Source organism: Ahaetulla prasina, chromosome 6 (genome assembly GCF_028640845.1).
Source record: "Ahaetulla prasina isolate Xishuangbanna chromosome 6, ASM2864084v1, whole genome shotgun sequence".
Lineage (NCBI taxonomy): Eukaryota > Metazoa > Chordata > Lepidosauria > Squamata > Colubridae > Ahaetulla > Ahaetulla prasina.
Genome location: NC_080544.1, coordinates 46,465,990 through 46,671,026, shown reverse-complemented (window position 1 = coordinate 46,671,026; position 205,037 = coordinate 46,465,990). Strand labels below are relative to the sequence as shown.

The following is a 205,037-nucleotide window of genomic DNA, read 5'->3' as shown; positions in this document are numbered from 1 at the left end:
TGGACTTCAACTCCCAGAGTTCTTCAGCCAGCTTTTCTTTGCTCAGCTTTGAGGGCTGAGAATTCTGGAAGCTGAAGTTCACAAGTCTTAAAGTTGCCAAAGTTGGAGACCCCTGATCTTTAGTATTATTTCTTATTTATTATAGGTAACAAAAATTAGGAGAGCTCTAAATTAATGAAAAAGTTGGCTTCTATAGCTGTAGTAGGCCGAGATATCTAAGGCCATGGATCTGATCCGAAAGCTTTATAGACGTTGACGGCAAGCCGGAAGGTCCAAGTCAGAACGCGAAGGTTGCAGTTTCGAATGTTTGATAGTAGTGGGTCTCTTCTCCATTCACCTATCAGTTACTCAGCCGTTTTAAGATACGTGAATTTAAACATGCTGGCTGAGGAATTCCGGGAGTTGAAGTTCACACATTTTATAGCTTAGTTGGAGAAACGCTCACCTGGAAGAGTGAAGGAAGGAGTTGTGTGTCTTTTCCTGCAAGACCACGTGCCAGTTTGGGACTGTTCTCTCCATATATACTGGTGGATGATACAGGTCGACATTGGATAGATATATAAATAAACTTTTTTTTCAGGGTGATGGTGCTCAGTTGCTTAAAAATGCTTGTCTTTCGAAACGAAGATAACTATTAATGGCATTGGTTCACAGCACCACATAGTGGCAGGTTTTTAAGTCGCATCCTTTTCAACAAGACGCTATTTTAGAAATGATTTCGTTGCATTTAGGTTATTGGAGATGCAGTGAAATTAATGCTTTTTTAAAATAGATTTTTCCATTTCGGTAAAAAGCAATTACATGTATTAACTCAATTTAGTATTTTCAGATATTTATATTTGTTTGAAGTTTATCTCTTCGCCACTTGGCAATTGACTTCTGTACTAAAGAAACTGACTTGCAGTACAATCAAAACTGTTCAGCATGGGAAAGACAAACATACTTTAACTATTCACTGATTATAAATCAGCTACAGATAATTCCTGAATCATGGCATCAATTGTAAATAAACATGTTTTTGTCTTTTTCAGCTTTTTTCATTTATAATTTTATGCATTTTTCTTTTGTCTCTCTCTCTGTGTATATATAAACTAAATATTAAAACATGCAGTAGAAAATTAAGGATATCTAGAAAAGAAATTTGCTCTTGTTTTCCTAATTTAGTTCTATCTAAATTTTGTAGGAATTTAGCACCCACCCCCCTCCTAGAAGAATGAAATATTCTAGGAAATATTTTAAAAAGCAGAATATTATACCTTCCTGGATGAGAAAAGGAGAAACATGCTCTTGGAAAGCGGCCCCCACCTTTGTTAATAGCCCCAGAAAGACAAAAGACATCTTATCTACAACACAGAAGACCTTCAACTCCAGGGTGATGGGATTAAGACATGGCCCTCAGGACATGATAGGATTAGCCTCTACCCATTTCACCACATGGCAAGGCTCAGGCAAGCTTGAGGGACAACCTACAATGTTAGCTAAGACCCCCACCCCCTGGGAGTCTGACAACCAATCAGGATACTCTTCCTGTGCCCCAGAAAGTTCAAAGCTCAGAAAAAGCATAAAGCCAGGGAGCACACAGGATCTCACCCCTTTTCTGTTCAGGAACTCAAGCCATGTGATCCTGGCCACCATTAAACCATCTTTAATGGCTGCTTTCCAAGCAGCCTCCATGTTTCCAGTGTCTTTGTCCCCACTTGGAACTGAACCCAGATGGATATTTCTTCCAACAGTTTCAAGTAACACTGCTGAATGAAAATACACAATACCTGAATTCTGTTATTATTCTATTGTAGGAAGTTAGCACCCATCCTCTCCTAGAAAAATAAAATACTCTACGAAATATTAAAAAGGCAAAATATTCTTATTTCTCTGGATGAGAAATGGAGAAACATGTTTTTAGGCAGGAAGCAAACTCACTCTTAATAGCCCCAACCATCCTCAATAGCCCACAGCAGATGTCCACACTTAAGAGATAAAGAGATAGCTAGGTCTATTCATAGGCAAATGGCCTCACCCAAGTTCCAACAAAGATAGGATTAGCCCTCTACCCATTTAGCAACAGAACTCACCACATGGCACCTGGGGAGACTGCATCATCCAGCAAGGCTCAACCAAGTTTGGGACTTAGGACAGACTACAGAGTTGCCCCTGCATCAGAGGTGGGTTTCAGCAGGTTCTGACCAGTTCTGGAGAACCGGTAGCGGAAATTTTGAGTAGTTTGGAGAACCGGTAAATACCACGTCTGACTGGCCCTGCCCTCATCTATTCTCTGCCTCCTGAGTCCCAGCTGATCAGGAGGATATGGGGATTTTGCAGTAACCTTCCCCTGGACTGGGGCGAGAATGGAGATTTTACAGTATCCTTCCCTTGCCACGCCCAGCAAGCCACACCTACAAAACTGATAGTAAAAAAAATTGAAACCCACCACTGCCCTGCATGGCCCCATGGGAGTCTGACAACCAATCAGAATACAAGCTCAAAGTCAAAGCCGAACAGAGGGCATAAAACCAAGGCACTCTCAGCATCTCAGTCCTTTTTTTGTTCAGGAACTCATCCTGTTCATCAATAAACCTTTCCAAGCAACTTCCATGAATCCAGAGTCTTTTTCCCCACTTGGAACTGAACCCAGAAGGATATTTCACTATTTTTTTTAGGAGAACTTAGTCTTGCTTAGACCTTGGCAGTGAAAAAACTTAGGTTACCTCCTCCAATGGTGACATAACAGTTGTGCTGTATTTTGCTTTGTTTCTACACTAAGATATGACTTAAGATATGAACCTTTCACCCCATGCATAAATTTGACAAAAAATAATGAAGACCGAACCATTACTGTATGCTTAGTATTTCTACTCCTAGTAGGTAGAAATATATTTATTTGTGGAGGGGACATTGTAAAAGCAGAACAATGTTAGTCTATGGTTAGTCTATAATCTATGGTGGCAAAAAAAAATCAGATTGTATCCTTCATCAATCTAGCTCTTACATAAATCTGATGAAGTGACCTGCAATTCCTGAAAACTTATGCCAGTACATAAAATGTGTTAGTCAAAAAGACTGATTATGTTTGATTGAGGTTTATTTGGAGTCACTTTTTTAGTATGGTTTACAGACTTTAAACTCCTATTTCTTCAAACTTCAGGATGGTCAATTGTATTTTAAAGTGCACAAGACACATTTTCTTATTGTAAAATGTATCAAATAGCATCTATCTAGTTAAAACTGCTAACATATTTTTGTAATAAGATTTCTCTTAACTTCTATAAGTACTGGTCTACTGTTGGATGCTATACTGTATATGTACAGTAAATATGTAGCAGTCACTATCAAAATATTATTTTTAGATGGCAATAATAACCAAACTACAGATAACTTAGAGATACAAAGCATTTTTTTTCCCTGTAGAGGGGTGAACAACTGGCTTTGTTTCCTATGATTATTCTGGCCTTGTGATGCATAGAGCCATAATCTACCCATTTGTTCAGCAAGCCAGGCTACATAAACCAGGGGTCTCCAACCTTGAGAACTTTAAGACTTGTGGACTTCAACAAGTCTTAAAGTTCCCAAGGTAGGAGACCCCTGACATAAACTACATGTACACATGTAGTGTAACTGGCTAACTTTTTGTTCCTATTTATTTATTTTCCTATTTTTTTATCACGTGATTTTATGCAACTTCACAAATTCAGCAGTTAAAATAACAATAACCAGCACCAACAGACATGAACTCTCAATCTCAATTTAAACAATTTAAATTAAAATGTTAGTTCAAAAATTAAATAATTTTTCTAGTATATTTGTGGGAAGCAATTCCACAAGAGAAAACCTTTGGCAAAACTTATTTCCCTTTAAGTATCTTCTCTGCCATACTTCAAAGAAGGAAGAAATTCTGAGTATATACTCTACCCGCACTCTTTGTAGGATTTTAAAAATTATCACCTACACTTCAAATTGCACTTGGAACCAAACTGGCATCAGTGCAGCTCCAATGCTTCAGGAAGTTGTATGATAATATTGTGTAAAGCGGTGTTTCTCAAAGTTAGCAAGTTCAAGATGTGTGGACCAGCTCCCAGAATTTCCTGGCAGCCCATGCATCCTGAAGTTACCAAGGTTGTGAAACACTATGTTAAAAAAGAGATGGACTTGGGAAGAAGAAAGGGAGCAAGTTAATAATGAGAAAAGTTTACACAATCCTAAGAGAGAAGGGTGAGAAAGAAACTCAAAATAACTCAACCTTGATTTTGTTTGGCAGGAAGAAACTCCAACAAGCTTTTTACCATGAACCAATAAAGAGCACTTGTGGAAGCCCTGCTGGTCCTGTTTCTTGATGCTCTCTTGAAGGGCTGTCACCTTGTTGATATCCATTAGCATACAGGCCAGGGGTGAAATCCAGCAGATTCTGGATTTCTGGTAGCAGAAATTTTGAGCAGTTCGGAGAACCAGCAGCAGAAATTTTGAGTAGTTCCGAGAACCAGCAAATACCACCTCTGGATGGCCCCAGAGTGAGGAAGGAATTGAGATTTTGCAATATCCTTCCCCTAGGAGTGGGGAGGGAATGGAGATTTTGCATTATCCTTCCCCTGCCACCCCCACCAAGCCACACCACTCTCACCAAGCCACGCCCACAGAACCGGTAGTAAAAAAAAATGGATTTCACCATTGATACAGGCAACTGTAGTTTGCTCCAAGTGAAGTTTCTGGATGGTCTTGAAAAGTTTCGGCATTAATATAACAGGGATATATTGACTCTAAATTAAAAATAATTCAGTTCCTGGTATTTTTGGAACCAAGTGTCTTATATTTTACTAACCTTGCTAAAGAGTATGCTGTGAGACTCTGGATCACCTTCAGCTCAAAGCAGCTACTATACAACCTGAGACTTAACATAGGTCATCAACAGTTGTACAGTTTCCATTCGATGATTCATACTGCAAAGTGATTAAATGTGGCTCCAGCCCCCCCCCTCCCCCGGGCCTGGCCCCCTGCCAGAGAGCGACTCAGAGAGCGAGGAGGAAGGGCCATCAGGGCCCCCTTCTGCAGGGCCGGCTTCCCTGGCTCAGCTCCAGGAGCCAGAGGCAGGCCAGGTGGAAGAAGTGACGAGGCCTCCGTCTCCTGTATCTCCCCCCGCCCAGGAAACGCTTCCAGACCCAGCTGAGGACAATTAGTCCTGGTTAGATCCCAGGTTTTGTAGACAAGAGAGGTGGGAACAACAGAAGAAGGGATGGGGCAAGTCTAGAAAGTGCTGAGTCACGGAGCCACACTCCACACGGTATAAAAGCAGGAGGGGCTGCTATACTGCTTCGTGACGAACAAATCAAACTGCCTAGAGAGAACTTGAGCTGAAGTACTGTTTAATTCCTGACTTCCTGGTTGACCCGCTGGCATAAAGAAAGATAACAGAAAAACCTTGGCAGACGCTCGCTGGGTTGCTGCCAGAGCTGATAGCTGCCGTGGACTCAATTGCCGGCTAATTGAGCCATTTCTCCTGCCTCACATACTGAGGTGGGGGGGACAGAACATGTGCTTTCAGAAGCCACGAGCATCTACTAGGAATAGGGGTGGGGAGGAATTTTGATACTTGTAAGATTGTCATCATGATTTACAGTATGTACTTACAACAGATGTCATGATTGGAATCAGAGGTAGTATTCAGCAGGTTCTGACCAGTTCTGGAGAACTGGTAGTAAAAATTCTGACTGGCCCTGCCCCCATCTATTCTCTGCCTCCCAAGGTCCAGCTGATCAGGAGGAAATGGGGATTTTGCAGTAACCTTCCCCTAGATTGGGGAGGGAATGGAGATTTTACAGTATCCTTCCCCTGCCATGCCCACCAAGCCATGCCATACCCACACAACCGGTAGTAAAAAAATTTGAAACCCACCACTGACAGGAATGTCTAATATTGGCATTTGTATAATGCCATTTAAATGTCTCTGAATTTGGTTATGAGCACCATCATCAAGGTTTTATGATTTATGAATAAGGCTATGTTTGCACTTTATACAAACCAAGGTTTCATTGAAAACGGTTTTCTGAATTAATGCAATTGTCTGGGTTTGCATGACACACTGAACTATAACTCATTCAAATGGGCTGGACTTGCAAAACACAGGGCTAGGCTCATTATCCATGATTAATTCAACTTCAGTTTATTTATATCCTCTATTTGGGGGGAATTTGCACAATACCTTGAATCAATGACTAATCAAGTAGGCTGACATAATACAATATACTAGACATGCTTTTCTCAGCCAGTCTTTGATGGAACTCTTGGCACCATGAGAAATTGCTGGAGGTTCCACAAAAAGTTGTGACTGAAAAGAATTTTTTTAAAAAAATAACTTTGCATGCCGTACATTGCCTATATCTGCATTAGTGGGAATTTTTGTGCTGTGGCTTAGGTGTCAGTTTTCCACGTTGCTTTTCTTGAACATGTGGTAAAATGGAGGTTAGAAGTGAATTGTATTGTGAGCTTTCATATTTATTTGTAGATTTCTATATATTTCTCTCTCTCTCCTGTATATACATACACACATACACATACACACACACATACACACACACACCGCTACGCAGATACTCGATGGGACCTAAAAGTTATTTCAAGGGCTCCTCAAGGGCAAAAATGTTGCGAAAGACTGTGTTAACCTGTGGCTGATACATTTAGGATTGAGTCTAGCCTATAAATCCTTCTTTTTGTGTAGTTTCTTCAGGTTTAATTACTTGAGACTGAATCTCCATTGCTAACTAGAGAAGCAAACTACTCTATTACAAATGTGCATAATGAGCCTCCAGATGGATTATTTTTGATTGCAATTAAATGCCTTACTCTGCAGTGTATCTGGAAAAACATTTTGCAATAGTGTTTTTCCTGCACTAATAGCGCCACATCTCTTTTCCTGCATCCCCAGGCTTACCCGTCACTTTCTCATTCCAGATTATGTTTATTCAGTTGTCAGAGTACCAGGACTGGAAAGGAGCTAATAATATTGAAGCATTAACAGAGAAGCTGTTCTCATTATCCAGAAATACTCTCTGTTTACAGACTAGGAGGGTTTTAATAACTTGAAAGAAAAAAAAATGGTTTGACCAGACAATCGAGGGCTACACTTACACTACTAAACCAAGTATATTATGGCAACAATGATTTCACAACTATATATTTTCCCTGAAAAGCTAGACTTTTTAAATACAACCACTGTAAGCACTGAGTTTTATACCAGAGCATAGTATTGTGAGAAGTAAGTGCTTGAAAGGTCATGTGTATTTTTAGCAATTATACTCTAATTTGATCTCCTTGTCATTTTTAAAAACTCTGTTAATTTAAAAACCCTCAACTCTTCACAGATACAAAGTTTAAAATGTATGAAATGAATTAACTATTACACCAATGAATAATAAAATAAACTCTACTAATTTTCCACTGTGAAATTGTTTCCCAGATGGACCAAAAGCTTGTTTTTTGTTATTTTTTTAAAGAAAATAAGTTCTTGCTTTTGGCACAAGCCCTGCTGAAGGAAAGAATTTCTTTTTGCTTTCCTTTTGTTCCTCTCAAGACAGTGCATGGTTTTCTGTGCCCCTTGGTTTCAGAAAAACGGGCCAGCTCTATCCAGCTATCCTTGCATGCAATCTGATTCTGGTTCGATAAACGCCTTGCCAAGCACATTTGACTTATAGTTGCTGTTTCTATTTGCAAAACTGGATTTAAAAAAAACAAAGCTAAGTATAATCTTTTTTTTTTAATTCGCATTTATACCCCGCCCTTCTCCAAAGACTCAGGGCGGCTTACACTATGTTAGCAATAGTCTTCATCCTATTTGTATATTTATATACAAAGTCAACTTATTGCCCCCAACAATCTGGGTCCTCATTTTACCTACCTTATAAAGGATGGAAGGCTGAGTCAACCTTGGGCCTGGTGGGACTAGAACCTGCAGTAATTGCAGGCAGCTGTGTTAATAACAGACTGCATTAGTCTGTTGAGCCACAAGAGATAGTATCGGAAGGATACAATGCGAGAAAGGATAGAATGTCTCAAGCACAAGCCAGACATCATTCAGCCTGGATCAAGTTTATATGCAAATTGTGTATCAAGCCAATTTATTTTAAAAAAATGAAATATAGGCATTTCAGAAATAACTTTTGTCTAGAAAATAATGGGATGTTTCAATCATGTTACTGTCGACTTTTAGGAATAGTTATTTATTAGATTTATAGTGTACCTTTTATCTGTAAGCTCATGGATATGAAATCTATTTTCATTTCTCCATACCACAATCCTCTCAGGTAGGTAGAGGCTCTGAGAGAGGTTTTTTTTTTCTTTTTGCAATCCTGTAATCTCTTGTGTTGGGATGGAGTCAGGGCAACTGAATGTAGCTGAGCATTTACTGGCTGGATGCCCTTCCTGAGACCTATGTGGAGTTTAAAGCAGATATGTTCTCTTTGCACCAGGGATGAAATGCTCCCAGTTCGGACCAGATCATGCAATCCGGTAGCGATGGAGGCGGGTAGTTTGGAGAACTGGTAGCAAAAATCCCTGCCCACCCCCCGGCCCATGCCCACCCAATCACCCGGTCCCCACTAGCCTATTTGCTGCTTCTTTCGGGCTCGCTCCTGCTTTGTTTTGCTTCGGATGCTGCAATCAATTGCATCAGCTAGCAAGTGAATCTTCCTGGCTGCAATCCATCTCATCGGTGAGCAATTCAATCTGCCTGCTTTGTCCCTTAAACTGGTAAGTAACTGGGGGGGGGTGGGGGGGAGCTTTAAAAAAATAGTTAATTGGGGGTTTTTTAAAGAGTTTTTTTTAGACATAGCAATTAATTTTAAATTGTTATGTCTAAATTTAAAAGGAAGTTTTAAATTTAACTGCTTTTATCTAAAAATAAAATAAAATAAAATAAAATAAAATAAAATAAAATAAAATAAAATAAAATAAAATAAAATAAAATAAAATAAAATAAAATAAAATAAAATAAAATAAAATAAAATAAAATAAAATAAAATAAAATAAAATAAAATAAAATAAAATAATAAAATAAAATATTTGTGCAGCTTTCTGAGATTTGGATTGTTTCTGTAGTGTTTCACACTAACTACACAAACACACAAAATCTCACAATGCTGTATGTGGCATTTTGTGTGTGTGTGAGAGTCAGTTGTGTTGTGTTGTGTGGTGTGTGTGTGTAAAGTGTGAAAGTTGGTTTTTGAGTTTTTTGTGGCTCTGTGAGGTTCCTGCTTGTTGCAGGGGCCATTCTGGAAGAAGTGCAGCTGCTTTTACATTGTATGTGAGTCAGTTGTGTTGTGTTGTATTGTGTTGTTTGTGTGTAAAGTGGGAAAGTTGGTTTTTGAGCTTTTTGTGGCTGTGTGAGATTCCTGCTTGTTGCAGGGGCCATTCTGGGTGAAGTGCAGCTGCTTTTACATTGTGTGTGAGTCAGTTGTGTTGTGGTGTGGTGTGTGTGTGTAAAGTGTGAAAGTTGGTTTTTGGTACCTCTTACTGTTTTGTGTACTTTTTTATTTTTATTATTTATTGTTATTGGCCATGCCCACCCAGTCATCTGACCACCAAGCCACACCCACCAATAAAACCATGCAGACAGAACTGGTAGGGAAAATTTTTAGACTTCACCCCTGCTTTGCACCCAAATAGAGAAACATCTGTCACTGCCTAAGCTCAAAACTCTCAACTCCTGAGCATGAGGCAAGTGTCTGTACCTCTAGGCTACCATGTCCAAAATCACCCAGTGAACTGTGGCTGAGGGTAGAATTGAACCTGAGTATGAAGGTTGACAGTGGGTTTCCTCAACTCTGTTACAGCATCTAACCTTTGCACCACACTGGCTCTCGAGATGGTGCGGTATAGAAATGTAATTATAAATAAATAAATAAATAACTGATATAAATGATTTTCCAGAAAAGAGTTTTGGTGAGAATACCTTTGCTGCAACATATATTTACCCAATATTATGCATGGAAACTTTAAGTTTTGATGAGGAAATGACAGGAAGTTTTTAAGATGATGTTGGATAATCATTTTTCTGAAGTGGTGTGGGGTTTCCTGCCTAAGCAGGGGGTTGGACTAGAAGACCTTCAAGGTCCCTTCATCTTTGTTATTCCGTTAAAATGGGATATGCATGTACCCACACACACACCTTTATAGAACAACAGAAAAACAGAGTTTGAATGCACCTGGGCGGGGGGGGGTCTTCTAGTCCAATCCCCCCTGCTCATTTGTCTGAAACTCTCTACCATTTCAATCTCTTCTTAAAAACCTCCAGTATTGGAGCACCCACGACTTCTGGAGACAACTTGTTCCACTGATTAATTGTTCTGTCAGAAAATTTCTCAATTCTTGGTTAATTCTCTACTTGATTAGTTTCCATAGAAACATTAATAAAAATATTAATACTGTACCTTTATCCCACACCTCTGTATGTGTGTGTATTGTTCTCAACTTATATATAGATATTTATATTCCTATAAAAGTGTGTGTGTGGATACAGCAGAGAGAGAGAGAGTGTGTGAAAAACCAGAAATATACAGAGGGGAAAAAAATCATTAAAACTATGTGAGAGAAAAGGACACACCAGCACCTGAGCTAGCTCTGGAGCACATTGGTGCTAACCTGCAGAACCTGAAAAGATAGTGAGGCCTTTTCTTTGTAATGTTTTCCCATTCAAATAGCTGACAGCTCCTGTAGAGCAGTGACGTATTACAGCTTAGAGCTCCCGGGTCAGATTCCTTACCCTTCGGTGTTATCCAGTCCTGTGTTCTCAAACCTAAGCCAATTCACATTAATAGAACTCTTTCATGTGATCCAGGGGGAAAGGGATCCCATCACAGAGGAGTGAAAGGCAGTGAAGGACTTCTCTCTTTCTGTTTAAGGAAGACTCTCTTTTAGTTTAAGGAAGGAAGACTAGGTAAGTACATCTAAACCATACTTTTATAATTCCTGGACCACAGAAAGCTTGATGTATATTATCAACTCAAGTTTGCAGTGTTACCAAAAAAAACAAAAAACCCTTTGTCTTATGTTTTGTATTTCTGACTGAAACTTTCATTTTACAATCATTCTCAGACTATTAGTTTGCTAGCCCACCTGATGATCAAAGCAGAAAGTACTTTTTAATTTTTTTTAGCATATATAATTGGAGCAATGCTGCCATGTGTCATAAAGTCAAACAAGAATGTTATGGTAACATGAGTTATGCTAATGGGGTATGCTAAAGGGGTAGGATTATACCAGTCATTCTTTTTAACTTGTGAGAGACTTAAACATGTTATTTATTAACTTTCATTAACTTTCAGGAGTTTATTTGTTGGCTCTCAGTCTCATATAATATAATAATAATAATAATAATAATAATAATAATAATAATAATAATAATAATAATAATAATAATAATAATAATAATAATAATAATAATAGTAATAATAATAATAATAATAATAATAATAATAATAATAATAATAATAATAATAATAATAATAATAATAATATAAGAAAACATTTCCAACCCCAGTACTATGCTTGCTGTTTTTGATTTCCATCCATCAAAGTATGTGCTAGAAATATATGATTCTTTTTTCTTACCTTGAATACTTCTAAAAATAATACTGACACATTCCTGTAATCTCTATAGCTTTTCATCCCAATATTTAGAATGGAATGGAATGGAATGGAATAGAATAGAATAGAATAGAATAGAATAGAATAGAAATCTCATTATCTTGTTAATTTTGTTATGTTCTGTATTAATTGAAATAACCTCTGAAGTTTATTCAAATCAATTCAATGCAATATAGAATATTCAAACTACATTTTAAATCTTTGTATCATGCATGGAAGAAAATGATTACCCATACTTAGTGTGTTTCTCAACATTATCATAATTTTGTATTTGTTACAAATTTATATTTAACTTTCCTGCAAGGCATTAATTGGCTTGGTTACATAAGAAGGGCAGCCCTAATTTAGACAAAGGCCTATCTAGTTTAGCTTTCAGTTTCTCAAAGTCAATAGTAACATAGATTCAGTATTTCTCAACCTTAGTAATCATGGTTGGCTGGGGAAGTCTGGGGAAGTCCACACATCTTAAAGTTAATAAGTTTAAAAAACACTGACTCTGATAATAGTACAGATAGTTCTCAACCTACAACAGTTCATTTAGTGACTGTTCAAAGTTACAACAGCACTAAAAAAAAGGGACATATGACAATTTTTCACACTTATGACCGTTGCAGCATCCTCTTGGTCACATGATCAGAATTCCCTTGCAACTCATATTTATGTGGTTACTGTGTCCCTTGGTCATATGATCACCTTTTGTGGCCTTCTGACCAAAAAAAAAACATCAGTGGGGAAACAACTTTATTACTAACTTAACAATGGCAGTGATTCACTTAACAACTGTAGCAAGGTTGTAAAATGGGGAAAATTTATTTAACAAATGTCTCACTAAGCTATTAAGCTCAATTGTGGTTTTAAGTCAAAGTCTACCTGTAGTCTCCAGCAAGGCGACAGTTCTTTTTTGCTGTGGTTTGTCTACATCTTGATACCCTTTGTGAGCTTTACAAAAGAAAACACTATTAAAGGGAGACAAATAGCTATCAGCATTGATAAGTCATGTGGTAGAAAAGTATCTTCATCCAGTGTGAGCACATGGAATGAGTCACAAGGATCATGTTGCATGGAGACGTTTTTTTTCTATACCAGGGTTTCTCAACCTTGGGAATTTTAAGGGTTGAGCTGTATCCCACTGAAACGTTGAGTGGTGTGATGTGAAGGTGATAGAGTCCCTAACCCCAAAAGGGATGACCTTTAACCTTCTTTGTATCAGGTCATGACTTGTGGACTTCAATGCCCAGAATTCCCCAGCCATCCAGTTCCCAAGGTTGAGAAACCCGTTCTATACTTTTTTTTTTTACTTCCTTTTCATGGATGTTTTTAGTAAGAAAAAAGATGGGAAAACATTTGAAAAACACAGAAAATGATGAGGTTAGTTTATGAAATCACTAACTGCCTCCCTTATAACATATCATGAATGAGGCAAGGGGACTACAGAATAAAAACTCCAATTGGAAGCAACCTCTATTCTTTCAAATTGAAAACTTGAAATAATAAAAACCCATTAATAAATGATCTGTACATTTTCATGACTATAATACACTTTCTAATTGTTAGTTTTCATCTGGGTAAAGTACAAGACCCATTACTGATGTTTATTCAACTGACAGGTGTTAAATGATCCCTTTAAGTACTTAGACCTTTCTCATAATTTTTGAAACAATTTTATGTTTTGAAGCTAGATGAATTCCTAAGACACTGGAGTGCCATTTTGTGCACCTATTGTTGAGGGGGGGGGAAGAAAAGAAAAGCAAAATCTAAAAAAAACAATTGAACAAAAACATAAGGATTAAAAGGGTGACATATTTGCAAAAACCTGAATATATGACAATATTGGCTTAGCATAACATACATTCATCATACTTAATAACATCTGATGGTTCTTTTCCCACCATTTCATCCTATCACTATTAAATAAATTAGGCTAAGACACAATGAGAGAAAGCAGTTGTGTTTCATGAATTAGGAATTACTACTTGGACTCTTCCAGTCCCGTCCCACCCTAACTGTGATAGCAAACTACTGAGTTATATATATATATAAACACACATACACACACACCTCTCTCCATTTGGATGGCTGCATTATTGTCAAAACATGTCAGACATGGAAACTGCATTTTTAAAAAAATATTTGAAACCCAGGAGTGTAAACCTAGCAAACTGCAAAGGGAAATAGGAAAAATAACAGAAGGAATCCTACAATTCATATGAAGTTGTGTAAAAGGAGGGGAAATCAGCATGGACCTTATTTGTTGATTTTTTTTTCTAAAAATGCTTTGTAGATTATTTTCCATGTTTGTTTATATCATTATGCATTAGGAGCAGGAATTCAGTAGACTGAAACTTAAAATAGCATCTGAAATTTTAACTCTTAAATTGCATGAAAAGTTACAAGTGAGTTACAGTTCATATCTTAATCACTGCCTTTGCAAAAAGAGCACACACTAAAGATAGGAAGATAAAGAGCTAAAAATAACCTTTATTATGAATATCCCAGAAATATTCCAGTACATCAATAAAAGCTGCACTGAATTAACTAGAATTGCGATATATTTCAGTTCTTATACGCAAGAATTGTCTTAAAGTTTTGGAATAAAACAGACTGATTCAGTTACACTTTTCAAATTTAATTCTGTATAAAGCATTGGGATTGGGAATAGACAATTTTTCAAATTGCCCTTTGCAAGTATATAGTGTAATGTCTATGTACATTTTCAGTCATCCAGGTCATAATTGTCCCAAAGGTGCTTTTTCAAGAGGCAACTGGATTTTCTTGTTTTTCTTTGAAGTTTTTTTCCTTCTCATCCAAGAAGCTTCTTCAGCTTTGACTGGATGGTGGGGAATGGCCATTTTGTTGTCACATTAAACCAATGTACCAACAAAACATATGATAATTTTTTCTCTATCTTTTAATATTCCAACTGATTTTAAATTTATCAAAACTTCCTTGTTCCTAGTAAAGGAATAAAACGTGTAAAACTACTGAAACAAACAAAAAACTGTCCCATATATTATTTTAGAGGAGATAATTTATTGTAAAATTACTTCCTTTTTGAAAACAATTTTGAAAACATATTATCTAGATCATACTGAACATGTCAGTCTTCCCAGGCTGATCAGACAGGAAAGACAATCAGATATGCTAATTATACTTTATTATAATGCTACATTAACAGAACCTGCAAATCTGATAGTACAAATCTCCCACCATCTCTTTTACAGCCTGAGAAATTAAGGAAGTTCCTTTATGAATCTCTTTGTCTGTCCATTATGCAGCTGTAGGCTATGCTCTTTCTTATCCAATGATTTTCTAGGTAGCCTCTCTCTCTTTCTTCCCCCACCCCTGGTCATTCCCACATACAATTAACAAAACAAGAACTGATAAGGTGAAAAATGCGACAGAATGTTGCTAATATGAACACATTTTTGAATAGCATTAAATACTGTATGAGAAAATTCTGAATTTGCAATTAATAAGGCTCTTCAAGTTATGTTAGTACATAATCCAGATATGTGACATCTGCATACAAAAGTACTATTTAATATGTTACTGATGACTGCATAGTCTCGGGAAGTAGGTTCGCCATTGAACTTCTTTCCATATATTGTAATACAAAAAAATCCATTCAGGTCCCTTTTTTCTTCTTTTTTTGCATTTCCCTGTTCATGTTTGTATTTTTCCCCTTTCTCTTCTTACAGTATTGTTGTAAAGCAACAGAAACATGCCCAGTTTAGGATGAAGTAATAAAATCTATAGAAAAACTGTTTATTTCATTCGGCAATCTGCACACTTGAGTTATATAGCTTTGAAAGGAATATTTTAGGCATCAGGAACACTGCTTAGCAAATCTAAAGTAAACACATTCTTTGACTAATTAAATTTCTCATGATGGACAAGTTGGGACTTGACAAGTGCTTTTCCTAATTCAGATTCCAACTTGATCAAGGGCAAATGAAATGGAAGGTAAGATATTAGTCCTGTGTTTTCAGCAAGATTTAACACCCCACTTCAGGAATTTTGAAATCTAGCTGAAAACTGCATGTGCTCAGTTATTCCTACAACTATTTTGAACAAGTTGCTGCATAAAAACCACAGGGGGACCTTATATATTTTCACTTATTATTGCCAATAGTGAATGAATTCAGCTTTCAACAACGGAAAAGACCTGTGCAGGTATTGGATGCAAATGATACTAGAGCCAAATCTTGACTGGCTGTGCAAAATTAGGTATAGATGCAATAGATAGGAAAGGCTTTTCATTTTTTTTCCTTACATCTGATTATTGGACGGAAAGCAATGGAGAAAAACGTTTTTATTTTTTATTTTTATTTATTTTTATTTGTCAAACACAATAGTATATATAAGTATAAGCATGAAATAACCATACAAATTGGATACAATCAAAGGGAACATTAGGACAGGAACGATAGGCATGCTGGTACTCTTATGCACGCCCCTTACAGACCTCTTAGGAATGGGGTGAGGTCAATAGTAGATAGTCTTTGGTTAAAGCTTTGGGGATTTTGGGAAGAGACCACAGAGTCAGGTAGTGCATTTCAGGCATTAACAACTCTATTACTGAAGTCATATTTTCTACAGTCAAGATTGGAGCGGTTCACATTAAGTTTAAATCTATTGTGTGCTCGTGTATTGTTGCGATTGAAGCTGAAGTAGTCTTTGACAGGAAGGACGTTGTAGCAGATGATTTTATGAGTTATACTCAGGTCATGCCGAAGGCGGCGGAGTTCTAAATTTTCTAAGCCCAGGATTTCGGGTCTGGTGGCATAAGGTATTTTGTTGTGATCAAAGGTGTGGAGAACTCTTCTTGTAAAATATTTCTGGACACACTCAATTGTATTAATGTCCGAAATGAGGTGTGGGTTCCAGACAGGCGAACTGTATTCGAAAATTGGTCTAGCAAATGTTTTGTATGCTCTGCTTAGTAGTGTAATCTTTCTGAAGAAGAAGCTATGCAAGATTAAGTTTAGAACTCTTAAAGCCTTTTTGGCTATGTCGTTGCAGTGGGCTTTGGCACTTAGATCGTTTTATATGAAAACTCCAAGGTCTTTGACGGGGTGAGGGTCATCTACAAGGTAAAGTCCATCAAGCTTGTATAAGACAACAAATGCTCTGTCTTACACATTGGAAAAAAGAATCAGAATCTGTCTTCCTTGCCAAAAGCCTGGGTTAAGAGCCTGGTCTTCACAGCTCTTCTAAACCACAGCAGAATGGACATAATGCCTGATCCTTTAGCACTTGTTGGCTGGTTTAAGAGCTAAGCTGTGATAAAGGCACCATCACCATTTTAGGCATTGTCTATCCACTTCAGGATGAAGGACTCTTCCACAAGTATCCAACCAATATGTTCCTGAGTTTCTTTTGCCAATTGGGCTCACAATACTTGCTGATGTCATGGATCCATCTTGTTTTAAGTCTTTTTCATAGAAACTTTTTATCACGTGGGATCCATTCTATGTTTGCCTTGGTCCACCTGTCATCAGTTCTTCTTGCTATGTTACTATCCCATTTCTATTTCAAGTCTTTTACTCTCTTGATGATATCATATACCCTTGTTTGTTCTCTAATCCATGTACAGGTCTTTCTATCTTGTCTATGGTTCTTTGTGCCACTTGCAGCTTTTGTATCAATTATGAGGTTAGTATCCATGTTTCACTGGCATATATTACAGCAGGTAGCCTGTGATAAAGAATTTATTCCTATGTCTCCCTAAAATTAGGACAAACTCAGAAAACTCAAAAAGTTATAATTTTTAACTTGGCAGAAAAAAGACAATATATTTAAAATTCATGATTCAAAAGCACACCCCCTTGTAATTTTACTTAAATATACATGTCAGCTAAATGAAATTAGTTTTGTCTTGCCCCCACTCTTGTCTTTCTGGAGTGTGGGTGTTGGCTTGCCACTCAAGAGCCATGTGTGGTCTTTAGCCCAGAAAGCATGTACCCATCTGACTGAAAACATATTCTCCTTAACTAGTTATTGCATGCTGAGAAGTTTCCATCTTTCAATTTGGTTTTCCCCCCCGTTTGTTACTGAATGAAACAGCTTATTATAAGACCAGCTTCTGTGAAAATATGTGGTTTGAGGTGAATGGCAAACTTACTTGCTGTAGGGTAGCTGTTTCATGTGTGCACTACAATCACCATTTATGTCATCATTTTTGTAGCTTGAAGTACTTATTGGCGAAAAAATTGGAGCTGGGTAAATATCAATGGAACTGATGTAGTTAGTGCAGATGGTTTGAATTATGCCTTGGGCAAAGCAAATATTGAAGGGAAAATGTATTTTGGGGGAAACTGCCTATGAAACATCCAAACTATAAGCTGATAACTGTACTGAAGTACTTTCTACGTGAGAATATTACAGTTACTCACAAATCTGGAGTACTATCTTTGCAGGCTGTGTTCATCCCAGATGTCCTGAACCAAAACTGACCATTGAACAGAAAGTTTACAGAATCTTTCTTCAATAATTGCTTAACTTCTTTTAAGCTGACATAACAAAAAAAGATCATTTATTTGTTAAAAGGAAGATGATGGACTGTTTTATTTTCAACACTGGCCAATTTTAATACTTGCCCAAAGTGCTTTACAGAGTTCTTATTCAAGAAATAGTTCTTATATGTAGATATTTATAGCTCACAGCTAGCATTTTGATCACAACAATGTGTAACATTTCTGGGAATGTAAATAAAGCCCACAACTTCCCAAAGTTACTTTTGGCTTTTCAGAAAACTATATATAGAACCTGACATAGTATATCAAGTTCTAGGCATGTCATGCCAATTAGAAGTCTCCAGAACAGGCATTGCCAAATACTGGTCCCAGGGCCAAATTCATTGTCAAGTGCGGAGTTGTTTAGAAACCCAACCTACAGGAAATTATGTACCCATTGTTGCCTCTATTTAGGTACCCATTAATGCCTCTACACACATGAGTCTGGTTTCACAAAATTCTTTTCTCTTTCTAGCAAAAAGCCAGAAGCCTTGTTATTTCTTCATTCCTTTCAATGACCCAACTGGAGATCCCTGGCATCACAAACTGATTTTATCAGTTGTTGTTTTTTCTGCTGACAAATAGCTGAAATACCACAATATTGGCCAGGATTACTAGGAGACACAAGAAATGGAAACGGCTTTTTCTTCTGCTATTATTCCTGCTGGATTCTTGATTGCAAGAATCTCAAATACTTTACCAGCTACCAAGTTACGGGTAGAAGAAGCCTGGAAGGATGTACCACTGATGGGATAATTTTTCAACTTGAGGTCACTGGTGTGAGGGCAGCAACCATAGTGGGTCAAACAGGCAAACAATGAGACCCACAGGTTGTCCACCCATGATTCAGAAATATATATAGATGGTGATGGCACAAAACCACTTATGTCACAATAGATATAATAATTGAAGTCTTGGTGTGTGTAAGAGAAAGTTAGATGTCAGCAACAATGAGAGGATTGAAATGTAAACTGTATGTATGCATTTGATCCTCTCAAACTGGAATGTAACTGCCAATTTTAGCTGCTCTATACAATATACAGAATCATGACTTACAACTTGCTTCTGCAGGAAAAGAAAAAAAAAGGAAAGCAGTATATGTGTGAATGATTTTTTTTATGTATGTTGAGTGAATGGTCCTCAAAAAAGCTAGACACAAAATCAGTCCAAATAATTTTTATTAATAATACGTCAACACCGAAGACCTAAGCATTGCTCTAACCTTATATATAGATCGCATTAAGTTCTGCAAAGTTGGAGACTTGGAATTTTATTTTAAAATAGTGATTTCATGGGTATAGATAATTTTAGGATTGGAGCCAATAAGTCTGGCCTATTGTTGGCTCCTCTTCAGATTAAATTATTAAAGTCTGAGGATAAAGTTTCTCTATTTTTAAGAACAATTCCTCTGCAGAAGCGAATGATTGCTGAAGAGATGCTTTTCTGGACAATCTGGGTACTGTATATAAGCAGGAAATGCCAAAATTATTGCCAATATTTCAGAAAGTTAGAAGAAAAAAACACTTGCAAAAAGTTTATATTATTGTTAATCTGGTTTAACATTAGAATAATTTTCATGAAACCAGCCACTTTAGCTCAGAGATGAGCATGTGATAACAATGTGGTAAACAGATTGGGACAAGTTTAGCAAAAGAGGACAGGAATAACAACCACCACAAAATTTATCCAACATCATTCTGAACTAAAATAAACTCTTGTAGGAAAAGCGAGACTTGCAGGTTACAGTGGCTGAGGTCATATATTATGTTTAGCTATAGTTTATATTAACCAGTGGTGGGATTCTACTGGTTCGGATCAGTTCGGGAGAACTGGTTGTTCACACTTTCCGCCGAGAGAGAACCGGTTCGCTGTTGGTGTGAAAGTGGCCCATCCGCCCGCCTCCGGGTTATACTGACCTTTCTTCTTCTGAAGCCCAGCCAATGGTGGGATTCAGCCACTTCGCACCACTTTGGGAGAACCGGTTTTAACTTTCTGAGCAGTTTGGCAAACTGGTTGTTGGAAGAAATCATTAGGGCAGAGAACTGGTTGTTAAATTACTTGAATCCCACCACTGAGTCAGCTGATCAGGTGAGGCAGATTGAATTGGGCCTCCTCAGCTGTTTTCCTTGCTCCTTTCCTTGTTTGCAACGTGAAAATTCAATTTTAAGGAGACTGCGCACACGTGCACAGTGAACTGGTTGTTCAGCCGGTAGGATCCCACCCCCTGATGTTAGCCATACTTTTGGAACAAGCTACTGTTGGCTGTTTTTACTCATTAGACTAAGCCATAAATGAGGGTTAGTAAATACAGTTTCTAAGTTCACGCAATAAGTAAATTAAAGCACAACACCCAAAATAAACTTAGTGCAACTGTATGTGAAACAGTTTTGAGCAGACGTTGCTGAGTAAATATTTTTCTCTGTATGATGATATATCCATGATACAGCAAATTCTTCCATATAGATTTTCCAGTGCAAATGATGAATATGGAGAATATTTCTAAATGTATATTTCTGATCTAAGATGGTAATCTGAGATAGAAAAGGTTTACATATCTAGTAATAACAATTATAACAACATTTTGTCCCATCCCTTCTAAATTAGTATATTGAAAGCTGGGTAGAAGGAAAGGGACTAATTTTTTTATGTGACCAGACTGGATTCAGTTCAATATTGGCAGTACATTCTTAAATTAAACTTGAATTCAGGGGCAACCTGGTCCTTAAATCTAAGACTAAAATTTTCGTCATAGCTGCTACTTACTACCTAAGTCCATTTTGTGGATCTCAGGATGCTACAAAAATCATAATCGATCCCATAAACCTGAAGTCAGCTCAATCCTGCTTCAAGTCCACAAATAACTAAAAAAAAAACTTTACTAGTAAGACTTACAACAGAGTGTCTCACCTTGGCAACTTTAAGACTTGTGGACTTCAACTCCAGCCAGTCTGGGAGCTGAATCCCCAAATCTTAAAGTGGCCAAGGTTGGAGACCCCTGATTTACAATAAATGTCCCTCAAGGACTGCAATTTGTGTGGTTACGTTCTACATTTCCTACAGCCTCTAAAATGTGAGAAATCTGAAATCACACATGTGGGGGGGTCAATAAGTACCAATCTTAAATGTGTTTAGCTTTTGAAAACAGATATGGCCTGACCCTTTTAGCAACTTGGTTTTATGACTGAGAGATAGAATAGAATAGAATAGAATTTTTATTGGCCAAGTGTGATTGGACACACAAGGAATTTGTCTTGGTGGATATGCTCTCAGTGTACATAAAAGAAAAGATACATTCATCAAGGTACAACATTTACAACACAATTGATGGTCAATATATCAATATAAATCATAAGGATTGCCAGCAACAAGTTATAGTCATACAGTCATAAGTGGAAAGAGATTGGTGATGGGAACTATGAGAAGATTAATAGTAGTAAATAGTTTGACAGTGTTGATGGAATTATTTGTTTAGCAGAGTGATGGCCTTCGGGAAAAAACTGTTCTTGTGTCTAGTTGTTCTGGTGTGCAGTGCTCTATAGCGTCGTTAGTAAAACTGAAGCCCGTGTGGTATAGGAAATGTGATCCAGATTAGTTTTGTCATTAGAGTAGCAGATTAGATTTTGTGTTTGAATCACTGAAGGTTTTTGCCATCTGGGACAACAGAAGCTGACTTTGTCCATTTCCATCCCACAAGGCCAGCTAGAGCTTTTTTCTTTTAAATAACCCCCATGATCCAATTAGAAAGTGTGATAATGTTGTTTAGCAAATGACGTTAAAGCATTAAATCACAGACCACAAGGTACCTTGCTTTATTAAATGACTTCTTGTCCTTTCTAAATGATGTGCACAGTGTTATTTACAGGAGGTACACTACAATAACCATGCAAAACCCCTAAGTACTAAATGCCTGCGGTTTTCTTTCTTTTTTTTCCTTCTGAAAAGATTTCTGCCTCTTTAACAGCACTTCCAAGGTAACTGCATCTTGGAAAACTGACCTTCATGTGAAACCAAAGCCCACCAGTCTGTAAATTCACTGTCTGTAAAGCTCCATCCACCAGCAATCATAATTACCTCTGGTTAAGCTGTCCAGGAACAGGTTCATGTAGGCGGGAAATCATCTGAATGAATCAGCTATGGAGGAGGGAACTATCATTTTGCATACTTCTCAGAAAGTGACTTATAGGAAAACAGTCCTAATGTGATTTGGCCCTCGGTTAATACGGTGTCAAAGTGTGTCATCTAATTTCCTGAGCATGTCTTTCCCCAATAATCTGTAGGACAGCTGTGTCAGACTACGGTGAGAAAAATCAGGAGTAGGATAGCATCTATTCCAAGTAGCCAATTTTATGAAAAGCTTATGGCTTTTCGTATAATTGGTTAGTTGGAAAGGCTGTAACTAAATTCCTTCTGATTTTGTCTCTGCCAAAAAAAAAAAAAAAGCTTCGTTTTTTCTTTCTCATTCTTAGGATGTTTTCAACTTTCTTTTGGTGGCTGTCTTGAACTTGTTTGATTGTAATAAGGTGGCATGAGTTGGTGGAAGTTTTCTATCTATAGCAGGCGTGTCAAACTCACGGCATCACGGCAGCATCACGTGACATATCGGGATCTTTTCCCCCTTCGCAAAACTGAGTGGGGCAGAGCCAGCAAATGATGCATCTGGCCCACAGGCCGCGGGTTTGACACTCTGATCTATAGCAAAGGTGTCCAACCTTGGTATCTTTAAGACTATGAACTTCTAACTTCTAAAATTCCCTACTTAGCCATGCTGGCTGAGGAATTCTGGGAGTTGAAGTTCATAAGTCTTAAATTTGCCAAAGTTGGACGCCACTGGCCTCTAGCCTTTCTTGCTACTCTTTCTGCCTGGGTAAAATAGCCCTCTCAATGGAAAGCGTTGTTCCATGACTTTTTCTCTGAATATTTATTTATTTATTTATTTATTTATTTATTTATTTATTTATTTATTTATTTATTTATTTATTTATTTATTTTTCATATTTTTATACCGCCCTATCTCCCTAGGGATTCAGGGCGGTTCACAACCAGATAAAAATATACATATAAATACAAATAAAACATCCATTAAAAAACTTATTATAATTGGCCGAATAATTAAAATGATAATAAAAATAATAAAATCCCCATTAAAACCAATTCGAATTTAAAATCTAATCCAGTCCTGCGCAAATAAATAGATGTGTCTTAAGCTCACGGCGAAAGGTTCGGAGGTCGGGAAGTTGGCGAAGTCCTGGGGGAAGCTCGTTCCAGAAGGTGGGGGCCCCCACAGAGAAGGCCCTTCCCCTGGGTGTCGCCAGCTGGCACTGTCTGGCCGACGGCACCCTGAGGAGTCCCTCTCTGTGAGAGTGCACGGGTCGGTGAGAGGTATTCGGTAGCAGCAGACGGTCCCGTAAGTATCCCGGCCCTATGCCATGGAGCGCTTTGAAGATAGTCACCAAAACCTTGAAGCGCACCCGGAAGACCACAGGTAGCCAGTGCAGTCTGCGCAGGAGAGGTGTCACATGGGAGCCACGAGGGGCTCCCTCTATCACCCGCGCAGCCGCATTCTGAACTAACTGGAGCCTCCGGGTGCACCTCAAGGGTAGCCCCATGTAGAGAGCATTGCAGTAATCCAGATTAATAATAATAATAATTAATTAATAAAATAATTAATAATTAGTAATCCATATTAATTGCCATCTAGCAAGCCAGGAAAGTTGTAGACTGCTAGAAAGATAAATATACAATGAAAAAAATGTACATATGCTACAGGAAAGTAGAACATATAGACTATCTTTGAACATTTCTCTGCACATTCTCACTTGGAGGAGAAAAAAGCAACTTCTTTATCAAACTTGAACAGACATGCTTAAAAAACGGTTGTTTCAAGCAATGTTCATTGATGCTATATACAATTCTAATATTGCATATGGTTTTACTAGAGATCTGTGCCTCAGTCTAGTGGGCATGCAAATTTTTAGAATCCTGATTTGACAGCATTTTTTAACTTTTAACCAAATCAGTGAAATAAACAAATTATTGAATTATAGTTTCCATCTAGTTAACATGGCCAATTTGTGGTAAGAATGGTTGGAAGTTATATATCCCAATGTTCTGAAGGTTGATTGCTAAAAATTAGTTTATTCCTTTAGCACAATGATGAGGCAGATATGAACTGGTGAGACCTGTAGTATGAAAGAAAGTTATAATTACTGTACGTAAGTGAAGAATGTACTGTTGTCCTGGAACCAGGACGGAGATATCCTGATGTTGCTCACCATTTGATTAGAACAGCGGACAACTCCAACTCAACTGTTTCTGGAGAACCATAAGCTCATGACATTGGCAATTTTCATTTTTATCATAGGAAGAAAAACAAAGCAATGAAAAACAAATTCTTATGGGGGGTGAAAAGCAAAACTGTGTGGTCTGCAAGGAATAAGGAATACTTATTTTTTTACATAAGGAATTTTAAAACTTGTGATCTGCCTGACATTTGAAGTAATGCCAACCAGAAATCTATGACGTTGTTTTCCTAAACATTCAGAGCAGGTCTAGGCAAGCTAGCTTATTTAGAAGTAATTCTCAGTCATGTGGGAATCAGTAATGGATAAGTAGTTCTTATAAAATTGAAGAAGGCATTAAAGTATATCAAGGGTCAGCCCTACTATTAAGCAATTTGTGGCATCTGAATCACATAGGTGATCTGGAAGGGCAACCATGGTGTTTTCTTCTGTGTTTTAGATATTTACTCCTTTTTATCACTGGGCAAAGCAGCCTAGGTCACATGTTCTACCATGTGTTCTCTAAGCTAACCTCGTGGAAGAAGTGACATGGAAGAAAATTTATCCTAACAATTCTCACTCCAACAGCTTCAGGGAAAAGAGTCCCAGCTTTTTCTCGTCTTAAGCTGGCCATGAATGTATTACTTCCAAATATTCTGGAGCAGACATAGGTCTGAATCTTCCTTCCGCTGCAGATCAGTTGTAAATCATTGTTCTTTCAGTTATTGCTCAAACAAATGTATATGTGAATGTTCATTTTATCTGCATTCTTAATTTTAATATTTTGCAGATAAGTATAATAATTTGCCTACATGCATTTCCTAGAGGAAAAAGTCTTAAGAAGACTTTTAGCTTTAATCTTAAAGCTTTTTGCTTGGTAACATTTGAAACATTCTTTCTGGAAGACGTCAAAATGAAAAGCTTGATATGTTTAATTGATTCATATCAGGCACCACTAAGTAGCAACTTGAGAGAAGGCTAGATGCCAGATTAGGCTAGCGATTGGGAGTGATTGCAGCTGCCTTGAGAGGGAGACATCAGAGCAAAGATTTCTCTCTTTTTTAATTCATCGCGCCTGAAGCCTAATTTGGCTAGCGATTTGAAGAGCCTGCAGCTGGCTTGTGGAGTCAACCATTGGAGCGCAATTCTTCGACTCGCAAGTATACTTCCCATATTTCCAATGGTCTTAGGTGACCCCAGGCAAATAGCCATTTGACCCCCAACGGGGTCCCAACCCACAGGTTGAGAACCACTGGGCTAAGAGACGGTGGTTTCACTGGATTGTGTTTTTCATTTGAATGGACAGCATAGGGATTTGGTAATAGTTTTTAAGATATGAATGGCAGTATTTTAACCTCTTCTCCCCCTTCCCATCATTTCCTCCCCCCCATTTTAGCTGAAAAATTACACTGCCAAAATTAAGTCAATAGGCTACTTACTTTTGGCTCTGTAATCCCACAGATTATAAATGCACACCCATGACATGTGGGTTCCCCTCCCAGTCTGCAAATCTCTGTTGGCTGTTTCTGCAAGCAAGATTTGTCCAGATTCCATTTATTCATTAGTGCTGATGTTAAATGTTATTAATAGCTATTAAGTCACCAAGAAAAGCAGGTGCCATGCTTTTTGTATCAGCACATTTCAGTGAGTTTCTGGCTTTTATATTCCATCTTTCTATTGTGACTCACCAGGAAGTCATTTCCAGCAGAAAAAAAAATAAGGTTTGACAAAAGCAAGCAAAACAAAAGATAATCGTTTTTGAAGGGATTGCCGAATTCATTAAAAGAAAAACAAATCCATGCACGACCTAGTCATTCAACTAGCTTTTAAATTATTATTTACTCTCCACAAATGCCTACAGCTGAAACATGACCTGGTTAGATTGATTTCTTGAAACCCTTTCTCTTTTTGTACTTGTTCTTCAAGCAGACCTACTGGATCTGCATGAATTTATCTTATGAGTACCAAACGTCAGTCCAGAAGACACAGGTGTAAATTTTCTGAATGCAGCAGCCTGAGAAACAAATTTTAGCTGGTCTTACATTTTTGAACAGGAGATATAATGGCCTGTGTAAACTAAAGCTTCAATCTTTTCTCATGAAAAAAAACAACCTCATAGTTCTTACATACATAGTGTTTATGGCCATAGGAGAGTCTTCCTTTGACCATCTCAGTGTAGTTAAAAGCAATTCGCCATAATGCTCATAGGTTTCAGAGGTATTTTTAAAGTAAAAATATAGGAAAATAACCAAATATCCTGGCTCATTTTCTGTAACTCCAACATAGGAACAATATTTCTCACTTTTATTTTTATTTAGCAATTATTGAGTGTGTTAACTGATTCTACTCTGTACCTGGGGTGGAGTCAGCATCTTTGCTCAACAGGTTATGCTTAATTGAAGGTGGGTCATTTAAATGAAGGGTAAATGCATGTGATTCAGAACATTGAAGGAAAACAGATAGAGCTGGCTGAAGCATTATAATTGGAAAAGAGTGAAGTGCTTGAATTCCAGAAAGGATCCAGACTGTATCTCCCCCTACGTAAGTGTACTAAAATTTCTTATGAGATCAATTTTTCTAATGGTTTCAGATTTATGATCTGTATGAGCATTACTTAGGAAAGACAGTGCTTACATGGTTTTAATTACATAAAACCAGCATGCTTCAAAAGTGTCCTGTCTAAAATTTAGAATAGGAAACTAAAATAGATCGCTGTATATGTAAATTAAAAGAATAGCAATATTCTAATTCTAGTGTGTTAGAATATGCGTGAAAGAGTCCAAAGGACTTTACATTGCAAGATGGGCTGCAAGGAACTGAACAGAAAAAATATTCTCAGAAATGAACGGTAACTATTTCTACTACTATTTTGATTATAGATCCTAAATGTTTACTCCGAAATAAATATTTCAGTGTATGTCTGATACTAGCATAGATTTGACTGGATTCAATCATAATAATGTTTGTTTTGGATGTAGCTGCCTTCTCTCAACCTAGAAGTATAGGAGGTAAGCCATGATTTTTACCTTATAGAAATGTGCAGTTTTTTATATTTATTTTATTTACCAGTTAATTTACAGTTTATTTACCAAATGACAGTCTCATTTTAACCAAATTATACTATATGCACATACAAGGTTTTTCAAGTTGATCTGGTATTATCTGTTTTTGTATTTTAAGATGTAAAGACCTTAATCAGATTTAAAAGCACAAATATACTTCAATTTACACAAAGGACTAAAGGGAGCTGGAATGTAATTTAAACAGATGTGTGTACTTTATTCCAATTTAAACTGAATTTAGTTCCATACAATTTGATAATTTGAGCCAATTTGTAAAATCAGATTCAGTTTTACAAATCAATTAAATTAAGAGCTTTCACGTTGATAATTTAATTTAAATTGGTGATCCAATTTATGAAGTTCGTACCTAATTGCCTTCAAATGAAAACCCTGAAATGAAACTTTATACCACTTTAATATTTAGGGTACAAAAGTATAATTATATGAACTATGATCTAAACTTAGCATATTACTAGATCAGAAATATTATTTCACACCATTTAACTATAGAAATTTAACAAATTTACGTTCTATAAATTTAAAAAGAAAACAGGCTTAAAACATGATTTATTAAGTCAAGTACAAATCTTCCTCCCTCATACAACTGAATATGAAAGCTAGTTTAGTCTCAAATTAGACACTATGCAACCAGGCTGTTGGTGTTTTTTTTTTTATATGAAAGCAAAATGGTTCACAATGATCCATCATGAACAATCTAAATTGTGACAATGCCCAACTATTTAGATAAAAGACAAATTCACTGACATAGAAGTTGTAGACTTGCCACTCCCAGGTACCAAATCTGAATGACTGCTAAATGGCAACAAGGAGATACAAAAATCTCCATTTGCTACCATATTTGTAGCTCAGAGACAGTATACCACTTGTCAGTTATAATGCATCAACATATACACTGACAGCCACTTTGGTGTAATGTTTAAGGCATCAGGCTAGAAGCTGGGAGATTGTGAGTTCTTTTTATTTTTATTTTTTATTTATTTATTGATCACATTTGTATACCGCCCTATCTCCCGAGGGACTCAGGGCAGTTAACAGGCATATAAAAAGGACATATAAATACAGATTAAAACACAAATAAAAAACTTATTCTAACCAGCCTGATTACCAAAACCAATTAAAATCAATATAAAATTTAAAATTTCAAAAATTTAAAAATCTAAAAAACCTAGTCCAGTCCTGCGCACCTAAATAAGTGTGTTTTAAGCTCACGACGGAAGGTTCTAAGGTCCGAGAGTTGGCGAAGTCCTGGGGGGAGCTCGTTCCAGAGGGCGGGAGCCCCCACAGAGAAGGCCCTTCCCCTGGGCGTCGCCAGACGGCACTGCCTAGCTGACGGCACCCTGAGGAGTCCCTCTCTGTGAGAGCGCACGGGTCGGTGAGAGGTATTCGGTAGCAGAAGGCGGTCCCGTAAATAGCCCGGCCCTATGCCATGGAGCGCTTTAAAGGTGGTCACCAACACCTTGAAGCGCACCCGGAAGGCCACAGGTAGCCAGTGCAGTCTGCGCAGGATAGGTGTCACCCGGGAGCCACGAGGGGCTCCTTCTATCACCCGCGCAGCCGCATTCTGGACTAACTGCAGTCTCCGGATGCCCTTCAAGGGGAGCCCCATGTAGAGAGCATTGCAGTAATCCAGGCGAGACGTCACGAGGGCGTGAGTGACCGTGCATAGGGCATCCCGGTCCAGAAAGGGGCGCAACTGGCGTACCAGGCGAACCTGGTAAAAAGCTCTCCTGGAGACGGCCGCCAAATGATCTTCAAAGGACAGCCGTTCATCCAGGAGGACGCCCAAGTTACGCACCCTCTCCGTCGGGGCCAATGACTCGCCCCCAACAGTCAGCTGCGGTTGCAGCTGACTGTACCGGGATGCCGGCATCCACAGCCACTCTGTCTTGGAGGGATTGAGCTTGAGCCTGTTTCTCCCCATCCAGACCCGTACGGCTTCCAGACACCGGGACAGCACTTCAATAGCTTCATTGGGGTGGCCCGGTGTGGAAAAGTACAGCTGGGTGTCATCAGCGTACAGCTGGTACCTCACACCGAAGCCACTGATGATCTCACCCAGCGGCTTCATATAGATGTTGAACAAAGGCGAGAGAATCGGCCCTGCGGCACCCACAAGTGAGGCGCCTCGGGCCGACCTCTGCCCCCGTCAACACCGTCTGCGACCGATCGGAGAGATAGGAGGAGAACCACCGATAAACGGTGCCTCCCACTCCCAATCCCTCCAACCGCGCAGCAGGATACCATGGTCGATGGTATCAAAAGCCGCTGAGAGGTCTAATAGGACCAGGGCAGAGGAACACCCCTATCCCTGGCCCTCCAGAGATCATCCACCAACGCGACCAAAGCCGTCTCTGTGCTGTAACCGGGCGGAAACCGGACTGGAACGGGTCTAGATAGACAGTTTCATCCAGGTGTAAGGAAACTGATATGCCACCATATTTCTACAACCTTCGCCGCGAAGCGGGTTGGAGACCGACGATAATTACCTAAAACAGCTGGGTCCAAGGCAGGCTTCTTGAGGAGGGTCTCACCACCGCCTCTTTCAAGGCGGCCGGAAGACTCCTCCACCAAGGAAGCGCTCGTAATTGCCTGGAGCCAGCCTCGTGTCACCTCCTGGGTGGCCAGCACCAGCCAGGAGGGGCACGGGTCCAGTAAACATGTGGTGGCATTCAACCTACCCCACAACCTGTCCATGTCCTCGGGAGCCACAGGGTCAAACTCATCCCATAAAATATCACCAAGACCACCTCGGACGCCTCCCTGGGCCACTGCAATTTTGGTCCAAACCGTCCCGAAGCTGAACGATTTTATCGTATAGATAGCCGTTAAACTCCTCAGCACGTCCCTGCAACGGGTCATCCCCCTCCCCTGATGAAGGAGGGCAGGTCACCCGAAACAGGGCGGCTGGGCGGTTATCTGCCGGCGCAATGAGGAGGCGTAGCAACGCCTCGCTTCCTCAGTGCCACTAGGTAAGTCCTAGTATAGGACTTCACTAGTGTCCGATCAGCCTCGGAGCGGCTGGACCTCCAAGAACTCTCCAGGCGTCTTCTCCGGCGCTTCATCCCCCTCAGCTCCTCGGAGAACCAAGGAGCCGTTTGGGACCTGCGCCGGGTCAGAGGCCGCAAAGGCACGACACGATCTAAGGCCCCCACCGCGGCCCGTTCCCAGGCCGCAACCAGTTCCTCAGCCGTGTCGTGAGCCAGACCCTCAGGAAATGGCCCAAGCTCCGTCCGGAACCTCTCAGGGTCCATCAGGCACCTGGGACGGAACCAACGTACTGGCTCCGTCTCCCTGCGGTGTTGAGTGGCGGTCAGAAAGTCCAGGCGAAGAAGAGAGTGATCTGACCATGACAAAGGTTCAATAACTATTTCCTTCAAATCCAGATCTCTCAGCCACTGACCAGAGATAAAAATCAGATCCAGAGTGCCACCCCCAATGTGAGTAGGGCCATCAACTACTTGAGTCAGGTCCAAGGCCGTCATGGAAGCCGTGAACTCCCGAGCAGCTGTCGATGACGAGCCGGAAGATGGCAAGTTAAAGTCCCCCATGACTAAAAGTCTGGGGGTCTCAACTGCCACCCCAGCAAGCACCTCCAGGAGCTCAGGCAGGGCAGCTGTCACGCAGCAAGGAGCCAGGTACGCGACCAGCAAGCCCATCTGACATCTATGACCCCATCTCACAAAAAGGGATTCACACCCGGCAATCTGAGGCACAGTGGTCTCCCTCGGCTCTAGACTCTCTCTAATCACAGTTCTAGTTCTGCTGTAGGCATAAAGTTCTAGTTCTGCTGTAGGCATAAAGCCAGCTGGATGACCTTGGACTAGTTTCACTCCACTTTCTCTCAGTCTAAGAAGGGAGCAATGGCAAAAATTTCTAAAAATCCTTACCAAGAAAACAGCAAAGACTTTTCCAGGCAATCTCTGAGAATCTATTGAACAAAAGAAGAAAACAACAATACATACATTAGGATACTATTAGCAGAAGATGTACATCACTAAAATACCTGACTGCAGAAGTAACAAGAACCAAGGGTACTTTCGTTACCTATTCATCAAGAAACACTTAGTTGAAGGAGCTGTTGCAGAGATGTAAAAAGAGAAACTTTCAAAAGATCATAAAAGGGATGAGAGAAAATACAAACCTCTCCTCATCCAATACATTCTGCTCTCACATATTTGATACTGTCACATGCAGTTGTATAATCTTTATACAAAACTAAAATAAAACAAATATCTTCCAGACTGAAAGTGTATCTATGCTTCACTTGGGAGCTAGATCAATGCTAGGTAGTCAAATATGTTCTCAATAAACAAAATTACACTGTAATGCAGTAAGTCCTGAATTTTAGCCTCCGGCAAAGGTGGAGAAGTTTCTTGTTAACATTCTAAAGCATGGCAACATAGTGAATGATGTAAAATATACATTAATAATATAACTTTAATTATCAACTTCATACATAATCATAGATCACATGGGAATGAATTGGATGCTGAAGTTTTGGCTCTGGTTGGAATAAAAGATGAAGTAATCATTTAGCATATAAGAGACCTATAATGTATGTTTATGTGCATGATCTGGTTCATATATTGCATTTAACCATAGCTTCTTTAATTATGGTTTGCTGAATGAACCATAACTGGCTAGATTCACATATCTTTTGATGAGATAATTGACTTGATTCCCCAAAACTTATCTATGGACTTCATTGAACTCATCAATCCTAATAATAATATTATGTTAGGGCTTTTGTCCGATCTGTGAACAGTTTTGCTGTTCACTTTTATTGCTTAGGATAGTAATGTACCATAGATTTCCTTTCTGTCAGATTCAGACCCTCTGGATCAAATATTTAATAGTGAAATTTAAAGTAGGAGGAATGGCAGCAATATCATCAATATGCGAGCTAATATGGCAGCGTGAATTCTATGTTTGATTTTCACTCACAAATAGCTGCAACAAAGCATGTGACCAAAGAACTCAGGAATAATGATATGCTTTGACTATTCTCTAGTCTAGTGGGTCTTCAATATAGCATCCATAGCTGGCACATACCTACTTTTTTGTTCACTTAATCTCTCTGTCCCCTCAATTTTACATTTTTTCCTGTTTCAATTGTAAAAATGTATACACATAGTTGTTATAGAAATTATTATTCAAGGTAATAGTGGACAAGAAAAACAAACCCAAAGTTTTGTCTGAATGGTTTTGCCTTTAACAGGACCACATAGAATGATAGTCCAGATTCAGTCTAATGTTCCAAAAGCCAGGTCAGGATTGTTAGCCAGTACAGTCTTTGGGAAGCAGAATCTACATGAGCATAACGCACGAGCCATTGATCAGATAATGGATTCAAAAGAGGGATCATGGGGTCAAAGTTGCTTCAAAAATCGGATCACAGCAGATTTATTCCCTTGTTTGGCAAGGAGCCACATAGCCTAACCCTAATCCTCATGTAATTTTAAAGCTATAGATTATTAAAGTCATGCTAATAAGTAAGTATCAACAGAATCAGCTAGGTATGAATCACGTCAACATAAAAAGTTACAGTTTTTTCTATGTGGTCATAAAAATCTATCCTTATTTAATGAACCATTCAAGGCTTAAAGATTAAAAAAAAGTTAAGATAAACCCAGATTTTGGGTGTGGTAAAAGTCTGTGGAATTTGGAATCACAGTCCAAGCATGGTTTCCATGTTAAATTTAATTATGACTGAATTTGTGTTTCAAATATGAGGCTGTTTCAAATTCTGAGACATATTCATACTATTTCAATGGCCATTCTCCCAACTCTTGAATGCATATCACTTTACTGCTATATCGAACTTATCTATATGTAGATTGTGCACTGGTTACAGACTTCAATACCTGGAAAACCTCAGTTTCCCACAAACTTGTTATCAGAAGCAATTTCCAGCTATTGTGTCTGGCTGTTCCAGCTGATACTGAACAAGAAATATTGCAGACAGTAATTCAAGAGGGTTTTGATAAGCTGGATTTTTTTTTTTTTTGCAAAAACAAGAATTAAAATAACTGTTATGAACAAGTATAACAGAATGTAAGGTTCTTGACCCATATATAAACAATCAAATTAAAATTTTGTTATATTGCATAAATAAGAGAAAGAAGCACGTCTCACTTTGGGATGGAAGGAGCAATTAACCTTTATGTATTGTTATTGTAATGGAGCAATTTGTTATTGTTATTGATATTGTAATGGAAAAATTTTCTTAGCTTCTAGCCTTGTCCAATCTAGCCTTTGCATATTGACAATGACAGATGTAGCAAATAAGCTGCATAATAACAGAGATGGCTTAAGACATTGCATTGCCTGGAGTCCATACTGGCAAGGGATCATGCCCCAAAAATCTTGCTAAATTAGTCATTTAAGATTCCAACTTTCATCTATTTCCCCTTTGTGGTACTGTCAAAAGTATGTCACTTCACTATACTCCCCAACATCAAGCAGAATTGTGAGAAGGACACATGATGATAATCTTTGTTGTATGGCAGAGGGAAGGCTTATATTAATTTTGCAATAAAAGGAAAACTTGTTTTGAAATGATGTGAGCCCATTTTTCTTCTATTTTGTTTTGACCCTACATTTTGAGCATAGTCATGAGTCTAAAAGTGTCTCTGATTGCTCCCCTCTGCCTATGGGGCTATGGAAACAAGAACTTCAAAAATATGATTGGCAGAAGTTAGATCCGTAATGTAAAGCTATCTTTTCAAGCACATACCTGCTAGGCTTGGGGAAAATTTCTATGGCGAGGCGCAAAGCAGATTATTTTCTTCATGGGTTGCTATTTTCCCCTCACTACTGGGAAATCCCTAATGACTGTTTGTTTCTTTCAGCTGATATTCTTAATGCAAAAGTTGACTCTGATATTTTCCTGCTGAAATGGGTAATGAAAACAGCAGCCAAGAAAGTCAGGTGAGTACAGAAAACATTTTATTGAAGTTACTAAATGTTATAAGATAAAGGACAAGATTCATAATAGATAAACAAATGCCATTTGTGTGAGTGGAGCAAAGAGAGGACAAATTGTTTTTCTGTTTATGCAAAAGTTCCTAATGTAGAAGGCAGAGATCTAGATCACCAAACTATATGTGCCAAAGCGACGAGTTAGTAATTTTTGAACTCTGAAAAGAAAAATAATTCAGAAAATGCTAGAAATATCCTATGCTATGATTTGGGCAGTTTAGGATAGAGTAATATTCAACAGATGGGGGAGAAGGATTACTCGTTTGGAAATATTCTGGAATCCTCTTCAAGATTCTACCGTATAGTCAGCAAGATACAGGTAGACCTCAATTTACGATTACAATTGAGCCCAACATTTCTGTTGCAAAGCAAGACATTTGTTAAGTGACTTTTGCCCCATTTTGCAACTTGTCTTGCCACAACTGATGAGTGAATCACTGCAGTTGTTAAATTAGTAACATGGTTGTTACGTGAATATGGCTTCCTCATTGAATTTGCTTGTCAGAAGGTCACAAAAGGTGATCACATGACCCCAGGACACTGTGATTTTCATAAATACGAATCAGTTGCCAAGCATCTGAATTTTGATCACGTGACCATGGGGATGCTGCAATGGTTGTTCAGTGTGAAAAACAGTCATAAGCCACTTTTTTCAGTGCTCTTGTAGCTTTGAACGGTCACTGCATAAACTGTTGTAAATCAAGGATTACCTATATTAGTCAATTTGGACCTGGTAACAGGGAATCAGATCTTTAGAAAAATAGAGTTGTAGAATGGGTGATGAATATTCCTTGCTCTGTCCCATCAACTCTTAACTTTGTTTTGCTGATCTACCCTTTTCACTTTGCAGTTTGCGTACTCCTACGTCTGAAATGGTGTATATTTTCTCCACTCATCAGATTCTGTAACTGGATTTTATTAAGAAATAATAAATAAATGGAAATTAAGAAAACTCTGCAGTTTTACTGATCTTTCTTTCACACTCACATATAACCACACAGAGTGCTTCAAAAAAATTTATATAGAATGTGAAAAATGCTGAGAATTGCCCGAATCTTTGTCATCTGTAAAGCTTTGATATGTTTTCACATTTTTTAAGTATTAGTAATACTTTGGGATTCTCTAAGGAGAAAAATATGTGCTTCCTATATTCTATAATGTTGACAATAAAAATATTGGCCCTGAACCTTTCAGAGGAGGGAGAACACAAAACATAGTTAATTGTTTCAAGAATACAATGCATGGCAAAGTTGCTGTGAGCTTAAATTATTATCCAAATTGCACCAAAGCATTCGTTAAGCTTTATTGAGCAGGACTGGTTCTTTTACAAAGATTAGTGAGTGACGTTAGTACGCTTAGTAAGTTGCTTCATAGTTGCTGCAGAGTCATTTGCTGATATGGACAGTTATAGAAATCAAATAAATAATTAAATACTGTGCATACATGCACACATACATACATAAAAATTAATGGTGTGTTTAGAAAATATTGCAGTGCACTGGAAGCTTTGCCAATATCTGTGACACAACTTTATCCTAAGATTTAGTATTATTTAAAACTGCAGTATGTTGTAGAAAATTAAGTTACAGTTCTGAAATTTCTAATAGTGGGACTTAATTGCTTTCATGACAATAGATGGGTCATTTGGTTACCTTTTGACACATTGTTATTCCTTTCTCATTCCCTTGAGAGTTCCTATATAAAGGACATTCCATTAAATTGTTCAGTGGTGGCCAAAATTGTGGAAACCTTTTGGTAAAAGTGTATTTTCTAAAACTAGCTAATAACACCACTTTTTTTGTTTGGACTAGTACCATAAAATTATATATTAATGGAAAGATAATTTAATTAAGAATGTAATGTAATAACTTTTATGAAGGATTTGCTAATAGAATAGCAGTTACAGTATAAATAAGAAAAGTGAAACATGTAGAAAAAAATGAGATATACAAAAATTATCACCATACGAAAAAAATGAGATATACTTGATACTTAATTGGGTAACCTTTAGCATGAATTACGGCCTTACAATGTCTTCCCATGGACTGAACCAAGTCTTAGTTCTGCAGCTGTTATAATGTGAAACCAAGATTGAATGATCGCTTCTATTAACTGGGTTTTACTGCTGTGTCGCTTCTGATTAACAAGTTTCTTTAGTCAGCTCCAGTGGTGGGATTGCTACTGGTTTGCCCACCTGCCCAGACATCATCAGATGTGCTCTGCGCATGTGCAGAAATGGCACGTACACGAGCAAACTGGTAGCAAAGGTAAGTGAAAGCCACCACTGGTCAGATCCATAGATTTTCAATTGGGTTAAGGTCTGGGCTATTCCAAGGCCATTCCAGAGGTGGAATATGATTATCTTGAAATTCAAAAAAAAGTGGTGTTATTAGCCATCAAACCTCAAAAATATACGCTTCCCAAAAGGTTTGCACAATTTTGGCCACTACTATAATTTTTTTTTTTGTTTACATTTATACCCCGCCCTTCTCCGAAGACTCAGGGCGGCTTACAGTGTATAAGGCAATAGTCTCATTCTATTTGTATATTTTTACAAAGTCAACTTATTGCCCCCCCAACAATCTGGGTCCTCATTTTACCTACCTTATAAAGGATGGAAGGCTGAGTCAACCTTGGGCCGGGCTCGAACCTGCAGTAATTGCAGGCTACTGTGTTCTTAATAACAGGCTTTACCAGCGTGAGCTAAACCGGCTAATGTGCTGAGAGAGAGAGAGAGAGAGAGAGAGAGAGAGAGAGAGAGAGAGAGAGACTCATTATTTGAATTCTATCTATCTATGAGAATCTATCTATCTATGAGAATTCTATCTATCTATGAGAATAATCTATCTCATTATTTGAATTCTATCTATCTATTACTCTTGGAGTTTTAGAGTAAAAAATAATGTTGATAAAAGAACAATAAAAACAAATAATCTATAAATACAAATATCAAATAATGTCCACCAATGTACTCAATGGGGGGTTTGTTGTTTTTTGTTTAGTGTCTTCAAATCAGTGTTAACTCTTGGCAATTGCCAGGACAATTCTGTACACTTTTCCTGGCCTGAATTTGGGAAGTCGTTTGCCATTGCTTCTTTCCTAGAGTTGAGAGAGAGTGACTGGCCCAAAATAACCCAGTTATTAAATCTACTTGCAAAAAAAAACCAAAAAACCCTTCATTACCAGTCAATATCAGTGAAACACAAACTCTTGATTAAAACAATTTCACAATTACTCTAATTGCTAATATACCACAATAACTCTATTGTCTGCTGCAAACAACAATCATGTATGTAGCACTTTGTTCCCAAACTATTAGTTAGATAGCCATTTATCTACAGAAATACAGACTGTTTGACTACAAAGCAGTACGGCCCATTCAGGGCAGCATTTTAACAACTGTCTTGTGTTTGTAGCTGGCTACTTTAGCAATTGTTTCTGAAATCAGACTCCTGACACCAGGGGAATGTCCTTTGGTCAACTTCCCAGTGTTCCCTTTCAACCACTTATGGAGGAAGTGAGTCCTTCAGAATGAGGACACTGATGCATTTAACAGATGAAGGTTTATGTCTGTGCCAAACAGATTGCACTGTCTGCGTAGCACAATGGGAGATGAAGTGGGGGGAAAAACCCTAAGGTCAGTTTTACTACAATTTTTTTTCCAGGGCTTCATCTGCCTGTTAGCACAGTGTTATTAGGAATGGAAACTTGGTGTAATTCATCCAAACTGACTTCCAGCCAAGACACAGAACTATATCATGTTGCAACAACTGCCTTAAAAGGCTCTGTGTTTATAATAAGGAAAGTACTGCAGGAAGAAGACTACTGGGGGATGGGTGGGAGAAAGGATAGAGAGAGAAAGGACCTCTGTTAACTTGAACCAATTAAAAATGGTTGCTAATACTCCCACCCATCCTTCAGGCTTTCCAAAGGAAAAACTTAAGTTAAAAACATTTTCTTTTTTTCTCCCTTTTCTAAACACAATTAAATCCTTGATGATTAGCAGGAACATTTCAGAGAGGTTTGTCATCCTATACACTGATATTGTCTTAACAACAACATGACAATAATTACAAACTTAACTTTTGGAGGAATTTGATGAATAAAAGCGTATACCGTTGAGTACTATTTAACAGAATTTGTTCCAATTCACTAGTAGTAGACTTTATCAGCAAGATTCCTGCTCTCTTTGCCTGTGAGGTTATTTCTATATAATCATCATCATCATCATCATCATCTTGTTTGAGGAAAATTTGTTTTGAATATTTGGATTGTTTATGCTTATTTTATTCTTGCTCTCAAAAGGATAGATTGCACATTACAGCAATTTATTTATTTTCTTTATAAAATAAGAATACATTTTATATTACTGCACTGCAGGTATAAAACAATGATAGTATAAATATTAATTCTGGGAATCATTATGTATTCTTTGATTAATGTAATATTTTTATATGTGCTCTTGAGATTATCGCTGTTTTCATAATCATGAATTATGAAAACATGTAATCATGTTTTCTTAACTCAGTTTACTAAGTAGAATAATAAAAGTAGCTACATGGGGTGAATCTTTACAGCATACTAGACTAAAATACCTACATTTTGAGTGCTACCATTTACTATATATGTACTATGTGCATACATGTGCATCATTTCTGTGTCTCTTATAAATTTATGAAAATTGAGTACTGAATGGAAACGTTCTATTTGCCTACCACTGGGCCAGCCGCAACCAACAAGCAATCTTCATAAGTCTCCTCAATCATGGTAAACCAGGTCATAATAGTAAGTCCAAAAGAAAAAAAAACACGACTTCCCCTTTCTGCAATCTGAAGAACATTCTAGTATCTTTTAACGCAGTATCTGGTAGAAACTAGAGAGGACCATCATAATATATTCCAAGACATATTATGATCTTACAATCATACCACTAAAATACAATTTGGCACACACACCCCAAATTGCTTAAAATACTATTAATTTTATTAAGAACTTGAAATAGCAATGAAAAACAAGGGATAGGTGTTAGTCTTAAAGATTAGCTTCAGAAGTATAAACAAAGGCAACATCGGTAGATCCATGTAAAATGTGATTAGACCTTAAATAAAGTTATTTTTGGAAGAAACAGAGCATTTACTTTGAGCAGAAAATAAAATCAGATGTAATGCTACTCTATGTATATGTATATACATATGTATATACATACGTGTGGTGTGTGTGTGTGTGTGTGTGTGTGTGTATCTATATATGCACAATACAAATTTGAAAGTTCTGTCCTTTCCTCAGCAATCTGCTTTTTCCAAAGAAATTCAGAAGAACCCAACTTCCACAAATTTTTCTTTGCTATTTCATCTCAAGGAAAAGGGAAATGTTTTTGGTCATAAGTTTAACAAACCAACTTTTATTGACATATTACTAGAGGAACAAAGATTAACCTAATAGGTTGGTTTTAGATATCTTATGATCTAATGGAAATTTTCATAAGTTTTCATTACTAGAGGTACCTATTACATAAGAGATCTGTGTATAACAAACACATCTAATCATGGAAGAATACAGAATAAATTTTTTCAGATCACTTTCTAAAACTTCATTTAAGACAGTAATGTAATATTAGCTTCTGATCATCTGTGCTTGCATTTTCACTCTTGAATGATTTCTTGCAACTTAAAACATTCATACCCCAAAACCTAAATGTGCTTATAATTAAAATGTATTAGTGCAATTTCATATCTGTCTTCTCTTCTATTTTTAAAATGATGCCAACTATTTCAGTCTAATTAAAATACAAGTATGGAACATAATAGTCTGTTATAGATGGGCAACATTTTAGAGCTTGGGAGCTGCAGACAATCTATCATCCTTCCAGGAGACAAAGGAAGCTGTTCAGTATCATGGTGTTGGCTCTGCAATGGTGGAGGATGATATTTTCAGTCTAATTTTTGGGTACTTTAAGGTTTTAAAAGTTGGTATGTTAAAAATTAAAAGTTTTAATTTTTGGGTACTTTAAGGTTTTAAAAGTTGGTATGACAGTGATGAACTAGCAAACTTTATATTGATCCTAATCCTTTAAACCTTAAATGTGGACTAAACCTTCTGTTTTAAGGGTAGGCGTAGGGATGTTTTCCATACTTAGAGTTATGTAAGAGAAAAGGAGAAATTACCTGCAGATTACTCCTTTTCTCTTACATTACTCCTGGATGCACGGCTGTCGTTTGAAGATCATTTGGCGGCCGTCTCCAGGAGAGCCTTCCACCAGGTTCGCCTGGTGCGCCAGTTGCGCCCCTTCCTTGATCGGGATGCCCTATGCACAGTCACTCACGCTCTGGTTACCTCCCGCCTGGATTATTGCAATGCTCTCTACATGGGGCTCCCCTTGAGATGCACTCGGAGGCTTCAGTTGGTCCAGAATGCAGCTGCACGGGTGATAGAGGGAGTCACGCGTAGCTCACATGTGACACCTCTCCTGCGCAGACTGCACTGGCTTCCTGTTGCCTTCGGGTGCATTTCAAGGTCTTGGTAACCACCTTTAAAGCGCCCATGGCTTGGGACCTGGGTACTTACGGGACCGCCTTCTGTTACCTCATGCCTCCCACCGACCCGTACGCTCGCACAGAGAGGGCCTTCTCAGGCTGCCGTCCGCCAGACAATGTCAGCTGGCGGCCCCCAGAGGAAGATCCTTCTCTGTGGGGGCCCCCACTCTTTGGGACGAACTCCCCCCTGGTTTACGTCAAATTCCTGACCTTCGACTTTTCGCGAACTGAAAACATATTTGTTTATTCGTATGGGCTTTCTTAAATTGTTTAATTTTAAATTTTAAATTTTCTCTGGTTTTAATTGGGGTTTTAGATTTTAATTCTTAATTATTTCGCCATACTGTATAATAAGTTTTAATTGGGGTTTTTAGATTTTTAATTCTTAATTATTTCGGCCATACTGTATAATAAGTTTTTAAATTGTATTTTAACTGTATATTGTTCTTTTTTATCCTGGCTGTACACCGCCCTGAGTCCTTCGGGAGAAGGGCGGTTTATAAATCCAATAAATAATAATAATAATAAAAAGATTACAGAGTCTGTCACAAACCTAGAAGCCTCCTTAGTCCATGGTTCTCAAACAATCGTTAGTCCATAGACAACATGACACTAAATGAAAGCAAAGCAAACTACATAATGGCTGAATACAATATAGGAGATTAAACACATCCTCTAGCTGGGCGTCTTTATCTCTATATGGTAATATCCATGTAATTATCTTGATTATAGAAGAAATTTGCTGTTGTATTTTTCCATAAAGGCTTTTTGCCTTTTCAATCTGATTTACAGCTCTGGAATTTCCTGGTAGTCTTTCATCTCTAAATAAACACAACTTGTTTAGCTTTGAAGCACAGAGAAGGTAGGCTATGGTCACCTGCCATTCGCAACTGGATTGCATGTAGTCAAAATTATTGTTGTGTGGTATGGTTTAGAAAATAGTAAGCTATATTGAAAGGGAAAATTCCAACCAAATGCTCCTCAGATATCATGCTGTCAAAAATGTATATTAATTCAGATGTCCATGGTTAGGAAGAAACATTGTAAACCTATATCTAAATGAAAGGGATAATCCAACGGGAATTACAGTTCAAAATAAGATGTTGAAGCACTGGGTCCAGTATTACTATATTGTTTAAGCATTATATTTTGTATGCATATGATTCTTAATATTTTAATTTACTATTACAATGGCCTAACAAATTCCCTACTGAAGCTGAAAGCTTTCTTTGAGATTGACAGATCATTGTTTCATGTTTTTTTTATCAATGTACCTGAAAGTTTGAAGGAAAATACAAAAATCACTAATCTATTACAACAAAAACAATAGAAAGTCTTGTATTATACAAAGTAATCTTTAAAATGCCATAAATTTCTTGTTATGTAAGTACCACTGACAAGTCACCTCATTCTGAAGTATATTTTTTGTCATTAAAAAGCACAGCCTTTTCTCCTCTCTGTTATACTAATAGGTTTCCTGATCAAAAGGAAATGGTCAATGGGCTGGAAAAAGAGATAAGGATATATCTCTAAGGGCCAGCTAAGAGCGTCATATAGTTGTTCTTCTTCCCACACAACACCACAGTTCCAAACCTTTATTTTATTATTATTTGCTTATTCATTATTTGGCTTTGAGCAACATTAAAATAAGACATTTATGAATTTTTATTTTGCTATTAAAAAAACAAGTATTCATTCTATTACTTGAGTGCTTTTTAACTAAAACTCGTGTTTGTTTTCCTTTCCCAGGAGGGCCCTTCAGTTCCAAAATCAACAGAGCCACTTAGTACTGAGAGAGAAATAAAAACTAAAAAGTCAAGGAAAAAGAGCAGAGAGAAATCAGTCAATCAAGATGACTTGAACATGTTACCATCAGATTCTGCAGTTTCATTACCACTGCCAGATGATAGTTTCTCATTAACCACAGAAGATACAAGGTAGGCAGAATATATTTTTTCTTTATTAGTGAAGTTAGTAATTGGAAGGCATAACACATTTAAAGTTGTCTATTGGCCAGGAAGTTGTTGCCTGGGAAATCTGCTACAGTAACTCAAGTAACATTACAAATTAAAAGTCACCTATTACCCAATTAACTCCTTTTTTATATCTATGGGCAATACAAGAACATAATAGAATCCTATTAATACCATTTCAGTACATGCATAAAATGACCTAAGGTATCGTATCCAATGTAGTACTTGTAATTAAGGAACAGGACACATTATTTTGAATTAAGAAACAAATAATGATCTGCTTTATGTGGTACTACAAACTTCGCTAGTACTTAAAATATACCTTTATTAGTTTCCCATTTTGAAGTTAGTTAAGGTGGAGAGAGTTTATTTCAGGCATACAATGTTTGGGGGTTTGGTCCAGCTTTCCTTCCTGGAAAGTTTGGCCTTCTTTCAGGAAGGAGGCAGAAACTGAATTGGAGGGAATGAATAATTTCCAGAAACACATAAGATCAAAGGTCAGCAGATTTTTCAGCTAGAGAGCAAGACTGCGCATTTATGAGGACACTGTTGTGAGGGGTCAGATAGGAGCAGCAATTCTCAGACCAGAGAATAAAACCATTTTATCTCAAGAATTCCAAAAGGATGCACCAAGTATTTGACAGTTTGAAGGCTAGAAAGAAGTCACAAGTTTAAATCTTTTATACTTCTAGAGGTATAAAAGTAATTTTGATCTTCTCACTAGCAGTAGACAATCAATTGTTTTGCATGGCCTTATTCTTGTTCGCAAAAAGAGATACGATGGCTCAGTGGCTAAGATGCTGAGCTTGTCAATCGAAAGGTCGGCAGTTCAGTGGTTCAAACCCCTAGTGCCGCGTAACGGGGTGAGGTCCCATTACTTGTCCCAGCTTCTGCCAACCTAGCAATTCAAAAGCATGTAAAAAATGCAAGTAGAAAAATAGGGACCATCTTTAGTGGAAAAGTAACAGCGTTCCGTGCACCTTTGGTGTTTAGTCACGCCAGCCACATGATCACGGAAACATCTTTAGGCAGTGCTGGCTCTTCGGCTTTGAAACGGAGATGACTACCTCTAGAGTCGGGAACGACTAGCACATATGCGTATGGGGAACCTTTACCTATTCTTGTTCGCAATAAAAGTTCTATCTAGCCAAGCTGTCTATGTGAGTCTTCTGCCAAACTGAACCAAAGAATCAAACTAAACTACAAAGTGTCATAAGATCCTAAATCCAGCATGAGAAGCTGGACAGATTTATTTCCATTCCATACCTTCATCACTGTGTGAAGAGACCAAAGGCCTAGATTTAAAAAAAAAAAAAAGGTTGAGGAGACTTAAAAGTGCACTGACTCAAATCACAAATGTCTGACTCTACTATGATAATATTTTAAGGGAATTGACTGCATGCCAAATTGATTTTTCCATTTTTAATTTGGTATTAAGAATTGTGAATGTGTTCCTTTTTCTACAACTTTCTTTCTTTTTCTGGCAGTGGAAATTGGCCTCTAGTGTCTGACTTGGAGGAAAGGGATCCCCACCAATCCCTAGACCCAAATAATCTTCTTTTTGCTGGGATTGATATAAATGAAGAGTTAAGGACCCAGAATCCTCTCCTGAGCAGGTACAGCTAATTTAAGAAACTATCCTTGTTTTTCTCTGTAGTTATAGATTTGGATTTGCATCTTGTTTATGGATTTTTTTTAAAAAAAATGCAACAATTGATAAGTTTATTCAGGTCTTTTGAGCCTTCCTTACATCATTTTTGACTGTTTATTAGATTTGGGTTTTCTAAATGAAAGTGTGCTGCTTGAATTCTGTATGTTTCTGAAGCCTCAGTCTTGGTTTTCTTTTCTTTTTAGTTTTAATTGTTTTGTTTGTCCAAACATTGGTATAAGAAAAGTAAAAATGCATTAATGAGGAAATGCGGTACAAGTCCGTTAGCTTACTGAAACCTGGATTTTCACACTTTCATTTTAAACCACATAAAGCAAAGTGTGGAAACATTGCAATTGGAACAGAATTGTTTTTTGTTACATCCGTTAGTCTTCTATTGTGAAAGATTCCTTGTTCTTAAAAGCTCACATTTTATAAATGTGTATGTTTTCTGCTACACATTGTTTATGTAAAATGATAAATAAAAATAGCAGTGATAAATTTTTCTTTACAAGCAAGTTGCAAACCACTTGTAATAACCTGAGTTTTAAGAATCCACAGTTTTTAAAGACCACAATAATTCCCCTTCACATGTTAAGTGCATGAAGTTGGGATAACGTATTACAAGCTTATCTCCTCTCACCTTCTTATAGTTAGTTTGAGCATGAACGTTTAGAAAGAGAAATTTTGGTGTCTTTGGTGTTGAGATCATGATTCCTTGTAGGTTTTCCATTTTGGGCTAAATTCATACTAGGTAGCAGTTGTAGAACTTCATAATATACTTAACAATGGCTGAGTTTGATGTTACTTGTATTTTGGAGTTACTACCAACTTCTCTTAAACACTAAAAAAAAACCTTTAGGAAACCAAAATTGTTAATTCATGTTCTTTCTCTTTCGTATTTCAAAATACATAGTGCATATTCATCACATACAGTATGTAGGGAAGCTGTGACTTTCAATATTTATTTATTTATTTATTTAATCAACAAATACAAGAAAACAAGTAACAGAGTAGACACAGACATAGATACATGAAAAAATTTTGGCACAAAAAAAGGATATAAATTGGCAAAACATAGCCATAAACACATAGAATGATTACATATAATTGGGAACAATAGTACAGGAACGGTAGGTAGGCTGGTGCATTTATGCATGCCTCTTAGGGACCTCTTAAGAAACATGAAAGGTTCATGGTAGACAGTTTATGGTAAAAGGTATGGGGATTAGAGAGACTAACAAAGGATCAGGTAGATTGTTCCAGACATTTACTACTTTATTGCAAAAGTCATATTTCCTACAATTAAGATATAATGCTATATTGGCATAGCTAATATTGAAATGTACTATGAAGTAAATACAGTATCTTCTGGAAATCACTAGTTTCCAACCCCTCCCTAGATAAAATGTTAATCTGGGTATGCATATAATAGAGAAATTATCCCAAAATTATGATGTAAAATTTTTCACATTATCTAAAAGCAGACACATTCCAATATCTTGACATCACCTAACAAAATGTGAAATGTTTAACGCTTGCTAAATTTTGTTAGTATAATGTTCAGAAGTTGAATAAACATGAGGAACTGAATCAAAATATAATATAAAAGGACTCTTGATATTAAGTATGTTGTGATTGATATAGTTTAGCATGCTGAATTCTCTCCTCACCCTAAAATCTGATTTGATCAGTAAGTTTATTAATCTTTATCAAATTGCAGTCAGTGTGGGAGACTAGATGGGTCACAAACTTTCAAATTCAATATATATTTGTCACTCCTAAGGTATTTGGACATTCTATATTATATATATAATTAGGAACAGACATATTCTGGCCTATCTTAATTTTGAAACCTTAGATTTCAACTTGGACAGGTTTCATTTGGCAGTGTGTTTCACTGATTAGAATCAGAGGCTTACAAAATTATACAGTTGGCACAGTGGTTAGAATGCAGCATTGCAAACTAATTCTGCTGACTGCCATGAGTTTGATCATCACCAGCTCAAGGTTGACTCAGCCTTGCATCTTTCCAAGGCTGGTAAAATGACGAGCCAGATTATTGGGGACAATATGCTGAATCTGTAAACCAGAGAGGGTTATAAAACACTATAAAGCAGTATATAAATCAGCGGTGAAATCCAGCAGGTTCTGACAGGTTCTAGAGAACCGGTAGCGGAAATTTTGAGCAATTCAGAGAACCGGTAGCGGAAATTTTGAGTAGTTTGGAGAACCAGCAAATACCACTTCTGGCTGGCCCCAGAGTGGGGTGGGAATGGGGATTTTGCAGTATCCTTCCCCTGCCACACCCACAAACCATGCCCACAGAACCGGTAGTAAAAAAATTGGGATTTCATCACTGAAATAAATCTATAAAAGTCTAAGTGCTATTAATAACATGAATATGGACTTGGGCTTTTGTTGCAATCATCTTTTCTTATTTATTAATATCTGACACTATTACAACTTGTATTTTATTTGAAAATGACACTGAGTAAATTTTTTCAAAGATAACAAACAAATTCTTAGAATAAATAAATGACTATATTCTATATCCTAATATCCTTTTTTTCAACAGCTGTGTATGTATACACACACACACACACACACACACACACACATTTGCACACACATACATACTGTGTATTTATTCTGAAGAATATAGCATCACAGTGTTATATTCTTCAAATTTAGTAGATTACTTTCCAATATTTTTTTTTCTTTTTAACATGATTTCCAAATTGCTCTTCACACATCCATTATTTGTAAGTTTCATGTAACATCTTTGTCCATATCATCTTCTATTTCCTCTTTTAAAATTAACAGCAGATAATTTTAGGAGAAAGTTCTGAGTATATTGTTGCCAGATACCCTTGAATTCCTCCAAAATTAAAATACTTTTCTTTATTCTATATCACTGCATCTCTCTGCCACTTTTTTTTTTTTATTCAAAAAGTTTTACAGAAAATTTTTTCCCCCTTTTCCCCCAACCCCCCTCCCTTCACTAATACCCTCCCCCCTCCCCCCTGGCTTCCCGGAACAAGCACAAGGTATAGTTAAAAATAAAACAAACATATGCTAAGAAAATTTTCTCCCAAAACTATTATACCAATTCTCCCTCTCTAGCTCTGACTTCCTCCTAACATAACCAAAATCCATCAAAAATAAATAAAAAATAAAAATTAAGAATAACAATAGTAAGATATATAAATCAATAGAACAAATTAATCTTAAAGTATTTAAAACCAACTAAAGCATAAAAATCCAATCCAATTCAAAAATATGTCCCTTATAACTTCTATAACCATATAATTTCCCCATGTCTTTCTTACATAAGATCTTTTGAAAATATTCTATTTAAAATTTAGTGCAACACCTTATAAAATTTCAATACAGAAAATTACAATATCTATTCAACTTTAGTCCTTCCTCATCAAAATCCAGTATAGATCCAAACCAGATTCCTCACAAATTGTCTTTCCGGGACACTAATATTTTTGTCTATTAATATTTTAAAAAAACCTTGTTTCAAGAATAATACTTTTGTCTCTTGCCATTTTTTTTGGTGTATTAATCTCTGTCTTTCCTTCATTACTCCTTTTAAAAAGTCAATCACAATATTTCTTAGTAATTCCTTATGTCCAAAATCCAAAAATTACTGCCGATATTCCATCAGTCCAAAAGAGAACTCTTGGGAAACATTAAGCTTGTGAGTCTTTTCCATTTGAGGACAATCTCTTGTAGCACAAATCCAGGCAGTTCATCCAAACTATTTAAAGAAAACTTCTTTACAACACCTTGTTTCTTCACGATCAAATCTTCATATTTATCCACTTTTATTTGTATATCCTCCATTCCATTTTCCGAATAATTGCACTGATTAATTTGGTCCACGCTCTCATCCAAAACGTCCCCATTTTTATCAATTCGTATTTTGAATAATTAAAATACATACTTTCTGTGTAGTCCTGTATAAAGTCACAAATCCATTCTTCTGAAAGAACCTCCATGACAAAGTTCCTGCTGAGAATCCCCTTGTAAAATACTTAAACAACGTAATATAATCCAACAGTCCACAGTCAAACACAATAAGATAAAATCTCCATTCAGTTTCGATTCAACAGCAAAGCTCCTTTGATGTATTGTTTGCTTTCAGTTTCTCTAAACGAAACTGAAGGGGCGAAATTTCTTTTTTAAAAAAAAAAGAAAGGGTAGAAGTCAGAAAATCAAAAATACTTGCAAACCAATAATTGTTCACTCACACTTGTTCCGCCTGCTTTAGTAACCACAAAAAGAAATCAATTGCTAGCAGAAGTGGACACCTTCCTCTTTTCCTGCTTTTTCAGGAGCGCAGTGAATACTGGAGGTTGGGGGAGGGGTAAGGGGATTCGACCTTTGCAGGACTTTGCATTACAAAAACAAAGCCCCTAGGGGAATCTACCACATTTCCCCCCCCTTGCTCTTTCTCTCTCTTTCAACCAGAGAGGGAAATCAAGCCGGGATCAGTTGTTATGTCCGGCTTTTACCATATTCAATGCGGAGTGCTATAAATTAGCACCCAGCGAGAAAGGTGGCGCCACCCAGAAGCCCTCTCTGCCACTTTTAATCTTTAGTTTTTTCTTGTTCCTGTGACCAGCCTTCAGGGTGTCCTCTTATCAGATATTTTTCTAATCCACGACACTTTCCTATAGAAAGTTTTCTTACATTCAAAATTTTCATATATTCTCAATAGAATTTTAAACAACCCATAGGAATTATTTTTATAATTATTTCAAAGTCTTATTTCCAGTCAATCTGGCCCCTTAGTCCATTTGTAACTTTCCAAAAGTAATGTTTTTATCACCGTTCTGCAGTTTATTTTACCTTAAAAAAATCTTTAACATCTTAACCTTACACAAAATTTTTGCTAAGGTTTGAAGGAGAATTACATCATAGCGTAATGAAACTTGCTCTTCTGAACAAAGATGCTTTTTCAAGAGGCAACTGGACTTTCTGGTTTTTCTTTGAAGACATTTCGCTTCTCATCCAAGAAGCTTCTCAGCTCTTCAGAGCTTCTTGGATGAGAAGTGAAATGTCTCCACAGAAAAACCAGAAAATCCAATTGCCTCTTGAAAAAGCACCTTTCGGACAACCATGACCCGATGACTGAGAATAGACATTTGCCCTTCTGAAGATTCTTACTATCCCTAAAGCAGTTAATAAACCATTTCCAGAAGTGATTAAGCAAACTCAGTGTCCATTTGAAGGTATCAAATTGCAGCTTAGGTGAGATGAGTTTCTCATGGCTTCTAACACTCTAAAATCTGCCAGAGACTTTTAATAGTCTCTTCGCAGGAAGACTCTGTGAGGTGCCTTGGTCCTCCCCCTGATCTGAGAGGAGTTTGGGGAGCTCTTTTCTTCGTGGCCCTTGTATCTGCTTTCTGTAGGGCAATCTTAAGTTCTCCATTGTTTCTCTGGAAGTCCGATTTTATAGACATTTCTATTTCTTCAGATGCTTCTTAGTATTATATTGTTTCTTAAGTTTGAGTATGAAAAATGATAATTCATTTGAAAAATCCAAACCAATTGCTGGAGGTCTTATGAATATTTTCTTTTATCCGTGTTGCAGTAAGCTAATAGTCTTACGGAATTCTGAAAGTATTGCTAAATTTCTTTTCATCATTCTAGCTATTATATCAGGTCCAATGGCATAATGTCATTTGCTACATTTGAAAGTAAATGCATGTTTGCATGGCAAATCAAACTCTATGTGTAGCATAATTTGTTTTGTGTTTGTTCTCATGAGGCACCTCAATGTATTTAAACATACTCTCTAATAATTTAAAATTGTTAAGAAGCACACATAATGAAATGCCTGGCTGATTGTAGCATATATTTCAAATGAAAACAGCAAGGGCATTTTTTAAAAAAAAAAGATATTAAAATTGATTCCTCTTTGTATAAGAATAATTGAAAGTAAATTGAAATCAAAGGCAGCAGCACCAGCATTTTAAATAGCCAATTATAGCAGTGTCCTGTCTCAGTGTGTGACTCAGGATTCATTTGTTGTTTGGAGGGAGACTCCTCTTGATTTTCAATGATGTATCATGAGTCACGCTGCAACAACTAGGTGGAACCGGGACAAGGAAATGGATCTTACCAGAAAGAAGCTAAATTAAAATTACATTAATTAAATACTGTAAATATGATTGTTTCATGTTATTTAAATAATTTCCATCTTGGTTGTATTAATAATTATAATTTAGTGTCTTGTACACTCTAATTACACTCTAGGTACTATATATAGAGTTGCTTTGATTTATACTTAGAGATCAGATCCGTAAGTTTTAAATCTACTAAATTGAGTGGAATATTCCCAGCCAATATGTGGCCACCACTCTTCTTTTAAAGGCTTTTTCTATTTTTGAATTCTAGAAAGGCAATGAAAAGAAAAACTTTACTAAATTCCTAGTGAGTTATCTCACAGTGCTGGTCATCTCTATTGAATCTCATGTCTTGTAGCTTGCTTGAATCTGAACTTGATTGTTATTGGGGCAGAAAAATACAGTATTCTCCATTTTTCTAGTGAAAGTGCCACCGTAGTACAAAGTTTGCATTCCCAGCTACCATTCATAAAACAGTTGGACATAAAGCAAATATGAAGAGGTCAGATCATGTGGAAGTCAAGATGGAAGCATCTGACAAGTAGAGGCCTACCAGATCTGGGCTGCAACAATCCAATCTGCAAGATTGCAGCAAAATGTTACCCTAAACTTTACTGCCCTCTAATGACCAGCTGCCTTTTTGCAGTCAAGATCTGCTAACTGGGAGGAGAAATGATGTGAAGTACCAAGAAATAACCAATCAGTTTCAATTTAAGAAGGAAGGTCACTCAGGGACTATGGTAGGCAGAAAAGAGAAAATGGCTCTCAAATTATGGAAATAATAGCAGCTTAAAGCAGTTTAACTGGAACTGAAAAGTCAGAGAAACCTAGAATAACAATAGAATGTTATTTAGCCAGGCTTTCTAGTACATGAAAATACTTAGTATTTTGTCAATAGGATAAAAAGGCATATCATGAATTGGTACACATCCTTCACATTTGTCCAGAATTCAGTATTGCTACATTCATTGCGTTTATTCTACAGTAAATTGGTTTGGGATCTAAACTGTAATTTATTACATACAGAAAGCTGCAATATAGAAGTCTAAATGAGCTCTTGCAAATCCAAATGGTATTTCTGGACTGTTGGAGCAAGAACTGCCAGAATTTCCATTGAGAATTTTGGGAGTTACAGTTATGGCATACTTGAGAAGTACAAGTTTGGGAAATGGTGATCTAAATTAAACTTACTGGAAGAATGTTGAAATCCTGAGACATGTGATCAGTCCCTAGTATAGGTTTTCATTTAAAGTTCTGCTCTGATAAATTTTCTTTATTGGGTACTCAAATCAGAATTAATTTTAAGTCTAGCATGAACATCAGGTGAACCAATAGCCAATTCCATAAATTCAAGTGTCTAACACAATAGCACAAAATACTGTTGTGGAAAAAATAGGAGATGGAATGAGTATAATGTATGTTCACCTCCTTCAGCTACTTATAAAGTAACAAAGGTGAGATAAAAATCAAATAAATAAATAAATGCTACAGGAATACATTTGCATCTAATGATTCTCTTGCCGAGATTTTATATCATTGATGCCTCTGACTTCTTGCCTCATGAAAGCAGACCAATAGCTTTTTGGTGCATGTGCATGCATGGCTTTCAAACTTCTGTGATCTGGAATTTATTACCAAATTGAAATGAATAAATGTTTCCATTGTTGGCAGCCTAAATAATGAAGGCCTCTGTACTATCTCTGCTGAAGAATCAACCAGTGAAAACAATGTTGTGGCACATCCAGATGTGATGGCGAACGACCTACACGAGGCAGATTCCCTGGGAGCCACTGAAGAAGGAGGACAAGATCAAAGCCAACATATGCCAACGCTTTCTGAGCATGGTGAAGAATGCGCTGCACTAAGTTTTAAAAGTAGCACTGAAGATCTGCTAGCCATGGTATCAAACCATGCTATTGTGAATGACAAAGACATCAGAACTTTACCTTTTGTTAGTGCAAAAACAGATGCTGACTGTTATACTACTACTTTTGCAAGAGAGTATGACAAAGATCCAAATAATACTGCTTTGGAGCAGATTCCTTCATTAGATTCTACTTGGACACCAGGACATGAAACCGAAGAGAGCAATTTCAGTGAATTAGATTCATGGCCACAGAGTGAATTGTTGATTGAAGGAGACAAGACACGCATTAAACCATTGCCTAAGAGTGAGAAAGGCAGAGATTCTTATACTACTAAAGAAATCAGACAGGAGACTGGACTGGAATTGAGCCTAAATAACAAAGGCAGTAACACCAGTTACTCAACCAGTGAAAACACTGTTCCGGCTTATCCAGATGTGATGGCGCTGGAGAATAACCTGCATAAGAGAGATTCCTTAGTACCTACTGAAGAGGAAGAAAAAGATCAAAGACAGCATATTCCAGTTCCTTCTGAGCATGGTAAAGAATGTGCTGCACTAAGCCTTGACAATATCCCTAGAGGCTTGCCTGCCTTGGTTTTATACCCTGCTATTGTGAACGACAAAGACACAAGAACTGTGCCTCTTGTCAGTGGAACAGATGCTGACCATTATACTACTACTTTTGAAAGAGAGTATAAGAAAGATCCGAATAATACTGTTTTGGAACAGATTCCTTCATCAGATTCTACTTGGCCATTAGGACTTCAAACCAAGGAAAGCAATTCCAGTGAATTAGATTCGTGGCCACAGAGTGAATTGTTGATTGAAGGAAAGAAGGCACACGTTGTTCAGCTGCCTAGCAGTCAGAAAGGCAGAGATTTTTATACCGCTAAACAAATCATACAGGAGACTAAATTAGAAGCGAGTAACAAGGAAGAGACTTTAATAAAACCAGTGGGACTGAACACAGGTAGTGTAGACAGCCTGTTAATGAAAAAAGAAAATTGTATTCCAAATAATCTCACAACAGGAAATTCAGACATAAATAAATATGGTATATCTGGTATTGATCAGAGCCTTATTGAGTTCAAAAGTGTCATCAGCGAAGATAGCAACAGTGAAGTGAACAGAGGGGACAATCAATTCCAAATATTTCCAGGAAAGGGTACTGAGGTGCTTGAGGATCCTCCTACTGTATCCAGTTTGTCTTCAAACACATCAAACCTGTTACCATTAACCATGAGAGAACAACCAATTGGTGACTTGATGGCTGAAAAGGAATGGCTAGAAAAGGCCATAAGTCCAGAACCAAACATCCATTGTGTGAATTTACCACTTAGCTTGGAACCTTCTGATGCATTCTTGTTGCCAGAAAATAAAAACAAAATGCAAAAAGCAAATACATTTCAGAACACAGCAGAACAGATTAGCAGCAATGAAATCACACAAAGTGAATCTCTGAGCAGGGGAAATACAGCCTTAGGTGACCCAGAAAATGTTATGTATACAGTGAAGGAAGAATCTGTTGGGGATAAACTGTTGCTACTTGACAGAAGAACAAGCAATTTCACGAGTGAGAATGACCTTGCTGAGCATAATAAAGAAGAAACTACAATAGCTGAGAAATATGAACATACTTCTTCTGGAAATGAAGAGCACGGATATCAAGAGCTGCCATCCTCAAGTCAGGTTATATATAAAGATATACACTGTCCCCAAGAGACACCATTAACTTTTGATATGAATTCAAGACAGATCAGTCAAGATGCTGCTTTGGATGATCAAGTTAGTGGTTTAGAAACCAATATCAGTGGCAAAATTTTAGAAAATAACCTCAGTTTGGAATGTAATTTGAATATACTCAATGATCATTCATCAGATTTAAGTGAGAACTTGGAGCAAAAAATCACAACCATAAATGAAAAAAAAATGGCCAGTCTTGAGTCATCTGAACTATTACTTTTACAAGGAAAAGACAGCTTGCAGACTTGTGATCTTTTAAAGTCCAGTGTAGAAGATTTTCAGCTCTGCTTTCCAGTCAATAAAGAGATAGAGGATGTGGATGGTTCACTGTCCCTGCCTCCTGAAGACAATGATGTTCCGCAAAATAAAAAAGAGGAATCCTGGGAACAGCCATTTGCTCAAAACACTGAATCAGAATTGGAAGACCAGTTGATGGGTGAAATAAATTCAGAGACTAATGCCTCAAATGCAGAAAAAATTGCAGTGTCTAAAACGGAACTTGAGTTCCACAATTTAAATGAACAGGCTAGAAGTGCTGAATGTGTTGCAACTAAGAAGACAAACATTCTAGAAGATGAATCCCACTCTGAAAGTAAAAAATGTACTTCAACAGCTGGCAGTGACCCAATCTCTATACCTGTAACTACTGCTGAACAAAGCAGTGCTGTGGGGAAGAATGACAATAATGAAGCAAGACAGGAGGAATGCAAAACAAGAATGAAAAAGCAAGAAATTGACGCAACTTTGGCACAAGAAACCCATATCAAATTGGACTCCACACAGCAAGTCCAGCTGGAACAGGCACCTGAAGAAAATGACCGTAGTATAAAACATGATTATTCTGGCAGCCCTTTAGTATCAGCAGTTGGAGCAGAAATCAGTCCCCACCCACTAAAGCTTGGAGACTTAGGTGATAGTAGCATAAGGTCAAACAATTCTTCATTCATGAGCAATGATTGCAAAGAATTTTTGGAAACTCATCCCAAAGAGACTGTGGAAAATCCACAGATAGTAGGCATTTTAATAACATCTCCCAAAGTGCAGTCAAACGAAAGCTCAAAGCCCTTTGGCACTGTCTGCAAGGCAAGTGAAGATGAACAGTGTGTTTCAAACCCAGAAGATAAAGACCTGGATTACAATGGTCTTCAAACAGTTGTGAGTTCCCAGGGAGAGCTCTCTAACCAGACATTTCCTGAAAGGGTACACCCATTGGAATTAAATCATTTCAGTGGCCATGGGGAGCTTGATAAAAGTGAACTACAACAAACTGGAGAGAATCTACACAAGCTCCAAACAGTACTTGGTGGGCCAGAGACAAAATCAATTAATCTGTCAAATGACAATGCATCTTTAACACCTATTTCTGAATTTATGGGAAATGCCTCACAAAACAACAACCTGCCAAATGTAATAAGCCCACCAGAGGAAGAAAGTTGTCTTAACAAAGAAACCTTAAACAATGTAAAACAAGACGTTTCTAATTCTCTGCTTTCAGATGGTGTTTTTGAAGGAGCAAGCCAGAGTGATGCATTTGCTGAAAACTTTACTACAGTTCAACAGTTGGATGGCTTAGATGAACTTTCAGATAGCAAATGCACAAGCAATATGGACATTACAGAGTTTATTCCAGTGACACAGAAAACTGAACAAGCACAAACCCTGCAGGAGACTTTAACCTGTGTAGGTGAACATTCTAAGGACAATGGGACCGATGTTAACTTACCAAGCAAAGAAGGAGAATTGGATGAACAAAGTTTACATACAGAGATAGAAGAACACCTGAGCTTAGCAAATGAAACTATTCAGAAAGATGAGCAAGTAACTTACAAAGGGGACTTAGCTTTCCTGCCTTCCGAAAACACAGGAATGGATGAACATCCTCCTGGATTACCTAACAGCCCACAAATTCCTTTGAGTGATGCTTGGCATAAAACATGTCCCGTTGAAAAGACCGACATCCTATCTGTTAGCTCTCAAGCAGAACCAACGCCTCTTTCAACATCGGCATTTCTACATAATGGGCCCAGCCAAGAAAGCTGCCAGCCTACAGACTTTATGTATCATGGCCCTAAAGGTGAATTTCAAAAAAGTGAGCCAGAAGCTGTGGCATGTCAAGATGTCTTTGATACCACTCCCAGTCTGCAGACTGCGGCAGCTACACCCATTGACTTAGATGATGCTTTTATAGAGAACAGCACAACCGATCAAATGAAACCAGAAGTAATGAATTTAGATGATATTCCTTCAGAAGCTGACCCAGGAAAAGAATCTTACATTCCAGGCCACGAGTTCCTTTCAGAAGAGCGTGTTTTAACCTTGCAGGATGTTTCTGAGATCAGGCAATCAGAAAGAAATTTGTCACCATTTAATTTCAAGAAGTTGCAGGATGAGATCTCGGCAATTAAGCTAAAAGGGGATAAAAGTGATGTAAAAGCCCAGCAGCTTAACAGCTCAGCAGAATCTCTACTCAGCCTTTCAAGTTTAGAAAGGAAGCTTTTGGACTTTTCTACGCTTGATAAGCAAGCAAATTGTAAGGAGGACACTGCAACAAATATAAGTTGTGAAGATAACAAGCACGGTAAGACCGAAGAAGAAAGCAAATGTGACTTGATAGAGAAACCCAACCTTCCTAAGATGGAAGGAGATGTTCCTAGGCAGCCTGGAGCAATATCTGAAAAAGAACCAGAAATTTCATCTTCCAGGGCATTCAGCATTGGCTTTTTTGATTTCAGGAAACACATTAGCAAAATATTTGAACAGGTAGCACCAAATGCTGTGCCTGCCAACTTGCCCAACCTTGTCATTGAACAGAGTCCAAGTGAGGAGATTAGTCCAGAGGCTAAAGAAACAAAGGTTAAGCAAGGTCTGGAAGAAGCTGAAAAAAGCAGTGCAGATGGAGATCCAGAGAATGACTGGAAAACAAACCAACACACAATGCCTTTGGAGACCAAAGTCTGTAATAAAGCCACTAAAGAGAAAATAGCGCAGGAACAAGAACACACAGGAATGCTGGCAAACAGTCAGGAGTATGATTTACCAAGTGCCTTTTCAGAAAAGATTCCTATCGACAAATATTGCTTAAACGAAAACTGTCTTACAGCTTCCCCCAAGTTAGTTAAGGTGGATGGCTTATGCAGTCCTGAAATAAATGCAGAGGCTAATGCTCACTTTTGCTCTTTAAGCAGTGATGCTACTGAAAACCAAGTTTGCACAGAAAAAGTAGAGTTTCCATCTAGAAGTTCTGGAAACCGAGAAATGGAGAATCTGCCATCTTCTCCTAAAAATGAAAAGCCTTTAATAATTCCTGCCTCTACAGGAGTTGTTCCAGATTTTGATGCCACAAGTGCTGCTGCTGAAGTAAAAGAAGGTAATTTAATTAGCCTGTGTAACTTTGAAACAGATGAACCTAAAGCAAAGTTAATGTATGATGGAAATAAGAACATCGACAAGGAAAATGGTGACAACAGCACTCACCTAGCCAAGATTTCAATATTGCCATTTCTTATAGATGATCTTGATGCTCATAAAGACCAAACAGATCCATCCAGGATATTGTTTGGGGAAAATCCTAATTTTCCCAATGAACATACATTACAAAACAAAGCTGTTACAGTACTGGATACCATAGATAGCAATAACTGGTTGCAAAAGTCCATTGAGGAAGAGAAGAGAGAGGACACAGCAGAACATAAGTTAATTACTTATTTTAAAAATGAAGTAAGTTCTCATGAGTCACCAGAGGAGTCCAAATTAGGATCCAACAGTGTTCAAGAGAGTTGTGTAGAAAAAGCAAATGACACCAATTTGAGCACACCAGAAGGACCAGGTTTTTCTACTGATACTCCTAAAGCAGATACTACAATCATGCTAATTACCAACAACTGTGAAGCAGTTTTGCAAGCCAGCATTCAAAGGCCTGATGAAAAGAGGCATTCAGAAACGCTTCAAGGGATGGAACAAACTTTATGTACAGACATGGAAATGGCTTCTTTAAATCAAGACAAAGAAGAAACTGCAAGTTTTCAAGATAGCCAGGAAATAATACCAACTACTTCACATTCTGAATTGGAGCAAAGCTTTCCTGGTTTGCTTGAAAACATGGCAACGGAAGAATTACCCCCTGAAAGGTATTTAATTTAAAATTAATTGTAAAAAGAATTCAGTGTACTGATGTTAAAGCAAGATAGCAATTAGGGAGGATGAATCAAGCAATTTTTTTAATTAAATTGAATTTTGTTTAGAATGGTTTATCTTGCAGCAGGGACAGCCTACTTAGGAAGAACCCCTTAATTCTTCACCCAAAAATAATACTGGATTTTAAGGAAGTAATGCCACTTTTTACAGCCTGAAAGCTGTACAAATGTTATGTTTTTTTGAATGCTAACACTTAGGTTACAGTTCAATATACCCTTGCAAGACATTAACCTTCTCTATATAACCACTTTTCTGGAATTATTAAGGCAACAGGCTAGAAATTGTTTCTAGAACATGTGTTCTAGTTACACCTTGGGCACAAAACCAGTTGGATGAACTTGGATCAGTTACTTTAGAAAGTAATACTTTAGAAAGAGAACTCTCCGCTCTAGAAAAGAGGCAATGGCAAATCACTTTTGAAAAACCTTGCCAAGAAAACTGCAGGGTCTAGTCCAGGCCAGGGGTCTCCAACCTTGGCAACTTTAAGCCTGGAGGACGTCAATTCCCAGAATGCCCCAGCCAGCTTTGCTGGCTGGGGAATTCTGGTACTTGACGTCCTCCAGGCTTAAAGTTGCCAAGGTTGGAGATCCCTGGTCCAGGCAATATCCAGAATAAAGTCTGATTCAAAGAGACACACACACCCCTTAAAAAAATGCTTCACTAAAGTCAAGGATCTTATTTTTGGATATACGATTTAGGATTAAACATTATATCATTATAATCTCTCAGTTGTCAATGATATCAGATAGCTCTGCTTTAGCTGTGTTTATTAATGCAAGATCTTATATGTAAAGAAGAAGTTAACTTGGAATAACTCTGACTGCTACTGTACAATTCACCTACATTACTCAAAATTCTTTTCCAATGTATTCCAAAATGTTCGTTTCCTTTCATATGTCATATTATTTCAGAATTTCCAGAATTGAGATTTGATTGAGATCTTAATTTATATGACATAACATTGGTATACAGATGTGTGGGATCTGAGAGTTGTATGTTTATTTAGCAAATTTATATAGCTCTAAGTTGCTTGCTTATGTAGGATGTTCAAGATTATTCTCTCATAGACACACAGCTGAATTGTTAATATTTTACAGCTGAGGAACAAATTAAGCATACTACAGGTCTGTTCCCTAGTGTTTTTATTCACATATTTTCCAAATTTTAACCAAATCATTGCCTATTGGATCCATACAACAATACTACTAAGATGTAAAGTAGCCATACTTTGGCTGGGTTCTTTCAGGAATCTCCCTTTTAACCTTATATTATTCAGGAATCTAGTCATTATTTCATTTCTTCTTCCCCAATTCAAAGGGCCATGGATCAAATGGAAGAAAAATGTTAAATCAATCTCTAACCTTAAAACTATTTGTAACCAATGACTCATTCTAAGTCCCAAAGGTGATTTTTCTAAGATTTAGCAAACTTTTTTTTTATTATTTTAAGTATATCTTTAAAAGTTTTCCTGGTCTTAACTTTAAATCTGAAAAAATATTTTCTATAAATTATTATCATATTTGAGCCCATAGGCTTCCTTCTGCATTAACTATTCTTGTCATAACCTTGTCATAACCTTTCCCTATCTCTCCTTGCTGTAACTGAAAGGGGAATTCCAGAATAGCTGCTGAGGAACTTCATCCAAGGTTCACAGAAAAACATAAATTGCTCCTGATGGTTCGCGATTGGGAGCTTGCAAGGGGAGGCTCTTTAAATAATTTCTTTATGAAAAAAACCTGAACACTGAACATTTAGTTTTGCACAACACTCTTAACCAAAATAAAACAAACCACTTTATGGCAATATATGTGGTGTAAATCAGAGGTGGGTTTCAGCAGGTTCTGATCAGTTCTGGAGAACCGATAGCGAAAATTTTGAGTAGTTCAGAGAACCGGTAGTAAAAATTCTGACTGGCCCTGCCCCCATCTATTCTCTGCCTCCCGAGTCCCAACTGATCTGGAGGAAATGGGAATTTGCAGTAACCTTCCTCTGGATTGGGGAAGGAATGGAAATTTTACAGTATTCATCCCCTGGAGTGGGGTAGGAATGGAGTTCTCCTTCCCCTGCCACGCCCACCAAGCCAGGCCCACAGAACCGGTAGTAAAAAATTTTGAAACCCACCACTGGTGTAAATCTAACCAATTGTGGTTTAGTTGATAAATTATAGTTAAGCAAAACACAGCTAAGTGTACTCCATGAAAACATAGCTCAACATTACAAACTGATTTCAATGCTGATAGATTTTTAATACTAAAATTGCAAAATAATAAAGTGGAAGGCTTTATTGTATCCATTATTGACCAAAACTGAGCCAGGGAACTAGTATTTGGATTCAGCATTGGGTCAGGTAAATTATTAAGACCGTATCTTTCTTAATTATTTAGCATATGAATTGAAGCGGGCTTTATTTTTCTAGGGACAAACTATTTCCAAAAGAATATGATGCAACTTTCAAGTGAGGTATTAATTTGTATAAACTTTTGTGGCTATGATCTAGTCTCATGATTATAAAACTGGAATACAAATCAGGCAAAAGGTTGTCATAATACTGGGACAAAAGCATAAAAATGAGTTCAAAATGAAATATGTAAAAAATATACCTGCATTGAATAAGCATTGACTAGAAACTAAATGATGAGAACTCATCTATCTCAAACCACAGATTTAGGATATACAGTTTACATGCGTAAGCACATCTGATATAATACATTTTGACAGATGTACTTTCTCCATTCTTTCTAACTTAATTAAATCTGTTCAGAATGAATTTAGAATATAATATTTTAATATTCATGTCAGATTGGAAATATTGGAGTATTACATTGGGATCATATGGAGCCAATACATCAGTAGATGCTGACCATGGATCTTATTTGATCTTATTGTAGAATAAAGTCACTGACATGAATATACTACATGCATGACATTAAGCTAATAAACAAGTAATAATAACAGTAAAAGTATTGATATTAGAAGATAATGAGAACACTGAATCATATATGGCCCTCAAATATCAAGGAAACATCATGTGGTCTCAGAGATTGGCACACAAAAAAAATGTCTCCCTAACAAGTGTTTCTTATCGATAAAACAAGCAATTTTCAGATCTGACCTATATCACATAGCCAGCAAAAAAGCAACTTAGATAAATCAAGTCTGTAAATCAGTCAGCAGTCAACTTCGAATTTGCTCAGATGCCAGAACAAATCTTTAGCTTGCTAGATTTGCAACAAATGTATGGGAATAGTCATACAAAGTATTACAATGGCTGAAAAGTACAGAATGGCTAAAATCTGGCTGTCATCTCCACAATCACTGGTTGTCTGTTGACAGGTATATAAAATTCTTGTTTAGATACCAGATTATATAAAGAATGTTTACATTTGGAGGCTATGGGAAAATTTAAAAAAAACAACTGGGAAGCAATTGTATTGGACTCATTAGATTATCTTGTTTAGGAAGTGCTAATAGCTACTACTTTGCCATTATTCTCCTGTTTGCATCTCTAAATTACAGAGACCAGAAATAAGGGAAGAATAAACACTATCTAAGTCAATGGTGGTTTGCTACCAGTTAACCCTGGATCAGGCGAACCGGCAGCGGTGGGAGGCTCCACCACCTGCCCAGACGCTTCTGCACATGTGCAGAAGCGTCGCACACAAGCATGCATGCACCCACAACCAAACCAGTAGCAATGGGTTTTGAAACCCACCCCTGATCTAAGTGGGACAAAGGGGATGCAGTGGCTCAGTGGCTAAGATGCTGAACTTGTCAATTGGCAATTTGAATCCCTAGCACCTCATAATGGAGTGAGATCCTGTTACTTGCCCCACTTCTGCCAACTTAGCAGTTCTAAAGCATGTAAAAATGCAAGTAGAAAAATAGGGACCATCTTGGTGGGAAGATAAGAGCGTTCCATGCACCTTCAGCATTTAGTCATGCCGGCCAGATGACCACGGAATTGTCATCAGACAGTGTTGACTCTTCAGCTTAGAAATGGAGATGAGCACTGCCCTCTAGAATCGAGAATGACATATGTGCAAGGGGAACCTTTACCTTTACGTGGGACAAGATCTTAATATCTGTAATATTGGGGGGGATGTCATTAGAAGACACTATAATACGATTATATTTGTTTCTGTATTCTGCCCAAAAAAAGTCTGTTCATCCTTCAGATTGACATCAGCTGAACCATGTAAAATGAACGTCAAATTGAAAATTTAATTGGGTTAACTTGCAGCCTGCATTAATAATTTATTTATCGTCTGAGTGACAATCTCTGATCTGACATAATCTGCTTTCCTGATATATTCAGAAAAGAGTTTTATTGTTAAGGTCTAAGATTCAATTCTGAGTTAGGAAATTTAAGCAGCAACTCAGTAAACCTTACATATATCTATATAGTTATATTGTGCACTAAGCCCATAATTTAACTGTGATTAAAAACATAGTGCCCTTGTGCTTTCTTCCTTTTTGTCACCCTTCCTGAGGAAAAAGGAAGTGACTTTTGGTTTTTGGTTCATTTTAGAGAAATTATGTCTTTTGATCAGTAGTGGTTTTCACTTACCTTCACTACTGGTTTGGAACTGGGAGTGCACGTATGCGCTCTTGGTTCGCCTGCATGCACATGGCACTTCTGCACATGCACAGAACTTTCTGCCCAAACCTGGGGGAACCGTAAAAACCCACCACAGGTTTTGATGCATCTGATTGTCTCTAAAAGGTGTTCATTTCAGAGGTATATGCAGTCTTCTGCTATCTTTGATTTCTTCACTATATTATTAGAAGAGAGGAATTTCCTTTTTGAATAATTCCATCCGTTTTATATCTGCTCAGAGTGTTTGGGGTAGATAAAGCATAATACAATTTTGTACCTGTGACAAACAAGGTAGTGTCTTGAGCAGCTGTTGGTTTATAACTCCATTGCTTCATACATGCATAAGCTTGAAGAATTTCTTATCACCTGTTTCTCCTGTCTGAGTATTTATCCCAAGTGGCAGCAGCTGCTGTCTTTTACAGAACTGTAAACTTTATTTAGCAGCATGCCTGCAGATAAATACATCTTGCATACATGGAATAATGTGAAAAACAAATTCCCGAACTTGGGGCTTTCCAAGATGATTAGCAGAATGTGTATAGACTTGCTTATTATATGACTGTATAATTCAAGGAGGAAGAAAATGAAAATAAATTAAACTTTCCTATCGCATGATTTTGCACTTCATAGAGCCCACTTTAAGAATAGTCACACAATATCATAGAGACACCATTATTGCAAAGTTGTATGATATGTAGACTTTTTCGAATTTTTCATTTCTTTGTTGATGCTTGTAATGTATTTGAATTTCAGGAGGGAAATTTGGGCGGGAAATGGCACGTTGCTGATTGGCTGATGCCTCAGCCAAAATACTATTTAAAGAGGGGTTTTGCTTGTTGGTTGCTGCTGGGATCACAATAAACCAAAGAGCTGTTGTCACTTGTATCGTCTCCTGCCTCTTCACTGCCCGAACTTAACATTGGCGACGAAGGTGGGATTTTGAAGGCAGTGAGACTAGGAAAAGAGCTGAAGGAGCAACGTAACTTCAAACCCAGTCAGTATCAAGGGCGGATACATAGTGATGTCTAGCTATACACCGCCAGCGCCATTCGACCCAGCCAAGGAGAAATGGGGGGGTCGTACATAGCTCGTTTCGAGTGTTTCCTCGAAGCTAACGAACTGCAAGGAGTATCGGATAATCAGAAACGAGCCTACTTCCTGAGCCACTGTAGGCCAGAAGTCTTCGATACTGCCGAATCGCTGTCGGAACCAACGCCGGTACAGTCAGTGCCATGGCAAACGCTACAGACGGCGCTACGAGCACACTACGCGCCGGTGCCATCGAAGTTTGTACAACGGTTCGAGTTGAGGCAAAGAGTTCAGCGAGAGGGTGAATCGATAAGTGTGTACATGGCCGCATTAAGGAAAGCCGCAAACCACTGTGAGTATAGAGACTTGGAGGACTCTTTATTAGAACAACTCATTTGTGGGGTCAGGGACATCCGACTACAGAGGCGGCTGCTGTCGAAAAGCAACCTAACCCTGGCGATAGCCCTGGATGAGGCCAGGGCACACGAGATGTCCACCAAAGCGGCGGAAACCTTACAAAAGCCGAACATGCCAAATGCCGCGGCGAAAGCAACACCAGTCAACAGCGAAGAAATTCAGGCCGAATCGGACGGTGAAGAAGAGGAAGAGGTTTTCCACACCGGGAGGAGTGCAGTGTAAAATGGAGGTGGATACCGGCTCATCAATCACGATTATGTCTTGGGACACAATCGCAAGGGACCTGCCAGACGTTGCGAAACACCAGCTGCAACCCCAAAAGCTTAGAGTGCAAGACTACCAGGGGAACCGAATCCCTGTTCGAGGAGTCACATCCGTCAGAGTGAAATATGGACAATTCAAGAAAACCCTGCCGATCACCATCGTAGATGGAAACCTGCCCAGTTTGCTAGGTCTGGACTGGTTCAGAGCCTTGGGCATGGAAGTAACCGGGGTTCACAGAAGTGGAGTCAACCTAAAGGACGAATTGTTGAGAGAGTTCGAGGACGTTTTCCAAGACTGCCTGGGCAAGTACGTGGGGACCCCCATTTCATTCAATTTGGACCCCCAGGTGGCTCCCATTAGATTAAAAGCTAGGAGGGTCCCGTTCGCCCTAAAATTCAAGATTGACAGGGAACTAGACAAATTAGTAAGCCAGGGAATACTAGTCCCCATCGACCATGCAAAATGGGAGACACCAATAGTGACCCCAGTCAAACCGGACGGATCAGTCCGGATTTGCGCTGACTATAAGGCAACGCTTAACAAAGCATTGCAAAAGAGTGCTTACCCCATTCCCGTAGTGCAACATCTGTTGCACTCGTTAGGACAGGGGCAGGTTTTTGCCAAACTCGATCTGGCCCAAGCCTACCAACAATTACCAGTTGACGGCGAAATGGCCAAAGCCGATTGTCACACATCGGGGTGCTTTTAAATGCACTCGACTTCAGTTCGGAGTTAGTGTAGCCCCGGGTTATTCCAAAATCTAATGGAACGACTCCTACAAGGTCTCCGGGAGTAGTCCCATATTTCGACGATGTACTGGTATCAGCAGAAAACTTGGAAGAATTAAAGGTCAAATTACGGAAGGTTTTGGGCATTTTCAGGTCTGCGGGGCTTAAGGTTAAACTCAACAAATGCCAGATAGGAGTTGAATCCGTAGAATTCTTGGGTTACCGGATAGATAAGGAAGGCATCCACCCAACTGAGAGCAAAGTGCGAGCCATTAGAAAGGCCCCAACCCCAAAAAACAAAACACAATTACAAGCATTTTTGGGGCTCGTAAACTTCTATGCGGTATTTTTAAAAAAGAAGGCAACGGTAGCCGAACCGCTACATAAACTGCTAGCGAAAAAATCTGTTTGGACTTGGGGCAGGGTTGAGGCTAAGGCATTTGAAGGCATTAAGAATCTCTTATCTAGTGATAGCCTTCTAATTCAGTACAATGGGACGTTGCCACTAGTACTAGTTTGTGATGCATCACCCTACAGGGTAGGGGCTGTCCTCAGCCACAGGTTACCGAATGATTCAGAAGCCCCTATTGCATTTTTTTCCCGCACGATGTCCGCAGCGGAAAGGAACTATAGCCAACTAGACCGGGAAGCCCTGGCTATAGTTTCTGGGGTTAAAAAATTCCACGAGTACCTGTTTGGGCGGCAATTTGAAATAGTCACAGACCACAGACCTTTATTGGGACTCTTGGCGGGGGACCGTCCAACACCGGTTGCATTATCACCCAGGCTGACCCGTTGGACTATTTTCCTGGCAGCATATTCGTACAAACTGTCTCACCAACCGGGCAAAGATTTGGGACATGCGGATGCTTTAAGTAGATGCCCGTTACCAGAGACTATCGAAGACCCGACCCCAGGGACGCCCGTCTTGTTAATTGACTCTTTGGACTCTGGCCCAGTCACATCTACGGAAGTGACTAGGGCATCTTACAAAGACATTGTCATAAGAACTGTGATCGGTTGGGTGCAGAGGGGATGGCCCACTGCACCAGGGGATCATTTCAAAGAATTTACAAAAAAGCGTTCGGAACTGTCGGTACAAGGGGGTTGTCTGTTATGGGGGGATAGGGTGGTTATTCCGGAGAAATTATGAGGGCATGTGTTGGAACTATTGCATGTGGGCCACCCGGGGATTGTGAGGATGAAGAGCCTAGCAAGAAGTTACGTGTGTTGGCCACTAATGGATAAAGACATTAGCGACTGGGTAGGGAAATGCCAAGCATGTCAAGAATCAAGGCCACTACCCCCAACAGCCCCCATAAGGGATTGGGAGAAACCCCAGGGTCCTTGGTCCAGGATCCATATAGATTTTGTCGGGCCGTTCCATGGGCAGACCTTCTTAATTGTGGTAGATGCCTACTCGACGTGGTTAGAAATTTTACTCATGAAAACCACAACAGCGGAAGCTGTAATCACAGTATTGAGGCATCTATTTGTGACACACGGGTTGCCTGACACTCTAGTGTCCGATAATGGCCCACAATTCACGGCCACCCAGTTTGAGGGGTACTTGGCAGAAGAGGGCATCCGACATGTCCTCTCGGCGCCTTTCCACCCGGCGACGAACGGACTTGCAGAACGTTTCGTACACAGTGCCAAGGAAGCGCTATCTAGAATTAGCCCAGGAGATTGGCAATCCAAAATTGATACCTTCCTGGCAGTCCAACATAGAACTCCCTGTGTGACCACCGGCCGCAGCCCATCAGAGTTATTAATGGATAGAAGACTCAGGTGCCCCCTAGATCGGTTAAACCCAACATACTCCCCTGATGGGTACCAAAACACAAAGGGAAGAACCAGAACAATGACAACAGGTGACCCGGTATGGGCACATAACTATAGTGAGGGCCCAGCGTGGCTAAAGGGAACAATTGTAGGAGTGACGGGCCCAAAGTCATACATAGTGGACATGGGGGATGGCCGAGTGTGGAGACGCCACATAGATCAATTACGAAAACGAATACAAATCAATCCAGAAACCAAACAGCCAGACCCTGACTACCCAATATTTGAACCAACAGCTAACTCAACCCCGAGGCGATCGGAGGACTTAGCTGAGTCTGAAGAAGTCCAGCGACGCCAACCAGCTCCTCCAGAGGACAGCAGGGGCGACTCTGCCAATAATCCAGGGCCGGAGGGCCCAGAGAAGGAGCTGGGAGGAAAAAACAGTCCCTCCGACCAGCTCGACTCACTCTCAGGGAATGAATTGCGCAGATCAGAAAGAGTTAGGAGACGCCCTGTCTACCTGCGTGACTATGTGGAAAAATAACATGCAAATGTTATGCAAAAAACTGTTATGTAAATATGGTACAATGTGTTCTGGGAGGGGAAGAGTGTAATGTATTTGAATTTCAGGAGGGAAATTTGGGCGGGAAATGGCACGTTGCTGATTGGCTGATGCCTCAGCCAAAATACTATTTATTTATTTTATTTTATTTATTTATTTATTTGATTTCTATACCGCCCTTCTCCCGAAGGACTCAGGGCGGTGTACAGGCAAGAATAAAACAGACGATACAATATACAAATTTAAAATGCAGTTAAAAATCTTATTTTAAAATTGGCCTGAGAAGTAAAATATATAAGCTAAAAAACCCCATTTAAAATTAATTACTAAGAATTAAAAAATTTGTTAAAATCAATTTAAGCCAGCCCCGCGCGAATAAAAAGATGAGTCTTCAGTTCGCGACGGAATGTCCGAAGGTCAGGTATTTGGCGTAAACCCGGGGGAAGTTCGTTCCAGAGTGTGGGAGCCCCCACAGAGAAGGACCTTCCCCTGGGGGCCGCCAGCCGACATTGCTTGGCGGACGGCACCCTGAGAAGTCCCTCTCTGTGAGAGCGTACGGGTCGGTGGGAGGCATGTGGTAACAGCAGGCGGTCCCGTAAGTACCCAGGTCCTAAGCCATGGAGCGCTTTAAAGGTCATAACCAACACCTTAAAGTGCACTCGGAAGGCCACAGGCAGCCAGTGCAGTCTGCGCAGGAGCGGTGTTATATGGGAGCTACGCGGAGCTCCTTCTATCACCCGCGCAGCTGCATTCTGGACTAACTGAAGCCTCCGAGTGCACTTCAAGGGGAGCCCCATGTAGAGAGCATTACAATAATCCAAGCGAGAGGTAACGAGCGCATGAGTGACTGTGCACAAGGCATCCCGGTCAAGGAAGGGGCGCAACTGCCGAACCAGGTGAACCTGGTGGAAGGTCCCCCTGGAGACGGCCGTCAAATGATCTTCAAATGACAGCCGTTCATCCAGGAGGACACCTAAGTTGCGCACCCTATCCTTTGGGGCCAATAACTCGCCTCCAACAGTCAGCCGCGGCTGCAGCTGACTGAATCGGGGTGCCGGCATCCACAGCCACTCCGTCTTGGAGGGATTAAGTTTGAGCCTGTTTCTCCCCATCCAGACCCGTACGGCTTCCACACACCGGGACAGCACTTCAACAGCTTCATTGGGGTGGCCTGGGGTGGAGAAGTACAGCTGGGTGTCGTCAGCGTACAGCTGGTATCTCACCCCAAAGCCACTGATGATCTCTATTTATGGAGGGGTTTTGCCTGTTGGTTGCTGCTGGGATCACAATAAACCAAAGAGCTATTGTCACTTGTATCGTCTCCTGCCTCTTCATTGCCTGAACTTAACAATGCTATTGAATTCAATTTCAGTTTTCTTGTTTTAAATTTATTCCAACTTAGTTCCATATCAGTTTGTAGTTGTATTTAAAAAGACCTTGTGTGTCATCTGACTTTCAACAACACATTGAGCACAATTTCTTAATATATAGCTTTGGAACATAGTTTTCCTTATTTCTTTTCCCTGACTTATAATTATTTCTTCGAATTGCAAGCTGTATCACAGTTGCAATCTTGAAAAGGGCGTATATAGGCAAGTTATTCTGTCTTATTTCATTTGTAGATTGTAGAACTGCAAAGTGTGTAAGTCTATTAGTTCTAATTAATTCCCATGAGAACTATGCAGCAATCCAAATACACAGGAAAAATTGAGTATCTTTGACTACAGTCAAGTTAGCATTTCCCCAAACAAAGTTAGTACACAATTTAGGATTTGCAGCTTTTGCTAAAGCATAAGATGGTAGGTGTGGCTAGGAGAGCCTTCACTCAGATTTGTCTTAGGTGCCAAGCAGTGGTGGATTTCAGCAGATTCTGACCAGTTCTGGAGAACCGGTAGTGGAAATTTGGAGTAGTTCGGAGAACCGATAGTAAAAATTCTGACTGGCCCCACCCCCATCTATTCTCTGCCTCCCATGATCCAGCTGATCAGGAGGGAATGGGGATTTTTCCAGTAACCTTCCCCTGGAGTGGCGTGGGAATGGAGATTTTACAGTATCATTCCCCCTGCCAGACCCACCAAGCCACGTCCACCAAGCCACGCCACACTCATCAAGCCACACCCACAGAACTGGTATTAAAAAAATTTGAAACCCACCACTGGTGCCAAGTGCATCCATTCCAGGACCATGAGGACAAGTTTACAGTCATTCATATTTGTTGTGGTCCATCAGCAGCCTACGGAGCTGGCAATGGAGTCAGACTGCGATGAGGCTGAGGTGAGGCCAGGGCCATCAGGAAGTGAGGTGCGGACTCCAGAGCCTCCAGAGACTGATAGTAGTGAGGCAGAGGAACAGAAGGAGCCTGTTCCTAATGCATTCATGAGAAGAGCTGCCAGAAGGCAAAAGCAGCTGAAGCAGAGAGGACAACTCGGGAGTAGGGCCAAGAGATGATTAGCCCCTCCCATAAGGCTTAAAACAGACCAACGTGGGATTTGTAGTTTGGCCTTTGTTTGGCCTATGTTTGGCCTTTGCCAGAAAACAACATTGTAGCTGCATCTTCTGTTTCATCTTCTGCTTTGTTTATATCTTTGTTTTTGTGGCTTCTGGACATTTTCCAGGAAGGGCCTTTGGCAGTTTGCCTAATTGGACCAAGGTTTGCTAGATAACTGAGGAATTTGTGTTGGGAGGCATTTGTTTTACTTTGAGCTGAATGACACTGGGAATGAAGTAATTCCCAGCTGTTCGAATAAAGTTTGTATGTTTTTTCACGGACTGAGTTTATTACTACCTGCTTGGGCCTGGGTCACAACAGTTCTAATGATCAGAACTTAATTCCTATGAAAACTATGCAGCAATCCAAATCTGCAGGAAAAATTGAGTATCTTTGATTACATTTGATTGCATTTCCCCAAACAAAGTTAGTACACAATTTAGAATTTACAGCTTTTGTGTTGTGGCTCCAGCCCCCAAACCTGGCTCCATGCCCGAAAGTGACTCCGAGAATGAGGGGGAAGGGCCAGTAAGGCTTACTTCAGAAGCACCGATTCCTTTGGCCTGGCTCCAGGAGCCAGAACCAGGCCAGTCGGAGGATGTAATGAGGCTGACATCCCCTGATTCCTCCCTTCCTCAGGCTACGCCCTCAGACACAGCTGATAATCATACTAATCAAGCCTGGATCGAGCCGCATTTCAGAAGATTAGAGAGGCGGCGTCATCAAAGGGAAGATGGGGCTCCTGCCTTATATATCCACAGGATATATAAGGAGTTTTGGGACTGCTCTCAGTTCCATGGGAAGCAAATTAGCTGAACTGTGTCGAAGTGAGCTGAAGTCTTAATCTGTTTGAACTTTTTGGCAGGCAGCTGCGTTTTCTCAGCCAGGACTGATAGGAGCTGTGAACCCACTGGCTGTAGGCCAGCTCGTTACTCTAGAGTGAGGACGGAGACAGAACATTTTGCTAAAGCAGAAGATGGTAGGTGTGGCTAGGAGAGTCTTCACTCAGATTTGTCTTATGTTCCAAGTGCATCCATTCCATTTACAGTCATTCATATTCACATTCTGATTACAGTATTTTTTGGATGGACTACTATAATGTGCTCTACATAGCACTGCTTTTGAAGGCCATCCGTAAATTCCAGTTGAAATCCAGAAGTGCACATAGTTCTGAATCTTCCACAGTTTACCTATATTACGGTGCCGGTGTGCAAACTACACTGGCTTCCTGCTTTTTTCTGAGAGCAGTTCAAGATGCTGGTTATCACTTTTAAAGCTGAATGGCACAGGGCCAGGTTATTTGCCAGACTGCCTCTCCCAAAAAGTATATGCCCATTCCATCAGATCTGATTAAGTGAGTGCACTCTAGTTCCTTCCTTTAAATGCTGCCACTTTATGGGACATAGGAAATGTGCCTTCTCCATGGCAGTTCCTACCCCATGTAATATATGTTTCCTGAGATCAGGCAGCCCCCCTCCCCTTGATTTTTGGAAGGCCTTGAAGAGCTGACTCTTCCTTTAAGAGTTGGGGTACAGTGAGCCTGGAACCCAGTACAATTCAACATGGAAGTAAGGGGAAAGTTGCCTTCTTTTGAATGCCAGGAATTCTTGTTGTGGTTTTTATTACTTTTAATGTTTTTATTGTTGTTTTGTGAGGATTATAGTCTTCCATGTAAAATGGTGGGGGGGAAATATAATTATTTAAAATAAATAATATAAATACAACCTTCAGAACAAAACCAGAACTAATTCCTTTTCCAAACACGATTCACAGAATCTCTTAGCAAGCTTTATTATAAGGGATAGAGTTACAAGAGTTCCACAACTGAACTATTTCCCAGCATACAACTGCATCTGTCCCAACACATGTTAGGAGACAGTAATTTTCTTTTTTACTGTCTATCTGAGAACTGGGATGTCTCCTCACTGATAAGGATTGATTTTACCACAGCTATGATGAGCAAAATTATTTGTATCTATTGGAACTTTATATTGTAAAAGCTTGCTCCTGGCTGAGCCTTTCCTGAGTCAAGGAACCTAAACATTTATGAAAGGATTTCTAAACCTATTTAAAATCAAATAGGAAGAGAGCAAATATACATGTTTTAAAAAGGAGTTTCATGAATTTGAGCCTCCTTGTAAATGTTTACAGGTGAAATTGTACCCATTAGCAGAACATAAATTACTTGAAGTTATTTTGCAGAAGCTAATGTGTCAGATGATAAAATTCCAATGCAATTTGGTATTCAGTGTTTACTATGTATTGTCTTGCATAAGACATAAAATTTAACTAGCATAGCAAATACTATTTGCAATGATCAGTATCTAAAAGACTTGGTTAATAAAAAGTACTTAAAAGAAAATCAGACCCCAGGAGATAATTTTAAATGAAGATTTCCTAACTTGAAAAGCCGGCTCTTTGATTACTTCCAATCATGAGAACTTGAGCAAATTTCTCAGGATGGTATTGGGTGGTTCTTAAGAAACATAATACTAGACTGACCATAAGCTACTGATCATAGATGTTATTATTCAGAGAAATATGAAACTTTGTGCTTTTACCGGTAATACAATTAATCAGTGGAAGGGGCTTGCCTTCAAAAGTTGTGGGTGCTCCAACACGGGAGGTTTTTAAGAAGAAATTGGGCAAACATTTGTCTGAAATTGTATAGGGTTTCCTGCCTGAGCAGGGGGTTGGACTAGAAGACCTCCAAGGTGTCTTCCAACTCTTATTCTGTTAGTAGTGAGGCAAAATGATGCAGAGTAGTGAAAGGAACAGGAACAGCCAAAAGCTTTGGGGTTACTGCCATTTATTGATCTGTTTGTGAATCAATTTGTATTTTAAGTCTTTGGATTTGATTGTGAGATATTTTCTCAGCTTTAAAACAATGTGGACAATGCTTTTAATTTATTTTATTTCCTTTGGATGCCTCTGTTAAGTTGTAGCTATTTGTCAAGAGTTGTAATTCTGTACATGCTTAGAGCTTGAGATATTCTAAGGATATAGCAGCCCTCTGGTCTCAGGGTTTTGACGTCATACCCACCAAAAATGTCATTTGATATTCCACATATATTATTTGGATAGAAAATAAATAATACCAGTGAGTTATGGAATAACAGTTCTTGTACTGCTTGAATCTGCATTTACAGTGGATATAAAAAAGTCTATACAACCCTGTTAAAATGCCAGGTGTTTGAGATGTAAACAAATCAGCTCAAGATAAATCACTTCAGAATTTTTTCCACCTTTAATACAACACATATAATTCAATTAAAAAACAAACTGAAATCTGTTAAGGGGAAAAATAAAAATAAAAAAGTACAAAAATGTGGTATAGACTTTTTATATCTGTTGTATAGTAACAAGATAGACATTTTCTATATGTTATTTTTTATTATTGTTTTAGTTGTCTAGTTAGGTAGTAAAAAGGAAGCAATCATTCTCAAATAATCATTTCAGCTTTTTGCTTTGTTCTCCAGTCATGTTTTAATCTGTTTTTTATTAGTTTGCTTTTTTGGTAGTATATTCTAAAGCTAATTGTAGGTGAACAAATCTTGGGATATTTTTTCCCTTTGATCACTTTTTACATGTTTCTTCAAACAATAACAAATTGATATGTAGAAAAGTACTTTTGATAAACTTTGGCCAGATATGGTACATATACTGATGTCATGTATTTGAAGTGAATTTCACTTTTATGATTTTCTTCTGTGAGTTTTTACGTACATGTGATAAGATTAATACTGAATCTTCAGTGTATGGTTGGATAATATATACAACTGAAAATTCCAACACATCTTGTTTTTGAACATAGTGATGTTAATATCAACAAAAGCATGATGTCAACTGTAAATGATTATAAATAGAAACTCATTATGGAAATGGGACTTCAATACAATTAACCCTTCAGTTCTACGTGTGCCTGCTCAATGGAGCTTACATCAGTGCACAATATACTATTTCGTCTCTTCTTCTTGCATGCAGACACTCTTCATTTTAACATGGAGTTTCTAGTTGTTGCTCCTTCCCACAATTAATTGAGCATTATCACTTCCACAAACATCAAGCTAATGCAGAGTATTCATTTTATAACTTCATCATGTAGTAATCCAGCTGACACAAGAGATATTGGTATGGTGCCTTCAATTAAATTGCTTCCCCTCTATACATGTGATATACCAGACTAAATATTAGTAAAATATTATTCAAGTTGCCAACAGTTAATCATTATACAAGGTATGAGGAATTCATTATTGTGATAAGAGTGTGAGGCATTGACTCTTGCTAGAAATGCCATTGCTAAGAATAGCTTCCAAAGTATGCATTGAAAGCTACATTTGTTTCTGAAAGTATTAGCAAGATAGGCTAGTTAAGTCAGTTATAAATCTTACAGCTGTTGTTACAAACAAACGTTTATTAATATAAAAGTTTACCACTTTAACTACCACCGATTTTCAGCTGTGGTTTTTCCCAAATTAGGCATGATTAGCAGAGTATGTTAACAACAAGTGGCAGATCCTAACATGCCTTGATTAATCACAGAAAAATTTAGACTAACCCTAGCTGATAAATGAATGGGTGCCATTAGAATTTCAAGACTTGGGGGAAATTGAAAATATCTAAGAAAGTAACATTGGCAAATCATTTCCATGTTGTAGCTATAAAAACCACATTCTGGTGTATTATCCAGAATTCAATTCAAAGGAAACTTTCCCATTTTTAAGGAGGAATACAAGAGGCATAGGCAGGATCATTTCAGGATGATACAGTAGGCCAGGGGTGTCAAACTCAGGGTGTCACATTGTCATATGACGTATCATAACTTTTTCCCTTTCGCTAAATGGGGTGGGTGTGGCCAGTGCATGATGCATCCAGCCGGTGGGCTGCCAGTTTGATACCCCTGCAGTTGTCACACTTTATTCCAAGCAAGAGAACTTATCAAATGTTAACCAAAAAAAAGTATGTTTGCTGTCTGGACAAAAATGCTGAAAACACATATATTTCTGAAGGACACCTTCCTGTCAGAATTACTAAATCTACACAGCTGAATTTCCCAATACTCTTGTCTGTTCAGCTGGGGAATTTTTAGCCCTTCCATTAAGAGATACTTCCTTCACCTCAGACCTTAAAAAAATAGATAAGTACAACAATTTCTTGCTCAAAGTTTGGATATAAAGATCTCAGCAATGTGATACCAATCCAGAAACAGAACAATCCAGTAATCCAGAAATTACTGAACTGTGCAGTCTTGCATATGGAAGAAGTTTCAATGAGAAATTCCTTAGAAAATAATTGAAGTCAAATTTCTAGAAATTATACGGAAAAGGGGATGGATTAAAACAACGAGGGTCCCAAAAGTCATGTCCAGAGTTACCAACTAAAGTAAGTTACTTATTACCTGCATTGCTTCAGCACCTGCTCAGAGGTTGTAGAGAGAATAATTGGAGCATCGGTTCCTGATTGGCTGATGCTAACTGGTCTTGTTTTGCTTCTTTTTTTTAAGTTCCTTTCTTTTTGAGCATTTATCTCTAGGATATGTAAGCCAACTTCTGAGAGACTATATCTATATCTGATATGCTAAGTCTAGCAAGCCAGTCAGATATTACTTACCTTAACCTACTTCATAATTACTTCATGGTTGATGATAAAAGTCTAAACTAATTTTCACTTGGACAATTACATAAAACAGGAGTGTGGAGGAGAGGTTTTGGGAAATCATCAATTCATTGCTGTCATGATGAGATTAACTTTCCAGATGCTTTAGATAGCACCAGTGTGCCTTCCTAAAAGCTAAGGGTTTGTGGTAAAAAGTCTTTATCTCAGCCATATGTAGATGATATTCTAAATCCAACCATAACACACCTTGATCTTGGTTCAAGATCAACAGACAGACTAAACTTGATCATGAGCCATTTTTAGACTTCTAATTTTCACTGCATTTTTAAATTTGGGTATTGCCCATTTTTGTTTTTTAAAAATATAGATTAAAACAATAAACAATCTTGAAATGGAGAGGTAAATCTGAGAGGGACAAAATTGAGTTTTGCCTTTCTTTATTATCCTCATTATTCTATACAGCAACAATATACATTGTTGCTTTATAGCAAATGAAAAATGTGTTATGAATACCTTACAATATCAAATTTGCTAGTAGAAATAAAAGATGAATAAGCAGTAGTAATATGGGCTACAATATTTCTGGAAAAATAAAATATGTAGTTGGGCTATAATTCTTTCTACACTGTTTATGGAATTTAGTCCCACTGAATTTAGTCAAAATTCTCTCTCTCTCCCTCTCTCCCCCCCCTCTGTGTGTGTGTGTGTGTGTGTGTGTGGTTAGGTTAGGGAAGAACAACAGTGTTACTGTTTACAAAACAACTGTTTTATAGTATAGGAAAGTTGTATGTTTATTTGGTTTGACACTATGGGGACAATGTGATTCAGAACAGATTTTATTTTACCTGGAGCAAAACAGACCGCTAAGAATTTATTCCATTCAAATTCAGATTTTCTATATCAGATATATATACAGATTTTCAGATTTTCTACTTTGTCTCTCTGGAGGATAATATTGTGGCAGCCTTTTCAGGAAAAAAAAATTAGTCTTCATTTAAATATCCTAAAAATCCTTAAATATCCTAAAAATATTAGGATAAGGAAGTATATTGAATTCCATAATCAACAGAACTTTTCTCAAATCAGAGTCATTATTTTAAATTCTGATGAAAGCGTTTGGAGAACAAGGGTAAATATACAATGTTGTCATTTTTCTATTTCACTGTTCTGTTTCTTTTACACTGCTCCTGACAAGAAAAATCATATGCAGAAAACAGCATACTTCAGTCCTGATGAACTTTTTTTCTTTACCCAATTCCTTTTTAGAGCATTGTGTAACATCTGGCAGGCATGCATGTTCCCTTTCGATTAGTGCTTCAAAGTTTATCATATTCTGGCTCTAAACAACAAATTGCAGGCATTGATAAACACAACTTTTAAAGGCATATAGCTCAAAATTCTTACTTTTACCTAATAATGGACTAGCTTGCTTACAAATCTTTATCCATGAAAAACCAAATTGTACCCACTGAATTTTTTTTTCTTTTTGGCATGCAAAATAATGGGATATTACAACTAGCTGCCGAACACTGAACTAGAGGCTTTGTGTGATTTTATTTACTTGGTTCATATTATGATGAGTTGCATGGTAGTTATTTGCCTCTGTTTTGCTGTGATGTGCAAATCATGGTTTGTGAACTCAGCCAACTGTTGCTGAATTAAAAGATATGCCTAAGAAGATCATATGTTAACAGATATATACTACATTCAGCTTTTTTATGACTGTTTCCTTAGAAATTGATGTTTTCATGCACACATGTTTTTCTTCTGATAGTGGTGGCATGCACTACATCCTCCTGATGTGATTCAGAGGTGGGTTGGAAAAAGAAGCAATGACTGACCCAACCTCATAACAAGTTGATTTGGAGCTAGGTGACAATTTGAGCTCTTTCTTTTGGTCCGCCCTGTGTTCATCCATCTCAGCTGGGCTTCTGTAACGTGGCAAATGGCCTCATGTGGGATAAACAAATTTTTTTTTAATTATTTATTTATTTATTTATTTATTTATTTTGTCACAACAATATATATAAGTATCATATAAAAAGATTATATAGTATATAAACATATATATGAGTAAATATTAGGAGGTATAAGCATATATATATATAGGAAGAAGAAAAAGAAAAAAACAATAGGACAGGAACGGTAGGCACGTTTGTGCTCTTATGCACGCCCCTTATGGTCCTCTTAGGAATGGGGTGAGGTCAATATTAGAAAGTTTTTGGTTAAAGCTTTTGGGATTATGGGAAGAGACCACAGAGTCAGGTAAAGTGTTCCAAGCACTGACGATTCTGTTACAGAAGTCATATTTTCTGCAATCTAGATTAAAGCGGTTAACATTAAGTTTAAATCTATTGGTTGCTCTTGTATTATTGCAATTAAAGCTGAAGTAGTCTTTAAAAGGAAGGACATTATAATAGATGATTCTATGAGTTAAACTTAGGTCTTGTCAAAGGCGACGGAGTTCCAAGTTTTCTAAGCCTAGGATTTCAAGTCTGGTGGGATAAGGTATTTTGTTGTTTTCAGAGGAATGGAGAACTCTTCTTGTAAAATATTTCTGGACACGTTCAATTGTATTGATGTCAGAAATGTGGTGAGGGTTCCAGACAGGTGAGCTGTATTCTAGAATTGGTCTAGCAAATGTTTTATATGCTCTGGTTAGTAGTGTAGTGTTTTTGGAAAAGAAGCTACGCAGGATTAGGTTTACAACTCTTAGAGCTTTTTTTGCTATGTAGTTGCAGTGGGTTTTGGCACTTAGACCATTTGATATGAAAACTCCAAGGTCTTTAACAGGGTGGGGGTCATCTGTAAGGTAATGTCCATCAAGTATGTACTTAGTGTTTGGGTTCTTTTTTCCAATATGTAAGACTGAGCATTTGCTGGTTGAGATTTGGAGTTGCCAAGTTTTAGACCAAGCGGTTAGATGGTCAACGTCTTTTTGAATGATAGATGTATTGTCTGTGGTGTTAAATAGATAAATAAATTATAAATAAATAAATAAATTCATACAGGCCTATTCATCTAATGGAGAGGAATGAAATATATGCAAACATACTCAGTAGTTTACCATAACCAAAGTCTGTATATTATTCACAGAATAATTAAAGATTATAACCAAAAGTACATAGCTGAAAATAGCAACTATTTTTTTTAAATGACATCTCCATAACACTGGCCTCCAGATCACCAACTCTGCCGCTACAGGAGTCCTCAAATTATGATCACAGTTGAGCCCAAAATTTCTGTTGCCAACAATAAGACATTTGTTAAGTGAGTTTTGCCCCATTTTATTACTTTTCTTGTCACAGTTGTTAAGTGAATCATGCAGTTGTTAGCAATGTTTGTTAAATGAATCTGGCTTCCCATTGATTGTGCTTGTCAGGTCACAAAAGAGGTCAGGTCACATGCCTCCGGGATACTGCAACCCTCATAAGTGAGTCTGTTGCCAAGCAACAGAATTTTGATCAAGTGACTGCATGGATGCCCCAGTGGTCCTAAGTGTGAAAAACAAGTCACTTTTTTCAATGCTGTTGTAACTTCAGTCACTAAATAAACTATTTTAAGTCAAGGACTATGTGTACTTCAGTATTAGACATGCTAACAGTATTTTAAGTCCAGAGGGATACTCTTAAGAGACTATAAAAATATACCCCAAAGTGCCTGGGAATCCTGGCAATTGCCAGACTATTTGGCGGACATCGGAGAATTCAGACTTTTGAATAGGCATTTGCAGGATTTCACTGTACACGTTTGTTTTGTTTTCCCATCTACTTCTATGAAACACTTTGTAGTTAATGGCATCCCTGAGCTGTGCATTAGAAAAGTGATTTTTTAACAGAGCGTAGGAGAATCGCTGGAGCGAAGCCTGCTAACCACCCCCCACTTCCCACACCCTTTTAACAAGTTGTTGTGATCCTTTTTCTTGCGTTTATTTCCAAGGTTGGGCGGATACGGCGGAAGTATTGAAATAAAAGCTTCAGAGACGAAAAGTCCGGCTTGGGACCTTTTTAAAAAAAAAAAAAAAAAAGCTTATTTGGGCCATTATTGCCGCGTCGAGCGGAAAGCGTTTCCGAAAACTCAAAAAGACAGCGATCGGTCGATAGTGACTCAAAAAGTCCTGGAAAGCAGTTCCGCTAAGGGCTGCTTGGAAAGACAGAGAGAGCGAGAAAGGAATTAAAACGCGCCACGAGCACCACGTGTTTGTTTTTCCTGGCGTCCGCACGCGCTGCTGTCGCGGGCAGAAGGGAGGGAACCGCAGGCACTCTTAAGAGAGACCATCGGGACTTCGGTGTGTGCCGTCCCCCGTCCCCCCCCATCTCAAGTCTGTAATTGTCCGGGCGTTTCCCCCCACCCACAAGGGAAGGCTGCGGCGGGCGGGAGGCGTGCCGACATTCCAGCGACCCGGGAGCAGCTTCGGATGCCTGACGAACCGGCTGCCCGGTTGCTAGACGCCCGCTTTCCCTGTGGGAGAATCGGGGAGGAGCTTCTTAAGTTGGGCTCCTCCACCAGGACCTTCCCCCCCCTTTTTTTAATAGCCATTGGCCTTTTGTGTGGTTGAGCCGTTTACTCTTAACAGCTTTCCGGATAGTGGTGAGGAGATAGGCAACGCAACCCGCGACCAGCTCCGGTTTGTAAAAAAATAAGTTCTGGATTCGGGTGGATGTACCAAAAAGGCGGCGTAGGTATGTTGATTTCTGTCTGTCACTGTGCTCTTATTGATTTATTCCACTGAAGGGGCAAGATTTAAATAAACTGCCTGGTGAGCTCCAATTCTTGGATCTTTACCTTTTAGAGCTGAGGATGATCCAACAATGAACTTTTTTGCCCCCTTCCTTTTAACTCTGGCGGTTATGTGTGAATGGTTTGGATTCAGGTCTGGAAGGAACGAAGGGCTTTTAAAATAATGGTGTGACGAAAGTGGCCTTTAAGTGGCTTCTTGTAATTTTTCCTCCTTCCTTGTGTGACTCATTCTCTGTTACATGTGTTAAACCGGGACTGTGTTTAGGTGCTCTTTTGAAAAAGAAGGGAAAATAGATTAAAGGAAAGCAAATTGTATCTTTATTTTCTGGTCACTGAAGACAAAAGTTGTACACATGGCTTGAAAATATGCCTGAATGTTTCTGACTGGTGGGATGTGTTTATCAGTTGCATGGAAACCCAGAGGCATTATACAGGGAAACTTCTGGCTTTGCTTTTATAAGCTATAAATTGGCAGCTTTACAGTTAGGGTACAAGGAAGACAAGTGCTTCACTCTTTGATTTTAAACAGACATTCTTGACAAGCATCGGATTGCTGTTCATTGTGCTTGGGTGATTGCAGAATAAATGTTTGTTTAGGGGGAGTTTAGTTATGAGCTAAGCTCATAACTTCTCAGGTAGTTACATTGTCATCACAAGGAGTAAAAATCCAGATTTAGTCCTGTTAATTTTTTCACACTTTGAAACTTTAAAAAAAAACATTTTACAGTTTCTTTTACAAATTTTACAGTTTCTTCTAGAAATAGAAGTAAAATGCTTTGCCTTTAAAATAAAAGAGTACCATTTGGATTATGATATATATTCATAGGTATAATTGTGTTCCATTTATTGATAGGGTTGTTGTGTATAGGGTCAGGTCAATATAGTCTGTTAACCTGGCTGGTTTTTATATAAGTATATTCAAAATCCTGTTATATTCTGCAGTGTTGATTATGATACTTACATATCATTGGTGCTGTAATTCTTGCATATTTGGAAACTTTTATTAAACTCAGTAGGACTAATTTCAGCGTAAACTGACTATAAGGCAATTTCTCCATTGAGATCATAGAGCCTTCTTTGTATTACCCGTACATTTATATTTCATGTAAATTTCAAACATTTGAGCCTTGAAGATGAAAATGCACAAATAAGTCTTACTCAGTTGCTTGTGTGCACCTGCTGTCTTGTTGTGACGCCATGGGTTTGGATTGTTTGGGGTGATCAGATTTATTTGAGCTTCCTGTTAATTCCAGAGGAGATCCCTGTATATTTGCCTTTCAGACATCCTGTGAGATTTGAGATGAAAAAGGGCACAGAGTGTTCTGTGGGAACTTAACCAAAACTCCAACAGAGAGTTTTGAACCAACTCTAATTAAAATACCAATCTGGCCTTGCTTTCAGTTATTCTGAATTTGTTGTCTGGCTCTTGACATTGCCTACTTCCATTAAATGTGGGCTGCTCTGATTTGTTGGTACAGTTTCAGCACTATATTCTTGTTTTCCACCTTCATCCTGCCCCTTTCCCCCCTTTTTTTCTTTTTGGTTTTGAGGAACCAGATTAAACAACGTAAACATTTGTAATGCTGATGTGCAGTGCATTAAAAGTGAAATATGTATACCAGATGAAGTTCTTTCAGTTATAGGAAATTATAGGTTCAAATAAAAACAATGTTTGTGAATTATACCTCACTGTTTTGGTGTACTTGTTTCTCTGAGTTGAGAAGTGACAGAAAGCTAAGAAAGCTCTCTTGGCTTTTGTTCGATGTATCTCAACCAGGTTTTCCAGAACTATAGAAATACTAGCTGGGAATTATAATCTTATCTTAACTCCCCCCCCAAAAAATACCCTATGGATTAAATAAGGCTGTTTCAGGCTAATCTCACCAATAATTCAAATATCTTTTTTCCCCCATCAAGGAAGATTGGTTTGCATAGGCTGTGTAAGCTCCAACATATGGGTGTTATTCTGTAACCATATGTCTCTCTTATTTAGTGATTCACTTGCGATTTTTTTTCCTTGTCCGCTGAATGAAAAAGATGTGTGCAAGGAATAGGTCTAGGAGTTGCGGCCCCCAGATACAGTTTTCTGCATAATCTCATCACCTGGCAAGACTTTTGCGTAGGCTGCCAAGATTCCAAAGAGCTGTCATGAAATTCCATTTTCATCTGCAGATACAGTAATTGACAGGCTATTCTCTTAGTGAATCCACCCCCTCCCCATGCTTATCTGGGTGGTGGGGATTGGTGATGTCATTCATTTAGGATAGTCTAGTTTAAGAAAGAGAAGCAGGAGGATTCCAGGAATACTCTTTGTTATTGTAGTGTAGACTAAGAAAATGTTGAAAGCTTGGAATTTTTCATTGCCCTATGTTGTGCCAAATAAAATCAAGGTGGGTTATTCAGAGTTCCTTTCTAACTTTTTCTAGTTTCTTGGAAATATATTACCTTTTCCCCTTTCCGAATGGTTCATTATCTCTTCTCTCTTCCTAGATAGTCATTCCTTCACAGGTGAATAGGACAGCACACTATGTTCCTATAAGGTTGTATTCAATAATGAGTCTTACTAGGATGGTGCTTTGCCTTTATATTAACTCTAGAATCACATATTAAAAATAGCAATCCATTGTTGAGGACAACTTGTTTGCTGTAGTTACAGTGAAGCCTCAGGTGTTAAAATAACAATAGTGTAAATTTAAAAATGAAACAACTCACTTTTGTTTCCTTGAGGAAGAAAAACAGTCTGGATTAATAGATTGAACTTAAACATTGGATATATGTATATTGATTATTTGATTTTGTTTTTGGCCTAGCATCTTATATGAAATTAATAACTATTGATTGGAAGAATTGTTTTTGATATTATGTTTTGAATGAACATAATATAAACCACTGTTTATGCAATAGTCTATGGCTTGATCTGTATGCTGCACCGATAGAGGATGAATGTACTCCTAATTTTCCAGTTTTCTATATTTAGACTATACATGTTTTTTGTAAGATTATTCACTGTGTATTTTATTAAACTGATGAGAAACAGAAATCTTTTTCAGGATGACATTGCCATAAGCTACACTTTTTGTCCTGTACTGTTTCATTGTATACAGATTTGGTTGGAAAAAAATTTATTAGCATACAGAGACAGCCAGAGATTTCTCAAATGTCCCTTAAGGATGATGTCTGCACTACAAAGCACTTCTTCTTATGTTTCTTATGTTGTACACTGAATTTGCCAGTGCTATTTTTTCACAAAATAACCATCAGGTATTATCCTTGTATATTATGAAAACACACATATAGGAAAAAGAAGAAAATTGATGCTTTTCTTGGCTTTTCTGGATAGTTTTAGAATTAAAATTTTAAGACATGTTTTCTTTAAAAATTATCTAATCTCTGAAGGGCGTACTCAATTATTTCATCTGCCACACTAGGCTATGCTAAAAGTTTACAGAATTGGGATAGATTGCTTATTAGTTTTCTAACAGCTCAGGCTGAAAAAATAAATACCTGTTTTTTTCAACTGTGTTTTCCAAATCCATTAATATTAACTTTCATTATCCATAAATCAGTATGGAATTGAAATTGAACACATTTGAAAGTTCTAGATCAGGGGTGTCAAACTTGTGATGACACATTGTCGTCACGTGATGTTTTGCAACTTTTTTCCCCTTTGCTAAAATGAAGGTAAACATGGCCAGCGCATGACGCGTCCAGGCCACAGGTCGCGAATTTGACACCCCTGTTCTAGATTATACAAGATTTTAAAAAAATTTTTTTTACATACTCTGTGTCTATTACATGGGCTTTAGAGTTAAATTAAGATACCTGCATATTTTAAATAACTCTGTATAAACTGATGGGAATTAATTACATATTCTTTCTCAGGCTTTGCCCCAAATTCTCTAAAGCATTCTCATAATCTGAAAAAAACCATGTTTTCCAAATTATAGGTCAAAGTTCATACCATGCGCTAAGCTAAAATTGAACAAAGGATATATGAAAATGACTTAAGTGTAATTTTTACTCCAAATTACTTTTTGATCTCTTTCCTTGTCTGAACCTACAAATATCTGAGGCAGATTTTCTGCAATAGAGGGCCTTGTGTTTATTCTGCTCTGTTTTTTAGACATGCTAGGTAAAACAACAGAGTCCTCACATATTATTAGCTTTCCTTTGTTAGCCGAGAATATGTCATAGAACATGATTAATCTCTTTCCACTTATGACTGTATGACTGTAACTTTGTTGCTGGCAATCCTTATGATTTATATTGATATATTGACCATCATTTGTGTTGTAAATATTGTACCTTGATGAAGGTATATTTTCTTTTATGTACACTGAGAGCATATGCACCAAGACAAATTCCTTGTGTGTCCAATCACACTTGGCCAATAAAAAATTCTATTCTATTCTATTCTATTCTATTCTATTCTATTCTATTCTATTCTATTCTATTCTATTCTATTCTATTAAATTTCCATATGACTGCTATTTTTTTTAAAGGAAAAAAAGGGGAATTATAAACTCCTTTAGAAAACCTTGTTTAATATCACTGACTGAGGCACTTCTCATTGGAGAAAAGAAATTATGTAAATTCTATTCAATAATGGGCCTAATTACCTTGCAAGTAGTGAACTGCTCTTTGTAAGAAATGTTTAAGAAAGAGATTAAAGCAGCCATCGTTTTGATCTACTCTACTTTCTAAATGCTTTCTACCTAACAGACTTGACCTTATACTGTATGTCCTACCTTCCACTTCCAGGTTTTTGTTAATCTTCTAAGAATCCTTGGAACTATAAATTCTAGAATCGAGTTCAAGTATTTATAAACTATTACATTGCAAGGAACAGTAGAACAAGTTTCTTCTTTTAATTGTAGTTTCTGTGTGTGTGTGTGTTTCAGTATATTAAGTTCAAGGGTTTGAGACAATCAATTATTTCACCAGGAATCTATAGCAGTGGTTCTCTCTGCAGAACCCTGAGGGGATCACTGGTGGTCCACAAAGGCCTGAAGAAATGTTATGATTTAAATCTTAAATCTTGGGAGTTCATGGCCATGGTCCATGGCCACAAAAGGTATTTAAAGGGGGGGGGGGGTCCATCATGAACAAAAGGTTGAGAGAACACTGATCTACAGGATACTTAAAAACATTTTGTTTACAAAGTTTACAAATTTTGTTTACAAAGTTTACAAATTTTGTTTACACACTTGGAATATTGCATCCAGTTTTGGTCGCCACGATGTAAAAAAGATGTTGAGACTCTAGAAAGAGTGCAGAGAAGAGCAACAAAGATGATTAGGGGACTGGAGGCTAAAACATATGAAGAATGGTTGCAGGAACTGGGTATGTCTAGTTTAACAAAAAGAAGGACTAGGGGAGACATGATAGCTGTGTTCCAATATCTCAGGGGCTGCCACAAAGAAGAGGGAGTCGGGCTGTTCTCCAAAGCACCTGAGGGTAGAACAAGAAGCAATGGGTGGAAACTGATCAAAGAAAGAAGCAACTTAGAACTAAGGAGAAATTTCCTGACAGAACAATTAATAAGTGGAACGACTTGCCTTCAGAAGTTGTGAATGCTCCAACACTGGAAATTTTTAAGAAAATGTTGGATAGCCATCTGACTGAGATGGTATAGGGTTTCCTGCCTGGGCAGGGGGTTGGACTAGAAGGCCTCCAAGGTCCCTTCGAACTCTGATGTTATGTTATGTTATGTTAAGACAGAAATCAATAAAATATCAAAATAAATGTTACCACAGTAAAAAGTTCACAGTAAAAATGAAAATATGCACAGTGGGTCTTTAAAAAGAAAAAAGAAAAGTTGCAGAGTTTGAAACTGATGTAAAATGAAAAAAACTATATAATAAAAATATTTTTTTAAAAAAAGAAAGAAAAAAGAAGCAAGCTTACTGTCTGACAAATAAAAATTCAACACCCAAAGCACACACCATCATGTTTTTGCTGTCAGTAATGCACTAAAGAAAAATTATATGTAGTCTAGTCTATTCTTGGTTTAGATTCTTAGCAGATGTTTCAGGGTAGTTCAGTTATAGATTATGAAAGGGTCCATTTTACCAGAGTTTAGATTTTGAAATCCAAATCTCCTTTGTTTGAATGCTATTATTTCAATAAACCAAAAAAAAAAAGAGTATTTTGCCTCACCCATCTCCATGTTGTTTTAGTTACAGTATTTAGTATATAGTGATATAAATTGTGTTTTGCCTTTTCAAAATCAAGACTATCAGCATTTTATTTAAAAAAGGACAAAGATAAGGAAGAGAACGGTGAAAATTGAGGAATTTTATAAAGCCACTATTTTTACCTCCCTGGCCATGTGCTCATTGTATTACTTGGGCGAGTCTCCTCACTGCTTTCATTACTACCCCTGTAGTTTGCTCTGATCTTCTAAATTTAATCTCCATGCTCCTAGCCTTTGCTGATATTTCTTTTTAAGCTTTAGATGGCAGAGATATGAGTGAAGAAGACAACTGTTTGTGGGCTGCAGCAGATCCTAACTAAACCAAAATTTCATGCCATCTGTGCTACTGCTGTTTAAATGTATTCTTAGCTAGTAGTACATTGTACATTGTCTTAATCTAAGCCTTGGTAGCTCATTAGAACTTCTGGAAATGTTTTATTGTCTAAATAAACAGAAATGCAAACAGAAATTGAACGTAACTTTACTTAATTCAATATTCATCTGCAACCTTCATCGTCTTGGTGGCTCTAAGCAGAATTCCTAAGCTCCAGAGTAGTTTTTACTCTACACTAAAAATATTAAATAATAAATATTAGCATTTAGACCAGTATGGATCTAAGTGAAATATATTAGATCACACTGACTTAATTCATTTGGAAAAAGCCCTGTTTAAACAAGTGATGCACATTTATAAAAGAAAAGTATGAGCATTACATAACCATTTCCCGCCAATCCATGCCTTGTGTTACTTTTTTTAAAATCTTTGAATTTTTCATCATCGTATCATCAGTCATACGAGTGCACAGATCTTTGCAGATCAACAAGAAAGGGGTAAAGTGATTTGGTGAAACACTGAGGTCCCTACTTCTAGTTGGTGGAGTCATTGTGGTCCATTGATTCATTTGGTATGGATTTCATTACAATGAAAAGTAGGCAAAATATGTCCAACATAATATTTTATGGCAGCAGTACAATACACCCCAGGAGACCCCTTCATTGCAGCAAAGCATAATAGCAAGCTTTCATAAAATATATTATCTCACTGAGTTTAGATCAAGAATAATTGTGGGACGAGTTTGCATGAAGAAAAATTAGTTGCCCATAGAATCTAATTAGGACATTCTTTAAACAGTGATTCCGAGAACTGAATGGTTCTTCAAGTCTTCTGAGTCTACCACAAAAAATAAGGGTATAACCATTTCCCAGTTTGTTAGGAAATTGCGGAAGTCTAAACATGAGGCTATTTAATGTGCTATACATTGTGGAAAATAGCATGGTGAAAAAGACAATCTATACATAGCCACAAGGCAATCTATAGATCTCCTCTAGATTGCCTTGTGGTAGGTACCATAGAATTCTATTTCTATAAGAATGATGCCTCACTGTAGATCCTGTAATGTTCTTTACACTATGAACTGAGTGAAGCAGCATACTTTAAAATCCATTTAACTACCAAATAATGGATAATTTTAAAGACTGAAATATATTGCCTGACTTCAATAGCAGGAAATGTGGAATGAGCCATCTTGTATTAATAATTATTTTAAGTCAATATGGTATGTAGAGAAAGAAATGGCTTGTGGTTTCTATGGCAGATGTGGAAGAGTGTTGTGTGTTGCAAACATATTTGCATATTTGTGCTTCTATCCATAATCTTGTGAATATATTGTAAATTCAGACTTCAGTCCATAGCATTTAGAAGCCTCTTGGGTATATAGCTTGTGTCTCATTGTATCCTCAAAAGCTTAACATTACTTCAGATTGCTTTGTGTATGTTATCATCCCACGTTGACTCAGATATTTGCTGTTGATTATGTCACCAGTGATTTAGAAGTTGAACCAACTGATCTGTTGAATATATTGTGCATATTTCAACTATCATTAAGCAGCTAGTAATTAAACTGAGACATTTTTCCTGATTATTTCAGTCTCATGAGTCTTAAGCATAATTGGAAAGACATTTTGTACCAACTCTTTCTTGGTATTCATGTGCTCATAGATTAACATTGATCAAGTATTGCTTTATAATTTTTTGTCTCCAAAAATTCTATTTGTGTAGTACATTCTGTTTCTCTGTGAGGAAATAATAATCTATTTTTCAAGGGTTTAAAATACACTGCTCAAAAAAATAAAGGGAACATCTACCCAACACAATGTACTGTATTTAATAAGAATATTTCATTCTTTCAGATATAGGATGTGTTACAGTATTTTTGTGTTCCCTTTATTGTTTATTTTATTTATTTTTTATACTGTAAGACATCCTAGATCTGAAGGAATGAAATATTCTTATTAAATACAGTACATTGTGTTGGGTAGGTGTTCCCTTTATTTTTTTGAGCAATATATATTTATTTCACTGACATATTTAACTGAAATCAAATTTGATGCGTTTATTATTATTTGTTACTACTACATTTGTGTCAGAAGCACCTTGGTGGGATTGAAATTGAAAGGATTAGCTAACGACATTGCCATTGCTCAGGGGACACCCAAGTAGTATCCTTTCATGTTCCTGTTATTTTCCCACCAATGTGGTACCTATTTATCTGCCTGCATTTTTCATGCTTTCTAATTGCTAGGTGGGCAGAAACTGGAACAAATTAATGGGAGCTCATTCTGTCATGAGGCTCACACTCCCAAGTTTTTGAACTGACAAGCTGTCACCTCTCAATGGTCTTCTGAATCAGCATCCTTACCACATGAGTCCCCATGTCCCCATTATTATTTACTTAAATGTATTGGCTGCCCAATTTCAGTCTATGAAATCAATTTAGAATATATTGGAGTCAGAAAATGTCAACTGCGTTAAAAAGCATTGATAGACTTCCCAATGTTTTTTTTTATTTATTTTTATTTTTATTTTATTTATTTGTCAAACACAACAATATATATAAGCATAAGCATGAAATAACCATACACATTTGGATACAACCAAAGGGAACATTAGGACAGGAACGGTAGGCATGCTGGTGCTCTTATGCACATCCCTTATAGACCTCTTAGGAATGGGGTGAGGTCAACAGTAGATAGTCTTTGGTTAAAGCTTTGGGGATTTTGGGAAGAGACCATGGAGTCAGGTAGTGCATTCCAGGCATTAACAACTCTGTTACTGAAGTCATATTTTCTACAATCAAGGTTGGAGCGGTTCACTTTAAGTTTAAATCTATTGTGTGCTTTTGTATTGTTGTGGTTGAAGCTGAAATAGTCTTCCACAGGAAGGACATCGTAGCAGATGATTTTATGAGTTATACTCAGGTTGTATCGAAGGCAGCAGAGTTCTAAATTTTCTAAACCCAGGATTTCAAGTCTGGTGGCATATGGTATTTTGTTGTGATCGGAGGAGTGGAGAACTCTTCTTGTAAAATACTTCTGGACACGCTCAATTGTATTAATGTCTGAAATGAAGTGTGGGTTCCAGACAGGTGAGCTGTAATCGAGAATTGGTCTAGCAAATGTTTTCTACTAACCAGAGCATACAAAACATTTGCTTATTTGCTTATTTCTTTATTTTTCTAGCGAGCAGAAAAATAAGGAAAGTCAGATTCTGTTTTTAAAAAAACTCTTGAACTTGAACTAATCAGGATACTTCCAGACAGCAAATGAGGTCATTTGTGAAGAAATCTATGTGTAATCTAATTAATATAATTAGGCCTTTCTGGTTAGTACAACAAAGGATAGTTGTAAACAATTCTTAATAAAGTTATGTTTGCATGGTCAACATTTACTTTCTTGTAACCTGGAGTGCTGTGATTACGTTGACATTGGCTTGATCTAGCAGTTTTATGTGTCATCCCTCAAGTGTGTGGCATTTCAAGAAAGCTAAAATTAAATCTTTATTCTGGGTTTATTAATTTATTTAGGATTTTTCTCTCTTTTCAATTATATTTATAGATCTGCTTAGCCTGGTCCATTTAAAAAACTTTCTTCTTTCTTCATTCCAGTCATACTTTTATAAAGACAAACTTGAGCACTACATTAATATTTTTAGAATTATATTGTGAGCCAAATTTAATTGGATTTTCCAATATGAAAAGACATCAGAAATAGAACCTACATTTTCCGGTTGTCTTTTGGATCTGAAAGATGGCTTTGAAATTTATGAAAACCCTTCTGCAAAAGAGATACACCTTGTTGGGAAATCACCTCTGGCTACCTGATAAGAGAGCTTTTGGAGAAGGATATAGAAAGCTAACAATAAAAAACATATTGAAAAAGAAATATCTATTGACCACACTGAAGTAATTACTAGTACTAATTCTTGACAGCAATGTTTGTCATCTTTTGATACGATATCTAAAAACACCTTTTTTCAGAAAATATATTCTAATATATTTCAATTTTTTCTGCCCAGTTCTTCTGTTCCTGATGTTTCCGATAAATTGGAGCCTGATGTGGATTCTTTCAAAAAACCACTGACCACAGTCCTCTGTGATGCTGCTGCTCTTGATGCTACTGAGCTGACCACAGCAAGGTAGGATAAGATCTCAGCTGTAGTTTTAAGACCTGTTGTGAACAAGGATATATTGAATATGCTAATTGGTTCACTGTCTTTATTTAAGTGACACAAAGTTAAGGCAGCTGTGATAGAGTTGTCTTAGTATGGTACTTCTAGCATGTTCCGAATTGCTATGGACCATCCTGAGGGAAACAGAATTTGTCAAATTAACACATCAATTATGTTGTGTTCCTGAATTTTATCGATGGCCCCTTCTTGTTTGTCATTGTGTGCAGCTGCGTTTTTGAATTACCATGCTTTATTTTTATCATATCTTGGGGTTGTTTGATTCTAATTGATCTTCCCCAAATTATCTTTTTCCCTAAGTGTCTGATTCTTTATTGTTTTGTAGAAATGATATTTTACTCCCTAGGAAAATTTTGAACATTCTCCAGAATAAATATTATGAGAAAGAGTTGTATTTTTTAAAAAAGAAATTTCTGAGAGAGCCAACTTGGGGTAGTGATTAAGGCATCAGGGTCTAAACTGGGAGGCTGTGAGTTCTAATACTACATTAGAACTGTGGGCCAGTTATTGTCCTAGGAAGGAGGCAATGGCACACCACTTCTGAAAAATCTTCCCAATAAAACTGCAGGGACTTTTTCAGGCAGTCTCTGAAAATCAGACACATTTGAATGGGAAAAAACAATTCTGTGGTTTTATTAACTTCAAGGAGCTTTACAGAAATATTTGATAATCCTTGTAAAGTAGTTTGCTTCCTTAATTCTTCTTTCCTATAAAACTGTTAAATGACATACTACCATTTTAACAAAATGAAATATTAAAACATTGGAGATGTGTTTTTACCAGTAAGAGACACACACATCTCTTTTATCCAGTATTTCTTGAAAAGATGAAGAGCTATATGAAATGACACTTTTTATTTCTGAGTGTGTGAGAAAAACAATTTGGGTAACCGTAGAAAAATTCTGGTTTGTGGATTTTTGTTCTTTTTAAAACCTGAAGTAGAGGATTTAGGCAAAACTAGGGGAAATCTCTTATGGAGATGCTTTAGATTTGAAATAAGTGAAATGCTTCTGAAACAGTATTTTGAAGACTTATGGTGTCACTTAAGCTTCAGCATAGCTCATAGTTGAGTGATTTGTAAAAAGGCAGTAATATTTAGAGAACAGTACTGCTACTGTATTTGATAAACTGTCATAGAAGTAATTTAATCCTGGAAAATGCTTGAAATAATTCTAATAGTTTGGATCCTTGACTTTCTAGCTTACCAGCCTGGTAAGACCCTAGCATACATAATGCTTTTCAGTGTAGTAGCAAAATCACAGCACACAAATGTATTGTCATATTGTATATGTGCACCATCTGCTCATAGATCCCTAGGGCCATAATCTCATATCATATTTCCTTGTTGGATGGGACTGTGGCTTTCAGACACATTAAAAAATCAGTAGTTTCTCCATTGACTGTGCTAAATCTTGACAAAGACAATTAAGAATTGGCTATTCAGAATGGTCTTTTTTATGTAGCTGTGAGAGAGAAGAATAGAGCCAAGAAAGCAATAGGAACATTTTTCATTCATTGAATTAAAACTTGATGGTTTTTAGGATTCTAACAGATTTTTACAAACAGTCAATAAAGTTGTAGTCATATGCACTTACCATTTTAGTCAGCATTGTGTTTTAGTGAAAGCAATTTTGCCCAGATGTAGTGCTTATCCTGAAAATAGATTTGTGGAACTAAGAACTCCCAGGTGAATACTGGAAGAAGAGGAAACCTGGGTGGGTCAATTCCCTACTTAAACTAATTCATCATTCATTAGCCTGAGCAATTCTGTATTTGCAGATGGATATTTTAAAAGCATTGTTACCAGCTGCTATGTCTGAGTGGTTATGTAATGCTTTTCTGACCCATTAAAAATAGTAGAAACAATAAAAAAGTGATAACTTAAGAACTAGCTTCATTTTGCATATGAATATAATAAAATGCAGGATATTCATTTGGAAATACTAATCAGTAGTTGCCGCAGCTTTGAACAAAGGCATCAGATCAAATAAACTCTGTTTTCACATGTAATGAACTCATGATGAAAGACATGCATTCACTGAACTTTTCTTATACTGTTTGCATAGGAAAGGTCCATTTCTGACATTTCTAACAATCAAAACCTTCTGACTGTAGAAAACAAAGAAGATTTTGGGGGGAAAAAATTTGGACATATTAACAAATGTTATTCCTGCAATAATGATCTCATTTTTACTTTCATCATCCTTATGTCATTGTTTAAGCTCATTATCTTGTACAGTCACATTGTTTTGTGGTTTTTTTTCCTTAGTGGTAAAGAATTATCCAGAAGGTGCTCTGTTAACTAGTAACGCTAGTTAAAATTGCCCTTTTTATATAGCAACTGTTTCTTCCATTGACTTTTCCTTACTGTGTTCTCTGATTCTACACCAAAGCTTTCCAAAAATGCTTCAGCAATTTCTGATTTATAGCTGCTTTGATAATAAATTCCAGCCGCCTTCTCCTTACATTATCAGTCTTTTTTATGGCTGTGTTTTACTGCTTATCCATAAAAGCTGAGCTGCAATTCTGATATGTACTGAATATATATTAGTTTGAAAAAAAAGTCACGTTTTGCTAAATGCCTACTTATGGAAGTGTATATTAGGACTCAAGTGCTGTCCCTCTTATCTATCCAGTAAAGATGTAAACTATTCTGCTTCTAAAACCTATATACCATTTCCCAATCCCAGTAATAACATATCATTTGGCACAGTAGAAAAGGCAAGGGAAATTCTGCATGTTAAATGCCCAAATCCTGGACTAAATTAAGATGAAGTACTTCTTCCCAGTCAGTGGTGGGTTTCAAATTATTTTACTACTGGTTCGGTGAGTGTGGCATGGCTTGGTGGGTGTGGCTTGGTGAGCGTGGCAGGGGAAGGATACTGCAAAATCCCATTTCCTCCTGATCAGCTGGGACTTGGGAGGCAGAGAATAGATGGGGGCGGGGCCAGTCAGAATTTTTACTACCAGTTCTCTGAACTACTCAAAATTTCCACTACCGGTTCTCCAGAACTGGTCAGAACCTGCTGAAACCACAATCCATGGTCATCCCATCTTCAGAAAGGGAGAGTCCAGCCTAGTTGAAAATTAAAGACCAATCTCTTTATGCTGCGTCACCTGCAAAGTAATGGAATCAATCATCAACCAATCCATTACCCTCCACCTAGAAACAAACAACCTACTCTCTAATAAACAATTTGGTTTCAGAAAAAACTTATCCTGTAATTTACAACTTCTTCACTGCAAAAACATATGGACTACAAATCTTGATCAGGGCAAAGCAATAGATGCAATTTACATAGACTTCTGTAAAGCCTTTGATTCAGTGGTACACGACAAACTAGTTCTAAAACTAAAATCCTACGGCATCTCCGGACCCCTCCATAATTGGATAACTGCGTTCCTGTCAAACAGGCAACACAAGTGGTCAAAATAGGCAGCGCTCTATCAAATCCTGCACCTGTTAATAGCGGTGTCCCCCAAGGCAGCGTTCTAGGACCAACACTCTTTATATGATACATAAATGACCTTTGTGATCATATTATAAGTAACTGCGTTCTCTTCGCCAATGATGTTAAACTATTTAACACTACCAACAATGCTGCTACCCTTCAAAAAGGCCTTGTCTTTGTGTTGGAATGGTAAAAAAATTGGCAACTCCAAATCCCAACCAACAAATGCTCTGTCTTACACATTAACAAAAAGAATCAGAACACAAAATACAAGCTCGGTGAAAATGACCCTGTAGATGACTCTCACTCTGTCAAGGATCTTGGAGTATTCATATCAAATGATCTAAGTGCCAAAGCCCACTTTAACAACATCGCCAAAAAGGCATTAAGAATTGTAAATCTAATCTTGTGTATCTTCTTCTCCAGTAAGATTGACCAGTAAGAAAAAGTAATCGCAGTATGATACCTGGCCAACATTGTCTGGGCTTGGAAGGTTAATTATTTCTTGGATAGGTGATCACCATCAAAGTGATCCATCAAGGCTGGAGACTAGAGTTGGAAGTCAAGAAACTTGGAAGAAGCCAATGACAACCACTTCCTGAACATTAAAACAAATTGTAAAAATATGTTTATGAATTAACTAAGAGTTGTAGACAACTCAAGACCATCATTACTTAAATAGATTAACATTTCTATAACAGGAAGTATTTCCAGAATGAGAAACTTTGTCTACTTGGGATTCCCTGCTACTATCAACTTCTGAAAGCACTGTTGGAAAAGCCTTCCCTGAAAATCACAACTGAGCTTCTTCAAGTGCTCTTCTGCAGACAGTAGAAGATGGGACTCTTGGCAGATGGCTGAGCACCAACAACTAGAATCCATTACTGTTAATGCTGTTTATCACAGCATCTTTTCTGCATGCCCAAAAGTAGGGTAGGGGTCAGGAATGTAAGGATTTTTCATGCATGTTCTGTTATTTCTGAGTCCTTCGGGAGAAGGGCGGTATACAAATTAAAATATTATTATTGTTGTTGTTGTTGTTGTTGTTGTTGTTATTATTATTATTATTATTATTATTATTATTATTATTATTATTATTATTATTATTATTATTTTATCAGGAATAACCATGTAAACTAAATTGCATTTATCTCCAAATGTATGGGACAAACTTCAAAGTAACAGAAATTAACTCCGTATCAGGATGCTATTAGAATGGAATAGGAATAGAATAGTTGGAAGGGACCCTGGAAGTTTTCAAGTCCAACCTCCTGCTTAGTTAGGAAACCTTATACTATTTCAGACAAATTGTTTTCCAATCTCTTCTTAAAAACTTCCAGTGTTGGAACATTCACAACTTCTGGAGGCAAGTTGTTCCACTGATTAATTGTTCTGTTAGGAAATTTCTCCTTAGTTCTAGGTTGCTTCTCTCCTTGACTTTCCATCCATTGGTTCTTGTCCTGCCCTCAGATGCTTTGGAGCATAAATTGACCCCCACTTCTTTGTGTAATCCTCTGAGATATTGGAACACTGTTATCATGTCACCCTGAGTCCTTCTTTTCATTAAATTAGATATACCTAATTCCACCAACCGTTCTTTATATATTTTAGCCTCCAGTCCAAGCTTGAAATAATGCATATGCAAAGTATTTTCTTTTTCTTTAGGTGGGCAAACTATTTCTGGTATTTATTTATTTTTATAAGCAGAGCATAGAAGGAGAATAGAATAGAATAGAATAGAATAGAATAGAATAGAATAGAATAGAATAGAATAGAATAGAATAGAATAGAATAGAATTTTTATTGCCAAGTGTGATTGGACACACAAGGAATTTGTCTTGGTGTATAATGATAAACATCGGTTACAAAATGTCCATTGTGTATTTCACAACTGACCTATGTGCATGCCATTAAAAGCCACCTCCCCACAACCCACCATTTCTTTTTTAGAATTTAATTTAACATTTTCTTTTCCTTTTAGTACAAATATAGAACTTTCAGAACAGTTGGCCTATATACAAATACTATAATAGGAAGTAGGTCAATCGCACTGTTTCTTGTGGTAATAAAAATCAGAAAACACATGTGCTCCGTTGCAGTGAAAATTAAATGTACATTTGAGCTTCTTAAGTCTCACAAACAACTTGGCCCTATAGCAGTTGTTAATATTATTGATACTGGCACTTTGTCCTCATGGAAAGAACTTAATCTAGCACTTGCTCAATGTGCCCAATTTATGAATGAGCAATTCTGGTAATTGAACTGTTCGTCCTATAGTTTGAATACGTTGGCACTTATCTAACTTTCAGCAAATCTAAACATACTGAAAAATATACCCCAATGATCCTTGGTGCTATTTGTCAATTGGAATTCACCCCCAATATGTGCCTAACATGCTTATATTAATTACTTATCTTGTAATTAACAACCAGATTTTTTGTAAAGCACATAACATATTGATGGATAGGCCATCATGAATGCAAAAGAAAAAAAGCAAGAATATTGATTTGTCTTTTTTTATAAATAAGATTATATTCCCCTAAATTCAGTCCCCCCTGAGGGATTTTTACAAAAAATCCTGATGATTGCAGGACTTATGCAAAATAGATGAATGCAGAAAAAATGAAAGCTGCAGGATTTTAAAGGCAGCATTCCATTATTTGATGCAGCTCAAGTTGTACAGTATAACTTTATACTGTGTACTTTGGGAAATTAACAGTAGAGGTTGTCCTTGACTTATGACCACAATTGAACCCAAAATTTATATTGCTAGGTGAAACATATATTAAATACATTTTACCTCATTTTACGGCCTTTCTTGCCTCAGTTGTTAAGAAAATCACTGCAATTGTTAAGTTAGTGACACAGTTGTTAAGTGATTCTGGCTTCCCCATTGACTTTGCTTGTCAGAAGGGTACAAAAGGTGATCACATTTATGCAACCGTCATATATAAGAGTCTGTTGCTAAGCGACCGAATTTTGATCACATGACCATGGGGATGCGGCAATGGTCGTAAGTGTAAAAAATGGTAATAGGTCATTTTTTTCAGTGCTGTTGTAACTTTGAACAGTTCACTAAATGAACTGTTGTAAGTTGAGGACTATCTGTACTTATTTTTGTATATGGTGGCAGTAGGAAATCTCTGGGAACTGAAGCCCATCAGCTTATTGCAGTGATGGCAAACCTTTATTTCCTCAGGTGCCGAAAGCGCAAGCGCGTGTGCAATAGCACACACATGCATGCTGACACCCATAATGCAATGTCCCCACAGGCCCCGCCCCCCCACATGTGCATGTGAGCCCCCGCCCATGCTTCTCCTGCCCCCCGCGCATATGCGTGCATCTCTTGGCAGAAACTGGAAAATCAGCTGGCCAGAGGGAGGCGCAAGGGCATGTGCGGTGGAGCTGACCTGGGCGTCAGCTTGCATGCCTGCAGAGATGGCTCTGCGTTCCACCTGTGGCACACGTGCCATAGGTTCACCATCACAGGCTTATTGCACGAATCAACAAATATTTCCCGCCCTGATATATAAACGGAAAATGATTGGCCAGAAACCAGCAGTTCTAGAAATAGACTACAGATAAAGTTAACTACAGCTAGTCCTTGACTTACAATCACAACTAAGCCAAAAATGTCTGTTGTTAAGCAAGACATTTGTTAAGTGAGTTTTGCCTCATTTTATGACCTTTCCTGCCACAATGGTTAAGCAAATTGCAATAGTTATTAAGTTAGTAACAAGGCTGAATCTGGCTTCCCCATTGACTTTGCTTGTCAGAAGGTCACAATAGGTGATGCATGACCTCAGGACACTGCAACCGTCATAAATAGGAACCAATTCCCAAGCATCTGAATGTCGACCACATGACCTTGGGCATGGTGCAATGGTGGTAAGTGTGAAAAATGGTCGTAAAACTCTTTAGTGCCCTTGTAACTTTGAACGGTCACTAAACGAACTATTATTAGTTGAGATCTACCTGTATTACAAGAAAATAGCCAATTTCCTCTCAAGACGGTTTAGGTACCAGCCAAGTGCCCACTAGCTTAAAAACGCAGGAGGAATAGGCCAAAAGTTTAGATAATGGCCTACCACTATACACGGTTCTGAATTCCTTGCTCTGCTATGAGAAATTAGTTGTTGGGATAGTAGTTTCATTTGCAATAAAATGTGTAAACTAGCTGAGTTAGATAAGAATCTACTGATAAGGCTAGAAAAGTCCTGAGCAAGGGGTTTACAACTTGGCGTGTTGAGCCCTGGTAGGAAAACTGACATTCATGTGACCAAGCTGAGGCCAGGAAGCCATATCTCCCCTTAATCAGTAGTTAAGTGTTTGGTTATGCCTGGGGAGAGCCAGGTTGAAATATATCTTCAAATAATCTTCACGCAAACCATGCTAACTTACTTGGGTACTATACATCAATCATTCTGATTGTATAAGACGATCATTTTTCCAAATGCTGTAAGTGATGGTTGAATAGAGCTTTGTCCACCTTGGTGTTCTCCAGATGGATGAATTAAATCTTTCCAAGAGAGAGGAGCCAATTCTAGAATGTCAGGAAGCAACAGGTTAGGAAGAATGGCTTAAAATTGCTTGCATTTTCTTTGAACTTGACATACTTTGATTAGTTTCAGTGAGAAACCACACTTTCTCACTGAAATAAGCTACATTGAATTAGTGGAACTAGATGGCAACCATAGTAAGAAGCAGAAGGGATGGTCCTCAGCCTATGCGTCTCAGCCTAATCTGGAACCACCCAGTGTGAATTAAGTATTAATTTTAATTTATTTCAGCATATATAAAACTCATTATTTTTCTTCTTAGAATAAATCTTGGAGATGGCATTTTCCCACAGGATTCATTGAAATGCTTTATATGGTAGAATGTAGAAAAATTGATATATTCAAGACGTTTCTGCAAATAGGAATCAAGAAATTAGTTCATTTAATTTGTAATATTTTTCCTATAAGCTTCCTTCATAAGTATTGTCTGAGAGTGTACTCATAATATTATAACCAGATGTGGAAATAGTTTTGTTGTTGTTATAAATGCTCTTGGATCTCATTTTGTCGAGGGGACTTGAAATGCATACAGGCTTGTAGAACAATTTGAATAGCACTAAATCAAAAAGAAAAGTGTAGATCCAGTAATGTTGCATAGAGTTTGCTGTTTGCTGCAATTAAGGTTAGCAAATAAGATGCTACCTTAAAGACTAACAACCTAATCATTACATAAGGATTGTGCAGTCACAAAAGTTACATAAGGATTGTGCAGAGTGCAGTCATATTTTAAATTATTTAGCTTCATGCAAAATCCAAAAATGTTTTTAAAAAACAATGGAGAAAAGCAGAAAAGAGAAGAGAAGAAAGGAAGCTTGATGTCAGCTAGCCCAGCTGTTAGAGGGGCCTAGTTTGATGTAGCTATCTCTTTTTGTATTTTGGTACCAAACAGCTGGTTGGCAGATGTCCAGCTTCGTATATATGGACATGTATAGAATCCATGCTCTATCGAGTAAGATTATTTAGAATCATATTCAGATTCTTGTCTATTCTTAGAGTGAGTGAGTGAGTCAGTCCGTCCGTCCATCCGTCCGTCTGTTCGTGAAGTCTGTAAGTGTGTGTGTGTGTGTGTGTGTGTGTGTGTCTGTCTGTCTGTCTGTCTGTCTGTCTGTCTGTCTGTCTGTTATCTATCATCAATTTGCCTGCCTATCTACCTATCTGGCATAAATGATTATATCTTATTTTTTCTTTAATATACTGGAAATAAATATAGTGTAGCTTTCGTGACATTGTTTCAAAATCTTTATGATCTACATCTAACTGACAAAAAATTCCATTGCAATACATTTATTAACTTTATATTTTTCTGAACACCCGTTATCATTTTCCCCATAGACTCGTATATCTGTCTGTATGTTTTGGAAATTATGATACATTTACTTTGGAAAACAAATAGGGAATCTGATGTGGGTTTCATGCTTGGTTTTTCTGATGCTGATTTTTTTTTTTTTTGGCTTAGTTCTTAGTTCTTCTTTAGGAAGGCTTTTCGTTACATTTAATTTTAGACCATTTATTTTGCCTGAGGCTATTATTGCACAGTCTGCATATAGCTGTTTACATTATGTTATATGTTATTACCATATAAGCTGATGGAAAATTTAGTTGAGAAAGAGACATAGAGCTCAAGGGAAGCCAAATAGTAATGGGAATAATTTTATACATTGTTATAGATGACCATATATATAGATGGTCCTGATTTCAGAAACAGTTTCTGAGTCTTGGCATGGAACAAGAGAAAGTCCTGGGAACAAATGCTCTTGCGACTACACAAGTTCAACAAATGTCAGAAATAGAAAAAGAAGAATTTGAGATCACTAAGCAACAACTGTACTGTTGTTTTAGTTTGTTGAATGGGATCCAAATATGCTTGCTCTAGGTAGGTCTCTGTTTCAGAGGCTGTGGCCTTGTAAGAAAAAAAAATGCTTGTTTGGCAAATTTCTAACTCATTGATTTCCCTTCTTTTTTATAAAATAAATTAGAATAGAGTTTTTCTTGGCCAAGTGTGATTGGATTGGACACACAAGGAATTTGTCTTGGTGCATATACTCTCAGTGTACGTAAAAGAAACGATCAGTTCGTCAAGAATTCTAAGGTACAACATTTAATGATAGTCATAGGCTACAAATAAGCAATCAGGAAACAATCAATATCAATATAAATCGTAAGGATACAAGCAACAATGACTATATGACTATACAGTCATATAGTCATAAGTGGAAGGAGATGGGTGATAGGAACGATGAGAAGATTAATAGTAGTGCAGATTTAGTAAATAGTTTGACAGTGTTGAGGGAATTATTTGTTTAGCAGAGTGATGGCATTCGGGAAGAAACTGACCTTGTGTCTAGTTGTTCTGGTGTGCAGTGCTCTGTAGCATGGTTTTGAGGGTAGGAATTGAAACAGTTTATATCCAGGATGTGAGGAGTCTGTAAATATTTTCACAGTCCTCCTTTTGACTCCTGCAGTATACAGGTCCTCAATGGCAGGCAGGTTGGTAGCAATTGTTTTTTCTGCAGTTCTAATTATCCTCTGAAGTCTGTGTCTGTCTTGTTGGGTTGCAGAACCAAACCAGATAGTTATAGAGGTGCAGATGACAGACTCAATAATTCTTCTCTAGAACTGTATCAGCAGCTCCTTGGGCAGTTCTTTTTTATATAAGAAGGCTGAGGGAAAACTGCCATTTTTTATTTAGCTAGCCACTGTTTACTGGTATGTTCAAACCCTTTTAGCTTAAATTCTGATGAACTTAAAGTTCATAAACTTTGGTTTGATATTGAGTGACTTAGATTTTCCAGAGTTTGGATGCTGTAGAACGGTGGGTAGTTTACAGCTGAGTGGGACTTTTTTTTAATCTTTAGAATAGCAAAGGTGGAATATGGAGAAAAGGGAATATGTGAGCTTGAGGTTTATTACTCCTTGTGCCAGTAGCATAGTTTCCTGCTACCTCCAAACCATCTCTGTTTATTTCTTAGATTTTTATCCCGCCTTTATTAGTTTTACAATACATCTAATCCTCCTTCTTCCTCCTATTTTTTTCCACAACACAGCCCTGTGAGATAAGTTGGGCTGAGAGAGAGTGACTGGGCCAAGGTCACCAGGTTGCTTTCATGGCTAAGGAAGGACATGAACTCATGGTCTCCTGCTTTCTAGCCTGGTGCCTTAACCACTAGACCAAACTCTATGGAAGATTCCTGACCAAAATCAGTACATCTTTAAAAGACTCTAGAACACTCTCTGTGTTTTGAATATGTAGATCTGATTTATGCATTGGACTAAGCCAAACTGTGGCTTGTCTGACTTACTTGAAGTTTTATGTATTTTCATTCATTGCAGTCTTAATGTAACATGTTATATGAATCCAAACCACTGTGGCTACTTCAATACATTAGGACTAAGATACAAGACTTTGTATCCGGTTATTTTGTGCAAAATATTTTATCATTGTTTGATAACACTCTAAATGTTCTTAGGATGGATAAAACTTAAATACAATAGTGAACAGATGTCCCCACAGTTTAAGGCTGTGGAAAGAATGGTCCAATTTATTCTGATCTTGGAAAGATAGGAGAAATTTAGCTATAACTCTTGGGGCAGACCTATAAATAGACCTTGATTTTTGTGATTTATTTTTAGGAATCCAATGTTCTTGCATGTGTAAGTCTTCTGTGTTGCTACAATAACACAACTTACCTTGTGTGGTTTCAGTGACCTTCCATTGTAAAGAAGACTCTGAATATACAGTTACAGATCTAAGTTTCAATATACTGAAACTAAATATTAGTAAAAGACTGCTAATTTACTCATGGAGTAATGCAGGGAAATGTGTCTAACTGTGGCAGTTTGAGGATATGTGGACTTCAGCTCCTAGAATTCTGCAGCCAGCATGCCTGTCCACATATCTTCAGTTGTTGAGGGTAGGAAACATTGGTTTAGAGAATTTGCATAGGCATAAGATAGTTGAATTAATAGAGGATTAAAAAAAATGGATTTTGTTCTTATGTTGAACCAATTTGCTAATTTACATATTGGTGTAGTGCTCAGTATTGCTGTAAATGCTATGAAAATTGTGAAGTGTATATTTATTCCAGAGCATATACCTTTTATACTGATAAACCAAGTTCGTTGTGACCTCTTTTCTTTGTTCAAATTCCTAATTTATAATTAAAAGTAGACAGAAGCATATCCAGGAAACACTATATTTAGTCTTTAAATTATTACAGTTCTTTTTTTTACTGCTACAGACTAATAGCTTTTCCAGCATTAATATGCTGATTAGCATATTTCCACTCAAGAGTGCTTGCTTTAACCACAATGGGGATTTATGAATGATAGTTGGTGTGTTCATTCATCCCATACCCAGCCAGCGTTCAGCTGTTTGTAAGTCTCCCAGTGGTCAATGTATTTTATTTTATTTTTTCAAATTTCTGAATCACCTGTCATCCTCAGAGAGGGACTACTGTATTTTGAAGTTGTTATTTTATATCTGATCAATAGAGGGCACTCCTATAACAAACATTTTCCTCAGTTCATTCACCTGCTCAGTGATTATTGTATAGCTATTTTCATATTTCAGAACTGTATGCTGAATATACAAGCTTGGTTATAGACAATGTTTAACATAATACTCCTACTTCACCAATATACTGTAATCTGAAAACTTTCCTAAAATATAGCTGAAATCAAGCAATTTAAGTCAATATTTCAGATATCAGTATCTTTTATATCAGTGGTCACCAACCAGTGGTCCATGAGAAAATTTTGGTGATCCTCAGAAAAATTATTTGTTTTTTTTTATTGCACTAAACCAGGGATCTTCAAACTATGGCTCCTGGGACGGACACGTGCAAAGAACATTTGTGTTGCTTCAGGGTCTTTTTGTGTGGGTTGGAGGGATAAGAAATTCTGACTTGGGGTCTGCTTTGACCTCCTGGTGTGGGGCTTTGGGTGAAGGCTGGAGGGAAGCGGTGCTGGTGTCGAAGAGCCGGAGGGTTTTGTTCCAGTGGGACTGCATCATGGCCTGGAACTGGCTGACCATCTCAGCCTGCTGATTCCTAGGCACCGGTACCTGTTCTTGCACTCCCACAGGTCTTCCCTCTGCTTGGAAAGCCTATGCTCCTAGTCCTCAGTGAGGTGGTTCTCAGTCAGATCCAATTTGAACTGAGCTGCTTTGCCAATTTTTTCTCATGGTGGCTGCTTAGCTCCAACAACTGCTTCCTGTTGGGGCCCTAAGGAGGCTGGCGGACAGGCGAGGAATGGCTGAGAGGGGAGGGGTGGGTAGAGGTGTCCCTCGACATGAGTGACACCAAGTTGGCCATGTCCACCCATTCACATGCCCACTTAGCCACGCCCACCCAGCCAATCATTAGGCGAATCGTATTAGTGGTCCGCGGGATTTAAAATTATGAATTTAGGTCCGAAAGGTTGGGGAGCCCTGTTTTATATAATGTCCCTCTAATTCAATATTTTTGGTGGAAAAGGAGTTATCTCTGTTTGAGTTGCGGAAAGTTTCTAATCTTTGCAAATGTAGAGGCTCATCGAATGATTGTCTTCCTGGCACACTTTTGCTTTCTAATGTCAGTTGATGGCTGAGATTATTCCTGTTGATATTTCTGGCAGTCACTCTCCAAAATGACTTGTCCTAAGATGATCAGTATTATTACTGCCAAGGACCACCCTTTCCAAATACATAAAACTAATTAAAATTCTTGGTATACTGAAAAGTTGAGGACAGTGCTAGAAACTAGAATTCGGATAATGAAAAACATTGCTAAACTAATGCTAGAGTTCACTTTTAGGAAAGAATTGTGGAAGTTGGCAATCTTTTTAGAGGAAAAAAAGAGGAAAAAGGAAAAATGATCAGAAAAAGCAATATCTAATGGGTTTTTTCTTCTGCCAGGCTTGAAGATCATTTTTAGATAATCTTTTTTCTTACAGATCCATAATGAGTATTTGTTTGGCAGGTACCACTGATACAGTCCTTATTCTTTCCTTGGTGAGATTCAGCAAAGCCCTACCCTGCATTTAAACATCTTTCAAAAATGTATTGGCATAACCTTTTGGTGTTGGATTTCTGCTGTTTCAACATTCTGATACTTTTACACATCTTAGTAATGCTGAATATTTGTGTGGGTATGTGTGTTGCTAATTATGAGCATTTATGTGCATGCGGATTTTATAATTGTGCTTTATTGTAAATTGATTCGATTTACTCAAACAATGAAATAGAAATTTAGAGTGCAATTGTCAAACAGTTGGATTCCTAGTTTGGTTTTTAAAAATGATCTCATACATTGAGCTGTTCTGAAATTTCTAGGTCAAGTCTACATCTGTTTAATTTCAAGTGGGCTGTAGAAGACTAGATTTCCCACAAGGAGCCAAGCATGAGATAAATGTGCAGTTAATCTAGTCTCTGAAATAGAGTTTAAAACATATGTGCAGTTCCTGTGCTTTACTAATATTAGTTTTTTATAACTGTCCATTATTTTGCAGTCCTTCCCAGCTTTGTGATAGCCAGCGGACTGATAGCACAATTGCATCTCTTCCTGACTTAGGATCATTGGCTCCTGAATTCCCTACTGAGACAAAGCAGTCTGATCAAGAGACTGGAAAACGCATATCTGAAACCAAGAGGTATGTTGATTCCATTGGGCAGAAGAAAATTCTAGCTCCATGTGAGCCTTTTTTAAGGATATCGCTATTTTATAAGTGATGTATGGCATGGCAACAACATATTTTATTTAGTGTAATTAATACACTAATCAGCTTATGCTACAACCAAGTGGCTGAAATTGAAGGTGCATTTTAATAATTTCACAAAGAAACTGTCTTCCCTTTCCTGCCAAACTTGATGGAAAAAATGGTTTCCACTCTATATGTGTTCAAATCAAGCAGATGGTTTGCATTTTGATATAAAATCGCTGTGGATTTTCTTTTTTGCATGCAAACATACATCATGCTGTTGGAGAAAGTACTGTAGTGTTATAAAAAGAGAAGAATTGTAAGAAGTGAAAATTGGTCTCTTTTAGTAAGTCTTCAAGTGAAAGATGTCATTAAATTAGAGCAGGGCTGTCAAACTCAAGGCCTGGGAGCCAGATCTGGCCCACGAGGTGCTTAGATCTGGCCCACGGGGCCACTCTACAAACAGCAAAGGACCGGCCCACGGTGCCTCTGCCAGTGAAAACAAGCTCCCGAGCTCTGTTTTCTGCTATGACGGCTTCCTGCAACTCTCTACCAGCGAAAGCGGCTGTACCAAGTTTGGTTGAAATTGCTTGAGCCATTCCAGAGTAATGCTGGAACACACACAGACACACGCACAGACACACAGACACACACACACCAGGGGTGTCTTACCCCCACAGTATTTGTTTCCAGAGAGTAAATCATCTGTGTATCAAGTTTGGTTGAAATGGCTCGAGCCGTTCCAAAGTTATGCTCAAACACACACACACACACACACACACACACACACACACACACACACACACACACACCAGGGGTGTCTTACCCCAACAGTATTTGTTTCCAGAGAGTAAATCATCTGTGTATCAAGTTTGGTTGAAATTGCTTGAGCTGTTCCACAGTTCTGCTGGATCGTATATACCTACCTACATACATACATACAGTCCTCCTTTTGATAGATAGATAGATAGATAGATAGATAGATAGATAGATAGATAGATAGATAGATAGATAGATAGATAGATAGATAGATTTGTTTTGAAAATTGATGATCTACATTCGTTTTCTCTGTTACAGAACCATATTAAAATATGTTGTACTTTTATTCACTTTTTATTCAGTTATTTTTTTATATTTTTATTCACTTTTTAATCACTCTTGACTTAATCTCATTTACTAAACGTCTTCATTATTACCAGTATTTTCAAGTCTTAATCATTTTTCATGATATTTTTTTCTTGATTTTTATTGTGCAGTCTGGAACATTAGCAACCGTCAGCATTAATTTTTGTTTCAATTTTTGTTATATCACTGTCATTTCTATAAAAAAACTTTAATTATTCTTTCTATAATTCCCTTATTGCAGTTCTATCCTATTATTTCAGCAGCATTATTTCAATTTTGTTTCATCTTCTGGAAACTGCTTATTCAGTCCTTTTAATTTAGTTTTTAAAAAATATTTTCATTTTTTAAACAATCTACCCAAAATGAAGAAATGCTTTAATGGCCTTAGGTAATCCAAATCATCTTTTCAGATATTTTGGAAAACTAATTAGTAATAGGTTAGTATAAAATAATAATTTTCCCATGAATGCCATAAAAATGATTTGCTAAAATCTTAACAGCTCAATTATTCTATAAAAAGATTCTAATGGTTTACTTGAAAATTTAATTTTCTCCCTATATATTCCAAATACATCTGTTGTGTTTACACAAATTATTATATGAATCCTCTAAGAATTTATATAAATCTTGAAACAACATTTATTTTAATATTTATTTCCCATTAAGCTCTTGAAGATTTACAGTTATTTTTTCTGTCTAAACAGTAAATACTATAATTCATCCACATTCTTGGAAGCATTTTTTTCCCTGACCCAAGAATATGCCATTAGCATAACCCACATATTTTTCTGGCACTCTATAACATAATTCTTTCTACTTTATTGCAAGCGGTTTTCACATAATCTTTCTATATTTTTATTCATCTTATAGGGAGATAATTGTATCTTCTAATATTTTTTTCATATAGGATGCAAATGTTCCTTTCCTCTGGTCATTCTATTTCTGCTCTTTTTTCTTTCATTTCTTTCCTTTTCGTTCATGTCTGTTTTCCCATAATCCATTCTTGACACTACCAAATAATATCTGTCTCACATTCGTAGTCTCTAATATTCTTCAACAATTTTCTCAACTTTGATTACAAACAGTAAGCCAAAAATGCTGATAGAGACATGAACAAATTTACATTTAAAACATGTATTTGAACAAACCTCTAAGTAAATATTCAGCAATCTTTGGTCTCTGAAGAGGCTAATCACTGTTTCAGTATCCTTTCATCTCATTTCCATCAACTTATCTATCCATGTCAGATAAAAGAATAATAACCATTTCCACATTGCATTCATTCCCCAAAACTCATCCTGTCAGATCCTATCAAAAGGGGGGAGGGAGGAGTAAGGGGATACAGAGAGGGGGAATGACAGAGTGAGAGGAACTAGAGGTGCTTGCCCGAATCAGAGCTGGCAGATCCAAGGACATAAGCATAAGGACGGAATACAAACACCAACCAAAAGGCGCCGAACTTTAGGACTGTTACCAAAACACCTAGTTTGAATACCATTGGACATTTATGGAAAGTCCAAAGGGGAGAGGGCCCAGAGAAGGAAAAAGCGCTGGGTTTACACGGAAATATTCAGATTTGCCTTTGCTTACACTGTAACCATTTGGCTTTAGTAAAAGTATACCTTTTGCTACAAATGGAGTCAAAGATCTTTACTAAATGGTCAATCTGGGACAGGCCTGACACATCCCTACTTCTTTCATTAGCACCATTTCTCATACAGCTACAGTAACATACAGCTATGACTAACTTATGAGCTAGGGATATTTGATAAGCACCCACAATTACTACTTATCCTTTTTGAAAGACATTTTATCCTTTTCATTCAATTTTAGATTTCCATGAATGTATTCACCAACTCGACAAGATCATATCATATTAATTCAGATTTATTCCATCCCTTCCCTTTCTCTGTTACACAAGTGCACACCGTATCTATTTTTAAAAACATTTCATTCATTAATTCATACTCTTTACTATAATACTCCTCTTAGATTACAAGTCCATATGCCATTGACGTCAACAAATGACCTGTGAACACTAACCTTCTACTTCCCTTTATGGCTCTAGTTAATCAAGGTTTCACATCATGCTTTTTAGGGAGATAAAGGGTAGATTAGATTGCCAGCTGTTCCTCCACATAGCATTATAAAAAATACAATACTAGTCAGTTTGGGCTTATTTTGGCAAAATGCCACGAGTTTACCCTATGCCCAGTTTTATATTGTTCTGTTTCAACCAGATACTCTACTACTGCTTTTCAGGGCAAGATATGACTGTTTTACATCCCAAAATTGGGAGGTACTATAATGTACTAGCACATTCATAATATTATTTCCTTTTAACAATAAGAATTAAAAAAAAAGCTGAAGGTCATAGGGTGTATCTCATTTGTAGTCCATAGATTGCATACATAATTTATGATATCTGATTTGAATGTACAAGTATTGTAGTTTGGTATTGATTTTATAATACTTGGTTGTTGTAGTATGGAGAATGTATTATTTAGCAACATTCTGAAACTGAAGGTTTCATTTTAAAAACAAAATATGTCCTTTTAATATGCTCAGAAAAATACTGCATATATTTGTGCTAATATGCTGCTATATATATTAAAAGTAATAACTTGGCAAGCTAAAACATTTTTATTTAGTGGGAATATGGCCACAATATAATCTTAAGAAAGAGTTTTTGCCATCTTTTGGGAATTTTTTGTGTATGTACCATATGTATGTATATATGCACGCATGTATGTATGTCCCACCTTTGGGAAGAGACATGCAAACTTTCCCAAAAATTTGAAAGTGGATTAATGGTTTTTCACAGGATTGTAGATTATCTGAAATCTGAATTCATTTCAGAGGACTTCCAACCTCATCAAATCTCTTAGCAAAGGCAGATTGAAGAACAGATATTGCCAGTGTATATGTGTTCTTTGTATTGTAGCTCATTAGATTAGAAGTGATCATTCAATTCATTTGAATGAGAGTCTTAACCAAATTTATTAACCATATAATTATTAAATCCTGCTATGAATCACGATTTGTTGAAATCAGATGGTTCCACTTTACCTCGCATGTAACCTTCCCATTCCCTTCCCAGTGAAATGAGACACATGCTCACATACAGTAGGTATCAGGTGCAAAAAATAAATAAATGAGCAGCTGCTGTATGTGGCTTTATGCATTTACATTCTTGTTCATGAAAAGGTCATGGTATGGAATTGAGCTCATTGAGCCACACCTTCCCAGGGGACCATGTTTTCTTCCACCCAATTGTTCAAGTTAGCAGCTTAGGGCAACTGTCCTGAATCCTGAAGAAATATATTCATTTAACACGCATCGATTAACAGAAGAAGAAGTTGTACGACAAGTGATATGTTGTCTTTCCTTCCACATCAGCAAATAAAAGCGGGGAGACGAGGGATAAGAAGTCTGTTTATGTGGTGCAAACTATAGGAAACATGTCCCTGCAAAATGCATAGCCGAAAAACCAACATATCAGTAGTTTCTTCTTGGCATTTTGCCTAACGTTGCACATGAGCAGTAAAACATATATCATTACAGGAATTCTGTAATTTATTGCCTGCGTAGCGTTTTAATGAGAATTGATTAGAAAAACCATAAGCTCAGTTTGTTTTGTCACCCTGTTTGTTTTGTTCTGAGAATATTGTTCAGTATTATTCTTTTCTTTATGATTCAATGCATTCAAGCTAGAGTGAGCAAATGGTAGAATTTAACATCCATGTTTTCATAGATAGTTCCAGCCTTAGGTTTAAAGAAATTCTCTGTATTGGCTTATTGTGTTATGAAGTACTGTGTTTTAAAATCATGATTTGCTATTTCTACCTGTATTTGTACATTCTAAATAAACCTGACCTATCGGAGGATATTGAGACTGAAAAAATCCTTTATCAATGGATGAATTATCTAAAGTTTCAAGGTGGTCAAGGCTTCTAATAAAATTCAGAAGAATTTGTTTCAAACTAAATTTATGCAGTACTGGTAACAACAGCATTAAGAATGCTTCTTAAAAGAAATTAGAAAAAAGTTAAGATGAATTTTTCAATGTTATATTCTCTACGTTCATTGGGATTTTAATTATCAGAATATAGTCTCATCACGTTGGAAGGATGAAATGTTGGGAAAGTCTGAACAAGGCAAGTATTAATGAATAACAGATGAGAACAATACAAAATAAATGTTTTAAGTGTGTTATTGGATATACTTAAGGATTCAAAGGATTTGATTGAAATAATGCAAAAGCATCATTCTATTTTTTTGTCCATTTTATATTAATAACTAATAGAAAAAGCAGTTTCATTTCCAGCTAAATCTTGTGATTTATAGCTTTTGATTGCTGTTTATGCCAATGCAAAACTATTTGTCTCCTTTGCTGGTAAGACAGGGCTTCAAAAGTACAGTGAGCATTTTTATGAACCCCCATTTTTCATCCCTAGTTAAATATAAGCATGAATAGATGCAAATTATTATCTAATTTTGGCATATGTGTACTTTGTTCTAATCCTATCTCTGCCTACTCTTCCTAGTTCTACAGTTAAGGAAGGGCTTATAGATATTAATGACAAGATTTCTCTTTTCTCTGGTTCAGTCAGATGGCTTTGATCTAGTTGATGAGACCCTTTGACAAGTAAAACTTTTGATCTTCTCTCATCTGTTATCCAACTCTAGCAAGACTTGTCTGCAATAAATAATGTAAGTCCCCCACCAGTCCTCTTCATCTATAGTACTTTCCTTCAGATACTTCCCTTAAACACTTAATAGACTTTGGGCTGTTCACTAACAATTAAGCCTTTAGCAATAAAGGTAAAATACAAGATCTATTTCAAAGTTTTAAGTATATAAAAAGAAAATACAATAATAAAATACTTAAATGCTGAATACAAATAATCAAAATTCTTTGTCTTTACACAATATTCTAATTTGTTAGAATATTGTGTAAAGAATCAATTTGTAAATAGATTCTTATGTTTGCAGGCACGGTAGTTCAGCTATCAATTTTGCTAACATCTTAGAGCCCAGGAAGAAATAGGACAGTCTATGATTCAAGTCCCAGTAGGCTGTTTGTTTCAAGTAGGGATTTTAAATAATTAATCCTAACAAGGAGCATACAGCTGACAATCAAATAAAACAACAGCAATATCTTTGACGACTGGGCACCACATATACATATTCTCTGAAGATATAGCCAATGATGGAGCCTTTGGTAGTGAAAAGGCTGCACAATCCATTCTAGGATCACAACTATTTTCTTTTGAATTAAAATAAAAACTCCATTCTCAACTGCTATTAGAGCTGTTGTAAGTCTTTATTTATTAATTTTAGCTGTCAAGCATCATCTCCATTTCTAAGCTGCTTCTTCCTAGAGTTCTCCTGGGTATTTCCAAGGGCGCCCTCCTTTGCCATCTTACATCTCTGCCATCCTTCTTTCTCCAGTGACAATTATTTCTCATCAGAATATAAACTTGTTATCAGTAGTTATCAGTGATTTACTAGCAAAGCAAGCAGTTTGTTTGGATATTTGCACAGGCACATGGATTGATGAAGCTATAACTGAGATCAGATTGATCACAAAGAGTGCTTTAAAGAGCATCTGGACTTTGAAAATCTGACTAAGGTAAAGAGCTCAGAGAAACAGATAAGCAATTATTTAAAACATCTTGAGATGCTAAAGAAAAAATAATGGAGAAAGAGGTGAAAGTGGAATGCTAAGATCCACCTAGACCTTCAAAGTGATGTGGCTTTTTAATAATCAAGAAAATCCCATTCTTTTTTATGTTTGATTATCTGAGGTGTAGAACAAGATGAGAAGTAAATCACCCAACAGTAAGAAATATTGCAATGTACCAGCAGATGGACTCTACATATTTTTTTCAAGTTCATGAAGTCCCTTGAGGCATTTTTACACTGACTTTGCAACTTTCAGTTGCTGATAAGCAAAGGCTTATGCTAAAAGAGGCTTAACTTTCATTTCTTTGCAAGCAAAGGCAGAGTTTTTCAGACTATTTAAACAGCTTGTCTCCCAAATTTGTCTGCATCCACCTGCATAATTGCATGGAGGACCAAGATATTTCTATGGTTTCTGTACAAGGGATACATTGTCAGCTGTATTAATATGTATTGAACAGCAGGCCCTTGGTTCTTTTACCCTCTGTGAAATATATGTGTTGCAAAGCAAGCTGATTTAGGTTTCAGTGGAAAATAAACATGTATCAGTGGAAGTGCACCATTGAATGAAGAAAGTTATGTTTTCTACTCTTCCTGGAGCTAAATTTCTAGCAATAATAACAAAATTCTGTCTATGTGCATGAGAGAAAATAGGCAAGAATTTCAATATTCCTAGAGGGACTTTTCTGTAGGGCAAAAGTATCCAATAACACGTATTCTTGTACATTCTCAGGAAAAGCAAATACATTATTATTTAATGACCGTTTGCCATTGTGATCAAGCTTGTCCTGAAAAATGTTCTAGAGTTCCAAGAAAAATGTGAATGTGTGCCAAATAAGCAATATGAATCACATACCAGCTATATGTTTTACATTTAGAGCTCTGAAAGTTTCCTATGTGAAAAGGGTAACCTTTTCCAAACCATTTATATTATACAAAGAAGATCCTTATCACAATTGGTTGTTACATTTTAAGCAATGCACTTTCAAGGCGAATCAGAAGAAGCAATTCCATTTATATAGTGATGAATATTAAGCTGTTTTGTGTCTGTTCAGGATGCTTTTTTATTATTATTTAAAATGTTACTAATGGCTTGCTTCAACCTGGAAAGCCCTCAGATATGTTCATTTTAACCCCTATTTTTCCAAACCAGCACTGCAATTATTGGGAATTCTGGGGGTTGATGCATAACTCTGGGGATGTGCGAATCGAAGAATATTGAAATATAAAATGTGAATCGCAGTATATTGAGTAGACAATCTTTTCTGAGAGCTTGATACACTTATATGTAGATACCACTTCATAAGTACAGAATTACATCGATTGAATAATTAAATCCTAGCGTTATCTTTTACTGCAGTATAAATAAAAGTCTTTCTGATTTTGCAAGAGTTGTGCTTTCTTTGTTTTTATGTGCCCTTGGGCTCTAATAATCAAAGTTGATTCAAATAACATAGGTAGAAAGAATTGTAAGAAGGAAATTCACCCATTGTAAGTGTATCAACAATGGGTGGCAGGAAACTATTTCAGCCTGATCACATGAGCCCTTTTTAAATTGATATTTCGGAGGTCTGAGTCTCTTGATATAAATTGCAAAGTTGTGTATAGAGGAGTATGGCTTGGTTTGCACATTGTGCTCAACTATTATGAAATTTACTTTTTAAAAAATTTGGCATGATATATAAAGCCACCCATGATTGCTTAGTGTTAAATGAAGCCATTTCCAATTACTAGGGTTGCTAAATTTTGATTTAGCATTATTTGTGATGGGTATTTAATCCATAAATAAACAAAACGTACCACTAAGTTGTAAAGGTTGGATATTATTATTATTAGGATGGGTCAAATAGTCAGCTATATGTTTAGACCGGATTTGGCATCTGTATACACTTACTGAATTTTTCCCAAGGAACTGGAATAGAAAAATGATGATGGTGATGGAGTTAAGATGTTCCAAGTGAAACTGCCTTTTCAATTGAATTCAGTTGAAGTGATTTTGTCAATGCCGATGATGTTCCAGATGTTTCAGGATTGCGAAGGCACCTATCACTATTAGTAGTATCTCTGGTTTCTTTTGCCATAGTTTTTCTACTTCTGTTTGCAATTCTATGTATTTGATTTTCTCCAGTTCTGTGATGGATTCAGATTGTACAGATTCCCAGGAGGCAGGAATACATACCAGAGTAGCAAGAGACAGTGCAGAAAAAGGGCCTCCCAGTGTATATATATGGTTTATGGTGCAAGTAGTCTGCTTTAGTTATATGACTTTAGGTGCACCATTGCAGTATGAAATAAGAATTCTGTGTTGACTTTAAAACAACAACAAAAAATTCATCAGTAAGTCCAGAAATGGATATTAATTTATCATTCTTCTAATCACTCACACAGAATCCTTCCCTTGAAGAGTATCATCTCAGAATTAAAAGTGGTTCTACAGATAGAAATTGCTCTGTATAATCCAATGCAATCATCATTTTCTTAAGGGTCGATGGGCAAACCTCCAACTGATCTTTAAGTTAAACATGGCTTTAGAACAAGGGTGTCAAACTCAATTTCATTGAGGACTGCATCAGGGTTGTGTTTGATCTCGGGAGGGGGGGCAGAGTGGGCGTGGCCAGCTCAATGTCACCCATGTCGGGGGCGCCTGTGGCGGCCTGAGCGCTTTGCCAGAGAAAACGGGCTCCCGAGCTCCATTTTCAGCTGCAACAGACTCCTGCAACTCTCTGCCAGCGAAAACTAAGTTCGGGAAGGCCTTGTGGCTTTCCTGAGCTCCTTTTCGCTAGCAGAGGCACCACGGTCCTTTGCTGTTTCCAGGGTAGCCTCGCACGCCAGATGTAAGCACCCCGTAGGCTGGATCCAGCCCGCGGGCCTTGAGTTTGACACCCCTGCTCTAGAACCTATATACAGGTAATCCTTGACTTATAACAATTCGTTTAATAACCATTTAATGACCATTTGTAGTTACAGTGAAACTGAAAAAAAGTGATTTATGACTTTTTTTCCACACTTACAACCATTGCAGTATCCCCAGGGCCACGTGATTAAACATTAGCAACTGAATCATATTTAAGACAGTTGCAGTGTCCCAGGGTCATGTGATCACCTTTTGTGATTTTTTTTTTGACAAGAAAAGTCAATAGGGAAGCCAGATTCACTTAACAACCACGTTACTAACTTAACAATTACAGTGATTCACTTAACAACTTTGGCAAGAAAGGTTATAAAATGGGGCAAAATTCACAACAACTATCTCCTTTAGCAAGATAAATTTTGGCTCAATTGTGGTTGTAAGGCAAGGATTACCTGTACTTAAGCACCAATAATGCATGCTTCTTTTTCACTATACATGCATTAGGCACAATTAGGCAATGTATCTGGATATATCTTTTTTTTTTTTTTAATTTACATTTATATCCCGCCCTTCTCCGAAGACTCAGGGCGGCTTACAGTGTATAAGGCAATAGTCTCATTCTATTTGTATATTTACAAAGTCAACTTATTGCCCCCCCAACAATCTGGGTCCTCATTTTACCTACCTTATAAAGGATGGAAGGCTGAGTCAACCTTGGGTCGGGCTTGAACCTGCACTAATTGCAGGCTGCTGTGTTCTAATAACAGGCTTCTAACAGCCTGAGCTATTATGGCCCTTGTTTCACGCCATGAAATAAAAAGGCCATGATGTCCTTCTGTGGAAATCATCTCATTTTGTACAAATTATCTTGTTCATCACTAAATAAAGATGTTAATTATAAGTTCCTAACTATAAACTTGTGTCTGAAAAAGGAAACATCTTTTCCTGGAAAAAAATTCATGGGAAATGCCAACAATCATGGCATTTGATACCTAAGAGTGGGTTTTAATTGTCAATGTTTCTTTCTCGTGCCCTTCTGAAATATTGGGTCTTTGAGAATTAAGATTAACATGGAATCTATTTTCCCAGTGGCTGGAAAAAAGAGGTGGAGATTAAGAATGTAAATTTATAATGATCAAGCAATAATTACCCAGACAACACAATGTTCATTAAGCACTAAGAAATGTATTTAATAGAAAACCAATTTTATTTTATTTTTTTTAAAAAAGAAAAGCATTCAACCACTAGCATGTTTTGGACTAGGTGAGATGGGATACTTCTGAAGGGTATCAGGTTAGGGGAGGTTAATCTGTATTATATTCAAGAGCTCTTTGGGGAAACTTGCTTATGTTTAATTCCTGGTTCACCTTTTCCTCTTACGTGCTTCCCATTGTTCTATTCATAACCTAAAAAGAAAAAAATCTGATATTTTGAACATATATTGTATATGCTTTGAATATCAAAGTGAAGCTAATGAGATAGAGATTATACTTAACCACATATAGCTACAGTAACCCATTATTGACTTCTTCATACGTTTTATCTTAAATCTTATTGCTACTCTCAAGCCATAGGAAGCTTCTATATCCTTTTGTCTCATTTTGAGTTGTTTTTTTTTTGCTTGTGTACAGTGTAACCTTATTACTTCAGTTACAGTACTTTGTACATGGCTCTGTTTGTGATTTTCCTGTCCTTTTTACACTAAAATACATTTAAAAGATAAGATGGAATGATATTTTTCTAATAATTAGTTTTCTAATTAGTTGATCTAGCAATCCCCATCTGGAGGCATGATAAATCATATATTTTATCATCCTATTGAGCATAACTATGGAAAGGAAGGGTAGGTTTCTAATACTTTTCTATAAGTCCCATTCTGTAGATCTCAACAACAGTCCTTTTTAATTTGAAGGTATCCTTTTTTCTTTTTTTTTTTACAGGAATGAGATATGTTTGCTTTAAAACACATAGGTTTGGGTTAGGATTAGGTCTGCCACTGTTTCATCTAAGTTTGTTCACTGTGATCACTGATCACTGTGTTCAAATATTTAAAACTTTGTTACAATGAAAATAGACACCATTGTTATTTGGTATTAAAGATAAAAGGTTTAAACCACACCTTTTCTCTACGGAAAGAGAATTTATCATTAAATATTAATAGTATCCAAACCATTGATCATGGCTGGATATAACAAAAGTTGTTGCCTAGTGAATTATCTTGGTATTTCCAAAGGATTGTTGATAGAGACTTAGTCTCTGAATCAGTGAAGAAATAGAAGCTGAAAATCAAGTTTCAGCTATCAGTTAAAATTGGATTTCCTTGTTATTTCTTGTATCTGAACAATGGCCAATTTGCCTGGTTTCTGAACTAAATTTACACATTGAAAACATATATAACAGATGAAAAAGGAATATTTTATACACCATACCTTCTAGTATCATGTGATGCCATGTATAAAGATGAACATTTGACAGTGAAATATGACTATATTGAATCTGCTGAATTTGTCTGGGGTTTGAAGTAACTGGTAACGTTTTATGATTAGTTTCTCAACAAATGTAAATGATAAAATCTGAGTTGACATTTGGTGTCCATTTTGCACTTGTAATTTAGTTGATTTTCCACAAATTGAGAAATGTCTTTGATGAAACAGAAGCAGATGGTCAGTTGCACATTCTAACAGGACTTTGACAAGACATCATCGATTTTCATAGCAATTTTATGGATTTATATTCAGGTCCTTAGGAGACCATTAATGCAGTCTGATTCATGTACCTATTTTGTTAAAAGCTTTCACCATACCAAAGAGAATATTACATTTGTCTTCCATGAAATAAGAAACATAACTCAAGATTGAATAAAGTCTTTCCTGAAACAGTGCTTTATTAATTTAAATATTTCAGCTGCTAACCCATACAGTTTAAACAAAAACTTCTTTTATGGGTATATTTGCTTTGTGACAATGGCCCATTGCCTTAAACCATAAAAAGATGAACAATTCTGTCTGAATATCTACATACAGTTCTTTTTATATGTACTTTTAGTTGATGCTACGCAACCTTTGCCCTGCTTGGTCATCATTTCAGATGTTTCCTTACCTAAACAGAGAAAGAGTCAGCAAAATAGCAGTGGGATCAGGAGCAATTTCTGACTTCCTGATGGCTTCCTCAATGAGTTTCCTCATGGGAATCTGGCAGAGAGCACCAGAAATCTCCCTTTTGGACAAATTCTGTAAATTAGTCTATTTGAGATACTTTAATTCAAAAATTGTTTTCCTACGATGCAGCATTTTGCCCAGTTAAATATCATGAGTTTTAGTAGTATATAGATGTGCTTATTGAGCAGGCAGAGACACCTCAGGAGCTAGGCATCCCCTTAAATATCAAGACCATATGCCATATAGACTATAAATATATATAAATATACCCAGAAAAAGAAACCATGCAGGCCCACACAGCTTTCAGGACCTGGGACAAAATTTCAATGGCTTTATCAGCTGGCATTGAAAAATATGAACCCTGAACAACCAAGTGACCTCACTCAGTAGTTTCATGTAGCTGTTGAATAGATGTATGAACATCACACAGTGGACAATATTTGTGTTGCTGCTATGAAATCAATATTGGCAGATTTATTTACATTAATGCTACTATGATTTGGGAATCTTTGAAATGCCTTATATTGTTATAAATATATTGTAACAAAATATCATGAGCCTTCAGCTGTCTTCTATCACCACTTGATCTAACAATTTTCCAGTTTCAGTGTGTGAGAGAACTGGATGGCTAACAGATGACTGAGCTCTGATTTTCTTCTGCCCTGCCTTGTCCTTTCTGTTTTCATTCCCAAAGAATGCTTTGGTCCCAGCAGCATCCTAAAGAATGAACAGAGGAAAAATCTGAAAGCCAAACTTCTATTTTAAAGTTATTTAAAAGTTAAGAATTCTGTTTTGCCAATTGGGAAGAATATGAAGCCCTAGTTGACATCTATGGTTCTATTGCAAAACTACTGTGTGTAACTAACTCCTCCTTTGGGCTGAGATATCTTAACTTGTCTTGATAGCACATGGTAGACCTTGAGAATAATGGTCCTCAGGAATTGTTCCTAGATCCACTGACCTTGATCTGCATTTTAGAACAGCGGCTGCACAGTGTATCTAATCTCTTCAACGTAGTATCAGAAAATCAATTGCATTTATAGGGCCTTTAGACAAATCTATAGGGCTGTATTTTCTATTCCCAGCCACAAAGACAGTTCCACAACATAGTACAGATAGTCATCAACTTATACCCATTTGTTTAACTGCTATTCGAAGTTACAACAGCCCTGAAAAAAGTGACTTGCACTTACAATTATCATAGCATATCCAAAATCACAGGATCAAATTTTGGGCATTTGGCAATTGAAATGTATTTACAGCAGTGGCAGCAATCCAAAACCATGTGATCACCATTTGCGACCTTACCAAATAGTTTCCAATAAGTCAGTGGGGGAAGCCAGATTAGTTTAACAACTATGTGATTCCCCTTAACAATCACTTGAATTAGCAATTCTTTTCAATGAATTGCTTAAGAATCAAAGCAAAAGAGCTTGTAAATTTGGATGCAAATAATAATAATAATAATAAAGTCACTTAATAACTGACTAGCTTGACGCCAGTTGTTGTAAATTGAGGACTACCTGTATAGTTTGTTCATATTTGCTGTGGTTGGTGGATCTGTGACCTGTAATAAAAATATTCAGTTATACATAGGAACAATCACCAAAGAATTTCATTCTTCAGGAAGTGGAGCTATTTTCTTAATACCCTCAAGCATCCCAACCTCTTGACTGTCCAGCTAATACACTAATTGGTACATTGGCTGAATTTACCCCCAAAATGTCTTTGTCACTACCTTTTCTTCATCCTGCTTTGTCCTGTCATCTTGCCTTTAAGGAAATATGTTTACTAATATATCTATATACAGCAGTGCCCTGTTGCCTTATTTATCTTAGCTCTTCTGTGACATTCCCCCTACTTCTCCAGTGGAAGATTCCATTTCTGTGAGAGGGATGGGGTCTTTTGTTTGAAGAAAAGGGAGGGAAAAGCAATGTGTATTTTAAAAAATCCTATACTTTGGTCTGCATTGTTTGCCGCTTTAAAGTAGATGTGGTGCTTGCCCCCAAAATAAAGAGCACATGCAAGATATGGCATGCAAATCTATTTGCATTTCAAATCAGCTGAGTCAACACAATGTAATGATCCTGCCTGGAGATTCTTAGGGATGCACAGTAGCTGACAATGTGTGCTTAAAGGGAGGGTCTTAATTTTTCTTTTTCTTTTTTTCCCTCCCCCAAAGCCACTTGGAATAGCCAACAGACATTGCAAGGCACTTACCCAGGACTTAGCTTCAATTCTCCCAGGCTGTTACGTAGCCTGACACAATAGCGACAATAGCCGGGACATTTTATTTATTCGAAATCAATTTTTCATTTGAGTGAAGGGAAAGAAAGGGAGGGGGCCCCACGAGTGGGGAGATTGAGGAAGGAACCTGGCAACAGTTCAGAGGAGAGAAGCTGCTGTTAAAGTCTCTGGATTGTTGCCCCTGATGCAAGCAGCTGTTTTCATCTGCACTGCAGTATTTGCAGCGTTTACCATCCCGATCTCTCTGGGCTTTTTGGTGCTGGATTTACACAGAGGCTGGCTACACTTGCTGGGAACTCCAACACAAGGGCGCCCTGAGGATGGGAGGGTCGCAGTCTCTGCAGCAGGCACAGACAAATAGCCTGATTCGGGAGCCATCAGAAGCAATGTAAGTATGAGCTCGCGTTATCCCTCTCTTCCCCCACCCCCACCCCCTTCTTCCCACACAAGGCAAGGATTGAAATGGCAATGGGAAAGCTCTGGAGTCTGTTTAGAAAGGCTGATTGATCTGGGAAGGTTGTGTTCTAGCCATGCCCAAGCCTTTGGCAGTTTTTCAACCCTGATCAGCATTTAGAAATGCTGCCAAAGCATGTAGGCATTTTCCTTAGAAAGGTTAGTGGGATTCCTTTTGTATCGTGCAGGGCAATAAGCTGTGTGTGCCATTTGTTTTCTCCACGTTCTATAGACATAATCAATCAAGCCCATCACCATTTTCAGCAAAAATGCCTCTCTTTCTGCTTAAAATGCACAGCGTATATCTAGATTGATTTTGCTTGGGTTTGTTTCCTGAGATTTTCATCCTGTCTGCTCTCCAGCAATTCATTTCTCTCCGTTCTCATTCTGCTCATTTTAATGTAATACTCTTCAGTCAGTGATCAGAAAGCAAGCTACCGTTTCCGATTGTCTTTTAAAATGATATGTCATCTCAAAAAGGATGAAACAGACAGTTCCTCGGGCAGTACTGTGTTTGTTATTCTCTTTCTTAGATTTTTTAAAAATGATTTGTCATCTTTAGTTGGGCATCTGCTAGCGGCTGAGTGTATTTATTAAGCTGATTCTCTGATTTCTGATGACTGGAGCATTACAACCAAACAGACAAAAACAGTTGCAATCTGGTTGGCCTTTTCTTCATGCTTCAGATTTTATAGGCCTGGGTTAAAGATGTATAGGTTTGAATGGTTCATTATATGTTACCTGATATCAAAGTCAAGTTTAAGCAGTTCGTAGAGAAGAGTGCAATCCAATTGCCTTGAGCTTCTGGAAGAATGCCAGTACAGAAATCCAACAAAATAACGTATTTACTGTATTATATTGCATATTTTTCAAAATGGCTTCAGTTAGTACTTTCTTTTTCCTCCTGAATTTCTATATGCGCCCCCCCCCCCAGTTTTAAGAATGAATGATACCAGTCACTGTACTTTTACAGCCTAATACTAAGGACATAGATCTTGATCTGTATTTGGAATCAGTTTAATAAGGATGATGCCCCTGGAAATATATTTGAGTAATGCATTCCATGCTTTTTTTTTTTAATCCTCCATACCTATTTTATTTTAGGTTGTAAAAATGTATGACAATAAATTGGGATTAAAACAATGTTTCATAAAATGTGTCAGTCTTCTGTTTTTTTATCCTTTTCTGTAACATTGTTTCATTATTAAACATAGTAAGATATTTTCCCCCCCATCTTCATACAGAATTGCAGCTCTTTTGTGGAAAACTCTTTTGAAAGTATCAATGTTTCATATATAGCCAGATTCACACTTACAGTCGCATTTGCCCATCCATACACAGAAGTTCAGTTTTCTCTGTCAGTGTCAAGTGGACTGAATGAATAAGATTTTTAGCAACACTTCACGAATCAAGTATTAATTCAAGTATCGCTGCTTTGGTTAATGTTATGAAGAGACCCTAGAGTACAATACTTCCCCTTTTCAATAAGCAAAAACTTGTTATATCTCTGGAGTCAGTAAGAAGTGCTAATGTTTGACATGAAACTTCATGTGAAAAGACCATTGCTATAATTCCCCCCCGCCCTTATATCTCTATTAAAATATAATTGGTATACTAGGGACTTTTCTATATTGATAGTTTTTCCATAGCTTGCTTATTATTTATAAGTAAAAGGAATAGGAATGTTACTATGTACATATATTTTATAATGATGCTTATGCATTAGCAGGCAAGATAAAATAGAACCTGCAGCAGTCAAGGATGATTTGAGCCTTTCTAAACCAAGATGTTATTGGTTATTTATTATATCAGCGTCTTTCCAATCTTCCAATTTATATAAAAACATCTTAATCTCACACTTGGCAAGACTATCCAGAAGACTGATTGATCAATAATTTGGGTTACTTGTTTATTTCCCACTTTAGAAGAGGATCAGTCTCTAGATCTCTGGGAAAAATCCTGTGTCATCAATGCAAGTAAGTAGTTTAGCTAGCAGTGGTAGGCATAGCATCTCTGCCTCTCTACAGGGATCATATTGTAACCCAGAGGTTGTTATATTTTTCAAACAATCCTAAATTTAGGATACTAAAACTTTGTAGGTGGAACTAATCTCTTGAATTATGAAAATTATTTAAGAATACTTTTCAAAATACCTGTATAATTCTAGTAAATGATGCCTTTTGGATAGTAATATAATACATTTCTCTGGGTTAACAAGCAGTTAATTCAGCTCATCCAGCAGTTTTAAGCCAGCTTCCATTTCATATTTTTCATGGCAGGAGCTTACTCTTCCCTCGAAAGCTTGTGAACAAAAAAAACCACCTATGAAATATGTACTTTTTGTTGTTAGCATTAAATATTGCATGACCTTTTATACAAGTAACAAATCTATATTGAAGAAGTTGTCAGTATTTCCTGTGGAGTGGTGGAAACAGATTGTCCAATCAGTTCCTATGTTTGAAGAAAATTCTCCTCCTTTCTATGTCTGTTTGCTTGAAACATTTCCTTAGAGAATGTTAGAGAATGTTGATAACGTATAAGATTGAGATTCCTAATTGAAATGAAGTTCAGCTATGCTTAGCTCAACTATACTGTACTATACTTCTGTGGCCATCAAATCTCCTAACATAAGAACTGGGTGGTCCAATCTTACTATATCAACACATGCAGCACACAGCAAAGTAGATAGATTAAATCAGAGGCCTGGTCTTCTGGGATGTTCTGGGATATGATGAATAAAGGAATTTCATTAAAAGATACTGGAACTACATAGGAAAAGTTTTTAGAACATTTTGTCTAAATTAACATAAATGTTAAATGTTAGTAACAAAACCAATAGGTTAAAAAAAGAAAAATTATTATGGATGCTGATAAACTATTAGACATCTTATTTTGACAACTATGAGATCGTGTGTGTGTGTTCTAGCTAAGCATACATACCCCTTGCACACTCAAGTGCATTTCGTTTCCTTCTCATAGAACATTACAAGAAATCTCTACAATATACATGTATATCACTTATCTTCACAGAAATATAGTTTACCACAGAATTACTTCATTTTCTCCCAATGCTATCCTTGAGAACAGCTGCTTTTCTTTGTGTTGTCACAGTAGTGATTTTCTTCTACCTATTGTAGAGGTAGACAAAGGTAGACTTTAAGACAAAACGAAGGAAGCTCAAGAAGCAGTGAAGAAGCAAGACGTTATTATATGAAATAATTCTGAAACTTGAGAGTCTTAAAAGTGAATCTTGAATTAATCTGATTTTAAAGGATTGCATCAAAGAAGGTGTGATAACTCTCTGCATAACAGAAGTTAGTAGCTGAAAACTATAACACTAGCAACACTAAAGGGGGCCTTAGGAGTCTACATCCAAAGCTTTAAGAGATACATGTAGCATTGAGCCTTATATTCTGCCCACATAATATATAACCTTATAAACATATTTATGTCCCCCTTTTACTTTTGATATTGAGGCATTAAGCCCTTCTTAAGAATACTGTCGACCAAAACAACCTAAAATTCTCTTGCCCAGTGACAAGTAAACTTGCTTAAGTTTATCTAAGAACGTACCTGTGACAGGAAAGAACTTCAAAACTCCATAATGCTCCATTCTTTCCTCCAGTTTAGGTATACATTTTGCATTTTAGTTTCATGTTGTCTAAATTGCTTATTATATAGTTCTTTGTTTCATTTTTTTAATAATCCAGAACTACTGAAGATTGAATGCCATATAAATTTTTTAATTCTTGTGCTTCACCTGCCTAGCTGGATAAACATAGGCCTTGTGAGGTAATATTACAGGCATCCAAAGATAGATAAGCTATATAAATAATCAATCATAGATAACTCTACTTAAGCTACTATTGAATGTTCTTAGCCACTGTGTACACATTTTTCAGAGTACTCCAGTTTGATCTACATAAACAATGACATAATATTGTTGTTGATTTGAAAGATTTAAAAAAATTAATTGCAATATTTTCAGATACATTTTGGCTGTGCTTCGGTTCAATCAATCAATCAATCAATCAATCAATCAATCAGAATAGAGCTGGAAGTGTCGTTGGAGGTCTTCTAGTACGAACCCCCAAGTAGGAGACCCTATATCATTTCAGACAAATGGTTGTCCAGTCTCTTCTTAAAAACTTCCAAGTTCCACAAGTCAGAATCTAATATCATAATTTTTACCTTCTGAATTATAATTTTTACTTTTTGGATTATAAGAGCTATTCTGAATTATAGGAGTTATTAAGCAATAACAGTAAATGCAATTTTGTTACTGAGGATATTAATTTTGCTGTTTGTAAAAAGAATCAAATATAGGCATACATAGACAAGACTTATGTATTCTATAGATTATGTATGATGAGGAACTCCTTTGCAACCCATGAAAACAAGTAATATCTTTTACTATTATCTTCTAAAAAAAGTAAATTAAAATCCAAAATTGGAGCTGTCCCCTATTATAAGAAACTTTCAAACTTCTGTAACAGCTAATGGTAAAGACAAGTGGTTTAGAAATCAAGAGGTTTAAAGAAATATTTTGCTTGTTGGCTTTCATCTGGGTTAGTAAAAATGATACCTTATATAGAGTAATTTTTGTTATTCTAGAACAATATGTAAATGAATTGTAAAGTACATACACATAGGAAACCTGTCTAGCATCCTATCCCCAAAGTCCAAGGGAACCACTAAGCCTTTAAAACTGACAGGATCAAGGTTATCAAGATCCCTAGAGGATGGTGATCCATTCTTAGAGTTCTTCATGCAATGAGGGATTGCAGCTCAGCTAATGTCTTCCGCAATGGATGATCTCCGAACATATAAATGAGAATAGTTGAGGAACCCTTTTCCATAGTCAAAGTAATGTAAGTAAGTAGGTATAAGTCTGGCTGCACAGTGCTGTTGGTTCTCTCATAAATTCAATTGTGAAATCTAAGATTTGCTGAACCACTATTAGCAAGTGTCCAAAGGAGGAAGTAAATTGATTTTCTCTTCCTTCTTCCCTCCCTCTCTCCCTCCCTCCCTCCCTCCCTCTTTCTTTCTCTCCCTCCCTCCCTCTCTTTTACACACACACACAGACACACACATTCAAAATTTTCATCTTTTAGGAATAGGTTGGGAAATAAAAGACCTAAGAGGCAGTAAAAAAGAAACTCAGAATTGCAAATTTGTTCTTTCCTTTTTTCACAATGAAGTTATGAACCAGTTGTCCTTGATTACAGGCCTTATGAAAATACAGGGAAGAAGGAGTTAAGCAGATTTAAGTGTCTTTCTGATGAGTGTTTTCTTGCCTTGGACACAGGCCTGTACTCTAAATATAACTTGCTTGTTTCCTCTCATCTCTTGAGAGAGTTCTCCAGATGTGCTGCATAGCTAACTTAGAGACGATTATTCAGTGTCCATTGTTGCAGTTGCTGCCATACTATCATCAAGATGAGTGTCTGTAGATGAAGGTTTCTACATCTCTGGTTTTCCTTACGGCAGTGTCATATACTGGCGATGAAAAAATTAGCAGCCTTGAATAGGAGAGTTACTGAGTAGAGCATAAAGGTGTTTCATTAAAACATAAAAGTGTGCATTGCATTGCATTGGCTGTAGTTAATTCTTTTTTCATAGAGCAGATGTACATAAAGGAATCCAAATTATGTAAACTTGTGCAAATGTAGACACAATGTGTATTAAAGAGGGCAAACACTCAGGTGGTTACTTCTTCCATGCCACAGATGCAGCAATCTCCCTTCCTTCAGTGCTAAGTATTCTTTTCACCTGACCAAGGATGGACAATATGTCCAGCAGTGGAAGCTGCTCCTCCTCACCTGACAGATTCTACAATTGCTTTCTTCTGCATTGCCACATCACTTTGGCTCATCTCAAGAACCTGTGTGACTAGGATTTTTGTCTTGTCTTTAAAATGCTAATTTAAAAATAATTAAGTGCTGGGCTAAGGGTAATTCTGGACGCCTCCTTGTCTTCATTATTTATACTCTCCATGGAAATGGGTTTATGAATGAACTGCATCAAGAATCTACTGGTTTAAATTTTACTATTTTTCTAAAATTGCTCTGTTAGGGGTATTACTTTGAATGTTTCAGAAGCAGGGAGAATCAAATCAAACTATCTGAAATAAGGAATGTGCACTGTGTCTCATTCTACTTAATAAAACATTTATTGATTGATTATGTGCCATCAAGTTGTTTTCAATTCCTAGCAATCACAAAAACAGATCCCCCCCCATAATAATCTCCCTGACCTGTTCTTTCAAGTCTTCCAACAGTGCCCTCATCACCACTGTAACTGAGTCCATCCTCCTTGCTGCTGCTAATTCTCTTTTCTTTCTTCCACATTTCTCAATATTACAATCTTTTCCAGAGAACTGGATCTTTTCATAATGTATTCAAAGTAGGTCAATTTGAGCCTGGTCCCTTGGGCCTTAAGTGAGAATTTTTGAGTTAATTTCTTTGATAATCCATTAGTGTATGTGGAAGAGAGAGGAACTCATTTTTGAAAATGTATTTCATCTTAACAGAGAATCATAAATATTGACTCAGCCTTCCATCCTCCCAGAATCGGTAAAATGGGGGCCCAGAGTGTTGGGGGCCATATGCTGACCTTTAAAAAGGGAGACTGCTGCTTTTCCAGCCATCCATTCTGTAATGTGCCATTAGAAGAATATTATAAAAATACATTTAGTTCTACCTTTAAAATGTTTCATATGTCTTTATCATAGTGATCATATTTCCACTTAGATTGCTTGGGGTTTTCCAGTTTTAATGTTTTATTAAAATTACAAAGATTAGAAAATACTACCAGGTTTGCTTATCTTGTCCTATTAGGTAAGTGGGAGGGACACAGTGGCTCAGTGGCTAAGAAGCTGAGTTTGTCGATTGAAAGGTCGGCAGTTCAGCGGTTCGAATCCCCTAGTGCCGTGTAACGGGGTGAGCTCCCGTTATTTGTCCCAGCTTCTGCCAACCTAGCAGTTCGAAAGCACATAAAAAATGCAAGTAGAAAAATAGGGACCACCTGTGGTGGGAAGGTAGCAGCGTTCCTTGCACCTTTGGTGTTTAGTCATGCCAGCCACATGACCATGGAGACGTCTTTGGACAGTGCTGGCTCTTCGGTTTTGAAACAAAGATGAGCATCGCCCCTAGAGTGGGAACGACGAGCATGTATGTGTGAGGGGAACTTTTACCTTTACCTATTGCATAAGTAAAGTGGTAAGTAAATTTCTAATGACATTCTGCATCTATATGTGCCAGTAATATAAAATCCCATTCAAGGTTTATATCCAATGATTTAAATCTTTTTCAAACTAAACTCTGGCTCACCAAATATAGAAGTTGATTTCACATGTCACACCAACCTTGTTTTCCCTCTGGCTCACCACAGTGGAAAAATCCAAACATTGTAGTGTATAAACCCTGATTTATGGCTTGGCATATGGCAGCTTTGCTGTGATAATCTAGCTGTTAAGGGTAGACAGCAAACTCTTATTTTTTAAAAAAGAACAATAGCTTTGTATAGTACTGCACATAAAAGTGCAGTATAGTATGGTAGCAATTGATGCTGAGCAACTTTAGTTACAAAAAACTTGTTTTGGAGACATATGACTTTACCTGACTCTGTGGTCTTTTCCCATAATCCCAAAAGCTTTAACCAAAAACTTTCTACTATTGACCTCACCCCATTCCTAAAAGGACCATAAGGGACGTGCATAAGAGCACAAACGTGCTTACCGTTCCTGTCCTATTGTTTTTCTTTTTTCTTCTTCTTATATATATATATGCTTATACCTCCTAATATTTCCTCATATATATGTTTATATACTATATAATCTTTTTGTGTGATGCTTATATATATTGTTGTGACAAAATAAATAAATAAAATAAATAAATAAATAAAATATGGCGCTAAATCATTTTCTTACATTTTGGAAATTACCAGACTAAAATCTGAAGTTTGGGAAGCAACTTATTGCAATTTAGTCCGGTTTCCATTCCCTGGAGAAGTAGTAAGATTCTGAATCATATTGGAATAGTTAAAATGAAAACTCAATTTCCCCCAGAGATTACGTTCTGTAGGATTGAAGAAAACTAATGCTCTTCCTAGGGTAACTGTATTGCAATAAAATAGACCTCTCCTTTCTTATCTCAGTAACATTTGATTTATTTCTAGAGAGTCTTTTCTTTTCCCCAGAAAAAGCAAAATCACAAGCTTTGCACATTTTGATTGTTAATCTCAATTGTACAATAGCATACTAATATTATAATAAGAGTGTCAGGTACAAGCTAGGCACTAAGAATTAACAGACAAATGGGAAAAAGACTGCTTTTAAGTAACTGGTTCTGCTTATCTAGAATAAACAAATTGCTTGGCTTCTACTCTGGCAAAGATAATTCAGTGTAGCTGGCAGTGGAGAAAGCTGATACAGGAAACTCCCATATATTAACTGACTTTCTAGGATGAATGCCTCTAGAAACCATTTTTAAAAGGTTTTCCTTTTAGTTTCTGTACAAAACACTGTCATTACCCAGAAGATCTCCAAAAAAGAGAAGAAGAAAGATTTTTCCAGTTTCTGATTTCCAGAAATATAATTTATTTTAGCATTAAAAGATCAAGAGACATCTGTTAGAGCTCCACGTTTGAAAAGGAAATGGAATGCACATACAATGTTCCATTAAAATGGTGAGAAAACAACACAGAATTGCTGGCTTTCCAGTAGAGTTAACATAAAATGATTAAGGGAGATCATAAAAGACTAAGAAAATATGTAATTTTTAAAAATGAAATGCCTAAATGTTTTGTGTAAATATTTAAGTAATTACAAGTAATTAAGTAATTATAAATTGAGTTTTGTATTTTTCATACCCTTTTTAGTATTTCTTTAGATAGATTATTTAAAAGATAATCTTTGATTGATTGAAGAAATACGATGTCCCATGGAGTATGATCTGGGCTTTAGAGATACAGCTGTTGAATCCAAATAGTAATAATACTTACAGTGGTAAAATGAAAGATCAGGGCTGGAACGGATAAGGGATAGTTCATAGGGTTAGTCTGAGAAGCAGGAAAGGATAATGAGTAAGAATGCAAGCAAGAGAGTAGTACCTCTTTTAAAAATTAACATGCTGTACATAAGACTGATTGTATCAGATGGAAACTTTTAGATCTTGTAATGTTGGGTAATGTTGGATTTAATGCTTGAACAACCGGTACACCACTTGGCTATTATTTTAAATGGACTATGAGACAGGCAACAGAAAGGATATTCTTGTATTATTTAGTTTCAGTATGACAACAATTTTAAAAAGAAGTGCAAAGAAGCATATGGAGTGACAATGCTAAGTATACCTGGATAGTTTGCTGTGTTTTGTATTTTGGCTTATATGCCTTATAAAGATCTAACCTGATAGTAATGGGAAATTCAGAAGGAGGGGTTCTGTCTCAGATACTACTGCATAGCCCCAAGGAAAGCGGGAGTCAAGAAACACTAACAGAGCAATGCTTAGGAAGAACAGAACATTCCTCTAACTAGATGGACATAGAATGAAATTGTTCTCTTGTTGAATCGCAATCATAGTGATGATGATAATAACAATGAAGATAGTGATGAGGATGAGGATGAGGATGATGCAGATGATGAGGATGATGCAGATGATGAGGATGATGGCCTCTCTAAACAGACTTGCAGAGTTGCTGTAGGATGTTGCAATGTATTGCATTGGCGGGGGTGGGGTGGAAATCACTTGATGTAATATTTGTGTGACAATACAGTGATCTTGTCTTTGTCAGCACTTGGTTTGTGCTCTCCAGACAACAGACACTTTTCACCAGTGGGAGGCAGGAGTTTTTAAGCATTAATCGGAGGTCTGACCTTAAAGTAACATCCCCTTGGACAAAATGGGGTCTGTCTTGAGCAAATATGAAAAGGTTTGCCAGGTAACTTAAAACTACAATAAAAATATAACATAGAAGAATGTTGTAACCTGCCAGTGGCAGCCAAGAAAAATAAAACTGAAAAACAGCTAGAGGCAAAGAGACTCCCACATGTATAGAAATCAAAAGACTCTTACATCTGTGGCCATGTTCTTTTAGATGATGCAGGAAAAATAACCTTAATTTTGTTATTATGTTTGCCCATTTCTTTGGTTACCTTTTACATTCCTCTTATGTTGGCTGGGGAATTCTGGGAGTTGAAGTCCACATACTATTTTATAGTTACTAAGGTTGAGAAACTGGGCTTAGACAATGAGTTTTGAACTTTCCAGTGATTAATCAAATCGAAGGATAAATGATGTCATTGGGAAAGTCTTTCAAGGGCTATTATAGAAATCTATTCGTAGTTTTAAAAATGCTCTGAAGGATCTTTCAAAGAAATGGATTCTTAAGAACGCTTATTCTGTAAATAGAAAACTATTCACCTGACTGTTAGGACATTAGGCAACTGCCTATGGGAAGACAGTGAATGGTTTAGGATTTTAAATCCTATAATCTATTAATTCATTAATTTATATACTACTAGTCATTGTTGGGGATGTGGTGGCTCAGGGGCTAAAGGCGTTGAGCTTGTCAATTGAAAGGTTGGCAGTTCAGCGGTTCGAATCCCTAGTGCTGCTGTGTAACGGGATGAGCTCCCGTTATTTGTCCCATCTTCTGCCAACCTAGCAGTTTGAAAGCACGTAAAAAATGCAAGTAGAAAAATAGGGTCACCTTTGGTGGGAAGGTAACAGCATTTTGTGTGCCTTTGGAGTTGAGTCATGCTGGCCACATGACCACAGAGACGTCTTTGGACAGTGCTGGCTCTTCGGTTTTGAAACAGAGATGAGCACCGCCCCCTAGAGTCAGGAACGACTAGCACATATGTGCTAGGGGAACCTTTACCTTTACCTTAGTCAGTGTATTTAGGGGAGAAAGCAGTGGTGTAACTTCTGTTGAAAATGGGAGGATTGTTATTCAGTAAATGGATTCTGGCATGATGAATGAAGATAAAGTCACAAAATTTATTACATTTATCCTTTGTGTCTTTTTAGAGCTGAGGGGCAGGGCAACTTTAATGCAATTTGAGTAGCAGTGAGAGGACTGAAAATACTCAGTTTTTCTTATTTTATGACTGATAACAAAATTCAGTAAACACAGGCTTAAATTTATAGTCTAATTCTGTGATGCATCTACTGTTAACAGTGCACTGTACTGTGGGAAACAGAATAGATAGATCAGAACTGGGCAATAGGCCTACTCCATAATTAAACTTTGTAATTGTCTGTTATGTCCTGCTTTTTCTTGCAATTGTAAGCAGCATAATAAAATTAAGATACAGACAAACACACCCCAACAAATCCATACATATATTAACTAGGATGATTAAGGCTTGATTGACTATGTTGGATTTGCAGCAAATCTTTAAGAAAAGGTTTAGGAGGATCATGCTTTGGACTCATGTACTTTTCCAGTTTTATTTCTTTTTGTGTTCTATTGCACATAATTTAGAACTGTCTACTGTTACTTAACCACAATTTGTTATGTTAGCCAGATTCTTACATATGGATATTATTAACTGTATGTTGCTTCGACATGCATCTTCAAAATGAGTTTCTTTAAAATCATCAATGTTAGCCACAGTTTCTCAGTTATAAATGGCACATCATACTACGGCTCAAGAAAAATAGTAGCAGAAGTATCTTGTGTCTTACACCATATTGGGTAGGAGTACTTTGTGGTATGTATAGAAATATTATGCCAGACCCTGGTGTATTATAGATATCAGGTGCAGAAGATCAGGTCCACAAATGAAGGTTCAATTAAGCTGATTTATTTCTGAAAGCCTATGCACAGGAATCTTCTAAACTAACAGTCAATACCTACTTAGAGTTAGATAAAGGTCGACAGCACTGAAGGGGAATTGGACTCAGGGTTTTTTTTGGCTTCTTTCTTGGGCTTCTTTCCTTCTTTCTTTAGATTGTAGGCTGATCCTCCTTTTCATTCCACCCCCAGGTTCTTCCATTCCTTCTACATATGATGATCAAATGCACCTGTCCTCCAGAACTCACTCCCCTGGTTGCCAGCCAAATTTGGTGATAAATTATAACTTTGTCAAATGCTTGATACAGCAGAAATGTATTAGCGGTGGCTCGGGCTAGGACGTTGAGCTTGTCGATTTAAAGGTCGGCAGCTCAGCGGTTCGAATCCCTAGTGCTGCCGTGTAACGGGGTGAGCTCCCGTTACTTGTCCCAGCTTCTGCCAACCTAGCAGTTTCGAAAGCACGTAAAAATGCAAGTAGAAAAAATAGGGACCACCTTTGGTGGGAAGGTAACAGCGTTCCGTGCGCCTTTGGCGTTGAGTCATGCCGGCCACATGACCACGGAGACGTCTTTGGACAGCGCTGGCTCTTCGGAGATGAGCACCACCCCCTAGAGTCGGCAACAACTAGCACGTATGTGCGAGGGGAACCTTTACCTTTACCTTATTGTTTGGAATTTTAAGGATTTGTGATTTCATGCTCCTCCCATTTTTCTGCATTTATCTTGCCCATTTCTTTCAACATGCCACTTTATAACCAAAGATATATTACATGACCCTGGCTATAATTTTCTTCATGAGAAGCAGGTGTAATCTATAAAGTTAATATGATTTTATATGTAGTGAGGGACTGATAGTCTTGCACAGCAAGAGACAGTCTACCATGTTAATACCCCTTAATCTTTCTTCATTATTTTCTCCTATTCATTAGTAATATTCTTCATTGCTTACTTTTGTGCTTCAGGTTTTCCAGATTTTGTTCAAACTTCATGTATTATCTGGTGAATACATGGATATCTGAGGTTGCAGGGACGAACAGACAGACTCTGAGGAAGGGAGTTTGTAGTGGAAAGAAAAGTAGAGATGAAAATCAAGTTGTCAATGTACACTGCCAGGGTTGCCAAATGTGGTAGAAAAAAGGCTTTTGAATGTGCTTGCAGTTAAGAATGATAAAGCTATCTAGTTTGTGTGACAAAAAAGTGGTTTGGGTGAACTGAGTGATTATTCGGGCTCAGCTGTTCTCGCTGGATTTCTGGGTTTAGGAGCAAAGTTGGAATGAGGTATGATGGGAAGTATGACCATTATTCCTAAAGGTCTAAGATATAGCTAAAGGCTTAGATTTTAGACTTTAGCGTGGGGTTCTCTTGTATGCCATGTAGCCAAAAATCTAGCTGCCTGAGGTTTTGAAGCTGTTCTTAGGAGTAGAACTGAAAGTCCCAGGATTTTAGATTCTTGGACACTCCAATATTTATGCGAGGCTTAGTCTTTTTAGAGCATCTCAGCCATTCATGACCTCCATAACCTTTGGAGATCTGTTTCAGCATTTTGCTGTGCTTATTTGTAGACACTACAAACATACTCTGTACCTGGTATTTTGCACTGATACTTGTGATATGTGACAGAAATGATTCTTTTGTAACAGATGGATCACCATTTGGTTAGATTGCAGTATTTGGCTTCCCCCTTCCTTTCTTTCAACTGCAGAGTCAGTTTTGAGAATCATTTTCTGAATCTGAAACAATACAGAATCTGTTGGTGGGTAAATGTATTATGATGTTGAAATTCTAATCAAAGCTGCATTAGTGGAATATCCTCTAATTGTGCACTTGATTATTTGCTCCTATATATCCTTTCTCAGCCCATGGGCCCCAAAAATTCTTCAGTTTACTGTACTGAAGACCTAATTAGGGTGGTAGGTATCTAAAGTGACAGTGATTTAAGTCTATGACTAAGCACTATTTAAAATGGATTGGAAAGTCTGCGTGGTGAGACTGATGATAATAAAGATCTCCATTATTCCATTACTTAAGAGAGCTGTACTGAGGGGTTTAGAAGGTTGACACAGTCTATTAAGGCTATGTACTCCTCCTTTGAACTTTATGAATTTTTCCCCATAAAACTGCTTATATACATTTACAATATTCCAAAACGATACTAAATCATATCATATGAATCAATGAAACTCAAAGTTTTTATACCTCCAGAAAATCTGTTGTCCATCGTTCAGATACATTCTTTGCGGAGTCCAATACATCCCAAATATGAATTTTTGATGAATCAGCCTTAACCTCAGATCAATAGATACTATTCAAACATTTTAAAGAATACGACTCCATTGCTGGGACATTATTGAAGATTTCAATGCTTTAGGCCATATTTGAAATATCCCAAAGATGTCCACTTAAAAATATTCTTTAAAATGGTTTTTGAGATAAGTATTTATGTTTTTGATGATTTTATGGTGTTTGAGATTTATTCTACGTGTTTTTAATTCTGTGCTTTTAACGCTATTGATTCTTTCGTTAACTGCTGCATAGACTGATTTATAGTTTGGGAAAATGGGATGTATAAATGAACTTAATAAATATAAATATTATTATAAATTAATAAATCTATTAGTTCCATTATGGACAATTATAATCTATAGGCATTTGAACACCTTAGAGTGTTTTATCCAGGAATTTTCCTTCTTATCCTATTTTTGTCACTGATAAACAAGTACAATGAATCTTTTAAATGTTCAAATGAAAACAGTTGTGTCCTAATGTTGAAATTGGGACTTCAGAAGATGTGTCCTACAAGAAACAATAAGGTTGGCCATGTGACTTTAAAAAGGAAAGGTTGGCAGTAAGGCAAGATGATGTGTCCTTAGCCTATCAAGTGATGGAAAGTTTGTTTAATGAAGATGAATGTTATAATACTGTTTTCTTTGGGTGAAAGCATTCTGGGCAGAATTTTATAAGTTAATCAGCATTCAATTAGTCTTGATGATAGGTGAGTCAAATAAAGGCAGAGAAATAGGTTGATGTGTACTTTTCCTTCTCTATTGTGTCTTTTGTTATTTTATTTTATTTTTGCACACATTTTATTAGGACTATGCTTTATAAATAAAATTCATTGTTAGTTTTTGGAAATTGAGATTTTAAAAGAAGGACTCATAATATTCTTTGTATTCAGAGTATGCAAAGAAAAAAATGAATATGGTTACTTTACAGTGTATTTCTTTGATAGCATAATAATAGTAAATGGTTTTGTTTAATTAAGATTCATATTGATTTCTTCAGAATATTTATGAACTGCTGCTTAAGGTTCAAAGAATTGGTTCACTGGGACTAGTATATATTGAACCCAGAATTTTCATTTATGTCAGATACATGAAGGTTTAGCAGGTAGAATTGCAATACATTATTCTGTAATATTAGCATACATTTTCTTTTCTTTTACATTGATAAAATAAGCAATGCTATTTAACTATGAAAGACAATATCATTGCAGTTAAACAGCATTCTGTTATATATACTGCTCGGCTTCATTTGTAAACGTTTACCACAGTACTAATTTAATCCCTCTCTCTGCTCATGCTAATATTCTTGACCTAAATACTTTAAAAGGAAATGTGATTAAGAGAAGAGGATTAGGATTTACGGCAAAAGTTTTATATAAGGCACCATAGCAAGTATTGTTAAAACTTTTCAAAAGACCTTGTATGATATTTACTACTGAATTCAGTTTTAAATTAACATTATTCATGAAAGCATGTTTTATTTTGATTTATTTTACTATAACTTGATTTTCTCTTTAATTTTTCTACTTTCAGAGCTTTTTCCTTTGTGGTTATGAAAATTGCATCGTTTAAAATGTTAGATATTATTTAAATTTTATCAATCTTCAGTGGTCTAGAACAACATATAATTGGTCCATCTTGTCTGGCCTGGATAAGTACAGGAAATTGCATATTTAAAGTTTATTCTTTAATCATAATAGTACCGCAAATAGAATGTGCAGTGAAGAAGACCGATACTTATATGTCCTGGAATTATTTTTAAATTCAGGATATCTGAATTTAATGTTTTTATGATTAATAGGCTGATGCTTTAATAGTAGTACAGTTGCTATGAGGAATACTTTAGATCTAAAAGGCCATTCTTGGGAGGAAACAAAAGGAGGAAAAAGAGCTACAGCTTAATAGTAGAATATATCAATTGGGTTCAGAACATCTCAGCTTTAGTTTTTCCTATATCCAAATAGGGCTTCAGCAAGATATCCTAATGAATCATTAGTAGGCAGTTTCAGTAATAAACTATAGGGTACTGTATCAGTTTGCCAGCATTTATCAATAACATACAGAAAAGTCTTCAAGTGAACAGGATGATCAGGCGACGCAGAAATATTGTGATAGTTAACTAAAACTAATTTGAGAAGTCTAGTTTTCAATCATGGAAACATCTCTTAATAGCTTAATGATGGCAAATGTATACTTGTTCAGTTTTTTATTCTTATTCTGAAGATTTCTCATGCATTCTATACACACATTATTCATTCATTCGTTCATTCATTCAGGTATTTCGGCATTTGTTTATTTATGAAAATTTGTATGGCCACCTAACTCATCCTCAGTGATTCTGGGTGGCTTACAAAGATAAAAATCCAATTCAAAAACAATTTAAAAAGCAATGACTTCCCACCCATGCTAAAATTTCATCCACCTCTGTTGCTCTCGTGTGGAAAAGTTTCATTTTCTGGCACCGTTCCATCTCTTCAATAAAAATGATGAACGTTTTTGCAGTGATTCCTAGGCTCATAATCAAAATGTGAGATAGATTTTAAAATACAGTTGTTTGGAACTATCCTGATATAAGCAAGAGATGCAGTTGATATATATGACACAGTGCATGAGTTTCATAAACTCCAGGATTTCACTGGCTACATGTTGGTTTCTCATCCCAGTTCAAAGTGATGGGTGGAACTAGGTTCTGGCAGGAATACCAGTCCCATAGCATATACTGTACATCATTGTTTCTCAATCATGGCAACTTGAAGAGGTGTAGATTTCAACTCCCAGAATTCCCCAGCTAGAATTCTGGGAGTTGAAGTCCACATCTCTTCAAGTCGCCAATGGTGAGAAACACTGATGTATAGATATATCACATCAGCTAAGGAAATGACTTCCTTAACACAACCAGTCCATTTACATATCTTCATTCCTAAATTATGTATTCTGCTATCAGTACCTTCTAGATTCCAGTCAAAAAAACAACCTCACCATTTTTATTGATCTTGATATTTTAAGTTGTGTGGAGATAGATAAGAAACTATAGTTCTACTACAGCCTCAGAAGGGTTGGTATGAAAGATTAAATTAAACTTTTTTTAAAAAAAAATTGTCATTAGCTAGGTAAACATTTGTGATTCAAAAACAAATGTTGCTCGAAGTTTTTACAACACAGATTTAGCTGAAATGAAATAGCACAATCGTACTTAATTTCTGTGGAACGTGGAACTGACACAGCATCCCTTTTTAGGAGGGGGAATTATGGTCAATGGGATTGTGACTGGTTAAGAGAGATAAATTCATCTTCAGTTATCCTCTCTATTTTTTCTGCTATTTAAAAATTTCCAGATAATCCTGAAAAAAGTGACTGTAGCATAAGTAAGCAGAAGATAATGCTATTTATTAAGACTGGGGAAAATGTAAAGAAATAATACATCAGATAAGAATGCCATCTTTGAACCATATGTTTTCAGCAAGTGTTTGAAACAGGACTTGTCTGATATATGTTTACTGTGAGGTAATATATGATGTAACCCTAACAAAGATAATCTTTGTAAAAGAAAATAGGTTGTGCTTTTATTCTGATAACAGTTCTTATTGACAATAACAGTGTATGTTGTTGATTTTTTTTAAAAAAATACATTAAATATTTATTTAAATAGGATAAGGGATTAAGCAAAGAGGTCATAAAGTTTCAAAGGTTGATGTGTCCAAATAAGGTCTTTCAGTATAGTAGTGTAATTTTTATTTTTCTTCAACAGAACGAATGTATTTATGCTGATTCAGAGCTGTACTATATTGGGAAGTTGGGAGGAATTGGGTGTAGCTTAGTAGAAACAATAGCAATAAATATTGCACCATTTACACACCGCACAAACATAGACTGAACCCAGAAATTATTTTTAAAAAATGTGTTTTTAAAAACAGCAAAATTATATCAGCTGCTGGCAATTTTGCTTAAAACAAACGTAAGCAAAATGAGGGAAAAAAGGAAATTGGAAGAATTTACCAAAAATCTTTTGGTTTTGCACAGATTTAATAAAGCAAGTAATTTTGGAAAGGATGGCTGGTTCTAGATAGCTGAATGTCAATCAGATAAAATCTCACTGATATTCTGCAGAAATAACCGAGAGAAAATAAATCCCTCAAAATCAGGAAGAAGACCAAAAAAATGTCATCTATTGCCTTTTTAGACATCCCACCAAAATCCTACTTAAATGATTCTTGTAGAAATACCAGCTCAGGCAATTGCCCATAGTCACTGAAAAGGAATTCTTTATAGCAAATCTGACAATTGGTTGTCTGCAAGGATCTGTTTTGTTCTCCATGTCTGGGGATGCTTTACTGTTGTGCCTGGATGGCTTGCAGACTAATTCTTAAGGAGAAATGGCATTCAGATCGTGGAAAGCTTTGTCCTCATCCATTGGGCATATTAGATAATGACAACTTTGAGATAGTCCTCGACTTACAACAGTTAATTTAGTTACAACGGCACTGAAAAAAGTGACTTATTACTGTTTTTCACACTTATGACCGTTGCAGCATCCCCATGGTCATGTGATTTACATTCAGATATATGGCAACTGGTTCATATTTATGACGGTTGCAGTGTCCTGGGGTCATGTGATCATCTTTTGTGAACTTCCCGACAAGTAAAGCCAATGGGATGCCAGATTCACTTAACAACTGTGTTGTTAAATTAACAACTTCATTTAATTCATTTAACAACTATGGAAAGAAAGGTCATAAAATGGGGCAAAACTCACTTAACAAATGTCTCACTTAGCAATAGAAACTTCAGGCTCAACTCTGGTCGTAAGTCAAGGACTACCTGTATATTATGAACTATGGTATTGCAAGTCAGGAAACCATCATACAGTAAAGTCATTTGGTTAACAAGAAAAGAAAAAAAGAACAGAAAGTTCAGCCATTTCATCAATTCAATTCTGACCCAATAATATTGAAGAAAATAAAGTGCTACATTGTTTCAATTGTACTTTTTACACTTATAATTGTATCTAGTCTATGGAGATTCTGTCATCCAGGTCATGGATGTCCCAAAGGTGATTTTTCAAGAGGCAACTGGACTTTCTGGTTTTTCTTTGAAGATGTTTCACTTCTCATCCAAGAAGCTTCTTCAGCTCTGTAACTAGTGTTTTTCCATTTCATTCATAAAAACAAACCTTTGTTTATTTTCAGCTCTACGATATCCATAACCTCAAATGATAATTTGCTTTAACTTCATCTTTGTGGATCTTAAAATTAATTGTATACTATTTACTCTCAACATCATTTTTACTAAAGTAACCTTTCACCATTTGGCATCCTACAGAAGTACTAGACACTGTGATACCTTCAAGTGAGTTTTGATTTCTCTTGACTGAATGGACAAGTTTACGGAGTTTTTTTAGGCATTTTCAGAAATGGTTTGCTATTACTGTCTTCTTAGTGGTAAAAGTGACTGGCCCAATTGATTCTATACCTAATGCAGGAGTAGAACTCAGACCTTTCCTCTTTGAGTCCAGCACCTTAACCACTAGACCAAAACCCATAATTCCCAGTATCGCTGTCACCCACTAATGAGGAAAGTTATAATCCAGAACATTTGGACATTGTTTTATGGAGGATAAAGTGTTCCATCTTTAGTTATACAACTACTTCCACTTTTGCATACTTCATTTATGGTTGTGATTATCTTGTTCTTCAGCATCTGCTTAATTTGTTTGAAGTAGTTTTAAAGAATTAAGTTCAAAGATCTTTATGCAGAAAATGGTCTAAAATATTATTTTAAAGTAGCCTAAATCACTTTATGGCAATAGATGTGGTAAAGTTGTCAAAACTGTCATATGTGATGAATTGGACAATCAGGATATATAAAATGAATGAATGAATGAATGACTTTACTGAAAGCCAACCATTCTGAAGGAAGAAAGGATGCCTTTTTCATATACCGAGAATGTCTGTGTTTTGTGTGAACTGTGAAAAATGAATCTCTTTTCTCCATTAACAGTACTTTAGACTGAAAGGTGAGGCAGCCTCCAATGTCCACCTAAAGGCCGTGTTTTCTTGTTTTGTAGGAACTCTCATTCAGCTGCACATCAAGGTAGATCTCTTCAGACTTGAGAGCATTATGAGACTCTCATAAGATTTTGCTTATTAGGTTTGCTTATGCTTGTGCCAAGAAAAAAAATTCCAACATCCTATCAACAGATTCCATTAACATTGCTTTTTGTTTGTCTGTGCTGAAGCCTCCTTTATGCTACAAAGGCAGGCTTTTTTTTCAGCGCCTTTCACTTTATCCTGCCTGCATGTTTGCTTTTGTGATGTCTCGAAATCTTTTAGTATCAAGATTTCTTCCAGATAAAGTTGAAAACATGATATTCTGCTCCAGAAATCATGCTGCAAAAAAAAAAAAAAGCCTAATAGTTTCTCAGGAGCTCTGAAAAAAAAGCAGAGGTATTCTTGCTTCCTTAGATAGGAGAGCTCTGCGAACTTTGCAAAAGTTGTTTGTTTTTGTTTGAATTGTTCTTAGGGGAGAAAAAAAAAACCATGTAATACCTTGCTTTTCCCCCCCCCTCCTTTGTTCTGTGTGCTCAGGAGTTCAGACTCTGAAGAAGCATTTGAAACACCAGAATCCACAACTCCTGTAAAGGCTGCACCTCCGCTACCACAACTACTGCCTGAAATTGTAGCATTCGAAATAGAGGAACAAGAACTAACACCTCAGCTTCCATCAGAAGACCCAGGTAACAATTGTATGGGGAATAGGACTGGTCCTTCTGCACATGCACAGTTTGAGCACTTGGCAAGCCCCAGAACAGATTGCTAATCCCAGAAGGCTTTGTATTCCTGAGGAATGTTGGTAGCTTGGCAGTAGAACATGTGCTTTGCCGGTCAAGGCTTTTGGTTTAACCATTAGCAATAATTCTGATAGAGAATTTGCAAAGTGACTGTTAGTTAACCATCAAGCTTTATTGTAAAGCAACTTTATATGTCAGGTTAAAATTACAGATTTAATGTTTCAGTTTTGAGACCTCCTGATTCCTTCTAGATGGAATTTATACCTAACAAAACTTCAAAAGAAAATAACTTATCAAATAAAAGGGACTATAGCTAGTCCTCAGCCTATGAACACAATAGAGCCCCACATTTTTGTTGCTAAATGAGACACTTGTTAAGTGAATTTTGCCCCATTTTATGACCTTTTCTCCCACAGTTGTTAAATTAATTGGTATAGTTGTTAAATTAGTGACACAGTTGTTAAGTGAACCTAACTACCCCATTGACTTTGCTTGTCAGAAAGTCACAAAAGAGGATCACATGACCTCGGGACCCTGCAACTGTCATAAATATGAGTCTGTTGCCAAGGGTCTGAATTTTGTTCACGTGACCATGGAGATGCTGTAAGTGTGAAAAATGCTCATAACTCTCTTTTTCAATTGGAAAACTGATCAAACAATTAAATGCCTGTTGGATAGCATTTTTTTGCATATTTTACACAAGTATATGAACAGTGAAGATGAGAATTATATCCAAGCTAACCTTCTTAATAACTAGAAACTTTTCCCATATATTTTGACTTCTTCTATCTGACGGTGATTTATTGATAGGATTCAGCGTTTGGGAATCAGTTTTGCTTCTCTCACCTTTTACTAAACCTTTTACTACTTTTCTAACTTGTCTAGCTGATATGGTAGTAGAAACCTCTACCTCCCCTCTCTATAAAGTGCTGGATTCGGTTGATGGATCCCTTTGAAAAATTGTTACTATAATTGTGCTGTTTGTAGTCAATTTAAATACAACTGGAGCCCATGAAACCATGCTAAGCTTTTGTCCAGATCTCTTCTGTCACTTCTTGATTTTTTTGCATTTTTCAGGTTACAGTCCAAGCACACCTGATAAAGGTCAAGAGAGCTCCGAGCCTCCAAGTAAGTAGGATAGGAATGCTGTAAAATATTATCCCATCATTAGTTTCCCAACTTCCCCTAACCCATCCACCCACCCCATATATACGTCTGTGTTTATGTTTGTGTACACAGAGAGAAATGGAAGCTTAAGACTCAGTTTATGCATCTTTGCTTAAGAATCTTGGCTTCCGTTAGAATTCAGAGGTTTGGGATGGAGTTGCAAAATATTGTAAATAAATGCACGTGCTTGGTTAAATCTTCTGACAGATTGTAACAATTAGAATAGAATAGAATAGAATAGAATAGAATAGAATTTTATTGGCCAAGTGTGATTGGACACACAAGGAATTTGTCTTGGTGCATATGCTCTCAGTGTACATAAAAGAAAAGATACGTTCATCAAGGTACAACATTTACAACACAATTGATGATCAATATATCAATATAAATCATAAGGATTGCCAGCAACAAGTTATAGTCATACAGTCATAAGTGGAAAGAGATTGGTGATGGGAACTATGAAACGATTAATAGTAGTGCAGATTCAGTAAATAGTCTGACAGTGTTGAGGGAATTATTTGTTTAGCAGAGTGATGGCCTTCGGGAAAAAACTGTTCTTGTGTCTAGTTGTTCTGGTGTGCAGTGCTCACCAGAATATCATGCCTGCTCTTCCATTTTGAAACCTGGTGCAGTGAATGCAAAGTTAATAGAGGTGAATAATCTATAATTATATGGTGAATCAGAAGTACTCCCTTCAAAAAATAACAGTGAAATATATCTAAAATATATATCTCTATATATATCTATTTAAAAAAAAGTAATAGCAATAATAAGAATTACTACACACAAGTAGTCCTTGAATTACGACCACAATTGAGCCCAGTATTTGTTATTGAGAAATTTGTTAAGTGAGTTTTGTCCCCTTTTACTACTTTTCTTGCCACATATGTTAAGTGAATCACTGAAGTTGTTAAATTAATCACACGGCTGTTAAAAGAATCTGGCTTCCCCATTGACTTCGCTTATCAGAAGGTCACAGAAGATGGTCACATGACCCCGGGACACTGCAACCGCCATAAATATGAACCAGCTGTCAAGCATCTGAATGTAAATCACGTGACCCTGGGGATGCTACAACAGTCATAAATGATTATAAGTCACTTTTTTTAGTGCTGTCGTAACTTCAAACGGTCACTAAACAAAATGTTTTAATTCGAGGAGTACTTGTATCCTGTCGTAAATCCTCCATTATGGGCACTTCTCAGCTCTCTGAATTCTTAGCATTTGCTCTGCAAACTGAGGAACTTTTTGAGTCAATATTTATACACCTGGAGAGCACCTAGACTGTCTTCTAAAGACCAAAGATACCAGGGCATCACTTTCAAAAACATCTGTAATTACTTGGCTACAACTTTTGTTTAAATATCAGTAAGTGTTCTTCACCATTTCATATTTTTCTGCAAAAAAAAAAGGGTCTGCATCATCATTATGCTGCCAGCAAACACAAATACATGGAGAAATTTGGTGCCCAAGTGCATAGAGAAATCAGGATTTTGTTCTAGATGCATGAATATAATATCCCTGCTTGTCTTTCACCATTATCTTTCTACATTTATTTTAAATTTGTACAGAACAATTATCTTTTCACATGTATTTTCACATGAAATTGAAAAGGAAATTAATTTTCCAGCTTGATAAAAGAAATCTAAGTGCAAAAGGAGGAAAATCGTGAAGCGGCCTTTAATTAGAAAATTAAATTGCAACTCATTCTGAACTTCCAGTCAGTCACTTTTATTCCTGTTTATTTCTCTCCCTTTCTGTTATCCTTTTTCTTCCATTCCTTTTTTTTAAAGTAGTAAATAGTACTATATGCACAATTGTCCAAAGTGAAAAGAAAGATTACCTTTCTTTTTATATCTGCTGTCCATATCAACTGTTAGCTGAGTTTCTGAATTAAAGACTGGATATAAATGTAATAAACACTTCCTATTTATGTATGATTTATATCCACGGTTATTTCCTTATGTTCTACATGTATTTACATTCCAACCTAAAAGATCTCTGATGTGATACTTCCAAAGCCCGGTACTATTCATAAGGCAAAGCCATGCCAGACTTAATGTAACAGAAAAACTCCAGTCTCTGTGATTAAATGTCATGAATAGTAAAAACTCCCTGGTGGAGGCTGCTTTGAAGTAAAAGGGCAACATTCCTTTCATTTCTGACCAGTTTTTAGTGTCAAGAGGGCAGGATTAAAAAAACCTCTCCAGACACAAAGCTGCATTGTCTACTATTCAACGCTTAACGCTTCCTGGAATGGTTTTTCCACTTGATTGTTCTGTTTTCTTTAATACATTGAACAAGGTTCTTAGGGTAGCTTGTGTATGCACTTTTGAAGTTAAGAGTATAAAAACGAGGAAAAAAGTCAGTAGTGGGAATTATTCTATGTTGTTTATTCTAGTAAATTAACTGCAAAATCAGGTATTGGAATATTTCTAATAGTGATAATGTGATGAGTTCATTAGAAAAATAATGTGTCAGAACAAATAAATTCTTTGTAGGAACACAGTATAAAAGACCAGAACATTTAAATGTGGAAGTTAGATAAACCTTTTGCCCAATATTAATACTGTATCTGGTTTATGGCACGGTGTTTTTACTTTATTGGTTTTATTTTTAATCAATCATATTTTAGTTTAGTTTTTATCTCGATTAGAGGTATTTAGTCCTTGAGAGTTACCCAAAACAGTGGGCATTCACATACATTGATAAAATACATAAATAAATAGTCATAAACTGTGGGACTTGTCTACAAGCAAATCTGAATTTGTGAAAAAGGACTTCCAATAGAGGTTGTATATGTGTTGGGCACATGAATCAAACAAACAGCTGCTAACCCAAATATATCACTATGGTAGCCCAGTATATAAAACCAACAATGCCAAATTATCATACCAGTGTATCACTTTGGAGAAACGTTGGTGATACTACTTTAGAAAAGTAGTATCTGGTGAAGATAAAGTCATCTTCACTTCCTGGTGATTACATGTTTGTCACTGCCTTCTTTTAGGATGTTTTTTCAAAGGCTCTGTTAAGTGAATAGCTCTGAGATCTTCTAGTGGTTTCTTTTCCAAGCACCAATCAGATATCAACTGCTGGGGATTGTTGTTGTTTTAGATCAGGGAAGTACAGCTAGATATTGCCACCTTCTTAGTACATTCCATCTTTTCTGATCTTGAGAGAAAGGTCAGTATATGAGAAAAACTGGAGAATTTCCTAAAGAAAAAAGGGCAATTAGTAAAGTCACAGAGCTCGCTCTATCAAAATAAGATTAAACAGTGAAAAGAAAGTGCAGAGGACTTGCCAGTTTGTAACTTAGATGCAATTTGGTCTTAAATAAAGCCCCTATATAAAAAAATTAAAAAGTTGACACTCTTAACACTGGTTTTTATAAAAAAAAATGGGATCCATGAAATTAGATACATGATTTATCTTAATGGCTATGCAAGATAAATCACTGGTCTAGCATCAGGCGGAAAATGCTGATGTTGAGGAATAATTCTAGCTAATAATGACATCACATGGAGTGCAAAGAAAACTGGATGGATAAAGTTACATGAGATAAAATATGAGTAAAATAAAATCAAAACCAATTTTGAGTATCACGTCGTAGACTGTCAGAATTTGAAATAGCATTGGAATACGAACAAGTAGTATTATTCAAGAAAAATTCATTTTAGCTCTGAAATTTATTTTATAGGAATTACAAACTGTGTGAAAATTGGAAATAGTATATTACATAAATCCAAACCCAATCAAGACCCCAATAATCACATGTAAGTTGCAGTGATAGCACATCATCATAGTTTTGTCCAATACACCAATTTGCATTGCCTTATAAATATGGCAATGTTATGTAAGGCTAATCATAATGTAAGCCAATTAACCTCAATAGAAGATGCTGCTGAGTAGGGGATTGCAGCCAAAGATTGCCATCTGATCAGCAGGTAAAAGTGAGCTTGCTACATGAAAAGTGTACAGCAGCTCAGCTGGCTAGAGAAGTTGTAATTAAAGTCGGGCAATAAAAATAAATCCATACCCAGAGGGCATGTAGGTAGTCCTTCATCAAAAGGCCATACTTTATTTGTGTTTGCTTTGAAGGAAATTTTTCATTTGCTGATAGTGGTTTTTCCTTTTTGGAAGTATGGGGATGTGTCTGATCATTGTAATTTTGAAATCACTTCTATAGTAGGATGACTTAATGAATGATGCAGTCTGGGCATGCATGCTGAGGAAAGCATGTTTCTGTCCCCCACCACCACCACAACCCCAATTTTTGGATTCTGCCTTGCACTTTTGCTCTTTCATTGGGATAAATATTCAGTGGGTAATTTTGTAAATATAGTTCACATGCTAAAAAACAGAGATTGGTAGATATAGTGCCCCCTCTGCGGAATATGGATATATCTTTTGGGTCACCTGTGTTTAGATGCTTGGATGATGACAACAGAACCCCTCACATTCAGAAAAAATATTGTGAATGTGCAGTCCTTTTACTATGAATGTACTGAAGCAATTTTAGATATTGTAGCAGTTAGCTACATAAGATCAGTGTTTTCTTTCTTTTTTAAATAGCATGTAAAACACCTATGATTAAACCATCAAATTTTGCAATCATTTCCCTTCAAAATAAAATAGGCTTAATGTTGAAACTAGCTCTAGCTCAAATAATTGTCTCCTGGAATAATGAAATAGATTGTGAATATGCTTTTGGCTTTGTTCTTAAGGGACAAAGCCAATGGGATCACATGACTACTATAATAATTGCCAGGGGAAAATGGCAACTCATCTACTGAAAACATCAATATTTACAGCCAGTAATAATGCTGTAAATTATTTCCACTTTGATTCTTTACCATTTGTGCCTTATCAATTGGAAGTATAATAAGAATGTAATCGTTTAGCCGAAGGATGGCCAGTGTGGTCTCTTAATTTAAATTTAAATTAATCAATTTGGTATTCTGGTAGGGAAGTCATATTCAAATGAAATCACCATTTCCAGTCAACAATCCTATTTAGCATCTTAGAATTTAGAATGCTCAGATTTATTTTAAGGGATGGCATAATAAAATTGTAGTTACTGCACTAAGGTAGTAAATATGTTTATAATTTTCAAGCTGGTCCATGGCTGCCAGTTTCTACAAGATGTAAACTATTTTAACCCAGTAGCTATCTTGGAAGGTTAAAAAAAAGAAACTACAAACTCCATCCTTTTCCTTCATGTGACATCACAACTTATGTATAAAAGGAGAAGGCTTTGCATTGTATTACAACACAGCTTTCACTGTTTTGCAAGACAGTATCAGATAAATCTCAGTCACTCTCTGAAAGCTTGTCTCTGACTTACCAGCAAAAATCTGCTGACAGACTCTTAGGGCTTAATAGGATGAAAGAGAATACTACAGAATATGTGTCTATCAGTTGAAAATGATTGCTTTTTCCTTTCTTAAGTTCTTAATAGGCCCATCCTGCCTCATATAACAAATCTTATAGTAGTTTGAAGTTCAGATAAGGGCAAATACATGCATCTTCTTTCTTGTTTACAACACATTTCCTATTTGATTTTCAGAGTTAAAGGAATACTGATTTTCATTTTATGGAGATTTCTTGATTAGCATTCTGTTGACTTGCACAATTATAAAATATTTTTCTGACCTACAATTGTAATAAAAAACTTCATTTGTATGATAAAATATAATTACCAGTGTTCTATTTTTAAAGTAAATTTATTCAAAATAAAATCCACAATTGCTTTTGGAAAAACAAAAAATAAGTCACATGTTGCTTCTTATTTTTTATCCCGTGTGTTTCCTGATTTGAATGCTTACCTTGAAAAAAATTGTGGGGGTGGGGGGTGGGGGAGAGAGAAGAGTGAGAAAAAGAAATAGTTAGGGTTAAAGGAACTGATCATTTGAAAAGAAATGTATCCTGAATTATAGGATGCATAGTCTGCTTTCTTTTCTCTAATTATTTCAGATTCAACATTCCTAAATGCTGATAACTTTTTGCCTTTGCTTTTTATAGGTTTTTCTTCTGAAACAGTAACAGTAGCTGATGTCCCTCATTGTGAACCAGTTGAAGAAACTCCACTGCCCACTCCGTCTCATTCATTTTCTACAGTTTTTGATGAAGACAAGCCAATTGCTAGCAGCGGGACTTACAATCTAGACTTCGATAGCATTGAAGTTGTAGATTCCTCACAAACTGTGGATCCAAGTTCCCTGGACACAAAAAATCGGGATTCCAAGTCACATGTTAGAAGAAAATCCACAGATTCTGTTCCAGTTTCTAGATCTACATTATCTCGTTCCCTTAGTTTGCAAGCTGGAGAATTTGATGGAGCCTCTTTTCCTGGGACTAACGAGACAGCAGGTTTTGCAACAGATACTTTTAGTGCCGGTTCAAGCAGTGCTTCTAGTACTCTTAAGCGCACAAAAAAACCTAGGCCAGCTTCCTTAAAGAAAAAACAATTAGCAAAAAAATCCTTGGATGTTTCTCCAGTAGAAGAACCAGGAATATCAGACCTCAAGCAAGATTCTGCTGTCTCAAGTGACGAAAAAGTTTCTGAAGAAACTTTGGAGCCCACTGAACCTGACTGTACCAACCAACAGCACCAAAGCACTGTCAGTAAAGATGATGCCACTCCTGTACTAGAGACATTGAGTCCATTTGATCCAAACAACTCAGAAGAAATTCCTGTATCAGGAGACAGCAAAGTACAGAACTCCCCGCTTGCCAATAAGAAAACTGTATCTCTTACCACAACACCAGAAGCTGTGGAGGTGACACCATCAGACACTGGGGGACAAGAAGATACTCCAGTGAAAAGCTTAGCAGTCAGATTGGAATTTGATTACTCTGAGGAAAAAGGCAGTGGTGAGGAACAGACAGAGAGTCCTCTTCTGCCCAAAAAAGTGGATAAAAAGCCTGGGGCCAAAATGCCCCTCAGAAGGCCAAAGACTAAAAAGACTGGAGAGAAACTTGACAATACTTCCACAAGCCCAACCAAGACTCCTTCTGAACCCAGTGAGATTCCTGCCTCCAAGGGCTCATATACTTTTGATATTGACAAATGGGATGACCCCAACTTCAATCCTTTCTCTTCCACTTGCAAAATGCAGGACTCTCCAAAACTTCCTCAGCAAACCACCACAACGTACAGTTTTGATCCAGAAATCTCTGAGGATTCTCTTGATCCATTCAAGCCTTCCCCAAAAGTTGTCAGTTCTCCCACACAACCTCCAGCATCCTTTGAAATTTCAGCTAATGTCAATGAAATTAATGGATCAGAAGGAGATGCCCTAAATAAACCTGCAAAAAAGAAGAAGACACCACTCAAGACGTAAGTCAACATGTAGAAAAGCGTCTGTGCAGTACTCTAAAAATGTTCTCTGACAAATCTTTGCAAGCTCCCTTAAATTTCTGTTTTGGTGCTATGTTTGTTGTACATGTTTGCTATAGTAAATCCTACCCAACTGAATTGTAATGCCAGAATAATCATATTACTGCAGCTGGAATTAAATTATTTTCCTTTGGCTCTGAGGTGCACTAGGACCTCAAACCTTTTTTTAATCCTCAACATTTAGAAAGTAAGCTTTAATTTTGCTGAATGTATGATGTGGTCTTTTGCTTCAGAGTTTAAGAATCTTGCTGATCCCTAGGATGTGAGATTTAAAACATTTGGCAAAAGTTTTTTTTCTGTTTCAAAGGTTGAGAAGCAATCTGACCCTCATTTTAAAAGGAATGTATTTTGGAAAAATGTAGGGTTTCTTACGGCATTCCATCATGACATGGAAAAGTGTTCAAGGTTGTTTTTTTAACATAAAATGTAAATATACTTTATAATACAAGTGATCAGTTTAATTCAGTCAAATAATAACAAATTCTTTTCGGGATTAAGGGACTACTCTGCAAAGTATTTACCATGTGGTTATAGTTTATAAAGAGTTCAAAATGACAGAAGCTAATCAGATGCTTAAAAGATGGTCTTCAGTGTATTTTAGTTCATTATAGTGGCTGGTTTGTGAACAAGCCACAAATGCTACTGAAGTGAGTTTAGTTTCTTTGTGTGTGAGAGGGAGAGAGTTGGGCAAATAAATAAATTTGTTTAATAAATGAATATGAAATAAAAAAAAATACTTTCTAAAAGTAGATTTTGGATACGGGAAAGGACTTGGAAGATAGCTGCCAATAGTATTCCTTCAGCAATGTTGATTTATTAAAACTCGAGTTTTGTCATCTTATGATTAAAATTGGTTGTGAGAATGGGGAATTAGACAGCATATACCTTACAAATTGTATTGCTTGCTATGAATTTCAGCCATAGTTAACTGCATTTCTTGTATGTGGTAATTCACCCATAAGCAAATTCTTCTAGTAGATAAAACTAATAATTTCCAATTGCTGTGTATTCTTTAAAAATATATTGCTTAACTTTTCCATAAAAAATTCCTTTTTCTTTTAAGGCTAATCTACACAGGTAGTCCTTGACTTATGACCACAATTGAGCCCAAAATTTGTGTTCTTAAATGAGACGCTAAGTGAGTTTTGCCCTATTTTACGACCTTTCTTGCCACAGTTGTTAAGTGAATCTGGCTCCCCATTGACTTTGCTTGTCAGAATGTCACAAAAGATGATCACATGACCATGGGACACTGCAGTCATCATAAATATGAATCAGTTGCGAAGCATCTCAATTTTGATCATGTTACCATGGGGATGCTGTAACGGTTGTAAATATGAAAAATGGTCATGTCACTTTTTTCAGTGCCGCTGTAACTGCAAACAGTCACTAAACAAACTGTTGTAAGTTGAAGACTACCTGTATTGAACTTGTTATTTATGCCCATAGTTTGGGAGTACGATCATGGGGTGGTACTTCGTTGTTGTTGTTTAATCTAATTTGGTGTAAGTCACCTCTGACAGAGAGCCTGTTTGGTGTAGTGTTTAAGGAACCAGGCTAGAAACCAGGAAACCATGAGTTCTAGTCCTGTTTTAGGCACAAAGCCAGCTGGGTGACCCTGGGCCAATTACTCTCAGGCCTTGGAAGCTGACAATGGCAACCTTTTATAAAATCTTGTCAAAAAAATTGAAGAAACTTGTCCAGGCAGTTGAGTCAACACTGATTTTAAGGTGTGAATGTACACACTTCTAATTATATCCTGTGATATTTTTAAAATGACATACTGATTTCCTTAAGTATCACTTTTTTAAAACACTTAATTCATATAGTTTTTAATTTGAAAATATTGTTACAGTTTTTCTGTGTAGAGCTTTAGATTTTTTCTAAAAAACTATTCAATGCAAATGTTTACTTGGATTGATTTGGATTAATGTAAAGTAACATTAGTAGATACTAACCATCAGCAGTAGGTCGGTTGTAATTTAGCACACATTCAGAGCTGAAACATAAGCTCTGAAGTAAATGAAATAAAAATACACTTTTATACCCACATCACTTAGCTTCAAGAGTATGGTAGCACAATGATTAGAATGCAGTACTGCAGGTTAATTCACTGCTCACTCCAGTTGTTCAATTCCTGAACGGCTCAAGGTTGACTCAGCCTTCCATCAGTCGGTAAAATGAGAAGCCAGATTGTTGGGGGCAATATGCTGACTCTGTAAACCGCTTAGAGTGGGCTGCAAAGCACTGTGAAGCAATATGTAAGTCTAAGTGCTATTGTTACATTTAATAAAAAAAAATATTAGTTCTACTTCCAGTTAAAAACAAAAAAGAATTTTAAACAAATTACCAAATATATTGGATATCTGGAAATAAGTATAAACCCAACTTTCAAATTATGGATTAACAGTGGAACAATAAAACAGTATTATTATCAAATTGGGCATAAGTAATATTATTTTTATTTCCTTATTAATTTCCTCTTGTAGTAGTATTTTGGAATGATTCTGCAATATTCTGTTTACAGTTAGCTGCAGATGAATGTACTTAAACTCATGCAACAAATTAGCCATGAAATAATAAGCAATTAATTTTTATACTCTAGGACCTAGGTTATAACTGAAAGAATGAAATGTGATTATAAATCCCTGAATAACATCAGTGAGGACTCAAATGGGGTTCAGCACTGAAGCATTTAGAAACATTTTCATGTTCATAAAAAGTGAAAATATAAAATCAGAACAATACTCTTTTATTTGGAGAGACTCGTAGACAGGAAGCAAAAACTGCTCACACCTCCTCTTTTTGAATGTCCAGTTGAATCCTTTGGATAGAAACATGCTGGAATGTGGTCATTAGATTCTGCAAGAAAAACTTGAAAGTATGCAGTCTTAAATATTTAACATGTATTCATTTATCAATATGAAATAACATTTTAAAAAATAAAATCCCATGTAGAATTAACCGAGAATTTAATTGAGCAGAAAAAGTTCAGTTGGCGGTATTTAGGACTCCATTTATTTTGGGGGTATCTTGATTGATTTTGTTGAAATGGAGAATAAAAATTTACTGTAAGTTTTAAAAAATATGAGGCATGCTTCCTAAAGAAAGAGAAGGTTCTCCTTCTCATTTTTGTATATTTCATTAATATATATTTCATCATTTTCCATTACCACTGCAAGACAATATAGACGGATTCCTGTTAGCTACATTAAGGATGCAATCTCATGGATACCTTAGATCAGTATTTTCAAATTTAGCAACTTTAAGATGCATAGACTTTGACTCCTGGAATTCCTCAAGCAGCATGATCTCTTTGGCAGGAAAAAAATGGGGTTGGAGCATCCATCTTGGCCTGTCAGCAGCTTTTCAGTTCCATTGATTGTGGTATTATTCTGGACCAGCTTAGGGGTTAGGGAAGAGGGATATAATGCTACAATGGTTCTTCTTTCTCCAGTTCCAGTCACTGTTGACAGGAAGTGGGAGACATGGCCCAATATCTCTTTCATAAGGATTGTCTCAGTCCTCTCCCTCACTCCTGCTTAGCTTCTACATCAAACCTTTGGGTAAGGTTATACATTAGACTATGGGGAAAGAACAGGCTTGAACTCAATCTTAGCAAAGCTGAGTGGTTTTAGGGTGAAGACATCTCTCCCCGGATCTGTGGTGCCTTTTGGACTCATGACTTTTCTTCAAACAATAGGTGGTAGCTGCAGCTAGCATCATTTCACCAAATATCCCAATTGTACCCTTTCCTGGATTGAAGCATCGCTCACTGACATTCATGTTGAGGCCATCTCCCACATTGGATTACACCAATGAGTTTTACATGTAGCCACCCATAAATAACACCCAGGAATTGTAACTGATCCAGAATACGGTAGCATGGGCAGCTATGTACCTTGGTGAGTACCAGCACCTTGGTATACCCTGCTATACCAAAACTGCACTGGTTCCCATAGCTTCTGGAGGAAATTCAATATGTTGGTTACCTCCTATAAAATCCTTCATGGCATGGGGCAAGGTTATTTTGTAGGACCACCCTGTCCACCCCTGTAAAATAGGAACTTTGACTCCTATCTCATAAAAAGTGCCAGCTGACAGGATCCAAGAAGTATGTCTGTGATAGAATGGAGTCCAGAGCTGCAGAATGGAGAGGCTCTTTCCCAGAGAACGAAGAGACTGAGGAGCTTGGAGTATTTGATATGCAAGAAGAAGGAGAAGAAGGTGGATCCGTCTCCACAGCAATTCACAGAGTATAACTAATAGTTACGCTGGTAGTTGCTTTAGTCTGTCAAGATTTTTGCCTATAGGCAAATACAGTAAGGAAACACAGGTAGTGCCTGACCACAATAGAGTCCAAAATTTTTGCTGGTAAGCAATACATTTTTAAAGTGAATTTTGCCCCATTTTATGACCTTTCCTGCCACTGTTGTTAAGTGAATCAGTACAGTGGTTAAATTAGTGACATGGTGGTTATGTTAAGTGAATCTGGCTTCTCCATTGACTTTGCTTGTCAGAAGGTCGCAAAAGGGGATCACATGACTCCGGGACACTGCAGCTGTCATAAATATGTGTCAGTTGCTAAGTGTCTAATTTTGATCACATGACCATGGGGATGCTGCAATGGTCGTATGTGTGAAAAACGGTCATAACTCACTTTTTTCAGTGCCACTGTAACTTTGGTCACTAAAAAATGGTTGTGAGTTGAGGATTACCTGTACTCAGCAGTAACTCCACGTGTTGTTCTTGACTCGTGAACACACTCCTTCCTGAGATTTATTTTGCCCAGAGCCCACTACAATTTCGTAAATCCTTGAAGCATGGGACTGGGTGGTTCAGTGTCCTACAAATGTGATTATGTGTTTTATGTGGTCTGAGTTAGATTGTTCTTGGCACCCTTGTGTTATTATTTTTAAGCATCTTACATTTTTGTGCATTGGCTTTTCAATCCTATTTTTTTCAACTCGCAATTGTGAGATGGGTGGCTATATAAACCACTGTGATAAACTAGTAAAAAAAATGTGTCCGATATTTAGAGACATGGGATGTGGGGTTTTTTTCCCCCTGCAACATAATAAATGGAATTTCTCCTTTGTGTCAGTGAGTTCCTTCTGTCTTGTCTCTCTTTTGTCTTATTTGTCTTAGGATGGTTGAAGATGTGATGTCTGTATGTTCTCTGTTGTAAGTAACTTTTAACGCTAAACATACCTGTTACCAGTAGAAATGCCTCATGGTGTGTTTTTTTGTCTACATGTTTTATGTATTGTTTTGTCTTGTTTTAGTCTTATTTAGTTGTTTATTTTTACAAGTTTGTTTGCAGTAATATCCAGTAATGTAGGTCATGATGCCTATATGCAATAAGATTATTTTAAGTTTCATCAACATTATTTTAAGTGGGAAGAAGGCTGATCAGTACATAAAGTTGAGCAAAACTATTTTTGATCAATCTACCATCTGTTTCTGTCTAATGTTCTCCAGCTGAAATATATGTTATTTGGAATGCCAAGGTACTTGGCAGATATACCTTTGCAATTAAGCCTTCAGGTGGCAATTTCTATTCTCACTTTCCATGTCATTCTCCATGTCTGCTTGAGTGGCGTGCATGCATCATAAAGTCTGGTTCCCAGGAGATGAAACATGAAACCATAACAGCACCATTTCTCTTTTGATTATACGGTTTAGCATGGGTTTGGCAGCATTTCACAGTATTATAGATGAAAACAACACTTGTTAATGCAAGATTGCAATATTGTAATTTATTTTCTAAATAAGATATGGCTAGCCAGCATGTTTCTCAATGTGTTTAGCAATTGGTTAAGATGCAGGTAGTCCTTGACTTACAAATAGTTGCTTAGTGACACAGACAAACCTTTATCTTACATGCTGATAAAGTTACGAAATCAGATAACCTGGTTTTGAAGTTCTGATGGTCAGCCCTCGCTGCAGTCTTGTGACTGCACTAGGTACTCAGCAGCTGGGCCACATTTATGGCCATTAGCAATGGCCATGACTGCATTTTACAATGGTTTTGCTGAAAACTGGCATTTGTTTTCAGCAGTTCTGCACCCTTCGTGAACTATTGCTTCACTTAATGACCAAGGTTTTGCTTCACCACTATAGATTCATTTAACAACCATAGTGAGTTGCTGAATGACCATTGCAAAAAAGGGTTGTAAAATTGGGTGGGCCATGTGACTGATTTGTTTTATGACTATTATGAGTTATGACAGAGGGGCTCCATTTTGGTTGTAACTCAAGGACTACCTTTACCAATATATTTTACACAAATTAACTCATTTTTACTTTTACTTTACTTTTTTACCTTGGCTCCTTTGTTTGTTTTTTGCCATCTCAGAAATTAGTTGAGACATAGCTATAATATTAGAAACCGTTAATCTATTGGCACATTGATGCCTATACTTCATTTTTTATATTCTATTTGAATTTTTTAATGCTATTGGAGTATAAATATTTATAGTATAACCTGAAGAAAACAAAAAGGATATGGATACAAGCAAATGATACATACTTATTATAAGATTTAATAAATTCTCCGGCAGTATTGTTAACTGCACATTTGCAGCTAGCAAGAGTTAGAAGATAAGATCAACACCTGAACCCTTGTCCCATATCTGCCTTGCTCGAATTGTGTGGTCTTGTTCATCGGTATTTTGCATGCATTTTGTTTATTTGTCATTTGTTTGGCATTGAAGTAGGATACCTGAGATGGTAGTTTGGTAGATAAAATTGAAGACATTTTCACAACACTTACATATCTATGTTGGTGTTGCATTTGATGAGCAGTGATATCCTGATAGATCTCAGAGCAAGAACTTATCCTGATCAAGATTCTTATTTACTGAATTATCTTATGTTGGTCATTCTCCAGTATCACTGTAACTGTTTTGTTGTTTTCAACAGTACCCACATCTATATCTCATTGTCTGGACTGACTTTTTACCTTAATATAAAACTCAGTTTAATTGAATTTTTGTAATTATCTTATGCTTGATTTTTAATTTGGTAAAGACTGAGTCTTAAGAGTGCATGATAAGCAAAGGACACAGCATGCTCTTCTTTGATGTTTACATGCTAAGTTTCTGAAACAGGCAGTCTTCATAATATATTCATTAGCTTTTTCTTGTTGTGTCATTTTTATTGGTTGGCCATACTCAAGAGTTTCCATTTCCTTTCCAGTGACACTTTTAGGGTGAAAAAGTCACCAAAAAGATCTCCACTGTCTGATGCACCTTCACAGGTAAGGCGCTTCAACAAGCTTTTCTTTAAGTATTTCTTTTTTTAAGGTACATTCAGTAGCAATTAATTATCCACTTTCTCAAAACTTACAAAAGAAAGGCAACTCAGATGACTAGATTGGAAATCATCTTCCCACAGTTAATATTACAGAGCCAGCACAACAAAAGGAAACTAAATAATCATGACAGAAAAGGAGGCATCAAATGAGCAAGCATCAAGTAAATGTTAGATCACATTCAACTAATGTTTAGGAGGATTTGAAAATTGGCATACAGGCACCCTTTTTTTAAAAAAAATGTTGAAATTGTTCAAGCTTTCATTGAAATTTGAAACTGAGCTTATTTCTTTTTTTGTTTTGTTTTGTTTTGTTTAGCACACAATGACTTTTGGCTGCATATGATGCAATCTATACTACCATGACAGATAATAATGTTCAATGCTATAATAATATTTATCTAGAATTATTGGCTGAATTCCAAGTCTCAATCTGGGGTTCTTATAAACCAAAATATAAACCAAAAGTCATCTGAGCTTTTTTTTTTTTTAATTTTGCAATAAAATCTATGTAACCTAGTTATTAGGGAACTATGACTGATAAAACATTAAAAAAACATGATTTAATCAATCATTAGACCTATACTACTTAAGACAGTGATTTTCAGATCTCTGAAATAAATCAAATGTCATCCTTCTACAGTTTTAAAATGAAGATCCCAAGGCCTGATTATGAATTGGAATAACATGCATAGCATGAAAAAGAGTTCCAGAACCCAGGTGGAGTAGTAGTAAAGTAGTTCTTCTCCTGCACCTACAACCATTTACATTTAATCAAACTCTTAAGAAGAAAGCAAAAGAGAACTGGATCCATGAAAGAAGACAATTGCTTCTTTCTTTGTAGCACAGTAATTTTTTAACCTTTATTTTCTCCTTAGGAATCTATGGTACTGCCTGCTACTGAAATGCCCTCTGTTGTATCCACTGTGGTACATGCAACAGATGAGGAAAAACTGGCATCTTCTGTGGGTAATCAGAAATGGACTTGTATGACAGTGGATCTCGATAATGATAAGCAGGATTATCCTCAGCCATCAGATCTCTCATCATTTGTAAATGAAACAAAGTTCAGCTCCCCTACAGAAGGTAAACTGGGAAAAGAAGATATAATCGCTGTTTTATTTATTTGAGGAGGGAAATTTTGGCCCAGGATGACAAGAAACAATGGATATCATTGCTATCATAGTATACTTACTGGTCCATTTAAATAGGCATTATTTACTTATTTTTTAAAAATTCATTTATAAAAGTTATTGGCCATCCATCTTCCATAGGTTAACTTTGGGCAGCTTACAGTCATAAAAATATGTCTATACATATACAATTAAAACATAAATAATTAAAATCAGACATTAAAACCTAAGGACACATGGGGAGGAGGGGGCGGAGTGAGGGGAAGTGGGGTTTATTACTACTTGATCAACCACGTCCACAGTGCTGTCCCCTTACTGGGGCCCCAATCCAACTGGCAGAGCCATATCTTTAGGGGGGTTGGGGCCAACCTCACAGCGAGGGGGGGAGGCAAGATGTTCCACAGAGCAGAGAAGGCACTACTGGACCATACCAGGTAGACTGATCCGGTGGACAGGACCCTCAGCATGCCTCCTTTGCCAGCACAAGTGGAATGGCCCAATCCCAGTGGGGTGTGATGGTCCCTCAAATTAGCTTTATCTTGATTATTTTAAAACACTTTTTTGTGCCAAGACTCTTTAGAAATGGTCCAAAAAATTCTGAAGTCACTAGTTCATTCTAATTGCCATAAGTGGAGATAGTAATACATGTTACATTTCTGTGCACTATTACATCCTTGTGGAGTGCCCACATTCAAACTCTACTTTTGATTTTATTGCTACATTAAATGGCTCTGTTTTGATAAAACCCTAGTAAGTGTCATTTGTCAGAAACCATTTAAAAAAACTATTCCAAAGGAAAGAAAGGAAAAGGTGCCTACTAGAGTAAGGACAGGTTTGTTTTATTTTGTTTTGTTTTGTTTAGCACACAATGACTTTTGGCTGCATATGATGCAATCTATACTACCATGACAGATGATAATGTTCAATGCTATAATAATATTTATCTAGAATTATTGGCTGAATTCCAAGTCTCAATCTGGGGTTCTTATAAACCAAAATATAAACCAAAAGTCATCTGAGCTTTTTTTTTTTTAATTTTGCAATAAAATCTATGTAACCTAGTTATTAGGGAACTATGACTAATAAAACATTAAAAAAACATGATTTAATCAATCATTAGACCTATACTACTTAAGACAGTGATTTTCAGATCTCTGAAATAAATCAAATGTCATCCTTCTACAGTTTTAAAATGAAGATCCCAAGGCCTGATTATGAATTGGAATAACATGCATAGCATGAAAAAGAGTTCCAGAACCCAGGTGGAGTAGTAGTAAAGTAGTTCTTCTCCTGCACCTACAACCATTTACATTTAATCAAACTCTTAAGAAGAAAGCAAAAGAGAACTGGATCCATGAAAGAAGACAATTGCTTCTTTCTTTGTAGCACAGTAATTTTTTAACCTTTATTTTCTCCTTAGGAATCTGTGGTACTGCCTGCTACTGAAATGCCCTCTGTTGTATCCACTGTGGTACATGCAACAGATGAGGAAAAACTGGCATCTTCTGTGGGTAATCAGAAATGGACTTGTATGACAGTGGATCTCGATAATGATAAGCAGGATTATCCTCAGCCATCAGATCTCTCATCATTTGTAAATGAAACAAAGTTCAGCTCCCCTACAGAAGGTAAACTGGGAAAAGAAGATATAATCGCTGTTTTATTTATTTGAGGAGGGAAATTTTGGCCAGGATGACAAGAAACAATGGATATCATTGCTATCATAGTATACTTACTGGTCCATTTAAATAGGCATTATTTACTTATTTTAAAATTCATTTATAAAAGTTATTGGCCATCCATCTTCCATAGGTTAACTTTGGGCAGCTTACAGTCATAAAAATATGTCTATACATATACAATTAAAACATAAATAATTAAAATCAGACATTAAAACCTAAGGACACATGGGGAGGAGGGGGCAGAGTGAGGGGAAGTGGGGTTTATTACTACTTGATCAACCACGTCCACAGTGCTGTCCCCTTACTGGGGCCCCAATCCAACTGGCAGAGCCATATCTTTAGGGGGGTTGGGGCCAACCTCACAGCGAGGGGGGGGAGGCAAGATGTTCCACAGAGCAGAGAAGGCACTACTGGACCATACCAGGTAGACTGATCCGGTGGACAGGACCCTCAGCATGCCTCCTTTGCCAGCACAAGTGGAATGGCCCAATCCCAGTGGGGTGTGATGGTCCCTCAAATTAGCTTTATCTTGATTATTTTAAAACACTTTTTTGTGCCAAGACTCTTTAGAAATGGTCCAAAAAATTCTGAAGTCACTAGTTCATTCTAATTGCCATAAGTGGAGATAGTAATACATGTTACATTTCTGTGCACTATTACATCCTTGTGGAGTGCCCACATTCAAACTCTACTTTTGATTTTATTGCTACATTAAATGGCTCTGTTTTGATAAAACCCTAGTAAGTGTCATTTGTCAGAAACCATTTAAAAAAACTATTCCAAAGGAAAGAAAGGAAAAGGCGCCTACTAGAGTAAGGACAGGTTTGTTTTATTTACTAGAGGGGCAGAGCAGTTAAACATGTGATATTTCTCCTTCATAATTGAATTGCATGATTTATTTTGAATATGTAGAACTTATTTCTTAATCTGGGATGAAGTTGTGTCTGATGTGGTCCCAACTCATCACAAAGATTCAGGTTGGAAAAAGGTGGTATTCAGAAGATTGGAAATATCTTTTATCTTTGGATTACCATCCACTCAGTATATACATTCTAATGGGCATGTAATCAATAGAGACTTTAGCTATGCATAAACAGAGCTACTTCTCAATATTTATTGGCTTTTTGATACTTTTATTGGGGTAATTATTACAATAAATGAATCAACTCAGAACTTTTACCTTTCACCACATCTCATTGTCAACAAATGCTACCTTCATGCATCATTATGGATATAACTAGCAATGATGCTAATTTGATTTATTTATCAAATCATCATCCATTAGATTCTGAGTAATTTAATTTACTACATTGACAATTTTCTTTTCTTTTGAGTTAAGCAGGCTGGTATAAGTAAAAAAAAAGTCAAAGAAATTTGAAATAATAACTCTCCTCCCTACCATTAAAAGAATATTGAAATAATTCAAATTAATAATTCAATGCCTGGTGAAAAAGGAGGGTTTTAAATATTTTGAGGGGAATGCCTAAAGCAAGGTTCTAGGTACACTCTATTAATCTATTCCATAATGTTATGGTCACTACTAAGAAAGTACATGTTCTCTTTACTATCAGAGAAGATAGGACCATAAGTATTATAATTGATATAATACTGCATAGACAGTAAGCATTTTGTGACCAAAGAGCATATTTGCATTTTCTCTGAGATCAACATTTCTGCCATTTTTGATTTCTTATATAGGTTAAAATGTTTCCTTAAGTCTAATGGTTCTGTTTTGCTCTTACTTCCCACAGTCCCAGCGAACTCTTTGGCTTTAGGGTACATCTAGGAGAAGAAGTGCCAGGTAGTAGTAAAAAACAATGAAGAGCATTTAAAATAATCATATGAAATAGCATTGAACTTCCTAATAGTTCATTAATTTTAACAATGACTTGACCTACAAGAGCCAAGTATCTTGAGGAAAAAGATCATTTCTGACTAAGGATTAAATATAGTGAGAGATTTTAGAAGGGATTTTTGTGATGGTAATAATTAAAGGTCAACCACCTAATATTTAAAGGAAATGGTATCCTTTCTTGAGGAAACCATCCTATTAGACTTGTAATTTCTATCTGAGGCTAGCACATTATGGCTCAATATCTCCTCATCTATGAGTCACAGAGTGACTTCAGTCTAATCACCTTTGTATAGATATACCTGACATAGCAGCTTATTGTAAAAATAATATTGCAACAAGAAAAAAGGAATATAGAAGACGACTTCCGGTATCCGGTGGCAACGGACGTCTGGAAGGCTTCTCCTGCCTCCAGTGTCCGAATCCGGCCGCCGCCGAGGCCCTTAGGGGCCAGGTGTTCCGAAAAGGACACCTGCCGCACGGACGGCTCGCCAGGGGTCTCCCAGCCGATATACAGGACTGGGGGGACCGATGCTGGCGCGTCCTAGGCTCGGCGGGGTTCGGAGGCCACAGGCCGCGGCCATTATTTTGGTCGTCGCCTGGGCCGCTGTGCTCGGTGACACCGGGGCTTTGGATTTATAATTGCAGCAGCCTGGTGGTGAACAGGAACGGAGAAGAATTGAGGAATGAAGAAGGAAGGGATATCGGCAAATGTGGTGGAGTACTCCGGAGTGCGGGGGTTTTTCTCCCCTGCGACTGGAAGGAGTACGAATCACTTTGGAGAGAGGAGAACTTAAAATAACAAGATTACGGTTTTGTGGAGCTCTGGAGAAAGAGGTGATGGAGAAATTTAGGAGGGAGGTTTGAGGCCCCTCCTCTGGGGAACAATGGTGGCGTCCAGCTTCCGCCTTCACTATGAGAATCTTGATGACATCACTTCCCTTCGGCTTCCTGGTTGACTAACTGTACTCTGGACTCGTTGCTCCTGTGAGTGCCCCCTGGTGGATCCGGAGGAAATTATAAGGATACTGTGCTTGCCTGAGGATTTTAAAATTTTTTTTAAATGGCAAAAGGTCAGAGACCAACTGCTGGAGAAATGGAGAATTCTGGAAAAGTTATCTAATATGGACAAGAAACTGGATGAAATAAGAGCAGAAATTGTGACTATCCAAAAGGATTTAAAGGATACTCAACAAGTCTCAGCAGAAAATAAGCAGAAAGTGGAAGGTCTGGAGGGTGAGATGCGGGCAGTGCAGAAAAGAGGGGAGACGACAAGCAATGCTGTGCTTGGACTACAGATGGATAAAATGTCTTATTTTCTTAGGTTTCAAAATTTGGAAGAAGTGGACCAAGAAGACTTGAGAGATGTTGTGACTAAACTGTTGGGAGAATTTCTTGGGAGAGGTGTTGATTTTATGAATTGGGATGTGGATCGAGTTTATAGAGTTAATTCACAATATGCACGCATGCAGTTCCTAGAGAGGTTCATGTCAAATTTGTGAAAAGAGAGACGAGATGAAATTCTTAGAAAACATAGGAGTGGGGCACTGACTTATAGGGGCAGGAGATAGCCATTCTGAGGCAGATTCCCAGACAGGTACGTGAAATGAGAAAGAAATATTATTTTTTATCAAGCAAATTGTACCAGAAGGGAGTGGGCTTCAGATGGCTGATGCCAGAGGGATTGATGATTTTCCGGGAGGGCATTACGAAAAAAATTAGTACAATTGCGGAGGCTGCGGCCTACGTGGAGGAACACAAAGCCCTCCTGGATTTAGATGACCCAGGAATTGAAGAAGGGGAGGTTATAGACCATGAGGCGGCTGCCGCTGTTGCGGCCCTGGAGTTGGGTCAGGCTGAACCCAGAGTTCTGAGATCCAAAACTAGGAAGTGACAAAGATATTTGGTATTGTGTTGGTTTTCCTTATTCTCTTTCGTATGATATTCTGATTATTCTTGACCCTTCCTTATTGTGTAAGATTGAAACTTAGCTACTTCGTATCACCTGCTTGCCATATGGCTGTTGTATGTGTTTAAAATTTTGAGTAAAATTCTTATTATGTATAAGAAAAATGAAAATTTACCATACCTGATATGTATTTGCATAAAATTTTTTTTGACCAATAAAAACTTTTTATAATAAAAAAAAAAAAAAAAAAAAAAAGAAAAAAGGAATATATATTCTACCTTGAATTTCCTGAAAACAGTTTGGAATAAAAATAAAATAATAAAGCGTAGTAGTTATGGAACATAAGTAAAGATTGCAATGTTTAAACAAGATTTGCAGTCAAAGATACATCATTATATTGGTAACATAGGATTTAAAGTCAATGCAGGCTGGCATTTAACCTCAATATAAATATTAATTTGTCTAAGGGTTACTTGTGGCTCAGATTGCCTATTAATTATGGTAGTGTTTCCTCTGTGGAGGTTTTTTTAAACATAATCATACCTTCCTCCTGGAATTTCCTTTGGGCTTCATTTGGAGACTTCAGAGTAATTAAAGCGTTCTGAGAATTTGCACTACTTTCTCCTATTAGCTGAATACTGAGATAAGGAAGAATGCTAGTTAGCAAAGGAAGAAGCTCAAATATTGAAACTAACACCCAAATACCTCAGAGGTCCTGTTTATACCCTTGCTAATTCATTAGAATTCTTTCTTGCCTTGCTCCTCAATATAATTAATCATTTCAGTTATGAAATATATATATAATTTTGTTCTGAATTGCTAGCTTGTATAATATTTTGGAATGTCAAGGGCTAAACAGCTATCAGCCCTAGTTTTTAAAACTCAGTTATATTTATGGTAAAAATTTCAGTAAATATTTAGACAACAGAAAGTAATACAAGCTTCATATATCTATAGTCAACTTTTCCCACCTTGAAGTAATGCAGGTTTTCTGGACATCAGTTCCCATGATCCTCAGTCAGCTGCTCTCAGTTGTCAGGTGGGAAAGACAAGGTCCACAAATGAAGGTCCAATCAAACTGAATTATTGCTGTATAGGAATGATCTCAAACAATGGTTAGCACCTGCTTGGAGTTAGATAAGGGTACACAGAATTCAAAGATGAGTTATTCGTGTGATTGTGACTATGCAGGGATTCTAGGTTGATCCCTCTTTTAACTCCACCCCCAGCTTCTGCCATTTTTTCTTCTACACAGTGGATATACAGGTTAGATTGAAACCCATTTGGAGCCCCTCCCCAATTCCCCAGGCTGGAAAAACTTATCTTTTCCAATAAACGTTGCCAGTAAAAATTCTATTTTATAAAAATTGTGTGTGAGCAGATTACTTCAGAATTTGCTTGTTTTTAATTAATTTTCATTTTAAATTTATTTTTATTGTTAATTTTATTATTCCATTACTATTAGGAACATGTCCATATATTTTTGTTTTTAAGTTGACTTAAATAATAGAAAGCAGCTATTTTTATTTTATTATTAAATTAGTCAAGATTTAACTAGCAACAATTGGTGTAAGATATTTAATTCATGCCATGTTTGCATTTAAAAGTTCCAGAAATATTACATCTGGCATATTAAAAGAGAGTTAAGGAATTGCGCATTTTCACACTAACAAATGCCACAATTAACACATTTTTCTGTGATTGTGGCAGGTTTGCTTATAGCATTCTTTTAATTACCAATGTAGTTTTATGGCAGAATATGTAGAAACGTTACACCTAATACAAATGTAATAATGATTTCAGTTTGTTCTTTTCATATCTTTTTTAAAATGAAGACATTTCTTACCTCCATGACACTTTTCATTTTAAATAGAGAGGACATATGATTTCAGCTAAATATATTTCCAGACAATGATTTAAACCAGTTGAAACCATTTATATATGTACATGGTCCACTGCCTCATAGACTCTACCTTTGCTGAAAAATGAGCTATTTTCCTATCTTGTAAATGTTTTATTTTCAACTGCCGCTACTTATTTTAAGCAAGAAAGTTTAAACACTTAGATCAGGGATGGAAGTTAGAGATAGCATCCAGGCTGGTTCATGACAATTCAAAGTAAAAAAATGGGAGTATAAAAAATACCAGACACATAACTGGAGGGTTTAACCTTTTCCCTGGTGTACAATATTCCCCTAGCCAGTTTTTGTGGGGGGGAGGGGGGAGGATATTTGTTTATTAGTTAGTAGGGCAGACAAGTACTTTTGTACGGAAGAAAGTAGTTGGGTAGAATGATCTCATAGAAAGAGAGCAAGGGAAGGGTAACATTTGAGCATCGTGTCCTTTTGCCCTTTGAATCTTCACCAGGCTCATTTCCTGTTCAAATGTTCAGTAGCTGCTGAAGCTGCCTAGATTTCTCCTACCATAAACCACTGATCTGACACTTGCTGCTGAAAATTAGTTTTCTAAGCAAATGCTTAGGGTAGCAGCATTCTTCTCCAGCAAAGGAGGACTTTCCATGTGTTTAATTGAACTTAATGGTCCTGGATATTCTCATAACTGTTTCTGGAAATACAGTCTGGCAATTCCAGATGGTGCTACTTTTTTTTTTCAGTAAGGAAAGACATTGTTTAATTAATTTGAGCAGATCCGTGTTGGGAAGAAAGAAATAACTTTGGAAAAGGCATCAGCACTTTTTCTTTTACAGATAACTATGTGGGATACCCTAGCTTTGATAATTATTAGACTTATTAAAAATATTTTTGGAGGGGGTAGTACTATCCTACACTTCATGTAATAATGAAAGGATGCAGTAGTCTTTTTGCATGTAAATATACACCCTATTCATGAATAAAAGATGCATTATCATATTAAGTAGTATTGTTTGACAATTCAGCAGCTTATAAATAGATTTTCCATTCGAACAAATAGCACTTAAAAATTAATTTAGCTATATATTAATAGTTTAAAATTTGTTGGGTATTTATTGTGTTTTGGGGTTTTTTTGAAAATCACACGAGTTAATTTGACAAAGAATGAAGAAGAAACGAAGAATATGTATTTATTATAAGGGCCTAAATTATAATTGGAATGAACAAACTTTAGTCCTAGTTTATGCTTTCAAACTGCGCAAAAATCTTTCTTCAGCATGTTCTGGGTTATAATTCATTACTCTGATTTTAATGTCTAGGGAATGTATGCTGTCCATAAGAAAACATGTTTCCTTTCCTTACTAAAGACATTTTTACTTTGTATTTCAGAGCTGGAATATGGCAACACATATGAAATAGAATACATGGAAAAAATTGGTTCTTCCATAGCTGTAAGTTTATACTTGTGGATTTCTTGTTGCTTCCTCTTACAGTATTTCTCTAGGGTGTATATATAGAGGAAAGTCACAGTGCTTCCAATTGAGTTATTCATTTGCATGCAGAACAGCTAAAAGGTTTGCCAATTTATTCTGTAATTACTTTGATATACTTGAATTTTGGGAATTACTTTTAGCATTGTAATATAGAATAGAATAGAATAGAATTTTTATTGGCCAAGTGTGATTGGACACACAAGGAATTTGTCTTGGTGCATATGCTCTCAGTGTACATAAAAGAAAAGATACCTTCATCAAGGTACAACATTTACAACACAAATGATGGTCAATATATCAATATAAATCATAAGGATTGCCAGCAACAAGTTATAGTCATACAGTCATAAGTGGAAAGAGATTGGTGATGGGAACTATGAAACGATTAATAGTAGTGCAGATTCAGTAAATAGTCTGACAGTGTTGAGGGAATTATTTGTTTAGCAGAGTGATGGCCTTCGGGAAAAAACTGTTCTTGTGTCTAGTTGTTCTGGTGTGCAGTGCTCTATAGCGTCGTTTTGAGGGTAGGAGTTGAAACAGTTTATGTCCAGGATGCGAGGGATCTGCAAATATTTTCACGGCCCTCTAATATGTTTCAGGATATGATATATGATATGATACGATAGTTAGGAGACGTTCTAGGTAAGATGTATAGTAACATTGTTTGTATATTTCTTTGACACAAGGATGATGATGGCCAGACAAAGCAATCTTTGTACCTTATGTTCAATGCTCAGCAAGAGAGTCCAATCAAGTCTCCTCCAGTCCGTTTATCAGATTCTACAACTCCTTGTTCTGGGTACTTTTTTGCATTATCTATTAAACCAATTGTAAAAAATATGGCCTAATCAGAGCTAGAAATAGTACTTTTCTTGAAGCTTTTGTATTGTTCCACATACTGTGTGTGGTAAATTATTTAATTGAGTATGCTTTGGAATGGCATAGAAAAAAATAAGGTTTTTTTTAATTTGCATTTATATCCCGCCCTTCTCCGAAGACTCAGGGCGGCTTACACTATATTAATCAATAGTCTTCATCCATTTGTATATTATATACAAAGTCAACTTATTGCCCCCAACAATCTGGGTCCTCATTTTACCTACCTTATAAAGGATGGAAGGCTGAGTCAACCTTGGGCCTGGTGGGACTTGAACTTGCAGTAATTGCAAACAGACTGTCTTAGTCTGTTGAGCCACCAGACATTTAATATGTCGTTACCCCATTAATGTCCGAGAGGAGAAAATGACAACTTAAAATAATTCATAAAGAGATTTATATATACAACTTTAAACATCTAATAATAACTGTATTCATTTATAGTAGTAATGCTGGCAGATATAGATTTAACAATAGAATGAACTAAAAAGTAAAATATTGCATCATAGTTATGATATAGAATAGAACTATATTGTTCTCTTACCTCAGAAGTCTGCATTCAGATGCTGGAATAAGACCCTGTGTTATGCCATCATTTTAAACAAATGCTAATTTTAAATGGAAATAATAACCATAATCTTGAGATTTAAGACTGAGATGTAACGAAAGAATATGTAGGCAGTTTGGTGTCAGTGAATGTATTCTGTTAACCAATTCAGAAACATACTATCCTCTTTCCCAAGGTCAAGTCTGGAAGAAACAGAAAGCCAGCTTTCCTGTAGTATAAAACTACAGCACCCAGCTTCACGATCCCTGGTAACTAACCAAGAATCATCAGTACAGTCCCCAGATAAAACAAAAGAACTGGAATCTGTGTCCATAGGAAGTGCTTCAGACAACATAGTAAGTTATCAAGGGTTTGGAACATGTCTTTATTGTGTATCCAGCTTGACTGTAAATCAAGCTTGCTGTAGATCATTGGTCTGAAACTGTTCGACCCAATTAACCCCTTTCCCAATTTCCAATAATGCCATTTCACCCTTTCCCCCTCACCAACCCCAGATGTTGTTCTTAGCAGTCCCAAACTGGATTTTCAACATATAAATTAGCAATTACAAATTTTTGTTTTACAACAATTTAGGACATGCCCCTGTGCTCTAGATTATCATTTCTTCAATGGCCCAGGGCCATTTCTTGAAAAATATAAAATATATAAAATAATTCTCTCTGCTTCTATAAGACTTGTGCAAATCCCATCTCTTGTTTACATGTCTACAACAAACAAACAAATACTACAACACTAGTTCCCAAAAACATTTCCCAGCTACAGTTTGGGAAACTCTGCTATGGACTGACTTTTCCAAACCTGGTTGCAATTTGTGGTTCTTACACATCTAGTGTTATCAGTCTGCCAAAAGTTCTTTGGAAATGGAATTATTTCACGAGTAAAAAAGAGTATAACAGAAAATAATTCTTAATTTTTTGAAAAAGAAAAATCTACAGTATATGTGAACTATTCCGTGGTATTCAAATTCTTATTTTTTCTTGCCAGATCTCAAGTTTTTATGGTCTAAGTGAAAAAATAGATATTTTACTTCAGATTTGGTTGGTATTTCCAATATATTTATAGGCACTAATGAGTAGTTTTAATTATGAGTGGTTTTATCAATTTCTTTAACTTTCTTGCTCTTCAGATCAGTCCTGAAGATCCCTATGTTTCCGCTGATGCTCTCCTTAGTAGAATATCTCATCCGCCTTCAGTATGTGATCAGCTTCAGTATCTGGAGCCCGACTTAGCGGAAAAGAATCCACCAGTATTTGCTCAGAAACTTCAGGTTTGTACTCCTTATGAATGTTCTGGTGTGATGAGGGCAGATTTCTAAAGTGTAGCAAAACTCTGCCATAAAAAACCCCTAAAAATTGTTCATTCTCCCTCTCTCTCTCTCTCTCTTCCTCCCTCCCTCCTTCTTTCTCTCTCTCTCTCACACACACACATTGTATTAGCTTGTTTCCAAAGAAAAACGGTGTATAATATATTGATTTTTCATAGTTTCACATATTTACACCTTCCTTTCCAATAATTTAGTATCTGCCATGTGAATGGTCGGTCTACATCTTTACATTATATTCATTTCATCTACCCAGCTCTCTGGTCATGACAGATTAATGGAGATTCAGTCACGATGCTGCATCTGCCATCTTGCAGATTTTGACATGCCCTTCTCCCCTCCCCCTCCCTTTGTCAGCTATAACTAAACAGTGTTTAGCTCTGCTTAACTGTAAACACCTTTTCTAAAATTGTTTTGGTGACATTTTACTGATACTAACCATTCAATATGTAGCTTATAGCTAAAGCTCAGGTATGTGTAATGAGCTCCCTGAGGAATAAATGCACATCAGAAAGGGTTTTATGATTAATTTAATGAAAAAATTAAGAGAGATGGTTGCATGTTAAACATTTCATGTCATTTCTCCTTAAATATTGCATCACAATGACCTATAATGTAACTCTTTTGGCTTAGCATGTTGTGTTGGTGGATCAGCCATTGTGGTTTCTTCAGTCATTGGTAGTTAAAATCCATGATGGCCTAGTAGAGTATGTGGACCTCAGCCAGTATGTATGCAATATCCTAAAACAATGGTATTAATGAATTTTGTAACTATGGGCATTTGTCTTTGCATCATGCTTAATGGATTTTCCCTGTACATTGTCACAACCGTCTCACTGGCAGGAGGAATTAGAATTTGCTGCAATGAGGATAGAAGCCCTGAAGCTAGCCAGACAAATTACCTTGTCTTCTTTCAACTCCTTAGATACTGAGGTATCTTCTGTGCCTGCAGTTTGTGTGCTTAAAAACCATGTTGCTGCTTTCACTTTAACAATAAGTTTTTCTGAGTGGTGATGCTGGATGATTTTGGTCCATTGCTATGTAGAAAGATAGAAAAAAGCATGTGAAAGTTTCTTTTCTCTAATCTCAGACACGGTCATGTTCCACTTTGCAGATATGTTTCAAAAATGACGATCACATGATGTGGTGGCGCAGTGATTAGAATGCAGTATTGCAGGCTAATTCTACTGACTGCCAGCAGTTTGGCAGTTCAATTTTGACCAGTTCAAGGTTGACTCAGCCTTCCATCCTTCTGAGGTCCATAAAATGAGCACTCAGATTGTTGGGGGAAATATGCTGACTGTAAACCACTTAGAGAGGGCTGTAAAACACCGTGAAGAGGTATATAAGTCTTAAGTACTATTGCTATTGATCACAGGAATACATTTGGGCACCATTTTCTTATACAGACCTGTGATTTTCACAGTTTAATTTTTTGATACATACTGGAAATGTAAATGAGCCTGGTGATTTCTTTAGAAGGGCATGGAAAAGACACTATGTATGTTATGGAAAATATTCAGAGTTTGGAGAGTGGCAGACACAGATGCAATTGGGTGAATATATGAGATATTCACAGTTGTGTGAAATATATCACTTTATATCCAAAAGTTCAGTATGGCAAGAATTCAGAAAACTGTTCTGTGTGTGCGTGTGGGGTTTTTTTTTTTAATCCTTTTGTAAATGCAATAATTCACCAAATTGGGGACACTCGCTATAGCATTTTATTGCTTGAAAACTGGCTTTATCTGCAGGCCAGTGATTGCAGGTATTGAGAAGCGAAAACTGGTACTCACCCAGTTTAAGAAATGGATGGGTTTGGATCCAGGATTTTCTTCCCACAGTTTCTTCCCAACTTTTCCCATCTGTAGAAGATTTCTGATCTAGAAAGCTCTTCTTTCCTCCTGTAATCCCCCAGGCCCTTTCAAAATACTTCCTATATGGTTGTTGGCCTCAGTGAGAGGTGGTCTTGCAAAAGAATGGGAGATTAAGCAAGCTGCATCTATCTCTTCCCATTGGCTGGCACAAACAAAACTGCATCTAGAATTGTTGCCATGGGGAATGGGGTGGACTTTAAACATTGTCTAAATTGTCCAAAACTGCAATAAAGAGCTTTAATCATAAGCAAGAAAAGAAATGGTGTCTATATAGTCAAACAGAACCCGCAAACTGAGGTATCCCTTTGTTGACCTAAACAATTTTGACAAACTCTGTGAGGTCAAAACTGCACACTGCATACAAGAAACTGCAAATGCCAGGATTCTCATCTGTGTGTGTGTGTGTGTGTGTGTGTGTGTGTGTGTGTGTGTTAGGAATTGTCTGAGGATGACGGTTTTGATCTTTAGGCAACAATCCATATCTCAATTGTCTAAGAAGGTGGTTTAAAATAATGGGAGGAAACAGATTTTAAGAAGAGGAAGAGGCCTCATATGTTAATCTCTTCTTCATTCATTAAGATCAAAAATGTTTTGTTTCTTTTTTTTCCCTGCTATGCCCACAGCATGCTGGCTGTTGACATATTGGAGTGAAGTTGAGCCTGTGGTGCATGCAGCTTAAACTAGAGTGAAATGTTAGTTTTTAAATCATGCATTTGATCTGTGCCGCTCCCCTGGAAGACTCCTTATGGTGATATCAGTAGAAAGGAGGTCATGGGGTTTCTCTTATTGGAGGTTATGTGTGCCTTGTGTTTCTTGTTTTCTTTTGTTTTTAAATACTGAGGCCACCTTAATATTTGCCTGCCAGTGCTGTATCACAGACTGAAAACATACATTTCAAAACAGGGAGGTATGAACTATTGCAATTAATTTATTAGTTGTAATCTATACAACAGACTACCAAGCTGTACATTTTAACATAATTGTACTTTGCATTACTGTGACTGAGACTCTGCTGTTGGTGATTGACCAAGGTGGATCAGGAGGAAAGTCTTCCTGTTTTTCTTCTTTATGATTATTTGGTCAAATTGTGTAGTCTGAAAAATCAGATAGGTCTGAAAGTATTTCATTTGAATCTGTATGAATGTTGATTTAAACACCTTAGCATTCTTATATATTTAATTTTTTCATACTTCAGATATTTTATTCTGTGTTTCCAGTATTGAGCATTATAACTAATATATTCACACATACGCATGCGCGCACACAAACACAAAGTCTCCCTTATTTAATGAAGATAATGCTAAAAGAATTCTTTACTTCTACTAGTTAAAGCCTGCAACTCCAACATTATAACATCTCTTAGTTAAATCTCTAACAGAGCTGGTCCAGTATGTGTGAGAGTACGAAGTTGGGAGGGACATAGATCACTGCATGTCATCTCCTGGGAAGCTTTCACAAGCCAGGAGGGACATGAGTCTAAAACATAGGTGCTTGCGCGCATACTCCCTAGGATCCTGTCCACTTCCTTGGGAGCAACAGGGTCAAACTGTTCCCAGATAACAGGGTGAGAACCTGCCTTAGGGGCTTCCACCGGACCAACAACCATGCCAGCTTTGCTTGTCATAAGGTCGCCAGATGGGATCACCTGACCCTGGAACATTTTAACCATCATAACTACATGCCAGTTGCCAAGTGTCCAAATTTTGATCCCATGACCAGTGGAATGCTGCAATGACCGAAAGTGTGAAAAACGATCATAGTTACATTTTTCAGTTTGGTATAACTTTGAATAATCCCTAAACAAATGTTGTAAGTTGAGGACTACCTGTATACTTCCTGCCTAGTTGTTTTGTTTTGTTTTTAAAACAAATTTGTCCACTTTTCAAGGTCAAGAAACACACCTCAAGGATTCCAGGAAGGGTACTTTATTTTTATAAAATGCATTAACAGCTCTTGTGCCTTCCACTCCTGGAGGGTCTACAGCAGGAGTGTCAAACTTGCAGCCCGCGGGCTGGATGCATCACATGCTGGCCACGTCCACCCCCGGTTTAGTGAAGGGGGTGAAAGTCATAATACATCATGTAATGATAACATGATGATGAGAGTTTGACACCCCTGGTCTACAGGAATGGGTTGTTCTCCTTCTCATACTTTCTAATTTCATTGGGCTGAGCAACTGTTTACCTCACACATCTCCTTCTCAAAGCTAGAGTTAATTCCTGTTAGAAATTGTAAGCCACTTCTAGGATTGATACACATTTTCTGCTGAGCTGAGGCAGCTGCAGTGACTGGGGAAATATCTCATGAAGCAGATTATGTAGATGCTTCCTCCGTATTCCAAGCCTAATGCTTATCATGTTCTTTTCTAGCCTTGTTGACTATACAGTGTCAAATAACTAAATACTAAATAACTTAATATCATTTGGAAGCTATAAAATATTGCAAAACTACTGGGCATTTTCCCAGAATGAATCAACAAGATGTAATATAATTACATGAATAGCTTGTTAAGTAATTTATCTTAATTAAATTTTTCAAGAGATTGTTGTGACAAATTTAAAAAACAAGCTTTTGGGCAAGCTGCCCTGATTAAATTAAACATAATCTTCCCCCTGTAACATGTTCAGTTGGGAAGTACAATTTTATTTACTTCTTTAAGCAGTCATTATTATAGTCAACATGTTAAATCAGTGATGAGTTGATCTAATAGAACATCCATAGATTTACAATAGACAAGAAATAAGTTGAAATTAAGTATATAGAATTTTCTGAAAATATTGAATTTCTTTTGAGTATCTTGTTATTATATTGCTTCATCTAAATTAAATTTCTGCTTCATATCTACAACTCAATTGCAATTTTTTTATTTTTATCTGTATAATTATTTTTGTGCTATGGTAAAGTGCTTTGGATTCTATGCAAATGGGAGCTCAATTCAAATTATTTGAATGCATAGTAAAAATTTCCAATAGTGAACCTACTAACCTTCATGATAATCTTGATACCAGTTACAAAATCAGTATATTTGCTCTCATAATAATGCTTATATGTGAATAATATTGAATTCATTTTCCATGTGTTTCAGAGGATACATTTTAGTTCTCATTTATAGAAAAAAAAAGGAGCCAAAACTGCATGTTAGGATAGATAAATTAATCTTAGTTTGGGCCCATATCAGTTTCATATATGAATCATAATTGCATTGATGGTTTTATTATTATTTTTAGAGAAAGAAACTGTATATGTGTTTCTATATAAATATTTCAGAGTAGACATTTTCGTACATATTATTTTTGAAACCAAGAAGTATCTCAATATTTAGTAAAGTAAAAACTTGCAAGCAAACAAAGAACCCATTCCTTCACATGCATTCTCTAGAATAATATGAGTCAAGTCACTTCTCTTCTAAAGGTGAAACAAAGGAAATCCTCAAACAGTTCTTGAATTTTATATAGAGATAGATAGATAGATAGATAGATAGATAGATAGATAGATAGATAGATGGATGGATGGATGGATGGATGGATGGATGGATGGATGGATGGATGGATGGATGGATAGATAGATTTTTTTTAAATTCGCATTTATACCCCACCCTTCTCCGAAGACTCAGGGCGGCTTACACTATGTTAGCAATAGTCTTCATCCTATTTGTATATTTATATACAAAGTCAACTTATTGACCCCAACAATCTGGGTCCTCATTTTACCTACCTTATAAAGGATGGAAGGCTGAGTCAACCATGGGCCTGGTGGGACTAGAACCTGCAGTAATTGCAGGCAGCTGTGTTAATAACAGACTGCATTAGTCTGTTGAGCCACAAGAGGCCACAAGAGCCACAAGAGGATTGACTAGGTGCTTGAATCAAATACTGATTGTTATGAATTACTCTAATATAATTCTATTTTAATTAAAAATGTTCAGATCTGCCGGCAACTTAAATATTAAGTAAATACATTGTTAATATTGTGATCACATTCTTATAAAAATAAATCCACATCAACAATTTCCTATTTTATCCTAAATTATTCTACCATCTGCAGAACTATATTTAGGTAACTGCTGGATAGTGGTTTTAGTAATAAGGTTAATATCAAATAAAAAGTGAAAAAGTATAAGCCAAAGCTATAACTATGTTATACACATTTTAAATATGGTGGCCAAAAATGTGTTTTGAGGTATTTGTTGGAACATACTTTGTTCCAAGAAAAGAACTTTATTCTTTTCTTTGGTATTGACTTTCAAATAAAATTCATTTTGCTTTTGTTGATCTTTGTGTCCGTTATTGTATGGTGAATAATACACAGTTCAGTAGATGTCAGGCTGCATCCTGTACAAAGTTGTCCAAATGTATTTTTCTTACTAAGAACTTGATATCATTTTAGCAAAAAAATTGTTTTTAATGAAAAATTGAAATAGCAGCAAAAAAGCGTTCAAGCAGTAGGGTAGGGTGGGATGGGGTAGAATAAAAATAGAAATGGAATGGTAGAACGGGACAGGACATTGGAGGTCTTCTAGTCCAGCCCCCTGCTCAAGCAGGAAAACTGATACCATCAGACAAGCGACTGTCCAGTCTCTTCTTAAAAACCTCCAGTGATGGGGTGCCCATGATGGTTTATACTTGAGTAGGCAGGTTCTCTATAAACCAAACTTTTCCATCCTGAGCTCATTCAGGCATCTTAAAAATTCTAATGTTCATAATTTTTGGAAATTATGGACATTAGAATTTTTAAGATGCAGTCCAATATATTTGGAAGTAATCAGATTGGGGATGCTAACAAAAGCATACTCTCTTCCCAAACTAGTTTCAATGATCACTTTTGGTTCTGAAGCTCAGTGAAATGGTGCTTTGCAGGAAAGATTGAAATTTCCAATATTCTGTATATCGCCAATGTGTAACAGTAACTCTTGTGAAATACCTTAAGAATAAACCAAGATTAATATATCAATTAATTAATTCCACATTTTTTTTCACATTGCATTCTTTTCTCACTTCCTTTGAAATAGTTCACGACTGGAACATATTAATAACTTTTTCTCCTTCTTTGAACAGAGAGACCCTGCAGTTGACCCTTCGATCTCTAAAAGTGCATTGTATTCCCGGATAAGCAGCTCAGAGGGAGAAAATGCCTCCACTCTGCTTTATAAGCAGCAAGACCTGGATACCGCCTTAAGAGTTACCAGGGAAGAGGTAATGGCAATTTTAATCAAGGAAGCCTCCCTATTTATTTTACAGGCATTTTACAAATGCAACCACTTTTTGAAGTTCGTTCTTCCAATTAATTCATTGCAATAAAATTAAATGAATAAATGATTTCCAGTTATTGATCAATGCCAACATTGTGGTAATTTTTTTTAAAGAATCAATTCTCCTTATCTGTTAAACATAATTCAGGGAATGTGTTCCACTTAATTTCTTTAGATTGCTGGTTCCTTATCCAATAAGGAAGTATATATTATTCTATATAGTAATATATATTAATAATAGTTAACAGAAAGCAAAAATTCATTATAGAAAAGTAGATTGGGCAAATTTGGTGCATGTTCTATCTGTTTTTGATCATAATTATTTATTGAGAAAATCCATGTATGGTTGGAATATTTATTATATATCTCTGTTAGGATTTCTTTGTTTACCTAACAAAATACTACATGAGCATCATTTTTTTGTTTATATGTTCAAAGAGTTTGGTAAATATTTGGCAAGACCTAGGTCAATTTTTTTTGTAGAACTAATATAGTAAACAAATCAGACTATTTTATTGTCTAGGTCAGGAGTGTCAAACTCACAACGACACATTGTAATGCAACGTATCGCAACTTTTTCCCCCTTTGCTAAAACGGGGTTGGGAGTGGCCAGCGTGTGACGCATCTGGTCCATGGGCCACAAGTTTGACATCCCTGGTCAAGGTATAGTTTTGTGTATTTGGGAACATAGATATTTAGGTAGTTCTTTAGGTAGGTGTAATAGAATTCACATAAAGGCATGAATAGGACTCACAGGATTTCTTATCTTGCAACTTTAAGACACATGGATTTCAACTTTCAGGATTCCTCAGACAGGCTGGCTAGGAATTCTGGAAATTGAAGTTTATATGACTTAAACTAGCTAAGCTTGAGAAACCCTGATGTACGACATCATTCAAAAAATCACTTCCTGTGGATTCCAAAGCAATCCATTCTCTGCAATAAACTGATGTTTGAAGTATATAATTTGCTTGTATTTGTACTTTGTCTTATCTTAGCAAGAGGGAGAAATGCCAACACATTTTGATTTTATAAAAGTGGTATCTGCAGTAAAAAGTGATGACATAGAAAAGACATGCACATGGTGACATCACATGTGCCACAATCATATACTTGCATCCTGATATCTGACGCAAGTATGTGTGTTACCACAGCATTTGTGTCATATCATTGTGTGTGTTTTATCAGTTGCTCTCCTTACCTTCCCTATGGATGCCTTAATTATAATCTTGCTATTCTTTTCTATCAATTCTTAGAATGTTATGTGGCAAAGTATTTTGTCCTTTTTCAAGCTGATACAACCTTATTTCTTCTCTTTTTAAAAAAGATAGTTGCAAAGGAAAGGATGATTTCAGAATGGAAAGAGAAATATGAAGAAAGTAGGAGGGAAGTTATGGAAATGAGGTTTGTGTAATTTTCTATGAATCAATACTTTTAAAGTTTATGAAACAGTTAAAACATCTTATTTTTTAATCATACTGCTGATGCCAGACTCTTCAGTTTACCAAAATTGATCTGTTGAAAGAAGTGCCCATTTGTGTGTGTGTGTGTTGTTCATAAGACAACATAATCTTCCATAATATGGAAATAGTTTTCCGTTACTTATGTGTATAAATTCTACATAGAAATATGTTACAGCAGTAAACTGTAGTATTCAAGAACTACCTCGAGAGTACCTACTGAATAGAAAAACAGGTTATAAATCAAATAAATAAATAAATAAATAAATAGATTAAATACATATTCTACCTCTTTCTGTTTGAAAAATCCCACAAATAATGTCAAGGTATCTATCAATGCCTTATAAAATTCAGATGAAGAGGTCAGTTGTTTAAATAAGATTTAATCAGCTAACTTTCTTAGGAGAACAAATTCAAAATAGGATATAATTTTAAAGTTTAAGGCAATCCTTTTGAATTGTTTTTATTGTCGTGTTTATGGCTATTTCATAGACTTGAGACATTGCAATAGGGATTTTTCCTCCATTTCTGCAACTCAAAATGTAATTGCTAATTAAATTAACATAGGTCTGTGGAAACTATCTTTCCTCTCTGCTGTCACTTTCTGACAAAATCAGTTCAAAATTTGATCAGTAAGAAGGTAAGAAGTAAGAAGTTAATACATAGAATGGCAGATCTATCTTTGTACTGAAGAAACTGAGAAAACAAGTCTGAATAAGGAGGTCACAGTCTATACATAGTAGATCACCTATTTTATAGCATAAATATGGTTTTAGCAGCATCCTAGCTATCTATGAATTAATCTTTTGATTAAAGAAATGCCACACTGTAACAACTCTATTCTGTCATACATTTTGGAGCTAATTTGTAAGGTTTTAATAGAAAAGATGGCATTAGAAAAATCCATTCTGTGGATGCATGTTCATTTTCATTTCTTTTCATCTTTTAATAGGAAAATTGTTTCAGAGTATGAGAAGACAATTGCTCAAATGATAGGTAGGTATTTACTTACATGAAAAGAAAATATTCTTTTCTTATTCTGGTATAGGGAATACACAATAATAGAAAATTATTCATGCAATTATCAAAGATGATTTAAGAAACAGGTTTGGGAATCACAACACATCTGGAGGTCACTACATATGCTTGGAAGTCTTCTTGGAAATTTCTCTTATTTACTTAAGCCTGTTTCATTGCTTACAATATTTATTTTGGAGAAAATGTGCTCTAATTCTTAGCTGTGTCTCATGTTACATGTATGCATTAATTCAATATAGAATTTCATCTCATCATACGTATTGTAACACTGTTCATAAAAAAAAGTAAAGACAAGTAGATGCCAGGAAAAACATATTTATTTGACAGCAGCCAATTATGAAACAAATCTAAATATATTATAGTCACTGCTTTGATGGCAAATATCTACCCAAACATTTAACAAATAATGATATGTAATACAGTATTTAAGCCTAGAAAATTGCAGAATTATGGATATCATTGGCCTCTCAGAACAAATCGCATTATTATGCCACTAATAATTAAATTATTAGTACTTGTTGTAAGAAGATATCTATATATGACTATCAATACAATCCTAATAAGTATAAAGTATTAAGCCTTGTAAAAGTTTTTCACATCAAAGTAAAATGTAGAAATACTTCATTACTTGGGCTGCTGTTTTTTAGTATTACTATTTTAAAGTTACTCGGTTGTATTATGTATTGTTGAGAATTTTGTTTGGTAGATTTTTCTAGAAGATGTGATTTAGAAGAGTTGTATAAATATTTTTAAATTAAATAAAATCTTTAAAGAGTATATAATGTGGTTGAGTAGAAGGTAAATCAGAATCATGCAAAGTTAGGGACATTTACATAACCCTTTCATTTAAAATTAGTATTTATTTTTATTCTGTAATTCCATATCTCTAGAATATATTCTGGTAACAGTTTCCAATGTATAATGTAGGTGATTTTTGTGAAAGAAATGCTAAATATGAGACATAAGTGCATAATTTTTGCTTATCTTTTGCATTTCAATTCTGTGTATTAGTTTTCCCCCAGGTTAAGAAACTTTGATTATTATTTTTTTGATTTTAACATTTGAGATAATTTTAATCTTGCAGATGGTAAATATTTATTTTACTATTAATTTTTGGAGAAACTACACTAATTCTCCACCAGAGCAGTTATCTTAAATTGAGCCATCTCTACTGAACTGCAGCTTTGCGTGTTACCTAGACATAATTCCTCTTATGCAGATTATGATATATTTCTAGTACAAGTATTCCAGAGCACTAATAGAGATTTTTATGGTTTGGAAAAGATGCAAAGCAAAATTAAATCTTTATAAAGTTCACCTAGAGAAGATTGAGTTTTCTTTTCAAAACAGCATTTTTAGATGGTGATAAAAGTTCAGAAACTTAACTGGCTGGCTGATCTGTTACATAATCAACCCCCTCATGAAGGGTCTTCTTTAGATAACATGGAGGAACTAAGCATGTGCAGACATTAAAATAATGGCTGATTGTTCTGTGATTTAATTTGTAGATTTGTACATTCTGTAGATTTGTCTATTTGTCCCAATAGATAAAAGGAAAAAAGATGATTATCAATTGCTAATTATATTTCAGTAAATTTGAGTCAGATCATGGAGTCTGAGAATAGAAAAGGATAGTTCATGGAGATTAAAGGTGCCCCTAGATGAGTGTGCCCTTAGCAACATTGGCTGAAGTTGCCATCTTCCATTGATGTGAAGATTTGCCTTTTAGAAAGATTCAGAAGGAGAGTTTGTGCTTCCCAAGTTTGCGTATCATTGGCCAGTGCCTATTCAGCATCAGCCTAAAGCTAGCTGTGACCTAGATGTGTATTTGATTTTCCAGACAAGGTTTGTACAGTTTGCGTGCTAATTCTATAGTGGCTTTAAGATCTAGCGAAAAATTCAGAGGATGGAGGCTAATCCCATTCTCTTCTAGAAATTCAGTTTAAATGCTTTAGATATTCTTGTGCACAAGAGTATTTTCATAAGCTAACAGAAAGGAAAGGAAATGTTACTTACGTGGTTATTTCTGACTAATCTTTATGTATGTTACTTTGTCCTAGTTAGAAACATAGCAGAAACTTCTGATATATGCAGAAAAAATATACTGAAATGTGCTCTGTGTATTGGTATCCTGCAAGGAAAATAATAAGAAAAAAAGTCTTATATTTATAGCTGGAGAGATCCTTCTGAGCACTTTATAAATCTGAACTAAACTAATACCTTTTTAGAAAAACCTGATTTGGGCCAGAGCATTAAGAAAAAGGAGTTAAAGAAGTACCCTAATGTTTTGCAAAAATCAATGGCTCCAGTGCAAATGTAAAAAGGATTAGCTCCTAAATATGTAATTGGGAGGCAGAAACTTGAGCAGATTGAGTTTGTAGAGCTCCTGGTAATTCCTTGGCATGTACTTTTCAGGTAGCATCTGCATTCATATAATTTCCTTTAATATCCTCAGTCTTCATTTAGCTTATACTTCTACTGCATGTTTGTCTCCATAAAAAAAAAAGTTTATCGGATAAAGTGTTTCCCATTGCATTCAGTCTACAGATTATGTGAGTGCTTTTTGAACCATTTCTGTTGCACCTGGCATTTTGTCAAGGTGAATTGCATATACAGTATTTCTGTTTTCAGGGAATTCCATTATCTACAGCTGCTCCCACCCTTTTGAGCCATTCATTCATTCATTCATTCATTCATTCATTCATTCATTCATTCATTCATTCACATATATATATATGCTTGTGTGAAAGCTGAAAGCAACCTCATCCACTTAAAACTATTGTGCTGCTTCCTTTTTCATAACTGAACTAAAAGGAATATTGTGCTTTGTGCATTACAGATTGTTGCCTCCCGGTTTTTTCTGCTTTCTTAATAAATCCCTTGACTTTTTTTCTGTTTTGCTTCCATTTTTGTTGCTTCTTGTTCTTTGCTTGCAAATCCAAAACAAAGGCAAGCCTGGTAAGTATTGCTTTTGCCATATTTGGCACCTGCACATTGCATTTTTTAAAAAATTATTTTATTTTATTTTGGCATTTACTTTTATGTATTTGCTCTATTTTCTGATGAATGAGCTCTACAGAAGCTGACTCTGCATATCTACAGAGAATATAGATATAAATCTTGTTATTTCTAACAGTAATAGTGGTTAAATGATCAATAGATACTGCAAGCGTTAATGGATATTTTTAGGGTGATATACATTGTTCCATTTCACTTCAGGAATAGGGTGCAGAAACAAATATTGTTATTAATCGGCTATATTATAAAGGTTTCCACACTACTTACAGTGGCAGTGGGGCATCATAAAAAATGTAATAAACTCTTTTTTCACTCAGACCATTTCACATATTATTTTGGCCATCTAAATACACAATTTAAAAAGAGTCAAGGCAATCCGCTTTAAATCCTATCTACTGAATTTCTTACCTCAGCATCCCCCAACTTTTCCAGCTCAGTGGACCGGTGGAGATGATGGTGGAGCGGGGAGGGGAAGGGGATGGTTTCACGTGTGCTGCTTTCACTAATAGCAATAGTGCTTAGACTTATATACCACTTCCCAGCCCTCTCTAAGCAGTTTACAGAGTCTGCATATTGCCCCAAACAGTCTGGGTCCTTATTTTATCAACCTTGGAAGGATGGAAGGCTGAGTCAACCTTGAGCCAATGGGAACTGAACTGGCAGTCAGCAGATGCATCTTCACTTGCATGAATGTGGTCGCCCACCAGTTCCGCAGCCCAGTTCTAAATGAGTTATGGCCCAGCACCGGGCTGCAGACCGGGGGGTGGGGACTCCTGCCCTATCTTCAATAAGATGTGAAAGTTTCAGTAGTAGGGACACCTCATTTATTTCATAAGAGGAGAAATACATAGTGTTCTGTCCCCTCCGCAGTCCAGGAGACATGAGCGATGACTTAATTAGCCGGCAACTATCAGCTCTGGCAGCAAACTAGCGAGCATCTGCCAAGTGTCTCTGTTATCTCTCTTGATGCCGATGAGTCAGCCAGGAAACCAGGAACAAACAGGACTTCAGCTCTAATTCTCCCTCTAAGCAGTTGATTTGCTTGCCACAAAGTGGTATAGCAGCCCTTGCTGCTTTTATATCCTGTGGGGTGTGGCTCCATGACTCAGAACTTCCTAGGCCTGCCCCACCCCTGCTTCTGTTGTTCCCACCTCTCCTGCCTACGAAACGTAGGGTCCAGCCAGGTCTGATTGCCATCAGCCGGGTCTGGAGGCGTGGCCTGGGTGGGGAAAGAGTCAGGGGACGGAGGCCTCGTTATCTCCTCCACCTGGCCTGCCTCTGGCTCCTGGAGCTGAGCCAGGGAAACCAGTGCTCCAGAGGTAAGTCCTGATGGCCCTTCCCCCTCATTTTCTGAGTCACTTTCTGGCAGGGGGCCCGGCTCAGGGGACGCAGACACAACACACAGTTTCCCGTATTGGATGCTAGTTACCTTTTTTAACTAGATGCACTTGATCCCTTCTAAATCCCATATTAGAAATGATGTCTTTGAACATTTATCATAAGAAAGACTGGACTACATCATCCTAGATCATGGATGTCAAACTCATGTCGCCACAGCGCTGTCACATGATGTGTCAGGACTTTTTTCTTCCCCTTCGCTAAAACAGGTGGGGTGGCATGCCCAATACATGACGCATTCAGGCCATGGGCCAGGAATTTGACAGCCCTGTTCTAGGTGGTGCTGTATCATTAAGCAAAAGCCTCTCTTCATTGTTTTAGGAGCAAGGAACACAATGTTCAGTTGTTTTTATACTGATTTTAGTAATTATATGGCAATTAATTGCCCATAGGCTTTTTAAAAACTATTTGATAATAAGACAAATTAAAAACTAATAATTTTGGGGAGTCATCTGTCTACCCAGTAAGATCTAATAGAACACAATATTTACATATTTCCTCAGTCAGAGACTATGACCTATAGAGGGTACAGAAACCTGTCTTTTCAATTCTATACCTCTCATCAGATGTAGTATAGCCTGGACAGCAGGATGTCCTTGTCTCTTCAGAAGCTCAATGCAGATTTGACTTCTTTTCTCAATCTTGGCAGGGCTAATAGGACTATCTCTGTGGATGAACATCTATTTTATTGGTATTATTTGGAATGTTTGCTTCTTGGTGCACATAACTGCTTATGTTTTATGTTTGGGTTTTAATTTTTAATTATCATGAATTTGTTTTAACCCAAGTTGCAATTTTAGTGTATATATTGTATATATTGATTGGAGCAGTTAATAAGCAATTTAAATAATTAATATCTTAGTATGAATGATGATAGTCTTTGCGTTGAGGTGATGCTGATTGTCAAGTTTGTAGTGAGGGATGATGGATGGATTTGCTGTTTTTCCCATTAATCAGTTCGTAACCACAACTTGGTCAGGATAAAAGGCTAAACAACCAACAAAATGTCAGACTCACTTGGAGAAAATAATAACATAAATAATTTACTTTCCTGCCCATGATCTGAATACGCCAAAAGATGTTTGATTCTGCAAGCTTTGATATGTCACTTAGACCTACATTCTCTTTCTTCATATTCCATGGCGTTTTGGAGCTCTGGATAAACAGATCACTTCTGTGAAGATCCATAATCAGTAGAAAAAACCTGAAGGTTGTCTGTTATACCCTGACAAAATGAAAACCTGCTCCAAATTCCCTTTTCCATTTTAGGATTTGGAACTGGCTTGAATTTATTTATTTATTTATTTTATTTATTTAATTTTGTCATAACAATATACACAAGCATAACAAGCATAACACAAAAGATTATATAATATATAAACATATATATGAGGAGAAACAAGGTAGTATAAGCATATATATATATAGGGAAAGAAACAATAGGACAGGAACGGTAGGCACATTTGTGCTCTTATGCACGCCCCTTAGAGTCCTCTTAGGAATGTGGTGAGGTCAACAGTGGATAGATTTTTAATAAAACTTTTGGGGTTATGAGAAGAGACCACAAAGTCAGGTAATGCATTTCAAGCATAGATAATTCTGTTACAGAAATCGTGTTTTCTGCAATTTAGGAAACATATCTGCTAAATGGCATACAGGAAAATTCATCTTTGAAAAGGGATCAGCAAAGTGCATATTAAATGTGAAAATTAAGTTAAATTATTCTGTATTGGCTAGAAATTTACTGCGGTCCATTATTGGGCAGGGCTGGGTGAGAAGAAGCTGCTAGAAAAATATTTTTCTTCTGTGATTAAATTATATAATAGCAATGAAACTTGTAATCTATGCTAAGGATTTCATTCAAAGAATCCTGATCAGAATATCAGAGTTGGAAGAGAGCTTGGAAGTCTTCTACTGCAACCCCCTCAAATAATGTAAATGTTTTATTATATGTAAAAAATGGGAGGAATTTAGCTTTAAAAACATACTTCCATGGAAATGTGACTCCAATTCCATTTCTATTTTCATTTGAAAGTAATTCTATGGAACTCAGTAGGATTTTCATTCAGATAAACACTTTGGATGGACCTATAAAGAATTTCATATTTTGTTTAGTTTTAGGTGTATTTGCATTAGGCTTAGTTTCACTAATGTACTAAAGCAACATAGTTCTTTTAATTTGCAAAAAAAATCAAAACCACCTTCAAAAACCTTCTGCAGTTATCAGAGTCGCCTAAACTTCCACAAAAGAAAAGAAAAAGAAACTACAGTAGACTAGAAAACTAGACTAGACTAGAAAAAGAAACTAGACTAGAAGGCCTCCAAGGTCCCTTCCAACTCTGTTGTTATATTATATATTAACTATGTCCCCAGCAACCATTGGCCTGAGGTTTACAACATGTTACTCTTGTCTAGATGTTGCCCTATTCTGTTTAGCATGTTGTGTGCAAATCAATACAGTACTTAGAATACTGTAATACGTTAGAAGAATGACACATTCTGTTGATGCTATAGCTGAAAGAACAAATATTTCATGTGCAAGCGCTCAATATATTCATACTAAATTATAAACAAGTGGTAGTGACAAATTCTTTGTTGCGTTACTTGTATAACTGTTTCTAGCCAAGTTTTCTTCTTTTCCACTTTTCCTGATTCCTTGAATTTTATAGCAATGTAACAGACAATTTATCCATTTGAAGATAATCTGTTTTTTCATTCCTTCTTTCATCTTTTTCTTTCCATAATTTTTGTACTATTGTGGGGTAAAAGATGTGGAAAATGACATGCTACAGGCATCTTTAGATTTAAGAATAAATGAGAATAACTCATTGCCATTTTGAAAATATACTCAATTTATTAAAAGAGTAACCAGTTTTTATTATTAGTTTATAATATAAAATACAAAAGAAAATAGTGAGAAAATAAGGGAGGGATAAGGGAAGTGAAAAGTGTAGGGAAAGGGGGGAGAGGAAAGAAAAGGTGTTGACTTTCAACTCTCTTTGGTGCAATAAAATCAGATAATAACATCAAACCTGAACGTTGTTTTTTTTACCTAATAGTATAAATGAGCCATTTCTATAACAACAAACCTATCTAATAGAAGAATAACAGTTCTTAATTGAAGTTGCCGCTATAAGTAGCCCTCATTTAATGATCAGAATTGGGACTGGCAACTCGATCATTTAACAAAGTGGTCACTAAGAAATGTTTAATTTATTTTTCCTTTGTTATACAGACTGGTGTATGTATAACAAGTGTAAAAGTATAAATGCAAGAAATGGTCATAAAGTTACTTTCATCACAGTCACTAAATGACACAGTCACTAAACAAAGACTATCTGAATCTTTATTGTTTGTTTGTTTTTTAAATAGTTTTTATTCAGCATTTTCTGAACCTTTATTGTTTTTATTGATAGAATTGTTCTCAGAGAAACAATAACAAAAGTAATCGGTATACTGAAATTATGCATGCATGAGTATTATATACATGCACCTAAAAATAACATATAATCAAAGCTGTTCAGTGTTCACATGCTGTGTAAACTCTGATTTGCTACAGCTCTGAGAAAAATAGGCACTTGATAATAACTGTAATGTTGTAAAAAGCAGTAACCTTATAAAGTGGAATGTTTGAAAAATCTGGCACACCTTCAGGTTTGGGGGAATTGCAGCCCCAAACACAGCAAGTGGATAAAACTGGGTTACAATTCTAGAAAACAGGGAGGAGAAAAGACACAGAATTGTAGAAATACGCATGCTGTGGAGAAAATGGAGAAAGGGAACTTCTCAGATAGCATTCAGTGAAACTGAGTTGTGGGAAATTCAGGAAAAGCAGACGGGAAATTTGCAGGGCTCAGCTAAATTATATAATCACTTTTACAAGATTGCGAACGGCCATAGACACATATGTGTTTAAAGGTAAGGATCAAATAAATTAATGCAGAATCAAGCTTATAATAATTTCCAGGTTCAGAATAGTATGTCTAATATGAAGGGTTTCATCTGGCAGGATTCTTTTGAAGTTATTATAAATATTTGTAAAGATTTGTCTTCTCTTTTATTTAAGGAATGGTTTGATTTTAGGGTTGAGGTGCCATTTCATAAAGTGAAATATATGGTTTCATATATTAAAAGATTTCAGTTGAAATGATTCGAGGTTTTTCCAGACTAGTGGGAGATTTCCAGTCAGCAGAAAGAAATTATTTTACATGGATTCACACTTTTCATTCTTGCTGAATCTATGCTGCATATTTATGGCAATGTGATTCCCATAAAGGAGCTTTCTTTGTTAAATATTTGCTTCTGATTACTTACTTGTAAAGGACAAGATGTCAGTTCCATTGCCCTGTTTAAATGTTTCAGGTGATGTGATAAAATATTTATCCCCATAATAAAAACAATGCTTTAAATGATTAACAGATTTACCAAGCAAACATGCCCCTCAATATACTTTGCATGATCTCATTTTCATGCTTTAATTTAATTTTAAGTTTTTAAAACTGTTCGTTTTTGAGCCTTTTAATTGTTGTTTCCTATAGAGGATGAACAGAGAGAAAAATCCATGTCCCATCACACTGTCCAGCAACTCATTATGGAAAAAGAGCAAGCGTTGGCTGACCTGAACTCTGTGGAAAAATCTCTAGCAGATCTTTTCAGAAGATATGAAAAAATGAAAGAAGTTCTTGAAGGATTTAGGAAGGTAGGTCACAGTGAATAATGCTCCCATATTCACTAAGATGCACATATAGCTCTGGAGTTGTGTGTGGCTGCATTTTTGTATTCATTTTGGGAGGGGGACTGATTTCCACATTCACCAGCAGGAAGATCAGGTCCTTGCAGTCAGGGATTTGGGGATAAGAATTCTTCTTGGATGTGACAATTCACGAGCTTCCTTTCCATCCTCAGTGCTTCTTCTGACAGAACATTTATAACCTGTTTGTTCGGTCTTTATATAGCAACCATCCTTAATCTAATAACTGAGATGTATCAGCCTGAAAGTGCTGCCATCTAGCTCTAGTAAAAGGAGAAAACAGCCAAAGAAATCTTTTACACCTGTCTATACATATTGCAAGGATATGTTTAAACAGTTTATGGTAGGCCTTTGGATTCAGTGAAATCACACTGTTGTGCAGTATATCTGTGAGCACAGAGATGGCTCTGAAGTTCTAATCTGGAGATGCAGAGCCTAGCACAATGGGGACACTGAAGGTACAGTGTTATCATAACTATGGTGGGGTCAAGATTATACATTATTCCCTGTTTCATGAAAAAAATATAATTCAAACTAATTTTCTCTTAATTGATTTTCAATTTATTCACTGTGTTTTAAAAGCAACTGTGTACTTTGCCAAAAATCTAAGGCAACCATTTTCTGTAGACACTGGATATTGCAGAAAAGGGATCCCTAGACAGCTTGAGCTTCATATGCCATGCATGGCCTGTAGAATTCATATAGAGATGGCTGCTTAGCATTTACCGGTATATCTTGTATTTCTGTCTCCCTTGTTTTAAGGAAATCTACTACTTTTATGTTTGCTTTCAAGAAAATGATCTGCTACCTACAATTGTAGAGCACGGTCAAAAGCCTATAACTTACTGTGAATCCCTTATGGTCTGTTGTTAAGCTATTTTTGCGTTTCCTATTAAAGAATGAAGAAGTGTTAAAGAAATGCGCACAAGAATATTTATCACGAGTTAAAAAAGAAGAGCAGAGATATCAAGCCCTCAAGGTTCATGCAGAGGAAAAACTGGACAGGTACTTTATTAGGGCTTGGGAGGTGTCCTGAATTTCAACCAAGAACTTCTGGGCTGAAGTCTGTTGCAGGAGTAAACTCCAGCAGGTTCTGACAGGTTCTGGAGAACCGGCAGCAGAAATTTTGAGTAATTCGGAGAACTGGCAAATACCACATCTGGCTGGCCCCAGAGTGGGGAGGGAATGGGGATTTTGCAGTATCTTTCCCCTGCCATGCCCACCAAGCCATGCCCACCAAGCCAAACCATGCCCACCAAGCCACACCTATAGAACCAGTAGTAAAAAATTTGGTCTGTTGTAAATTAATTCTGGAGTTTTCTTTTTCCATCTGATTCTTGTCAGTACTTATAAATAATTTTGATCTGACTCCTATAAAATATATTCTGTCACTCTTTAAGGTTCCCCTTCATTTTTATAGCCAAAACCCCCCTACTTTTTAAAACATTCAGGAAAAGTTCAATTAACCCCCAAATATCAAACCTTACATAATACAGTATAATGTAAATGTGGAAAACTGGTATAGCAGTATGGTACTGAATTTCATAAAGAATTGTGCCTATGTTTCACAAATTACAATAATATATGCTTTTTATAAATGTATATAAAATCTTGCCAAGAAAACTTCAGGAACTTGTCTGGCCATTTGTCAGGAATGAACCCTTGACATGAATGCATAAGAGACAGGGAGAGAGGTTCCTTGGCACTCAATATACCTGTGTTTCTGCAGAGCCAATGCTGAAATTGCACAAGTTCGGGGAAAGGCTCAGCAAGAACAAGCAGCTTACCAAGCCAGCCTTCGTAAAGAGCAATTAAAAGTGGATGCATTGGAAAGAACACTGGAACAAAAGGTGACTAACTCTGAACTGTACAAAGCTGATTGTAGAGGAAGTTCTGTGTTTGTCAGCTGCTTCCTAAGCAGATACAGCAATTTACTTGAAAAATGTAAAACCGTCTAGCTTTTTCCTGTCAAATGCTATCCTTAATAACTTCAAGAAGTCTTTAAATTGGTTTGGGATGTTAGTGAGGGCTCTGCCTCAGCAGTTCAGTATTATCTATTTATTTATTTATCAAATTTATTGGGCACCCGGGGTAACCCTGGCCAAGTTTTCTTCTATTGGTTGTGACTTGTCTATGGAGGTGATGTAGTAAAGAGAAAGGAGTTTATTTTTATTTATTTATTTTATTTTATTAATTTTTTATAGATTTCACTGTGTGTTTAGGCAGTTCAAGGATTGGGTAAACTTAGTATCTTATTTTACTGTTTATTAGGGCTGTACAGCATTTCATGTTTGAAATCCAAAAACATTGCAATGGGAGGAAGTGTTAATAGAACATCTCTGTGCAGTGCTTTAAAGCAGCTGGATCTTTTCCCATAATTAGCGCAGAGGTTTCAAAGCACTATAGACAGGCAACATGTTTGCCTTCCTTCCCAGTGCAAAGGCCTGTTGGAGATCAGAACTAAAGCACTGCACCATCATACCATTTATCAGCTTTTTATGAAACAAGTTAAAATATTCACTACAGTCTTAATTCATGGACAGGTGACTGTATCTTATTGCAACATTCCTCAGCCTCAACAACTTTAAGATGTCACTAGACAACCCATGACCCATTGGGTTATCTTTTGAAAGATAATTTCCTGATCTAAACAGAGAATGACCAAAAGAGCAGTGGAAGCGGGAGCAATGTCCCCACTGATTTTCCTTGTCGAAAATTGACAATGAGGGTTGGAAATGACACTCATGCAATCATAGCTGTCCATTACAGTGCAGCAGTGCGAGAGCACTGAAGCAGCCACAGTTTTGTCAAATTTCAACCCTAAAAGAGTCACGGGTCCCAAATTTTGGATGCATTAAAATGTTATCCTATTGGAGGTATGTTCATTCAAACATGGTTGCTCTATGATCCACCACTGTGCCCAATTGAAGGTTACAAACAGTCAAACAGACAAGAGTATTTCAGTAGTATATAGATTCTGGGAGAATTAAAGTTGCTGAGGTTGAAAAATACTGGATTAGCCTATTGATAGCAGAAATCTGGCTCCTGGGAGGCAATGGTTTGTCCTTTTAAAATGATTTGAATCTAAGAAATGATTTAGGCATAAGAGAATATAAAATGAAAGCTTTCCTGAAAGGTCCCACAGTGATGTGCTTAAGCAAAGATGATTGGTATAAGCAGAACTGAATTGCAGGCAAATATTGCTCTTTCTCCAGCATGTACAACAAATGTTATTTCCATAATTGAAACCGAATGTAGTACAGCTTTTAACCGAAATATATTTATTTTTTCTTCCTGTGTATGTGTGTTTCTTTAGAATAAAGAAATAGAAGAGTTGACGAAGATTTGTGATGAACTGATTGCCAAAATGGGGAAAAGCTAACTTTTAACCAAAACCCTAAATTACAATCTTGAGTGCAATATGACCATTGGCACAGTGATATCCAGGCAGTGATGTGAACGGATTCTATTTTCACTTTTTGTATGCACTACTGTATTTTTTCTTAATAATGTTGATTTGATTGTATGCAGTACAAAGACTATCAGAAATCCTTGCTATTGTCTGCAATTCTTTCCTTTGTATAATTCATAGCAAGTTGATCTCAAAAGTTCCTGTATCAGGGAGATTTGTCGAGTTCTTTAATAAATTACAGTTGCTCATCCTAGCCTTCCCTTTGTACATGAGTTCCCATGTTGGATGTCTTTTTTGGATTTAATATAAATGTGTATTACATGCATGGGGACTCTTGCCTTAAGGAGTGTAAATTTGATCTGCATTTTCTGATTTGTAAAATAAAATGGAAACTTGACAAATTAAGGTACTTGCCTCTGTGATACTTAACACAAATAATTTTTCCCTTCCAGTTTGAAAATGGGTTTCATTTTATTAAATGGGATGTTGAAAATCAATCTAAATCTGATATTCAGTAGCATTAGTTTTTTATATTTTATTCTGTTATTTCATTGGTTTGAAAAACATTATTTCTCAGAATACCAATATAGCCAGGGTACTATAGAGATCACCAAGGTATATTGTATACAAAATTCCCAAGAGAAGATGATAAGTTATTTATTTAAAAAATCTACTAGTATAAAATATGTGATTTTTCTTCTGAATGCTTGTACAAATGATGCTAGGGCAGATACAAGTTACTAGAAATATTTGACTTTAAAAGATCGTGTGCTTTTTTAAAGTTATTATATTTTTCATGTTGTGTTTTTGTTGTTTACTATATTTTGAATTGCCTACAGTTGTTTTGGAACTAGATCGTGGTAAATTGAAATACATAAATGCTTTTTAAAAATCCACCCAGACATTTCCTCAGCAACAAGGTTACTTAGTGTAATGATAAATTCAATCCTACTCTAGAATCTATCATTTGTAATGATAAACTTCAGACCTACTATATTTTGATGCTAAAATTCTAAAAAGCAACAGAGTTGAAATTTACTGAAACAGTATGAGAAACACCAAGAAACCTGCTCTTTTAGTAGCACTTTTTAAAATATAAAATGTAAAATCCAAGTAAATGAATAAAAGCGGTATTGGATGAAAGCACCTTTACTGGTATTTATTCATCACATTCATAATTGTAAAATAATAGGCCAGTTTTTAATATAGTAGAGAACTGGAGGTTCAACATACTCATACTACTTTGATTAATTATTTGGGATGTGTTAGCTTGTCCCAGAAATTCTGTGTAAAAATTTATATAAATGGTGCTTTTTCCAAGAACTGTTGTCACTAAAAAAGATTTGCATCATTAGTTTTAAAAAATAGTCATAGCAATACATTGCTTTCAGTATCACAAAGCTTTTGCTACAAAAACAATCAGCAATAGGATGAAAGTCATCCTGGAGTAAGTCACAAAAATGGTGAACTATATTAAAAGTAATTCTCATGTGTATCTTTATCATATAATTTAAAGTGACCACACGGATGTAGAAAGCTTCAGTCTTTCCACTTTTTTATACAGCTTATACTAACCATCATAAATTGTGCCTTTCAGGGAACATTTGATATCAAAATTTCTAATGCCTTATTTGCCAAGCTTTGTACTGTGACAAATGAATGTACAAGGAACATTTTTCCTCATTAAATGCTTAATTTTCATGTGTTTCAATTTCAATTTAATTTACTATGATTATAGACCAGTTCAGATAACAAAAAACAAAACAGAACAAAAAGCTTAAGACAGAATTAAAATACATTTGTAAAACAATCTAATATCTATATGAAGTCCAAGATAACAGCCTACATCAAATTATACTGTAAACACTAACATTATATTAAACATGGTAGCTTCTAAAGTTACAGCAAGACAATAGCCGGCCAGCTGGCCTTCAGGTCTCTGCCGCACATGCCTGGTAGGCAGGGTGCATGTGGAGTGCAGTACACACATGCATGGGGGCGGGGCATATGCACAGGGGCCATGCGCACATTGCATTTTGGGGGTTCGGGTGGCATACATTCACATGCACACACGCTTTGGGCACTCAGTCCAGAAAAGAATGAAATTCAACAGTGAAAAAAGTAAGGTTCTACATTTAGGCCAAAAAAACAAAATGCACAGGTACCATATATGTGGTACCTTGCTCAATAGTAGTACCTGTGAGAGGGATCTTGGAGTCCTAGTGGACAACCAGTTAGATATGAGCCAGCAGTGTGCAGCAGCTGCCAAAAAAGCCAACACAGTTCTGGGCTGCATAAACAAAGGAATAGAATCAAGATCACATGAAATGTTAGTGCCACTTTATAATGCCTTGGTAAGGCCACACTAGGAATACTGCATTCAGTTTTGGTCGCCACGATGTAAAAAAGATGCTGAGACTCTAGAAAGAGTGCAGAGAAGAGCAACAAAGATGATTAGGGGACTGGAGGCTAAAACATATGAAGAACGGTTGCAGGAACTGGGTATGTCTAGTTTAATAAAAAGAAGAACTAAGGGAGACACGATAGCAGTGTTCCAATATCTCAGGGGTTGCCACAAAGAAGAGGGAGTCGGGCTGTTCTCCAAAGCACCTGAGGGTAGAACAAGAAGCAATGGGTGGAAACTGATCAAGGAAAGAAGCAACTTAGAACTAAGGAGAAATTTCCTGACAGAACAATTAATAAGTGGAACGACTTGCCTGCAGAAGTTGTGAATGCTCCAACACTGGAAATTTTTAAGAAAATGTTGGATAACCATCTGTCTGAGATGGTGTAGGGTTTCTTGTCTGGGCGGGGGTTGGACTAGAAGGCCTCCAAGGTCCCTTCCAACTCTGTTGTTATTATTATTATTATAAGGTTAGCCATCACTGCATAGTATATAAAACTATTAGTACCAACAAAGCAATATCTAAAATTTGAATGAATTATAGTTACAAAGAATGCACTGCAGGAGATTGGCCCATCAAGATTCAACTCCTCTTCCATATTCCTGCACAAAATCTAGTTACAGGCGTTAAAGCAAGGGATACTTCAGCTATGAGCAGCATCTGGGCATAAACTGAATCTGAGCAACCAGGACCTCTAATCAGAGGTAGGATGAATCTGATTCACGTGTCTCCATAAAAGGAGCAGTGAAATAGAACATGTTCTGTAGTTTCCACCTCTCTGGAATTACAGAGGCAGAGTTTTTCACCCAAAGGCACTTTTTAATCTATCCTGCAGAGAGGAGAGCAGGGCATTGGGCAAGATAGAAAGCTTTCCAACAGCTGGGTGTTTCTAGATGTGTGAGGTAGCTAGTAGCAGTGACAATATAGCTATACCTGGTTACATGAAAGCTGAGGTCTCTCCTTGATCCATTTGTCTCTCTTATCTTTTATTCTTTGCTTCAGGATTTGTTTCACTTGATCATATCCCACCAAATCTTTTAAAAATGTAGGCTAGATTGCCTCCTAAGTTCTTGAGGAGGGAGAGCAGCCTAGATTTAAAAGATTAGATTCAACAGCCTTGATCCATGTGTATTGCAAATTGTCCTGAAGAATTAATGGTGCTAAGCCTTGAAGACAGAAGTTGAGCTTTACCAAAGGTTTATAGAAGCTAGGCACACTCTTGACTCAACTTTGATCAGACCTGTTTCCAATCGTAGATATGCATTTGAGATACAGCGTGGAATCTGGAGAGCTTCTCTGAAGAATTTGGATTGTATCATCTCCAGAGAGGTGAAACACAAGGCTGGTGGAGGGTGGGGTGGGGGACCAGAATCCATTAAGGACTGGAAGCTTAGCTGAAAGAACTTAAATACCGCTAGAACATAATGTCCTCTCTTGGATTGGAAAAAAATTTAAGAACAGCATTGGTGGATCTTTGACCAACAGCAGGGGCATATTCACAGTAGGTTTCCCTCAAGCCAGAGGCATGCATGACTATTCTTAAATACTTAAAGCTAGTCACTCATTCTATTTTGTGGCCATTAATGCTCCATAAACAGAGCTTCAACCTTTTGGCAAAAGTCATAATCTTGGCTTTATGATAATTTATTGCCAGATTATTATTGTTGCAATGTTGGACCAAAGTTCTCAAATCTTGTTTAAGGCCAATTAGTGTCCTGAAAAGAACTACAGTTTTGTCTGTGTGGAGCCACAGGACTATGATGTGATCCCCTAGTTTAGAGGAAAGGAATTTTGGGTTGTTTAGACATCTCACCACATCATTGATACAAACATTGAAAAGTGGGCGGGGGAGGGCAAAAATCCTTGTTTCATCTCCTTCTGAGCTTTAACTGGCTTCAAGAGAAACTTTTGCAAAATGCAACTGACCTTGAAAGTTGTATTAATGTTTGGCTTGAATTAACTGAAGAAGCCTATGATTAATTATGTGTCTTACAACTTCTCCCATAATTTGATCTTGGATACATGGTTTACAACTGGAATGTTCGTTCTTACTAGATGGGAGTATATGTGAGCTTAATACTCAGTCTACAATAAGGCAGTAAAATGGATGACGAATTCAACAGCTAATTTTGTCACAATAGCTTTACATTTAGTAGTAAATGAACAGGAACATTTCTGACCTCATATATTGGCTGATCTATTCGAATCCAGTTGAGTACTGAATAGCTCAGCAAGCTAAGAATTGTGTATCTGAAAACATTTATGTATATACTTCCATAAAATGCCAAATAGTACTCAATTGTTTTTAGGAAATGGTGAGTGAAACATGGGTGTTTGGACAGATGAGATAGTTTTAGATAGTTGAGAAAAATTATTTTCTGAGACTGCTAGAGATACGAAGGAATACATCCGACTTGAATAGCCAGAAAAGAACAGATTACAGTATACCCTGCACCATTTAGCCCCTACATGATCCTCTAGAGAGGATTAACTATGCTGAATAAGCATTAGAGCGTAAATGACAATCAGTTGTTTTGTCTAACAATACTTTTGTTGGCTCTCCATGATGAAGCCATTCATCAGCTTCGTCCTTCTCATCTTTCTTTTCACCATAGCAAGTAAGTAATTTTGCTTCATGTTTCTTCTCTCATTTAGCATAATTCAGGATCTAAACATTTTAGATTTACAAATAATAATAATGCTTTTTAAGGTAGCTTAAAATAGTTAATGACCAATTACTTTCTCCTTGTGTTTTCTTTTCCATCTTTGAGATTCAAGAGGAGTTTAGCTGGATTGCTTCAATTATTTTAAACATAAATTAACATTTCTTTTTGGAGCAAACTCCTGTTTCCTAATTACAGTTTTACACGTGTGCGCGCACACAAACTTATAAATAAAATATGGAACCAAGACTTTGTTACTTTAGGTCTGTATTGGCTGAGTATCTAAATTCCTTCCTCAGAATTCGTAACTACAGACATAAAAGAGAAAAGAAGTTCAGTTATCCTGTTGAAATCTTGATATTTACATGATTAGGGTTTAGTGTTTTGTGCTTTTTTTCTAGATTGAACTTTACAAAGAATTGCATGATACCATTTTGAATTTTCAAGAACGTGGAAGTTTTTATTTATTTATTGAGAGTTAATGTTGGAAATATATCCAGTTTTAAAATATTTATAGTGTGGCTATTCTTCCATCAAGTGGAAAACATAACTGCCTTCTGTAAAATAATTGAAACCACTTACATTATTTGTTATCGGATGTTTCTATTGTAGTTAAAACTGCCTCCTGGTAAAGAGAGAATCAAAGCTGATTTGTTTTCACTGGAAATAAAGCAATTCTTTTTTATGTATATAATAATAATATCAGGTGAAGGGCTGCAGTGCTATACGTGTGCAGGTGCAAGTAATGAGGAGTGTAACCAACAAGGCTCTGAGCAATGTCCAGGATATTCCGATGCCTGTGCAATCATCAAAGGACAATCAAGTAAGTGTTCTATAATGACAACCATCTGAAGTTTAACCTTGGTTAAATTCAAAGCGTGTCAAACAGCAGAAGAATTTGTCAGTATTGCCGTTGTTGGCTCAAGAGCAAGAAAGCAAATCAAATTTTGAACATAGTATAAATAATATAATATAAAAACTGGACACCATTCATATTTTATCATTAGCATTGTTGACGAATTCCAGATATACCTTTTGAACAGTCGTTAGATGTATGGCTGCCTGTGGGTAGAACAATCACCTTTTCTCCTTTTTACAAAAAATAATTCTGTGATAATAAACGACTTGTTTGATGCTAAAATTGATGAATAATAAATAAGTGGTTAATTTCAGTTAGCAAGAAGGGTTTTCTGCTTATAAGTAATCCGGTGGCACATGTTCTATAGCCTGGAAGATTCTACTTTTTTTCTAAATAAAAAAAAGCTTCATAGTTTTGTACAGAGGCAACTGTGTTTGATGTAAATCAAACGAAATGCAAGAGAAGGGCAAAATGTTGTTAAAGTTATTTCTTCCTGGAACTGTCCATCCCTCAGATAAGCACTTCGATGAGCCAAGATGTTCTAATTCAGGCTAATAAGATAAAGGAGCAGATAAGCATAGACGGTATAATATCTTGGATTTGTCTCTGAATCTGTTCTAGGTGGCATTATGAAGTCCTGTTCATATAGGTCATTCTGTGACCGAGCCCGGAGGGGAGGTTCAAAGGCTCCTGGAGTGAGCGTTTACTGCTGCTACTCAAATAATTGCAATGCCAAAGGCCTGGGTTCCAGAAACATTCTCTCGATGGGTTACTTCTCTCTCTTCATCTTTTCTGTCTTCTGGCACCTGCTGTTTAATCTGAACTGATAACACTCAAGCCAAAAAAAGGGATAGATAGAAGACTGCAAAACCCAACTTTTCCAGCGATATTTAAATTCCGCGGACAGGAGGGATCCTTGTGAGCACAGCACACATCCCATAATCTAATTCAGGGGACACCCCGGAGAAACTCACCGTGCTTTTGATTCAGGAAAAATGCTATAAATAGAAGAGTCTGTGTAATTAGAAGATGACAAGGTTGTATGGAACTGACCTGCAAATATGATACTAATTATCACTGGAAGAAACACGTGGCTTAAAAACCGGTCCTGCTTACTTTTTTTTTTTTATCTTTATAATGCCCATACATTGAATCAAGATATTAGAGGAAAAGGGAGGGAGTTCCCAGCAACTAGTCTTCCTTTTTCCACCCAATACATTTAAGCATCTGCAGTCAGAAAATTAAATGCTACAAGTTAGAATTTGCAGAGTCAAGGTTTAGATTGGGCGTCTTTGGGTGTGCAGTTGTATACTGAAAGATTTCCTCACTACAGGTATTTTTTGTAATATATGTATGAACATTAAGGCAAAGTGCCACGATTTGGGCAGTGACACTGGTGTGTAGGTGGGGCCCTCAATGTTCATACTTTCACAGGCAGCCTGCTTTACATCAGATTTATTCTCTTTATTCGGATTTACTCTATTAATCTAGTAAACAAAGCAACTGCTTGCAGGGACCAACCAACAGCTGTGGTATGAACAGCGCTTTGATTTAACTGTATCCCACAAATGCCACTCTAAGTGATGTTGTTTGAAATTTGATAAATATAATAATAGTAATCCTTCAGAGGAAATTTCTAATCCCATTGAACAAGGAAGAAGAGATCAAAAGATCTAGATAAGACAAAAAATTAGAATTTGTTATAGTGCTTGTTTTTATAGATGGACTACTTTGACATCCTTTGCATATATAAAACTACTTTACTCTGAAGAAGAAAATTAAAGGCATGGCGCATTGAGTGGATCCAACAACAAAACATGACTGAGAAGGAAACAGATCTTTATCTTGGATTATTACTAAGGATAAATTTAAAAAAAATAAATTGACATAGTTTCCATCAACAGGTTTATGAGACCTCAGTTCCATCTGCTTTTCTAGGACTTTTCTTACTGACCTCAAAGTACTTAGAACAGACATTTGGGATTATGCTATTATTATCATCTTAAAATTAATTTTATAATAATACCAAATGGAAGATTTGGTCCCAATGTCCTAAACACTGTACAGTTCAGATAACATTATGCATATGCACCATGGAAAAATAGGAATTACTCTATGCACATGTTTTTCTCCCAACAGAAGCTATTCCACATCCATCTTTCATTGAATCATCCTAATAGTTCAAATTCTGCAGAAATTAATTCATCATATTTATGCATCTACTTATTTTTGGACTAATTTCTGGGTCATTTTATACTTACTTTTGCCAGTATTAAGATCCATGGGTATCATTTATTGATTCATCTTAACTCTGTTGATTAGGTTAAAAGAGAGACTGACACAAGTCATCTAATAAACTTCTTTGGCTGACAAATGGATTGAAATTTGCACACACACCTATCTTAATCCAACACCCAAAACTATTTTACTATACTATTTTCATTAAAAAAATTAAAACAATTATACTTACTAAGGTACATGTTGAGTCCTAGGTTCTGCTAAGGTATTTTCCCACTGCAGAACCGGTTCTCATAAATCTCAGCTAGAGAATTAGCACTTGAATCCCAATACAACTACAGTTTGAACATTTTTGACAATCTCTTTTATGGAACCATCAAGTAACCTAATTCTAACCTAAATCCATTTGAAAGCAGTGAGAATAATATCCATAGAGGTATGCACAGAATGAAAGCTTTCATTTCACTTCCAAAGCTACCCAGAGTTTCTTAAATTGTTGCCCTTGAAATGCCAATGATGCTTAAATACAAAACTGATATTCTTGAGTAGGATGAAAGAACATTTAATTACAACTTCTGTCAACCACAGTAGAGAATACTCCAGTTGTGGGAATTTAATCTAAAGTATATCCACAAAATTAGTCCACAGCTCTTTATTGTGAATGTTTATATATATTATTCCTTTGATATACTTGAATTATATTGTACTATATATATTTAGCATCTATTTTTGCCTTTGTTCAAAATATTTAACAACAAATCTGTACCCATTTCATTAATATTATAACTGGTGTATTATGATGTTATTAATTTAAAAGAATGGGCAGAATAAAATGTAGTCAATATGCAACAATGTGTTTCTTCTTGGTTTACGAGAATTAATAGGAGCAAGAAAAGAGATGAGCAGATAATCACCGATCAACTTCTTTGACATCTTGGCCCTCTGTGGAATTTAAGCTGCAAACCAGAGATATTCTCAGGACAGAGATGTTAATTAGGTCAACAACCAACAGTCAGCTAGCTACAAGCCCGAGAAATGTAGGGCAAAAGTCAATCAAACAATGATGGGAGAGGTAGGAGAAAGAAGCACCCGAATTGGACTGTAATGGCTATAAAAAGGAAACTATACTTTCATGTTGACTAAAGACCAAAAAAGGATTTTTGGGGTGGCTCTTCCTAGTGTGCAATAAAGATTATTATCTAATTGTGTGCTGTTATGCGTCTGAAAGTTTTTAGTTGAGTTCAACCCTAAGAATTTAGGGTGGGGTTGTTGTTGTTGTGGGTTTTTTTGGTAAATGCTGTTTTAGGATAAAAGAAAAAATATTTAGAAGAATTAAAACAGAAAAAGAAAAGGAAAGTGGTACTATATATCAATGTTGATGACCCAAGCAAGCCTGTTCCCTTAGTACTGATTGTACTGCCAATCAGAGCTTACATCTTTAGACAAGGCATGGTTACCACTTTGGAAGTATTTTCCTATTGCTCATTGAAAAGATTTATCAGATACCTTTATGCCATCACAGATCGCTTAGAACATTCATCGGTTCCAGCACAAAGGAGCTGAAATGTTCTATACTCGCCTAGAAGTGGCTTAGAGACTCTACTGAATCCCATTTAGTTTCTTATGATGACTTGCTCCTTGGGCCAATGACTGAAAAAGTTAGATTCATATTGTTGATAGGAATATGCCAATATGCCTCTTTTTTCATCTGTTGCCACTGTTAAACAGTAAGAGAAAATGAAAGTGGGAAAAAACTGTATGGGAATTGAATCTCATACAGTGGTAAAGTGTACAATCTATGTGTAAATGCACAGCTTCACTGAATCTAGTGATACTTTTACCTGAATACAGTTACATGTATTCAGATATAAGCATCATTGTATTCAGTGCTGCTTCGTTAATAAATTTCTGTAGTGTAGACGCATGCATTCTAAGTTAGCATGCAAGGCACCTCCAGCAGAGTGAATGAAACTTTAAAAAATATGAAATTATTTGGGATGAAATTGAAATGAGACAATGCCAAAAGGAGTATTTTAGAGAGTTGTACAGGAATGATACACTGAAAGGTTGAACTCAAATGTATGCTCCTGGAAATACTCAAGAAAAAGATAGTGGAAAGGGAAGTCATAAAAGCTATAAGAAATTTTCACAAATGGTAAACCTGAAGATGAAAAGGGTATTTGGAGAAATGGGGAAAAAACTCATGGTCTGCTTTTAGAATAGCAGCCCAAATATTAAAATTGGAATGATACCAAGAAAATATGATGTGCACATGAACACTGCAACATTGAATCTGTGCCTGACAACTTGATTAATGTCCTCATTGTTCTGTTCTGCAAAGGGAAAACAAAAGTGAACACAAAAATTACAGTGGGATTCATTGAAGTTTCCCAGAAGTAGGTTTGGCAGAATTCTGATTAAAAGTGGTTAGAAATGGCAGTAACGTGAAATTGGGAAGTGCAGCGTGGCTTTATGTCAGACAGGGTTGTGCATACCAGATTTTTGCTCCTCAGCAGGTCGTTGGAAATATATAAAAGTATGAAAAAAGATTTATTGCACATTTACAAGAGAAGAGAAGAGAAGAGAAGAGAAGAGAAGAGAAGAGAAGAGAAGAGAAGAGAGAGAAGAGAAGCAGAGCTGGAAGGGACCTTGGAGGTCTTCTAGTCCAGCCCTCTGCTATAGCAGGAGCTAAATTAAATTTGTTAATTTAGACAAAGTAGTGTTGGGACACATTGGCTCAGTGGCTAAGACACTGAGCTTGTCGATCGAAAGGTCGGCAGTTCAGCAGTTTGAATCCCTCGTGCAGGGTAATGGGGTGACCTCCCATTACTTGTCCTATCTTCTGCCAACGTAGCAGTTAGAAAGCACATAAAAAATACAAGTAGAAAAATAGGGACCACCTTTGGTGGGAAGGTAACAGCGTTCCATGCGCCTTTGGCGTTTAGTTATGCCAGCCACATGACCATGGAAATGTCTTCGGACAGCGCTGGCTCTTGGGCTTTGAAACAGAGATGAGCACCGCCCCCTAGAGTCAGGAACGACTAGCACGTATGTACAAGGGGAATCTTTACCTTTACCTAGTGTTGAATTAGGGAATTTTTGTTAATATACACAAAAGGTTTGGTTACTGAATGTGATCAGATAGGCATAAAGGGAGATTAAAATGAGAGTATGTAACTGGAATGTTTAGCAAATGATTAAATGGATCAAGAATATGTGATGTCCCCATGTTTGCTTAATGCTTATAGAAAATAGAGCTACTAGTGAGGGAGGAGAGAGAGAGAGAGAGAGAGTGTTTTTAAAAAAGAATACATACCATTAATTTTTATTTAGCTTGCTTATTTGTTTGTTTGTTGGCAACAGGGAGATAATTAATGTACTTTTCTCAATTTATACCAGCAATATCCATCATCTTTCTAAAATGCCTGTTATTTCCTGGCTTTGAATCAGAAAAGAGAGAACTGCTGAAGCAGTATTAT

At 36.8% G+C, this 205,037-nt stretch overlaps 1 protein-coding gene across 9 annotated transcripts; it reads left to right on the top strand.

Annotated features, from left to right (window-relative positions):
- The first annotated feature begins 10,839 nt into the window (after positions 1–10,839).
- Positions 10,840–195,098, top strand: TACC2 (transforming acidic coiled-coil containing protein 2). Of its 9 annotated transcripts, XM_058187262.1 has the most exons (25): positions 25,521–26,959; positions 27,298–27,426; positions 34,353–34,431; positions 42,765–42,952; positions 44,476–44,604; positions 52,451–58,516; positions 91,360–91,479; positions 106,028–106,168; positions 142,403–142,551; positions 143,683–143,733; positions 149,797–151,114; positions 158,375–158,435; positions 161,042–161,249; positions 168,324–168,385; positions 169,114–169,226; positions 170,047–170,206; positions 170,998–171,138; positions 172,036–172,125; positions 178,124–178,261; positions 179,645–179,721; positions 180,730–180,773; positions 189,770–189,930; positions 190,880–190,986; positions 191,711–191,831; positions 193,298–195,098. In XM_058187262.1, the coding sequence occupies exons 3-25, from the start codon at positions 34,399–34,401 to the stop codon at positions 193,361–193,363; spliced, it is 9,744 nt and encodes a 3,247-aa protein (XP_058043245.1). In that variant the 5' UTR covers positions 25,521–26,959; positions 27,298–27,426; positions 34,353–34,398; the 3' UTR covers positions 193,364–195,098. The 9 variants fall into 9 exon arrangements, with proteins under 9 accessions (XP_058043246.1, XP_058043250.1, XP_058043252.1 ...); XM_058187263.1 differs by lacking the exons at positions 25,521–26,959; positions 27,298–27,426 and adding an exon at positions 10,840–10,915; XM_058187261.1 differs by lacking the exon at positions 27,298–27,426.
- The last annotated feature ends 9,939 nt before the right edge of the window (positions 195,099–205,037 follow it).

What these genes read in the sequence shown, in the direction of transcription:
- TACC2 (XM_058187263.1), top strand. Translation starts at nt 34,399, where the DNA reads ATGGGTAATGAAAACAGCAGCCAAGAAAGTCAG. An exon ending in ACTGAGCTGACCACAGCAAG is followed by an intron (nt 91,480 to 106,027) that starts GTAGGATAAGAT and finishes ATTATTTTGCAG; the next exon opens with TCCTTCCCAGCTTTGTGATA. An exon ending in GACAATTGCTCAAATGATAG is followed by an intron (nt 180,774 to 189,769) that starts GTAGGTATTTAC and finishes TGTTTCCTATAG; the next exon opens with AGGATGAACAGAGAGAAAAA.